Genomic DNA, 274,830 nt, shown 5'->3' with positions numbered 1-274,830 from the left:
TTTCTATTTTTCATGAATATTTTTTTCAAAAGATCACCATTTTTGGCAAATACACCGCCCGATTTTTTCAATAGCTCCCAGGTCATTTGAGCCATCCACTCGAAATCAATGCCGACATGTCTTGTTATACTGGTAGAATGAGACACAGCAGTTTTTTTTGGATTTTAGTGGAATTTCTATTTTTTCATGAATATTTTTTCTCAAAAGATCACCATTTTTGGCGAATACACCGCCCGATTTTTTCAATAGCTCCCAGGTCATTTGAGCCATCCACTCGAAATCAATGCCGACATGTCTTGTTATACTGGTAGAATGAGACACAGCAGTTTTTTATTGGATTTTAGTGGAATTTCTATTTTTCATGAATATTTTTTTCAAAAGATCACCATTTTTGGTGAATTCACCCGCCCCAATTTTTCAATAGCTCCCAGGTCATTTGAGCCATCCACTCGAAATCAATACCGACATGTCTTGTTATACTGGTAGAAGTAGACACAGCAGTTTTTATTGGATTTTAGTGGAATTTCTATTTTTCATGAATATTTTTTTCAAAAGATCACCATTTTTGGCGAATACACCGCCCGATTTTTTCAATAGCTCCCAGGTCATTTGAGCCATCCACTCGAAATCAATGCCGACATGTCTTGTTATACTGGTAGAATGAGACACAGCAGTTTTTTATTGGATTTTAGTGGAATTTCTATTTTTCATGAATATTTGAATGAAAAATCACCATTTTTGGCAAATACACCGCCCAATTTTTTCAAGAGCTCCCAGGTCATTTGAGCCATCCACTCGAAATCAATGTCGACATGTCTTGTTATACTGGTAGAATGAGACACAGCAGTTTTTATTGGATTTTAGTGGAATTTATGTTTTTCATGAATATTTGAATGAAAAATCACCATTTTTGGCGGAATACACCGCCCGATTTTTTCAATAGCTCCCAGGTCATTGAGCCATCCACTCGAAATCAATGCCGACGTGTCTTGTTATACTGGTAGAATGAGACACAGCAGTTTTTATTGGATTTTAGTGGAATTTCTATTTTTCATGAATATTTGAATGAAAAATCACCATTTTGGCGAATACACCGCCCAATTTTTTCAATAGCTCCAGGTCATTTGAGCCATCCACTCGAAATCAATGTCGACATGTCTTGTTATACTGGTAGAATGAGACACAGCAGTTTTTATTGGATTTTAGTGGAATTTATGTTTTTCATGAATATTTGAATGAAAAATCACCATTTTTGGCGAATACACCGCCCGATTTTTTCAATAGCTCCCAGGTCATTTGAGCCATCCACTCGATATCAATGCCGACATGTCTTGTTATACTGGTAGAATGAGACACAGCAGTTTTATTGGATTTTAGTGGAATTTCTATTTTTCATGAATATTTTTTTCAAAAGATCACCATTTTTGGCGAATACACCGCCCGATTTTTTCAATAGCTCCCAGGTCATTTGAGCCATCCACTCGAAATCAATGCCGACATGTCTTGTTATACTGGTAGAATGAGACACAGCAGTTTTTATTGGATTTTAGTGGAATTTCTATTTTTCATGAATATTTGAATGAAAAATCACCATTTTTGGCGAATACACCGCCCGATTTTTTCAATAGCTCCAGGTCATTTGAGACATCCACTCGAAATCAATGCCGACATGTCTTGTTATACTGGTAGAATGAGACACAGCAGTTTTTATGGATTTTAGTGGAATTTCTATTTTTCATGAATATTTGAATGAAAAATCACCATTTTTGGCAGTACACCGCCCGATTTTTTCAATAGCTCCCAGGTCATTTGAGCCATCCACTCGAAATCAATGCCGACATGTCTTGTTATACTGGTAGAATGAGACACAGCAGTTTTTATTGGATTTTAGTGGAATTTCTATTTTTCATGAATATTTTTTTCAAAAGATCACCATTTTTGGCGAATACACCGCCCAATTTTTTCAATAGCTCCCAGGTCATTTGAGCCATCACTCGAAATCAATGCCGACATGTCTTGTTATACTGGTAGAATGAGACACAGCAGTTTTTATTGGATTTTAGTGGAATTTCTATTTTTCATGAATATTTTTTTCAAAAGATCACCATTTTTGGCAAATACACCGCCCGATTTTTTCAATAGCTCCCAGGTCATTTGAGCCATCCACTCGAAATCAATGCCGACATGTCTTGTTATACTGGTAGAATGAGACACAGCAGTTTTTATTGGATTTTAGTGGAATTTCTATTTTTCATGAATATTTTTTTCAAAAGATCACCATTTTTGGCGAATACACCGCCCGATTTTTTCAATAGCTCCCAGGTCATTTGAGCCATCCACTCGAAATCAATGCCGACATGTCTTGTTATACTGGTAGAATGAGACACAGCAGTTTTTATTGGATTTTAGTGGAATTTCTATTTTTCATGAATATTTTTTTTCAAAAGATCACCATTTTTGGTGAATACACCGCCCAATTTTTTCAATAGCTCCCAGGTCATTTGAGCCATCCACTCGAAATATCAATACCGACATGTCTGTTACTGGTAGAAGTAGACACAGCAGTTTATATTGGATTTTTAGTGCGAATTTCTATTTTTCATGAATATTTTTTTCAAAAGATCACCATTTTTGGCGAATACACCGCCCGATTTTTTCAATAGCTCCCAGGTCATTTGAGCCATCCACTCGAAATCAATGCCGACATGTCTTGTTATACTGGTAGAATGAGACACAGCAGTTTTTATTGGATTTTAGTGGAATTTCTATTTTTCATGAATATTTGAATGAAAAATCACCATTTTTGGCGAATACACCGCCCAATTTTTTCAATAGCTCCCAGGTCATTTGAGCCATCCACTCGAAATCAATGTCGACATGTCTTGTTATACTGGTAGAATGAGACACAGCAGTTTTTATTGGATTTTAGTGGAATTTATGTTTTTCATGAATATTTGAATGAAAAATCACCATTTTTGGCGAATACACCGCCCGATTTTTTCAATAGCTCCCAGGTCATTTGAGCCATCCACTCGAAATCAATGCCGACGTGTCTTGTTATACTGGTAGAATGAGACACAGCAGTTTTTATTGGATTTTAGTGGAATTTCTATTTTTCATGAATATTTTTTTCAAAAGATCACCATTTTTGGCGAATACACCGCCCGATTTTTTCAATAGCTCCCAGGTCATTTGAGCCATCCACTCGAAATCAATGCCGACATGTCTTGTTATACTGGTAGAATGAGACACAGCAGTTTTTATTGGATTTTAGTGGAATTTCTATTTTTCATGAATATTTTTTTCAAAAGATCACCATTTTTGGTGAATACACCGCCCAATTTTTTCAATAGCTCCCAGGTCATTTGAGCCATCCACTCGAAATCAATACCGACATGTCTTGTTATACTGGTAGAATGAGACACAGCAGTTTTTATTGGATTTTAGTGGAATTTCTATTTTTCATGAATATTTTTTTCAAAAGATCACCATTTTTGGCGAATACACCGCCCGATTTTTTCAATAGCTCCCAGGTCATTTGAGCCATCCACTCGAAATCAATGCCGACATGTCTTGTTATACTGGTAGAATGAGACACAGCAGTTTTTATTGGATTTTAGTGGAATTTATGTTTTTCATGAATATTTGAATGAAAAATCACCATTTTTGGCGAATACACCGCCCGATTTTTTCAATAGCTCCCAGGTCATTTGAGCCATCCACTCGATATCAATGCCGACATGTCTTGTTATACTGGTAGAATGAGACACAGCAGTTTTTATTGGATTTTAGTGGAATTTCTATTTTTCATGAATATTTTTTTCAAAAGATCACCATTTTTGGCGAATACACCGCCCGATTTTTTCAATAGCTCCCAGGTCATTTGAGCCATCCACTCGAAATCAATGCCGACATGTCTTGTTATACTGGTAGAATGAGACACAGCAGTTTTTATTGGATTTTAGTGGAATTTCTATTTTTCATGAATATTTGAATGAAAAATCACCATTTTTGGCGAATACACCGCCCGATTTTTTCAATAGCTCCCAGGTCATTTGAGACATCCACTCGAAATCAATGCCGACATGTCTTGTTATACTGGTAGAATGAGACACAGCAGTTTTTATTGGATTTTAGTGGAATTTCTATTTTTCATGAATATTTGAATGAAAAATCACCATTTTTGGCAGTACACCGCCCGATTTTTTCAATAGCTCCCAGGTCATTTGAGCCATCCACTCGAAATCAATGCCGACATGTCTTGTTATACTGGTAGAATGAGACACAGCAGTTTTTATTGGATTTTAGTGGAATTTCTATTTTTCATGAATATTTTTTTCAAAAGATCACCATTTTTGGCGAATACACCGCCCAATTTTTTCAATAGCTCCCAGGTCATTTGAGCCATCCACTCGAAATCAATGCCGACATGTCTTGTTATACTGGTAGAATGAGACACAGCAGTTTTTATTGGATTTTAGTGGAATTTCTATTTTTCATGAATATTTTTTTCAAAAGATCACCATTTTTGGCAAATACACCGCCCGATTTTTTCAATAGCTCCCAGGTCATTTGAGCCATCCACTCGAAATCAATGCCGACATGTCTTGTTATACTGGTAGAATGAGACACAGCAGTTTTTTTTTGGATTTTAGTGGAATTTCTATTTTTCATGAATATTTTTTTCAAAAGATCACCATTTTTGGCGAATACACCGCCCGATTTTTTCAATAGCTCCCAGGTCATTTGAGCCATCCACTCGAAATCAATGCCGACATGTCTTGTTATACTGGTAGAATGAGACACAGCAGTTTTTATTGGATTTTAGTGGAATTTCTATTTTTCATGAATATTTTTTTCAAAAGATCACCATTTTTGGCGAATACACCGCCCGATTTTTTCAATAGCTCCCAGGTCATTTGAGCCATCCACTCGAAATCAATGCCGACATGTCTTGTTATACTGGTAGAATGAGACACAGCAGTTTTTATTGGATTTTAGTGGAATTTCTATTTTTCATGAATATTTTTTTCAAAAGATCACCATTTTTGGTGAATACACCGCCCAATTTTTTCAATAGCTCCCAGGTCATTTGAGCCATCCACTCGAAATCAATGCCGACATGTCTTGTTATACTGGTAGAATGAGACACAGCAGTTTTTATTGGATTTTAGTGGAATTTCTATTTTTCATGAATATTTGAATGAAAAATCACCATTTTTGGCGAATACACCGCCCAATTTTTTCAATAGCTCCCAGGTCATTTGAGCCATCCACTCGAAATCAATGTCGACATGTCTTGTTATACTGGTAGAATGAGACACAGCAGTTTTTATTGGATTTTAGTGGAATTTATGTTTTTCATGAATATTTGAATGAAAAATCACCATTTTTGGCGAATACACCGCCCGATTTTTTCAATAGCTCCCAGGTCATTTGAGCCATCCACTCGAAATCAATGCCGACGTGTCTTGTTATACTGGTAGAATGAGACACAGCAGTTTTTATTGGATTTTAGTGGAATTTCTATTTTTCATGAATATTTTTTTCAAAAGATCACCATTTTTGGCGAATACACCGCCCGATTTTTTCAATAGCTCCCAGGTCATTTGAGCCATCCACTCGAAATCAATGCCGACATGTCTTGTTATACTGGTAGAATGAGACACAGCAGTTTTTATTGGATTTTAGTGGAATTTCTATTTTTCATGAATATTTTTTTCAAAAGATCACCATTTTTGGTGAATACACCGCCCAATTTTTTCAATAGCTCCCAGGTCATTTGAGCCATCCACTCGAAATCAATACCGACATGTCTTGTTATACTGGTAGAATGAGACACAGCAGTTTTTATTGGATTTTAGTGGAATTTCTATTTTTCATGAATATTTTTTTCAAAAGATCACCATTTTTGGCGAATACACCGCCCGATTTTTTCAATAGCTCCCAGGTCATTTGAGCCATCCACTCGAAATCAATGCCGACATGTCTTGTTATACTGGTAGAATGAGACACAGCAGTTTTTATTGGATTTTAGTGGAATTTCTATTTTTCATGAATATTTGAATGAAAAATCACCATTTTTGGCGAATACACCGCCCAATTTTTTCAATAGCTCCCAGGTCATTTGAGCCATCCACTCGAAATCAATGCCGACATGTCTTGTTATACTGGTAGAATGAGACACAGCAGTTTTTATTGGATTTTAGTGGAATTTCTATTTTTCATGAATATTTTTTTCAAAAGATCACCATTTTTGGCAAATACACCGCCCGATTTTTTCAATAGCTCCCAGGTCATTTGAGCCATCCACTCGAAATCAATGCCGACATGTCTTGTTATACTGGTAGAATGAGACACAGCAGTTTTTTTTGGATTTTAGTGGAATTTCTATTTTTCATGAATATTTTTTTCAAAAGATCACCATTTTTGGCGAATACACCGCCCGATTTTTTCAATAGCTCCCAGGTCATTTGAGCCATCCACTCGAAATCAATGCCGACATGTCTTGTTATACTGGTAGAATGAGACACAGCAGTTTTTATTGGATTTTAGTGGAATTTCTATTTTTCATGAATATTTTTTTCAAAAGATCACCATTTTTGGTGAATACACCGCCCAATTTTTTCAATAGCTCCCAGGTCATTTGAGCCATCCACTCGAAATCAATACCGACATGTCTTGTTATACTGGTAGAATGAGACACAGCAGTTTTTATTGGATTTTAGTGGAATTTCTATTTTTCATGAATATTTTTTTCAAAAGATCACCATTTTTGGCGAATACACCGCCCGATTTTTTCAATAGCTCCCAGGTCATTTGAGCCATCCACTCGAAATCAATGCCGACATGTCTTGTTATACTGGTAGAATGAGACACAGCAGTTTTTATTGGATTTTAGTGGAATTTATGTTTTTCATGAATATTTGAATGAAAAATCACCATTTTTGGCGAATACACCGCCCGATTTTTTCAATAGCTCCCAGGTCATTTGAGCCATCCACTCGATATCAATGCCGACATGTCTTGTTATACTGGTAGAATGAGACACAGCAGTTTTTATTGGATTTTAGTGGAATTTCTATTTTTCATGAATATTTTTTTCAAAAGATCACCATTTTTGGCGAATACACCGCCCGATTTTTTCAATAGCTCCCAGGTCATTTGAGCCATCCACTCGAAATCAATGCCGACATGTCTTGTTATACTGGTAGAATGAGACACAGCAGTTTTTATTGGATTTTAGTGGAATTTCTATTTTTCATGAATATTTGAATGAAAAATCACCATTTTTGGCGAATACACCGCCCGATTTTTTCAATAGCTCCCAGGTCATTTGAGACATCCACTCGAAATCAATGCCGACATGTCTTGTTATACTGGTAGAATGAGACACAGCAGTTTTTATTGGATTTTAGTGGAATTTCTATTTTTCATGAATATTTGAATGAAAAATCACCATTTTTGGCAGTACACCGCCCGATTTTTTCAATAGCTCCCAGGTCATTTGAGCCATCCACTCGAAATCAATGCCGACATGTCTTGTTATACTGGTAGAATGAGACACAGCAGTTTTTTTTGGATTTTAGTGGAATTTCTATTTTTCATGAATATTTTTTTCAAAAGATCACCATTTTTGGCGAATACACCGCCCGATTTTTTCAATAGCTCCCAGGTCATTTGAGCCATCCACTCGAAATCAATGCCGACATGTCTTGTTATACTGGTAGAATGAGACACAGCAGTTTTTATTGGATTTTAGTGGAATTTCTATTTTTCATGAATATTTTTTTCAAAAGATCACCATTTTTGGTGAATACACCGCCCAATTTTTTCAATAGCTCCCAGGTCATTTGAGCCATCCACTCGAAATCAATACCGACATGTCTTGTTATACTGGTAGAATGAGACACAGCAGTTTTTATTGGATTTTAGTGGAATTTCTATTTTTCATGAATATTTTTTTCAAAAGATCACCATTTTTGGCGAATACACCGCCCGATTTTTTCAATAGCTCCCAGGTCATTTGAGCCATCCACTCGAAATCAATGCCGACATGTCTTGTTATACTGGTAGAATGAGACACAGCAGTTTTTATTGGATTTTAGTGGAATTTATGTTTTTCATGAATATTTGAATGAAAAATCACCATTTTTGGCGAATACACCGCCCGATTTTTTCAATAGCTCCCAGGTCATTTGAGCCATCCACTCGATATCAATGCCGACATGTCTTGTTATACTGGTAGAATGAGACACAGCAGTTTTTATTGGATTTTAGTGGAATTTCTATTTTTCATGAATATTTTTTTCAAAAGATCACCATTTTTGGCGAATACACCGCCCGATTTTTTCAATAGCTCCCAGGTCATTTGAGCCATCCACTCGAAATCAATGCCGACATGTCTTGTTATACTGGTAGAATGAGACACAGCAGTTTTTATTGGATTTTAGTGGAATTTCTATTTTTCATGAATATTTGAATGAAAAATCACCATTTTTGGCGAATACACCGCCCGATTTTTTCAATAGCTCCCAGGTCATTTGAGACATCCACTCGAAATCAATGCCGACATGTCTTGTTATACTGGTAGAATGAGACACAGCAGTTTTTATTGGATTTTAGTGGAATTTCTATTTTTCATGAATATTTGAATGAAAAATCACCATTTTTGGCAGTACACCGCCCGATTTTTTCAATAGCTCCCAGGTCATTTGAGCCATCCACTCGAAATCAATGCCGACATGTCTTGTTATACTGGTAGAATGAGACACAGCAGTTTTTATTGGATTTTAGTGGAATTTCTATTTTTCATGAATATTTTTTTCAAAAGATCACCATTTTTGGCGAATACACCGCCCGATTTTTTCAATAGCTCCCAGGTCATTTGAGCCATCCACTCGAAATCAATGCCGACATGTCTTGTTATACTGGTAGAATGAGACACAGCAGTTTTTATTGGATTTTAGTGGAATTTCTATTTTTCATGAATATTTGAATGAAAAATCACCATTTTTGGCGAATACACCGCCCGATTTTTTCAATAGCTCCCAGGTCATTTGAGACATCCACTCGAAATCAATGCCGACATGTCTTGTTATACTGGTAGAATGAGACACAGCAGTTTTTATTGGATTTTAGTGGAATTTCTATTTTTCATGAATATTTGAATGAAAAATCACCATTTTTGGCAGTACACCGCCCGATTTTTTCAATAGCTCCCAGGTCATTTGAGCCATCCACTCGAAATCAATGCCGACATGTCTTGTTATACTGGTAGAATGAGACACAGCAGTTTTTATTGGATTTTAGTGGAATTTCTATTTTTCATGAATATTTTTTTCAAAAGATCACCATTTTTGGCGAATACACCGCCCAATTTTTTCAATAGCTCCCAGGTCATTTGAGCCATCCACTCGAAATCAATGCCGACATGTCTTGTTATACTGGTAGAATGAGACACAGCAGTTTTTATTGGATTTTAGTGGAATTTCTATTTTTCATGAATATTTTTTTCAAAAGATCACCATTTTTGGCGAATACACCGCCCGATTTTTTCAATAGCTCCCAGGTCATTTGAGCCATCCACTCGAAATCAATGCCGACATGTCTTGTTATACTGGTAGAATGAGACACAGCAGTTTTTATTGGATTTTAGTGGAATTTCTATTTTTCATGAATATTTTTTTCAAAAGATCACCATTTTTGGTGAATACACCGCCCAATTTTTTCAATAGCTCCCAGGTCATTTGAGCCATCCACTCGAAATCAATACCGACATGTCTTGTTATACTGGTAGAATGAGACACAGCAGTTTTTATTGGATTTTAGTGGAATTTCTATTTTTCATGAATATTTTTTTCAAAAGATCACCATTTTTGGCGAATACACCGCCCGATTTTTTCAATAGCTCCCAGGTCATTTGAGCCATCCACTCGAAATCAATGCCGACATGTCTTGTTATACTGGTAGAATGAGACACAGCAGTTTTTATTGGATTTTAGTGGAATTTATGTTTTTCATGAATATTTGAATGAAAAATCACCATTTTTGGCGAATACACCGCCCGATTTTTTCAATAGCTCCCAGGTCATTTGAGACATCCACTCGAAATCAATGCCGACATGTCTTGTTATACTGGTAGAATGAGACACAGCAGTTTTTATTGGATTTTAGTGGAATTTCTATTTTTCATGAATATTTGAATGAAAAATCACCATTTTTGGCAGTACACCGCCCGATTTTTTCAATAGCTCCCAGGTCATTTGAGCCATCCACTCGAAATCAATGCCGACATGTCTTGTTATACTGGTAGAATGAGACACAGCAGTTTTTATTGGATTTTAGTGGAATTTCTATTTTTCATGAATATTTTTTTCAAAAGATCACCATTTTTGGCGAATACACCGCCCAATTTTTTCAATAGCTCCCAGGTCATTTGAGCCATCCACTCGAAATCAATGCCGACATGTCTTGTTATACTGGTAGAATGAGACACAGCAGTTTTTATTGGATTTTAGTGGAATTTCTATTTTTCATGAATATTTTTTTCAAAAGATCACCATTTTTGGCAAATACACCGCCCGATTTTTTCAATAGCTCCCAGGTCATTTGAGCCATCCACTCGAAATCAATGCCGACATGTCTTGTTATACTGGTAGAATGAGACACAGCAGTTTTTTTTGGATTTTAGTGGAATTTCTATTTTTCATGAATATTTTTTTCAAAAGATCACCATTTTTGGCGAATACACCGCCCAATTTTTTCAATAGCTCCCAGGTCATTTGAGCCATCCACTCGAAATCAATGCCGACATGTCTTGTTATACTGGTAGAATGAGACACAGCAGTTTTTATTGGATTTTAGTGGAATTTCTATTTTTCATGAATATTTTTTTCAAAAGATCACCATTTTTGGCGAATACACCGCCCGATTTTTTCAATAGCTCCCAGGTCATTTGAGCCATCCACTCGAAATCAATGCCGACATGTCTTGTTATACTGGTAGAATGAGACACAGCAGTTTTTATTGGATTTTAGTGGAATTTCTATTTTTCATGAATATTTTTTTCAAAAGATCACCATTTTTGGTGAATACACCGCCCAATTTTTTCAATAGCTCCCAGGTCATTTGAGCCATCCACTCGAAATCAATACCGACATGTCTTGTTATACTGGTAGAAGTAGACACAGCAGTTTTTATTGGATTTTAGTGGAATTTCTATTTTTCATGAATATTTTTTTCAAAAGATCACCATTTTTGGCGAATACACCGCCCGATTTTTTCAATAGCTCCCAGGTCATTTGAGCCATCCACTCGAAATCAATGCCGACATGTCTTGTTATACTGGTAGAATGAGACACAGCAGTTTTTATTGGATTTTAGTGGAATTTCTATTTTTCATGAATATTTGAATGAAAAATCACCATTTTTGGCGAATACACCGCCCAATTTTTTCAATAGCTCCCAGGTCATTTGAGCCATCCACTCGAAATCAATGTCGACATGTCTTGTTATACTGGTAGAATGAGACACAGCAGTTTTTATTGGATTTTAGTGGAATTTATGTTTTTCATGAATATTTGAATGAAAAATCACCATTTTTGGCGAATACACCGCCCGATTTTTTCAATAGCTCCCAGGTCATTTGAGCCATCCACTCGAAATCAATGCCGACGTGTCTTGTTATACTGGTAGAATGAGACACAGCAGTTTTTATTGGATTTTAGTGGAATTTCTATTTTTCATGAATATTTTTTTCAAAAGATCACCATTTTTGGCGAATACACCGCCCGATTTTTTCAATAGCTCCCAGGTCATTTGAGCCATCCACTCGAAATCAATGCCGACATGTCTTGTTATACTGGTAGAATGAGACACAGCAGTTTTTATTGGATTTTAGTGGAATTTCTATTTTTCATGAATATTTTTTTCAAAAGATCACCATTTTTGGTGAATACACCGCCCAATTTTTTCAATAGCTCCCAGGTCATTTGAGCCATCCACTCGAAATCAATACCGACATGTCTTGTTATACTGGTAGAATGAGACACAGCAGTTTTTATTGGATTTTAGTGGAATTTCTATTTTTCATGAATATTTTTTTCAAAAGATCACCATTTTTGGCGAATACACCGCCCGATTTTTTCAATAGCTCCCAGGTCATTTGAGCCATCCACTCGAAATCAATGCCGACATGTCTTGTTATACTGGTAGAATGAGACACAGCAGTTTTTATTGGATTTTAGTGGAATTTATGTTTTTCATGAATATTTGAATGAAAAATCACCATTTTTGGCGAATACACCGCCCGATTTTTTCAATAGCTCCCAGGTCATTTGAGCCATCCACTCGATATCAATGCCGACATGTCTTGTTATACTGGTAGAATGAGACACAGCAGTTTTTATTGGATTTTAGTGGAATTTCTATTTTTCATGAATATTTTTTTCAAAAGATCACCATTTTTGGCGAATACACCGCCCGATTTTTTCAATAGCTCCCAGGTCATTTGAGCCATCCACTCGAAATCAATGCCGACATGTCTTGTTATACTGGTAGAATGAGACACAGCAGTTTTTATTGGATTTTAGTGGAATTTCTATTTTTCATGAATATTTGAATGAAAAATCACCATTTTTGGCGAATACACCGCCCGATTTTTTCAATAGCTCCCAGGTCATTTGAGACATCCACTCGAAATCAATGCCGACATGTCTTGTTATACTGGTAGAATGAGACACAGCAGTTTTTATTGGATTTTAGTGGAATTTCTATTTTTCATGAATATTTGAATGAAAAATCACCATTTTTGGCGAATACACCGCCCGATTTTTTCAATAGCTCCCAGGTCATTTGAGCCATCCACTCGAAATCAATGCCGACGTGTCTTGTTATACTGGTAGAATGAGACACAGCAGTTTTTATTGGATTTTAGTGGAATTTCTATTTTTCATGAATATTTTATTCAAAAGATCACCATTTTTGGCGAATACACCGCCCGATTTTTTCAATAGCTCCCAGGTCATTTGAGCCATCCACTCGAAATCAATGCCGACATGTCTTGTTATACTGGTAGAATGAGACACAGCAGTTTTTATTGGATTTTAGTGGAATTTCTATTTTTCATGAATATTTTTTTCAAAAGATCACCATTTTTGGCGAATACACCGCCCGATTTTTTCAATAGCTCCCAGGTCATTTGAGCCATCCACTCGAAATCAATGCCGACATGTCTTGTTATACTGGTAGAATGAGACACAGCAGTTTTTATTGGATTTTAGTGGAATTTCTATTTTTCATGAATATTTTTTTCAAAAGATCACCATTTTTGGTGAATACACCGCCCAATTTTTTCAATAGCTCCCAGGTCATTTGAGCCATCCACTCGAAATCAATACCGACATGTCTTGTTATACTGGTAGAAGTAGACACAGCAGTTTTTATTGGATTTTAGTGGAATTTCTATTTTTCATGAATATTTTTTTCAAAAGATCACCATTTTTGGCGAATACACCGCCCGATTTTTTCAATAGCTCCCAGGTCATTTGAGCCATCCACTCGAAATCAATGCCGACATGTCTTGTTATACTGGTAGAATGAGACACAGCAGTTTTTATTGGATTTTAGTGGAATTTCTATTTTTCATGAATATTTGAATGAAAAATCACCATTTTTGGCGAATACACCGCCCAATTTTTTCAATAGCTCCCAGGTCATTTGAGCCATCCACTCGAAATCAATGTCGACATGTCTTGTTATACTGGTAGAATGAGACACAGCAGTTTTTATTGGATTTTAGTGGAATTTATGTTTTTCATGAATATTTGAATGAAAAATCACCATTTTTGGCGAATACACCGCCCGATTTTTTCAATAGCTCCCAGGTCATTTGAGCCATCCACTCGAAATCAATGCCGACGTGTCTTGTTATACTGGTAGAATGAGACACAGCAGTTTTTATTGGATTTTAGTGGAATTTCTATTTTTCATGAATATTTTTTTCAAAAGATCACCATTTTTGGCGAATACACCGCCCGATTTTTTCAATAGCTCCCAGGTCATTTGAGCCATCCACTCGAAATCAATGCCGACATGTCTTGTTATACTGGTAGAATGAGACACAGCAGTTTTTATTGGATTTTAGTGGAATTTCTATTTTTCATGAATATTTTTTTCAAAAGATCACCATTTTTGGTGAATACACCGCCCAATTTTTTCAATAGCTCCCAGGTCATTTGAGCCATCCACTCGAAATCAATACCGACATGTCTTGTTATACTGGTAGAATGAGACACAGCAGTTTTTATTGGATTTTAGTGGAATTTCTATTTTTCATGAATATTTTTTTCAAAAGATCACCATGTTTGGCGAATACACTGCCCGATTTTTTCAATAGCTCCCAGGTCATTTGAGCCATCCACTCGAAATCAATGCCGACATGTCTTGTTATACTGGTAGAATGAGACACAGCAGTTTTTATTGGATTTTAGTGGAATTTCTATTTTTCATGAATATTTGAATGAAAGATCACCATTTTTGGCGAATACACCGCCCGATTTTTTCAATAGCTCCCAGGTCATTTGAGCCATCCACTCGAAATCAATGCCGACATGTCTTGTTATACTGGTAGAATGAGACACAGCAGTTTTTATTGGATTTTAGTGGAATTTCTATTTTTCATGAATATTTGAATGAAAAATCACCATTGTTGGCGAATACACCGCCCGATTTTTTCAATAGCTCCCAGGTCATTTGAGCCATCCACTCGAAATCAATGCCGACATGTCTTGTTATACTGGTAGAATGAGACACAGCAGTTTTTATTGGATTTTAGTGGAATTTCTATTTTTCATGAATATTTGAATGAAAAATCACCATTTTTGGCGAATACACCGCTCGATTTTTTCAATAGCTCCCAGGTCATTTGAGCCATCCACTCGAAATCAATGCCGACATGTCTTGTTATACTGGTAGAATGAAACACAGCAGTTTTTATTGGATTTTAGTGGAATTTCTATTTTTCATGAATATTTGAATGAAAAATCACCATTTTTGGCGAATACACCGCCCGATTTTTTCAATAGCTCCCAGGTCATTTGAGCCATCCACTCGAAATCAATGCCGACATGTCTTGTTATACTGGTAGAATGAGACACAGCAGTTCTTATTGGATTTTAGTGGATTTTCTATTTTTCATGAATATTTTTTTCAAAGAATCACCAATTTTGGCGAATACATTACCCCATTTTTTCAATAGCTCCCAGGTCATTAGAGCCATCGACTTGAAATCAATGGCCAAATGTCTTGTTGTACTGGTAGAATGAGACACAGCAGTTTTTATTGGATTTTAGTAGGATTTCTTTTATTCATGAATAGTTTTTCCAAAAAATTACCATTTTTGGCGAATACACTGCCCGATCTTTTCAATAACTCACAGGTCGTTTGACCGAATGACCTGAAATCAATGCCACATGTCATCCTCAATTGGTTAAATGAGACACACATGTCTTTATTGGATTTAAGTGGAATTTTTATTTTTCATGAATATTTTAAAGAAAATCACCATTTATCATGAAAAAATCTGCCTTTTTTTTCAAGAGCTTTCAGGTTATTTGACCTATTGAGTCAAAATCAATGCTAAAATGTCTTCTGATACTGGTTCAATGAAACACACCTGTTTTTATTTTGATTTTGCTGGAATTTCTATTTTTCATGAATATTTTAAAGCCTGCCTCTAACCAAACCCTAATCCTAGATCCAAAAAGATGTGCTTCTAAACACTTTCTGGAGGAACAATTGAACAATTTTGCCCCTGACAAAGGGCCGGACTGGCAGACATTTTTTTGGCCAGGAGTCAGTCATGTAACCAGGCCACCCTGGCCTTGCCCACACACGCACGTTCACACCTACATGCATGGGCACGCATACACACACACACGCATGGGCACGCATACACACACACACACACGGGCACGCATACACACACACACACACACACACACTTCCAAATAGAAGTCCACATATGGGACCTATTGTACAATCTAAGGTTGGAATATACAGTAACTTTTATGTTTGGGCTGGTAAATACAGTAACACAACAATCCTCAGCAAAATCCACTAACACACTTAATAGAAGAGAATAAAGGTTTTACATAATAAGTAGTGCCAAGGTGACAGCTATACATAAAAAGTCATGTCATGTAGAATATCAACTGCCTCATTGGCACATATTTTTATGTGTAGCCTACAATATAACCTAATAAACAAAGACAACTAAGTCCAAATCAAACGATTAATCAGCTATGAGTTTTATTATTATTATTTATGTCAAATGGCAGTGCCTGGTGGCAGAGGAGGATTAAGGTAGTCATGGGCCCCTAGGCTATTTTTTATGTGGGCCCCCCCTTATGCATCATGCACTCCCAGAAAAAATGTAATTTTGCACCATGTGTAACAGTGCAGGAGAATATTTGGCAAACATGATCCACATACACTCCAGTTAGCACACAGGTAGGTCAAATCGAATCGATGAGCTTGATTGGATGAGGTGACCCGTGTCTGCCCAATCAGTGCTGTTTTGTTTGTTTATTACCCCATGGACCAATAGAGGTCAATGAATTTTTCCATTACTGTACAAGTACCATAATTATACAAGTGTATTTAAATTTCTAAAAAATAATCTGACCAATTCAAGGACCCCTCCACAGGGGTGGAGCAGCAATTTTAAATGTGGGGGGGGGATTCTGGGGTAGCACATGAGCACCGCAACCACCTTTGGCCCCTGTTTCAGTCTCCAAAACTAATGCGATGCATTTCTAGATTTTCTTCACTAGGATATGCCAATAATATTGCATTCAAAATGTACATTATAGCACAACGCTCTTTAACCTAAGATATTATATATTCACAAGCAATTACATACCATGGTATTAAGAAATTAATGTATATGTCTTATTAAAGTACAAGTGTGAGTGAGTGAAATTGGCAAGAACACTGTGTTCCTCCCTCTTCTCTTGTGTTATCTCCCTCTCCTTCTCTCATGTTCTCCCCTTCTCCTTCTTTTGTGTTCTCCCTCTCTTCTCCTGTGTTCTCCCCCTCTTGTCTTCTCTCCAACTTCTCTCCTGTTCTCTCCCTCATCTTCTCCATGCTCTCCTTTGTCCTGACTCCTGAACTTCCCTTCCTCAGAAACATCCTACATAAAGAACTCAGTGTTAATATTTGTGAACATGTAAACTTAGAACAAACAGCCTTGATTTTGATTAGGAAACATTCAATTCTTTTGTTGTTCTTTTATCTGCTTTTTATTAATTATTTTACATATATTTTGTTGTTCTAATCTGTTTTAACTAATCTTTCATCCTAGCCTTTATTGTACTCTATATTATTTTATTCCTCTTATTATTTAAGATTTTAATAGTTTTATTGCATTTCATTGTCTTCATTTCTATTCTTTTCTAGTTTCTGAGAGCAGTAACAGGGATGAGTTGATGTAGGAGATTTTCTTTGTTGAAAAGAAGGTTTTAAGCTCCAACAAATAGCTTTAAGTTACGTAAATGGACACCTACATGGCATCAATGTAAGAATATGAATGTACTACCATAAAATTGAACTAGTGCATTTATGGATTGAAAGCTAGCTTTCTGTTTCCCTCCTGTCACATAACTCCAATTAAATGACAACTTGACTTGAAAAAGAAGTCAATCTTCTGCTGCCTCTTCCTGTTTGGCATTCCTAACAAAAAGAATAATGATAATGTTGAATAATATCAAAATCAGTGGATGTCTCTAGAAAACTATCTGTCAGTTACCATTAACTTTACCTGGCTTGCATTAACTTTGTTTGCCACCTGGCTTGCTTAATATTAGCGGACATGCCACAAAGCAAGACACAGTTTAGTTATTTACAGACAAAATTCTACATTATTAACTAGTTAAATAACCGTTTCACACCTCTGCTCTGTTCGCTGTCTGCGGCAGCGAGTGACGGCAGCTCCGTGTTAGCATGTACGTGTTTACTTTCCCGGGGGCGGGACTAGTGTGTTTGGTCAAATGGCTGTGATTGGCTTGATGGCTGTCAATCAATCTAACTTGGCCAATGGGTTTTCATGTATGGGGGACTGAGGTGCGCTCCATTTTAGTACACTGGTACACCGCGAGGGCGGGCAAACGGTTTAATACCTTAGGAGAAAGTCGGGGGGATGAAATCACCTTGTTTTAAAAGTCCCCCACGGCTGTGACGCCACGGCCCCTCCACCCGTGGGGCCCCTAGGCTGCAGCCTAGGGAAGCCTATGCATTAATCCGCGTCTGCCTGGTGGTGTTCATATGTCTGCAACTTGTTGCATGTTGTTGCTCTACTGTAGAAATGATTCTGTACCTTCTGCCAACTGCTCTGCACTGGCTTCTCCTGAAGCACCAGCAGGACTGATGTCATCACCATCACCACCTTTGAATAGCAAATATATGCTTACAGTACATAATAATGGAATGATTATATCCCATTTGTTGCACAAATATCCCATTTGTTGCACAAATAAATAATTTCAAAAGCTGTAAATAAAAAAAAAAAAAGTGGCTTGTAAATCAGTGATTTTAAAATCCCAATCCTTATTTTAATTTCAAGGCCAGGGCCTACATATTTACACTGTGTAAAAGTGTACAGCCTCAAGGACCCTTGGGGGTCCCTGGACCTCATACTGACAAGAACCTGTGTTTTTTTCAGATAACTTACTTGCAGACACATTTTTTTTTTTTAATGGCACCATGGCTGGGGGGGGGGGGCATTTTAGGCATTTGGCCGCGTCATCCTCCAGCGCCTCTCTTTTTTTCTCTCTCTCCCTCTCGGAAGTCAGATAGCCGCGACGCCGGCTGACCGGCAGCCTGTTAAAAAAAAAAAAAAAAAAAGAAAGAAAGAGAGACGCAGGCCAGCAGGCCAATCATAGGCCGGCGCTTCGGGAATACTCCCGGTTCTCCCTATGGCCAGTCCGGGCCTGCCCTGACACTAAGTTAAATTTCACTTCTGAGCCATTCCATTCACTTTGCAAGCCTGCATTTCAAAAAAACCACAAAAACTAAATTGTCTAACACATGCTGCAAACATTCACACATTGCGTTTACTTGCTTACTAATTACAGTGTTGACAAAGTGTTACTCCTAAAGTCAAGGAGCACATGATTACAGTAAAGTTAGGTAATGATACATTACTGTTGTCCTCGTCTCTTAAGACCTTTATAAAAATGAAACATTAGGTCGTAGGTGTAAATCTAACCTTCAGCAACCAAACAGGATTCATTGTCACTGCCAGCTTAACTACTGACCTTGCAGACAGAATGTGCTGCCTCCATGAAGCACTGAACCACCAGCTGCTTATTTTTACCTGGCAGCCATGTGCTTCACCAGGAGGAAGTACGTGTCCAAGGTTCACACCACCCGAGTTTAATTCTTCACTGTGTGCATCATCGGCTTCCCATCAGTGAATAGAATTATGCTCACTGGAGCTCATAACCAAATCGGAGGTACTGCTGCTGGGAATCTGTGGAAACGGACAGGAACATTAGCCCTGCTTCATCTATGCATTACAGCAGTGCTGCCCCCAGAAATTTCTCACAAAGGTGGCCTCACGTGACCACTGAAAATCCTCAGGTGGTAGAGAGGGAATCGCATACTGATATACTTTGGTTTCTTACTCTATGGTTAATGTTACTATAACACCTTTTTTAACATATAACCCGCTGATCCTGGGTTCAGTATCTGAAGTATCAATATCTGGGCTTCTTCATAACATGTTACACCCAAGATCTTCTAGTTCAGTTTGGTTGGATTCTCTCGGTTTTCAGGTTGGCTAAATTCTCTAGGTTTGGTAAAGAGATTGGTAGTAGCAGACTCTACATTTGAGCAATAAGACCTCCAGCACCCCAAAACACACATACACATCAACTGTCTTAGGAAAATAGATAAACACTCAACAAAAATATAAACGCTTTCATTTTTGCTCCCATTGTGTCAAGTTAAAGGTCCTATTTGTAAGAAAAGATGATTTTTGAGTTTCATTCCCAACTCGTCAAATACTGATACTTACACAATCGTCCTGACCTTCCATCCCAAAGCATCTGTCTGTTTATGTGTTTTCTAGGTTTTGTGGTTTATATTGCCCCTTTTTTTCCAGTGTTCTGTTTCCCTGCCTGTTTTTCTTCACCAGCCTGATTTTCCCTCCGCACCTGCCTTGTATCTGTTTGATCAGCCCAGCTCTGTTACCTGAGTTCTTCCCCTTCTGCCTTCCCTCCACACCTGCACTACATCTCCCTTATCAGCCCTTCCCTCCTTCCAGTGTTTTTCCAGCCTATCAGCTCCTTCCCTGTGCCCAGTGTTTTTCCGTTCATTTCCCTCATCTGTGTTTCTACACCTCACTCCACCTGCACCTCATCACCTTGTTTAGTTTAGTTTGTATTGAAGCCTGTGTTGTTCCCTCACTCTTTGTTGGTCTGTTCAGTTTCTGTTTTCCTGCTGTTCTGTTTCCCTGATGTTTCTCCATGTTTGCCTGTTCCTGGTATTGCTGTGATCATATTAAACCCCCATCCATTGCATTTCTTGCATGCAGTCTCATGCATTTGGGTCCACCTTCCCTGCCTCGCCACGACAGTGTCAGTATAATGAGCTGGGAATGAGACTCAAATCAACTTGTCTTACAAATTGGACCTTTAAAGTAAAAGGTGTAAGACAATTTTATTCATACAAAAGAATTGTTTCTCCCAGATTTTGAGCACGATTTGTTCAAATCTGTGTTAGTGAGCTTTTCCCTTTATCAAGATCATCATCCACCTGACAGGTGTGGCATATAAGATGCTGATTAACAACATGATGGTGCACAGGTGTGCTTTGGACTGGTCACAACAAAAGACACTTATTATAATATCATCAGTATTATCACAATGTATTCTTCTCTGGAGTGAAAAGTGTGGGGGAAAGTGGCCACAGCCCCTTGTTAACATACTCTTCAACAAATTACACCCCAAGCAGACCCATTGGAAAGTCGAGTCACATCTCTCGAGTGCAGAATCTCAAACGTACGCCTCCGAGGGCCTCAGGTGACCTGTCCCTCATTTGCATGACGGTATTCAGGATAATGAATTTCATTCTCGCCGTGTCACAATTGGCTGAGCTCAGTGCAGGTCCCCCCTGGCATTGCCTTACCTCTCCTCACACTCTCCCCACAGACAAACTGTCTAATCCGAACTCAACCTCCTCCCTCCAGTCCTCGTGCTTTGTGAGAAATGCTGCAGACGGGACTGCTTTTTCTTTCCCTCTACTGTATCTCTCTATCAGTCCTTCTCACATGCACATGAATACACAACTCTTTTTCTTTTTTCTGTCATTCTCAGTAAGACACCTAAGAGTCCTTTGTTTGGTTCCCCAGGCTCTGACACTGGCAGCCGTTATGAGTCAGAGGAGAAGCACTTTAGAGCCTCATCCAAAGGTTGACTGAGTTAACTATAAAACTCTCTCTCCCTCTCTCCCTCCATCTGTCTTTTCTACCCTTGTCACTCCTAAAACTCTTCTTTGCCTCTTTTATTGTTGTTCTCTCACATCACCATCAGGCAACCATCACACACGCACACACACACACACACACGCTGTGATGAAACTCATGAATCGGATCAAAAACAGCCACAACTGTAGCACAGAGGTGAGTGTTTACTCTAAGACAATGACAACAAGCACTACAGTAATTAATCTACAGAGCACATGCCAAATGCTAATTAATACGACCCTAACATCCACAGTGATAATAAGATAATCTTTATTTACTGTGAATATAAACTAGCAGGCTGAGACCTGTCAAATACACTCCCTCCATTCTATATGTAAGGGATAATGGCCTTCGAGGTGTCATTATCTGGACTTAATGGACTGAACGTCTGAGGGTTTTGGCCTCCACGTTTTCCATTTTTCCGGATAATGGACGGCTCGAAGGGCATTATCCTGCTTATACCACGGTCATTTACTGAAGGAAAAAACATTAAGACCATTAATTCATGTTTTAATGAGTTTTGCGATCTAAATCTTTTTTTCCACAAGCCATAACTTAATTTCCTTAGCAACAGCTGAGCGTTTGACTGATAGCCTGAACAATAATTACAAACCCAGCAGGTTCTTATGCACTGGAAATGTTGTTCAACACTCCAGTAAATAGGACCGACTTTAGATACGACTTAGCAATGGGAGATCAACTAGTCCGCCCAGCTCAAAGAACCCTACCCTTAGCCAGTAAGCTAATGTCAAGTCAATAACACTGCATTGGGTCGAAAAAAACAATAAATCTTATCTGACGTGCTCAGTGTCTGCTGTGTGTAAATAGGCAACTGTTTGCCAACACAATAACAACTTTAAAAGGATAAATGAGTAAATGTGGGTTTACACTTCGCCCAGGGGCCAAAACATCAATAAATAATGTGGCAGCACAACTCCTTAAGATACTAGCTCTCTGTTGTGTGGAGGTCTGTATATGACGTTCAATGATGTAATTACAGAATGTGACAGATTTGTTATATCAAGTGGAAGTGGTGATGGTGAGCACTATAGTAGCTACAGTAAGGTCTAGTGATGTGCAGGTCAGGGTTTTTTAATACCTGCACCCACCCTACTCGTTATGACAGCCAATCCACACCCGACCCACAAAAATATGTGCCAATCTTTTCAATACCAATAAGAATAATAGAGAGTAAACAATTCTGATATCAACAAATCAGTCCATTTACACACAGTTTTCCCAATGATCCTTGAACTATGGTTATCAAACACTATTAAAAACAATAATATAAGCCAATTTCAACCACTCGAACCAGCACACAAACTTTATGCATTATGTTTGTCAAGTTGTCATAACTGAGGACTGAGGACCATGGTGCTCTCCAAGGTGCTGCTACTGCTGCAAGAAAGAACTCTGAACACAGTTAAATTAAACAAGCAAAGACACAGAGAGGACTAAAGTTTAAGTAGATTGTATTTTATTGTATTATTATTATTATCATTAGTAGTAGTAGTAGTAGTAGTGTTACACAACAAATCAAGAAACCAGACCTGATTGGCCTTCTGCTCCTTGACAATGGTTAACGGTGAACCTAAGGCTAACACAATGATCCACAAGTTCATCATAAGCTTATCAGGGAACAAGATTTCTTTACGCTATACATATCCAAACAACATGGTGACCATGGTATGATATTTGGTTCCACAGTTACAAAGTATATGCAATACAGTAGAAAATACAGACTGAATGAATGAAGTTCAACAGTTGACCTACAGTTCACCTTCACAAGTCCTGTACAGGGTGCTCTCTTTCTCTCTTTTTCCTCTTTCACACCCACTCGCTAATGGCACGATCTCGGCTGAATAAACAGATCAATTGTTCAAGAGCATCAAAACAAGAAAACATTCACGGCAAATTTACAACTTAAGAAGTGACAACATGGAAACACAGTGTGGCCTCGTCGATTTTTTGTGGTGGTACATTCCAAGGAGTCCACTGAAAATGTCATGGTTTTTTTTAACCTAAAACACTTTAGTAATAATGTTTGTTATCACACTAAGATATTTAGCCTGCTGGCCAAGAGTTTAGCATGCTCAGAAATGTTAACAAGGAAATTATCATTGTGGGAACAAATATTAGCTTGTTTGACCAAATGTAGACATGCCGTGATGATGAAACCACTTAAGTTGTTTTGAACAATGTGACTGTGTAAAAGTCAAATGATTGAACATTTTCAGCTCCGCTACCTAGCTATCATCAGCAGCTATGAATCATTTTGCTTCCCTTTTTTGTAACCTTGGAACTACTTGATTGTGCTTCTCACAGTACCACACACACACATACACAAAAGACAAACTAGAAATGGCATCATGCTTGTACATGTGTTGGTAAGCTTCTGTATCTGATTGCTGTGCACCTGCACACTCACAGGTGTGATTACCCTGACAACCAGCAAATGTTAGCTATCATCTCCTGTCAACCTGACTGTAATGGAAAAATGGAGAAGTGTGAGCCGTGAGCAACCCCATTCCAGCTCCTTCAGTAACCTGTGAGAAACCGAAGCTCACTGATTTGCAGTGTCTCTGCTCAGCATGCTGCTGTGCCAATCTCAGTTCCACCATACATCAGCCAAACTATACCCCACAATGGTACTGTTTCCATTACTGCAAAGCCACAGTTATCATCACTGTTAACTGGAAACAACTGAACCCAGAAAAGTATTTTGGGGCATTTTTTTCCTTTATTGGACACAGAGAGGACATGTTAACTATGAAGGTGCTCCATAAAAGTCACACTTTCACAGCCATATGCACTAAAACATCAGAGTCAATGAGAGACTGTACACCATGACATCACCAGATACAGGAAACCACCTCACTGCACTGGTGGAGAACCATTGAAGAATGTGTTTTCACTATCGTTTTGACATGCTATCATTCACACCTCTCACCTGCTATAAAACTCAGATGCTGTTTAGACCTGGTATTAACATCTGTCCGGAGTGACCCGATCACAAGTGGACAGCACGAAGTACAGGACTCAACGGCCCAAAGACGCATTGAGGACGCATTTGAGATCTGATCACTCTGAGCACATTTTGAAGGACCCTCTAATGTCTTCTGTGAAACGATAGAGAAGAAGCTACAACAACAGGTAATTTGGATTACGTGCTGTCTGATTAACATTCGGTTCACTGTGAATAACGTGTTCACAGTAGATGTTTGTGAACACACTTTCTTTTTTAACTTACCATTGAACTAGTAACTGTGATATCCCTGGACTCCCTTAACAAATTTGTCAATTTTGAGAGTTGCTGAGTGAGAGGAAACTTAAACGTCTACAGAAAATTCTAAATCATTCATGCCTTTTTGTAAATTTGGCATTAAAAAAAGTAAATCAAGATGTTTCCATCGCTGCACCAGCCTGTCTGCTTCTGTGTCTGAAGTGTGACTGTTTCAACTAATTTCACTATTGACACTAAATCTATGAAAGCAGACATTTTATTTACAGTCAACATGTCAAATTTGATAGTAAATACAGTAAACAGTAACCAATATAGTCTTCTCCTTTGTTGTCAATGGAGACAATTGTGCACTTTTGTGAGTTAGTGAGACACTTTATGAACTTTGTTAAACGTCTCCGACAAATTCTAAACCATTTGGGCCTTCTTGTTATTTCGGCAAAATGTACATGTCCATTTGTATATAGAGCAGGGAAGTGACATCCGATCACAGGGATGCCTGTTAATGCCAGGTGTGAGCTGATGACTAAGAGCTGTCCACTTGTTATCAATCACTCAGGACAGAGGTTAACACCAGGTCTGTTTTCCCTCTCAAATATCACAACAAACCGCACCCCCTGCCACTCCACCACCCTGCCCACCAATTCCCCACCTGTACTCAGGATATGTGAAGAGGATGTGTGTCAGCTCGTACAGAGAAGGAAGATGAAGAAAGCACCGGGCCCAGATGAAGTGTTACCCTCCTTTCTGAAAGTCTATGCTGACCTGTTGGCCCCCATCCTCATCCAGATCTTCAACAGGTCATTGAGCTGTGTGTAGACCCCTCCTGCTTCAACCGCTCAACAATCATAACCATCCCCAAGAAAACCTCTCATCAAAGGATGACTACAGACCCGTCGCCCTGACATTTGTGGTCATTAAATCCTTCAAGAGACATTTGTTGACCCACTTGAAGGACATCACAGCCCCCCTGCAGGTCAGTGGATAACAAAGTCAATGTTGGGCTGACCACATCCAGCTACACCTCCACTCTCCAGGGACATACACTCCTGATGTTTGCAGACAACACAACAGTCATCTGCCTCATCTGGGGCTGGTGCAATCTTAACAACCTGGAGCTGAACAAACAACAATCTCGAAACGGTGAAAATGAGTCACACACACACACTGCCCCCCATCACCATAATCAGCAGCCCTGTGTCAACTGTGGATGCCTTCAGGTTTTTGGGATCCATCTCTGGGAGTTCAACATAGACAGAATCATCAAAAAGGTCCAGCAGAAGATTTACTTCCTCTGCAAACTCAGGAAGTGCAATCACCCAGTCTGTTCTCTGTTCATCCATCACTGTCTGGTTTGGATCAGCCACCAAACAGGACAGAAATGGATTAAAACAGACAGTCAGGACTGCAGAGAATATCACTGGTGCCAACCTGCCCTCCAGTCAGGATTTATACACGTCCAGAGTCAGGAAACATGCAGGAAACATCACTGCAGACCCATCACACCCTGGACATAACCTTTTCTTCTTCACAGCCTAGACACAACCTTTTCTTCCTCTGCTAAACAATTGTAGTAGATGGGGATTTGTTTTAAAAAGTAAAAAAAAAATGTCTCCATCTAGCTCGTCCCACCTAATCCAAGTTTCTGAAAGCCCTGAGATCCCAAACTGAGAGAATTTTAATTGAAAAGCTGTTATTTACACTGTTTTTAAGCTGAAATCTTCAGTCTAGCCACAAAGCTGAAAGCGTTAGCGCATCACCCAGTCTGAAGTGGGTGCACTAGCTCAAACACGTGTGCCTTTTTGCCATGCTTTTTTGATGGCTATACTCTGGTAAAAAAGGGCTCATCACACACCCGGAGTTCACGGAGGGAATCAACAGAGGTGTTAAGGTCAGAGCTGTAGTCTCTCTGGGTCATGTCGTGATAGTCCGTGGGAAGTCACCGATGCGTGACTTCCCACAAAGAAGAACACGCTTCCCTTTGTTCCTGCATCAAAGCCTCCTGGAAAAGAACACACACAAAACATTTTTTTTCATATATATATATCGCTGCTACTGAAAGAAGCTAAAATGGTTCAATAATAGATCAGAGACAGAGTTGAAACCCGACAGAGGCACTTGTTGCTGCAACTTCGGCAGAGCTCTTTGTTTTGTGGGTGACGCAAGCTTCTGATAAAATGTAAACTCTAGGATGTGCAGAGATCACAAGCCCTCGTCTCGCAGCACATGGACTGTACACAGGGTCGAGCTTGTGCACCCACTTCAGACAAGGTGTGCGCTAACACTTTTAGCAGAGCATCTAAAGTGAGGATTTCAGCTTAAAAAAGGGTGTAAGTAGCATCTAATCAAATCAGTTGAAGACAGTGGGGCTTCTGGATTATACCAGACAAGCTGTATTGAGCCATTTTATGTTTTGTTTTTGTTTTTTTTTTGCGTTTTGAAAAAAGTCCTCATCTACTTCAGTTGTTCAGGAGAATGCTGCAACTCTGTTTTAGGGTGAAGCTGCAGAAATGTTTTGTGGACTACAAGGAGAGGAGATGATGACTGAATTTCCATTTTTGGAAGTGTTGAAGAGTGTTCATTTAAATTTACATTACATTAAAGGTGGGGTGAGTTATTCTGTAAAAAAACAGGTAGATGTTTATTTCCTGTTTTATTTTGAAGTTTCTCCTCATGCGTCAGGTTTTGCTTTTCACTTTCCCGCCTTTTTCCCTGTTCACCTGTGTTTCATTTGTGAATTAGTCCTGTCTATTTCAGCCTGTGTTTCTCTGTCAGTTCATCTGTTGTTGTCATGCATTTTCTGTGTTCCTGTTCTGTATACCTACGTCAGTCCTGTGCTCCTCATGTTCCCAGTGCTGCTTTGGTTTGTACCCTTTTTAGTTTTTGTAATTTTTGGACTTCTTAATTCTTGAATTTGCCTGCTTCATCTGTTTTTGTTTCCTTTTGTACTGTACTTTTGCTCGTTTACCTGCTTACCTCCTCATGTCTTGTGTTGAGTCCCTTTTTAACACTTAGCGACTGTTGCTCTCCATTAGCGAAGTGGAGAGACGCACTGACATGAGGCACTCTTTGAAAAATGCTCAGCATTCACTTAAACTTAAAAATCCTTTCATAGTTTTTGTGCTCTGGAGATTTCCTGCTGTCTGTCTATTGCTCCAGAAATTAAGTTTCTCTGACTGATCAGGGGAACTTTTATATAACAGGAACTTGTTTGAAGAGATTGGAGGCAATCAACCTTCTTTGCTACCTATTGGCTATTCCAACCAAGCATTACATTCACACACAGAGAAAGAAAATGTGCAATTACTTTCGCATCATCTCACCAGAGAGGAAAATTGATGCTGCCAAAGTGTAAAAGGAAAATCCAGTCCCCTGTTGGAAACCCACAGTGAGAGGAGATGTCGCAACGATGAGACAGACAATCAATCAAAGAATGGAAAAATGAAAGGAAGAAGAGGAAGAGGGCATATCTGATTTAGCAAATGACACTTGATTTGAAAGGAAAAGGAAGGAGAGGCTAAATGAATTTGAGAGTTCCAGCAGGATGGAGTGATGTAACAAGGTTCTGATAGCATGGGAAATATGTAATCAGAAGCATTGCTCTTGGATTTATTTATTTTTTTTGCTTCTGTTTCATTTGGTCAGTGCTTTTGTCTGCATTTTGAAATTTGACATGGTGGGTGATCAGAATCAACAGTGTGCCACAAAAGAGCATCACTAAATGAAAAATCCCACTAAATATGGAGAGCGGCTACCGACTGTTTCCTAAATGTGTAATAGGTCTACTTATTTTCCTCCTGACAGTTTAGACTCTTGTTAGGGATATTAGGGGTAGATTCATGAATTAAAGTGCGTGTATGCATATATACAGAAATATGCGGGTCAGATTTGTAAAACTGTGCGTGCTCCTGATTCTATCACAAATCTCAATCATTGTGGAAATGGGTGCACGTGCACGAGCTTCACTGCCACTCACACAATTATCCATAGTGGATGTAGAAACACCCTTCAGATCAGTTAGCATAATACTTCACCACTCATTAGACCTGTCAATGAGAAGAATGGAAAAGAAGAAGAGTACAACTGGGTGTTCCTTAGCACAGCTGTCATTACATGTGACTGCTATGTGGCTATTTATAGCACCTGTACCTGTAATTTATCATCATGGTAATGGGTTTCTCTACAGAGCTCATACTGAACAGACTTTACAAAGAGCTCCACACATACAGTTCAGGATCAAATGAAAAGATCATCAGCATGAAAGTAATGACTCTAATGTCAATAAAAAGAATGATAAAATGCAGCACTAATAAAGAATTTAAGGGAAATGTATATGGTTAATGCACTTCTCAGGATCATTTTACCCAACACTGCAACACAATCAGTGAAATCTGCATCGGCCTAAACAATATTTTATTTTAGCTAACCTCTCCTCCGTTTTGCAGTTAGCAATCCCCTTCTTCTTCTCTCTTCTCTAGAAGACAGAACCACCTCTTTATGAAGTTATCTGTTGTGATGAGATAACAGGGGCAGGGATACCAGAACATTTACTACACGGGCCGGGGGGGGAGACATGGGTTACTGACCAAACACTATATAACAGTGATTACTGTTGGAATATAGAGCTATTTAACACTTATCTTAATACAAATATATCACTTATTGCAGCTTTAAGTTTTACCTCTTATATTTCATGTCCACCTCATGGCCATCTACTGCAGGTAATGCACTGACTAGGGATAAGTACCTCACACAACCCCAATTCAAAAGACCCAAACTATCACTTTAACTATAAATTCTTGTGAATATAATATTAATGGCGTTTCTGCGAGTGTTTCTGTTTCTTGCCCTCCTGAAATTACCGTTACAGTTTTATTATTCTATTACTTTGTGCCATTCTTCAATTTGTCCAAGCCTGTAACCTCAACTTTTAAATCCTACATTTTCATTTGAAAACTTGCAGAAAAATGTGATTTTAATAAAACACCTGCTTATGCTGTATTAGCTTCTATATTGCCCAGAATTCAGCATGACCTAGCAGAGGTTCCCAAGCTACATAGTGTATTTCATATCAGTGCAGAGTCAGAGGGAGAGGGATAGAGAGTGTGTGTCATTGTCTGATAGGAAACATATTGACCGTCCGATTCTGGCACTTCAGGTCCTGAAATTTATCAGATCAGACACACACACACACACACACACACGCATCCACACACACACACACACACACACACACACACACGCACACGCACATGCACACGCACACGCACACGCACACACACACACACACACACACACACACACACACACACACACAATAAAACTTGAAGGTCACTGATTTTATCAGCTCAGTTCTTCAAATGAGTGTTTTGTAACCCATGGCTGTGCCAACTCTAAGTGTGTGTGCGTCTGTGCGAGTGTCTGTGTGTGATTAAGTGGGTGAAACTGAGGGTTGCACTCGTGCACATGGGATCATGAGCTGCTGGTTCTGTAATTATAAGACTTCTAATTAATTATGAGGAGAGAGAGGAAGACAAAGTTTGACTTTTTTCCACACATGCATATTTGCACAGAGACACAAACACACACACAACAACAGGATATTGAGATTGTGTATGACCTGTGCTGAGTGCCAGCCTCCCCGCATGTCTAAACAAGACAGGCAGGTATAGAGTTCAGATGGATGAATGCTTCACTGTATGGTTTAATCTTTGGCCTCATAGACTTTTCATGACTACAACATAACTGCATGTTTTGTTTTTCTTAAGACGTCTGATTATAGTATTTTTTAATGAAGTTTAATTAATTACTAATTGTTGGTGGAACGCTCTTGACAACATGCTGTGACTTCTGTCTATAAACAAAAGAAAGCTTTATTCAAAACATCATACAATTTTAAATTGGGGGCATGTGTGTAATTATGAAAAACAAATCACTGCTATTTTTGTTGTTGCAATTTTCACTTGTTTCCACAGTTTTATTTAAAAAGATGCCAAAAAAATTGTAACATAGAAAAAGCTGCCTGGAAATCAAACATTTCAGGCCACAAGCTATCCCAAGAAAAGCCTGGGAATTCTCAAAGGAATGGCTTGTGTGCTGGGATGGATCATGTGTCCTATAGCATGCATAGAAAACAAAGCAGTCACCCTGGTGAACTGTAGATATAGGTAAAGGAGACATTTAACAAGCAGTTAAAGCAACATTATTGTAGTTATTGGCATTTTGTGTGATTTGGTGGCCCCCACAGTTTCTGAGGGCAACACCACTGTCGTAAATACAAATCCCAGGTCTGTAACAGTTCGTCAGACATAATGTAGGTGCTAAATACAATTAAAACTCATTACATAATAGAAATGTGATGTGTTGAAAACTTGTATCTTGAAGTAAACATGTATGTAACACTGTGATCCTACCCTCTCACTGAAGTTACATAGTGCAGAAACAAGTGATGGGGAGGCAGAGTGGCTGAGACAGAGACACCATTCACCCTATTACAAGACACTGTACCATCAACATGCTGTTATTGTTAGGTAAAAAAGAAAAGTAAAAGTTACATAATGCTGCTTTAACCTATTTCAAACTTCTTGCGGTACGTGTTACTAAAAAAAGTAATCACATTACTGTAACGCTTTACTTACTAACACTGTGGGAATCCATATTGCTTGTCAGTTCTTTGCACATCACACCGTACTGATCTTTTAAAGGGTGAATTAAATTCCCAAACACTTTGTATCTGTCAAAGGTTTCATCAGGGAACAAGAGTTCCTGATTGTTTGTGTTAAACTGCTGTTGAAAAAATGTTATTTCAAAACCCTCCGTCCCAGTCTTTCAAATCTGTGCAGAATATTACTGAGGATTAGTCTGAATGTCTTTGTAGTGAAACAAAAACTAACTCTCATTAGGCTCACATCTAAAATCATCCGCTTAAATGAACCTTAATGGGATAACTTAACAAAGAGGAAATTTGAATAAGAAGGCAAATAACATCCTGCATCAATGTTGGTTTCCTTTCTAGATTTTACACGGAGGGCTAGCTGTGAAGGGAAATTGCCTTACTCCTAAATCAAACTTTCAGCTTGCTTTGCCACTTAAATATCAATTGGCAATGTTCTTTACAACTCTGGGTCCATTATCCTGTGGATAACTGAAAATCCAAACGTAGAGCATGCTACTCCATGTGGATATATATCCAGCGAATTTGATAAAAGGCATCCTGGGAAACAAGCCATGTCGAAGGAAAGTGGTTTCACCAAAAAGTTTGTTTCATCACAAATGACTCAGTGACTGAACAAACAAACAGACACATTCACCAGCTTTGTGAGGTGTCCATTTTGGCTCCTTCTGTCCTCCTCTGATGGGTGACACATTTGAATTCTCCCCGACTGTCAGCACTTGCATCAACACTGTGTCAGCATTGTGTCCTTTCCACTGTGATCTATGAAAGAACAGCCAGTGGATTTAAATAAGTCTGCAGGGGACAAACAAGGCAAAGGGACAGCTCAGCCAGACTCACACACATTGACTACTTGTCATACACATGCTGACAACAACTGCTACAAGTGTACAGTATGTTCCCTGTGTCCTGCACAAACACTGCAAATGCTGTGAAAGCAGGCATGTCTGATGTCTAGCACCCCCTCAAGACTCGGCTTACTTGATTTTGTCTTTGATAAGACTGGGCAAAAACAATTTGTGCTTTAATCTCATACAGTGTTATTTATTTGTTTTGTTTTCACAATCCAGATCAGGAATAAATTGTGAGAGCAAATGGTCATACACATATGTACAGCAGCTCCACCGTGTCACTGTCACATTGGGCCTCACCTACCAATGAAACATGCAACGTATGGTTCCACTTTTAAAACAAAGGCACCAAATCCTCTTGATTAGGTTTAGGGAGAGACCATGGTTTCGCTTAAAATAACTATGCCCTTAAAATAGCCACTATTCACTGAAAGAAGTCACATGGAATGAACTAATCTTTTTCGTTAACTTAATGTAAATATACAAGTTTTATTTATTTCAAGTAAAAAAGTAAATTACACTTAAAATTCCTTATATTTTTAAGACTTCTTCAAAAGTTTTGGAATTGAAAGGATCAATATAGTGGACAGATTTCAATCAACTCATTAAAAGAAGTTTCTAAAGACACGTGATTAGCATGATAGCATACTTCCCAGAATGCACTGTTTGACAGTCAAAACTCTCCTGAGACCCTACTTTTTAATAGCTTGAAAAAAAACATATATGATGGAAACCTGCAGTTTGTCTTTGATACATTTTAAAGGTAAGTCATGGTTGTTTACTTTTACCATAATGAAAACATTGCTAACCATTAAGTGGTGGAAAGAGTAATGAAATATTACTCAAAGTAGAAGGTATTCTTCTCAAATGCTACTCAGAGTATTATTTACTATTTCTAATCAGTTACATCCACCCCTGTATTCTTGTGTGGTAAACTTTGCATAGACAGCATTAAGCCTTGGAGTGGAAAATGAATGAAATGTGTATCCCTAAACAAAAACAAATGATGATAGAGATTTGTTTGAAGACTGTGTATGGTTGTGTATAGCTGTAGGAAAATGTTGTGTGGTTTAACAGTATTTGTCTTTGAAAGATAAAAAGACAGGTGGCGGACCACTTCACGCAGACGATGGAAGAGGTGAAGGATATCTCACAAAAGAGAGACGAGCACATCGAAGGGCTCCTTGAGACGCAGTGAATTGAAGCCTGGGATTCTTTCAGACTAGTCCAACTGCTGGAGGTGCAGATAGCTCAATGTGAGAGAGAGACCGATGCATTCAACCAGATGTTCAGGGCAAAAGCAGTAAGTGGACAGACACGGGGAGACCAGGCCCCCTGTGTGTGTGTGTGTATGTGTGTATGTGTGTGTGTGTGTGTGTGTGTGTGTGTGTGTGTGTGTGTGTGTGTGTGTGTGTGTATAGTTTAAACTTTTCATTTTTGGAACCATGTACATGTCCCCTCTCCCGCCCTCATCCTCCCTCAGCAGGGATCTAACCATGGAGCCAGGCCACGATAGACCCCCCTCCTCCCCGATGCCATCTCCCCTCTTTCTACTCAGGGCCATTACAGAAGTCATGCCCAGTCGAGTCACAAAACCCTGCGGGGCTAAACGTAAGGAAACTACTGTCGAGGTGCAGATACATGGGGAACTGTTTAACAACTCACCCAAAACAACGGCAATTGCCATACATACAATATACAACTGGTGAGGCTACTATGATGACCAAAAAAGCACAACCTGAAGCCTCCACTACACATTTTAAAGAGGGACTGAGGGCGGGCGGGGTGCTGCCTGCTTCAGCACCTCCTGGGGAGCGGAATCCCTCATGCCACCTGCTCTTGATGTCCATTGTTGCTGGGTCCCAATTCACTGTAATTTTTGAATTACATTTTGGCTCATGTATTGTCAACTAACTAACTAGTTTAGCTGCAATTTGGGATTTCAGCTACCAAATGGCAGACACTGCTATGTTAAGCTAATGGTTTAAATAGCAAGCGTTCATAGAGTTAAGCTAACCTCCACTTTGCCTCTGTGTGTGTGTTTAACTTGTATTGGCCTGTAACTGTTTTGTGTTCTTGTGTGCATGGGTGTTGTATCTCAGAAAATGATGTGGACAGAGAAACAGTGAATTGTGGATTCACTGAAGGCACAGTTGGAAACATGTTTGATGATGGATGTTTCCTTCAAAAAGAAAAGTAAAGCTGTTTGTGTGCCAATACAGTGATGCATCACATCAGAGCCAGTACAGCCGAGCTCCAGCCCTTCACTGATCCAAGACAAGTGCATCACTATTAAACTTTTCATAGGCAGCTGTGGTTAATGTGCTTAAAAACATAAGAATGAATCAGTGTTAATGTTTTTAAGATAGTGATTGTCTGCTCATTAGCACAATGTTTGTTTTTATTTGAAAACAGTATGTGGTGAGACATTGTGAAATGATAGTGAAAAGGCTGCATTACAGTACATTTGTTAATTTTATCAACTTATATTGTAATTGAGTGAAATGGATTTTTTATTGCACTTAAATGAATATTTTTATTCAAAGCAACTAAGGGGTTAGTGTTAGTGTACCCAAACTTTTAGCAGGTTTATTTCTGCCACTATCTGAAGATTATGTATCTTTGTCATTTGGCCAATGGATTTGTGTTGGGGAGGAATCAACACCTGTTGAGGCCAATGTGCTACAAAGTGAGAATTGGAAGACACAGCCAGACATCTCCACTGTCAAAGCTGCAGGGCAAGAATGTTCTCTTAGAGACAGTGTGAGAGTCAGAGTGCCTGTGAAGGATGTACTCTGGAGTAAGCATGGTGAAAACACCTGAATGTTAAAGGAGCACATTATCAGTCGATGTAATAATTTCAGGTACTGTGAAATTGAAATCTAATTCAATTTAAATTGAACTAAGTTATTTCTCATGTCAGATCTTCTCCTGTAGCATCCTTTGTATGCCATTGTACCCTCCTGCTAAAAATCCCAATTAAAAAAAATGTGGTTTTAAAAGGAATTTGATTTATCAGTTAATACAAGAACATGAAATGCATCCTGTCAGGCCGGACAACGGAAAACCCCAACTCTTGGAGCTTTGTCTCATCAAGAATGATTTCATGTTCAACAATCAGTGGTTCCTACAGGTGGAGGGGACCGCCATGGGCCACCGCTAACCTCCTCCTACTCAAATCTATACGTGAGTGGGTGGGAGCGGGAGGCGCCATCCAGATGTCCCCTCAAGCCGTTGTTTTATCTGAGATTTCTTGACAATATTATAGGCGCATGGCCACATGGTGAGGAGTCATTTGAGACATTCGTCAACATACTCAACAACCATCCCCCGTCCATTAAAGTAAAATGCACCATCAACCCACAGCAGGTTAACTTTCTGGAAACCACAATAACACTCACAGCTATCAAGGACACAAAAAAATTACATTTAAAGTTTATTTCAAACCAACTTACACACATGCTCATGAAGTCTCAGATACTACGCTTTCACAGAATCTGCACGTTAGAGGAAGACTAACAACAGGCTATAAGATCTTCAATAGCCTCAGGGAAAGGAATTACTCCAAGAGATTCCCCAGGATGACATAGGCGAGCACTCACTCATCCTCCGACCCTATCCAGGGCTCTGAGCCCCCACAGCTGGCTCACCAGTGGGCGAATGTAGCCCTGGCCAACCTGACCTACCATCTGTCTGTGTGCAACCAGCTTTGATGAAGAATGTAAGTATGAGAGACATATTGGTTAAGGTGGCCGTGTCTACGGGAACGACAATTCCCGCTGAACACCGTGGGAGACTCAAGGTCAAAAAGTTTTTCACTAACCCACACAGTTTCTGCAGAGCGCCGATCAGAGAATCCTTTATGTTACAAACATCTTATATTGTTTATGCTATTAGTTGTGATCTGTGCCATTTGTTGTACGTGGGAGAGACTGGTAAACCTGTACTGACCAGGCTCAAACAACATCTGGGCCTGATCAGTAGGGGTGAGCCCCAAAATAGCCCTATATATATATATATATATATATATATATATATATATATATATATATATATATATATATATATATATATATATATATATCCATATTACAGGAGAGTAAACGATCCCATCCCATGCTGAAAACCAGGGCAATAAGTGGACCAGAAGAGATTGATGAAATGTCAAACGACTACAGCCTTCAACCTCTCAAATTTAAAATCAAAGTTACAGACCATCCATATTCCTCACTATGAGCAAATCCTGTGAAATTGCACTGAAGTATTGGTGAGATGACAAATTTCCCCGGGAGGGTTTCCCTGAGTGTAAGAAAATAAGCCATTTCCATTCATATCATATCGAAATTAATGTCAGCTGCAGCCTAGCACTGGTCATGTTGCTGAATGTGTCAATAATCTGACATTTTATTGACAGTAGCAACAAGATTTAATATAAAAAAAATCACCTGAGCTGCCTATGGTGCCAGAATACTCAACATGACATATTCAGCATAAGCAGTCATGCTAATGAGGTCATAAGTGAGTCTCATTAATGACCTCATTAGCAAATATTTCTGTCAGCATACTTGTTTGCATACAGTTTTACACATTGTCGATAACAGTTAATATGTAACCTGCATGTTAAAGAACAGAATGAGCTCATTAAAATGCAAATCTATGTAAGCATATTGCATTCACTTGAGAACAAAAAAATATGTAAATAAATATACGAGATGATTATCATAGATAACTATTCGAGGACAAATAATTGTTACTGTTTTTCTGATTTAACAAGATAATTATCTTAGAAATTCAGAGAAAATCTTGGAACTATTCATGGATTCAAAGCTCACTCGTAGTTCCTCATCCTGCCTACCTTTTCCCTGTGTTGGTGTCCGCTTTTGGGTCAGACTTACCAACCAACTCCTAATTGTAACATTTCGGACATTCCCATAGCCTAAGGCGAAGTGAAGTGAAGTACAACCAGGGAATGTGGTATATATAGCTGCTAGCTTAACAATAGTCTAAGAGACTGATACAAATCAGAACTTTTAACCCTGTTACTTGATGATGATGATGATTGATAGCAAATTAGGGCTGTGGTTAAGTACCAATCCAAAGTACTTTGGACCGAAACCCATGCCTGCATGACTACCGACACTCAACCCAACTCTTCCATCATGATATTGAACAGAGTAAACACACCCATTCGACCCCTCGAATTCTATATTTAATTCAGGCATCAGCATAGTAGTATGGCCGCTCTCTACACGTCTCTTTTTGTGACGGGGAGCATCGAGAGCTGTAGCACGCGGTCTGGCACAGACTTACCTACAACATTGCAGGACTGGTCGAGATCCATACATTCACTATTATATACCAGTAATATACAACTATGGCTGCATGGTATTGAGTTGTTCCAAGGTCCTGCCATCATCAGTGTGCTTGTTGTGCTATGACTGTAAAGAGGCCTACTAGCAAACAGCATGTGATCTCTTACTCATTGTTATAGTAAGTCATATAATGGAGTATACTCTTTTATTCCGTTTTCAATTTGTTGTTCTTAACTTAGAATGAAAACTTTTATTCTACTACTTGTTTTCTTGTGTTTTTAGATGTTCAAAATAAAAATCTATATAAATTATATAGAGCCAATGCTATGAAAATAGCCTATTATGATAATAAGTTAAAAAGTATCAGGGCAGTAGTTTTCATCTGTCTCTGTGCGCCTGTGTCTCTGTAAACAACACCCACGTCACTGCTTTACCAGGGTACGACCCCCCCACTTGTACTGCTGACACTTCAGTTGCCAAACTGCTCAAGGAAGGATGACACCAAACTCATTGTAGAGGTCGAAAAACATCCAGAGCCCTATGACCCACAGAATAGAAACTACAAGACATCAGGAGAAAAGGGGCGTGGGAGGAAGTGGCTACAGATGGCAAGTTTGTATATATTTGCATGACATGCTGCCTTTCTTCTCATATAAGTAAAACAGTTAACATTGGAGCCAAAAGATAAGCCGACCTGTTTTTCTGTCTTCATTTATAGGTCTATAAATTAAGGCTATACATAGCTGTTTTAGTGGTAACTATGAAAAATATACAAAGTGTAATTATCATCTTGACGCTGTGTTTCAATCAAATCAATAGCACTCGTGAGCACTACACCATTTGGTCCTGCCAGGACACTTGGCCCTCAGGGGAGGTGAAAAACACACTGAGATTCTCCCACACAGCCTACGCATCTCTGCTGCCCCTGTTTACCAACTGGTGGTAAAGCGAGCACCCTTTCCTCTGCCTTGTCCAGCCACCACTGGTTTTGTGATTGGGATACCAGGTAGCTGTGGAGGATGCTACAGCCCTCTGTTATTGTTATACATGTATTTCTTTTTCCTCACAGCTGATGAAAGTGAAAAGAGATGGAAGGTGCGCAGAGATGGCACTGTCAGGGACAGTCTGCTCCCTCATGTCCAACCTAGAAGGTCTGTATGTTTTTTTTCTTTATTTATAGAGTAGACATACTGACGTGGGTCCGATCCCCTCGACGCTCAATGATGACGTCATCTGCGCAGGTGACTCTAATCCCTCTTCTACTGTTCCGGATTCCCCTGGCATCTCCCATCTGTCTCTGTCCTCTAAATTGTCGGTCTATGACAATGGCTGCAAGAATCAACCTCCTGAAATCCTCATAATTGGTGATTCTATCATCAGAAATGTGCATCTCCCAGGCTCCATCACTTACTGTCTCTCCGGTGGGATTACTACTGACTTCATAGAACTGATACCTGTCCTCATTGATCTCCATCCGTCTGTTCACACTGTTCTGTTGCACACCGGCACAAATGACGTCATGTCCAGACGCTCCTGCAAACTTTACCATGATCTTGAGTCACTGATTCACACTGTTGAAAGCCTCGGGAAAAGGTGTGTTCTCTCTGGCCCTATTCCCACCCTGCTCAAAAGCTCAGAGCGTTTTAGTCGACTTTTCAGTCTGCACACGTGGATGCAGAACTTCACCACTGCAACAGGCCTGGGTTTTATCAACAATTTTGACTATTTTTGGACTGAACGTGATCTCTTCAAATTGGATGGTTTACACTTGAACAGGAAAGGGTCTGAAAGATTAACAAGCAATTTTATTAACTTCATTGCTTTTAGCCTGAAATGATGCTTTTCCCAGCAAGACCCTGCCCTGCACACGTTGTCTTCCTGTCACAGCACTGTCTCTGATAGTGCGGGTCCTGCTGTCATCTTTAGTGTCTGCACTGTCTCTGCTTCTGGCCCCCTTACTCCACCTAGTTCTTTTGCAGCAGCAAAACCTGTAGCAGATGCTAATACCTCTTTTCCAATGTCAAATCCAACTCCTATCTGCTCTCATATCCCTATTAGAGTTACTGACAGGTGTTGCATCCTGTCAAAACGCTCTCACTGTCCTCATGGCAACAACCCTGATCCCAGTAGAGTTAATCGTTCCAACACTCGTGGGAGGGTCACATCTAACCTGATTAATATAAAAACAGTTCCTGTCCCTCCAGCTCTTCCCCCTGTCGACCTCAGTTGTGCTTTACTCAACATTAGGTCACTCTCCAGCAAGACATTTTATATTAATGATTTTATTACTCACTATGGTTTGCATTTATTTTTCCTCACTGAGTGTTGGCTTTCCTCCACTGCCAGTGCTGTTCTTATTGAGGCGTCTCCCCCTGACTATAGCTTCTTATTCTCCGCTAGGAAAGACAAAACGGGTGGGGGACTTGCGGTTATCTTCTCTAATCAATTTCCCTGTACAGTATGTTCACTCGGTGATTTTACATCTTTTGAGTACCTGGCCATGCTTATTGGAAACCGCCAACATATCCTGGCATTACTCATTTATAGACCACCCAGGTTTAATCCCATTTTTTTAACAGAGTTCTCTGAATTTTTATCTACCGCTCTGATTAAATATGACAAAATAGTTCTGCTCGGTGACCTGAATTTTCACATTAATGATGTTTTGGATCCCAAAGCAACGGAATTTCTGGATCTTCTTTCGAGTCTCAACTTCATCCAACATGTCACTGGCCCCACTCATAATCTCGGTAATACTTTGGATCTAGTCTGTACAAAGGATATTACCGCTGGCCCCCCTTCTATTTTTCAGGTCCCGGTCTCGGATCACTCTTGTGTCTTTTTTAACCTTCTCACGCATACACAGACTATTCGCTCTGAATCTAACCCTCATTCTTTTCGTTTCATTAACAACCATATTAAGTCCCTTCTAGCTGATCATTTGCCCGATAAACTGGAGTCACTTTCCAACACGTCCATGTCTGTCAACAACCTTACAGATGGCCTAAACAGTGCACTGTCAGAAACGCTTGAGTCCTTTGCTCCTCTCAGAACTAGTAGAGGCACTCGAACTAAATCTGCACCTTGGTTCTCCGACCTCACTCGCTCTTTAAAACGGGCTTGTCGTAAACTTGAAGACAGATGGCGCACCTGTAAATCAGAGTCCTCCCGCCTCGCCTGGACTCTTAGCTTTAAACATTATAAACATGCACTTTCTGCTGCCAGATCTTCTTATTTCTCCAATTTGATCGAAACCAATAAGAACAATCATCGGGTCCTGTTTAATACTGTGGCCAGGCTTACACACTCTTCACCTGAGCTCTCCTTTCACAGCTAATGATTTTCTAGTTTTTTTCACTGACAAAATCTCCCAATTAAGGAACAATATCATTAGCCAGCAGCTCTCTAGCACCGTGTCCAGCCAGTGCTCTGTGTCCTGGTCCACGAGCTCACTCTCTCAGTTCAAACCCATTTCTGCTGAGGCCTTGGCCTCAATGGTTGCCGCCTCAAAGCCAACAACGTGTTCACTAGATCCCATCCCTTCTGACCTCCTTAAGGAACTCCTTCCTATTCTGAATGCCCCTATACGTGCCATCTTGAACACTTCCCTCTCTGAGGGGTGTGTCCCCTTAACCTATAAATCTGCTATCATTAAACCACTCCTCAAGAAACCCAATAGCGATCCACTGGTTCTTGCCAATTATCGACCTGTCTCCACTCTCCCTTTCTTATCTAAAATACTTGAGAGAATTGTTGCTGATCAACTGACTGTCCACCTTTCTACCAATAATCTCTTTGACAATTTTCAGTCTGGTTTCCGCTCCTGCCACTCTACTGAGACTGCCCTAACTAGAGTAGTCAATGACCTACTTGTCACTGCTGACTCTGGATCAGCCTCCGTACTTTTAATTCTTGACTTAAGTTCGGCCTTCGATACCGTAGATCATTGTGTGCTTCTACACCGACTGGAGCATTTCGTTGGTATTCACGGGCTGGCGCTCTCATGGTTCCAGTCCTACTTATCTAGTAGAACCCAATGTGTTAGTTTCAATAACTCTTTGTCAGAATGTTCTACAGTTACCGCTGGTGTGCCCCAGGGGTCTGTCCTGGGGCCTCTGCTGTTTTGCATTTACATGCTCCCTCTGGGTAGGATAATTGCCGAATATGGTATACAGTTCCATTTCTATGCTGATGACACACAGCTATACATCCCACTACAGCCTAATGATCCCTCTCAAATACAAAATCTGGAAACATGTGTAAGCCGAATCAAGATCTGGATGAGTCAAAACTTTCTCATGCTTAATACTGCTAAGACTGATTTGCTGGTGATTAAGCCTAATAACTACAAGTACTTCTCTGACAGTCTTTGTCTTAATATTGATGGTTGTTCAATCTCTGAAAGCACGCACATTAGAAACCTAGGTGTTATTTTTGATCCAACCCTGACTTTCCAGACTCACATCAAGGAAATCACCAGGACGGCTTTCTTTCACCTGCGCAACATTGCCAAAATCCGCCCTGCTCTGTCCCGGCGTAGCGCCGAGGTGGTTCTCCATGCCCTTGTGTCTTCCCGTTTAGATTACTGTAATGTCCTTTTTTCTGGCCTCCCCATCTGTACTACCAGGAGCCTTCAGCTTGTGCAAAATTCAGCCGCCAGACTTTTAACAAAAACAAGTAGGTTCTGTCACATAACTCCTGTCCTGGCATCACTACATTGGCTGCCCATTCAGGCTAGAGCCGATTTTAAAGTTCTTCTTTTAACTTATAAGGCTTTAAATGGACTTGCACCATCTTATTTAACTGAACTACTTTCTCCCTACATTCCGCCACGTCCTCTTCGTTCTCTTAGTTCAAATCTCCTTGTCATCCCACCAATCAATAAAAAGTCAGCTGGTGGCAGGGCCTTCGCCTACCGTGCTCCTTTTCTATGGAATGGCCTCCCACTAGGTATCAAAGAAGCTACATCCACTGCAATTTTTAAGTCCCGTCTTAAAACACACCTTTTTACTCAATATTTTGGTTTAAACTAATTTTTAACTGTTTTATCATTTTCCTTTGGTGTTTTAATATTGTTTTATTGTCTGTTATTATTGTACTTGATTTTATTGTAAAGTGTATTGAGACCATGTACCATGGTGATTTTGCACTCTAAACAATAAATTGATTGATTGATTGATTGAATAAACATAGTTCTTCAGACTGAATCAAATCTTAACTCAGAATGTGTCTTCTATCTCTGGATATATGTTGTGGTCAATGGTTAATATGCTGACATCCAGCTGGAGCCTCCTCAGGCGGACGTCGATGTTCAACTCCACTACCTCCTCTTCCCTCCTACCGTCACCTTGTCTCAGACAACACAAAGTCCCTCCACCCCCCACCAGACAGGATGAGCCTCTACAATAACACCCACCCCACACCCCCAATATCGCAGTCAAAGGGTCAAGCACAGAGACAAATAAGGGAGAGGAGAAGGCCAGCCAGCACTAATACAGAATCATTAGAGCAAAACCTACTTGACATCATAACACAGCCAGCACACATTCCTTCACCACATGTACCAACAACTGATGAGGAAATGTACTATTCTACATTACGTTTGGTGCCCAGGATAAATAGGCTGTCCTGTGCTGCACAAGCCCAGGTTCATATTTTGCAATATCCTTCCAGGCTAGAACAACAGGGGCAACAGACTTTGCCATTCCCACCAGCTGGACCACAGCAGCCCTACAATACACCCCCAGCCCTTCAGCAATATCCCTCCCTGCCAGTCTACCAGCAAGGCCATAGCTCACACTATCCAGGCCCCACAAAGACCAAAACCACCGCAAGGAACCAACAGATAATTTCTGGAAGAACTGCAGGACTCCTCCATTCAGATGTATCACAATGTTGAGTAGAAAAGAATCTGCAGTCTCAGTGATCAAACTCCTCTTCATCTCATCTTTAAAATAACATTGTGTTGTGAATAGTTTTTTAAGTTTAGACATTATTTATAGACTATATTTGTATTTGTGTTTAAGAGAGAGACAACAGATTGTTTGTCTCAGAAAATGTGTCTATTGTCTGAACAGCCCATTTTTATACAGTTGTTTTGGTGCCCATGCAAATTAAGGATCATGTAAATGAATGTAAATTAGATTTTTGTGAGCCCACCCCTCGAAACCTGTTGAACAGGATCCTGAAAATGCCTTTACAATGAGCAAGACGAAGTAAAGAGGGATTGCGCTGTTATTTATTGAACGTATTTATATTGATTTTCATGCTGGATCATGCTTCAAAACAAAATACAAATGACATTTTTAATGACATGAAGTGGAATATTATATTATTATGGTGACTTTCAAGGCAAAGGTCGCGTAGAAAGATAGGGCCGACAGGAGCAGACTGACAGAAGCAGGCTGCAGCAGCGACGCAGCTGAAACGCAGCATGTATGAACAGAAAGAATTGCGTGACACGCAGCAGCTCAGCAACGCAGCCGCCACAGGAGCATCCTGTGCGTCCAGTCTGTGAGGATTCATTTGACGGCACTTGATCAACCTCCAACAGGTATATGGTAGCTAGCCTCTTTCCTACTGATGGTGTTCTGGCCACACCACCTCAAATCCCAGTGGAACATCAAAAAAGCCATAAATCTTTTACACCCTGTCTGTGTGCCCGTCATCATCAGGCTGTGTGTACTACATCTGCTCAACAGTATGCTCAATGACTCCTTGAGTACAACATGCAGTATATAGTGATCTATGTATTGTAGTGTGTATTCAATGTACCATGTTGACCATGGGACAAGAGTGTTATGGCTGAACTTAGTAAAGGAGTACAGTAACCCCAGTGAAATATAAACAGCCCCACTGGAGACTATTAGAACGAGATAAAATGGCCTTCGCTGCTGATTCAGCAGGCAGGGTAAGAGCCATTTATTCTGTCATTGTAAGCATCCCTTGTCACTGAAGTCACTAAGAACCATAAAAAACAGCTCAAAATGAAATCTTCAAGAACCTAATGCTGCCTGGCAAGACTGCACCCTTTATTTCCTGAGGCAGATCGACCCCATTTAAGGACATTGCCGCTTTCCCCCCCATTTTTCCAAAAGGACATCACTCTTTAGTTCTAATAGCTGCGGGGCGATGCCTGGTAAATACATATGAGCCGACGAGTTTCAGAAATGATGACAATATGTCGGAAGAATTATCCCGCAGAACAAAACGCCATAAACCAGCGTGAAGGATTTCCAGCCGCTGCTGCATCCAACCTCTGGCATTGAGCGGAATGTTTATTCTTTGTATGTCACATTTTACGACAATCTATTCATCCTCAGAGACTATTTATGTGACAGTTCTTATTTTGGTGTGATGCTTCGACACACACACAAACACACAACCCTCTTGTTTTTCCTTGCACATTCGCAATCGTTATGTTAATTAGTGTTGTCCTTGACTTGTGCAAGGATTTATAGTCAAGGCATGATCCTGGCATGGAGTTGTTGAGCAGAGAGCGAGAAAGATGAGAAGAGGCAGCACTCCATCTGAATCCATCCACATCTGGAGCACTTCCAGGTGCTGTATGTCAGAAATATATTTCAGTTTTAAATGTAAAAGAACATGCAGTCACACTTACACTGGGGCAGGTGGGGTGCTCAAGAATAAATGAAAAAAAATAACTGTACCCTGAGTTGAAGTTTCTTTATGTTTTAGCTGAAGCACTGCACTACACCATGTCTACAGGAATTGCAGGGAAATCAATTTACCTGACCATCAAGGTTTGTTTCCCAGTGCTTATTGTTTTCCATTTATCCTCAGGCTATATTTAAGTCTGGGGTCGATAAAGTGTGCCTGTGTATTGATGTAGGTGTAGAGTGAATATGTTGTGCCTTACACATTCCTTACAACAACTCCATGGTAAAGAGGTTGCATGTGTAAGGCCAGAAAATATCTCTGTGCCCTCCCACAAAATGTGAGTGCCTCAAACAGGCATCTCAAGATGATGCACCTCGTGAAGAACAATACAGAAAGAGCAATACTGCTCAAGTTGGCGGCATAATTATTGGTCCTCCCCAGGCTCCTGTGAGCCTAGATCCTCCTTAATGTCCTGAATAGCCAAACAATCCCACGCTGAATCGCACCACTCTACATCCTCACCTGAAGTCTTGCTATCCCCAATTGCTGAACTGGATGTTGAGTAAGATCTTCCCACGTGGTCCACGCAATTCCCTGAGTAAGCCACCTCAACTCCAACGGTCCTTCTGGTAGAATTCAGGGGAGGTGCAAACACTGTTTGCTCGGCCTTACACAGATGTTCTCCGATGTCAGATTCAGCTCCTTTGCTGCTTCAGATTCTTTGATCCTCTGGCGTGTGATGTGCTTGCACTTCAGTTCTCTCCGGAACAGGTGTGGCAGTGAAACTCTGGAGTGTATGTAAGTCTACAACTTTTTCCCCGTAGTGGTGCAAATGTTGGCAGGTCCTCAGAACTGCTAGAAATGCTTCCTCCTCCTCCTTCAATTAACTGGTATCCTAGTAACCTGGCTGCCCTTCAGCACACTGCAGTAAATGTTGACCTTCTCTCAATCACTGCACCCTGCATTTGACAAACCACCAGATGATTCCACTCCAGAGGTGGTTGTTCAAGGACAAACCAAGACTGTTTTGGTGAGTTTTATTTTGTGCATGTCGAGTTTGAATGAAGTGTGTTTAATCTGTCTTAGTTCAGTAAAAGAGAGGAACTTGAATTCAGACGGTGTTTTGTTGTATTTTTTCACTTGGTTATGAAAATAGAAAATATGATAGAATAATATAACACAGAGCTACCCAGTTCTCTACCAGATCCTTCTCTGAAGCCACCATCAGGGAGGCCGGCCCTCCCAAAGGAAGCGTGGCCTCTGTTGCCCAGAGCCCCTACAGACGTCCTGCCAGTCCAGAACAACAAAAGTAATACAAGGAAAGTACCAATATTTCACTCCTTGCAAGAATCGCTGTAATTCATGACTGACTACATGGAGAACTCCAAAGACCAACTACAATTAATGGCATTTAAGTTTCATCCACAACCTGTTCTGTCATGTCATAAATCCTCCCAGCATGTGTGAGATACATTTGATCAAACAACAACACAGCAGTCCGTTGTTGAGTGGAGCTCGTATCATAGAAACGGTTTTATGTTGCAACAGTAACCACATGCTTCGCTTCTCACCTCAAGAACCAAACTTTCACTTATACAAACAATTTGTTTGGCATGACCTGTTCTGCATGTTACATGAGTGATGTAATATGTGTCCTTCACTGACAGGTCTGAAATTTGTCTCATTTAACGGGGAAAGAGGAAGATACAAGGGCGCTTAACAAGCACAAGTGTGAACACTTTTACGGGAAAGAGGCAAATAGCCAAGAGGGCCTGAGGGTGAGTCCACTGTTATACAGTTGTCTACTCAAAGCTATTTAGCTCACCAGCCCGAGCACCTGCACTGTGTGATGCAATGTGCCGCTATCACTAAGTATCCACTTAGTATAGTGTCTGCTGTTATTATGTATGTCCGTTCACGAAGTGAACACAGTTAGGCCTGAGGCCACTGCGTTTTGAACTTCACTGAAATAATGACGGATACCCCACATCACATTACTAAAAGGCTATTGAACATAAAGATCACGTGTCTGGGATCATACCAGGGATGCAATGAGTGGTCATGTTTTGTGCTCCACTGTGAAGTCATAAAGTTGATGGGGATGGATCTGCTCACAGCTGAAGTGGCCTCCAGTGATAGTGGGTCATCATCCCCTGGAGCTGCAGCCGCCTCTTGTGGTCAGGCACGTGAGGATGAAGAGGACTCGAGGACGACCACACAGCTGGATGATGAGCCCTTCACCTCTGCTTGTCTCCCACCCGAAAAAAATGGCAAGCCTCCAGGGGGCTCTGATAGGCCTCCTGATGGAGGAGGTGGGAAAGGAGGACACGCACCTTGAGACAGGAACAAAGAGCATTTTTAGCATTTATTTGAGCAGTTGGCCAAGAAACAACGAGTTGAACCTTTGTTAATTAGTTATTTATGAAATAAATGAAGTTGTGGAAAATATTCTTTATTTGTTTTTTGTTGAAATTCTGTGTCTAAAATTTTTTGGTCAAGGTGTGTGTGTAATGTGACCTGATTGGTAGGGTCTACCAAACGATTTAAGATGGTCTCCCCAATTGTCTTGTGAGACAACCTGATGAAGGTCTGTGTATTAAAACCTTGATATTAAAATTCATTGCAAGTGAGGTGATCAGTGTGCAGGAGTTTTTTTTCCTAATTTTGTCAGCCCATGGTCTTCTCTTACGCACCTGTCAATCCACAGGTGTACAAAAGCTTTACTTTGTCAAAAATTGTAGAAATCATCAGCAGTTGTTTTTATTTCAGCAGGTCCAGTCAACATCTTTACAGTACCTTGATATTCAAGCAATTCTGTGTCACCATATTCTCCAAATGCCCACTTTATTGGTAAAAGTTTTAACTCTGCCAATGCCTATGGTGGCTCGTATAAAGGCTCATTTAACAAAACTAACTGTGCAGATGATGAAAGGGGGAGTCGAGCGATGAAGGCAGAGGGGAGTTGGGAGTGAGGGTGGACTGAGCAAGGCTGAGCAGAGAGGAATAGTTAGGGGTGAGTGGGGGGAAGTTGCAGGCAAACAGTGATACAGGACACAGGGAAAACAGGATAAGAGCGAGGCGAAAACACAAGCGGTAACTTGATGCTGACGCTACAAACTGGCAATGAGCGAGAGAAGGACCGGAGTTCATATACTGCAGCGCTGATGAGTGGACTGATTACAGGTGTGTGGGGGAAACACTTGTAACACAAGGGGAGGGGACATATAAGAAACACAAGGAAAAAAACTAGTGACACAGCCATGACAGCAGGTGACAGTGATTGATATGATTTGGGCTGCAGTGATATCAAACACATCAATTACTTTAGAGGGTAAAAAGAACATGCTTAGTGCTCTTTTAGCAGGAGACAGCGAGTCCAGAGAAGACAGAAGTGCATAAGCAAGAATATTGTTCCATATAGTTTGCAGGTGGTAACCCAAGTTTTACTTGGATGTTTATCTATCTGCTTAAGGGTCAGCTGCCACAGAGATAATAGATCTGAACTGTCTCTCTGAAATGGCCACTTCAGTCACAATGATCAGCTTAATGGACTGAGACCAGCCAGAAAACAGGCCACAGTTAAAATCTTCTGCCCAGGAGTCAACAATAAAGGTTTAACCTCACTCCACACACTAGCTCATGCAGTAAGTCTCTACCACCATAGATCCAAGAAATAAGAGATCATTTAACCAACCAACAATTTCATGTGCTCTCACTATCGGTTTAACGTCAAAACAAAAATCTTGTAAAACTGTCAGGTTGTTTACAATCTGTCTGATCATCTGACTTGGATCTTTCTTAGCAGATAGTCTGGTAAATGCAGTGTTATCATAACTGACAGAACTGATGGCCAGAGCACTGAAATAAAAACTAGAGTTGTAATAATTTGGAGTATTCCTTTAAATCATTCTTGCCCAGATGATAAAAACAACACTAAGGCCCTGTCCACATGTAAACAGATATTTCCTAAATCAAAGCTTTTTCTGCTGTATATGTTTTGGCCTTTCATACACACGTAAACTGCATTTTAGGTCACTGAGAACAAGCTTTTGGAAAAATCCTTCCAAGCTGAAGATATTCAGCATCACTGGCAAATGTGAACTTGGAGTATGTGTTATCATATGAGTATTTGAGTTTACGGTGATGGAATTAAAATACAAAAATGTCAAATGCTGACTGTGAATGTCTGTACAACATTTCATGGCAATCCATTCTTGAGACTGAGTTAAAATATTTAAGTCTGGACAAAAATGGTGAATTGGCCATCGCCTTGATAGCCCCACCATCCATTGAGCCACGTGCTAACATGTTGAAATTTGTGTCTAATACAAGCGAGGCTTTGTACTGTCTGTAAGCGTGTATTGTAAAGTATACTATTAAGCCTCTCATGATGAAGCCTCGTGAAAGTGGGAGATCTCTGTGAACATGCTGGAAAACAATGTAGCTGGCAAAGCTGCAAAACAGCAAAGGCTTTGATTGCTGACTATCTGTTCAGGATTTTAATAGAAGAGAGAATGGAAGCTCATACAATCTGTGCTCAAATCCTGTGGCACTTGCAGTTTATGGAGAAAAAAGCCATGGGATGCCTTTTCATGAATTGACTGAAGCTGTCAGAGCTGATAATTTTCTCCCGTGGATTTTGAATTTGGCAGGAGCTCGTATTGGAGGCCACATTTCAATTAATACACGGGAGTGTATTCACACAGTCACTCACACACAGTGAACAGGATCCCCTCTGCTTCAGACGCTCCAGCAGGACAGATGTTGTAATTGCTGCATTGTGACAGGAACCCACTGGGACAGAAGTGAGAACTGTAAGAGGTGTCACTATCTAGAATTCAAGTGAAAAAGTGTAGTGTCAGAAAGTTTCTCTACTTTTTATTACTCATGTCATTTATTTCAACTTCAGCTGCCGAACCACACAGGATGTCAGGAGTTTTGAGAGTGAGACTGCTTTTTGACAGATGGGTGAAAAGGGTTGAGCTGCCTTCTGCAGTGAGAAACATCTCCAAAATGAAGGCACTTCTACCCTTCTGCTGATCTGGGGAAGGTCATCTGGATTTTGATCTCCTCGCTGCTTTCTATTCCTGCCGCAGCCGAAAGTGCTTCGAACGCCTCCAGCGTTTTCTAAATTCAGCATCTAAAGTGGGATTGTAAGTGATGCTAAAAAGCAGAGAACACATCATCTCGTGTTAGCGTCTCTACCCTGGTGACCTGCTAGCTGTAGAATTCCGTTTAAAATTGTATTGATCATTTTCAAAGCTTTGCTATTTTAGGCTCCAGTGACACCTGATAGCCTACTGCTGAAGGTCCTCATGTTCTGCCTTTTACAATCTACACTCTTGTCTGTTGAGGAAATTGGTGCTTTTTTCCTCATAACCATACTATTTACCATGTTTTCCCTTGTTAATTATGACAAGTTCAATTGTTTGAGGCTCTCCAGGGCAAGTAGGGTGCACTTCATCCCACTCTATGTGCATTGTGCATGTTTCCTGTTCCACAGAGCAGAGTCCATTAGGTCAGGTCCGGGATGGAAGAAATACCAGATACCTACACATGTGAGTTACTTGTGGTTATTTCTAAAGTAGTATGTTGCCTCACCTCTAACAGAGACTTGATAGAGACACACAATTGAATAATTACACCCAATAATAATCAATCAGATATGGAACAATAGCTGAATAATCATGCACAGAAGAACTCACAAATCTGAAACATTGTTCAAAATGATTGTACTGTTAATGAATGACATGAATGTAATGAGATATTACCCGTACACCTGCACCTTTGTCAATGCTGTGTATAAGATTATCTTTCAGATCCACTCCCCCTCAAATTATGGTACCACTGGTGATACGCAAGCCTCCTATAGTGGTGCATGGAGGAATCCCAGATATACTCAATTTAAAAACACATACATGCAAGCAAACGAAAATATTAAAACTGATGTGATTTAAAATACATTTTTGCCTTTCCTGTAATATTTTTGTTTCTGCCTGCTCACATTCATGCATGCTGCGCACTTACTTACAAGCCAATCTCCAACCGTGATGGCAAAATAGTGAGTGGGGGTAGAATAAAAAGGTTTGAAAATGATAGAAACGTGGCTCCAAATGGGAACTATCGAGCAGGAGGAGAATATTTTGAGCAGGCCTGTTGAAACTGAAGTGGACGATAGTGAACCGAGCGCCGAAGCATTCATGGCTCCTGTGCAAAACAGTAAGGGGATGAGAGTCAACGTCAGTCATAATGGTGATACTTGGAGAGCCTATTATTTTCTGAGGTGGTACACAGAATAAAAAGTTTGAGAAACACTGTTCGAGATTTATTTATATGAAATTACAGTATATCCAGCCAAAAGATGTTGAAATGACAACATGATAACAAATGTTCCTGTTTCTGTCAGAGAAGACAAGGGTGTCCCAAAGCCTGCTGGTGTACTTCCCCCTCATTAAGAGACACTCCACAGCCCCAAGAGCAAATCCACACAGACTCTGTTGTGGAGTGAGGGTGTAGGGACTGAGTGAAATTGGGCATTAGTCTTGTTTAAATGAGGGGAACATCTGACTATATTACACTTTTAATTAGATTTAAAGATATTTAGAGGTCATATACTGCAAATGTTCTAATGTTGATATGTGTTGATAATCACATAATTAATTTGTGTCGACAAGTGTCGTATGGAAAGTTTGACGACTCAGAGCTGGTGTGGCCGTGGGGCTGGTGAGCAAGCTCTAACTCATATGGTCCCCCCTCGACACTCTGGTGGTTTTTACAGTCATCATTATCAGAGTTCAGTTAACACTGACAGTTGTGCTGTCAGTTTTCACATTGCCTCATTAATGGACTGACAAAATGTCACTGAGCTGAGCTCAGACTGGAAGCATCACCGAGCTTAATATAACGCCGAATATTGGAGCTGAAATGCAAAATAACACGTGATAATTCTGTCACTTGCTATTTTCGTTCAAAGTGACAAGGCAGCATGCTCGGCTCATGGATTCTATCAGATTATCTAGAGCGCTATCGTGCTATCTTCAACAGCAGTCATTCCATCAATCATCCTAAAAGTCACACAGCACTGCAGTCGTAGCTCAGCATCTTTCAGGTATTCATCCAGTAGTATCTAATTTGCTGAATGTGTACAGTCTGATTTTTATTTTCGAACATAGAACCAAACAAGCAATGTCAAAATACTGAAAACGCACTCACAGATGATTTATGGTTAATATGACAAAGAGAACTGCCAATCCAGCACCCACAAAGCAACATAAGTCATGTTTCTGCTCCTCACAATAACTTACCTCCTATTGATTCGCCTGTTATGTGTCTTGGACCAACAACTCCCGAGAGAAACACTCAGATCTTTTCGACTTGATGGATTTTCTTTGCCATTTCGTGCTTGGTATGTAGAGAGTACAGTTAACATGTATGAACCTGAATGCAGCGGGTTAGGGTTAGCAGACAGTTTTGTAGTATATGCGGGTCAAGGACTGATCCATACGAACACGAGAACCAAAAGCTGTAACACTGAAAAGCGAAAAAGAGCTGCAAAGTTGGTTGTTGATTCTCGGTGGAATTCATAGTACATCCAACACTTTCACAGCACCATGTTGTTTAATGTGGCAGTCTCCATTTTTTCCCAGGAGATTTTGTGCCCGGTGGCAGATGAAACTGCAAAGTGAAAGTGAGGTTTATAGGGAACCAATCTAAACGCAGATGGTGCCATTATTCTGTAGCCATTACATTGTGCAATCAACATTTACTTCATAATCATGCGTTAAGGCAAAAAAGTTGTCCAGTGCCAGTTTAGCTGTCCCCATAAAAATCCCCTTTATGTGCTACTAAATGGTTTCGCCAATTTTTTTTCTTTCTCCACAAAGTGCTACATTCTGGTGCAGCAAAGAAGTCACAAGCAGACAGTCAGCATGGATGTGGCTGCACAAAGCCCAAGTACCATGTTACCTGAGACCAAGGCCCATGTCTCATCACATCCACACATCCTGTCTCATGTTATGGTCGACTGTTGCAATCAGAAGATGGTCTAACCTGAAACAAAACAAAATCTTTCTTTAACCACTGACAGTAATTAACACCAGGCTGAACAGCAATGTTTCACTGCCCTGTTTGGTTCAACATTTCAGGCTCATTTCACCCCTGACCAGGTGTGTTAGGGTGTGCTCAGAGGTGACCCTTGTTGTACCTGTCACCACATCCAACAGTAATGTCCCGGTGACCTGGACTAAACCAGTGCATCGCTGCAGCACGATATCAAGTGGAAAAGTTCTATTTAAGCTTTTCCATTCCCCATTTTGAGTAACACATTTTTTTGTTTCCCTTTTCTTTTTTTCATTGCCATTTTCGATTTCATCTTCACAATTTATGTATTACCAATTTCAGTTTGAGCATTTGAATTCAAAGCAACATTTTACTTCAGCACGAAACATCCAAGTCTCTTTGAAGCAACCTTTAAAATAACAGCTTCAAAATCATTTTGATGGCACAGTGTCTTATAATAGGATGAATTGGTGTCTCTAGCCCCATTCACACTGCCCTATGAGTGCGGGGATCATGCGCCAGTTCTCCGCATCCTCCTCTGTGTGAAAGTTTCAGCTGTTATTTAAAATAATGCAACTTCAAATTCATATGTTTTCATGCAATGAATATTTGTAATTCTACAAAAAAAAATACTGTGAAAAAACAAATATTATATACTGGGTAAAGCTATAATTTTACAGTATTCATTGTGAATTGTTTGTAGCATTTTACTCTGGCAATCAGGAATATGAATGCAACAACTGATCCTAAAGAATCAAGCCTGAAATTAAGTTTTGCCTTTAAGAAAATGGTGTATATTCAGTTAACAGATCTAAACTCTATGCCACTCTAAATCCGTCAGTCCACTTTGCTCCAGTGTCCGCTAAAGGTTTCATCACAAAAGATTGCTGCCATTTACCTCAGTTCTGTCTGATATCAGCATTGACTTAGCTGCAGCTGACGACACAACCACCACCAGAAGTTCCATCAAAACCAAAGAGACACAGCTGCAGAAGCAAATAGAAGTAATGATCAGGTGTAGACCCTGAAGTTGCCAAATTATTTTTCAATTTGGTTGAAAGTTCTATTTAAGCTTTTCTATCCCCCATTTTCAGTGACACATTTTTATGTTTCCCTTTTCTTATTTTCATTGCCATTTTCGATTTCATCTTCACAATTAATGCTTTCAGTTTGAGCATTTGAATTCAAAGCAACATTTTGCGTCAGCACAAAACATCCAAGTCTCCTTGAAGCAACATTTTTACTTTTAAAATAACAGCTTCAAAATCATTCTGATGGCGCAGTATCTTGTAATAGAATGAATGGTGTCTCTGTCACAGCCACGCCGCCTCCCAGCCACTTGTTTCTGCACTATGTAACTTCAGTGAGAGGGTAGGCTATCTGCGTTACATAAATGTTTACTTCAAGATACAAGTTTTCAAGTCATAACATTGTAATAGGGTCATTCCATACCAACTCATCCATATCCAGAACTTTTCCTTGTTACTGTCATGGATTTTCATGTGGAAACTTCTATTTGTTTGGCCTTGTGAGCTAAATTTCAGCATTTTTGTGAATGTGTTCTCTAAGCTTCAGCAATAATAGCATATTTTTTTGTATTATTTTCAAAACCTTGAAGTTAACATAGTAAAAGTATCGACCAATGACATCAAACCACTGAATGTGATATTACCGCCAGTGAAAAGTATTGTAGCGTTTGCGGCCCAACAATGCGGGCTAGCTAGCAGAATGTAGAGGACACTGTGACTGAAGTTTTAACCGGAGGACCGGGTTTTATTCCCCTTTTGCACAGGCTAACGACGGGGTTGGAGGAGTGCCCAAAACAACAAAAGCTGATAGCCCAAAAAACTGGCTAGCTATCTAACTATGGAGTGTAGCAGCTTCTCTTCGCAGGCTTTCCCCCTGAACTGCCTGCCTTTTTCCTCCACTTTTCACCTTCCTCTCTCACCCCTCCCAAATCCCAAATTGGTCTATCAATCTGAACTAGGGGCAACTCCTTCCCCCCATGAACTCCCCCTCATTCCATCCCATTACTCCTGCAGGGTCGCTACAGTATGAAAAATGAGCTAATTTCATAAACTTATAAACGATGAAGGAGGAATATAATATCTATGATTTTTTTCATATATATATGCAATAAATATTAACACATACAAAAGTTTCAAGGAAATTTAAATAATCAGTGGGAAAATCTACAGTCAAAATAACCCAAAAGTGTGTTTATAATTATGATTATTATGACTAAAAGTATTTTATAGAGGACGCTCTGTGCGAATTCCTGAACAACTGAATGCAACCATATTTACTTAAACAATCATCGGGCTGATGGTAACATTTAATCATTAACCCATGTTTGAATAGTAAACTCTGTAACACACTTTGGATGAAAAAAGAGAGATGAACAAATGTTTGGTAATCTGCATTTCTCCGCCTGTATGTATGTGATACACTCTTTCGAAAGATTACTCGTGTTTCCGCTCTTGTGAAATACTTGTTGCTTTCATGAGGAGCATTGTCCGCATCCACTCTAGTGAACTTCAACCACACTGTTGAGCCCATCATCACCAGAGCAGTGTCTCTGTGCCTGTCTGTGTGCAGGCTGAGAGAGCTGGCCCGCACCGCACACAGGTGACTTAATTTCAAGAAAATCCGACAGCAACACCCAATAAAAACATTGAATAGATTTTTCTAAATCTGAGTGGGAGCAGGCGTGATTCAGTGTTATTATTGGTCCATTCAAATTCAAAAGCCGTAACTCAGAGAACATCAGTCTGATTCGCTTTAAAGTCTCATTGGATGTATTTTGATCCTGAATTGAAAGTGACATTTTCTGCATTGAAGTACATTCTGAGGATGTTGCAATCTCTGCAGAGTACTTTCTGTCTCTCTCTGCACTGACTTCGATTTATCAGGCCATCTCCACCAGCACACCCTCCCCACGTTTCCAACATTTGCTGTGAAGTTTCCAGTGGGCACACACTTGAGCAGGGCTGGGATTTAAACCTGGAGGATGTGATAAAAATATGATAATAGAACAGACATGATTTTCCTTCCACTAAGTTTTCTCTCCGGACTTATCGGCAGTGGGAGGCTTAAGAAAGGCTTTGGGTACACACATCCGTACAGCAGTGGAGAGATTAACAGAGATCGTCCACCGACAGAGAGGATTACCTGGTATAGGGCAACAGGGTGCGAGATAGCATCTTGAACACGGCCAGAAAAGCTGAATTTTATAATGAGCTTTTGAATTCTTTGAATCTGCCTTATTATACAAACACACAAGTGCACTATCATACCAACTTTTTGCAGTATAATACAGGCTTTCAGGCAATTGTGTGAAGAGCTAAATATAAGAATCAGAAAACCTAATTTGTTATCTTGAAAATGGAGTTCTGCTGTATTTCTTGTGTTTATGACTCCACATTTAAAATGTACTGAGTTTCATCTGCACATCTACACATCATTATTGGTAAGAAACCTTTTCTTCCACATTTCAATGGAATTTAAAGAAGGAACACATTATAAAATATTGGTTGGACAAGATGAAAGAAGAAATTCTGAACCTCTTTGACTGCAGTTTTAAATATGAAAATGCTGTCAGGGCAGACAGGGTCTTCATGAAGAGCTCTTTGAGTCTCCAGCTATGCTTCTTAAGCGTCTTACAGCCCCGAAGGACAAATGGTAAATGGACCTGCATTCATACAGCGCTTTTCTAGTCTACCCACTACTCAAAGCGCTTTACAACACTTGTCACATTCACACATTCATACACATTTTGGCAGAGACTGCCCTGCAAGGTTCTGAGCTGCTCATCAGGAGCGATACAGTGCTTTCAACCCACACCGATGTAGTGGGGGTTGAGTAACCTGCCCAAGGACACTTCAACATGCAGCCGGGTGATCCATGGATCAAACCACCTAACTTCTGATCAGCATTTGACTGTTTACCTGACCTCACCATGTCTAACAAGATGTCACAGGGGTTGTCCTGAGCGTGCATCTCATCTCATCTCATCTGTAACATCTAGCCTAGACCAGTACCATGTTTTTGTGCTAACAAAACATCTAAATCTAGCCTCTCACATGTAGCTTATCAATGTGCATGCAAAGGTTAAAATTGTGCACTTTTGGTAGTGATCTCTTGCTTCAAACTAAAAGCGTTTGATCGCATGACAGCTCATTCAACTTGACAGAGCTAGCTGTCTTTGAAAATTGCAGCACAGTGAAGTGAGTCAAACAGTCTAAAGTAATATTTTCTGTTTAGGAAAGAAAGTGTGTGAAGACATTTCCTTTCTTGACATTTTGTGAGACACACAGGGAGGCGGGTAACTGAACAAAAAGCATGCTGATGTCTAAAGTGCAATAAATCCAAAATATAAAGCCCAAGCATAAAAAAACTGTCTCAAAAGGCAACACAATACAAGAAGCAGGCAGGGTCAACATCAGAGAACTAAAGAAGTACAGAAAGTACCCAAACTAAATACAGTACAAACCTTGGAACATGAAGGACACAGGAGACATGAACGAGAACAAGATGCATGACAAAACAGACAAACTGACAAAGGGTTAAAGAGAAACGCAGGCTGAAATAGACAGAACTATTTAACAAATGAAACAAGGAGAAAAAGAGGGGAAAAAGACAAAGGGAGGAAATGAAAGGCTAAAAGTGACACGAGTGAATGCAATACAAAGTGGTATTATGACACATGATGGGCCAGGGCTCACTGGTTAGCTTGCTAACTTCATTAGATATCTCTATAACACAATACATAGACATATTTCACGTATGTCACACTCTGTTGATAATGTTTTCTGTTTTTTTAGTTTTTGTGAATGTTTTAAAGTAAAGCCTTATCTGACATATTGCCCCTTTAAAAACAATTATGGTGTCAGGGGCTCAGTGCCAAAGCCATGCACCCGTGGGATTCTGGGACCTCTCTCTGTCTACCATGCTGCCTTCTATTCTCCTGCTTCATATTAAATTTGACAACCCAATTTACCTGAAAAGAGCCAATTCATTAGAGGAACAAGGCTCCTCTAGACTGCAAGTATAATTACAGCTTCTAAAACTATAGCAGGGCAAGGCAATTTCCTCACTGTCAACTTGAAGCTGAAGCTGAGAACAATGCAAGAACAGGAAACAGAACCTTTCAACTTGGGACGAGTACAGCTAATGAAGCAGCATGTTACATGACAACAACAGCGAGGTTACATTGTCATTACTGAGGAGTTCATAGTGAGGAACTGATGATGCGTCTATAGCACAGGGGAAAACACTCATTTTCAGGACACTTTTATTAAGTTGTCATGGTAATAGTAGAAAGAAAAGTACCAAGAAACTAAACATCCTAATTTTTACCTGAATAAATTCATTAAACACTGGCTTTGTACAGTCGCAAGAAGTTATTCCCCCATCTTGTTTCCAGTCAACTTTCAGAAAACGCACTTATTTCCAGAGTTGTAGATGTAATAAATCTGAAATCATAGACATAGTTATAGAAATACATGTTTTGCTAAATGCTAGACCAGGATACACTCTCATGTCTGCGTATATGTAAGTACAGTGCTCATCAGGAGCTTAAAGTTTAGCTTAGCATGAAGACTAAAAGAAGGAGGGGAAAAGCTAGCTCGACACTGTCCACAGATCAGTAAAATGTCTGTTTGCATGTATAAAGCTCAGTTGTTAGCTGGTTAGTTCAGCGAGCTGTGCAGCTACCTGACTGCCCGGACTGCACCAGGGCAGTGCTGGTTTCGCCAGCACAGAAACTGATGACTGCTGGGAGGAGGAGGTTATAAGGCCCGGCAGGGGAGGCTGGGGCCAGGCAAGTGTGCAACAGAATCGGGCTCAGCAGCCTCTACTGACATCATGACAGGGGTGAAGAGACTGAGGAGGATGGAGAAAGCTGAGAAAATAGAGTGACTGAGAAAAAGGCTGGACAGTATATCTCTGATTTCAGTCTTTAGTGAGAGTTTTGCACCAGCTTGGAGTTCTTGCTGTGTGACTAGTAATTAATATTAGCCTGCTTGCTATGTCTTGTGTTGAACTTGCTTGGTGTTTGGCTGTTAATATAGTTTTGAACTCACTAGTTTGTAATCTTAAGTAATGTAATCATAACAAATGCACATGTGCAGCTTACCATATTTAAGACAGTGGTGTATACAGTGAGTTGCACTTCAGAGTAGATTTGTAGTTAAACAAAGCCAGGTGCTAATCCAGGCTCCACAATATATTCTTATTTGATACACACGTCCCATGTTAGCAGATGTTATAATAACACTGCCCCAAAAGACATCAGAATCTGATTGCATCTCAGAGAAGAGCCCTGATTTCCCCAAATAAGACGGTTTGTTTGTAGAAAGTCGGCTGAGTGCAGTGTGATCGTACCTAGAAATCCAATGACACCTGCAAGAGGTTTGCAGATTGAATCTATTGCATGATGAAAACGTGCTCGCATTTATAAAAGTGAGATATCCCAAAATATATTACGAGCACTGACAGAAAGTGAATACATAATGTGCAGCACTGAAAGCAATATTCCTATCAAAATATTTATTTCTTTCTCTAATTGTTTCCCTGAGGTGCTTTCTCGCTGATCCTTTTGAAAGTTATAATAACACAATCCAGCATCTAGAAATACCTGATCTCTCTCCATTTCAAGCCTGATGTGTAAAACGCTTCATAACTGGGTCACACAGAAAAGAAGCAGTCACTGTTCCCCTCGTTTGCCCTCTATCAGTACTGAAGGATCTCCGAACAATTCAATCCTGTATGTGCCGGTCGCGGCCCCTCCAATGATTAGCCACATCCATTTATACAGACATTTTCCCTTTCCTGAGCTAAATCTTAAGAGCACAATTACATTCAGGCAACTAATATAACCTCCTTTCTACTTAATTACTTTGTGTAAATTCAACCTGGCAGGTCATTACAGGCACCGGTAACCATGGTAACAATGATGTCAAAGGCAAAATATTTTCCCAGACCTGAGTTTGAAACTGTTTCTGTTTTTAGCTCGACTGTGGTGGCTGCAGATGAGCCTTTATAAAGTGCACCAGATCGCCATACAGTGCTTGACATTTAATTTGGACGATGGGAAGTTTGATGGCAAAGTTTTCCACCAAATTGTGTGTGAGTGTGTAAACAAATCCTCACATCTCCCCATCAATGCCACTTGCAAGGTGCATCTGTTCAGCTTTTGGAATTTTGTGAGCGTGGCAATAAAAAGCTTTACATATTCATGATCTTCAAGACTTAGGATAGTAGATTTCACTTGTGTGTGTGTTTGTATGAGAATCTTATGGAATTAAATATTCAGCGAGATGAACTGTTTAGTCAGCTGGAAAGTCAAATCTTCCAGGCAGATTTGAACCTTATAATTCAATCTGAGGATTTGTTAAACTTTTAGAAGTCTGTATCAGCTCGGAAATAAATGAAGAGTTCATTCAAGAGTTTCTTTTGCATAACTGGACTGAAACTCATTGGAGCAAAAACTCATCTTTTCTGTTAGAGAGCCCTGCACCGAGTCACTGCCTTTCCTCTGTCTGATCACGATGCACAGCTTGAATCTGCTTCATGTGTGAAGTAGGCTTTCTTAGCAAAGTACTGGACTTATAAAAACCCTTTTATAATAATTAGACATAACGATGGTGGCGGGGGGCATGGGCCAAAAAGAGCTGAGCGTTTTATACAGTGGCATTAATGTTTTATTCACAAAGGTAAAGCAAAGTAATTTCTCCCAACTGGCCCGGGGCAGCCTGCACAAGAGATTCTGGACTGGATTTATCAAACATTTTCTTTTGAACACTTCCAGTTATCATCCTGAACTTTCTCATCCCAGACTTTAGAGAAGGACCTCAGAAGGCTCCCACACACACTCACAAGACTGCAGGGAAAGACTGTGACGTTACAGTTCATAATACTCTCAGCTACAAAGTCCTAACTGACAGTGTTTTTGACTAAAGGTTTTCTCCATTACCAGGGCTGCTGCTCTATCATTAACTTAGGTGGGGTTTAAAGGTGCATTATGTAGTGTTGGGGGATCTTCATTGACTGATTTTTTGTGCCTAAAAAAACTAAAACTAAATAAACAAACTCTCTTCGTTCTCATGACGGCACATCTTAAAAGTGATGATATGGATCGATGTTTTCACTTTGCATTAATCAAATCGGATGCTGATCATTGAATCGATAAATCAGTCCGGATCAATGAATCGTTACACCCCTAAGTGTCCTCATGAATGCCCGGGGCAGTGGTCTTTATGTGCCTGCCGTGTATGACTTTTACAGCTCCAGACCAGGATGAGGAGTGAACAGGTACTGTGAAAAGGCAATCAAAGATTGAGTCATGACTGCAGAGACTGTGGGCTGTGACAGAATGATTGTTGTTGCAAAGTTACTTTTTATCAAAAAGCTTAGAAAATCTTGTCTGCAAAAACAGCACCTGTGTCACCTGTTTGTGACTAACAAGGTCACTGATGCTTGAAAGATGTTTTTTGTGTTCAGTGAATGTCTGCTACATCAGATGTTTTCATATATCTTTTTTTTTCCTTGACATGTAAAAGAATGTGAAGAAAACTGTACTAAAAAAAAATAACAAGACAAAAACAGGAGGGATGTTTTTACCAATGATCTTTTGCTTCTAACGACCTGAAGGCCTTAAGGGGCTGAAATGAGAGAAAGCCTGGAACAGAGAATCTAAATGTTACTGGAATCTTTTACAACGAGCGCGCTATTTCGGTAAATAGCAGCACATTCGGGCTAAAGTAGACTAAATGCTCATTAATGTTAGATAGTCTGATTGCAAGTGTGTTTGGCTCTATTCACACAGAACGAGACCGTCAGCAGATGCTTCTGCACTCTGTGTCGTGCATTCAGAGGTGAAAAGCTCGAGAGAGTTTTCAAGAGATTGGAAAGTAAAAGCGAGGCTGAAGGAGAGGAAGGCTGAATAATAAATAAATAAACAGATGGGAAGGAGTTGTTTCATGGTGAGATTTCACTTGAGCATAAAATAAGGGTGTTGCTGTCTGTGCAGGAGAAACTGAGGAGCTGAAAAAGAAAGTGAGCAGAGGGATGAGTGGGAGTAAAAAATAAATAAATAAAGAAGACAAAAAATCTTATTGAAATGTTTTTCTGTGACTCCAGGATTTCACGTTCCGGTATATTTTTGCCTCACCTTTTTTACCATCTTTCTTAGATGTCAGTGTTGGAGGCAAAGATGTAAATCGCTCAATTTCTGTGTGGAGTTGTGCCTGACTCCTGTTCTTCATCTCCTCAGTCTGGCCTGCCCTGAGTGCTCGCCACACTCCGTTTCATTTCACTTGGTTTTAGCGCCGTGTGCTCCCCTCTGTGTGAGTCAGGCTTCTGCGCCGCTCAGCCTCAAAATCCCTTAAACCTCACTCGGAGGTCGAAATTTATTACAGAGGCACATGTTTTAGATTAAAATAGAGGAATCACCACTTCAGCCGAGAAAGAGTGCCGCTGCTGAGCCGTGACGTCCCAGTCAAGTGTGACTATCACCGGGTGGCAGGGATCTTCGGATTTAGGTCTTCCAGTCTGACCCACAGTCATCTGAATACACATGAGGACAATCGCTGTGTTCGCTGCTGAGAAAGCAACACACTCGCCGCGTTTAAATAAAGTTCATCAGAGTTAATTCAACACTTTAGTTTTGACCTTTTTGCCCCAGAGCATTATCAGCTCTGATTCAGCAAACAGCTCTCTAATCAAGTGCTGACAGTTCCAAATAATTACCACTGAAAACTGAACACTAATTAACACAGAGAGAAATAGCCTCATATTAGTCTGTGTTTGTTTGCCTTGAGGAAAAATGCACAACAGCAATCTACAAATAGTTCATCATCTATTTGAACATCACAGAGGTCAAAAGCCTCTTGAATAATCTACCAAGTGACAAACATATTAGATATGGCTGTGAGGTCGGTGTGCGGCAAAGAGAAGTGATGTTGATTTCATGAAGGAGTGAAGCAAGAGATCAGGCTGTTACAGGGTGCTGATTCCGGACGGGACCGGTTTCTAAAAGATAGACTTAGTCAGACTCACAGATGTCATCCCCATCCCACCCAACCACCCACATGTAAATACAGAAATAAATTGTCAGCACAGTGGAGAATGTGGAAATCAGCAGCTGAGTGAAGTAGTAGGGGAAAAAAATGCAATTGCAGAAATACTACTACTACTGTGCAACTGCTATCAAGCTGCGGTGTGGATAAGTTATAATGTTGGTTTTAGTCATCTTACAGGAGAGATTACTGTCTGTGCTCCGTGGTTTGAGGTGCACATAGCTCAGAGGGAAAAATGTGATACCTCAGTGCACCAGTGAGTGTGTAGCATCAGCTGAACTAGAAACCGTCTCTGGATGGGATCACACGAGCCGCGACGCCCGTCAACAGGTTGATGTTTCAATGATGTTGCTATGGCAACAGCGGCCAGTAGCTCCTCCGAATGATGCTACATTCTTGTTTTTTTAAGTCATTTTCGGCTGTATGGTAGAAACACACACTTGGCAAAGTATTACAAATCACCTCTGTGGTAACTTCTTCTTTGCTTTTTATTTTTTGTTTTTTCTTTCTTGCTTGCTTTATTATTATTATTTTACATTTTTTGGAATATTTTATTTTGCTTTCCCAAAACCAAACATGAGTACAGACATAATATAACCAGCAAATGACAGTAAAAAATCATCAAGACAACAAACAAAATTAAAAATTACATCGATAAGTCACTATCACAATCACTATCACAATGACAAGTAAATACACATAACAAGACAAAACCTCGGGCCAACATCTCATCTTCCCATCCTCAATACAGGAAGACTAAACAGGGCTACAATCAAGCTGGTGTAAGGGGAGGTTTCCCATGTAATCTGAAAAGGGTTGCCATATCTTGTCAAATGTTTTACTCTTATTCATAAACCAACAGGTTCTTTTCTCTGGGGGTACATGTATGAGCTATTCATTTCAGAAACACACACTCCAATGAGGTACTCAAAACTGTTTCTGTGGTAGTTCCCGCTACAAAAGATGTCTCCAGGACCACACACACACACATACACAAGGTGAAAACATACCTAGCAAAGGCTGCAGGTCATGGCAGGTCATGGCAGGTAATAAAATCAGTCTTTATTAATGTAGTTTTATGGATATATTTCTCTTTGATTGTTTTCAAACTTCCAAATGTGTTTGTGGCAGACGCATGCATGCATCAGTGCTGAGTAGTTAGTGTTACAGAGAGACTAAGTACATTTTCAGGTTTTTAAAAACACATTTAATTTGCTCCAGTGAGTTTGTTCCGAGCCTTTTTCCCACCACTGCATCCGGCTGCTTTTTGATGCTTAACTCTCAAGGTACTGGTCCCCTGGAAGGAATAAATCAAGTTGACAGTAAAAATTATGAAACCAGCTCCATTTTCTTTTTGTGTGTGAAAAACTCTGTTAAATATATCACCACGGGGCATTTTCCAGACAAAATGAAGTTTCTTGTGGAGTAACTGGAGTTGTGAGGGCCTACGGGACTGTACCTGTAACTAAGATATACACATAAATAACTTCTATAGTCTCTCTGTATTGATTGTGCCCTTTCCCCCAAATTATATCTTAATGGAAGCGTCTTGGTCAAATCCCCAAAGCAGCAATTTTGAACTTACACCATCTTTCATTCTGCTCTGTCTTGGGGACAGAAGGGTAAAGTAAATAAACTGTGAACAGTCTCACCCGGGCACATTTTGATTTCTAGCTTCTAGCCCAGCAACTTTCTCTCCATCCAGTAGCTCATAATGTTATAAATCTTTCCCTTCGTCCATTGGCATGTCCATGAAGGTGTCGGTGTGTTTTTGTTCTTCGTTTACCTCGAAGAAATCACTCATTTGTGCAGTGACCTTGCAAATGACAGTGCACTGTCATTCAGGTGGTTCAGCATTAAAACCACGTGGCAGGATTTGATTCACATTCTGCTGTGAGTCGCTAAAGTCAACGCTCGGGACTGACACTGCTTCAGCTCTGCATTTCAATCAATCATGTGAAGCTGCCTGCTTTTTCTCTAGTTTGGTTTCCTTGGTTGTTTGTCCTATTGTTTGACAAAAACAATCTCAAGTCAATCCTAGATTTCTCTGGAGCTTTGGAGAAATGTTTGATTGAGAGTTTTGAGATGAATTTTGAATGTCTGATCTGTTGCAGGCTCATTAGCACTTATGATTGCATCCAAACTACGCTTCCATGCCTCAAAAGAAAAGCATGAAAGCAGTTTTTGTTTTTTTTTTATCTTGGGGATGTTTGACAAAAACAATCCCGCCACAGGCTGCACTCAGGAGCTGTATCGTACGTGTGGTGCTTTACAGAACAGCCCTGTCTCTATCAAATCCCATTAAAGGAGCATGATGTAGTTTTGGAGAAGAACACATTGGGAGTGAGATGGTTCATCCATACCCTGCCAGCAGCAACAGCCTCTCATGAGCCAGAGGCAACTTCCCCCTCCATGTTGGAGGATTGAATACAGCAGATGATGTCTCTACTAGCATCAGGCCTGACAGCTCACTCCTGTGAGTCCACTGAGGGACCTTTACCGTGCTAAACACAGGTGCTGAACATTACTTGCATTTTTCTGTGTTCATGCTCTCCTCTTAAAACGTTTTGTCATCTTGAGCCAGAGCAGCTTCTTCTTCTGTTTTAGTGTTAATGTATCAGTTTATTTCCTGCTGTGCTTCAGTGCCAGAGGCTCTGTTGTCTTTCAGCCAAAGATATACTTTCTCCTGCATCTCTCCATCCGGTCCAGCATATTCTGTTTGTGTGTGTGTGTGACTTCTCAGGGTTCTGCTGTCAAAACATCTAATGTGACATGATCATACAACTTTGACAAATTTGACAAACAACTCTCTGCTTTCCTCTCACTTCCGCCGGCCTTGGCAGCTCGTTGACAGCACTTACCTTTCTCGAGTCGATTCTTAGCCACCGTGCTGTCAGCGGGTGTCAGATTCGGGGCACGTCGTGCTGACACAACGTGCCCTCCTCAGCCTTCAGCTCAACGTTCTCTCCCTGCATGTGCTCAGGATGTGTTTCTCATCATCACCGTTTGACTGCTTCAATGTTGCAGCATCGTCTGGAATCAACACGTCACCTGCAATTACATACAAGTGTGTCATGTGAGCCCTCCGGCGCTTCTGTCAACTCCCTTTGATGAATCTCAGGTGCAAAGCTGATTCCCAGAGGGCACCGTAAAGCACAATAATCTGCCAGGCAGTGTGGTGACGGTGATTAGATCTTGATTTCTCTGCTAATTTAACATGCCAAAAACAATATTTAACATCACAGAGTGTGAGCACTTGGCTTTTGACAGATCAGAGAGGATGTCACCAGTAGTGGAGGGGAAGGTGGGAGGCTTCAGACACATATCCACATATCAAATACCTGGGATATAGTTTGTTCTCTGTGTAGAAAGTCAGTCCAGAGAGTTGAAGATCTCTATAGAGCCCCAGATGTCTCAAAAGATTTATGTATTTTTATCTTGTGCAAAGTTTTACATACATTTTTCAAGACTTTAGCGCCACTGTAGATATTTAATCTGAATTCTGCCCAGTTTTCTTTTCCTTTGGTCATAACCCTGTCTGTGACTCTTTAGTTTCCTATTTTAATCAGCGTTATGGCCACATTTGCTTTCCTGCCAGGTTTTGCAGCTTTGGTCCACCACTAATTTCGCGCATGTACAGTTCCTGTTCCTCAGGGTTTCTGAGGCCTGGTCCTCATGCACTCAGGTACTTTTGAAAACAGAGTTTTAAAACAACAACAATCTACAATGAAAAGAGCATTTTAACATCATTTCAGAAATAATCTCCGTCCATAATAACACACCTGAACAAGCAATTAATATGACTGTTCACACACACTGGACATGTGGTGTAAACAGAAAGTAGCTTCAGTACACTCAGTGGTTGATCGCTTTGATGTTTAGTTGTACAGTTTAACATTTACCAGCTCTTTACTTACTTTTACTTTCTATAGTATATGTTGCTGAAAATATAAAAATGATGAGAATATGATGTTTTTGTCTCCGTTTTCCATCATTGTATTAATAAATAAAATACAATAACATCCATTTCATCAGTGTACAAACTCGAATACTCCTCAATATCAGAACGCATACTCCTAGTTCACATTTGCCAGTGATGCTACATACACTAGTTAGGACTAACGTGTAAAATCTCCTACTGTTGTCCAGAAATATACCTTGAAAACAAAGTTGAGTCTGAGTATTTTCGTCTTGGAAGGAGTTTATAAAGGTCAATTTTCAGTGACCTAAAATGCTGTTTACGTGTGTATGAAAGGCCAAAACGTAGAAAAACCTTCATTTTCAGAAATACCTGTGTACATGTGGACGGGACCTTAATTTGACCTCTTTCTTGCAACTGAGTGCACCTTCCCTTTATACCTCAGAAGCACTTTTTGCCTCTGTGCTGTGTCAGGGTTTGGAAGGAGGCGATATTGCAGCAGCTCAACAGTCTATCTGACATTTCGCTGGATATTTGCCAGTGTATCTATGAAAAGCTTTTTTCTTTTCCCTTATTTCTTCCATTTCTTTATGATATTGTGTTCACATCAATCACCACTGACAGGTGAAGTCAATAACATTGATCGTCTTGTTAGGACAATGTTCTGTTGGAAAACCTCGGGTTTCTGAAATTCATGTACGAGCCAGCAATTTAGAAATACTGAGGTCTGAGGTCTGACAGTTGAATGTTTAACAAACTGTCTGTAAATATGATGTATTTTATTATTATGTTTAAATGCTATGCTGCCAGGATCAAATCTGGTTGGCCTGAAAGTAGTAAAATATAAATATACTTCATATAAGTAAAAGTGTTGAAATCAGTTTGAGTCACAATAGAAGTGCCTCTCTCTCTCACACACACACACACACACACACATGCACACATGAATTCCTGCTCCAGCCTGCTAGGAGACTGTTGAGTATGAATTAAACACTCACACACCTCCCCTCTTGGCAAAAATGAAAAAAAAATTAACCAACAGGCTTTAGACATGATTCTTGCATGGTTTAAGGCAAGTCCAGCAGGGGACCCCTTCTCTATCTGATGGTGTTTAATGTTTTTAGGATCAAGGTTATGAGAACAAAAAAAGGAAGAAAAAGCCGTGTAATCAATCTCCTCATTTAACAGTGTTTTATTGGTGTGTACGTAAAGGCTTTTTAATGTAACTAACAAAACAAAACAACCCTTTTCTTCAGGATCACCTGCAGTCTGAGCACACCACCTCCTCTTTTTTGGGGTATCGTTTTCTTATTTGTACTTGGACCATGTACATTAAGACGATATGATGTGGAGCCATTGTGTTTTCCAGCTAATACAGGCAGTTACAGGTCATCTGCAGGCTTATTTTTGCATTGAAATATTCAAGCGAGAAAAATAAATAAATATTTCAGTGTGTTCAAACTCATATAGATCAATGCCACAAGTACCAATGGGGCTTCTGACTGTTTGGAGAAAAATGCAGACTGTAACCTTTCAAAAGAGCCCCAAACCATGCCTGCTACATGGTTCAACAACAGCTTTGAATTGACTTTGGACTAGACTTGGACGGGCGTTTGAGGATAATTTTCCATACATTTCCAGGTTAAATACCACACAAGCTATCGCATTAAAATGTTTTTTAAGTTGTAAAGAGTAAATCAGCGTTAAATTGAACTGTTATTGTAACAGCAATAATATTTTCTTTTCAGAGGGTTATTCAAGTCGAACAGTTCTAATGGGGAGCATTGCCTTTGTGTTGAAAACATCAGCCTTGAATAAAAAACACAATGTCAGTCCAAAATAGACAGTTGACTTAATCACCATTGCCTGTTGCTCAGTAATTGAAGTGTTTTGTGGATTTAAAAGCACATTTTGTTGCCATTCCTCCACATTTACTGTCATGACACAAGGTCGGTGGTAATGGCGGATTTGGTAATGGGAGTATTTTTCTTCTTGCTTTCGTCACTAAGTGATTGTTGATTGGCTGGATGAGACTAGGCTGTCGATACTAGGCCCCGGTTCTACTTCACTGAGTGAGAAAAGGCAGAGAATTAGTGATTCAAAGTAAATTGGTTCATTTGCCACAAAGGGCAATAGGTAAACTTCTTGTCCTGCTCATCAAAGCACCACAACAAAGTCTATATTGACAGTGCAGTATGGGTTTGTGTGTAGGAGTGGAAACGCATACAGAAAACAAATATTAAAGGATATGTTTACAGAAAAAAGAAAAAGAAAGACAGTTATACAATGCCAACATGACCAAGTATACATTGACAGTTTTTGCTTCCTCACGTCCATACTGGTTCTAAAGCAAACGTAAATGTGCAAAACAGTTTTTTTCTCTGTAGATTCCTAAGCAGTAAATAATTATTTGTGCTGCAGCCAGTTGCCCAGACAGTCTGTTCCTACTCAGCTACAGTGGAGATACAGTAATATAAAGGAGTTTTGTAATAAAAAAAAACTGACCTTGGAAGATATTCACTTGATTTGTTGACATTTTTAATATGTTTTGGAATGTATTTTTGTACAGAAGAAGGACTGTGAAATTAATAATTACTGTAGGAACAAGATCTGCAACTGCCAGTATGAACATGAGGAATTATTACAGCAAGCCAAACCTGTTTCAATGTACATTTGGGCGCATTGGTTTTACACAGACAGACAACTTTTCCTTAAAGGGGTACTTTGTAGTTTTGGAAAAGAAATTGAGACTCGACTTGAGAAATTTAATATTTACAATATTAATGAGGTAATAATACAAACTCAGAATAAACAACTGAATAAACAAGCTGTTCTCAGAGGAAAATAAGGTCCCTGTAAGAACACTGTTTGAAGTGTTTTATCAAATTGTGTTGTCCTTTAAGGTCAGTCAAATTTATTTCCCAAAACTACATAATGCACCTTTAAACCTGAACAAGTCTATTCCATAAGAATTGTAGGAGGCATGGTTATCATAGATCTCTAACAATAAACTGAAAACTAAAACTAGGTAACAGTCCTGCTAATGGATGAAGTACTGTGAGCTGGCCGGTGCTTGGTTTGGGCTCTTCGTCCATTCTGAAACAAGAAACAATAAGGCAGCCAGCTGGTTACAAACAATATCCTATTACAGCTAAACAGTCCACTAAACATGTCTCTAAAAACATTTGAAATCATCTCACACCAAAAAAAATTGCGTGTCCCTCACTCCATAAAGTTGGAGGAAAAAACACGTCATCTGAACACTCAGACCAAAATGTCAAACTCTGCATGCTGCTCAAAAATGACTCAAGATTCTGTATCTGCAGCCTATTTCAGATGTTTTCAAAAACATACTGTAATTGAGTGGACTGTTACAATGTAATATGGGAAAGTTTCTTACAAGGCCACCATGTTAAGAGAGATGGACTCACATGCACTAACATGCAAGCACAGCCAGACTGACTACCTAAACATGAACAGAGAGGCTCAGATGACAACAAGCACAGAGGGAGTGTGACATCATTCTCTGCTCAGGAAACCATTACTGCACTATATCATTTTGATAGAGAATCATCATTTGCTGCTTTATTAATGTTAAAAACATTGTATTAAACCTTTAACTTGAAAAAAATTTAAATAAAAGCTAGATTTTTTTTTAATTATTTTTTTTATTGGATCTTAATACCTATTCTGGACTTCTTTAATCTTGTACCTAACAAATACAACATTTATTTTAATAAAAACAAACTAATACTGAAACTAATAGAAACTAAATGAAAACTAAACATTTTTAACCAATAAAACTAAACTGAAATAAGGAAACACACTCAGGAACTAACTGGAACTAAAACTAATTGAAAACAAAAACTAAAAATGAAATAAAAACTAATGAAAAATACAAACTATAATAACTCTGGTTTGACATGGAATCCAGTGCAGCAGTGGTCCTCCATCATGTGGCCCAACCAACAATACACCAGCTGAAATCAAATAGATGAGTAGGGAGCAGGGGATGTGTTAGTGAAATCCACTGGTGCACTTCAGCTGGAGAAGCAAACCTGAGGACTGTTGGCCCTCCTGCAGCCTTCGGCTTAGAGACATGGCTCAACAGTGTTAAGCCTCTGCCTCCTAGTGGCTACTATATGAAACAGCAGGTCAGGCAGTAACAAAGCAATTCAAGACAACAAATAAAGGCAAATTGAGAAATTGTGTTTAAGAACAAATTTGAATTTATTCTATAATCTGCTTTAGGAAAAATAAAGATTATAGCATTTATGTTCTAATCTGACTCACATACAACTTCATAAATCTTGACAGCGTTTAGACTGAGGGACCAAATTATGCAACTGGGATTAAAAATGCTGCACAAGTGAAGACATTAAAAGAAAAGTCAACTTTTAAATTAGAAGCGTGTAGGTAGCTTCACATTAAATGTTCATTAGCACTGAGATGCAAGGATTTCAACCACACACAGGACAGAAATTTAGCTACAGAATTCTAATCATGGAAATCAAATGTAGATACACTGAGAGAGAATGAAAGATAAGTATTTGAAATGGTGTGAAGTCAGCTTTCCAAACAGCTTAATATTTTATTTTCCATACTGCTGGTCAGAGTTCATGTTGTAATCTTAATTTTGTGGGGGTCTCTAAAATAACTAATGTCAGGGGGATATATATATATATATATATATATATATATATATATATATATATATATATAATATATATATGTATACACACACACATATATATATATAATCAAGGCTAAATTTTCATTAACTTTTTGTCTTAAACCGGCAGAAATGGACTCCCATAACATCCTCCTCCTCTGAACTGCACAAGTGTATTGTGGTCAGGTTTGGTTCTTTAGGAAAACATGTTTCTTTCAGTCTATTTGTATCATTAACATAAATAAATTTCAACTCATTAAATTAAAAATGTATTTTTTGCTATTACAATCATGGTTATTGGTAATGAATAACAACCCCCACAGATGCATTATTTCATGGGAGCTCAGGTCCCTTCCTATGGTAGCTCCCACATAACTTGACCCCTGACTGTTGGTATCAGATCAACATAGAGATCAATACTGATCAACTTTAGGCCAGAAAGTAATTTGCATTAAAAGTCAACATATACACTAGTGGAACAACATTAAAACACCAAGCCTTTATGTCCAAACCAACAATAAATTGCAGCCTAATTAACCAGCAGGGAGACGAAACTCAAAATGTCCGACAGCAAATTAAAATAGCTTTAGACACCACAGGGGGGCAAACAAGCATGATTAAGCCACATAAATCAAATAGCTTGACATTTTTTATGGAATCAGCAGTAGACACACATTAAAGCAACAGAGTGACTGCAGTTTTTACACAGCATATATTGTGCGCACACACACAACAAAATGCGAGGCAATGCAGTGGTTGTCGATGTCCTCATCTGGAGGGTTAGGGAACAGACCCTGTTCACGGCAGACATTCTGACTTGTCAGAGCAGGAAAAGCACGGGGGGAATTTATGACATTAATGATGGCGGCCATCATTAATGTCATAAATTCCCCCCGTGCTTTTCCATTTAGGTGAGCTAGCTCCAGGACTCTGGTATTGCGCATGCTTACTCACCGACTTGACATAATGGGACAATCAGTAGTATGGAGCCACTGTTAATATAATTGGTCACACCTGTGTCTTTTCTGCTTTAAGAAGTCTGCTGTGAAAAGAGTCAAGTGTAAGCTATAGGAGCTCTGCTGGGAATTACATGAAGTCACAAACTCTCTGTGCTAATATAAATGATCAGCATCAGTTTGTGCGGTCCAGCCAATGTCTAATCAATCAACTTAAGTCAGAACAACTGTGTGGGTGGAGCATGTGTCGGGGCTCCAGCTTTATTATCACCTTAATGGTATTATAACTGTCAATGTTCTTAACTTCTGGAGTAATAACCTTTTCACTGTGTACTTCAAGAGAGGACTTGGAGTATTTTCAATGTAAATAAGCAGTCTAGGTTGTCATGGTATGATGCTGCACTCCAAATTTTCGTCTTCCTACTAGACACCACTTGAGCTCAGGATCCCTACTTGTAAACTCCGGTCACATCCATCCACCCAGACTTCACAAGGGAGCAGTAGTCTGACGTCACACAACAGTGGCATCACCCAGTGTATTTGTAGACTAGAGGGTTTGTATTAGGCGAGTGAATTAAATGTTTAGATATGTTTCCAGGTATAAAAGTGCAGTAAAATAAAATGTTTAATGGTGTCTGTTATCTCTTGTGTTGTTTTTCCTCTGTTTCAGTTATAATGCACTGAGGCTGCGCTGCTTTGTTTTGTCTGTAATGAGACATCATTTTGTAATGTTCGCCAGGTTTTTTGTTCACTTTTGGTTTCCTCCACCTGGAACGCTTTGAGGTCGCCAAATTTTGAAGTTTCAATTAAAAAATTCCAACCTCCGACGTTGACTGGAACGCAGCACAATGGTGCGTTTGACTGTACTCGGAACCCAATAAAAACGACCTTCTGACGTGGAAAAGTGCAAAAAAACAGCCATCCAAGTCAGAATTCCAAGTTGGACACTCGGGCAAGATCTGCGTTCTGACTAACAGAACAGACAGACTGAATAAAAGAGAGAGGGCAAGACAAGGACTTAAAGACACAAGGGGTGATTAACTGTTGGGATATGGGTGAGCACAGAAAAGGGCAGGAAAACAGACAAAGGGAGGAAATGAAAAGAAAAACATGACACATAAGGACAGATCTTCAAAATAAAACAGGAAATAACGAAACCAAAAAACTAGTCTTTGTGCTTAGCTAGTGTAAATGCTTTTCTCCACTGTACTGAGCTCTGTAACCCTCATATTCAGAAAGAAAGAAATAATCAGATTTTCCAGAAATGCTGAACTTTTCCTTTAGGGCATTTCACTTTCCATCAGCCGGTCAGGTTGATAATAATTTGGTCATGATGGTCCAGTGAACACCCCGATAACTTATCTGCTGAGAACAGAACTTTGTTCTCCTGGTTGTTTCTTCTTCATTACTCTACAACACACACCTCTTTGTGCTGCACTAAATTTAATAAGTCTGAAGTGTCCCTCTCTCAGACAGGTGTCCCATACCATGTTATTTTCCTCTGTGAGTTTTCCTGCCCTCCCCGCCTCTACGAAAGGATGCTTGAAATTAGAAAGTTTGAAAAGCCTTTAATTCTGCAGCCCTCCAGTTCACACACGGCCAACCTGATTACCCATTCAGTGTGAAATGACATTCTGAAAGAGCCTGAGCTCTGACAGGTGGCTCTTTGTCATCATTATTCCAGCGTAACACCCACTCAGTCCTGCTCACTGCGCTACGTTGCTGTCTGCGACAACTCTGAGCATACATAAAGGCACGAGTACTGGAGAACGCGCACACACACACACACAGGATTGTTTAAATCAACAAAGCGAGCGTGAGGATGAGGTACTAATCAGTGGAGCAATTAGCAGGGGAGTCAATAAGTGCTTTTTCAGAAATATGTCAACAAACCTAAACAGAAACCACACAACAGCAGACGATCGCAGACGCAGCACGAGGCACCTGAAAATGAAACGAAATGAGGTATTGACTGGTTGTCACAGAGGCAAACAACATCATTCATCCACAGCAGGATGACACAAAGCACAGAGGAATCAATCAAGAGGAGAAGGAGATGAGAATACAGAAAGGTAGAGCAAAGGCCAAACAATGACTGTTAGGCATCGGTAAACTAAGCCTTTACTAATGGGGAGATAAGGTGAGCAACACAAAGAGCTAAACTACGTTGGCTTAAGGTTGGAATTAGCTTCTTTACACCTTTACTTAGTCTCTGTTGAGGTTTAAATGAACAAATTGATGCATTTTTCAAGCTTTGCTACACCTGTGCGGATCCATTATCTTTATATGGAGGCCTAATTCTGCCAAAAAAAACATTGATTTATCGGTGAACTATCCCTTTACACTTTCATAATTTGTCTTAATAATCCAAATTTTGACTTCCTGTACTGTTGTAGCTCATAATTTAAGCCTGTCTCCCACATAGTGCATACAAATCCAAATAGTATCCAAACCAGTTGGGACACTGTTTAAAACATTGATAACAACAGAATATAGTCATTTTTAAACAAACTGTGTTTAGTCACACAGTGTTCCTGAGCCCATGTAGTAATTTCCTTTATACAGTCACATGTTTCACAAAGTGGTGAACTTCGTCCCATCCTTGCTTGTGAACGACTGAGCCTTTTCCCTTTTCATACACATTATTGATTGATTAGGTGTTTTTTGGAGCATTTCACAACTTTCACAGTCTTGTGTTGCTCCTGTCCCAACTTGTTTGAAATGTCTTGCTGCCATCAAATTCAGATCCAAACAAAACAAAACCAAACATTAGCGGATCGCCCAAGTGCCATCATTCCACACACTATGTGGGCTGGATGAACGTGTCTGGTACAATTTTGCTAATAAGCAAACCAATAAAAGTATTTACAAAAATCAGTGAAGTTGATGAGGTAAATCATTAATCATATGGTCTTTTGTAATGTTCTGAACTAAGTTTATGTCAAAAAGAAATGATCACATTTCATTTTATTCATATTTTACACAAAGTACCAACTTTTTTAGAATCGAGGTTGCACAGCCAATACCAAGTACGTTGCCAGATCACATTATGCTGCCATGCTGCATTTGTTTTCAACATAATGAGGAAAGCAATGTTAAATAATAAGTCTGGGAAGTCGTAAAGTATTCATTGTCACAGTCTGCTCATCTCCTATCTACTGGTATCATCCCACTCACCTGTCTCTGCTCCATTCTGCCAGTCAGCCACACCTCCTCGTCAGGCCAACTCTCCACACCTGTGACAGCCCTGGCTGCATTTAAGCCTGCTCCTGTCTCTGCTTTAGTGCCAGATTGTTCTTGTGTCATGCCTGACTTTCCAGCGTTTTTCCCCGGACTGATCACCTGTTGCCAACCTCGTCTCTGCCCTGGATATTGCCTCAGCCTTCTGTCTTCGACCACGAGTTTCGCCTATCCCCTCCTGGTTACACACCTGCTCGGCTCTGCGGCTACACAGCCCACCACTGGACCTGTCTGCCTGCTAGGTAATCCACCTGTTGCTGGCTTTGCCTTCAGTCAGCGACGCCAGGCTCACTCCTTCTCAGATCTCGCAGATCACTGTGAGCCAAGACTTTTCTCCCCGTCACTGTATAAACTGTTTAAGACTCCAGTGATAAATAAAGGTCATTACCGACTGATATCCCGTCTGCCTGTGCTGCTTTTGGGTCCTCACCACACCCGTGACATTCATAAGATTAGCTAATCTTTTATTAGTAGTACAACGGGAACATTTGCATTGTTACAGCAGCAAAGTGGACTGCAAAAATAGAGAGCATCAATAAAAAAACAGTAAAACATAAATAGAAAATATACTGAATGTATCAGTAAAATGTTCACAATGTATTTAATTGCTCTGATAATGACAACATTCCAACTTAGTCTGTCCTGTTTTTGATTTAGTTTGTAGTACTTTTGTTTTCATCATGCATCATATTTGATTTTTTTTTTTCTCAATTCTTTAATTTCACTCAACACTTTAATAAGAGACAGTGTAAGTGGTGTGAGGAATTGCAATGAGGATGGTCATGTCTATTAAAATACATTTGTTGTTTCTCTATTTGTTAATTCCATATCCAGAGTAGTCTATGCTTTAGGTTTCACCTGCAGCTACGCAGATGATGCTGCGCTTGTAAAATTCAATCTCATTAATCAGGCAGGAAGTCATTCCTACATGCCGCCTCGCACCCTCGGGAGTAAATAAACAGACAAATAAAAAAAGTCAAAACAAGCAAGTGAACACCTTGAGGAGATCTATCATCATTAGGACAGAATTCTAGGTCTTCAGCTCATTGCATGACCAAGGCCGGGGTTCAATCTTTAATGCTCCACTGGCTCGTCTAGTTGTGACTGGTGTACCAAACGCAGGCTGTTAGACCAGTGTGCATGCAAATGTGGTTTTATAACATCTGAAGGCATGGCTGGTAGCTTCTGAAGGTTTGACTTTATTTTCTCCTACAGCACGAGCGGTGCATGCAAACCGGTCACTCTGAAACACTATGTGAAAAGAATTGAAATAATGTTTTCCACATTCAGCAAACGAGGTTGAATCAAAACAACGAGTGAGGTGGACGGTGTGTTGAGGCGATTATTCTCTCTGTTCACTCTTCATTCAAAAATACCAGCAGTGATCATTTTATTCATATACTCTCAACTCTATTTTTTTTCTCCACCATGTTACTTTTTTTTTTCTGTAAAAGGGTAAGGTACCATCAGCTGTGAACCATATACAGTGTTAGTATTCACTTTTTTCTTTACATTACAGTAATTCAGTTCTAGATACACAAATAAAAATCACCAATCAATTTTTGGTTAAGAAGTTTTATTGTCACTCTTGTTTACATTCTAACACTACGTTTCCAATTTGAGTGCACACATTTTGGTTAACATTTAATGGTCTTTAGTGGTTTATCAGAGCAGTTCTGAATTGTTGCGCTCTACTGAGTACCATTGTAGTTATATCTTTATTTCTCTGTGTCTGTACACACTGCTGCTGTGTCGTCTGCCCAGAAGGGGAGCTGGAGTTTAAGGGAACCTTTAATGCTGAAGGAACCAAGGGCAACTCTGAACTACAAAAGACTTAAACAATGGTTTTGGTATGTGTTAGTGATGACAGTAGCATTTTCAGTCTTTACAGTTTCTTTTGTTTACTTGTACCTTGTCATTATTATTGGTTGCTGGGTTTATTTAGGGTCTTTTACATTGTATGGAGTTGTCTATGTGTTTTAAACATGTTGCAATTCTGCTTTTTAAATTGATTGAATGTTGAAGATTAACCAATTGTGTCCCTGCCTTTGCTGCTTGGTCCCTATACATAGCTTACCTGTGGAGGGGAGAGTCAGTGTGCATCTGCTGTGGAAGAAATCAGTCTCTCTTTTTTTCCAGCACAAACAAAATACAGAACACCAGGTGCAATGCTCATGTATAATGTATTCTCAAATCGAATCATGGCTAATAAAAGTTGCACAGGATTAAAAATTTTAACTTTTTCTTTTCATTGTACTTTTATTGACCAAGTTTAGATAATATGCATAAGTAAAGGGGTTCAAATCAGGCAGTCAGGCTGAAAAATGATCTGCTGTAATGCAGCATTTCATCAGGATGATCAATTCCTTACATGTATTCACATTGATCAAATCCTCTCCAGGAGACAGATAAGAACTCTGCTGAGGCAATCACACGTCAAGTGATCACACCTGTGTGAAGCAAAGTGTGTGTCTGTGTCTGTCCTCTTGGCTGCCTCGTTAAATATGGAGGATTGGTAACACCTGAGGCCTCCTGGGATTTGGAAAACAAACTGATTGTTTTCAGTTGGTTGCCTGTTTATTTTTTAAGTTGTAAAACAGCACACCCCGCACGCCTGGCTCTCTTTCTGAATCTTAAATCCGTTTGGCTGGAGCAACAGGTGTGTTGTTAAATTTAAAGAGTATCTCCCTCCAGAGAGACTAGACCTGACAGGAGAGCTCTGCTTGCACAGTTCAGCTCAGCCACAGTAGCTGGATGGTTTGCTGGCACAGACTGTGAGGCAGCTGCAGCAGTCATGGCTGCTGGGTTTCTAATTACAAGGTAACTCATTTCAGTGCTAAACACAATTCTTATAATGACGTTCTTGATGCTTCAAGTCAGTTTTATGTAACTTTTTCATGTTTGTTCTGTCTTGACTGTAATAAATATTTGATATTAAGTGTTGAGTTTTCTATTGTTTTACAGATTGTTTGTGGTTTTCTTGTTGAGTGAGCTGGACTACTCTTCAGCTTTTCCAAGAGGTGAGACTGAAACACACTTTTTTTCAACATGGAGTTGAAGTTTTCTGCTCTCAGCAGCCAATCTTGGTGAAGTGTATGGATTGTCTGCAAAATACTCAAGCAGGTGTCTTGTGTCGAACAGGTTAAATTTCACCACTGAACATCCTATATGCTGTCAAAAACAAGGAAATGCTACTAAAATATTTTTTAAAATATGCTTATAGGTAAGATTTTTTTTAAAAAAATGCATAAATAATGGTCTTGATCCATTATGTAAGGCTTTCAATCCAATTAATTACAATCGCCAGGTTAAAGTCAAGCAGGCAGTTGGTACTCAACTTACCTTTGCTTCTAAACATAACTACAGCCAGTTTAAAATGTCCCTTGGTTACAGACAAAATCAAGAGACTATATCACATTCTTCATCTCCCACTGTTGCTGCATCCCAGTGAACTTCCATTTTCTTTTTTTTATTATTTATCTCAACATTGAAGCTGCTGCCAAGAACAAATGTGATGGATCATGGAGGGGAAGAGCTTGCTGCTGAGTTGGGTATTAGGCTTTGCAGTAGGCAAAAATACGGGACCAGGTCATAGAGGTGCACAAATGTGAGAATAAATGTTGGGAAAAAACCAAAACGGCTATATTCAGATTGCAAATTGATATGACACACAAGGACAAACTTGTTAGAAGAGGTGCACAAACTCAAATCATCACATTTCTCAGTGTTAACAACCTCATAAATAATAGAAAAATTGACCTCCTGTGCTTTGTCAAGAGATAAAGTGAGAGGATTTGCAGATCGTGCTTAAAGCTGTGATATTTACTACTTTCATTACAACTCTTCAGTTGCTCTCAGCTCAGTGAAGTTTTTTGGCACCTTTCAGATTATTTTACAGCCTGCTATTTTTATGTTTTAATTCATGCTCACTGGCCTTGCTTCCAGATGCAGCAATTGTTTTTTTTGTTTTTTTAGCAAAATGGCTCTACAACTTAGAATGCCACCTTCCCAGAGCCAAAATAAAAGTTAAAGTTAGCGGAAGCCTACAAGGAGCAGTCTCCATGCTAACAACTGTGGTGAAATTCACTATAGGTAACATTAGGCTTATTACTTTTTCTTTCTTTTTTTTTTTTTTTACTTTCAGTTAATATTAACATGTTTTACTATCTGTTTTCTCATAGGCAGAAGTTATGTACATCCTGAAGCATGGCAAGGTCTAAGGAGGACACAAGAAGGATATGGCTATGGGAATCGTCGGCCTCTTCAGTACATCCAGGCTCTGAGGCAGACTCACAGTAAGCTACAGCCCAATGTCCGTGATCAGGTTCAGGTCAGATCCTGGCGAAAGCCTCAGGAAAATTCTTTGAATGTCCGTAGCCATGCCCAGATACAAAATCAACCCATCCCTTACCACCAAACCCAGAGCCAGTATGAGCCATGGTCTGCTGTTGCCACCAAGTGGACACATGAAATGTCCCCATCTGAGCATCCACCACAGAGAAACCATCCACTGTCCACACCCAGAGCATTTGAATTCAGCCTGAAAGTTCCTTTTGCTGAAGAGCTGGGCCAAAACAAAGGAACCCCTTGGACAATTAAAGGCTCTGATTTGAACAGTGGTGGGAGTGATGTTGCTGATCAGTATTCTCAACTATACAGGCCAACCGGTGTTCAGATCTACAGTGCTTTTAATAGTCCTCCTGGTCCAGAAAGTTTTTCGGGCAAAGGCTCCACAAATTACCCAACTGCAGATAAAACTGCACATGAAGTTTCCAAGCTGAGGTTTCAGTTGAGTTTATCTGTTCCAATTCCTCCCAATACCCCATCTCCAAAACCCTCCAGCAGCAATGGTGGCCATCTTGCAAATCTACAAAGACCTGGAAGAGTTGGGTTTGATCCAAATAGTTACATGGAGCTAGCAAAACCCCAATCCAGTTCAACCCAGAGTGCATCAGAGAGGATTTTCTTAAATCCTTCGGGTACTGTGCAGCTACAAACACAACACCAGACTCATGAGCCGATTCAAACCGAGTATACTGATAACACAATGATTCGCTTTTCACCTGCACATGCAAGCCAGCATACCACTTCTACAGTACAAATCAGCCAGGGTCAAGACCCCACCAAACAGAGTCTGGTATATCCAGAGCCTCCAGCTCAATGTCTGCCAGCCCCACAGTATCCTCCTCTACAACGTGCTGATGTTTACAGTGGCTACTACAACACCCATACAAGCCCTTTGAGTAATGGCAATAGAAAAGGTCAAAGTGGACAACCAGTTTCACCTGACCCAACAAATGTCCATCTTTCGTTGACTCCGGCCCAGTATGAACAAGTTCCAAGTGGACATTACAGTGCTGGTCAGATCAAGCCCAGTGCCATCAACTATGGTCAACATCAAACCTGGCAGCCAGCTGGTGCTCCCCTTACCTTTGCTTCTGAACAGTCTGATGTCCAGGTAAAACCATCCTTTGGTCAGAATGTAGAAACTTTACCTGATCTGAGTCCAGGACACCCTTCATGTCCCACTGCTGCTCCATCCCAATATGAACGTCCCTCATTCCATCAAGTTGCCACCCCTAATTATTATGGAACAGACAATCCGGTGCAGATGGGGCCAGCAGATTTTACGTTCTCTTCTCCTTATCAATACAGCAGAGACCTGAGTGGACAAGATGCATTGCCTGATCATCAAACTGCTGTTGACCCTTCATCAAATTTGGGTCTCTCAACTGATTATCAAACCCAGATAAGACTCCCCTCACAGTACCCTGGCAGAGGGAAAGTGGATGGAAAACCCCAATATGCAAAACTTTATATTGATGATACAGATGTCACAGATGTACAGCCCAACTATTCTGCAGCTACACCTGCACACTATGGTGATTTCCCTGGTACATATTGAGTAAAACATGGCAGCAACCCCCAAAGCTTTGGTTTCACTGAATCAAGACTTGACTTTACTTGTGAAAGCTACCCAACCAACAAACCTTTGCTTTACAGCCGTGTCCTACACCAAAAACAACTCATAGTATGGAAGGTGAAGGAAATCCAATATGCATCTAATTCTCAAATATAGAACTCCAGTACTGTTCCTGGACAAGTCAACTATGCCACACATGGGAAGCGGTTAGTTGGAGCAACAACAATTGTCAGAACAAAACCTCCCAGTTATGACCAATATCCATTGGCCGGACGAATCTACAGCAGCTTCTGTCTCTGTTTATGGGAAACCGTTGGTCTAACACATAGTGCCATAAGAGTTTGACTGTAATGACTGAGACCACAACTATTCTCATCAAGAATCACAACATGCCTCTTTTGTAAAGTTGGGCTCAAACGGAGCCCTAGCCTACCATCTGTTACTCCCAATCAGTATTGCGAGATTGTCTTTTGAATTGACTTCAACTATCAACTATTGTCCATCTCCACTCCAAAAAGCAGGCTGTGTCTGGCATCAGCATTCCTCCACACCCTGAAACCTCCTTCTTCCTGGCTTTAGCAGGCCTGTCTCAGCAGCCAACATACCTGAGTTTTTTTTCAGGTGTGTCTGTGGAAAGCACCATGGAGGATACCACTGTGGTGTTTGCTCAAGGGAAAGAAACTCCATAGCCCAGGATATGCATTCTAGATGGTGCAAATCACTTTCCTGAGTATCTGCTATGGTATCAGTGGATGCACAGCAACCCTTGATGCCTTCTGTGAAATGCAGACCAGCCATAAGGAAAGGGAGCACATGTGAGTTATACTCATCAGCCTGATTTTAATGTTCTAGTTTAATGTGGAAACATTTAATATATCCACTTCTTTATATCTCTCATGGTGCCTAACTAATTTAAACTTGTTCTTTTTCTTTTTTTAGTCTGGAGTGAAGCAGTGCAAGGAGGGTAATCTCCAGCCCACTTGTTTCCATTAGTGTCCAAGCTCTATCCTGTGCTTAAATTCTCTAAATTGCTGCTCTACTTCTGTCAGGGTGTTTGAAGAAATGGTTCAACATTTTGGGAAATAAATAATACATATTCCCATTTTTGTATGTGATTTTAAAAAAAAAAAATAAAAAAAAAAATCCACATACCAGTTTCTACTGCTCACTGAACACATCTTATTTGTTTCACCTGTCAAAACTCCAAAATGTAAAACAACCCTCTGTGGTTTACAGGGCGTCATGTGGAAGACAAAACAAGCAGTGATTCAGTCTCCTCAGGTTGTCTGGTATTCTCAGTGATGGGAAGGCCCCAGAAAGGCATTGTGTCCAGCCAAGATACAGTCTAGCAGGTAACATAATGTAATAATATAAGGCAGTGGTATTGATATTTTCATGAAACTCTCAGCAAGGAAGTAAAAAATTAAAGTAAGTGAATTCACCAATGTGTTGACCTATTCCTTTTTAAGACTTCATTGTATAGTCTATTATTTATACAGCATAGACCCTTTTTTCTCCATAATATCAGACACCTGTCTCGTGCTAAAATCCTTTCCACATATTAAGATCTTTATCAGCAACTGTGTATAAAAATACATCTATTGGATTTAATTAAATAAACTGTCAAATCTGTCAAAATAATAAATGTAGGATTACAGTGATGCCACACAGTACAGCACAACTTGGCATCCTCTCACAAACAGTGAGGCCGCATGTTCAAAAGAATTGGTGATCAAAGCAGCGCCTGCTGGAGGCGGTCTCATGAGTGAGGTGTGATCACTTCAAAAGGATTCAACATCATGCGGGTCGGATCGCTGCCGTTATTCATTTGTTGAGGTTACCTTCTGCAATGTCACTCCTGTGAACTAACTGTACATAAACTAACCGCAGTCTGGCTATATTTTTGTTTTTTGTTTTTCTTCTTGTGTGATGGGTCTTGACATGAAACATGAAGTCACTCTGGTGCAACATTATGCCACACCTGCGCAGGCTGTTCTCAAATTGGTTTCTGGGCAGATTTCCTTGAAGAACCGCTGATTAGGTTTTTATTAGCACACAGTGTAGTTGGCATTCACTAGTCTCTTTTAAGAGGCTTTACTGTTTCAAGCTCTGAAGCAATGTGTGTGTTCTCTGTCCATGTCTAATTTGTAAATGGAAATGAGAATGAAAAATATTTCTTAACGGAGTGAATGAATGCACCTGGGAGAAATAGGCCTACATCACCTTAAGGAATATAGCCAATTGCACTTTGTTGCTCAGTTTGTACAGTTTTTTTAACTTAGACAGAAGAGAGTTTGTGATTGAAGCCGTCTACAGGAAGGAGGACATCATTTTTTAAAAAGAGATGTCACAGTTTAGTTTTTCCAAGTATCAAAAAAGACTTCCATGCTCTTCTGGGTAAGAGTCACCGGAAGATAACTCAAAGGGGCACTGTGTACGTTCAGAGAAGAAATTTAAACTCAGAATTTTGATATTTACAATAATACAAACTCAGAAATTTATTTTTTCCATAAGAGAATAAACAAGCTGTTCCCAGAGGAAAATAACGTCTCCAGAACACTGTTTGAAGCTAAAAAGATGGCAGGGTCTGCCACATATAAACAAAGTAAAACAGTATGAAACTGTGTTGTCCTTTAAGGTCAGTTTGTTTATTCAGTCATAAAAACGAGAATTTGTTTATTTAGTTTAGGAATGTAAATAATCAGTAAATGAAGATTTTTCTCTCACGATTAAAATGTCTTCCCCAAAACTACATAGTGCAACTTTAAACTCTGTGTTTGAAAGAAATTTAGCTAGGTGTAATACTGAGCTTTCTATGTTTAAATATTTGTGTGAACTATAACTCGCTTCAAACTGATCTTCACTGTCTCTATTATGTCAAGGAAGTAATAATACCATTTTAATAGAACATGAAGATAGAGGCGGCCAGTGAGTATATTTCGTGCTAGCATTTCTTGTTGTATTAGAACATACTGTTTGAATAGCACAGATCTCTCTTTTAGATCGGAAATTCCAAATCCGACCTCTAATGGATCACATCAAAAGGATAAGTTCATCATTTTTCAAGACAGTCATAACACATTGAAACTTTAGTTTTTTTCTTGCTGAAATATTTCCTCCTGTTCATACTGGCCATTAAAAGATTCCTTCCTAATGTACTTTTAATGAAAGAGATGAAGGGATTTCTTCCAAACTGCAAACAGCAGTGGAGGGATGGTCATTAACAAAGGAAAACACTTAATACTTAAATCTGCTATAAACACAATCACATAGGGCAGCATGTGCCTATTTTTGACTTCAACACGACATGTAGAAATGTGTCATATTTGAGCATTTCCTAATCTGCTCAAACCAACCATTTGGTTGAGTACTGTTTGCAGCTTTCCAGTTGCTGAGCTAAGAGTTTCCACATCTCTGCTGGACCCCCAGAGTTCAGACCTGCTGGCCCTGAAAAGATCCCTTAGGAGGCTAAAGGGCTGACCAAAGAGTTTGTTCCCTCATGTGCTTCTACAATGTGAAGCACTCACCAGCCTGGAGCTCAGCTAAGATTGTTCTGAACTACTTGGAGGAGGATAAGAGGAGGGAGAGGGAGCATCAGAGGAGGCTGAGGGCCCTCCAGGAGCCCCTGAGGAAAGGTTCACTGAGATCACTGCTGTCCTTCAGCCCAGACTTGCTCACAGATGAGCCTGTTGGGTTCCTCAAAGAAACAGTTCGCCCAAAAATGAAAATTCAGTCATTATCCACTCACCCCCATGACGGTGGGTGAAGTTTCATAGTCCACAAAACATTTCTGGAGCTTCACAGCAAAATATTGTTGCAGCATTTTCCTAAACAACTGAAGTAGATGGGGAACAACAGGAAAAATAAAAACATAATATGGCTCGAAGGGGTTGTGATAGTTTGTCCTCTAACTCGTCACCCGTCTGTGTACACTATATAAAAAATTTTGTTTGGAATGATATTTACTGTTCCCCTCATGTGTGCTGCTAAATGAACCATACATTACATCCAAAATATCTGTTAATGTGTCCTTTTATGAAGTATACAATGTGTGTGTGTGTTGAGGTCCCCATAAGAAAAAGTGTTTTAAATTAATGCAGGAGTCATTCCAAAGGTGCCTGTGAAGTTTTTAAGTTTGGCCCATAAGTCATGTTTTTCCATCTTGACACACTCACACTGGTTTCTCAGTATCGCCCCCACAAGGTTACCAGTTGCTGTTGCACTCACTTGTCCTCACACACACATCTTCCATATATGGTTAGTACTGCCCCTTCCTGGTCCCCATAAAGAAGGTTATCAATAAGAAGAACATTTTTAGTGTTAAGGTGACAATCTATTAGGTGGTTTTCAGGAAATGTCAATCAAAGAGATAATAACTAATAATTAACTTTATTTATATAGCACCTTTCAAAACACAGTTATAAAGTGCTTTACAAAACCAAATAAAGCACAAAGCAAATAAAGCAAGTGAAGAGCATAAAACAACAAAAACAGAATGCACATAACATAGAAAAACACGCAATAATAAAGCTGATAAAATCACTGCAAGGCAATTTTAAACGCGTGGGGTTTCTGAAGTGATTTAAAAGATGAGTGATTTTGCAGCCCTGATCTCCTCAGGCAGGTCATTTCAAAGTCATGGAGCTCTAACTGCAAAGGCTCCATCACCTTTTTGAATTAATCTAGATCTAAGAACAACAAGAAAAGATGCATCAAGGATCTCTGGGTGCAAAAAGGAACACAGGGCAATACAAGATCCGTTAGCAAGGCCTCTCAGGGCTTTGTTAGTGATCAATAAAATCTTAAAATCAATTCTAAAAGCAATGGGTAACCAGTGTAGGGAAGCCTGGGTTGTTATGATGTGGTCATGTCTGAGTCAAGATTCTGGCAACAGCGTTTTGGATGAACTGGAGGTGGGAGAGGGATTTTTTACTAATGCCAGAGAGAAAGAACAAATCAGGAGGGAGGGTTGAAAAGGAAGGAAAGAGGGGTCAAACAGGTGAGAAATGAAGTAATAGAAAAAGGTAGAGTGAGGATAAGAACGTAGGGGGGGAAGAGGAGCGGGAAAGGATTTTCTTTTTTCATACATGCTAAAAGAGGCTACTGCGATGAAACTGACAGTCATTCAAACTGACACCCACAGCAGCGACTTCATATACCACTGAGAGCATTTCAGAAACGGAGTGTCAGGCCTTCCTGATATTGTTGACTTGCTCAGATTGTGTTCACTTCGTCATTTCTCCTTGATTTTTGTATCTCTACTGTGGTTGAGTAGGCTACGTAGTTAAATATACGCATATATACGCCATACAGTTATGTCTATGATATGTGTGTGTGTGTGTGCGCGTGTGCGTGTGTTTGTGTGTGTGTTAAGCACTGTTTGAAATGGCTGTGTAAACAAAGGTCTCGGACTATTAAGCAGCTTGAAGCAAAGTGTGAGCCATCATTACATTGTTGCTGAACATGTGAGGACACAGCAGTGATCACGCATTTGCATAAAACATAATAGTACACAATAATAATCATAGAAAAAGGCTGTGGGAAGAAAAACTAAAGAATACATGTGAGCAACTGTTGAAGGACGACAACAGAGTTTGTGGCCCGAGTCTGTCAAGTTTCCAAGCTACTTGAAATTCAGTTCTTCAATCTCCAGCTCAAGGACACACACAGCTGCAGAGGTAATCATTAAACACAGTCTGAAAACTGAAGGAGCAGTTCAAAGTAATGAGCCGACACATTTCAGAGGAAACTGACTTTCACTGTAATTGAGGACACTATGGAACTGCTGCCTGTTGATGGCCGAAGTTTGTGAAAATGAAACAACCTATTTAAAGGGGCAGTATTTTACCAGCATATATGACATATTGGTTGGCCAAAACATTTTGACCAATTTTGGACTATCACAGATATGCCTGTATGGACATTTATGTTGCCCAATATGCATTAATATAACCACATTCAAGGAATCAAAATTGTGTGCATATTGGCTGATATATTGATATTGGAATCTATTACTTCCTAATTTTCGTCTCAGTATCAGTCCCAAAAATCGACTATCCATCGGACAAACAAACTGTAATAACGGCAAAGTGATGTCATCCTGTCGACAGATGTTTGTGAACTAGTGACGCAGCCTTCTAGCACCTGTAGCAATTGTAAGACTAAGGGAGGAAGTCGGGTGATGTTATAAAGCAACAAACAGTCAGAGACAAGACTGCCGTCTGTTTTTTCGTTTCCAACCAATAGTCAATGTTGGCTTGTCTAGAACAGGGCTGCCCAAAGTGAGGTCCCTGAGCCAAAGTTGGGCTAATTATGTTTCAGTTTTGGCCCTCCAGGTTTAAATAATGACCATTATTTTTCCCCAATCTTAACCATGTGTTTATTAGTGTAACTATGATGAGGAAGGTCTTTTTACCTTAACATTGCAGTAATTTTTTAATCAATTAAAACCATGATCCTTCCCTAAACCTGACCAAATGGCTTTTAAACCTACACCTGTAGTGTTGTCACACCATTAAACAGACTCATTTTTCAACAGAGATTTGTAATTATTTTAGTCCTGCGGATAGGAGGGTCAGATCAGAGAGTGTTTCTATGTGTTGTTCTGGAGTGCATGTACCATTGTTTTATTTGGAGGACTAATTTGATTTTGAGATTGGTCATCTAACTAGAGTAAAAGCCAGGACCTCTCTGTCTCTGCTGCCACGACCATTTGCTTTGACTAATCTTTTTTTTGATGTAGCTCTTGTAAAAATGTAATACAAAATCACTGGAGTAGACCTCTAAATTATGTGGCTGTTGTGAGCCTGCCTGTATGGTCCACTTCTGACATGATGCAGTATAGCTGATGATAAGTTTAGTGTTGTCTATTGAAAGTAGGGCAGTGTATTAATGTCTCTATGACAAGACAAAAACAAATTCATTTCTTTACATAAAGCACCCAATGACCACTTAAAGTAACTTGACTGTTACAGGGCTCTACGCTGACATTTTTCCCAAGGAGCACATGTGCTCCTAAAGTAAAATATCTGGGAGCACAAAGATATATATGGGAGCACAAAAAATATTTATTTATCGATGCTTAACACTTCACATTTAAATAGGCAGCACAAACAAAATTTTGATTTACAGTGTTTTACAGTGTTTGATTTCATTTTTTTTTTTTTTTCATTTCAGGCAACACAAAACAATTGTGTACCAAACACAAAGGATGTCAGTTGTCCAAGTGCTTTTGTATGTTGGCCGCCTTGGATGTTTAGAAGTCAGCCAGCTTTCCACTGCAGGAGTAGGATCAAACTCCTCAATGGAGGGACCCTCCAGGCTGATCCTTATCAAGTCTTCTGTAGTGGAGACTCCGAGGGAAGTTGAGAGTTTTTTATCCAGGTCTGGGCAGAGAACCCCCTTTCACACTGGGCAGCTGAGATGGGCAGCACCAGCATCATCTGCACCAACTCCAGGATGTTCTATGGAAAAACAACATCTTTCAATTCCATTTAAACTCTCACCACCAATATACTAAAACCAACCAGCGGATACTAAACATAATCACTTGGTGCTAATGGCCTACCTTGTAGTCCAGGGGTTCTTTGTCAACATGGTCTCCCACAGGCCACTGTAGGTCTTATCCTTGAAATTGTGGCTGACCAGGATTTTCAGGCCCTGCCACTCATCTTCGATTGCAGCCATGTTGCATCCCGATCTGTAGGATTTAACAGAGAAAAATAGTTTGTAAGTAACATAACAGTTTCATGGGGCCATGCAGTGTGAAATACATTTTTACCTCTCCAGAGACTCCTTGAAGTGCCTCACCAGTTCTTTCACATCATCGTTACCAAAGGTGAGAAGGCTGGCCTGGTCTTCTGGCCATGTGTCAGCATTTGGCACTCTAAAAGAGTCCAGTGGGGTCTCAGTGCTTTCGTCCACCAGCAAACCACCAAACCTGGCTTTCAGTTCTCCCACTCCAATGTTGATGGCTGCCTCCATGTGCTGCTTCTGCTGGGGATGGGTGAGGTCTGTGAAGCCCTTTAAATTCCCCTTCAGTGTTATTCCCTGTGAAAGAGAGAGAGAGCGAAAGAGCGAGGGAGAGAGAGGGAGAAATGTAATGTCTGGCCATCTGGCCATTATCTACACTGCATTTTCCTCCTTAACATCATTCTGTTGTTCAATAAATACATCAGCAAATTTCATGAAAAAACAGAAATATTTGTTGTTCTTTACATGCTTAGTTTATGTTTTTATTTAGCTTAGATATAATTGGAGATACTGGCATTTGATTTTTTTGGTTTGTTCTTTGCCAGGTGTGTTTTTATTTAACCACAAGATGGCGCCTAAATTAGTAAAGCAAACATAAGTAACAAGACAGGTGACACAGATGATGGCCTGATGACTGAATAATGTCATTCTATAGGATGCCTTGTGATGTATGAAAATGTGCAAAAAGTGGTTTTCAACCCAGACAGTATTCATGTCCAGGGCCCTGATGAAGGCATAAATTGAAACGTTGGCTTTGATTCAGCATTAATTAAGAAGTTATTTAAATCAAACAGTTAAGACTTAGAATCATAAAGGGTTAAGATGCTTCTTCATAAATTAACTTATGAGAAATGTACATAAACAATTGTAACATAAACCAAACAAATCTTAACTCCAAACAAAGTATATACTATAAAGTAATGTTATGTAAACCTTCAAACTCTCATGAACACTAGAGGATTCTAATAATAGTGACAAAGTGCAATAGAGGTAGCTAGTTCTTGCTTTTGCTCATTCTCCTGCTACAAAATGCTTTCACATAGGCCATAAGACCACAAGACAAGGCTTAAAGTCCAATGCAATGCCACCAGACCAAATATAACTTAAGGGTTAAGGGTTAAGGGTTTCTTCATAATTTAACTAAAAATTGTACATAAACAGTTGTAACATAAAGCAAACAAACCTTAACTACAAAAAAATAAGACCACAAGACAAATTCTGTGTTCATCCATCTTACATCAGATGAATTCTCCTGTTTTGGTGATTAGTAGCAAAAAGTTTAATAAACTTGTCCATGTCAAGTGACTTTGCTCTTCTAGCCTCAATGCTGAGGACACCCAGGTTGCTCAGTCTGTCATCTGTCATTGTTGTGCACAAATGGGTCTTGATGAGTTTAAGAGCTGAGAAGCTGTGCTCACATGCTGCACTGCTTACCAGGAGGGCTATGGCTATCTTGCACAGGCGAAAAAGCTCATGAAAAACATCCTTATGAGGCTTGTATTCCTCTCATTATATCACAATTGTCTTTGGAGAAGCGCCTGTCTAACTCTCCAAGTATGGTGTCCACAGTGGGGTAGAAGATTGTCCTCCCAAAGGAATCCTTGTCACCATCGTTACATTTGCGCTGACCCAATGTAGAGGTTATGACAGACCCACTGTTAAAATAATTCTGCGTTAATTTAGAACTGCAGGAAGGAGATCGGAGTCAGTTCAACGTTCAAACAAGGTTTTAATCTTGTACAAGAGGAGCATTCACAGAGCAACACGCAGGTCAGTTACAAAGTGAAGACTCAATCTCTGAGGAGGAAACCTTAGCTATTTATCTATTTCTTTGGGTGTGTTTTCACTCTGACAGCTACTAATTTATGCCCTCCCGCAATTAAAGAAAAAATTTACGGAGAAGGAAGTGTTAACCTTCAGTGATTATTCAATACCTTACATGGGTCATAAAACAACATAAAACAAGTCATAAAACAAGGTCACAGGTAACAGGTCACAGTTCACATTAAACATTTACTTTGAATAGGGCTGTGTAAGACTTCAATTCACATTCATCTACTTGAAGTACAAAATTTTCATCACACCCACCAAGTCTGGAATTAACTTTTTGAGACCTCTTTTTCTCTGCATTTTCAATGGCTACACTGCACTTTGTGGCAGTGTCTACAATACTTTTCCACAGATCCTGAAATGAGTCTATGAGTGCACTTACTAAATCCACTGCCATGGCAAGGTCAAGTGAAGGAGATTGGAGGGTGTCAGACAGCACCTTTGCATCCCCAAGGAGCCTTCGAAAGGTTGCAAGAAGACTGACAAAGCTTAGGTCTAGCTGAGTCAGCAAACCTCGAGCATCTACTGGTCTTTCCCCACTATTTTCTGTAGCAATGTCATGCAGAACACAAAGTACAGCAGGTAATCGGTCCATTAGATTCCTGCAGGCCAAGTATCTACATGCCCATCTCATGTCACTGAGCTTCAGCAACTCCCTCGGCTGACCTTCATACATTTCCTTTTGCACATCCAGCCACTTCTGGTTAACATAGGACCCAGACATATACACATAAAGCTTCTGCAGTAGTGCAAAAAAGCAATCAGCCTCTGGGTCTGCCTTCATGGTATCAATGAGTACCAAGTTCCGGCAATGTGTGTTACAGTGTACATAAACGGCATGTTTTGCGTCAGTCTTTATTCTGGCTGCCACTCCAGAGTGTTTCCCACTCATTACTGATGCTCCGTCATAATCTTGTCCAACAAGATTGGATCTGTACTCAAGTCCATATCTTTCCAAACAGTGGATGATTTTGTCCTTGAGTCCTTCTGCATCTAATCGTGTGGCTTGTTGAAAGTCAAGAAAACTTTCGTGCACTGCCCCATTGTAGTAGTACCTAAGTACCAATGAGAGCTGCTCCTTCTTTTTCAGGTCTTTGGTTTCATCAGCAATCACAGAGAACACTTCACTTTCCTTCACTTCCTGAATTATCTCCTCACGGACCATATTTGCCAAGCATTCTAGGATTTTATTTTGTATTACACTGCTTGTGTACTTGGCATTCTGCTTTCCCTTCATCTTTTTTCTGTACCACTGGGTCATGCTTTGCAATCATTTCCAAAATTTCTAAAAAGTTTCCTCTGTTATCTGCCTCTTCTGTCTCATGGTGACCTCGTTGTGCAATGTTTTGTGTTGCCGTCAAAAGAAGTACTTCAGCCACTGTTTTAATGTATTTTCGATTCTCTTGGACTTTCTTGCTGTATGCTTCATTAAGGGCATCACATATGGAAGAATCTGTTAGTACTGCCTTCTTGTGCTCACCCCATGCAAACATGGCATTGACATGACCCTCTGACTTTTCATGTACTTTAAATCCACCATCTTTGTACATTGCCTTTTTCCAATGAGAGAATCACAGTTGTGATGTGAATACAGATGCTGGGGTGTTTGGCAAAGAGAAGTGTCGACATGCAAAACAGTAGGCAGAGTTTTGGCTTTGGGAGTACTCAAGCCATGGGTGCTGTTTATACCACTCGCTGTTGAAGGACCTCTTCCTGTTGCCTTGCAAGGTTCATGGAAATACCTTAAGATGAGGCTGTGTAAGACCTGCTGCTCTGGACTGTGAAACGTCTGTAAATTATAAATAATCGTGATCAGTCCTTACTTCAGTTTTTATGAAGTTTCATTCAAAATGATTAGTTACAAAGTGAATTTGTGGTCAGTATTACAACTTCCATGTTATTTAAGTGGAAGGAACTCATAATGCCGTGTAAACTGAAAGATAAAATGTCACAACATACCGTGAGGTCCAGGTGGAGCAGCATGTACTTGTGCAACATGATGAGCCTCTCTGTCATCGGTGTCACCATTGTGATGGGAATTTTGTACTTCAAGTAGAGGTATGTGAATTGAAGTCTTACACAGCCCTATTCAAAGTGACTGTTTAACGTGACCTGTAACCTGTGACCTTGTTTTATGACTTGTTTTATGTTGTGTTATGACCATGTAAGGTATTGAGTAATCACTGAAGGTAAACACTCTCTTCTCTGTGAATTATTTCTCTGAGTGCAGGAGGGCATGAATTAGTAGCTGTTAGAGTGAAAACACACCCAAAGAGAGAGAGAGATAAATACCAAGATTTCCTCCTCAGAGATTGAGTCTTCACTTTGTACCTGACCTGCGTGTTGCTCTGTGAATGCTCCTCTTGTACAAGATTAAAACCTTGTTTGAACTCTGAGCTGACTCCGATCTCCTTCCTCCAGTTCTAAATTAACGCAGAATTATTTTAACAACCATCACCTACTGACATGCCCTCTGAATCACTTTGCCCATAGACTGTATGTTGACAGATTAGTGTCACACATTTTCCTTTGTCTTTTCATAATGTTTTGTATTGAGATTTCAAGAATAGATTGTCTATGTTTAAGTGTGGGGTTTGCCTCTCAGGCTCCTCACAGCATACACACAGCCACCTTTTGGACGCACAAGGTGGCTAGATCAACTTGTGACCACAGTGTCTATGCACCATTTTGGTACTGTGATGGTTTTATAACACACATAAGCAGCCGTTTGAAACATTTCCCAAAAAAATATAATCAATTTATGTTAGAGTCTGTAAGATTATGTTATAGGCCACTATAACAGTATCAGTGTGCCAAGTTCTGCCCAAAGGATGCAATATATATATGTATATTATATAATAATAATAATTATTATTATTATTATTATTATTATTATTATTATTATATATGTTTCCCCCTATTGCTTGCCAAAGAGCTTATTAGACAAGGCTTGGACTGATGGACTTGTCTTGTTGATGGGTTGCTCAGCAATCACATATGGATGAAATATTTGGGTGTTCATACTTCTGGTCATAGATTGTATGTTTTTAGGAACTGATAATCTTTAATCTTGTTTTACAAATAAAGATTGTATATCCTCTTCCTTTGTTAAACATTTTTAGGTTTTTTATGAGTCATCTTGAGCTAGGCCTCCTTATGTATGGGCTTTCTTGATAAAAACCTTCTATATTGAGTCAAAAATAAAATGCTTGAATGATGGAAGATAACTGGGGCTATCTTAGATTTTGAGCAGATAAAGAGGAGGACAATTTTCATTAATGTTGGTATTGTCCAGTTGTTGCATCCTTTGGGCAGCACTTGGCACACTGATGCTGTTGTCATTCCTACACATTTAAAGTGGCCTATAACATAATTGTAGTGACAATCTAACCACAAAACTGCCACTTGAGGGAATCTGAAGTCATTTCCAACGCGTTGTGCAAAAGATGAGGTCTGCCATGACGTATGCCTTTTACCGTTTATTTTATACGGAGAAAAAATATTTACAAAAAAACGGCTGCGTTGAATGACTGAACTGAACGTGTAAATATGAAAGAAAACCGAAAAAGACTAACGTTATGATATAACAAAAAACATCTCTGACGAATACACACACAAACGAACGGTTAAAAACTGTGTGGCCTCCGTGATCCTAATTCCCCTCCACCTGTTCACCGGTGACTCCCCTATATAGACTGTTACCACCGTGATTCCCTGTCTATGCCCCCTGGTGCGCAGGTGGACGAGCAACACTGCTATTTACATGACTCACCAAAGTGAGTAACATAACATAAATTGATTATATTTTATTGGAAAATGTTTCAAACGGCTGCTTATGTGTGTTATAAAACCATCACAGTACCAACATGGTGCATAGACACTGCGGTCACAAGTCGATGTGGCCACCTCTGGCTGTGTGTATGTTGTGAGGAGTGAAATAGGCTATACCACCAAATACCTGTGTGGTCTGTGTGGTGTAGCTAATTAATTAGTTACTGCACTGAGTTTTTTTTCCCCTCAATTAGTGTGAGTTCAAGTCCTGTAATTTTTTTTCTTTTTTCGTTTAAAAGGGTTCATAGTTCCTGTGATGCATGTTTACTCAAACAGGAAGCAAAGACGAGTAAGTGTATTTAATAAAGGTTTATTAGAGATAAACATTCACAGGAAGAGCAACCTTTTCCTGTTTACAACGTCTTCCGTGACAACCAGCAGCTTTGATACAGCGACTGAGGGTTAGACACGTTTACTCAAACAGGAGCCCAACCACGGATCAGGTATGTTTCACACAGAGAACACCTGAGCAAAGAGGCCTAGCCTATCTGAGGACAGCTACGTCTTCTCTTCCCGTTTTCAACATCTGCTGTGGCTATGGCAACCACTGACACATTCGGCTCGTGGTCGTCAGTTAACATACCCCCGTGTTAATCCGAAACACCGGCAGTTCACTCTCTTTTATTCCCCTCCGTCCAGATAAAATAGGTTGTGATGGTAATTTGTGGTTGTGACGGTAACTTGTGGTTGTGATGCTGACTTGTGGTTGTGATGGTAATTTGTGGTTGTGATGGTAACTTGTGGTTGTGATGGTAACTTGTGGTTGTGATGGTAATTTGTGGTTGTGATGGTGACTTGTGGTTGTGAGGGTGACTTGTGGTTGTGATGGTAACTTGTGGTTGTGATGGTAACTTGTGACCTTTGCTCGCACACTGTGCGCCCAAATCATTTTCCCGGTTCGCACATTCTTTTAGGGGCAAATGCGAGTGCAATGCTCGCACTGTAGAGCCCTGTGTTATAATGCATTAAAAAATTATCATACCATATTATAACTATATGAGATAATGCCCCATGATCCGTGTGAGAAAAAATATGTGAGTGACCAGCAATTATGAAGTATTATGATATGAAATGTGTTATGATTATTGCTAAAAGTATCATATTAGTAATGAGTGCTTATAACTATGATTTAATGCTGCCATAGGCACATTATAGTGCATTATTAGTATATTTATAATGCATTTTAATAAGTCCTAGACATAGGCGTCACAAAAAATGTGACCATTCCTTTTTTAACTAGATTATTTTCATAATTCTTACATAATGTCTCTGTATTATCTTTTTGATTTTTTTATGTTGTTATTTCATGAAACTCTTTCATTATTGCAGAAATACATTGCTATAGGGAAGCTCTTAGTAATCAATAACAAACTGAAATTTACCAAGTATCATCCAAACTTCTTTCCTTAACAAGCAGACATTGTTGCCCTTGAGTTATCCAAGTCAAGGTTATCTTACAGGTCAGTCTGCTTGTATAATGATGCTGTTTACAACTTGTATTCTAACTAAAAATCCCCTCAGAGGATTCATGATTAAAGCTGTGATCATGTAACCTGAAAGACCTTCCTGCAAGCTGATCTAAACTCAACAGAAATATCCAATTACAAAGACACATGTCTGACATAATATAAAGTGGAGGTCTTGTATGAAACAAATCAATACTTAGGCTACTACAATCCTGTTCCTTCTGCATTGTTTGTGCTTTATGGAAAGGAAAATGTTGCGTCTCTAGAGGGTCATTTTATAAATATTTATTAAGGGAAACAACTCAGCCGAGAAGGATTGTTGGTTGACCCTGTAATGTGAAATTGTCCATGCCATGTTTAATAGTTCTTGTAATGATTCTTGTTTGACTGCTCAATGAACCAGCCTTCTTATGTGGCCTCGGGCTCTTCCTGCTTGGTTAAGGTCAAATATAAAACCAGCCCTCACGTACAGCCTCCGTTATATACCTTAAACTCCTACAGAATGGCTCCATCACCCTGACTCACTGCCTCTCAGCTGTTTCAGAAAAAGATCCTTCATAAAACCTGCTGTTAAAGCTGTCTTTGTGGTTACAATCCACTGACATACGGAAGATTCTGCCGTTCTGAATGGAGTTACCAGTAGCCAGCGATGGTATTCACTTGGCTGCATACAGACCCAGAATTCCTCTGTCAGCAGCCAAAGGGAAGGCAACACCTGGAGGTTATGATGATGTGAGCAGCGTAGCATCCTGTGGATCGGATGCTCGCACTGGCTACGAGACTCTGGATTCTCCGCCACACTATGACTTCTACGCCAACACTGAGGTGTGGGGCCGACGGAGGCGCTTCAGACCATCTCTGTACCAGCTCCACGCAAACCCTGAGGTAGGATAATCTGCTTTTTTATCAGCTAGTATGGTCTTATCTCTCTTAATTGACAAAAGAAATGCAGGTTAATGATTTTTTTTTTCACAACCAAGGTGCATTTTAGCATCCACTGAATGTTTCAAATTGCCTGAAGCAAACCCTGATCCCATGATGCATCGGTTAACTCAGTTTAATAAGTGGGAGTTATTTTCTTGGAACACCATGAAATACTTTACTCTAATATTAACTCAAACTCAACTCTGTATATGTTGAATCTTCATTACTGTCTGCTCTCTACAATGATGATTATATAGTATTAGTCTCTCAGCAGCTCAAGGCAAAATTGAACTCATTGCACAAGGATTTCTTTTTTAACTGGATCACAGAAAAGAAATTCCTTCAGTTTGATACTGAAAAAAGAAATATCATCGGTTCCATTTTGTTTTTCCTTACATTTCCTCCTTGTTAAAAGGGTTGTATAACTGAAATAATTGTTTTAAGGTATAGGGAGTCATATAGACTTGTAGTTCTGGAGACCGGTCTTGGTCTCGAGACCGGTCTCGAGACCACTTTTTTGTTGTCTCGGTCTTGTCTCGGTTTCGCAATGTCTCGGACTGGCCGAGCGGTCTCGAAGGGATTTGTAACCTATAATATCCAGGCAGGCACATTTGTTTTTTTTTTTTTTATATCATTATATGCCCCCTTCAAGTGGTACCAATCACATGCATTTTGAGACACAGACGGCGTTGGCGCTCGTCCTCTCACGCAATAATAATTGTGTGTATCTTTAATATTTAAAATTCACGTTTCATCTACAAATTAAGTACAATTTAAATCAGTAACATATTTCCCATTCATTAGACTTTTTTTGAGGTGCAGGGTGGTGTTGGAGGCTTGTTATTTTGTTAGATGACTTTGGGACTATAGTCATGTCAGTCCTTAACAGCACTCAAGAGTCAATCCTCAAATAGTGTAGAAATAGCGGTCATGCAATTGCTACACATATTTGATTTCAGCCAATTGATGAAAACATTTATAGCTAGTTCACACACAAGACATGCACTGTCTCTGTATTATTGTGCCTGTAGTTGAAATAATACAATCTCACATTTATACTAAGCAGCTGAACCCAGTATGGTGCTTATGTTCTACAACTCATGCAAAATGGCAAAAAAAATAGTTTTTTTTTTTGGTCTCGGTCTCGGTCTTGAGCTGAACTAGTCTTGGTCTTGACTTGGTCTGTCTTGGTCTTGGTCTTGGTAGTGTCTTGGTCTCGGTTTAGGCGGTCTTGACTACAAGTCTAGAGTCATATGCTGCATTGATTATGAGGCCCTTTGAGATCAGTTTGTGATTCATTTGGCTTTTAGCAATGACATTTACTTGGCTTTACTTGACTAGGATGACTTCAGACCTCCCATGTATGAGGAGACAACAGATGGACAGATGGAAGGAGGAGACAGCTCCGCAGAAGACGAGGAAGAGCAGAAGGAGCCGCCACCTGAGCCTACTCGCTTTGGCTGGGTACAAGGAGTGATGGTAGGTAGGGTTAGACCAGCATGTATTTTGGTAGATGTTTGCGATGTGAAACTGCTTTATACCAATCTATTCTATTTAAGTTTAACTCTTAAATCCTGATCCATTTTTTAAGTAGCTTATGTTATGAAAAAACTCTTTATTCTACTTGAAAACATACATATGATCTACATTCGACCTGTTCATTCCAAGTCTTAAAGAAAGAATTTTAAGTTGCTTTCTTCAGCTAATGAATGATGGAAACATGTGAACAGTCCAAAGGTCACACAATTTGCTATATTAACAAGGTAAATATTGTTTGTTTAATCAATACAAAAATATAAAACTTTAAACTTTGAACAAAGTCAGGCTAGCTGTTTCTCTGTTTCCAGCTGTTTTTGTACCAAGCTAAGCTAACCAGCTGCTGGTATAGCTTCATATTAACCTGTCTCTCTCTCTCTCTCTCTCTCTCTCTCTCTCTCTCTCTCTCTCAATTGGTTAAGGTTACGGAAATATTGTGGTTAGGGTTAATAAAACACAAACTTCAACTGGCAGGTCTGACAGGACATTGTCAGTGGCCTCCTGTATGAAAGTCAGATGTCTATCCAGCACCTTGACCTCCATACCCTTACTTTCCACCTCATTACAAAAAAAACATACATCCTGTGTTAACACTGATGTTGGCATCGGGCTTAAATTGTGTGGCATTGTTCAATTCAGCTGGTAACTGTCTTTTCATAGATCCGTTGCATGTTAAATATCTGGGGGGTGATCTTGTACCTGAGGTTGCCTTGGATCACTGCTCAAGCTGGTATAGGTACAGTATGTCCAAGAAAACTTCTATTCCATTCATTCACTTATCAAATGGTTGATCCGTGCTACATATTTTTTATTCTCTCAGATTTTCTAGGGAGTTGTCGATGCAAGCTTTTGTCAGGCTGTTATTCTTTCTCTCTTTCTTCTTGTGCCTTTATGTCAGGTCTGACCTGGGTGATTATCCTGGTATCCGCTTCTATAACAGGGATCACCGGTCTCTCAACCTCAGCCATCGCTACCAACGGAAAGGTCAAAGGAGGTCTGTTGCTCACTGATACATTCAACAACCAACTTATTAAACTTCTATCAAAAAACATACGGACTGTCCCCTGTGATCAGGTGGGACCTACTTCCTGATCAGTCGCAGCCTCGGTCCAGAGCTGGGTGGGTCCATTGGTCTCATCTTTGCTTTTGCCAATGCTGTAGCTGTGGCCATGCACACTGTGGGCTTTGCTGAGACTGTTACAGACCTCATGCATGTAAGTAGGATGCTGTATGTTAATATGTACCATATGTTGAGCAACTTTTACAATGACATCGTACAGAAAACACAGATTTCCATTCTATTTATATAAACCCGACATTCCTCCGAACTTTCTTCCTCAGGAAAATGGAGCTGTCATGGTGGACCGAACCAATGACATCCGCATCATTGGCATCATCACTGTCACATTCCTTCTGGGTATCTCAATGGCTGGTATGGCATGGGAGTCAAAGGTTAGCTCAAACAAACATATGAGATTGCGGTAAAGTGCCATCATGGTTGCAACAAATGGTTGCTATATTAAAACATACATAAAACGATGTATCTGTTGCACTGAATGTTTTACTGCTGCAGAAGTTGCTGATTTAGTTCATTTTGGGAAATACATGTGTTTGCTATTTTGCCTTGAGCTAGACGAGAAGATTGATGGCACTCATAACTTTTGCACCCGGAGCCTTTTTTCTCTGTCTCCGCAAAATTAAAAAGCATTTCTAAAGCTTAAGCACAGGAGGATACATATTGGAAATATTTCTTTACTCGACTAATAACTTCCTAGATTTGTCACTTCTGTATCTCCTGTGAGATTTAACAAGACCCAAGAGCAGTGGCAAAGTGGGAAAGTCATAACCCGCTCACTCCCCCACTCTGCCTCTGATTCTGTACCTGTCATACTATAGAGAGACATAAAACGACACTTTACAATGTTCATATATTTGTTTACACGTGCAAGTTAGCTAGCATGTCTTAGCTAGCACAATAACCCCAAGTTAAATTAGGCTATCGTTGTAGGGAGATACAGTAGCTTGCTCTTGAAGGTAATGTTTATGTGCATCCATATGTTTATCATGTATTTTGCCTTGTTCAGGCCCAGGTTCTGTTCTTCCTGGTCATCATGTTGTCATTTGCCAGCTATTTTGTCGGAACCGTCATACCTGCTTCACCACAAAAACAAGCCAAGGGTTTCTTTAGCTACAAAGGTGACGATTCATCGAAGAAATACCATTTTGATGTGATTTCAATGGCATATAAAAACATTTTGTTGAAAATCAGACTTTACTGAGCTCTCCAGTAAACTATCTCACCCTTAACAGCGGATATTTTTACTACCAATTTTGTTCCCAACTGGCGAGGGAAAGAGGGAAGCTTCTTTGGCATGTTCTCCATCTTCTTCCCCTCTGCTACGGGCATCCTGGCAGGAGCTAACATCTCTGGAGATCTGAAGGTATCATTCTTTCTAAATTCTCCTCAATGAGAAAGCATCTCCATCACCATCTTATTTCTACACCTACATACAGACAAATCTCTCCATTGTTGTATACAGTATATATAAATATAACTCAGTATTACCATTATCATTTCTTTTGTCCTCTCTCCTTCCCAGAATCCAACAGTTGCCATTCCCAGAGGAACACTGATGGCAATATTCTTGACAACCATTTCCTACATCATCATCACTGCTACCATTGGTACTGTCTGTCTTTTCTACCAAACAAATGTACTTAGGCTGCCTTATACCCAAACAGTGCGTTGGTCTTTAAATCACCCTGTTGATGTTATTTGCAATAATGACTATCTCTTTTGCCAATACATAGCTTCTCACTAAAGGCATTTACTGTAATTGTGTGGCACAAAATAATAAATGATTAATTCAGGATTGAATAAGCAAAAGTCATGATCATTTTACTGTAGTATGTGTGCCTGTTGATCCATGGGAAGTAAAAGTACGACAAACCTGGGGTTAAAGGTCTGCAAAGTCCAAAAGGATCTAATGTTCCAAACCAAAGTTGCCATTCTGTTTACAGTCCTCAAGTACAGTGTTTACTCTAATGTAAAGCAGTGACATCAGTTTGCTTCTTGAAGTTAAAACTTTGCACAACGTCAATTTCTGCTATGCTTACAGTGTATAACAAAGCATTAACTTGAAATTACCCTGCAGAGAATTTCTTTCTGTACGAATAAACCAACGGGTTTATGTTTGTAAAGTAACACCAACATCGTTCTGCAGTAATGACATATTTACCCCAATGATTTATAGTTTTACCGTACATTAACCTACAACTCAACCATCCATCCATCCATCCAGTATCTGTAGCCGCTTATCATTTGCAGGGTCATGGGGGTGCTGAAGCCGATCCCAGCTGACAAGTCGCCAGTTCATCATAGGGCTGACATATAGGGACAAACAACCATTCATGCTCACATTCACATCTACGGGCAATTTGGACTGACCGATTGACCTAACTTGCATGTCTTTGGATTGTGGTAGGAAGCGAGAGTACCCGGAGAGAACCCACGCAGACGGGGAGAACGCGCAAATGCCGCACCTGCCTCAACTCAAACAAATTAGCTAAATATGTCTACTCGTTATTGATGATTTTTCATTCATCTGATCAACCCAGATGAGAAGGGAGACTCAGGAGAAGTGATGCGTTGTAGTATTTAATGAGGCTCGGTCAAGGAGAACAGGCTCAACAGTACATGTAGTAACACAGTGTAATACCATGCCAGTTCTGACGGACACTTCAGGACTGCTCCTCTTCCACTATGATCAAGGTACTGTGTAGGGAGGGGAAGAAGAACCCTGGGACACACAGAAGCCTCAGCATAACGTCACCTTCTGGGAGGGAGATGTATATCGACAAATTTACGACTATGAACTTATGAGTCTTAACATATGGACATTCCTTTACCCTCAAAACCAAAATGACCTACCTACTGATTTATCATTCGGCTGATATTATCGGCTGATATTGGCCTATCACAGATATTCGGAGATTTATAATTGTTTAATTCCCATTAAAGTTTGCTGTTTAAGTACACTGATGTCATTTTGGACAATAAAGATTATTGTTAAACGGTAAAATATCCTGTCTGTATTACATAGCTCGGTGCTTTGAGTAGTCTAGAAAAGTGCTCTATAAATGCATGTCCATGTGTTTGTTTCCTCTCAGGATCCTGTGTGGTGCGGGATGCGTCAGGCCTTTTAAACGACACCATGTCAGCGAACTCATTCAGGGAGGATTGCGTTGGTTTAGCTTGTCACTACGGATGGGACTTCAGCGAGTGTATCAGCAACAACACATGCACCTACGGCATCAGTAACTACTATCAGGTCAGCACAAGCTCACTCACGAGACACGGAAATTAGTGAAATGTGTCTTTAGAGAGCTCTTTCTCACTGTGAAGCCTTGACAGACGTTGTTTTCAATAAATGATTCAGTCTCACTCTGTATTAATCAGTCACAGTAACATTAGGTCACCCTGTAAACAGACAGTTTGTTCCCCAGTAATAGATGAGCCTCATAAGTAAAGAGCACATTTGTGTCTGTAGACGATGAGCTTGGTGGCAGCCTTCGGCCCTCTCATCACTGCTGGTATATTTGGAGCAACACTATCCTCGGCTTTGGCCTGCCTGGTGTCTGCTCCCAAAGTCTTCCAGGTACAAACACACATACACACATGCAGTTATGCAATATTTTGTTCAAATGTTATTTCCTTTCACATTTCAGTGCAACTTTTTCTATTTCCCTGTGCCCGTTCAAACAAGCTTTTCATTTTTATTTTCTCTGCTGTGAAAACTAAATGTTTGATTTTTTTCTCTCCTTCCCCTTATTTCCTGTCTAGTGTCTGTGCAAGGACAAACTCTACCCTTTCATCGGCTTCTTTGGCAAAGGTTACGGCAAGAATGATGAACCACTCAGAAGCTACCTCCTGACGTACATCATCGCCGTCTGCTTCATTCTCATTGGTGAGGCTTTGAAAAGAACCTCTGATCGCGTATGAAAATTTCAGCAATCATAGTCTGAATGGAAAGAGGAATGTCACTCCATGAAAATCTTAAGGATTACAGCTTTAAAAACAAATGTGAACCATGGTCGCCGCCCTGTCCTTTCTCTTGACCAGCTGAGTTGAACACCATCGCTCCCATCATCTCCAACTTCTTCCTCTGCTCCTACGCTCTGATCAACTTCAGCTGCTTCCATGCCTCAATCACCAACTCACCAGGTAGAAAACATCACACTTGCTTGAAATATATATGTAACATTTCTGCACGTAAATGTCTCAAAACAACTAGCCCCTTGTTATATATTTAGTTGACTCGTGTACTTACATTATCCCAAATGTTTCCAACAGTGTTCAAACCCAGAGAAATCCACAAGTTTACTCAGGGTCACGATGGGATTTATTTGATTGTGTATTGCCATAACGTCTGCGAGAGAGTCACAGAGAGAGGAAGGCCTGAGTCATGCCAGAAAGATTTTCAATTAGCAACGGTTTATTCCACCCAAACAGCCAGATTACATTACTGTACATTAGCCGTAATGGTAGCACACTGAGGGTGTGTGTGTTTGAATTCATTTTAGCCTCTCACTAAACTCAGCACTCACCAGAGACTCCGGTTCTCTCTTCTTTGTTCCCTCTCCTCTCTGTAATGTTACGTTAATAAAGTAGTGTACATTTCCCCTCCAGCTCCAGTCAGCAGTCAACATTACAGAACATAAACAGCAGACAATGGAGGTCACCTGCGAGGATCTCTGCTGCAGTCAAGTTGATAAACAGGAGTGAGGAAAAATCCACTTTTTAATCCCAAAAGTTAAAAAGTCATCTCTGAGCTCTCCAGATCAGAGTAGAATCCAATGTGACTCCGGGTGTTAATTCCTCCAGAAGCTCTGCCTCTACACCTGGCTCTCTCCTCCAGAGCTGGCCGGCTCTGAGCAGCTGAGCAGCTGAGCAGCGACTCTACCTGGCTCTCTCCACACTCGGCAAATGTCTTTTGTTTATTTTTGACAAAGGATGACCAATTAAAAACAAACATAGCAATGAAACAAATGTAACTGTTATGAGAAAGCAGAATTCCTGGGTTTAGGGAGAGTGTGTGGACATGCATGTATGAACAGTGTACAAATACGTGTGTGTCCAGGGTGGCGTCCATCCTTCAGGTTCTACAGTAAGTGGCTGTCGTTGCTGGGCGCTGTGTGTTGCGTGGTCATCATGTTCCTGCTGACTTGGTGGGCGGCCCTCATTGCCTTCGGTGTTGTCTTCCTCCTTTTGGCATACACACTCTACAGGAAGCCTGGTAAAGTCGCACACATGATGGACAAAGCACAGTACCGTATCTCGAACCAAACAGCTGTCCTCCTCTGCTCCATTTTTAACTTTTAACTCTGTGGTTAGATGTAAACTGGGGCTCCTCGGTGCAGGCGAGCTCCTACAACATTGCTCTGAACCAGTGTGTGGGCCTCAACCATGTGGAGGACCACGTCAAGAACTACAGGTCAGTGAAAGGATGTGATCGCACACCTACAGTTGGTCTTCTGTTCTAAATTTAGAGAAATGTTTGTATTTCTTTTTTTGTATTTGGAAGTGGGGCACAGATTAAAACAAATCTGTCATACTTTAGCTAAAAGTATGACAGATTTATAACTTTATAACTAAACTAAACTAAAAACTTCAGCAAACGTTGTCCAATGTTATCCAAAAACAAACTGGACTAAGCTGCTCAACACCTAATTCTGACTTTGCTTGTGAACCTGTCAGGCCTCAGTGTTTGGTGCTAACAGGTCCTCCCAGCAGTCGTCCAGCTCTGGTGGATCTCGTCAGCTGTTTCACAAAGAGTCACAGTCTCATGATGTGTGCCAATGTGGTCACTGTGAGTGTAACTCAACATTCACAGACACCCAGTGAAGATTACAACGTTTGGTTGATTTTCGATTCAGTCATGTTTGGGGTCTGAAACCATTATCCATTCGACCCTGTCTTTGTCAGGCTGATCCCTCCCCATCAGCAGTGAGAAAAGCGAGCAGCGACAGTCACGTGACCTGGCTGAACCAACGGAAGGTGAAGTCATTCTACAGAGGCGTGGTGGCTACAGAGCTACGGTCAGGAGTTAACGTGCTGCTACAGGTCAGAATTTCTTGTCTTTACCCTCCCGGCTGAACTGGGGCCCGTCTCATGAAGCCAGCCGTCTTGTGGGGGTAAACCCTCAGCCTCAGAGTCAGGTTCACACTGAGTTCAAGTGTCATGGTAATTCAGCTAAACCTAAAAGGTATTGCTCAGGATTATAGATAAAAAGAGAGGAAAGAATCTCTTCCTGACCAATCAGCTGTCATGAAATTTAAGTTGACTTGGTCCCTGTGGTATTATAAGGTTCGTGAGGTTTATAGGGAACCAGTCTATATGCAGATGGCTTCATTGTTCTAGAGCTGTTACACTGCGCAATCAGTATTTACTTCAGAATGATAAATTAAAGCAAAAAAAAGTAGTCTATTGTCAGTTTAAGTTTGCTTACTGTATTATTTTTATCTGTTTGATGGGTGGATGATACCGAAGCTCCGAAGCTTGTTTCACTCCTGAGAACCGAACTCATGATTGGTGACGTCCGGTCCGACGCTTCAAAAGTCATCGTTGCTTCGCAAAGTGCTTCATGCATTAGGACAGTTTGGAAAGTTTTTTTGCACCTTAACTATGTGGTTGGCACATTAGTGGGATAAGAAGAGAACAGAATAGCTGAGAAATGTGGCGATTTACATTAGAAACAGTGATATGAAGTAACAATTTAATAGAAGTACGGTTAATTTAATGAATATCACTCTCACTTTAAGGAATATTGCTCTCCATTCACATTTCAATCCTTTGAAATGTCACATAAAAGTTTTAAAATCATGAGCCCACAGTGGCACTCAGACTAAGCTACAGTAAAAGGTACATTAATGTCAGCAAAAATATTTCCTTTTTGGACAACATATAACAACAATTATATTACAATAGCATTTTGCACAATAAAAATCAACATTTAAGGCAGCACTTCTGAACAAATATAAAGAGGTTTAATAACACAAAGGTGTCTTGGACTTGGATTGCACACGTATGAGACTACAAGAGAGAATAAAACTAAAACAGTGAGGTGTGATGGTGGTGCCTCCGCCCTGGTCTTGGAGAGCTGCTATACATTTTTCAAACCACCAGATGTCACTGTGGTTGAAGCTTCATTTCCCATCACTAGTTTCTATTACTACTTTCTATATTCTAGTTAATAGAATATTAAATGTGCTGCTTTGGTTCTGTTGATATTGTTAACACCAGTGTTTCTGTGGGTATCATCATTTCATCTAATATGAAATATTGAAATACTTCTAAACGCTATAGATACTTATGAAATATGCTCTCTGTCTGATGGCTGCATCAGTGGTTTCTTCCATGTGCATAGTGGTTCATAATGGGATTGGTGAAGAGTTGTGACATCATTTATCCTGGATTGTCAGTTGTATTTGCTTTTAACCCATTTTAAGCAGCTCATACCCATCGAGAACAATGGTCTCTTTTTAAAAAGAGACAGCAGCATCAATAAAGTTACAGATGACTCAAAAACAGAGAACATAGTAGATATACACTAAGATATAGAATTACTTAAAATACCTACTGACATAGACAAGTGCCAACCCATTCATCCACCATTAAAATCAGGCACAGAGACCAAGTCCCTCAGTTTCAAATGTTTTTGAAGGCTATTCAAAGTGAAAGGAGCAAGGCACTTAAAGGACTTATTTCCCAATTTGGTCTGTTCACATGGAACAGACAGTATAACCATATCTTTCCATCTCATGGCTTGGTAAAAGAGAGCCAGAAGAAGTTAACATTGCTTTGTGAAACAAGCCTGACTCCTCTCTTCTTCTTCTTCTCATGTTGTTGTGTGTCCACCAGGGGGCAGGTCTGGGTCGTATCAAGCCAAACACTCTGCTGATGGGTTTCAAGAAAGACTGGCACACTGACACACCTGAGGCTGCACACAGTTACATAGGAATACTACAGTGAGTACAGGGGGAATTCATAAACTTCATCCTGTGTGGGTGTGTACCTCTGAACTACTGTTTCAACATTACAACGTGTGTTTCAGTGATGCCTTTGACCAGCAGTATGGTGTGTGCATGCTGAGGATGAGGGAGCGACTGGATGTCTCTCGTCCATCTCAATCTCACGGTGAGAGCCTTATTTCAAATTAGAGTGGAGTGCGCTGAGAGTAAATTAATGCTGATCTGTCAGTTTGTTTGGAGTTAACGAGGGGCATGCTGGGAGGAGCTGTCCACATCCATCCATCATTTGAGTGAGTGCCTTCAAGAGTATCCATATACATACAGCCATTTCCTCTGTTTTTATTTCAGTTAACCAAGGCTTCGATGAAGGACCCGAGAGTATCAACATCATCTCTGCCCCTCCCTGCATTCAAACAAGCATTACCTGTATGTTTATGCATTATCATATCCTTAGGATTCATTTCTTTTACACATCAAATCAAATCTTGAGCAAAAGTTGGCCTCGAATCCAGAAAAAATAAAGCTGTAAATGGCACTTATGGGTTACTGTTTAACAATTTTGAACTTAAACACCCAGAAATCCTAAAAATTGATGTGATTAAAAAGATTTTTCTGTGTATATAAAATTGTTTGCAGCTACTGTCTCACTTGAAGCGGAGCCTCAGCCAAGCACGGTGTTCCAGAAAAAACAAGGAAAGAAGACCATCGATGTGTACTGGCTGTCTGATGACGGAGGTCTGATCGTCTCTACGTCCATCTACCACTTTTTTTTGCTTACGTCAAGAATATTAGCACATGTTAATGCAGCCGTAATATTAATCCAAAAACATCATCAGCACTGACAGGAAACATTTTATCACATAGTGAGTACTTTTACTTTTGATTCTTAACGTATATTTTGCTGATAATACTTAAATACTTCTACTTAAAGATATAATATGCAACATTAAAAACAAATTAACAAAATGAAGTACAGAATATATTTGACAATATATTGTAAGTGTTGTGTTGCAGGTATCTACTGAAACTGCAGTAAGTAAAGCAGGTGACGAGCGAGCCCTGGCCCACCCTAATTTAGAATACCACTCTGATCTCCCAGTTTGGACCACTAACTGCATGGCTAACTGAGCTGACTAGCTAACGGCAGCTACAGTTAGAAGCAGTTAGCAGTTACTCTGGTGATATGCTGCTGCTGATTCTTGGTTATTGCACCCTATGTGAAAAAACTTGAAAACATTACCTTGTCTGTAAACATTTCTGCTTGAGTCATGTATAGATGTTCATCAGAAATGGTGGTTGCTTAACAATGAAAACAACAACTCCCATGGTCCCACACTACTTATATCTTTTGTTTGTTTTGATTGAGAGACCACTCTCAGCAGAAATGACATGCTGTGCGTTTAGGTAAGGTTTTGAATGCAGTACTTTAACTGGTAGTGGAGTATTTCCACAGTGTGGTATTAGTACTTTTACTAAGGATTTCCTTAGGATCTGTGTGTGTGTGTATGTGTGGTTTGCCAGGTCTGACCCTGCTGCTGCCCTACCTGCTGACTCGGAGGAAGCGCTGGGCCAGGTGTAAGGTCAGAGTGTTTGTGGGAGGACAAACAGACAAGAAGGAAGAGAAGAGAGAGGAGTAAGTTCTTGCATTACTTCCCTGTCATTCAGATTACTGTGGGGTGCTCAGGGCTCTTTCTGATTTCTTCAGCACATTTGCGAAAAATGTGTTGGAGAATTATGGAGCTCCAGCTAGTTATCAAAGACCTTTTTCACAGCAGACATTTTGATCAGCACAGCAGGACATACAGGGAAAACAACAGGTGTAACTAAAAAGATTAATGATGACTCCAGTTCATTTTAACCTGCAATACAGCTCCTACACAAGCAGTAAACACAACAGCGACATGAGTGAAAGTTGATGTTGCTAACATAATAGTATCAATAGCCTGCAGCTTCACATGCTCAGTAAAAATACGTGGTTTATAAGTATGAGATTCTGTGAAACTGTTGCAAACCTTTTTACAACCCTTCTTCCAGGGTGTTGGCACTGCTCAAGAAGTTCCGCCTTGGTTTCCATGATGTTGAAGTTCTTCCTGACATCTACCAGAACCCTCAGCCTGGAAAGTATGTCTGCCAAAGCTTGTTTTTATGAGAATGAACCATGGAGCAAACAACAGTGCAAATCCAAGTGATCAGGGTTGAGGGCTGGGATAACCAACTGGGTTAAACCCCAGAATGCCAGGGACCAGTAGAGCTCCAGGCTTACTATCACAAGGGTCCTGCTTTATTACCCTAACCTTAACACTAACCTCAGCCTGACCCTCACCGAACGCCCCTGACCTGAGTAAATCCTGGATCATGTGTCATAGGTGCCAATCCTGTTTGAAGAAGTTAGGGTGCGATTGCGCGACGGTTTGGGGGCCTTTTTATGAGACCAATCTTGCCTTGGTAGGCAAAAAACGCTTGTAAAGAAGGCTTTATACGGACTGTTTAATGTGGAGCTTTTTTATGGTTTTTGGTTTTCCAATCCTGGATTCATCGATGATCAAGGCTGAATAAGTAGACTCTTAAGGGACAACAAGGGACTCTGACATTAGCTCAGGGATCAAGCTGGCTATACTAGGTGTAACTATAAGGTCAAATCAGATGCAAATGATCCTCATGATTTCAGCTCTGACCTTTTCTTTGTTGGAAAGCTGGCTTTGCAAGTTTTGACCGATCATCTGTGAGGATGTCAGCTTTTTCACATCACACATAGTTGTCTTTGTGACACCAAAACTCACAGAACACCTCTACAGTCCACCTTTCTTTGACTCACGTGGCTGGCTTTGCAAGTCCACCTTAACTATCTGGCTTCTTATGACTTGAGGCACTTGTCATGGTCTAATATGTACTCTAAAAGAAATCGAATGTAAATGAACACACTAAGGACTGAGACCTGTGTGTGTGTGTGTGTGCGTGTGTGTGTGTGTGTGTGTGTGTGTGTGTGTGTGTGTGTGTGTGTGTGTGTGTGCGTGTGTGTGTTTTGAAAGAGAATATCTTGTGACGCCAGATTTACAAAATGAGAGGCTGCCTACACGAGATTTCCTCCTCTCTCTCCTCTGGCTTTAGAAACAAATTAAACGCAAATTCACCTGACTAAAAAAAAGAATCATGAGGGCTCTCTAAGCTGAAGTGTGCCATAATGTCAAAATGTGTGACAGCTTTGCAGCCGCCCACATCCTCCAGCACCATTTATTATCCTATCTACTAGGGTATAAGGCTGTACAAGCATAAAAAGATGGCTTTTTCAGCTTTCATTCCCAAAGTAAGGGTCTGATCATCTTCTTCTGATGCGTGTTCCTAAATTAACGGGGCATATGCAAATAGGAAAGCCCCAGGGCCCGCTTGTAGGTTATACGGGCCCCGCATCTGATTTACACTTTATGCAGAGAGTACTTTGATTTGAGGATAAACAAAAACTTCAGTGTCACCCCTGGATGTCATTGCTATCATTTAAACTGATTTCCCCAAAATCCTGTAAATGTTTTTCTGATGTATTTTACGCCTCCATGCTCTCAATATGTGTTACTAAAGACTTACTAATCATCATTGTAAAAAACAAAATAGGAATGAATTAAATCGTACTTGTTTTACTTCATTATCTACTTTCTGCAATTACCCATGATCCTCTTGTGCTCCAGTGTTGATCAGTTTGAGAAGATGGTGGGTCACTTCAGGCTGGATACAAACCCCAAACAGGACTCTGATTCTGGGCCAACAAGACAGCAGGAGGAGCCGTGGATGATTACTGACCAGGACTTAGAGAGGAACAAGGCCAAGGTCTCTCTCTCTCACACACACACACACACTGAAACACACACACACAACCTGACTCATACACATTTGGATAGAGCACATGTAGAATTTAGGTTGAAGAGGTAATAACCAGTGTTTATTTTGTCTCCCTTGACTGAAATTGCAACCTTTCTCTGTGGGCTTCAGTCTCTCCGTCAGATCCGTCTGAATGAGGTCCTGCAGGATTACTCCAGGGAAGCCGCTCTCATTGTTATGTGAGTACAGTCATTCTTCTCTGTAGGTCGTGCTAGTGCTACTTTATTACAAGGTAGACAATGCAGAGTACAGGGAGTGACTGTGTAATTACATGTCATGCCAGCTGCACCACTCCCCCCACTCACACTTGACTCTGTCCATTTTAAACCTGACTGCTTGAACACACTGAGTACAATCACTTCACCTTCAATTTGTGTGTCTCCTGGCAGCACCATGCCGGTCGGGAGGAGAGGAGCATGTCCCAGCACTCTCTACCTGGCGTGGCTGGACTTCTTGTCACGTGATCTGAGACCTCCAGTCCTGTTGGTCAGAGGAAACCAGGAAAACGTCCTCACCTTCTACTGCCAATAAAATGTCTCCGCACTCACTAGCATCCTGACATTTTCATCTTGATTTACACGTGTCAGTGCCTTGATGACTGTTGATTGATTATATAACCCTGTAATTATGATTCCTGTATCCACCATGTCGTTCTTTAATTCATATTCTAGAGGTACTGCAGAGGTGAATCACTCTCGGGGATATATTTACAATTTAAGCCGTAATTGAATGTAAAGGCAGTTAGTTACCAGAATCATTTCATGTTTGACACAATGTTTTGCTTTTTCTTTACATTTATTACACAAATGTGGGTTAGTGTAGTTCAATATGATTGTTGACTGGTACTTTATAGCTCAGAAATTGCAGAATAAACATGCATAAACATAAACATCTTCCCATTTATGGCTTCGAGCTGCAGTTCACAGCTGACCTAACATGATGTAACTTCAGTGGGTAAAGGGAGTTTTGCTGTCAAACAAATGAGTGCTTTTGTCTGAGAGGGTAAAGAAGAAAAGAGCCCTCACTCTGTCCCTATTTTCAGGAACGGAAAACATCAAAAACTACCAAGTTATCTAAAGGGAATACTAATAGCAATATATTGATGTTTTCTAGTGTGTATTGTTTCCATGGACATTTGCTGTGAAGCACTGTCTTAGAAGTACATTAGATACAAAAACGATGTCCCATGTAACTGCGTGCTGCTTATGTTAGCAAATGTTAGAATAAGTGATTATTTTACCAGCTCTGTTTGATCATTATAATTATTTCATAGAACAACTCAGCCATATAAGATAAGTCTCTCTTACTTATTTTCTTACTGTTTATCATTTGTTTTCGGTAGACAAAGAAATGGCATCAGAGTAAGCGAACTCACTTTTTTCTCCTTGAATAAACGATCTTAGAAAACAGATGCATGACCGCGCATGCGCACGGTGTGACGAATCCCCCAGCCTCCACGTCTGAGCACGAGCGGGCGGTGACCAATCAGGAGCGGCCACAGTGTGTTTGGAAACAACATTCCGTTCCGTTAAAGTCCCGTATGACAGCCAACACTGAGACACTCAGACTCAGCTCAGTCCTAGAAGTTTATCGATAAAGGAGACAGTTATCGTCGCTTTTGCCCTGTTTGTTCATATATTACAGCGCCAGGACTCTTTATTTCAGTGGTAGCGGATTTCCGGCAGGAGAGACTACAACTAGTGAAAGAGACAACATGGAGGTGGGAGATTCTGAACAAAAGATGATTACTCTTATTATAAAAACACCCAACCAGGCTTGTGAGGACCAAACCATCGAAGGCGTCCGTCTGAACTGGACTGTGAAGGACCTAAAAACACATCTGGCGACTGTTTACCCAACCAGACCGGTGAGCTTTCACGAGGTGGATAAGTTAGCTGGCTACTGTTAGCGGGACAAGTTAGCCCGTGTGAGGGGCAGCGCGAGGCTGTGTCCTGGAATGTGATGACACGAGTCAGAGGCTGCTGCCTGTGAACAGCTGTCAGCCATTTCCTGGTTATTGTCTGGCTCCCAAACAATTACGTTTTTTAATGTTATGATTCCTTTAGCTGATTGTTGCATACCTTGAAAACAGTCAGAAGGATGGTGTGTAATGCCAAATGGGCTGAACTCGTTGAAAAATCCCAGTGAAGTGTCTGTATCACATCTGTCTGTGTGTCCCTGGGATTAAAATAACAGGGTTAACTTTTTAAGATGTTTTGACTTCACACTTTAAATCCTAAACGTTGGGAAACGTGTTGGAAGTGAGCCCTACTATATTCCCTAATCTTCCTTTGGTAAAGCCATGGCAATCCCCTGAGGCTTGTGAAGCAGAATGCAGCTGTTTGATGATTTTTTAAAAAGTTGAATGGCAGAATGAGCTTTACTCAGATACTCAGCCAATTGCCTGAAATATTAAGCATATATGGCTGCCAAGTTTCATCCACCTTGGAAGACTGCAGCCTTGAAGGGCACAGTGTCCATCCAAGCTGCTGCACAGATGAGCCGAGGAGGATCTTTAGTGAGATAGAGGTGATGCTGATGGAAAAGAAACAGGTGAGGCAGCAGACTGTAAGATGTACAAGCTTGGTCCCACAGTGAAGTTAATGATCACAGATCAGGCCAGTCACTTCTTGGGAAAATTAGCCATGTGCTCTGGACAAGGCTGAGTCATCAGGATCTTCACCTGCTTATCTGCAGTGCAGGTTCAAATAGCATACCTGGAGACATACATGTGATTTACAGAACAAAAGAGATTACGACATGTTTACAAGGATAAATATAATACACATTCACTGAAGTCATTATACATTATAGTCTTATACTGTCTTTCTTCATCTGAATTTAATACTTGTTTATAAATAAAAGTTGCTCTTCTTCCACCTCAGTACTTGATTTAAAGCCATGGTTTTGTTTTGTCGTGAATGGCTGAGGGTGATTAAGCGAATGGAAGCCAGCTAAAGCAAAAACGTCAACAACGTGGCAGTTAATAATTAGTGTATCACAATCTGTATTTTTATATCATACATTATATTATGTCTTAAAACTTTTTTACGTTTAGAATAACAGTCTGTATACAAACCCTCCGGAAAAACGTATGCATTTTTGACTTATGCAATATAAATACACTTGACTACATGTTTTTAGATTTTATCCCAGAAAAGTCAGCACAAACATCCCTGGCACTGTGAAAAACGAGCCACTATGAAAAATATATTTTTAGTCACTCATCCCAAAAGTTGTAACTAAACTTGTGTGTTTCCTGTAGGCTGTGACTGACCAGAGACTGATCTACGCTGGTAAACTTCTGCCCGACCATCTGCACATTAAAGATCTCTTCAGACAGGTATGTGAGAGGGTGTTTGTCTGTTAGCAAGTGCACATGGCTGTGCTTACAAACAGTACTTTGGCATTTGGTTAAAATAGATTTCAGTGGAACCTGTCAGTGAAGTTTATCATATACTCTACAAAATAAAATGAGTGAATGTCCCAAGTCGATTATATGCCTTCATGTTGCTGTTTATACTGGCGACACACTGACGAGAGAGGTTGAATCTAACCTGCTTGTCTCTCACCTATCTTTGTCTGTTAATAAATAGGATGTTCATGGCCTGTGAAAGGGTTGTTGTGTTTTTCTAAACCAGTACAGTATAATATTTCATGTGTCAGGTTCATGGTTTTTGTGTTTAAATCCCACAAGAGGCTCAAATTGCTGGAGATGAGATGCAATTAGATGTAAGACAACTCCAGAACTGACATCAGCCTCACCACCTGTTGTGTTTGGTTCTGTTTACAGGGCTGTTTACAGTGTGTAAACCAATCAGCATCTTTAGAAAGTGTATTACTAATTATAATTAAATAGTTTTAAATGTAAAAATGTATCGTAGTTGGGAGAACGAAGGACACATGACCCCTCTCTCCCTCAGCCCCCTGCTTTGTTGTGGAGCTGTGTTCATTGTCATTCAAGCTATTTTTCCTTAGAAACTGAAAGAAATTATATAAATACACCAGTGAGAACAGAAAAAATCAGCATGAAGTCGAAATAACACAACATTTTTACTGGCCCACATCATCACTGTCAGATCTGCAGCTTTGACGAGTTAATGTTTTTGGAAAAGATCAGATCTCTTAGATCGTTCTCAGTGGAACTGCTCCATAAAGTCTTGGTTGTGTTGTTTTTAGCGTTGGTAGAGAGTGTTTCACGCTCATACTAAGAGGTTTTTTTTGTCTTTGCTGTGCTTAGGCTTGAATATATGAGTGTGTTTCACCATGTAGTTTTTCTAATCAGGCTTTTATCTCCATGTTCTCAGACTGACTCCATTCCCACGCTGCACCTCGTGTGTGCTTTCAGGAATCAACCTCAAGGACACCTCGGTGCTCGACCTAAGGTGAGAGATGATGTTTACTTATATTCAGCCTTACTCGCAACCTATGCAGTGTTTTCATAAAGTACTTTTTCAAGTGGGAAATTGTGTTGCACAGTTTTACACAGATGATTTTAAGGTGGTGATGTTGGTCAGATGTTGTGCTTAACGTTAGTTCTCTTTCTGAAGAGGTAGGAGGTCATAGGAAAGGACAAACAAGTCCTTTTTTGCCCTAACACAACTGTTTATGATACAGTCATGCTGCCTGTTTTCCTTCTTATCCAAGTTAATGGTAAAAAAGTGTTTTGATTTGGCTATCATAAAATCATTCAGAATAGCCGTTCTCTTGAACACATTCTGATACTGTTGGTAATAGAGGTGTCACGATTCTCCAAATTAATGATTCAATTTCGACTCGAGCCTTTTTTCCAGCATTGACAGCAGATTTGTAAAGATCAACAGATCATATGTTTTGTGCACTGACAACTGTCGTTTACATTTTCAAATTCTTCTCTAAAAACATAAAGGTATTTTACAAAAACAGCTTGAATTTTCCCAGTGTTTTTTTGCAGTTTAGGGTTAGGTTAGAATTAAGAAAATATTCACCCAAAAAAATAAATAAATGCCACCCATCAGGGATTCAACAATAAACAGCAAAAGATTGAGTTTGTTATAAAGTTTGGTAAACCCTCTTCCCAAACAAATCAATGAAGGATCTTTTTAAAAAAACCAAATAAACTCAACATCTCCCACACTGATTGTGTTACCTCTGGTACCAGTCAGTCGACTGTCTGCGTGCACACAGAATAAGTGCCTGGAAATGCCGCTGCAGGCTATCAGTGAGCTAGCTGTGTCATCTTTGAAGCGTTTTTTTTTTTCTTCTTTTTCTTTTTCTTTTTCTTTTCCAGAAGGCAGGGGTGGATAGAAAAATAATGTGAGAATCACAGATCCTCCCTTTAACTTTGATTATCAAAATTGAAAGCTCATTACGATCAATTTTTGATTTAGAATTGAAATCATGATGCCCTAGTTGATAACCCTCAATTGCCCAAAATCAGACTTAATGTCAAAATCCTATCATCATCCTTTAAAAGTACTTTTTTATTTCTTGATATGTATCCTTAGTACTGCTGGTGAAACGACACCCGAGTGTTCAGTAAACCCTCATCGGTTGTATTTTTAGGCCGGGGCCTTGTAAACAAAACAGCTGGTTTCAGTCGGTTGGTACAGTAGATTTGCATTCTGGGCTTGTTTCACATTTCACATTCAGTCATCTTCTTTTTGCGCAGGTTACATGTGGGCCCTTTAACAATGCCAGGTGTCTGAATTTGGGTTGAAACTCATTTAAATACTTTTTAAAGTAATTCAAAAACTTAAGTAACCTTAAATATGGTTACTAGGTTGACTGCACTCATAGATTAATCCAGATCAAAGTGATGATTGTATTCCTATCCTAAGTGCTTCAGTGATGTTTCAGTCTTATAAATGCAGCTACATGCATCAGCTCAGTGGGGTTTTAGAGGAGCTCCAGCCTCCTGTAACATATCAAGCTCAAAAGCAGCCTGTTTAGTTGAGAGACTGACAGGTGCACTTCTTCATTATCATTGCACCGTGGAGTGGAACTGTTTCACTTCAGTTGTCATCCTTCAGAACTCAGCGACAGTTTCAGATCAAAATTGCAGCTAAAGATAACTGGCTTTGGTTTCACAAAGTGTCCTGCTCTGTTGTGGTTGTACATCCGAGATGATAGAACTTATGTTGTTACGGTGTGTTTGCCGTCGTGTCGAGCTACAGACGTTGCTCAAATTTAAAACAATTCAAACTTATCTTTGCAGACTAAACAGACTGAACAGCCACAACCCAGCAGTTCCTCCTCCACAATGCAGACTCCCAGCAGTTCCTCCTCCACAATGCAGACTCCCAGCACACCAGAGCTGAGGCAGAGGAGGCAGACCTCTCCACCTTCAGCAGCTGCTCCTGCTCACACACCTACCCCAGTGTCCCCATCAGGAACTCCTTCATGGCCAGCTGCTGCAATGTAAGCCATACTGACATGTATCTGCTGAACTGTATTTAGTTTTATTGGCATGACTCATGTATCAAATTTTAGCAGTATGACTGCTAAGTTAGCAGCAGTTACTTTATGTAAATCACCAAGAGTTGAGGCAGAGCAGCTGGAAGAAGTCAAAGGGAAACCAGAAAATATTGCCTGTGTCAAATATGATCCATTTTCAACAAAATCATTGAATACAGTTATGAAGTTGTGTTTTTGTACAGTAACTAGCGAGGCCCAGCTCCCAGAAATGCCTCATTCTTGTCTCAAGTGATAAAAAAGTAAATAATTAAATTCAGTGCCCCATAACACTTTTTTCAAAGCTATTGTGGCTTGTGACATGCCAGCATACGGAAATGGGCGTGGTTTCACCCCAAGTAGGTTAGAAAAAAACCATCCTTGTCATCGTCTTTAAGTGACATTCCATCAGTCTGAAAATGTAAATGGACTTTAGTGTGGTCAACATTTCAAAGGCAAGGGGAGAGAGTCCAGATTGATGCACGCTCAAGGGACTTTCTGTTAATGGAAATAAGTGCATTCATGTATTACTCATGTGTACGTGGTCACATCACCAAGCAATTAGGGGAAGTGAAAGAGGGCATGTCAACAGTTATTGAAACTCTCCTTCGATTTAAACCAAATGAGATGCCTGAACTCACACTTTATTAATATATGTTAAAACAAAAGAGACATCAAGTCCCCTCATTTATAACCAGAGAGGATAAAGTATGAATTAAAAAATAGATATGACATCTTTTCTTATTGTTCCTATGTACACTGTCTCTTTAATTGCTTTCAGTTACAGTGTTGAACAGACATTAACAGTTCGTCATGTTTCCCTGCAGGCCTGGAGCAGCACAGATGACCCAGCCAGCCTTTCCCACCTACTCTCTGTACAGCCCTCAACAGCTACTGTGGCTCCAGCATGTCTATGCCAGACAATATTACATGCAGTAGTGAGTTTTTATTCATACACTTTAAATTAATTCTACTCTTCTGTTGGTGTGAGTTTATCCTTTAGCCTCGCAGTCTCTCACTGCGATCTGACATGGATATGTGTGACTTGGTCCAGCTATTATCTAATACTTTTGATGTTTGTTTCATTTTCCACCAACAGCCATGCAGCGTTGGCAGCAGCAGGCACTGCCCCCTCTGCACCAGCTGCGACCATCGGCCAGTACCCACCTGTTCCTGCACACCAAGTACCTGTCCCAGCCCCCTTGGCCAATCAGAACCCCATCAACAACCTGCCAGCGAATCAGAACCCAGCGCAGGACGGCGCTTTCATCAACCCCGGTGAGGCCAACCAGAACATGCGGATGAACGCGCAGGGCGGGCCTGTTATGGAGGACGAGGATGATGTGGAGCGTGATTGGCTGGACTGGTTGTACTCCTTCGCAAGATTCGGCGTTCTGCTTATGATCGTGTACTTCAACTCCAACCTGAGCCGCTTTCTGCTGGTGATGAGCACCCTCCTCCTCATGTACCTGTAAGTTCAAGCTGTTGCTTTCTACTTTGAACCTTTATAAGTCCAATTACCAAACTTGTCTGGAGAGCTCCACTGCTCTGTTGTGGGTTATTTAGAGCCCTTCTCTGATGTTTGAATTAGCATCCAGAGCCTCTTGATAAAGCAACACTCAACTCAACGACTCAAGGTTGTCAAGGGTCTAATGGGACTCTGGGTTGTTTTAGTTGTCCACCTAAGTGGAATTCATACAACAGTACGCCATAAATGTTGCTACCCATTTCAAAAATTACGGTCCAGTTTGTAGGATTTAGTGTTATCTGACAGGGAAGTTGCAGATTGCAACCAGCTGAACACTCCTCACCTCACCCTTCCCCACTGTGGCTACTGTAGAAACCTGCGGGACTCCATGGAAGAGGGCCTGCTCCCTCTATAGATATGAATGGCTCATTCTGACGTAACAAAAACACAATCCTGAAAAGTTAATATTATATTACATTTCAGCCTGTAAATCCCCCTCAATTCTACCCCCTGGTCCTCAAAGTATTAAATCACTAAAATTAGGAGCATAGTAACATGCCTGGTATTAACTTCCTCTGTCATTTAATGACTCAAGTAGTAGATGGCTGTGTGTAACTAAAGCACAGCCCTCTGGATATGTACTCATGAAACCTGTTTTACCATCGTTCAAAGGACAAAGCAAACTTCTGCAGTGTGCTGATAAAAGCATTCAGCATTTCAGGTGCTAAGCAGGGCTTGTCTTGTCAAATAAGGCGAGAAAGCAGAGAATAAGAGAGAATAAAGAATTACAGTTTTTGTTACAGTTAACTGCTACTTGATGTTTGCTGTTGGGTGCTGGTGCTGACTTTAGACTGAATTTTAACTGAGCTCCTCATGTGTTGCTGGTTTACTATCCTGGTTCCCACATAATAGAGTAACAGTAGAGGTGACTATAACTGAGTATTAGTCAGTTAATTAATTAGTCAATTGACCAATATTATTCAGCAGCAATTTTCACGATTATTGAAAGCAGTTAAGCAGTGTGCCAAGTGTCAAAAGTTTTTTGGTTGCAGGATTTTCAATGTGAGGATTTACTGATTTTCTCTTTGTTGTATTATTGAAAACAAAGTATGTTCGGCTTTTGGACTGTTGTGTTGCTCCAACAAAACAGGATATTGGTATACGTCACCTTGGGCTCTGACAGGAAGTTCTGGCATTTTATAGACACAGTATAGAAACAATTAGTCAATTAATCAAAAAAATTATCAAATTATCAACTTATATATGTTGCCCAATTGTACCAATGAAACCTTGTTTTTTTTTAAGCAGTAATAAAGCAGAAAAAGATGCTTGGAGTAATTTAGAATTATTAAATTCCCTATAAATTTACTGTTTCTGTGCACTTGTGTCACTTAAGACAACAAAGTTCACTGTTAAACTCTAAAATATCTCGGCTCCATTATATATTTTTGTCACAAGTCTTTGATAACCACATTTGATGGATAAAATGTGTGTAATGTGTCCTAGCAGATGTCAAGTTGTATGAAGTAGATGTTTGTGCAATTTGCTTATAGTTGAATAAGTGTAAAGGAGGCTATGAATTAATTATTAGATCAGAGAGCACAGTCCATAATGCTTAGCTTTAATGTAGAGTAATGTGTCATGGTATGTCCTTTTTGCTCCAGCTCATGAAGACTCATATAATTCAGATAACTCATGTTATTTATTTCCTATGTGATCCCATAGTAACTGTAATGTAGTCTGTGTCCTTGATAAGTCAGAACTCAATTTCAGATGGGCTCATGTTCACGGGTCAAAGTTGGCAGCAGCGCACAGAAAGCATGTTCCACATCAACACAGCTGTTATCATCAGTCGAGGTCATGTTGTTCCTTTACTCAACATGTTCTGGTCCCACACCCTGTTGGCTGTTACATAACCCTTGACCTCGCCACACAAATATACAATAAGAGAAAAACTGTTTGTTTGAAGGACACGAGCCACCCCTTTGATAACACATGACACATGTCGATATGTGTTGGAGTAATGATTACTCATCAGCAGTAAACACAGCCGACTTCTGTATCCGTACACCACCCTCACTTTCTCTTTTTAGTTAATCTCTTCACTTATACCTCTTTGATCACTCACTAAGTCAGGAATGTAAAAAGGATAATGGTATCATTTCAACACATGGCAGTTGTTAGCAGCAAAACGGCAACAAGAGGTTAAGTAGTACTGTGTACATATATAGGGGACCTCGAGAAAACAAAGTGTTCCCTTCACAAAAACTGATGTAGATTTAATGCAAACTACAGTTACTTATTCAAACAGCTGAAGGCAATGAACCAGCAAATATACAAAGCGTGCAAGTATATGAAAACATCCATCGTAATAACAAATGTAAGAAATAATTTAGGGCGGCACAATTAATCACAATATTATCAAAATCGCAGTATAACCGAACCCCATATCAAAATCGCAGTATAACCGGACCCCATATCAAAATCGCAGAAGCTGCAATTTTTTTGCTAAATGTAAAATGTGTGACAAACTGCATTATAATACATAGATGTGTAATTGATCGTTCCTTCTAACTGTGAATCATATGGCAATAGTAATATTTGTCAAAATAATTGCAATACGATTTTTTTCACCATATCGTGCAGCTATTAAATGTCAATCTATGAATAATATAAAATTAAACATATTATAAATCCCTAAAAGTGTACAAGTCTTTTAGTACATGTCATTTAAAGTTGCTTTAATCAAGATGTTTATATTAACAATATAAAGTGAAAGGGTTATTCACAGTGTTGTCACCCAACGCTGTGTGCTTTCCCTCAGCTCTATGGAGCAAGATAGCATCTTTTAGCACATTGGTTTGATTTTGCAACTTCCCTGTTTTGGTTCAGTGTTATCGCTTTGATTTGTTTTGTTTCCAAAGAAGGCAGCTGTTTTCAGGGAAATTAAAAAAACATGAATGCAGGTTTAAGTAGATGTGGTATTCAGTACAGACATTGTTGTACAGTAGTGACAGATATGTTTGTCATCCCAGAGACAATTTAACATGTCGGTTTTGACTGATAAATGCCTTGATTTCTGTTTAAATCATGCTGTTTAGCTCATCACGGCATATAATAAAGCTGCAATAACCAACTTCCTATTTGTATTTTCCAAAAAAAATGAAGTTTTGCCTCGTTATTGACATTAAAAATGTAAACAAGTTGACATTATAAATATGTGCCTCAAAGGTAGTTCATGGGCTGTTTGATATACGTTGTTTACTGCAGTTCACGTGGCACTGAGACTTGTTTTTGCATTCATGTGAACATATTTTCTCTCTTGTTTTTCTCCTCCACAGACACACTGCTGGTTGGTTTCCCTTCAGAAGGAGAGTGCAGGTCCAAGCACCCAACCACCAGAACGAGAACAGGAACCCAGACCCTAATCCGGTAAGAAAGGATGTTACCCTCTGATTCACCTTCATGTAACTCCAGTTATATAAAGTGTGTTGGTGTTCATGTCTCAGTGAATGGAGGCCTGTACTCTGTTGACATTTGGGTCTGGTCTATAACCTGCATGTAGGCATGGATGTTTTATTTTAGGTAGCAGGGTATCACTGATCTTGGCTAATCAAGGTGGGCTTAACAAACTACCATACGATGATCTGTGGATTCACCTTGTATCCTTCAGTCAAACCCACCGCCATAAAACTTCTTTACAATATTTTTTTGTCTCTGTTTAGGCTGAGGAGCTTGCTGAGGGACAAAGGGAGGAACCTGCTGCTGCAGCCGATGGATCAGACGGACAAGGACCAATGACAGCAGTGTTGGTACCACCTCACAGAGTGTCAGCCATGTGGACGGCCTGGGTTTTCTTCAAAACTTTCTTTTCCTCCCTCATACCTGAGGTAGCTCAGGGTGTGGCCAACTGACCACCCAGGACAGACACAGACAGCAGACTGTTTTTATTTTTTGAAGGCGTTGCTTGAAGGGAAAGGAAGATGTCTCTCAACCCAAGAATGAATAAAACCGAGGCCATCATTTGGATGCGTATCAACAGAGACTTAAACCTCTCTATTGAAACACCAGCAAAAGGCAGTGCCGGACCCTCGAATTTTAATAAACTGTAATCTGGAAACAAAGGACTATAAACGTCAGACAACATTCTTAACAGTTGCACATTTTCAGTTGGATCCCATCTCTTCATCTTACCAAACATCTACCGTCTACTGACTGCTGTTTTTTACTGCTCCCCAAGGCTCTTTGCTGTATGACAAGGCCTTGCAAGACAAGTACAGCCTTTTCCCTGACACAACAGTAGGTGGCAGCTGAGGGTAAAGAATAAGCCTCTTAGCTGATACTGGTGGACTGTTGTGCCTATATTATTCTTCCTGTGAGGAGTGTACACAGGCTATCGGATCCCTAGGATTCAACGCTAGCTTGTCTGAGGTTTCATAATGAATAATATGATCCGGATCAGTACTCCCACAAATAAAAATCCACGCACAGACAGACCTCAGCACTGTATCTAATGGCTGTAAGAACCTAAATTCAGTTTTTTCCAGGGGCATATTTATTTTGTTCTTGACAAACCCTCGTTGCATGGAGCCTTTGATTACAGCTGTGATAGTAGAACTGATGTTTGTTTCACTGGTTTGACAGACTTTGCTGCCGTCTATGGAAGCATAGGAAAGCCAAAAGGATTAGAGCTCTATTAATAGCATTAAAATATGTAACATTAAAAAATATATGATTTATTTTTACATTTTTAGTATTCTAAAATACTGACAATATTCACAACCACTATATACAAGTGGCTAAAATTAGATTGTCCTTTTTAAAAAAAAAAAAAAAAAAGTAAACGTCAGAAATAATAATTTAGACAACAAAAAACAAGATGAGATTCAATCATCTTTGGCCTTATTTGAGTCCACAGTTACTGTGTTGACTTGGTGAGAACGATTCATGAACAGAAATCATCATTCACAAAACTGAAAATATGACTTCTATGTACCAGTTGTGCTTTTGGTCGATTTTTCTACTATCGAGCGTCAGGTGATGGTGATTGTGACCAGACTTTGGGTGCATTTTCTGTAAAAAAGTTATGTTGCCATAGTAAAAAGTTTTGTAGATATATATACACAAGGCACTTTACAACATGTTATGCAAATGTATTTACATTTAGAGGGTTATGATTTATTTTTCTTCACGTGAAGATTTCCAATATAAATATTTTGCCGAGAGGGCTCAGTTTTCTTTTCTTTTGTTTTTCAGGGTGGGGACTATGTTTAAATTTCAGGTCAAGTAAAACAAAACCCATGAACACAAAACAGGTTAAAGGTCATTTCAGTGCGGTTTCCATTCTGGCAAATATTGCTTTAGAAATAAATTGGAATTGCATGTTTATTTCTCAGCTGGTTTGTAGGCCCTCTGGATAGAGGTGTCTTTGGACCAGGGGACCATCATTATTTATTATGTTGTGTGTCACAGGTCTCAACTTTATTTTATTAACATTCCAAATTATACACCTAATGCGGTACAATGAAGCTCCCCTGCATCATTGCTACTGCATCAGCCATTTTCAAGCAATTATCTCATTGAGACTCTCACTGTCACAGATTTTTGTTGCTTTATTGCTTTTATTAAGTGATTATAAGTGAATGTTTTATTGATCTGTAACAAGTACAAAGTGGGTTTGACTGTCTTCTCTTGACAATGTTGCTGTAAAAGAGAGTAAAAGTCATTTCACTCTTCATGTCACCCAAGCCATTTTGTGTTCTCATCAGCCCCTGGTGTAAAGTTAGTTCTCTGATTCTCTTTGGAGAATGACAGTAATATAGTTATAATGTATAATTGGGAAATTTTAATGTAAAGATTTTCTCTTTGTGTTTGGTTTTCTGTGACAGTTGCTCATTGATGGATGCTGTAGAATGAAGCGAGTGATTAAGGAGACTTGCAAAAATGGATGCAATAAATGTTCTTAACTTTAACTGTCCCTTATTGCATTGATGTGCTCCAGATGTGTTTTGTGAGGACACTGTTTCTCTACTGATCGCTGTACAAACAGTGCAAACAAGGTTTATTGAACCCATGACTCAATGTATAGCTCACTTAAGGTCATGTCACACCACAGGGCACATGTGTATTGTAGCATGAGAAATATTATGACATACACTCTCTAGTTGCACTGGCTCCACTATAAATACAAGCAGCCTCATCACTCTCCCCAACAACTGCATGTCTGTTGGTTTTCCTGTGAGTGGGTGTATTTCAGGTATGCGCCTGTGCATTTGTGTGTTTGGCGGGGGAGTTTGAGGTTAGCTGAGGTTTGCTCAGCTATCTTTGTTAGGACATCGCATTGATTTCCTTTACTGTAACCAGGATTAGTGTATTCTACACTCTCAAAGTTGTTAGTTTATTATTTTCCCCACAATGATCTGGTGACCCCTGGAAATTATCTCACGACCCCCTTGGACTCCCAAACCCCCAGCTTAAGAAGCAAAGATTTAGATCAGTTGCTCCCTTTGCTGTTATCTCTAGTCTGTCCCTGTGTCCTAAACTGTACCTCCCCTTTCTCCTCAAACCAAACTCATTCAGCTAGGAGGTTCAGAGGAGAACAATCCGGCTCATTAGATTCCAAAGGAATCACCACCAGGGAATGAATAGTTCATCTTACCATCAGCCTCTGTATCTAGTTTCCCTGTGAGCCAGCACTTGTTGAAAGAGTCTCTGCAGAGGGAGAGTACAATCAGTTTAGACGTGTGGAGTTGAAGGAGTGAACAGATTTGGATTCATGGGCATTTCCTTCAGGCTAAATAACTAACCATACTGTTATCGTTTGCTTCATTGTGGGGTAAGTATACTGATTTTAACTGCCCTCCAGCAACTGTGGTGCTAAAAATCTACTAATGGACATGTAACGTTTCTGCATGCAGCATCTGTTCAGAGCTTTTTTATTTCATGCAGTCCAGGTGTTGAAGAGTCCTTTGTTTTAACATTAAATGTCTTTACTCGGCATTTGGTCTAGTTTACTTTAGAGTTTGCGTATCTGGTGTTTTGTCGCACATCATAGAAAAGGCTGTACTTTGACCAGTTCACCTTGGGACCTTGTGTAAAGACAAATCTGTGTCAGTGTTTGTCCTTCCATCAAGTGTGAATCACAGAGGTTGCCTGTCTCTGATTGGATGAAGGACTGAGTTTCCCTTGATAGTTGCAGTGCACTGAGTCCTTCCTGGCAGTGGAAATAACTTGGGTAGTAGTAGTAATATTTAATCTGTATTCTCTCAGCAAGATCCAAGGAATGTTCAAAAAGGCTACCTGAAGTTATCATCGCCTTGTTTGTGTCAGAGCAGAGCAGCTACAGCCCATGGGAATTTGAGTTTGAAAGGGACCAAAGAGAAGAATTTTAAAGGCTTTGGAGCTGAAGGGAGATCGGATAAGATCCTGCTCAGGAGAACCCAGGAGTCAACTGATTAAACTTGTGTAACAGCACTCCACCAGACGGAAACATACACTTATGAACACAGTGAACTGCAAACAGTCCACAGGTTTAAAAACCTCAACTGACTCTCAGAAGGGTGAAATATCCATGCGCACAATGCTTCGAGAGGTGTTCCCAACGCTGCTGCTCCTGCTGCTGCTCCTATCTGTGTTCGGGGCGTCCCAAGCCTGCCTGCCGGACCCAGCTTCAGCCTACAGATTCACCGGAGCTGTATGTCGACTCACCTACCCTGCAGCTGCTGTGTGTGAGTGGGACCTTGACCATGTTTTGATACTTAATCAATTTAACCATTCATCCTTTTGTTTCAAAAAATGACCAAAATTCCTGTGAAATAGGAGGTCATGATTGATTTTGTGCTCGGGGGAACTTTGGTGCAAATGATTCTCAAAATCAGAACTGCAATTCCCACAATCCCTGATGCTTATCTCCTTCCTGTGTCAATACTTTTTTGTTTTGATTATTTTCTTGAAGAGCTAAAATGTGATGGAAAGAATTTTAGCCAGAATCAAAGAAAATAAAATACAGCATAGAGACTAACAGTCTGTCAAGGATGGTTTCATTTATTTGCAGCATAATGATTGACCTATTTTACTTTGGACTTCTTATTTGTATATGAAAGTGCCAATGAACACCCAGTCACTAAGGTGCTTGTGTTTCCCCACCTGACTGCCGTGTACTTGTATTTAAAGGGTAACCCAATTTTACACATTAGAGTGTGTATACAGGTCTTGGGGAGTACAACTGCACACAGCCTTCAGTGGCTCCAGAGGAAGCTGCATGTAATCTGATACATTTCCTCCAGTGATGTCACTCAGTTTGCATTGTGGGAAATGTAGATGCCAGGTTTTGAAAAGCAGTCCACTGGTAAAACATTGCACTCCTATAACTCTGTGGGACTCATTATCAAACTCAATTAGCAGAACCACAGATTTCACCTTTTTTATTCCACACATTGTCCTTCTTTTAACGTGGATGCTTACATTACCCACAATGCAACTAAGTGACATCACTGGAGGCAATGTATCAGATTACATGCAGCTTCCTCCGGAGCCACTAAAGTTTTATACTCCACATATGTAGAAGTATTCCTCAAGACCTGTAAACTCACTTCAAGGTGTAAAATTGGCAGAGTTATCCTTTAAGTGTCTTTGCCCATATGTCTGTGTTTGTGTGCTGCTGGCAGTGAATGAGAAAACCACTAAAGTGATTGAAGCGGCGTTCCAGCATGCCAGATACCCAAGTATGAAAGGAGAGAAATCCCTGCTCTTTATAGGCAGAGTCATATATGGCCTGGACAAGTAAGAAGACACACACACAGATGACACACACACACACACAGATGATACACACATGCACAGATGGACATGCAAAATGTGATAAAATCATGAAACGCTTCTCCATTAACCAGTTTGGAGGTCCACAACCTGTCGATTGGTCGCAGTGAATTTGAACTGCATCCAGGCGAAGGCATCGGCATGGAAATAACCAATGTGTCCGCAGTCTTCAGAGGAACCATCCAGTACGGATATGGCAGCTGGCTGTGAGTGTGTGTGTGTAACCGGCAACATCCCATCAGTCACTTGTTCTCTCAAAACAAGCCCAGTGATGGGCGATAGAAAAACACATGAGCCAATTAAAAAAAGCAAACCGCACACATCCGTGTCTATTACACCTGAAAACAGAAGGAAAACCATTAGTATGATGAAACATGTATCCCGTTATGGTTGTCTGAGAAAACAAAAACAACATCCATAATTAAGACAATACCTACATAGTCCAATTAGCCCATGTAAGGCCTGATCACATCATAGATTTCATTGGTGATGTATGGACTACTCACAGGTGTGCTTGGTGATCTACTTCAGCTAGTGGGCGAACAGTACCGCTCCAACCACACGAGACATGCTAGCATGAGTCAATCACAGTAGCTTTATGTCAGCTGGGAGCCAATCCCAGATAAGTTGTCAGTTCATCACAGGGCTGATATACAGGGACAACCATTCACGCTCACATACACACTTATGGACAATTTAGAGTAACCGAGTACCCTAACTCTTGCATGTCTTTGGATTTGTTTTTCATTCAGAAAATTATTAAAGTGTTTTTTCAAGTTATTCAGGTGATGTCAAAAGTGCTAGGAGCTCATTGCTGTCATGTTCAGACATTGCATTACCCAGTTTACATGTCAGTCAAACAGTGAGAGCAGCACAGTCAGTGGATTTCCTGTTTATTAAGAATGAAATGGCTTCCCTTGCTCCAAGGTGATTTCCCAGGAGCTTATAGTAAATTGATTTATGTCTGTCTTTCTCTTTTTCATCTAGTGTCAACGTTAAGCATTCAATTGACTTTGAAATTGAGTCTCAGATTGATCTTGGAATCAACCCCAAACTTTGTAAGTACCTTGTTTACAAAGCCAAATTGTGAAAGGGACCAAAATGTTCTCACAACTTCAACGATGTTTTTCAGAAAATGGAGTTTGATCCAATGGGAACATGCATGTCATCTGTTCAAATACATTTAAAAGCAACTTACGTATCCTAATCTTAACTATATTGTTATTTGACATGGTTCCATTCATTCGTGTTTCCTCTGTTGGCTCACTGAGTGACCTCACAGGTCACAGCTGTAATTTTAAAGGTCAGTGTGTCCACGATGTTTCCATTTATGTTGTTGAAGCCAAAAAGCCTCCTCACATTCCTTTTTAGATTAGTTGTTTGTCATGATTATTCAAGTGCGTTCGGTGTAGTGGAAACTTCTTGTAGTTTAAATTCAAGGACTGAACAGTGAGTCCTGATAATCTTTGATCTTACCTTGTATGTCCTCTCATATGTTCTCTGTTATCTCCGTCTGTCTCTTTTGTCAGACTGTGGAGAAGGGAAGGTAGCAGCAGACACATCAGACTGTTATCTGAATTTTCACAAGCTCCGCCTTCATCTGCAGGGCGATAAAGAGTAAGTGACAGAAATAAACCCTGATGGATCGTCAGCAGCAGAACAGATGAATCATCTGTCTGACCTTGCCAATGTGTGTTTGCTGTTGTTTGTCAGACCAAACTGGCTGAAAAGGCTCTTCACCGACTTCATCACCTTCACTGTCAAAATGGCCATAAAGGGACAGGTGAGGGCGAGGGAAACAGAACTCAACCTGAAGCGCGTCACTTTGTAGGCCGATAGTGAGAGTAAATGTTTGATTGAATAATAACAAACTGATGTTTAGTGTGTTCATGTCTTCTCGTTATCTCCTCAAATGCAGATTTGTAAGGAGATCAACAAGTTGGCAAATATACTGGCTGACTTTATACAAGAAACAGCAGGTGTGTGCATATGTGTGTGTGTGTGTGTGTGTGTGTGTGTGTGTGTGTGTGTGTGTGTGTGTGTGTGTGTGTGTGTGTGTGTGTGTGTGTGTGTGTCATTGTGGGGACATACACCTGTTTACACAGTCACATTGCGGGGACCGTTTTTCCTTATGTGGACAAAACGCAAGTGTTTTATCTGGGATGTCTCTGAACATTTGTGTGTGTGTGTGTGTGTGTGTGTGTGTGTGTGTGTGTGTGTGTGTGTGTGTGTGTGTGTGTGTGTGTGTGTGTGCGCGCGTGCAAATGTGTGTCCACAGAGCATTTCCTCACTGATGGAGACATCAGTGTAAATATTGGTATAACTGGTCCTCCTGTCATCACTGCTAACTACATAGAATCATACCACAAGGTAAATAATGCCTGTAAATACAATCACAACTGTACTTTAAGACTGTCAAAAGACTATCGGTGTTTAAACAGAGGAATTGTCAACATTGTCAAACACTGATGATACACATAATTTATGGGAGGTGGGCTTGTAATACATAATTTCCAATGAGACTGCAGATTTTGTTCAGACACTTGCCAACCCAAATCATTTTTTTACAGTCTCTTGTATCACACTTGGATGGCAGCTCTGGTTGCTTTAGGTGTAAGAGCTTGTTTGTCCCTCCTTTTGATCCCTTGACTTTTATAAATCTACCAGGGGCTGACCAACTACAACAACACTTCTGCTGTCATCAATGATTCTGTTTTTCACCCCAGTCAGCTGACTGAAAACAGAATGCTCTACTTCTGGTTGTCAGGTCAGTATTAGCATTGCATTTTCTCTTGAAATGTGGTAGTTCATGTACTTTAAAGGAAGTATCCTTTGTGGTGTGTGAATGTGACATGTCAAAATATTCTTGTTTGTTTTAGGACTTAAGTTCTAGGTGTCAAGTTAAAAAAATTATACATGTGGGTCATTACATTTCTCTCAGCAAGAATCAACTGCATTAAAATAATCTCTAGCAATTTAGATTTTGATGTAATATATGTGTAGTTCAGTCCGTCATTAATGCCCAGTACCAACGTTTTGTGCCAGTCCGGAGAGAAGTGTGTCTTTTAGCCTTATGTTGCCTAACCGTAAACATAGTTTACCACTATAACGATCTTTACTTGATGTGATACATAGCGCAGTCTACATGTGCTTGCAAATATTTAGAAAGAAAAAGTTTGAAAACTGAACACAATTCTGGACGGTCTTATAATGATGTTATTTTGTAGCGATAGGCTTGGATTTTTTTTTCGTATAAAGTTTACACAGCAAATTTTAGATTGGCATCTCCTATGAATTTATAATATTTGCAGTATTGCATGTGGTAAAACTATGTAGAAACTAGATTTTTCAACAAAAATATATCTATATATACAAATTACAGAGACATCTGAACTCATTTTTGCGTAGAAGTTTTCCTGTTTCAGGGTTTGTCAGTGAATTGTATTATGGCTGGTAAAGCATTTAAAAAAATAATCTATCCTCTTTTTAAAACATAACCTTCCTGAATCATAAAGTATTGATTCATTAAAGGACCAAAATGTAAGATATGGCCAGAATTTAAGTTTAAAACATTCAGAAAATTAGCTCTTTCCATTTCTTATCTTATAACTAACTTCACAGATCTCCAGTACTGTAGCCAAAGAGCAGCAGCCCATTAGCAGCAGGGTAGTTCAGTGTCTATTTGTCACTTTAAATCTTGTGTGGTAGAGCTATGACTTGTGTTTCACCCCAGACCAGGTATTGAACCCCTTGCTTACTGCTGCTTACAAAGATGGTCGTTTCCAACTCAACATCTCTGGAGCAGAGCTCACTGTAAGTACATGACCTTTAAAAATGGCGGGTAAATCATCCAGGCAGGGTGCATTAAAGTCACACATGGATGTGGTATCTTGTTGATAAAACTGTGCTTGATGATACGTTACTGCTAAGAGATTATCGGTGCCTCATTGATTGGTTCTGAATATTGAAAAAATACTGCAAAAAATAAAATCTGCTCAGATGCACAGATGTTTGTTACTGCTCATATTATATTATGAATGTGATTTCAGGAACTTTTCAAGACAAATCTCTCCAGTGCCATGCCTGAATGTATTAGAAAGGTAACATGGACAACATCCTCATCACTGCACCCTCTCAAATACAAACAGTACACATACACCTTTGTCAGGTGAGACATATCATTATGTGTTTGTGTGTATGTGTTCAGTGTCTCCTGGAATCAGCTTCTCCAGAGCTAAGAGTGTGGAGTTCATCTGTTCCCTACCTAAACATCTCCACCTTGGGTATGACCGTCTTGGTAAAGGCTTCTGGGCAGCTCCACTGTGGGAGTCAAAGCGCACCAACAATCTTCTTTGAAACGGTACATTCCCCATTCATTTCAGGACATTTTCAGCCATTTAGTAGAGAGTTAAGGAAAACAGAAAGGTCTAATGGGTTGAGCGTTGACCTGATTTGATGCACCCTACGCTACCAATCACACTGTTCTTTCACACCACTGTCTCGCTTCTCTATTGTGCTGAACAGTGATTCCCTACGAGGAGTATTTGTACCCTAAGAGCCTCAAACATTTGAAAAAATAGAAACTATGATTTGATTTAAAAGATATCCATATATTTGTCTTTCATTCAAACAACAAATTGTAAATTCACTGTCACAGAAGCCAATAAGACGGTACTTATGATGAGCTTGCTGTACAGGACATACCCCACACTAACCTGAGTCCTGTGTAAGACCCGAACGTCTCTTGTTGTGAAAGAGAGTGCATGTAAAGTAGTAACAGATATCCAGCAGAATCAACTACAATACCACATTTATCCAAACCAAACTTAACATCGACAATTCAACAGTATTACATTTGGAACATGAGGGTTGGTGTTGATGAAAGGTTTGTTTGATCTCATTGTAAAGGGGAAGAGGGACATCCCGTCCATTAGGATTTTAAATGCGCCTCCCTCTGTGAACGATTCTTGCTTCTTTCCCAATTGCATCGCACAGTGAAATCTTTACTTCTCAGTGATTGTTATGCTTTCGAAATCCTTGAACTGACCATGGTATTCAACAATGATGGAAACTGCTTATTCCAGCATCTAACACTGTTCAAGATGAGGCCTTTATCAATATTTAATTAGGCCTTATTTCTGTTGTTCTTTTCTACAAGAAGAATAAAGTGGACAAGCTGACCTACATACTTAATATTTCATTAATATGTCTGATGCACATGAGTGTGTGCTGTGTTTCAAAGCATTTAATACTGTCAAATAGGGACATCTGCTGGGCAAGCCTCGGTATTGTATTTGAATGGAGCGATGAAACTTAAGACCACAACTTTTCGTGTAACTAAATGAGGCCTTTGTTTTGTAGTGGTACTATAAAGGCCATGTGAGTGTGTTTGAGTGATGTTTTTGTCTTTGTTTCTTATATCTAGGATGTGGACTTGGTCGTCGCAGCTTCCTACGCTGACAAGAAACTCCTCCTGCAGGGTAGCCCATCAAAGTAAGACCTTTCTTCTTCATCTGTACAAGACTTACTGACCTTTTTTAAAAAAAATGTAAACACACTCCATGTGGAGTTGTGTTGATACGCGATGTGTATCATTATATTTAAAGTAAATTTGAAATTAAATTCAGTATACATACCTGAAAGGGACAAGTTTATATTTCTTGGTTTCATGGCAGCAGACCCTGTAGATGAAGAGCAATAAAGGTGTCAGTATCCTTAAAGCAGGAGAGGGACAAAATGCAATAACTGGTCAAACAGGGCTTACCAGGCATATTTCCCTCAGAGGCATTTGTGCTCCTGCACTTGGTTGTACAAGTGATAAGTGGCAGGAAGTAAGTCAGTGAAAACTCTGAAGAGACGCATCAAGCACCTCCCAATTTTTGGGAGGATGCAGTACTGCATGCAGTACTTGGCATTTCAAGACGGAGGAGTTTGAAGGGTTTTTTTCTTTTGGTTTATTTGTTTGTCACTTAATTGAATACAAAAGTTAAAACAAGCTGATCACAGTGGCTTGTGATCAGTTCATGACTGAATGTGTAGTTTGGTATATCTACAGTATCAATTTTAGTCAATGTCCTGTGCCTGCTGTGTGATTCTGATCCTCCTTCCTCTCCAGGGTTTCTGTAATCCAACCTGAGATGCTCTTACAAAATCAGCCGGTAAGCATAAAAAGTTCCAGCCGCATTAGAACTACAGAACAGAACTGAAACTTTATCCTGAAACAATTCTTTGCATTACCCTGAGAAGTATTTATTATATGGCCCCACCAGGGACAACATCAGGAAGACTTCCTGCCAGAATCCTTCAAAATAAAAGTGCTCCTCCCAAAAACTGCACAAATTGACCGTATTTTTTGAGAAGCTGTATGTTTGTTATATGTTCCCTCTGTGATTAAAGAGATTTTTCAAGGACACAGAACTTTTGTTCTCCTCCCATTTAAATACATTTTTCCAATGTCGCTTATTAAAATGCTGATGTTTCAATGTTTAGACTTCACCTCTCCCTCTGTTTCCAGTTGTTGAATGAGACACAGTTGGAGTTCCTAAGAGAAGCTGTGGAGAAGATAGGCATTCCTAAAGTCCTGTCTGGTAAGAGACTGAGAAATGGTCATGGATAATAAAGTGAAACCTGGTTTAAACCTCAACCAGATGACAGCCCCAGTGTTACCTATTCTAACATAGATTTACTGTCAATTTGACTTTGAGCTCTCCTCTTGTCAGTAAATGGCTCCAGATCAGAGCAGAATCCGATGTGACTTTCAGTGTTTACTCCTCCAGAAGGTCTCGCTCTGCACCCGACTCTCTCCTCCTGCTCTGAGCAGCTGATCAGCAGCAAAATGTAGCTTCAGAAATAACAATGAGACTTGTTATGGCCTCATGTTGCATTAATACCAGTTGTGTGTGGGATGTAAAGCCAAAGGAGGGTGATTTTTTTCTCTGGAATACTTCTGTGGTGTGTGTTCCAGTTCTTGAAGTTGAGCTGACCGGGTTATTGGACAAGCAGGGAGTGAACTTCTTCGACATCGTTAACCCAGAGGTGCTTCCTCGAGATGTGAGTGCTCTCTGTTACTGTTTTTCACTCTGTCACATGCCATTCTTTGTATTTCTGAGTCAAATTGCCTCTCTCCTTTACCTCTTTATGCTGCAGGGCTTTGTGGTGATTTCGATGGATTTTGGTTTCCCTCATCACCTCCTGGTTGAGTTCCTCAAGAAGACACTACAGTAACTGGGCAAACCTAAAGTACTCCGGGCCACATTTGGTTTTAGGGACCTAGGTGAAAGTGTTGCTTGCATAGAAAATGTACGCTTTGCGGTGATTAGCAACATGTATAAGCGGTACAAAACATGCCCCTGTGGTAGCACATTTTGATTTTGACCATTTGGATGTATGTTAACCAATGTTGTTTTTAGATAATACATCTTGTTCAGCTCTTTTTGTAAAATGTTGATAACAAAGGTGTGGACAATAGGGGTGGGTGGTTCAGTTTCATTAAAATAATTCATTTAGATAATAACTTCCAGTGGGCTCAATATATTATTTGGATGTCTGAATATACTATGCTTTATTTATTCAGTTTGACTAAAACATTTATTTTAGACCCCTGACACTGAATAAAAAACATACCTGGATATTCCCTGCCTCTCTGAAAACACTCTGCCACAGAGTTCACTGACAGAGTGTTTTCAGAGAGGCAGGGAATATCCAGGTATGTTTTTTATTCAGTGTCAGGGGTCTGAGTGAGGCATTTCCCTTCTCCTCCTCCCTCCTTCTCTGCTGCAGCTCCGTGATCTCGTGTTTTTTTTATGTGTTTGAATACATTTGTGCTGCTGTCAGAGTTTTCTACACACATCACAGTCTGCAACGTTTTCATTTACAGCTGGGAAGTTGCTCCGAACGATGCTCCTCTTGCGTTCAGCCAACGTTTTTAGACAGCTCTACTTGTTGACCTAGAAAAACTGAAACTGAGAGACTTGCATCAGTGATGTTAGTTTCACTTTAAATTGCAGGCAAGCAAAAGGCAGACATACAGTCAAGGCACAAACTTACTATTTAAACTGATCATCCAACATACAGTCACCAAATATCAACCCAGTCGAACACCAAGAGGAGTTGCTAGACAACACTCTCCACCATCATCAAAACATCCATCCTCCAGGACAGTTTCTGAGACTTGGAGAAGTAATGCCAAGGCACATTAAAGGTGCACTATGTAGTTTTGGGAAGAAATTTTAACCCGAAGAGAAAGATCTTCATTGACAGATTTTTTATGCCTAAACAAACTAAACAAACAAACTCTCTTTGTTCTCATGACTGAATAAACAAACTGACCTTAAAGGACAACTCAATTTCATACTGTCTTACTTTGTTTATATGTGGCGGACCCTGCCACCTTTCTAGTCTCAAACAGTGTTCTGGGACCTTATTTTCCTCTGAGAACAGCTTGTTTATTCAGCTCAAAAATAAAAATCCTAATATTACCTCATTAATATTGTAAAAGTTACAATTCTGAGTTCGAATTTCTTCTCCAAAACTACATAGTGCCCCTTTAAAGCTGTTCTGGTGGCACGTGGTTGCTCGACAGCACACAAAGACACGTTTCCTTTCATTTTTGACCCGTCTGTGAACTGGAACAAATCATTTCCATGCACTTCTTCAACAGTCATCACTACTGATTCTGGTAAAAAGATGTCTTTGACATGAAAAACACATGTGCATGCAGGACACACCTTTTAATGTCAAGTGTAGTCCACGAGTCTCTTATCTCTTCAGTCTGGATACCAGACACGTGAGTGAGGTGACCTTCACACATGACCTGTGTTCAGTGGCATTACTTAACTGTCGCAGAACACAGGTCACACGTGAAGGGCACCCCACAATGACGGAGAAAAGACAATTCAAAGGTGTGTTGCTGTTGAATGTGTGTGAATGTGCTTGTTCCACTTTTTCTCTTCACACAGTTCTCTTTACCGACATGCAGCTGAGCATAACAACTGATCTGACATCAACAACTGAACTAACTAAAACACTTCGTACACATCTCTCGTTCAGCCTTTGTACCAGAACACTGACAATGCATGATAACATCACCTGTATCGGCTGATAAAGACTTTAACATGACATATTGGTGTCAGCTAGAAAAAAACAAAGCAGATACTGTACAACAGGCCAACAACATGGCTCAGTAGCAAAATAACCTTATACATAAATGTCTTACATGTGAAAATGAGCAATTAGTGTTCCATCTGATGTATTATTGGTCAAAACTAACCACATACTTACAATCACCTTACTTACCCTATAACTAAATAATAATAATAATAATAATAACTTTTATTATATATGTAATGAAATGAAATAAAATACAGATAGAGTGAAGATGACATTAAAACAATGTCATGCTAACAGAAACAAAGAGAAAAATATAAAAAATAAATATACATAAAAAAAAATAATATAAACATTAAAAAAATGTTCCTGAATGAGCTAAGTTCCTCAGACAAGCTGTTCCAGAGTCCGGGGGGCACAGAGAGCCGAAGTCACGCCCCTTGCGTTGGACCCCACGGGACCTTATTTCTGATAACAGTTTAGAAAGTCACAGTTTGTCGTAAATTAAGTAAAATATGATCTAGCTTTGTGTTAAAGCGCTCAGTGAACTACATCGTCTCACTCAACACGTCACCAGCACCAACATGGCCGCTGCCTCGGCACAGACAAGGTACTAAAAAAAGATGAAAATCTCATTAAAACTGGTCATATTGACAACTGCAGTTATGTGAAAGGGTAGTTTGTCAGTTTGTGTGCTGCTAATATACAGGAGCAGCTCTACAATGTTTAAGTTACGGGTTTTGGTGACCGTTCAATGAGACAACGTCACTAACGTGACTTCTGGCTGTGTAATCTTCATAATCACGTATTTTCAGTCTTCTCTTTTATTAGTTTTATGACAAACTGCGACTTTCTCCAGATGAAAATGTATCTTTTAAATTGATAAAACATCATATGTGTGATTCAAGTCACAATTCAAACTGAATCAAAAAATGATTTTCCCTCTCTATTCTGCACTAACTGGATGTTTTTTGATGAGCTTTGGCTGAGACCAGAGTAAAGGATGTTGCAGTAATCTAAGCGAGAAGGGTCAAGGACAAATCTATTAAGATTTTGACTAGATAAGAAGGATCTTATTTTACTTGAGCATCAAAGAATCAAATAAAACGCAGATGTTTTTAGCAACTGGCCTCATATTTGCAGTGAACCAAGAATATCTTGTATGTGGGATCTGGAACTGAGCGTGCCAAAGTCTCTGATTTATCTGTGTTTAGCCTACGAAGCTATGAGGAGCTGCAATGTAACAACTCTTTCAGTCTGTTAAATAAATAGAGCAGACACACAGGCCATAATACATTATATAATGCAGTGACAAAGTAGCACGTCATGATATGATAACAGTCCAGGACAAGGGATAACATCTTAGTGTATTCATTCATTGACAGATGAAGGGTATATACAGAAATTCTTAAGTTGAATTTAATACCTTTTAATACCTTTTTTAATACCTTCACAATATTTTTTAATACCAACACGACTTCAAGCTGCAACTGTAGTGGCAACCTTTCGAACTTCAGTGTTGGGGGTAACTAATTATAAAGTAACGGATTACTGTCATTTGGTTACTTAACTTTCTGAGTGAATAAGTGTATACTTTGTTACTTTTTTGCCTCAATAAAAACACTGACCTATACACAATTATTTGTTATTTAATCCTAACCCAAGACAAAAAATTATTTCACTGTTATGTGTAGGAAGAGCGCACACCACTTCTCCAGCGCTACACTTTCTTTTAAAATCATTCTATCTCAATGAAGACTAAATGACAAATGAAAATCCGAAAAGGTTTAAAAAGTTTAAAAACAGAAATGTTTAATTAAAGGACTTCTGTAAAAAGTAAAGTGACGAGTATATAAAATAACAATTCCTTTCCAAAAGGAGTAAGGTAGCAGTAAGGAGAGAGAGAGAGAGAGAGAGAGAGAGAGTGTTTGCTGTGGTAGGCCTACCGCTGTGGCTTGCGGGAGAGCGGTGGAGGTTTTGGGGATGTATATATATATATATATATATATATATATATATATATATATATATATATATATATATATGTATATATATATATATATAAACATATATATATATACACACATAAATTTCACTGCACTTTACTGCTTTTTGCACTCTGGTTAGACTGAATTGCATTGCAATGACGATAAAGTTGAATGAATCTCATCGTATTTTCATTATTAGTCTATATTAGTCTTATGTATAGCACACACCAAGCATCTGTTTTTTATTAAACTGTAACATCCAGTGGTCACATATACTTCTCTTCTCTCTTCAGATGCACTTTTAAAATATTTCACCACCACCCCCAGTGAGCATCAGGTGCTCCTGTCCTCTACCTCAGCACACCAGAGTGACACAGCATCAGGACTAAAGGCTGCACCAATAGACCCTGCTGACTGGCCATCTCTTCCAACTGACAAAGTAAGAAAGGAGTTAGTTCACAGAGGACCATTTCAAATAAAAAACAGTTACACATATCCCAAAAACAAAGTTGGGAGAAAGTGTCCACATGACTGTTTTTACCAGAGTCAGTGGGGAAAAAATCAAAAGAAGCTGGCTGATGTACTCAAAAAAGAATGATAGCTTACACTGCTTCTGCTGAAAAAGGTTTCCTCCCAAAGAATACAGACTGTTTTTATTTTGTATGTAAATAGAATATTCTTTAATATGTTTGTGCAATACCTTATTTATATTGTATTTTTAATTTATCACTTGTTTCTTTTTTCAGTTTTTATTTGGTGTGATATTTTTGACTTAAAAGAAATAAAATCGAATAGAATACATACATGTAGTTTCTGTGTGAGTGTATGAAAATTAATTATAAAATTGACTGCGATGCAAGGGGGCGCCAGTCAAAATCTTGCCGAGGGAACCAAATTGGTCAGGGCCGGTGTAGTGCCGAGAAGGGACTGCTTGCCGAAAAACGACTGCCCCCGACGGGAACGCGCATCAGTTCAGAGGAAGTGGGCGTAGGTCTACTACGGGTCAGCTGGCAGACGCAGCACCGAGAGAAATGTTTTTTTTACTGTGCAGTCCTGTAGCCCAAGTGAAGAGGCTACGGAAAAAGAACGGCGCAGATAAAAAAAGTAACCTGATGTTTCCATAATGTAGGCTAGTTGTCAACAGTTGATGAGGGTAGATGCTTTACCTTGCCACTTTTATTGTTGTTGTTGTTGTTATCGTTGCAATGTGATTTTACACCGCTTTGATCTATAAATAAAGTCATAATTCAATATCCCTGTTTCAGTGATTTTATAACGAGGATTAGGAAATCAATGCAGAAAAGAATGCAGGAGTGTTTCCACGTCACATTAGATAGCAATCATATAACACATACTGAGAAATTAGTAAGTGCTATCAGAGGCGGGTAATAACGATTTACATTTACTTCATTACATTTACTTAAGTAACTTTTTGGATAACTTGTACTTTTAAGAGCATAATTATGAATACAATAATGCAGTATATATAGAACTGTAGGCTAACTGTAACGGATTGCCTTTACATTCTGCATAACATTCTCTGTGTTTGCCAGGTGCATGTACAGTGAATTTGGTCAATATCACTCCTTGCAATCCAGAGTTATAGGGTGCAGTCACTTTTCGGCAGGCGCTGCCAAAAAGTGACTGCACCCTATAACTCTGGATTGGGAGGGGTTACATTCTCTGTCTTTTCAGCATTAATAGTAGAGGAAACCAGGTACATGTACAGTGAATTTGGTCAATATCACTCCTTGCAATAAGGACTTACAGGGTGCAGTCACTTTTCGGCAGGCCCTGCCGAAAAGTGACTGCACCCTATAACTCTGGATTGGGAGGGGTTACATTCTCTGTCTTTTCAGCATTAATAGTAGAGGAAACCAGGTGCATGTACAGTGAATTTGGTCAATATCACTCCTTGCAATAAGGACTTACAGGGTGCAGTCACTTTTCAGCAGGGCCTGCCGAAAAGTGACTGCACCCTGTAACTCTGGATTGGGAAGGGTTACATTCTCTGTCTTTTCAGCATTAATAGTAGAGGAAACCAGGTGCATGTACAGTGAATTTGGTCAATATCACTCCTTGCAATCCACAGTTATAGGGTGCAGTCACTTTTCGGCAGGCGCTGCCAAAAAGTGACTGCACCCTATAACTCTGGATTGGGAGGGGTTACATTCTCTGTCTTTTCAGCATTAATAGTAGAGGAAACCAGGTACATGTACAGTGAATTTGGTCAATATCACTCCTTGCAATAAGGACTTACAGGGTGCAGTCACTTTTCGGCAGGCCCTGCCGAAAAGTGACTGCACCCTATAACTCTGGATTGGGAGGGGTTACATTCTCTGTCTTTTCAGCATTAATAGTAGAGGAAACCAGGTGCATGTACAGTGAATTTGGTCAATATCACTCCTTGCAATAAGGACTTACAGGGTGCAGTCACTTTTCGGCAGGGCCTGCCGAAAAGTGACTGCACCCTGTAACTCTGGATTGGGAGGGGTTACATTCTCTGTCTTTTCAGCATTAATAGTAGAGGAAACCAGGTGCATGTACAGTGAATTTGGTCAATATCACTCCTTGCAATCCAGAGTTACAGGGTGCAGTCACTTTTCGGCAGGGCCTGTACCATCTCTGCAAACAACAAGTGACAAAACGTCTCCCCCTATGTACAAAATGGACAGCCCTCCTTTTTTACATTTCACATGATCCTTCATGAGAGGTGACCTGTTTTTTTTTTTTTTTAACCCTGTAAGACCCAGATATAGAAAAAAATGAGCAAACATTTTTTTGACCTGATATTGTTTTAGGAGGCCTCTGATGTAGAAATTAAAGAGTATTCAATTTTTTTTTACATTTTTGTAAGTTTTTAGGGAAATGTTGCAAATTTGCAACGCTGGGAATAGTTGGGAGCAGAATTTCTGTGTTTGTACTCACTTTGTCTGAACAGATATACAGAACATTTAAGTAGCCATGGTCTGAGTTTCCAGAGTTTGTTCTTCTTTTCCATCTCTGACACAGTCAAGTTGTTTGTAAAGTGTAATGATGTCAACAGAGATTGGAATCTGTTGCGGGACATCACATCAGAAACAGGGGTGTACCGTGTGTCTGTCTCCCAATACATACGGACTCCAGCCATTTGCACTAGGCCCATCTTCAGGTACATGCCAAGCATCTTCTCAATTTCCTTATTATTGGTGTTAACAGATGTTCCATTTTTTTGCAAGCTGTACTCATTTGTGTTTCTTGTCAGAGCCTCAATCATGTCTTCTGTCACAAACTTTTGGAATAGACAGGGTGGTAGACCATGTGTCGAGGGTAGAGATCTAAGTATTTCCATTAGTATGTCCATAAGTATTATCATTTCAATACAAATGCTAATCAAAATTCCACTACATTCAAACAATACTGTCTGGCTGTCCTATTATGCTCTCTACTTATCATACTAAAAGGAACACATGCATCCCCCCAGAGCACTTACAGGTTCACATTCAAGACCATTTACACCTGTCCCTGAACAATGCAACAGGCATCCCCCCAACAAATCCAGAACATTCAGAACCTGTTTTTCTATCTCCTAATGCTACAAACTGCTACTTTGGCAACACTGAGAAAAATAGCTCAGGATCATTTAGAAGTTAAAAAACAAACAAGAAACTACGAAGATACAGGGAGTTTTAAATACTGCTATAGATGATGGAGTTTCAAATACCCCATACAATTTATTCATGTGTTTAATTATGGTCTAAGCTAAACTAAGTAAAAAATTAACAGAAAAACACATTTAGAGCTTAGTTACAATGAATCATCTAACACTTTAAATTTCTACTACATTTTTTTTCAATTTGTGACCATGTGAGAAGTGCAGTGTCCTTATGTAATGTGTAAGGAGCACAGGCTATTTTGACTACCACTCTGATCCAACGTTGTAGAATTGCAACATAGACATAAGAAGCTCTAAATCAAATTTGATGAATGTTTTCCAAAATAACCAAATATGTACATGTTCTAGACATTGTAATAAACACAAAAAAAAATATTTAAGGAATTTTAATTACTTTAATCCTAACAAATCCAGTTGTGCAAAATAAGGAAATGAGCTCAGTGGGAAGTTTGCAGGTAGAGTGAGTTCATGGTCAGATGACCGAACCTATAAACACTTATTCTATCCAATAGCATTGTGAGGACAAACAATAGGACCCATTAACTATGTAAATGTGGTCTTGAGAAAAAAAACATTTGCAGGCATTTTTTTAGAATTGTTAAAAGTGATGTGGTAAATTTGCAACAGTGGGTCTTACAGGGCTAATGTTACTTCAAGAGAGAAATTACGTCAAAAAACTGACTGACAGCTTTATTCTTCAAACAACTTTGTAGTGTTTCTTATGTCATCGTCCTTGACACAACTGTCAAAGGGCTGGTACAGTTTGACAATGTAAACAGCAAAAGAATAATCTGGTCCTCATCAGTACATACAGATCACAAAAAAGACAATATCAATGATGTAACAAAGAGTGCCTTAAGGAATGTCATTGTCAGATTTTATATCAGTGATGTAACAGATTTTGACCCCTGGCAAAGGTTGCTACTTAAAATAAAAAAGTCTTGCGTGATTTCTAATAAATTAAAGACATTTATTAACGCTTCTTTTTCATAGGCGCTCCACCCTACAATGATCTTCTTTGCTAGTCTCTGTCTCTCTGGAAGAGATCAATTATAGTGTTGATAAATGGTGTGACCTCAAGACCGAAAGTTAAAAACCTTGGAAATGTTCAGAATTAGAAACTGTTCTGGAGCTTTTGATCACATTATACAGTCTTTCTAAACATCCAAAGAGACCCAACAGTCATGGACTCGTAGATGAATGATGATGTAGCCATGCTACACAACAGCCCTGCAGTAAATACTGCTAGTTTCTAACACTGCCTTGTTTGTGTGTGTTGCCTCAATTCTGTGGTATGTTTTGAGGCTGCTCTTCATGAAGACGTTTTTGGAACTTGTGAAGACTTAGAAAGTTTCTGTAGCTTTTTTTTATAATAATATAATAACTTTTATATATAGAGCACCTTTAAACAGAGTTTACAAAGTGCTTTGACAGACAGAGCAAAAGCAGGACACTCAGGAAGATAATTTAACAAGAGAAATGTCAAGCCAAACTGGGAGACCTTAAAACAAGAAGGCAAAAAAAGAAAACACAAATCAGAATCAGAGTCAGAGTCAGAATTCCTTTATTAGTCCTGCAAATGGAAAAATTTGTGCGTCACAGCAGCCAAAGGACAGTTCAATATAACAATAAACAATAATAATAGTAAAAAATAAACAATATAATAAAAAGGTAAGAAATAGAAATAGAATCGTATATACATAATGCGTACAAATATAAACAGTGTAATCATAAACAGTGTGGGCAGTGTATTGTTATTATAAATAATAAATATGAGTTTGAAACAATACATACACATATTTATGCATACATACACCGATCAGCCACAGCATCAAACATCTGGACAGACAAAGCGACACCGTCACCTTCATTGACAGAGTCAATAAAGAAAAGATAAAAACTCATATCGCCACTTCCACTGCAGCATAACTGGAGATGTGCTGTATAGATACCTGTCTGACCTCTGTCTTGTGTGTGTGCCTGCATGCTGTGCTGAGTGACTAACATAGGAGGAAGTGAAACATTAAAGGAATGTCTGCTTATGGACTCGAAGAGATAAATGCAGCACAGACAGGCCTCTGCACCAGATGCCTCCAGTTCATTAGGCAACATGCCGTGGAGCAGTAGCATTTTCGTTTATGGGTACCTCCCCAGTACAGAGTATGTTACACAGAATGCGAGCCGTCAGATCGTACTTGTCATGTTGCTTTTATGTTACCATCTGTGGTTTCAGATTGACTTTGCATGTCCGTGCGCCGCAGGCAGGAACGTCCTTCACTGCTACTGTTACATGGTGTTGCCATCTCTCATCATAGTCAGCATTATAATGTGGAACGACCAGCGGATTGGTCGGATCTTCAGATACTTCTGCTACCACTCATCAGCTAAAAAGAAAACGTGCAGCTGCCACAGGAAATTCGGTTGCGAGTTCATCATATACTTTCTTCAGGCTGCAGCGTCTGGATTTCTTTGGTGTGGGTCAGTGCTCGTAGATGGAGACTGGTTTGTGTGCTGTGGAAACTCTGAAGAGTTCATTACTTTATCCTGTATGGGGGAGAGTGAGATTGGTCCGGCTGAGAAGGCGAGAAAAATTCACCTGAAAAACCAGTCGATGGTGAGTAAAGCCCGTCCTGCCACACAACATCTGTTCTAGAGGACAAAGTCAACAATAAACTAAACAGTACGTAATGAGAAGTGCTTTTGAAAGTAACTGATATTTTTGTCAGGTTATAGGGTTAACCTGCATCCTGCTGACCATTGCCTGCTCCTTCATTTTCGCCCTGCCATGGAACAGGTGGTGCACAAGGAGGAATCACTTCAGGGTGGTGTTTGAAGAGACTATACTGGAGCAGACAGAAATTATTTTGTTGGATGAGATGAAGAAAGCTGCTGCAGACGCTGTCACACAGTCGCTGGCAAATCTGTCCACCACTAAAGACACGGACTATGAAAAAACTGAGAACAAGAACAATATGCTTTTAAATATGAATGTAAACTGGGACCAAATAGCTTGTCTTACTGATGCTCTTATTGAAAGTATTCCAAACAATTTAACTGAAAATACTGTATGAATATATGTGATAGCACTTCACGATACAGGTCCGCAAATTTCATGGTTAATAGTTAAAGGTGCACTACACAGTTTTAACCAGATGAGAAATTAAAGCATTGACTGATTCTTTTTATGCCTAAACAAACTCAATAAACAAACTCTCTTTGTTTTCATGACTGAATAAACTGAATAAACAAACTGACCTTAAAGGACAACACAGTTTCAGACTGTTTTGCTTTGTACTTTTTATGTGGCGGACCCTGCCACCTTTCTAGCTCCAAACAGTGTTCTGGGACTTTATTCTCCTCTGAGAACAGCTTGTTTATTCAGGTATGGGAAACATAAATATTTCTGAGTTTGTATTATTAGCTTAAACTAAATTTGAATTTCTTACTTATTCTTATTTCTTACTTCTTACTACGGAGTGCCCCTTTAAATTTGTTACCTGCTACTTTTCTACTTGACACGAAATTTGCTGACCTGTGAAGTGTAGTGTTACCGAATATTTCTATTATTAACAATGCTGAACACTCAATGGAAGAAGAAAACACATATTAATGTGCCACACATACATGAATGTATGTTTAGGAGACATGTACTGGTACTGGCTATTTTTGTATGATCATAAAACCTATGTTTACTGTTGCTTTTTGAACGAAAATATTTCAATATTTCATATTATTGCCTCTTATTCACAAATATAATCTACCTTTAATTATGGGTTGTCTATGTTGTTGTTTTGGTGGTGTTCGAGTTGCACTGTGCTTTATCATTTGTTGTCATAAATCATTATTGTTTTTGAAAACTGAGTCATTAATGTACCACTGTACTTTTCTGTTTTCATGTAATACATTTACATGTTGCTATGTTAAACTGATGTTAAATGAAAAGCAGTCTTTTGCATTCTTACCAGGAGTTAGAAAAGAAGATCCAACCCTACTGCTGTCGGCCACTTAGCTCAGGTTAGCATAAAGAACAACTAGCTTGGCTCTGTTTAAAGGTAAAAAAAGTACACTAACCAGCACCTCTAAGGTCAATATGTTAGAAGTGTTAGAAAACCAATGTACCTTTCTGAAAACAATATGTTGAAACTTTACATGTCTTTATTTTAGAACTTTATGCTTCTTTAGGATTAACTTCTAATTTATGTTGTGACAACACGCTGCTCACGGTCTGGTTAGGTTTAGGCACAAAAAACACTTAAAAATACCTGGTTTTGTTGTCATAATCACAGCTGAAGACGTTCCAACTTTTTGTCAATAATATAATATGGAAATTGTCCCAAGGTCTCCTTAAAAATATCCAGTGGTGTCATGCTTACAAATGCTGAAACGCCATTGTCAAAAATATCCAGTTATGGGTGCCCCGATTGCCCACTTGGTAGAGTGGGGGGCACATGTACGGAGGCTGAGTCCTCAGCCTGTCTTCGATTCCAGCCCGTTGCTGCATGTCTTCCCCCACTCTCTCAGGTTACCTGTCAATCTCTAATCTTTCCTATCAAATAAAGGCTAAAAGCAAAAAACTAAATTAAATGAAAATCTTAAAAATATCTCTAACTGCTGTCACTGGCTTGGCAGTCTTCTCACTTGCAACTGCACCATAGTCTCCTCCACCTGCTGATATGAAAGTCAGGTCACGTGTATGTATGTATGTATGTATGTATGTATGTATGTATGTATGTACGTATGTATGTATGTATGTGATATGGGTATTGATATTGGTGTGACTAAGCATACTCCATACAGCTACATCTGTAGTGTGCTGCACCTTTGTGCATTGATGGTTATTTGGTTTAAGGATCAGTGGTACAATGTGTTCTATGACTCTCGAGGAGATGTCTAAAAAGTGAGCAACGATGTCTTCATGTTTTTTTCTGCTTTGGCTTCAAACTATTAATATTTAACTGTAATTACAAGAAAGAGTCATATGAAAGACATTTTTGAGTTGCACTCCTGGAATGATAGGATCCAATGTTTAAATATCTCCACTAGTAATGTTCATTTTATTTTTTTAATCTGCCAATCGCCTGTCCACACATTTTTTGAAATGACATTAGTGGACTGATGGAGTACTTCTTTAATAAAGTATTTTCTACGGGATACAGAAAGTCTGTATGTCTGGTAAGTTTCGACCTGCCCCAATTTTGTTGAAAGACCTTTATTCTCACTCCTACATAATGCCTTGAATCTTCACCATATAAGAGAACCTAACTGTTCACACATGTATTTCTGGAAGTTTGATGATAATTTGATCGTGACAAAGAGAAAAATTGAGCAAGCAAAAGTACTTCAAGTCTCATCCTGGCTTCACATGATCACTATCACATTTTTCAGTGGAAACAAGCTGTGAAGAAGAGATAAGAGCATTCCAGTGCTTACATGCGCTTTGCCTGGTGCTCTGGCCTCACCATCAAGAGGCTACTAGGCTTAAAATTCTTCTTCTATATTATATTAACCACAATGTGGACGATGAAGCCACATGCTCATCGAGACATGCCCCCACCCTGAGTCTCAACCTCTGGGTTCCTAGATGCTCCAGCCACACCACGACTCTGTTGGACCCCTGCTCATCCCCCTGCAACCAACCCCCTTTTTCATCCCTCTCCTTGACACCAACCATCCACTGAATACGACCCCCATCCTATCTCAAATGTTCTATCAGTTCAAATATAATACAAAGTATTAAAAAGTACAAAGTATTCACATCAAAACATAAACGGCAGGTGGGGGATGAGGACTTGCATATGCTAAACCATAGCAGTGACCTGCATTAGTAGGTCTCACTTTGAGGTTTGTTCCACACTGTGCAAAGTTCCATTAATAATAATTTTCTTCATTATATTTATACTATGCTCATTAGAGCAGTCAAAAGCTCACATGGAGTACAGTGCCGTTTAGTAGTTTAGTAGCAGTGCTATAAGGTAGCAAGAAAAAAAGCTACCTTATTTAGACAGACAGACATGTGAAAGCAGAGTAAGGTGACCTTCATGCATTATCTATTTTCTGTGACGGGTGACTGACTGCAGACCAGATTATCATCACCATCTTGGTGACGCTGTTTACATTCCCCCAGGTGCAAAATTGAAAACAGCTTTGTCTATTTCCTGTATGTGTGTATATGTGTTTATGTTTATATGTCGATAGCCTAAATAACTGTATGTGTTCTATGTTTGTGTAGTAGCATGAAGAAGTGACAAGCTTCCATTCAGTATGCAGCCCTGTTTTGTGTAATGACAAACAAATGACCTACAAGTTATAGCAGTTATAACTAACACTGCAAAGGTCATAACATTGATCCACAATAACACAGATGAATATGCATTCCCCTTAAAATTAGTTCACTGGTGTAATTAATTTTTAAAATGTCACTCTAAGAATATATTCATATACTGAAACCCTAGATAAAGTAAATGTAGTTGCTTATACTGATATTAGTGCCAAATTACTTCTGATTTGTAGGTAAAACATTATTTATTCTCAATTAAAGTGGCCATGATTTCTTTTGAAGTTATGTATCACAGTGAAATGTTTAAATATAGACAACATCTAAGTTAATTATCAACTTCAGAAAGAAACAAAGAAAGTCTTTTTACAAACTCTCAATAGGTGAAAGAATGGGTACAGGCAGCTCGACTGCAGTCTATGGAAGCCCCCTCTTTGATAGGTAGACATCGCTCAAAGAAGTCCTCTCTTGGCAATTGGTTAAAAAAAATATTAAACATATTTGTAGTAATATCAAAGAGTATTTATCAAAGGTGTAGATATACAGGTGTATCGTGTAAATTAAAACAAACTAGAGCACAAATTACAAAAATAACATTTAGTTACCAGTTTATGAGTTAAAACTGTCTCAAATAATGGCAATTCAATCAAGCCTGCTTTCGAGAAGGTTAGAAATAAACTTAATTGTTGTTTCAACTTTACGACGGATGATGTATATTGAGTCCATATTGATGAAATACAGCTCATATCAACAAAACTCTGAATATGCAGAAATGTTCCCTATTCTCCGGAGAATCTCGTAGATATCCATTTGTGGATTTCTGGATTCTGGCCCTTTTCTTGCTACATTAATTATCTTATATTGCTATGTGGTACAATGTATTGCATGTATTCTCAGTGAATGGTTTGAGTTTTTTATTCTTTGGTCAAGGTGTTGTGAGCAGTCAGGTAACATCTCTGTAGTAATAAAGGTAGAAAACGCTTGTTGTCCAGAAGTAAGCTGAGGGGTGTAAGACAAGAGATCTCATCCACTTTGCTATTAGTCTTTTGTCTAATATCTAACACCATCCTTCTCCTAAACTGTCATAGCAGGAGGTATCGATCCTGTGTGCTTAACTTTGTCAGTCCAACTTGTCATTACAGATTTGGTTGTGTGCATGTGTGTGACAGATCTAACCTTTAATAATGAGCATGTCCTCCAGCTCTGCCCTTTCAGCTGAGAAGCTGGTGATGCCGGCACTGTGCCGTGTGTCTAACAGCACACAGTTGTTTTGACAAATTAACTCCTGGTGGAAAGACGACACTTGAACATGCTGGTTAAAAGAAGGACCACAAGGCACACAAGTAAAGTAAATGATGTCTCTTCCTCACACCAGTGGAGCAGAAGAAAACTGTACATGGTTGCCCCCGTGTGGAAATGAGTGTGCAGTGACAGGCCTGGGCATGTTTTCTCTGTAGGGTTTATTTGCTTGATTAAAATATATTTTTAAACACATTTGTGAAAAATAATTATTTAAATGATAAATACACACAGGGAAATTGTGGCTTGTATTTTTGGCATTAACATCAGAGTTCAGGTATTGGATAAATAACTTAACTGAAGCATCCTAAAAAAATGTAGTCCAAGTGGTTGTCAACACACATTTATCTCTGCATCTAGTTTTTGTTCTTTTAATGTGTGTCGGCACAACCTAATGCATGTGTGCACACATTTCTCTCTAAGATGAGCTGGGGCGGTATCCCTTCAGGTAATAGACCCAAGAACAAGGTTTGCAGTGGCCCTCGGAGCGCTGGCTGGAGATGGTCATCTGGCCAAACCACGGCCCTGGAGAGTCTCCTGGAGGGCTCTCAAAGGATATGAGGATGTATTGGGTGTTTTTGGAGGGGATGGTGTCCACTCCTTTGACAGTAAAATATGGTTTGTCCACCTAGGAGCAGGGTAAATAAGGCTAAGGTTAAATCAATAACAGATAAAAACAATTTAAAAAAAGATAAATTAATAAAGTGAGCAAATAAAATAACGCTGGAGGGTTAAAGAGTCTAAACATTCTTCATACAGCTTCATACTGGTTGGCAGGCTGGTTATACTGTGTAAATGTTTGAAACAAAGATGATTTCCTTAGCTTTCAAGGAATGTATCGGCTTGTTTGGAATTTTAAGCACTTTCATTCTCTGTCACTAACATTCCTCCTAACTTTCACTCTTCAAACTGCTCATTTCACAGGCTCTCGAATCATTGGTTCTTTACCTGAAAAGAGAAAGCAGTGGTCTGCAGGAATACATTCTTGAAGGGGATAGTGATGTTGCGACCGGCCCTGATGCTAAACGGGCCCTGGGCTTTAGGAGGGAGGCAGATCCCATGTAAGGGAAAGATGTATTCGCCTCCGATGCCTGAAGACAGGTTGAGCTGGCCTCTCACTTCCCCCAGCTGATGAGGTTCAAAGCAAACCTCCACGCTGGCCTCTGACCCTGCCTGGAAAGCCGGAGAAGCAAAGACGCTCTTGTCCACAGTGAAGTCCAGGCAATCAGTCTGCAGGAGAGAGATAACAAGCAGGGAATCACATGGCAGCAGATAAATCTCTGTGATTGTCTAGGTAGTTTTGTTGTTTGGAACATGAATTGCTCTGTATGAAGGGAAACACTTTTTCTCCAATTTGATCATGATCATGTTAAATAAAGCAAATGTCAGCAAGTAAGCCCCCACAATCACCCCTCAAATCACTTGTCAAGTCTATTTACACCTGGTCAACCCATCGTGCTCTGTTTTTCTCAGATTTCTAGACCCGCCCTCCCTTCCCCACCTCTGCTCATCCCCACACACATCCCTTCATCCTCTCTTCCCTCCTCCCCTCATCCCAAAATGCAACCTTCTAGTATCCCTAGTAAGTAACCTAGTAACCTTCCCTGCATGCCAAACATCCATATCTTTCAAACTCGTCACCTCCAGTTTGTAATACAGGCTTTCTGTTATAACTCTTGTCTCTAAGATAACCCTGACCAGGGTTATTTTGTCAGACTTGACAAAGCTCCCCAAGAACAACACACTTCATACAGCTGTTTTTACAGGCTGGTGAGTAAACTGATATGTACGATTGGTGAAGTGCCTCTTTAAAAATGTCTCTTTCATATTATACGATGCCGAGTGGTTAGTAACAAAAACATAGTGTGCATTTTAAATTTTAATGTCTAATATTTTCTTACCTTGCATGAGTAGTCGGTTTTGAAGCGGGAGTAGTTTATGAACTTAACAAGGAGGGAGTGGCTGCTGCCCAGAGAAGTGTTGAAGTGGACGGTTTTCTCTGGTGGCGGGGGCAGAGCTGTGAGAAGCAGATCGTAGTGGAAGTAGCCCAGATCATTACTACAAAGTGTCAGCCGGGCTGTCGACTCGCCTGCACGCATGGGCTGGTACTCAAAACTCAAAGAACCCTGAAGAGAGGACACATAGAGTATGAATTCAAGTTTGTTTGTGGGAACACATTAATTAGCGAATAGAAGATAGTATTCAGTATCCACCTTGGACTGTCCTGGCACAGTGTGCTGTGTCGGGACACTGATGTCAGGGCATTTACACTCAGTGGTCAGGCAGGTAGCTGTGGTCAGGGGGTTCTCCACCTGTACAGTGGCCGAGGCCATCCGACGAACAGCTGTCACCAGCTTTATGCTGGACAGGACTTCTGGAGATGTCACCTCGAAGGTAACGAGGTAGTACAGGTATTCACCGGACACCACATTACGAAACGTCACCTGAGGAGGAGAGTTCAAGGGTGATGTGAAGACAAAGCTCAGAAAATATATTCAGATATTCTCACAGAAATGTGTGTGTGGTCAAACCTTGGCATTGTACTGCCCCTCTCTGTATGTAAAGAAAGACATCTTGTAGTCTCTCTTGGCCAAAGCAGGGACTTCAATATATTCTAGACCCTTTAAGGACACTGTAGCATCTGGCTTGTCAGGTTTCAGGATCTCGATCATCACACGGAACCTGAGCACACAGATATACTCATGACTTGACTGTACAGCTGTCCTGTTAGGGTTTGTGTATTTCTCCCCTTTACACCAGCCAGTTCAGGTGATCTTTTTAAAGCAAAATTACGTAGAGATTGGCATTTTGTGTGATTTGGCGCCCCCACCAAGTTGAGTGTGACTCCACTGTCGTAAATACAAATGCCAGGTTTGTAACAATTTGTCAGACATAATGTAATGTAATCTCTGTAACTACAAACAAAACTCATTACGTCATAACAATGTGATGTGTTGAAAACTTTTATCTTGAAGTTAACATGCATGTTACGCTGTGATCGTACCCGCTCACTGAAGTTACATAGTGCAGAAACAAGAGGTAGGGGGGCGGACTGGCTGAGACAGACACACCATTCGCCCTATTACAAGACACTGAACCATCAAAATGATTTTGAAGCTAAAAACAAATATAATTTTCAGGAGCTCTCGGTGTATATATGAAGTGCTGCAAAATGCTGTGCGGCACATGTCAAATTTCACTTTACTTGGCTGCACTCACAGGGTAAACACAGGCCTTTAATGCATCCAAAGATACACAAACAATAGCAGGTACCGTCTGTTCACTGTATTCTCACCACAATACAAAAAACGTGATTTAATAACAACATGCAGGATTCCTACATCTTTTCCATAGTCAAATTCAAGCACTTTTGAATAATTTTCAAGTGGCATTCTATGCTTTCTTGCACCTTGCAGCTGTGGTAAATTACATACTTATACACAGTACATGAATACACTAAAAGTGATTATTCCATATTATCACATTAAATCAGATTGTGCTATTAAAAAAAAGCAAAATTATGTTCTGGGAAAAAGTTTCATGTTTAAAAACACTTTTCCATTCTTGAAAACACCACACTAAACTTTAAGCTCTTTCAAGGATTTCCAGCACCCGTAGTCTCCAATAATGATAAAACTAAAGAGAATTATTGCCTGAGTCTCCAGCTCCTCCTGTTTTATGGAGCTTGATATTAAATTTCAGTTCACTGTGTAGCTCTCCAGCTTTCAACTGTGCAGTTGTCGTTCACTCTCACTGCTTTCATGGCATCATTTTGGGCTGTTCCAGCAGGTGTTTTCACCAAAAAGCTCTAAAAACCCACAGTACTCTACCTGCCCAGCACCAAACTAGCTGGTGAACGTAGTGGAGAATTTGGAAGGTAAAGAGCCAAATATTTATAAGACCAAAACCGAGCTGAAAGGAGTGTGAATATTGGACTTTGGCTAGAAAAACAACTCTTAATACTGGATGTGTAAGAAAGTGTTTGCTAGCCAGTTCATCATAACCTAAACCATGATGATATGTGAACTTGTATCCAATCAGTAACTGTAGGTTTAAAGAGTATGTATATCATATCATATTTAGGTGTCATATATGGTTTAATACAGTAATGACTGTAAAATGTGTGTGTGTGTGTTTTACCGCTGTTGCTTGGAGAGCCAGTTGTGCACAGGCAGCAGCTGTGTGTGGTGAGTCTTAGCAGGCAGTTCATGCACAATGGTGTCCTCTGCTTTGGGAGGCTCAGCAGTTCCCTGCAGGGAGTACAGCATGCCTGTCCCATCAGGGAAGGAGAAAAAGACTGAACCCTGAGGAAATAAGAAGGAGAGATATTGTCTGAGATTAACTCAATGTCACACTTCATAGCTTAGCAATTACTAACTGGGTTTCCATCCAAATGTATCGAATTTAAGAGCAAATTTTGTGAAAATGCGCAAAAAGCAAATGCGAATTTATGCCTGTTTCCATTCGTTATTGTTTTGCGATTATTGGGAGAGGAGGAGTGCGCCGTGAGATTACATCATAAGAGAGCGTGAATTTATCCATGACAACAGTTGACACTCAGCTGACACTCAACATCATGGACAATTTACTGGTGAACCTGTCGGCTCTTGGGAGAACATTAGCTACAATTTTGTCAGCGCTCACAGCCTACAAAACCCTCCTGAAGAGGAGAAGGAAAAGAAGATTTTTTATGTTTTTAATGCCCGAGTTTGCTGGAGGGAGACTGCGTCGTTCTCCATTTAATTGGGAACGTCACCGGGTGAAGGACTTTTGGGACGTTGTACCACGACGTCACATCTGGGTTAGTCATGATTTATTCGCAAAACCTGTTTCCATAACAAAAAGTCGCATTTTCCTTTTATCGATGTGCTGACAAATCCACCCCCTCCAAGCGTAAAAACTTTTTTGCGAATTTACTGCCTTTTTTTGAATTTCTGGCATTTCCATCCAAGTATTTATTCGCAATTTTTGAAAATGCGAATAAGAAAAGGTGGATGGAAACGCAACTACTGATTGTGTTGAAATGTTAGGGCTCCTTTACCAGGTGTTTCTTTCCATCAGCAGTCATGGTCAGTGGTCGGTAGGTGATCTCATATGTCTTGTTCCGGAGTGGTTCAAGGATCACAGAGGGTGCGGCGCTCCACTGCTCGCCCTCTATGACAGGTCTGATGCTGCAATGCTGGTTTGTGGGGTTGAGCACAGGCAGGGTCTGGGTGTGAGAGCCACGTACTGGGCAAACAAAATTCACCACCTGGAGACAAGAGGTCAGATCGAGGTAAGACTGATGCAATAGGTAGTTCTTATGCGCAACTAATGCATGTCACTTGAAGTACAAGCAAGAAAAACTGCAGTAATGATTGCCTTCACCGTCTTCTAAATACAGTAGAATATGACACCCTTTTTTCAGACATTAGTGGCTATTCAGCTAATGACTAAAACGTTTTCCAAATTTTCACTGATCTTTAAATCTGTGAACACTGTCTGTTCCAAAATGGAACTGGATCAATGTCTCAAATTATCTAATGCTGGTCTTTAACCATCCCTACAAGGAGAATTTACACTGCTGACAAGGCAGCTTTTAGCCTCTCTGTGTACTCCAGAAGCATCAAAATCAATATCCAAAAGACTAATTTTCAATTTTTTTATAAACCTTTCCACTAACATTACTCTGTAATATTTGGCACATAAATCCAGTCAATCAAATCAAATTAAATTGAAGTTTGTAGTTTAGGGTTGGATAAAGTGGAACACTCCTGGTGCTAGTTGAGTTTATTCTAGGGAAATATGTTGAGATGGGAACATAAACTCATCTTTTTTTGAAGAATATGCTCCGTCAATGCCCTGTCACCCTGTCATACACTGTTACTGTTATTGCTAAAGCACATATCATAGATATCGCTTAAAGCTGGAGTTTGTAGAATATGTGAAAAACGCATGAGACTGGAATGGAAACAACTGCGCTCCCCCCTCCCCTCCATGTTTGACTCCGTAGCTCCACACTTTCACTGTCCACTCTCGCGGACGCGTGCGACTGTAGCGCTTGGCATATTCACGTCGGAACTTTTCTGTCATACACTTGCCATGGCCGAATTACAGGTAAGAAAGTACTTTATTTTCTCTCGTGAACAAATTGACCGTATGAACAAACAAACATTACTTTTGCATTGTTTAGAAGAGCGATAGAGACCGACAACAATTATTTCTTGCTAACGTCTCAGCATGACATAGCCTTCATGTCTGGCACTAATAACGCTATGATATTTGTCATACTGACGTGATACGTATACAGCATAATCTAATGACAACAGCAACACATATATCACGGGGAAGAGGTGTGAATGCTAAGAATAATAAAACAACGTATAACGCTAAAGTAAACAATTACCCCCACATGCACAGACTATCGGAGACAGCCACTTTATTCAGACACTTCTTTCTTTTCACCGCAACCTGAAAATAAATAATAACTGTCACATCCATATTTACATGGCACACGTCCTCTGTATGTCGTGTATATAAAACGCTACTGGCGGATTAAGCAATTTGGGGGCCCAAGGCGAACTTAGCTAGGGGGCCCTCCACATCCATCCTTTAACACAAAAAAAGTAGGAAGGGCCACCCCAAAGACACCTGTCAGTACTTGCTCTAAATAAAGAGTGAATGGAACGCGAGAATTAAGTTTCAGATATAACACCAGTGTATGTCAAAATGCCAAATATTTATTTTTTCTAAAAATCTCACCAGACAAGCCTGTGTGTGCGTGTCTGGTGAGAGAGAGAGAGAGATCAAAATCAATCTATCAAAATTAAAAATACTCCTGGGAGAGGGAGATAGGGCATATCTTGCTGCCCAATATGTGTCAACATGCCACAACCTAAGGGACAGTGAATGACCGACACGCACACACACGCAGGCACACGCAAACACACACACACACACACACACACACACACAGTATATACTGTATATATAATTTATATAAATCAATCTTGGTGTTGTGTTGGTGTTGTTATTTGTTATGTTATGTCCGAATGTTTGGACAGATGCTTTGGCAACATTGTTGTTAAACTTTCATGCCAATAAAGCCCCTTTGAATTGAATTGAATTGAATTGAATTGAATTGAGAGAGACAGAGACAGAGCTTAGTTGGATTAGTAGAGAGTGAGTGTATGGGAGTGAGGTTGTAATAATGAGATGGTAATTATTAACGGACATTGTGTAAAGCAACTCATGCTAGAGAGCTGGAGAGGGAGTAGGTCAACATCACTTTCGTGGTCAGAAGAAGGGGGGCTATTTGGCCTACTCACCACCACATCTTCATCTTCATCAGTCATTGGTAGCTCCTCCACCAACTCTGCACTATCGGACTCGGGAACAGCTGATTCAGGCTCCTCAACAACGCAACGACGTGTTCCTCGACATTAACATTATTATTTGTGTCAACCGGTGGTGGCACAGTAAAAAAACTTGGCGTTTTCCTTTTTAGTTTCTTCTCGCGTTTTCCTCTTATTAGACCCGCTTGGATAATTACGCTTCATTTTACCAGAACTCCGACCGCACGCCTCTTTCGTAAACAAATCGCAGTACTTCACTTCCTGGCTGCGGTCTTTCATCTTTTCGCGGTCATGATGACTCATGGAATAGTCCATTGTAGTACGAAAGGGGAAGGGGGGCAGATAATACGATTTGGGCATTCTGATGTTTTTTTGTTGTTTTTTCTTTATTTTCTGTTTAGAAGTACACAATTATAATTTACAAAGACAATGGTGGGGGGCTGCTGGCCGGAGGCCCCGGGCCCCTACTGGTTGGGGAGGGGGCAGCTGGTTGGGGGCCCCTGCAGGTTGGGGGGCCCAAGGCGATTGCCTACCTTTGCCTAATGATAAGACCGGCTGTACCTGACAATACATTTGACGTTGACTTTGCCTCTGACTTGCTTGTAGCTGTCGTGAGCCTTTGGCTACGGTTAGCATAAAGCTAATCAACTCACAACATTACTTGTCAATTATGACCACAAACCGCCTGCTTTATTAGATTCACGGCCATTTCAACTACACAGCCAATTACTACCACACATTTAGATTATCAGATACGTAAAACTTACACTGGAGGCTCACCTGTCCAGGAGAAGAACAGCAAGCTCAGAATCCAACTTCAGCCCGATGCTATCGCTAAGCTCTCTCCACCTCGGATATGCTTGTCCAATGTTTACACGCGATTTATTCCGTCTATTGTCACTCTCTCTCTTAGACTCTCGTTTCTCTACATCGGTCTTCCTTTTTTTGGCTTGCATAGCCGTGTACGCTTTTGTTGGTAATGCCGGTGTTGTGCCAGAAAACGACTGCTTGCCAAAAAACGACTGACGACTAACTAACTAACGACTAACCCTAACCCCACGGGCGTTTCCGTTGGGGAGTCGTTTTTTGGCAAGCAGTCTTTTCTGGCAAGACACCGAGATAGCGGCTTTTCCTGCCGGGACGTCTGCCGTTGCATCTTCACCACCAATGGAAGGTGAATGCGCATCGACTTTGGTCGAGCAACCAATAGGAACGCCCAAAACAGCTTGCTCTGTAAAATGAACTGTGATTGGCTGAACACTGCCGTCACGGCACTGATTTTTTAAAGCCTGAATACAGAGCCAAGAGGAGACACAGAAGTCCAGTGTTCTGTCATAACACTATGAATTACAATATGCTGAAAGGTTATTATTGATTTTTGACCAAATGACACCAGAAATAACTTATACACTCCAGCTTTAATATACATGAACATTTCTTCACTTTATATAGTAATGATAATAAAAATCTAATTGTGGGGACAGTAAAAACAGTAAGTGTGATGCATCACTTCCCCTCCTGTGTATTAAAATTAAGTACACTAACCAAAACAAGCAAAGTTTTGAGTGCAAACTGTAGCTTTTCTTTCCTTCGCAACTCAACATTGTATGTAAAAGTACATCAGTCAAACCTCTTTGCTAGTGGAGGCCACGATGCAGGATCCTGTCACGGTGAGGGTAATAGGTGAGGTGGAGCCCTTCACACAGCAAGACAGGTTCTCATATCTTGTGTCATTACTCAGTTCCACGGGGACAAAAGTCACTTCGAAGGGAACCTCCTTGCCTGGACAGATATATCCTTTAGCTGGCACGATTGACAACTCTGCAGGAAAACGCTCTGTTTTCCACTGAAACCTGGTTACAAAACAGACAGATAAATACAAAACAAGTGCAACAAAACATTTATGATCTCAGAGCGATGGAGTTAAAGAGAAGTCAGAGTCGGTCTAGTCAATCTGTTTTATTACACAACTATAGACAAAACCTAGCTTTATTACTAAGTGTTTGCATTTTCTGTGCGCCTGAATGTACATGAATCTGTATGTTTCTGTGTTTCTGCTGCAACATGTCTGTGTGATTTTTTTAAATCTCTGATAGTTGTTGAAACTGACCTGGCACCAATGTCTCCAGTGTTCATCATGACAATCCTCTTTCTGGCCTGGCAGCGCTGGACAACAGCTCCAAATGCTAAGCAGTCCTGGTCCAGCTGGACCTCCACACCCTGGCAGTTAACATCAGAACTAGTAGTTAACACGACTTCATCCAACATACACTACAGAGTTAATAGAACAAACTTTAAAAATGTCAAAGTTGTTATATAGATTTATATTCGTTTCATTCATCTCAATGTGAGCACTTGTTTTTTTATTGATAAAATAGTTCAGAGAACTTACTTAAGAACTTGAGAAAGAAATTAGTGCTTGGAAAAAAAAAAAGATTTCAAGCAAAGGCATCATTTGCATCAGAAATTACTTAACAGTGTACCTGGCAGCATCCTTGGATGGTCACCAGGGGGTGTAACAGGCCTGCAAACTCCGCCTGCAGCTCAGCACTGAAGGGAGCTATGTGCTGACGAGGCAAAAACTGGATCTCGACCGTACATGACCCACCATTGGCTTTCAGGCTCAGCTCACCTGCTGGAGTGAAGGACAGATCCTGGAGATGGAGGAGGAAGAGGAAGAGATGTAGATGACTGTATCTGTGTGTGTGTGTGTGTGTGTGTGTGTGTGTGTGTGTGTGTTTGTGTGTGTGTGTGTTTCCTACCCTTGGGTCCAGCACTGTGTTTGTGTTGAGCAGCAGAGTAAAGGAAACGTCTAAAGTACTGCGGTTAACAAGAACCACTTGTTTCTTCACCTTCTGACCCAACATCAGCGATCCCAGTTTAACTTTCCTCTGCCTGGGATCCTCCACCTCCAGCTAAGACAGAATGACACAGGATAATTGATATTCCTGTGCTCACCAGGATACAAGTGACATCATTTTTATTAACAACTACATTTAAAAAGTCGAGGACCGAACTACGTGCTTCTTTACATGATCGGGTGCTGATTAGCGGAGTATCCAGCAGGGTCACATCCCCCCAGCTACACCCAGGAGAGAAGCATGGCTGTACACGGGGTATCTTCAGTTTTTTTACAGGATAATTACATTAAATACATTAGTGTATGATACAGTTAATTGGATGCTGTGGTACTGTTCATCACTCAGATCTCAAGAGAGTTAAATTCACCAGCACACAAACATTACACAGCCTCATAGCCTTCAGGCACTCTTCCTTCTCACCTTCATCTCGATGCCTTGTCCCAGTATGTCCACCTGTTTCGTGACACAGCTGTTTAAGATGAAGGTGAGTTTTTCATGGTAGCGGCATGTCTCACGAGGGTAGAAGTTCACTGGTACCTCCATCACAGCACCAGGAGACAAAATAGTTTGTTGGAAGCCAACCTCTAGGTAAGAGCTGTTCTCGAACTGGGACTGGACACTGAGGAGGGGGAAGTAGAGCACAGACGGCTTTCAAATCAAAAACTCACATTCTGGATAGAACAAAACATTTCTTTATGCTGTCAACTCCTCCTGACACATGGAGAACAACAGACACACACAAGTACCTGATGTCCCTTTCGCCTTTGTTGCTGATTACTAGAGTCTTGGAGGCTGGTACCATGCCAGGGCAGTACAGAAAGCACTTGCCGAAGTTGTGCTTGGTGAAGGAGAATTGAAGGGTGGGTGCTACAGCCCTGCCTTTGATGGCAAAGGAAAATGTTGTCCCGTGTTTTACCTGACAGGAGGAAACACTGGTGTAAGTTGAATCACAGGTATAACGCAGGATCTATTTGACGTTAAAGGGTTATCTCCATCAAATTAAACAATTTTGTGCTGTGACATGAAAACACCAATGAAGAATTATATCACCTAAATGCTCAGTTGTTTCTCTTTTATATCATTTATTTTTTTACCTCTGCCAGGGAAGTTATGTTTTTCACGTGTCCATTTGTTGGTTGGTTGGTTGGTTTGTCAACAGCATTACAACAACAACAACTGAACAGATTTCCATGAAACTGGGATGGAGGATGGGTCGCAGCCCAGAATAGACCTTGTTCATTTTTGTACAGATTTGGATAAAGAGACGCATCGAGGAATCTTTTCTCAGATAATACTGCATAGGTCTTGATGAAAAAACTTGTCATGTTTAGGTGGCTGGTGTCTGAGTGAGTGCGATTTGATGCACATTCAGATAAAAATCTGGATGTAGACAATTTCCTACTTTCTGACGTATCATTGATGTTTCTCTGAAAGTTATAGCTACATGCGACAAAATTAAACGGTGTGTGACCTTGAATAAAATTACAAATCTTTCAGTGTTTGAACATTGTAGTAAACATTTGGGATAATGTAAGTATTCAACTATAAAAATGTGCTACAAAGATCTAGCCATTTTTAATGTGTGGATGTTATATAATATATCTTTGAGGGAAAGTCTTATTTTCTTGTCAGTGCAGGATGAGATCAAACTAGTCTGCTGATTTTTAAAAAAAAACAAAAAACACTTAAAACACGAGCAGAGCAGATCAGCATCTCACCTTGATGCTCAGTTTGACGTCCTGAAGGTTACAAACGCTCCGGGGACAAAATAAGAGTGACGCCTGCAGCTGCTTCCCAGCTTCAAGAGCAGCATTGTGTGGCTTTGCTTCCAAGAATTGCAGCACCTCTCTGGGTCCTGATAGGTCAAAGTTCACTTCCAGACTGAATCTTGCCAGATTGGACACCAGGAAATTAAAGGCGGATTGCTCTAAAATCTCCACCTACGGAAGGTGTATATACAAACGAGTACAGGAGGGTGGCTGCCGTGTTCAAACTTCACATTTAAAGGCATGTAATCATTAGTATTTGTGTCTGTGATGCGAAGGTGTGCTGACCTTTCCAAAGTCTAGAGTGTCTTGGTGGTTGGGGTTGATCTCTCTGAGGCTTCCGCCTGGCTCCTCAACTTGAACAGAAGTGCTCATGATAAAACAATCGGCCTTCACTGTGAGTGCAATTGGCTCTGACTTCCTCTTCACCCTCAACACCAATTTGAAGCTCACACAGCCATCACGGCAAGGTGTGAAGGACACTGACAATGGCAACCTGCACCAAACAGTTCACAGTTGACAAATACAATGCTCTCTATGACTTTTTCCAGTATGCTATGATAGAGCTATAATAAAGTTAGTTAGCAGTGAAGCAAGAAACAACTGCCTAACAAAGCTGTATTATTTGTCTGTTCAATGACCTCGTGCCAGATGCATAACACATCACACACAAGTCAGTGACATTGTTTTCTAAATAATGGATTTGTTATAGTGTCATTAACCTGTCTTTGGGTGCCACTGTTCCACTCATGGGCTGCAAAATTAGGCTGGACTGCTGGTCATCACAGAGAAGAGATGACTGCATGACAGAGAAGTTGAAGGGCTCCGGCTCTCCATTCACCACATTCACTGTCTGTTCCACTTTGCGACCTGTACCGGTGAACACACACACACAAATTTATATTAAGGCAGGCAACAGCACTACCTATCCTTAAAACTTAACCTCAACCAATGTAGCTACACAGCTGCCCTTAACATAGATTGAACTCTAACCTTAACCACAAAACCTTGTGCCTTGAAAAATTCAAAAATGCCTTAAAAGACAGAGATTAAAGGGGAATTTCAGTATTTTTAAACTTGGGCCCTCTATCTACATGTTTTGTTTACAAAAGTTTTGGAATAGATCCAGTAGATTGCCTCAGCTGGCAGCTGCAACACAGCTGCAATGGCTGCAACATGATCCTTTGGGGTAAGTGTGACTATGAAAGTTACATCCACTGAAAATGCTTCTTTTTGCCACTGACAGGCTGAGGTTGTTATTGTAAGTGTCTGACAACATTGTCATTGTTTGACTTGGAGGAACTGCCAGCAAGCATTTATTTTCAAAGTTTAGATGAGGCAACAACTGAAATAACTCCTCGTGAGATTTCAGAGCCAGACTTCTTGAACGAGACAAAATGGATCTTATTATTTAACAAAAAGGTCTATCTCTGTAGGATTCATTTTTCAAATGTTGTCAGACACTGTCAGCCTGTCAGTGGCAAGAAGAGCACTTTCAGTAGATGTAACTTTGGTAGTCGCACTTGCCCCAAAGGATTATGTTGAAGCCATTACAGCCATGTCACGGCTGCCAGCTAAGACGATCTACTGGACCAATTCCAAAACTTTTGGCAAGTATGAATCATTTACACACCAAAACATATACATTAGATATAGGGCATGGAATCCCATGTTCCCCTTTAAGGAACACTTATACAAAAAAGCAGTGTCAATGGTTTGTACCCCTCTGATATGCAGCTTACTATAGCATTTCAATGAAGCAGAGGTCGGTAATTAGAAGGTTTTATTAAGAATTTTAAATTGAGTACAGATGTAGTTTTTCCCATTATTACAGTAAGTGAAGGCTAACAGAGTAAAAGCAGCTTGTATTAACAGCTTGTTAATACTCATGTGTCAAAAATTGTTCATATAAGTGAATGTGTTCCCTATGAGACTGGAGATTTAAACAATAGTTCACCCACCCATGATTAACAGTTACCTCAACGGTTGGAATCTGTTATGGTCACATAGACTTTGAATATGAAATTGGAAAACTTAGTTTCAACTCCCATGGTACTTGTTCCATTTAATTGGAGTGGATAATATAATTTATCTGTGCTACTAATCTGATACATTTATTAGACTTCACTTCAGCACCACACACTGTTAAAATTGGCCAGAGGCACAGAACAAGCCTGGCACAGTAACTTTGCTCTGCATGCTTCTCTTCACATGGGAGGAGTATTAGATGTTGCAAGAACTAATGTGCTGGGATTTCCAGGAGTGTTGTGTTTACTTTTCTATCTACACTAGATTTATAATGTAAAGTTTTTGATGGAAACTATAAAAGGGGAAACTTCAGCTTCATCAGGGGAACAAATATTGTTGTTGGAGGATTATACAGGCAGCAAGGGATCGGGTCATTAATCAGATATCATATTCAGATTGTTAATATCTTTAATTGTAAACCATGACCGCTTTCTTTTTTTAACCCTTGCCAAGTGGTTTTAGTTAAGTGCGTGCAGAGACTTTTAAATGGCCTTAACATACTGTATCTACAAATGTATATCCTCTATCACACAAAGTATATATATGTGCATGCACTATCATCACACTGCAGGAGAAAAAGATAAAAATATGTAAAAGAAGTATTGCTTTGTGTTAAATATGTGGTGCGACTTGAAAGAGATGTGCGATCTGTGTCACTGTACATACACATGCGCGAGCGTGTGGGTCGATGTGCGTTTCATACCAACAAGCAGTTCTCCAAAGTCAAGGTAAGGTCTGTCGAGATAGACAAGTGGTTCTCGAGTGGTGCCCACACACAGGAAGGGAAAAGACAGTGACAGAGTCTCAATCACAAAGCTCCAGAATGACTCCACAGCATCCATCTGCTCAGCTACATATTCAAAACACACCTGCACACACACAGACGAACCACAGGATTACAAATGGCAAACAATTTTCATGAAAAAGAGAGGAAATTAAGAAATGTCTAAAAGAAAAAAAAGGGGGGAAGAGTGAGGGAGAAAATATAAGGAAGAGTGGAGGGGAACAGATTAGATCAGATGGGTTCAGCTTCAATTTGATTAGATTCTGATAACACAAATCAAAATGGTATGAGATTAAATGGAAGGGATAAGATTAGATTTGTTGTGATAAAGTGGGACATGGGGAGATGGGGAAAGTGAAAAAGAAATGAAATGGACACCAAAAATGCAAAATGAGAAAAGAGATTGACTGATGTGCAATAAAAAGAAGAAGGATAGGACTAGCTATAACACTCTGGAAGACAAATGTAATAAGAGACCACCACCAAATATAGACATTTTACTGTGTGTGTTTCCATTCTTACTTCCACCTTCTTCCCGGGCAGGATGGTATCACAAGGGGTGAGGCAGCAGAATGGGCTGCCACCTGTGTCTTCACACCTCCACTTGAATGAATAGGCTTTACTGGTTGGGTTCAGCACACTAAAACGTCTATGGGGTAAACCAAGAGCACAAAAGCATATTCAAAGGTTAAGAGCATGCACTGATAAAGACAAAAAGCTCTGATCTCTCTCTCTCGCTTACTGTTACCTTGTTGATGGCACAGATAAGCCAACAGCACCGAACTCTATGACTCTGGTGTTAGCGTCCAGAGGGCCCCTGAATTCAGAGTTGCAGCGGATCCCATTGATGTAGTCTGAGTCCTCCAGGTCAAAGTGGCAGTGGGGCAACAGGCTGCGGCCACACACCAAGACACAAGGAGCCGCATTCCCATCCTGCAAGTTGGGAATACTGAAAAAAGTATACACACAGGCGGTAAAAATAAGAACGTGTGCCATTATTCGTGTGAAGAGATCCATTCACTTCCTTACAGTCCTTTGAAATCTTTAATTTAGCTGAGGTTAAGGAGATCTGTCATAGAATACTCACTTTTTCACTGTTATATAACTTGGCTTGTCTTTGTTCTTCAAAATGTCAATTTTATTGTACCTGCAGAACAGCCTGCCCTGAAACTGGCCAACCTCCAAGGGTGAAAACCGAATACTGAAATTCTGCATTGCACCAGGCTCTATGGACCCGTTGTTGGGCTCAACGCTGAAGGGCAGACGCTCAGGATTTCCCATCAGAACAGACATAACGCTGGCCAGGGCGCTGGCAGGACGGGCTTCAGGTAACATTCCTGCTGACCTGCTGCCTGGTCGAGAGGTAGGGGTCTCATCTGTTATAGACAACATGTGTTCACATGTACACATAGTTTAAAAAGGCACTTTAATGTAAATAGGCAAATCAAATTCAAACTCAATACATAAAGGCACAGCAAGAACTGTTAATACTAATATTCAAAGTCAAATGCTGAAAAGTTGACCTCATTATATACAGTAATATTACAGTCATAATATACATACAGTATATATGTGTAACTATATGTACCTCCTTGGCCGTGGCTGACAGTGCTGTTGCTTTGATCCATGTGGACTTGCAGGGAGAATTCTAGTTTGACATTGCCTTGATTTACTATCTGCATTCTGCACACAGACACACACACAGAAAAACACACAATAAACATTAAACCTAATTTCAATGCTGTTACCGCTTTACTGAACATTGTGACCACTGTGATAGAGCGTCACAGATATTTGTGATTGGATCCTGTGGAGGTCCAGGTTGAGCCCATAGCCCCATTTTTATTATCAGTATTTTTATCACAAAGTATCACTGGCTGAATGTATAGTTAATTCTGGTTTAATGTACAGCATACACTGGATATACACACTTACTCATTGACCCTGGATTGGTAAAGCATGGTGTCTTTGAAGTGGATGGTATCAGTGTTGCAACTGAACTTTACATAGTCACAAACTGCTCTGATACGCAGTTCCAACTCCCACTGGGAGCCCTCGACCACAGAGCAGCAGGGCTCAGGATCTGTCTTTATCACCTGCATGCAAAGATATACATGTTTGCTCAACTTTAATTTTCATCTGGCAACTCCCTTTTCATCATTTCTTTCACATCACAGTTAACATTATTATTATTATTGTTATAACATGTGTACCTTATTCTTCACATGCTGCTGTGGTGAATCCTCCTTGGGAGAACTCAGCCACTGCACCGTCCTCTGTCGGTCGTCCCAGTCAGCCACCTGCTCTAGTGGCTGCTGGAATTCCACCTGACAAACCTTGCATCTCATTGGCTGGCTGGTCAGAGTCACTGGCTGATTGGAACAAAAGGTGACAGTCACTTCCTTAGAGCAACCAGCATGAAGGTGCCCCACCTGTAAGAAAAAGTAGATTCGAAATCAACCATAAATTCACGCAAAAAAACACAAGGAGAGACAAAACAACTACCAAGTGCCACAAAATGACAACAAAGAGACACAAACAACCATAAAGAGACACAAAACTACCCCAAAGACAACTATAATCAATGCGGCTGAGTCTTCTTGCATTTGTCTCATTTAGTCCAGGTATGTTGCTTCTGTGTGTGAGGGGTAGAGCCCTTTTACATTTTTATTTATGTTTTTTAAGTTTTTAAGGTACAGTATACATAATGTAAGTAATAATAAATAAGTTTGTTTGGCATTCATCTATCACACTTAATAAATTAAGTAGTAATATATATTATATCATTTTTGGCAGTAATAATCATTTTAGTTCTATTCTATCTACACTATTTATTAAGTGTGATACTTAATAAATAATGTAACTAAAATGATTATTACTGCCAAAAACCAGGGATTTCAGTTTGAGCATTAAGACATTTTAATTCATTTTAAGAATGTACATCCTGTTTTTGACTCTGTGCCAGACTCTGGACCTTTCATTAAAATGTTTCTAAACCTGCCCCTGTTCTGCGGCCACACCTGCATTCATCCCTTCAGTGCTTTACCTGTGGTGAAAAGCAGACATGGGGTCCAGCTGGAGGCCACTCAAACCTCACCACCTGGCTGCTACTGTGGTTGGTCATGGTGAAACTTTCTCGATAGGGAAAATCTACATGACAGTCCCCAAAATTCAGCACCTCGTAATTACCTGTGTGAGAGAAAGAGGCCTTGTAGAAAAACCTGGGATAAGAAACAAGCTACCATGTACAATGAATCATGACACTTATCTGCCTTTTTCTGTGCACAATCAGGGAGTGACTGCTACTCTGGCTAATTCATATGCCGAATTTACACTTCTTACTCTCAATTCCTACCTCATTTCTTCTCTTACCTCCCTCATCATCTTCCTGTTCTATTTCCTGCGATGATCTGCTGATGTTGTCAAGAGAGACGATTTCCTGGTAAGCTTCTCCAGTCACTTGTATTATGGTATTACTGTATTGGTTGTCCTCCACCTGCAGTGACATCTGGGCCTTGACACTGAGGGGCTCGTCAGAGGAGAAGCTGACCTCAAACTCCACCTGCTCGTTAACATTCAGCCTCAGCGTGGCTCTGTGCACCAACTGATTCTCTGTGGAAAAACCAACAAGAAATATGGAACAGCTATTGTTGAGCTCAAAGAATTATTGACTTGTAGTCAAAACCTATTTAATGAAATCAGAAACACGTTTCAGTTCTGGTCAAAGTTGCATGATTAATTCTGTTAGTGGATGTTTGGTACAGCTTTCTGCAGTTCTGGCAGCAATCTCCGGCCAACTTTATGGCTTAAGGCTGGCTGAAATTGTCTCAACGAACCCAAATCTTTGACTCAGCTGCATTGTGGGTAATGTGGGCACCAGGTTTTAACAAGGAAGAAGAATTTGTGAAATACAGAAGATGATATCTCTGCTATCTCTGGCTTTTTAAACTAGGTGGAGTACTCTTTAAAACCAATCCAGGAATAGTCTGCCACAGTGTACTGGGTGAAGACAAAACTTCAGTACACGTAAGAATAGTTCAAATATACAGTAAATACTGGAAATTCCACTAAATTGTTCCAATGACAGCTGACATCAGTCTGTTAAAGTCTGAGTTCAGTTCTTAGAAGTTAATGTGGACAGTGGGACTGGGCCAGAGTCTACAAGTTGAAGGGCGATTGAATATGGAGTGATGAAATTTTACAATACTGAGCAGCAGCTGTAATAATAGCAGTACTGCTTGGGATCTGAACAGTAAATTCCATTGCCCAAATTGCTAACTACTAATTATGTAAGTTACTGGTTAAGGCTGTACCTGGATCAGTGGTGCCCTCAAGCTGTGTAGAGTGGATGGAGCTGCAAGTGTTGCCAGGAGCAGCTTTGAGGATGAATACTCCATGTTTATCCAGCATGTCAATCTGGACCTACACAACACAGAGAGTCACAAAAGCCCATTAATGACAGAATCCCCCCATATCCACGTGCACCTTATACACTCTATTATGGTCATGTAATTGAAGTGATTAACATGTAATGTTGCTAAAAGAAGCTTGTTAAAACACCAAAATCAATAATAAAATAAAGGGCATAAAGAAAAATGTCTCCTCTCACCTGAGCTGAAACATTTCCATCATTTAGCAGCACCAGGGGTAGGGTACGTCTGCGCCCTACCAATACCCGTCTCAACTGCAGCATCGGGCTTCCTTTGCTGTTCCTCAGAGCTGGGCGCACCAGACACACACTGGGTAGATTGCCCTCCCCCGTTAGGTCAAACTCCAGCACCTTGTTCTTAAATGTGGGTGTCATTCTGGAGCTGATAGGGATAGGGTAGGTGGATAGTGGTCAGCAAGGTAAATTCTCTTATGATCCTCACATAAGTGAAATGGATAAATGGACAAACAAGCAGGTACAGTATGTAGTATAACGAGTCATGCACTCATATACCTGCTGCCTCCCTCCATTGTGATTGTGGCCTCAAACACAGCAGTGTAGAGCTGCATTGTCTGGGGTGTGAAGGTGACCACAGCAAATGAGTGTGACTGGCTGGGAATGCTCAGTGTTGAAGCAGACAATTTAAAAACCTCCACATTACGGGGCGCCTGTAAGGAAATATGGGACATTTTTGACCTGCAAACTACCTTCTACCACAATCAGTGACAGCCCTGTACACATGTATCTATGTATCTACCCACATTGTCTACATGTCTTACCTTAGCTCCGACATGTTTGATGACCAGGCTGAGCACACAGGGCACCTTGCTGTTGTTGGTGAGTTTGAAGCGAGCCTGAGCAGTTCTCCCAACCAGGACTTTGTTGAAAACAAACTTGTTCTCTTCTTGGACGTAAATGCCTTCAGCATTGCAAAACTGCTCAGAGGAGAGTTGACTGCTATTGTAGCACAGATGGTGTTCCTCAAAGATGGAAGCCATGTCTAACACGATGCCTGGAAAACCACAATAAAAGAGAAGAACCAGTTACAGTATTAGTCAAAGGAGAAGCAAAAGAAAGATCCCTCTAAAAGAAAATGGAATCCTTTAATCGAAAGACTTCCTGTGCAAGGCATCACTCTGCCCACCACTATGAAAACTAGTTAATAATACATATTCAGAGAGCATTTTTACCTCACTAAAAATAATTTGTTTATTTATTTAGTTTTACTAGGAACATCAAACAAACCTTATGGCAGGCCAGCTTTGGCCCGTTGACCCCACTTTTGGCAGCCCTGACCTTGATAATATGGGTTTGAACACATATTCTTATATGGCACTGAAATAGAGACAGCAGTAAGCACTGTTTTCTGAATGGCAATAGGTTGTGCCCATCTTAGTGATCTCAGGGTAATCCACGCATATGACATGTATGGACAATGTATGTAACTGTGCCACAACTTTGGTCTGGTTTATTAATCGGGCAAGACAGAGTAAGATTATCCAGCTCTCACCTGGCTTGCAGACTTCAGCAAGCAGTCTGTATGGAATACCGTCAGGCTGGTCTGAGGGGTCACGGTCACTGATGTCAATGAGCAGCCCCTGGTTCCAGTTGCCCAGCTGTTCAGCTGCACAGTTCACTGTCACCACCTGCTGTGACCCTGGCTGTAGGCTCCCTGTGCAGGGAGACACTGAGAACACTCCCATGGTGAGGCAATTCTGGAGAAAACATGGGAGTATTAGAGAGGTGACAGATGACAGTACTGGGGAAACTAGTAACAAATGGAGCCAAATAAAACTTGATTCAGCTGAATTATGGATGTCATGTTTCTTTTCATGTTCTTTCTTTAGGTTTTGTTGTACAAATGAAAATTGAGTTCCTGCAAACAAAAGACATGCGACTACAGACCAAGATAGGCTTCCTTATATTTTGCAATTCTTACAAATTCTTGTAGTTCTTGAGTATCACCATGAAATTCCTTTTTATTTCCTGTCTTATACTACTTACACCACAGCAGACACTTTGACTTCTCATGTCAGGGAATTCACATCATTGTTTTGCAATTAATCATAGTAAAATTATATTAGTTTGACTAATTTCAAAATGCATGTGTATGCTAGATGCGACTAGAGGAACATAACGATTTCATGTCATTTGGGTCAACCAACCCTTTAAGCTGCCTCTTAATCATTGGCAAAATATCTCTTGCTGTGCTATGCATGTATTGTATTAACCACAATGAGCTAACAAGCATGTTTTGCTTTTTCACTTCTCCTGTGAGAGGTGGTTAGCAGTTTCTCCTCATCTCTTAGAAAGACAAGGATGGAGCAAACAACCCAAATGAAACAAAAACTGCACAAATCATAAGGCATTGTCATTGCTGTGATCTCCACGAGCAGTCTCTCACCTGAAGAATTTTCATGTCTTTCTTAAAGGACTCAGGTCTCATTTTGCTACTGGCACAAGGAGGCCTCCCTGAAGGGCTCTCTGCTGACATCCTTTTACCGGGACCCCTAAGAGCACACAGTGACACAAACAAACAATTTGTATTCAAACATCTCCAAGAAAACTGACATAGACTGTCAGACTGTTAAAAGTATCAGGTAGACAATAAATTGTGCTGTCTGGCATTCAGGAGTCCTGAATGATCAGATAAATATTGGGATACATAATATTAAATATTGGGATACATCTTTTCAGGCCACATATTGTTACATTTCAGTAACAAAATGTTTAAATCAACTTGACATATAATTGCTACATGCAAAACCTAATACATTTCTAAGACTTAATTGTAATTTATGCAAATTGTCATTTGACAAATAAAAATACTGTATGTAATGAGCAATTTAAAAGAGGATCAGATGTTTTCTTATGTTTAAAATGAAATCAAAGCTAGTGACAGCCCACACAAGTCACATTCGTTTTTACTACCCCTTTCTTTTCATTAAGGTACTATAAGTTACTTGTCCCTCTTGCAGCTCTATTCTTGCTCAGATCTAAATTAGAATTACATATACTTAAGTGACATAAATTGGCAGTTTTAGTCTATATTGTTTTTGTTTTTAATTTGTTTCACTTTCATATCACGTGTCTTCATCACAAGCAGCAAATTACCTCCAGTAATGGGTATAATAATTTGCAGAGATTCGCAAAACAACGACGCTTCGTGAATGAAACTTCTTTTCTAAGGTATAGCTGTGCTGTGCTGCTACTTCTTTTACTTTTAAATCTGGTTTGTCAGTTTTAAAACACATTTCTACAAATAATAACTGTTCTATTCCAACTTACTTGTAATGGAAAATGTGAGCCTTTGTGTCTATGTGTCCAAGTTTGTGTGTGTGTTCTGTTTTCTCACCCTGGTCTCCCTGGTGGAGCAGGCTCCATGATCATGCGGCAGATGCTGAAACAGGTCTCAAAGACTCCACTGTTCTCAATAGTGAAGCTCTGGGTTTTCTTGCAGCCCAAAATCAGTGGACCAAAGTTGATGTCACATGCAGGTGTGATCTTGTATCTAAAGAAGATCCACACAGCAAGTCACAATTTATGATTCTCAGAACTACCTCCTATCAACAAAATAATGAAGCTTGCAGGTTGTGGTGGGTTTGGTAAGTGTCACATTTCTAATAACATTTGCAACACAATCTAAATCTATATATTATATAACAGAGGCAGTATAAATCAAGCCTTAACCTGGAGAAGACAGACTTGACTGAAACGTTGATGGGTAAGCTGGTTATGATTTCTTCTCCATGTCCAGTGTGGGGTTCAATGACCTGTAGAAGAGATAACCCAAATCTTAACTTGAGTGCATTCTGCAGCATTCAGTAAATCATCAGCTTTGATTCAGTTTTTTTCTTTTTAAATAAATGTACAAATTTGAACTCCATTCGAGTGACTCGCAAAAGCAAGTTGTACTTCCATGACTCAGCTTCAGCCTTGTATTTTATATGGGCAAACAAATTGAACCAGATAAAAGCCTTGAAAGTTCAATGAAATGTTTTGGGAGCATCTTGTTTCCACTTTTAACATTAATGCAATGTTTTGTGGTTGTTTTTTGCTTTGTTTTCTGAATTTTAAAAGCATAGAAAATGTTGTGTTTTTTTTGTACTTTCTTGTTTACAGTTGACATTCAGACAGCAAAAAATGGGAGAGAGAGGGGTGCAACAAAGCACCACAGCTTGAGTCAACCCAGGGATGTGATTGTATGGGATGCATCTTAGACTACTCGGACACCATGAAAGATCATGTTTGTATAATTCTGTTAAACTAGGATATTGAGTTGGGCTGTAACACTGTGATACTTTGGAAGTGCAAACTAAAACTGCTTTCCTTTAACCAGAGAAAGGCACTGCTGAGGGCATACCTCATCATGAAGTAAAAGTAAAATCAATCATCATGGTTTAGTACTAAAACTCTGAATACAAAGGAAGAAAATCCTTTCCCATTTCACTATGACTTCAATATATAGATGAACCTCCAGCTCTGTGATCATTAATACCAGTATAAGGCTCAAACCTGGCATGATAGAATCGGTTTCTCTCTGATTAAGACTTCCATATTGGGCCTGCAGAGGATCTGCACTACTGTGGGCTTCTCATGGGGAAATAGACTACCACTCTTGGGGGACACCTTGAAAATGGAGTCGAAGTTTGGCTGGGTTGGCTCAGTCTCCTGAAATGTAAACCTTGTGGAGAGAAAAGAATGCAAATTAACAATTCTACTAGTTCCATGGTGAGATCGAGTTTACTCACATCAATGTGGATCTCAGACTGATACTTTCTAATACTATAGTACAGTGTTAAAGTGGCTCTGTGGAACTTGTGTGTTGTGCTGGTAGCTGGTCGTTTATGTTGGCCAACTCTTGCTCTTTGTTATTGGAGCGGAAGGAGGCACTGAAATGAGGCTCTCGAGAACATTCATAAAGTCAAAATCTTTAGAGTCCTTCACAAAGAAATCCACAGGAGTAACGTTAAAAAACAAATCGACCACAGGCTTGTATAAGCAATCGAGAGAGACAGAGAAGGTCTCATTTTTGACATACAATCCACTGTATCCGATGTAACAATCCGCTCACATATGGACAATAAAATAATATTAATTTACATAAATTGTGACAAATTATTACATAGAGCCCCTTTAAATAAAAAAAATAGCAGTTCATACTCACCTGTACGCTATTTCATATTTTTCTTTGTTTTTCATCCTGAGAGACAGTTTTGTCTCTTCAAAGACTTTGATGGTTCCAAAGTCCAGACAGCCATCTGCCACAGAAACCAGAGTATATTGTCTTTAATTATTATGACATCAGAGCTGCAGTTTAAATTTATCATTATCACCTCACAACAAAAAGGTCAGGGTCAACAAGAAGAAGGGTTAAATCTAAATCAGAATTGCGTGCACCTTGATAGAATTAGAGAAGAAAATATTTGAAAGCTCAACCAGTTTGTACCTGGTATGATGTCCAGAGCTATATCATATGCTTCAGCAGTGAGATGAATGTTTTCCGTGTGTATGATGCCTAGAATCTTCTCCACATCAGAAACCTAAAACAAAACACACAACACATGCTGCACTTCCTGTAAATGCAAACAGATATGTGAGATACCCAGTTTGACACAAATCACCTTACAGACACCTTCCATCTGACTATTCCACATTTTAATCCTCCAAGACTTTCAAAGGTACTTTTGACTGCTTGCCTACATCAACACTGAAACAGCACTTTCATATTGAGCTTACATATACTTCATATTGTACTTCATACTCATTTAAGCATGTGTACTTCTAGAGTTTTATTCTACCTCCAGACGTAAGATCTTCTTAATGTGGAGTGGCCTCCTGGCCCTGAAGTGCACAACCAGGGCTAAAGAGGACTTAGGTGAGATGATGCCATGATCCTGTGGCACAGTGAACCCATCACCCAACTCGTCTACACCCTGCAGTCTCCAGGACGCTGGCAAAGCTGTCTCATTATGCAGCATGACACTGCGGCTGTCCTGCCTAGAGAGAGAGATGGTAGAAAGGTAGGTTGAGCAGAGAAAAGGACAGAGGGAGAGGGAACAATTGCTGTTATCGCTGTGATACGTTGTATATTTTGACTTTATCATGCTGCCTCTTTCTTTGGTGCGGGCTCAATGTGCTTGGTGAAAATCACTTTCTTAGCTACTGTGGAAAAATAATTTGTGATATCTGATTTGGAATTCTATATTTTGATACCTGTGCAGCAAAATCCTGTCGAATTGCAGATGCTTGCTGTCCAGCTTCAGCTCTGGTCGAACACCCCAACAGGAGAGGTCGATGATGACATGCTCTGGATTGTCCTTGATACTGCAAACAACACTCTCCCTAATTTGTCCATGTTTTGTTGGGTAAGCCCACACAGTCAACTCCTGGCAGGACAGAAGAATATTTACATGTACCAATGCTGTCACAGTAATCTGTGTTACTTCAACAGATGTTTTTATTAAAAGTGATCTGACTGAGAGGTAACAGCAGAAGAAACAGACAGTGCTATGGTACCTGTTTCTGGCCAGGTTTGAGAGTCATGGCGGGGGGGTCCAGCAAATATGTGATGGCCTGGGTATCCTGCTGGAACTGGAACTGGACCTCAGCCTCCAGGCCTGAATTGTTAAGAATCACCAGTCTCTCTGTGTTTTCCGGGTATCTGTTTTCCTTGTATCTACATAACAGAGACACATGTGAATCTCTAAATCAGGGGTCTGAAACTGCCGGCCTCTGGGACATGCAAAGTGTTCAGTAAGCACCTGTGTCATTCATCAAAAATGTATCTACAAAGCAAAATAGCAGTCATGTTCAGTATTTGTTGAGTCAGTGGAAGTATTGAACAGAGAGGTAATAACTCAACTCAACTCCTTTTCCTCATTAACGTTATCAGGTTCTCTGTTATGACTGAGTTTAAATCCGACATACTGCAAAAAAGGCACTTTTGCTTTTCACTTTAACAAAAAATCCTCTGTCATCATCCTGTGAGTCAGCTCTCCTAACTCTCTCGATGCTTAATGTTCAATGTGACTCCTGTTGTGCTGCGGCTCTGCTGCTGGCCCCACTGCTGCACGGAGTAGATGCCTCCAGCAGGTTGTAATGGTAGCATCTGTCAAGGAGGGGGCAGTGGGCAAGTAATGCAGTCAGTGTCCGACCACCGTGTAACACTGACTACTGCCCCATGCAAAGTTATTTATTCAGAAAAAAGATTTGCACTCACTAATGTGCATACAAATGTTTACGTCTGTTTGCGGTTTGTCCTGCAATTGGGTCCAAACCCGACGCGTTACAGAATGTTTGCATTTTTGTATTAATATGTTACTAATAGAAATAAAAAACTAAATTATCAGAAATATTGCACTTTCTTGTACTTAAACGATGAAGTAGCCCTCGTACGAGATGATAACACCAGCAGTGGCCCCAAGCTCATTTGAGTTTGAGACCTCTGCTCTAAACACAAAGCCTGATACAAACACACTAAGCCATTCACTGACATCACTCTGCCTCTCACCTGTCTCGGGTCTTGCCACAGAGTAACGGTCCAAACTCGAAGTATCCAGGTTTGATCACGTAAGTCTTCCGGATTCCTTCTTTTATTTGTGACACCTTCTCACTGAGGGCAAAAAGTGTCCTGGGGAGACCACATATGATAGCTTAAGTCCAACTGTTCATGTTTGTAGGTTAGATAGGAACGAGATTTTAGCAATAAAAGCTAATATGGGTTATTTATGTAGTGTGTAGTGTTGCAGGCTGCTGTCTGGCTTAGTGTGACTATCTTCTCTGCCTATGATAGAATGCTGACATTACTGCTTTATGAAAGGTTTGATTGGCATGCGGAAACATCTAACAGTATTCTGAAATTACACCCTATTGGTTCTTGAATTTCTCAAAGGAAACACATGTGATTTACAGAGCAGATATGTACTGTATAAAGTAGCAGACAAAGAATGCAATTTTATTTCAGTCAGACTTTAAACTTTTCAAAATCTTAATTTTTAAAAGTTTTTAAAAATAAAGCAACTTCATTAAAGTTGTATTCAGCATCAAGTAACACCTCCTTTTCCTCTCTTTAACATTTGTGTTACTGCATTACATCATTAACCAAAGCTAACTGACCTGTAGTCTTTGGAGATGGAGGGGTAGGAACAAATTCCTCTGCAGAGGAGCTGGTTCTGTCTTTGGGACCCCAGCAACTCAAAATTGAAGGTCTGCTCAAATGTCCCTGGGGTGTCCGAGTAGAACCATATCCTCAGAACCACCTCACCATTGGCTGGTACAACCCAGCGAAATGTTGTCAAGCTGCGCACAAATACATGCACAAACCCACACGCACAGTTAAATGACAACAACCAAGCAAAATCATATTATGTTCTTGTCGTGTGTGTCTGCGTGGGGTTTCCCTTACCTCTGGCTGCGCATCAGCTCTAAGGCTTTTTGGTGTAGGTCTTCTGGTGTTGGTTCGATTTCAGGCATGGAGGAGACATGTACCAGTGTTCGTTTCTTGCTCCTCTGACTCTCTCTGCCCTTTTTATCCTGGTCCTTTATTACTGCGCTCTCCTTACGGCTGCCTTTTGCACGACTTTTGGAAGGTGTTGCTGCTACCTCTTCCTTTAGTGTGATCAAACATAGACAAATGCCATTTTGATTTTAAAATCTTTAAATCTAATTTCAATTTGTACTTTTGATTTATTAATTGTTTTAAACTGGTATCATAAACCTGTGTGACCATGATAAAGATGATTGGTAGCTTGTATTTCATGACAGGACTCTTGGCAGTTTATTTAAATTTAGACCACATTTCCTGTAAATCCTGCAGCTGGGTGCAGGGTGATGATCTTCCACACTGCTAATTATGTGTGTGTTTATTCATTCCCTTTGCTTTACCTTTAAAACTGATGCTTGTACGTCTTCCTCTGCATCTTTCTTCTCCTCAAGCTGTTCGTCTAGACTTGAGGGAACCAGGAAGGTGAAACAGTCAACGCTAAGTTTACTTTGCAGCCTGTTTGTGGGGAAAGGAACCATGGAGAAGGTGGTAGGAGGAGGGATGGGTGGGCCACTGGGTCCCAACCCCAAATCATCCAACACCTAATGAGACCAGATATGAACTGATGAAAAAAGTGTTTGGCTACATTTTGGGGCACATTCAGTTATTTTCACTAACTACAAAAACAGAAAAAATCAGGCAAGCCATACTTCTTCCAGTGGTGGCAGAGTGTTGGCTTTCAGCAGCTCTGTGACACTTGGATAGTCTTTCCCTGTCAATTTCAACACAAGGTGAGGGACGATGTCCTGTGGAGACACTTTATCTCCTGACTCCGTCTGACTGGGCATTGGAGACATGGCCTTGTTATTGGCTTTCTTGCTCCTCTTGCCAACAGGGGTCTGCGTACAAAAGATGAAGATAGTGATACTAACTACTAGTAATAATAATCATTGTCATTTCTAAAAATGTATAAGGGACTAACAGTTAATACAGAATTTCTCTTCTGAAAGAATGTATTATTATTGTAAGCGACCATTTTGTTGGGCTTGGAAGAAAGGTTAAAATGTAAGGGGCAGTTTATAACAGAATAAAGAAGAATAGCAAAACTTTTCCAATTTTCCAAGCAGTGTAAACTTAAATACAGAAAAAATACAATTGGCAAACAGTCAGCGAACTCACCTCTGTGGCATCCTGTGACATTGGTTGGGTTTCTTCACTGGGGAACGGGACCAGCAACAAACCCTGGGCTCGGTCCCAGTGCCGCAGGATGTGCTCCACCTGCTCCTGCCTCTGCTCATATGCACTGAACTGCAACTGCAGCTCATCCACACTGGACTCGATGAACTGCAACTGCGGCTCATCCGCACTGGACTTGATGGACTGCATCTTCGGCTCATCAACACTGGACTTGTTGGACTGCGACTGCGGCTCATCCACACTGGACTTGATGGACTGCAACTGCGGCTCATCCACAGTGGACTTGATGGACTGCGACTGCGGCTCATCCACAGTGGACTTGATGGACTGCAACTGCGGCTCATCCACACTGGACTTGATGGACTGCAATTGTGGCTCATCCACACTGGACTGGATTAGGGAGAAAAGGTGTAAAGTAGTAGTAGCAAGACAATGACAAATATACCACAAGCATTTACATTTGACATATTTGTTGACATTTATTGTGGGAAAAGGCTCATTGTCTGTGTGGTGGTCGTTCCACAGATTACATGATTTGATACAGATTTACTGAATATTACAAAAACAATTGAAACTCTTGAGTTGTGACAGGAAGGCATCCTTCAAACATTCAATGCATCTGTTGACTAGAGAAGAAATGAAACAACTGTGTTTCCTGACCACCAATTACACACTGAGAGTGTGTACTTATTACTGCTCATGGAAGCTTGAATGTTATTTTGGTTAATACACAATTTTGTTTATAGAGGAGTGTTGGAATGGGATACATATACAGACCTGATTTCTCTCTAGCAAGTTCTTCTTCCTTGATACTTCTTTGGTATCCTTTTTTCCACCTGTCTTGCTCTTCTTCTTCAGCTCTTCTTCTCTCAACCTCTCCATCTCTTGCTCGTGCATCTTTTCTTCCTGCTCTTTCTTTCTTCTCTCCAGCTCCCTTACACACAAAACATGAACAACTAGAGGGTTCAATGAGGATCTCATCCATAAATGCAGATTTACAATCCCATCTGGCATGTATTCTATCATATCTTTATCTATATTTTCCTATATCACTTGTTCCTCCTTAACAACTGTGCTGCTTCTTTACTTTCATTTGATCATCTCTATATTTCGTTGCTCAACCACTTTGGTCCTTCTGCATCAGGGTTGCATTCATAATCAGAACATTTCAAAAGGTATCCAATCCTATCAACTAAAGGTACAAAAAAGCACAGAAGAATCATATAGCCTTAAATTGAATGAATTTGATGACAAAATTAATCAAATTAAGCTATAACTAAACAGACTAAAGGAAACTAAAACAGATCATCATTTCTGCCCAGCAACTTCTAGATTTACGCACTTGTTAGGAAAAGTTTAAAAGTCTACCATTACCTACTGTAAAACTTTCTCTTGTCTAATATTTATGTGAGTTTCACATTCCCATGACTCATATCAGTCACTGAAACACATTTAACTTCATTTCCTATTCCCTCTATATGTCTGTCCAGGTATACCACTGTTCTGGTGTCACCATTGGCAGCTGTACTACCAATATTTACCTCCGCCAAGGAGGTCATGTTTTCAACCATGTCCATTTTTTTGTTGGTTGGTTGATTCGTTGGTTTGTAAGCAGGATTACACAAAAACTACTGAATGGATTTCCACAAAATGTGGATGGAGTATGGGTCTCGTCCCAGAACAGAGATTTTTGTTCATTTCTCTTGGAATAATGCATGGATATTAATGAAAAAAATCATACAAAGTACAAAAGGGGACTGTTGGGCCTTGGCAGAGGGATGCGCTCTAATGATTGCCATTCTACTTTCTGACTTTTCTTCCTTATGACACAGCTGAACTTGTCTTTGTGTCTGCCGAGTTGTGACAGCAGGACTGAAAGCTCCTTGGTGTGAAAAGTTTTATTTTTAGTCTTCGGTAACATTTTTGTGACTTGACCAACAACAGAGGGGCATTTGATTATGGGGATAATGATGAATCCTCAGGAACATGCATGCCCTCAAGCACAACAGACATTCATAAGGTTGAAATTAGCAATTTGTCCAATTAAGAGAGATTGATGAAACCGACATGGGACAGCCGTACAGGCAAACCTCACAGGAAAACTAATAGGATAAAAAAAAAAAAAAATAGGATTAAAACACCGCCCATCCGCCCATCCTCCAGTCAATACCTGAGTTTCTTCTGTTTTAGTTTCTCTCTGTATTGCTGGACAATATGCTCTTTCTCCTCCTCTGGCAGGGCATCATACTCCTCCTCATCCAGCTCCTGCAGCCACTGCTCCTCCCTGTCATCTTTTTCTTTCTGCAGAGCCACTGAGATACACACAAAGACAGGTCCTTACCAAATAGAAATAATAATACAATAACTTCAATGAGGTCTGTCCTCTGTTATGTTGTGAGTGATCTGGTGCATTCTTTACCCTCAGTTTCTCTTTGCGTTCTCTCCCGTGCCTTCAGGGCAGCGTAGGAGTCAGATAAATTGACAACATAGATGCGTTTGCGGTTATTAAGCGCCTTGAGAACAACTTGCAGTGTTGTTGCCGCTGACTGAGTGTACACAGTCTCCAGGCCACTGATCACTATGCCACGGAGACAATCGCTTTGCTGTTATCACGACGGCAGCACCAACACCGATGACAATGACAAGACAAAGACAGCAAACATGAAAAGACACAAGTGAAACTTAGAAACTCAGCCTCTATTAAGGGTTAGACATAATACATTTGGGATATCTTTAGCACAAAGAGTTGGTCTTTTAATGTCTGCATGTTGCATTTTGCTTCAAGGAGGTCTTGTCTAAACTATTTGTAAGGTCCTGACATAGTGCCCTAGCAGTTATTCAGATCCATTATCCATTTTTTAATGTGTCACACAATAAACTACTACAATATGTAGCATATACACTGTTGACACGATGTCTTATTTCTAAAGGGAAAAACAGTGATTACATTACCTGAAATCTTTCGGCCAGGATATCAACAAGTAGCTGTTCAGGCAAAAGATTGCTGAGTGTGGTCACATCTCCTCCCTAAAGCAAAACCACAACATAGGAATAGTTTTATCATATTTAATTATTACACTGTACTCACAATGGAGTATAATCCTTGTACACCCAAAAAGCTGACCTAAAAGAGAGATTTTGCCAAAGATACCCTCATTTTACAGAAGCCTATGTAGTGTTCTTGGTGAAATGGAAGTTCACCAGCACTGTTTTGAACTGTTAGATTTCAGTGAATAATTTCTGGTGAGAAACAGGTTGTCTTCATTTATATATCACTCTATTTTTTGAAGAGGAGTGTGTTATTACCGCACAGAGGCATAAAAAAAGAGTATACAAGAATGTTTGAATTCCCAAACATGGATTACAAGAGATAAACAGCCCAATGTCACACTTAAAAACACCAGAGGATTTGAGAAAATGTACCAGGCAAAGGGTAAGATGTGTGTTTTCATTCTCCTGAGGAACCTTGGAGTCATTTCCACTGCAGCTGTCATTGCTGGCCTTTGCAAGAACCTCCGCATTATGTGAAGCTGGAGCTGACTTTTGAGCTGAATCTGAGGCTTCAAGATCTGCTGCAGGTACTGGTGCCTTGGTTTCTTCAATGGCCTGAGCTGGAGGCAGATGGATGTATTTATTTTCACCTTCATTTACAAATTCAAACTGAACACTTTGCTCTTCTGCACCAGTGTCTTGTTTAAATACTGAGGATTAAAAATGCCCAATTACAAGCACAAGGCTGTTTTAAACAATAACAGTCTTCTACTGTTGACAAGTGAGTCGTGCCTGTGAAAAGGTTGGTGATTAAATGCTTTGTTAACTGGCACATTGTAGGTAGGTTAAAAGCACTAGTCTGTGCATCAAAAGCCACTTCTTTAACTTGCAGGCTACTGGAACTCTCCAAACAGATACACAAATACAGAAACTCTGGTGAGTACCTAGACAGAACTGCAGTGCATGCACAGTATCTTATGCTTACCAGTGTTTTCAGCCTTGTTCTTAGCATACTGAGCAGCAGTGCAGTCATAAAGCTGTCTTGCAGTCAGGCCAACAGGTGAAGTGCCATTTATCAGCACATCTGTAACCACAGCATCAACACTCAGGCACGCCCCTCCGTAGTGACGCGCTAGGCCAGCTGCTGTAATGCTCTTATCTGGAAAAAGTGGAGGCACAGGACACACACATATTCTTCAATCCCAGCAAACTGAGTATGATCGTGTTTTCTAAAACCCTTGGTCTTCATATTTGATTGAAATATCAAGACTCTGCAAAAGAGGTGATGTTATTTTACTTGATCAACTGAACAGAATCTAATTTTTTTAAATGCTTCACCTGTCAGTGGGGCTCCATATACAACAATAGCAATGCCTCTGCGGTTGCGTGCAGCCAGACCCTCAGGTGACAGGTCAACACACATGTGACGGGCAAGCGCTCTGGAGACGGGAGTCATCTCTAGCTGCCCCAGTCTCCCACTGCTTCCCTCTTTGGTAATTTCTGTAACGACTGAATGTGCGAAAGACAAGCTTTAGAGAGAAATGAGATGCAATGACGCTGAAGTTGTGCCTATGTCTGTGGAAATTACAGTGATATAAGACTTGTAAGCATGTTAATTTCTGCTTTTGAAATGGTTATACTCACGTATTTCAGCTGGTTTCACACTTAGAGTGTTTATTTCTTCCTCTTTACTCTCTGGTAGGTCAGCATCGTTTTGTCTTGACATCTTTTCTTCCTCATGTGTGGCACCCGTCCCACCTTCTTTTTCATCCAAACCTACCTTCAGATCTGCTGCACACAGGTAGATTAGATTAAATTGAAACACGTATACACCAATACGGTGGTTAGACACCTGAAGGTATATGATTTCAGTGTTTGTAGATGAACACGGGTGTTCCTGAAACTACCATTATCTTTCAGGTGGGAGCAGAACTCCTTGTAGTAGTCGAGCAGTTCTTTGGGAAGACCTTCTCCAGGGGCCCTGGGAGGCAGCAGTAGTTTCTTGTTTTCATCATAGTCCTGCATCAGACGCAGGATCTACATGGGATGAAGTAGCGTGAAAAGATGGGGAACAGACAGAAAACAATTGAATGTTGATAATTAGGTGAGGGGCCTGGTAAGGAGATAAGAAAAGAGTGGAGCTTGGTTAGGAAATGGTGTTACATTCTGAGGGCAACTCATTTTTTGTCTGCCTCTAAGTGGGAAAGATTGAAAGGGAAAGATTAGGTAAAAGAGTGTTCTGTTAAAAAAGCTAAAACTAAACTTTAATACAGTATATTTTCCAGTTAGAGGTAATAATTAATACAAAACTGGGCATGATCCCTTGTGACTGATGGCTTTGCTCCCCCCTGGTAGATGAATGGTTCATAACTTCTGGCTCAAGAAAGGTGGTTGCTGTTAGTTTTACATTAGACTGTAGCCAAGGAACTTAAAAACAGAAGGAAGGGTCATTATGTTACCGAATCTTGCTTTGGTGCCAGCGTGGTGACACCTGTATTAAAGTCGAAGGAAGATGCATGGAGAAACACACGAAAACACATCGTATGACTTCTAATGAAGAAATCTCTTCAGAAAATGAAAGTACACTTTTTAGAGAGTAGATTAACCACTGTTTTTTTTTTTTTTATCAACACACTGTTACTCCCTCGATTTTGTTTGGGAAAGGCTCCTGTTCACAGAGTAATTGCAGTCTCATCAACGATATTTGGTCAGACCAACCATGTTTGATCACAATATTATTAGTTCTGTCAATCATTTGGGGAAAAAATCAGTGATTTCAGGTTCCTTGGCTGTAGTAAAAGTAGACAATGCCCTTATAGAGACTGAATGGTACTCTATATTCAGAGTATCATTATCTAACAAACTGGCACCCTCTCATTCCAACGTCCTCTCTATTTCTTATCCCTTTGCAATCATTCAGTGTTTTATCAATGGGACCAGAGAGGTCATCACATAACCCTGGCAAATGAATAGTACAACACTCATCAGGGACATTGTTTCTGAAACATGAGAAAAAGAGACCTACCTTTTCTTCCTCGAGATACTGTGTGTCCATCTCCAGGCAATAGAACTCAATGGGGAAAGAGCAGGGGTTTCTGACGGTGACCTCAGCTTCAGTCTCTGTGCTGTCAGGCATGCAAGGCCCCAGCTCCAGCACAGGTGGGCTGAACTCCAGTTGTGGCTCTTCACCCTGTCCCTGGGCTGTAAGGAACACCTGCTGAGTGCTCTCAGCCACACGGACCGCAAGCTGCCTGCTGTAAGCATGCTGCAAAGACATATACAGTAGTGTTTACCCAGTTCATACAGGCAGTACATTTATTGCCATGTTGCTCTGCTATGCATTGTGCCAAACTCTAAAATCCACTCAGGTTCTTACCCCTCCAGCAGGGCTGAACTTTATCTGGACATGAACTCGTTCACCAGGGGACAGCATACCGGAGCTGGGAGTCATCTCAAACACCACTGGAGGTGGTCGCAGCTCCTGCAAGATCTTTTTACGCTGGTGGAGAGGCAGGAACTTATCTACCTGAGTAAAAGCAAGACCAAAGGCAAGAATGACCCAACTGCAGTTATATTCTAAACAATGGGTGATCCTAAAGCTAACAATGACAGATGCTATGTAGAAGTAGCTTTGTTACATGGATATCAAATTACAAAATGAATTGGAAAAGTTCATTGAAATTTCCACAAAACTGTTTTACCTTTTTGAAAGGCTTCACCACCTCAGCGATGCTCCAGCAGCAGGGCACAGACTCGTGATTAATCAGCTGTATTGTCTTCATCTGGTGGGGAAGGTTATATAACACAAGATTTAGAAGGTTTTCTGTGCAGTCTATTGCCTGTTTGGCTGAAAAAGACAGATTGATAGATGTTCAGTTAATCCATGGACTTCATGTTGCTTCAGCATAAAATCACCAAGCACAGTTTTCAGCTAATGATCTGATCTCTTTAAAGATAGGCAGCATCAACCTAGTTCAAGTACTTCAAGTATATCAAAAAAAAATCAGTCTGAGCAATGATGAACTCAACTTGATCTGACCACAAGATGGCACCACAGTGGGGCAACAAACTGGTCTCTCATTAATACAGTCATTATTGTTCCTAACACACACTCAGCAGTGTTAAGCTGTTTACAGAATCTGTACATTCGCCTTCTTTCATATTCTCCTACTTTTACATAAAATCACCAGTAAAAGTACATTTTCAGGAAACAACAAGAAACCTTTATGGGCTGCACAACAGCACCTTGTCATTCCATGTTATCAAGTTGTATTACCTGACACATGCCACACTGCACATTGTCAAATAGCAGTGTGTCAGTGGAAACAGTGACAGCCGGCACAGTTAGCACAGCACACATCCGCACCTGGACCGTTGGACCATGTGTGACCTGTAAAACCAAACAAAATCCTCTCCTGATTAAGGTCACAATGCTACTAATCAACAAGGCCGACAAGGCCTAAAAAAAAAATGCACACAGAAATAATGACAATATTTGTGCACATGTATATACTTGTGCATGTCCATGTGTATTACCTGTATTGGCATGATAACACTTGTGTCTCCCATCTTCAGGTTGGCTCCTTGGGGTTCTAAGTTGACTGTAAATGTCTGTGTCTCACCACACGGCAGGTTTTTCACTCTTTCAAATTCTGTACTGAAACCTTTGAAGAAGCAACACACTCAAAATCAGTTTTATGGGTTAGGGTTAAGCAAAGTGGAGAACATTAAGGAGAAATAGAAAATAAAAGCCTGGTGAACACACAAGGGTTTATATCAGAGAAAGGGTAGAATACAGGACTAAAGAACACATTAATGATGCAGCATTCCCTTTGAGAACATTTCATTTTAGGCATTATCCTCTTCCTCTGCTCTCCTACCACTTGAGGATAAGAGGCTTATGTTAGCATACCCATGCACTCAATATAGGTTTAATCAGAAGAATTATAAATGTGTAAATGTGTCTCTCCAACTAAAAAAAAAGTTCTACATTTTGGGCTGTACACTCATCTGCGTTATGCGTTAATAATGAAACATAGAAGGAAAGATCACTTCCACTGTCAAATCTGTCCATTAAATATAAAACTATTTAGGAGACGGTTAGTTGATCTTAGCATTATCACTGAACACAGGAAGAAAGAGCTAGCCTTGCTCTGTCCACAGAGAAAAATATACCTACAAGCACATATAAAGCTTACACATCAACACATTGTTTGTCTTGTTTGTTTAATCAGCAAAACAGAAGTGTAAACAAGTTGTTGTTTTAAGGCAGATAATATGCTGGTTGGGCAATAGATCAAATGTATTTTCCCACTAGCCAAAATATTATTCTCTGAAGTCTTAAAAAATGTCATTGTATCGTAATTTTCTACTTCCCAGTCAGTATGCACATGATTGCACGACTGAAAATGATTGTTTCTGTGTTATATGTATATCTGTATCTGTATATCTGTGTTGTATGTGTGATTTTGTTGCATAATTGTGGTAGAGTAATGCCAAGATATCACATCTTGGCATTACATTACAGAGATTGCAAAAAAAAAAATGTAAATGCCACAGAACCTTAAGTATTGCGTTACCTGTTCCAACAAGAGGTTTGAGATTGGCATGGAAGGACACAGCCACTGACCCAGTATTGGTGACATTTACAGTGTGACTGAGGACTTGGCCTGGAATGACATAACCAAAGTCCAAAACATACTCTGGGAGCAGCAGCCTGGCGAAGTGGAAAAAGGTAGGAGTGAAGACATGTATTAGACAATACAGCCATGTCACACATTCAATTTGTCAACCGAAGCAGGGCTTGGTAATGCTTCAGTTTTATGATTAAATGAGATTCAATAGAATTGTTTTTGAGTTGGCATGATCATAATGTGTTATCAGTTCATGAGAATATACAACTGAAAGTTCTATTACCAAGAAAATCATCATGTAAAAAGGACCAAATTCCTTATTAAAGTCCTGGCTTTAAATGTGTGAGGCGTTTTATTTTTTTATTTGAATGGAACACATTTCTATGTCTTGAAAGTCATCCTGATTATTTTATATCTCATATTGTGCAGTATACATCTGTGAAAGTTAAACAAGGGATCACAACATGGCTCGAATGAAAACAGAAAATGCGCACCGTGACATCTGTCAATTTCCACAAGAACCACAGAACAAAAACATACCCAGTCAAAGATTATTCATAAAGCCAAACAGTTTGAATCGCACAACACAGTTCTCACTTCCGTCCAGTGAGTTGACCATCTGTTCAGCCAAACTGTGAATGTGTGTGTGTGTGTGTGTGTGTGTGTGTGTGTGTGTGTGTGTGTGTGTGTGTGGCTGAACATACTTGCTAAGTTTGTGCCACTTTCTGGAGGACCCTTGTGAGTCGCTGCGCTCCAGCAGGCTGCCGGTCACAGCGAGAGCATTCTCTTTGACCAACATTCTCTCGATCTCCATGTGAAGCAGCTCTTCATACTGGACGCAGCAGGCAAAAGGGAGAAATTGAATGGGGAGGGGCACACAGAAGGAGGGGTACATAAACACTCAAAAGTTACTGAGAAAGTATTGAAGAGTTACATAAGCAACAAACAGCACAGTCTGAATCATAAGAATAATAACAGTAATACTCATCTTCTCTTGTATTATATGCTGTTTTGTATGCTGTCATATGTATAGACTCTTTTTTTGAACTGTTGTTGTATCTAGGTGAACCATAATTTCAGATGTCTAAAATTATCATTCTGACTGCTCATGTTGTAATTATGAATTGAATGTCTAAATATAATAATGGATAATTAAGCAAAGCCTTTTTATTAATGAGTTAAAGTTCATCCTCTTCTCTTACTTCCACACAATAACAACAGAAAGTCACTGATGTCAGGGTTTGTTGTTTTTTCATTTTCTTTTTGTGGTATGATGTTGCCAGTTTGTTAGGTTTTACAGAGGTGTTGCAGATTATCTATGGAAACAGTCTTTATCATTATCATTACAGTATTAGCTTTTTTCATTTAAGTGGTTCAGGGAAAATGTTAAGGAGGTTGCAGGACAAACATACAAAACCATGAGTAATTGCTGATGGGATAAGCAGAAAATAGCATTTTCCATTGTAATTCAATGGTTCTTGTCTTCTCCCTGGAAAATCAATACAGAGATAAGAAACAGGGGAAGCCCTGCAGAATAGGCTGGTTACTATTTTAACCGCACAGATGTTGCGGAACTGCTTTGCCAGTGTGGAAAGAAATCACATGTGGAATATGTACTGTACACTGTATACTGTACAATTACCACAATGGCATGCAAAATGTCTTAACACATCTAAAAAAAAAAAACAACAATCTAATGGTATGTTAAATTTGCTCCCTTCTAGTCAAACATCTCAGGACACACTTATAGTATGGGATATCACGCCCCTGGGTGGACGGCCTGTGGACTGCTAGCCAGCTACGGCTAGTTAGCTCTGTTTCTTTAGTAGGCTATAGCCAACGCAAAGTTAGCTTGATAGCCCCTGCTGGTGGTTGCCTCGCTTGGTGAGTGTTGCTACCCACTTAGCCACAATTTTCGTTTAGTTTTGTCCACAAGCGTTGTATCCTGGAATGAGCATCAAGCCTAAACATGCAAGGAAGAAGTCTTTTGTCCGCTCTGTCCTCAGGAGCACAGCTTATATGAGTCACCTTTGTGAAGAAAGCCCTGGGAATGATTACCGTGGTATGACCTCCTCACTGTTGTATGTTGAGGGGTTGACTGAGTTTGAGCCAGAGCCCTCCCAGAGTGTTAGCCAGCTGCAGCTTGCGGTGGCCGCTCACCATGATGATGTTGATGTGCTGGACATCAGATTGGACATTATTTTAATGGAGGATGAAAAGAAAAAGATGAAACATCCTTCTCCTCACTGTACCGCAGGTTTCCTTCCTCCTGATCCAAAGGTCAAAAACTGCCTGCCCATGTTCCTGGACATTGAGTTAAAGGAAGTTTCACCCAAAAAATTTAAATTCAGTCATTATCTACTCAAACTCATGTCAATGGAAAGTTGGATGAAGTTTCGTAGTCCACATCTCTGGAGCAAAACAGTGTTGCAGCTCAGAACAAAAAGATGATGCAGACGATTTTACGTATAGGCATCATGACATCTATGATCACTGTAGTGCTGCCACTACAGCGTTTCAATTCTGGATTCAGGTTCACTCAAGCTGTGAGAGGAGGCTGACACTGATCACTTCTTGCATGTTGGCTCTCCTCTTTTCAGCTCAAAAGCATTTTTGTCCAGATCTGACAGGGCACCATGTTCTGATGAGGACAAACAAGCAGGAAACCCATTCACTTCCCCTCTTTAAACTGGTGGGCGACCTTCATGCTTTATCTGCGCATCCCTCTTGTGCCCAATTCACTTTGGATGACTCCTAGGTTACAAGGTCCAGAATGCCTCGTATTTGCAGAAGATTATCCCTGCAGCCTACACCTCTATGGCTTTTGAGCTCAAGCACTTTTGTAAAGTTGCTTTTGCATCCAAAGATCAGTGTGTGCCCTGTGTCCTGTGTGAAGCACCCTCAAAGACTGCACTCAGAATGTGCCTTTATGTGACCGTGTCAAATGAAAGGGAACAAAACTTTTGTTCCCTGAAGGAGGGGAATGCTAGGTGGCCCCACTGCACAGCAAGGTGCGATGAAGAGCAACTATTGAACTGAGGAATGACCATGGTGATGGATGTGCAAGTGGAGCCTCACAAGTCACCACAGATCATTTGTCTTAAAGGACACAGGGGTGTCTTCAGTCAGGTCACCCAGGGGCATTATATCCCAATCTGTATGTGATGTGCCTCGTTCTCTCCTTCCTGATCTTTAAAACAACATTTTGGAAGATACAAGATTTTCATCACATAACATCAATGTTTTTTAATTTTAGTCACTGACAGTGAGTGTGTAGTCGGCCTCTGTTGTTGCTCCTCCATCAGTGGTAATTCCGTTCATAAACTCCTCTCTGACTCTATCTGCCTCCACAGCTGCTCTGGCCTGCAGCATCACATCACTGTAGCGCTCCTCAGCTGGAAGGGAATCACAGCATCACATGAGTGCAGAAATAAAGAGTTGTGCTTTCAATATTTGTTAACATGGAGATGTGATCATTAGGGAGGCCTGTCCATCAACCATACGTTATGAGCTTAGTGTCTAATACAAAAGGTATTAGAAAGTAAAAACAGCAAAACATGGATGAAGTTCGAGGGGAACAGCTATGTTTTGTAACTGACTTTCTTCTCTGACAATTTTCTGATGAGGATCAACAAACACTTACATTAAATTGTAAGCTCTTTCCGTTGACAGGTGTGGACTAAGTTTTACTAAGTTTGAATTGTCCATTCCAATGCACAGAGAACAGTTCCTTCTGATGACACTATAATAGAATGAATGTACAATATAGCTGTTCATCTGTTGCAGATGATTGTGGCTAAAGGAATAAGCATTTTAATAAATAAATAACTGTTAAGTAAGGATATGATCTAGTCTTTGTGTATCAGTGCATGTCTATGCTTACACAGGTTTCGTGGCAAGTTCAGGCTGATCCTTGGGAACACTCCCTTTCCTCTCAGAGTGATGTCCTGTGGTGACTGGTGAGCCACCTGCAGCTGAAGCCGCTTCTCAAACACCCCAGGGACACCCGGGAGGTAGAGCACATGGAAACATTGCTCTGCACCAGCATTGATGTAACCCTGACACACACACACACACACACACACACACACATACACACAAGTAAAAACAACTCTTTTACATAATAAATGACCCTCCCACATCTGAAACAGTCCTAAGATGAACTCTCACCATGGGGGGGATGACAACAGGCTGTCCCAGTCTGACCTCCTGTCCATTCGTATTTTGCTCAGAGTCATTTTGCTGCAGCTCGGCCTCTTCCAGGGCCTTCCTTTGTCTGACTGCCTCCTCATCTGATTCATCCTCTCTTTGAGGGTCAGTGATACTATATTCGAAGCCCACTTTGCCAGTATTCCTAAGGGTCAACTCAGCTTCAGCTTCATGATCAAACAGCTGAAAGAAAAAGAGATTGTAAGGAGAGCAAAATGCTGCTTCTAAGAACTATCAGTTTGTTAATTTCCTTTAAGGAAATGTGAATTAGCTTTATTGCAAACAGAATGTTTTGGTCAAACTACTCCTCCTTGTGTCCCCTGATGGTGTGGGTGTCTTGCAAAGGCTATACAATAAATCATCAGTTTTCTAGAAAAGCATGCAAGGTGTTTTTTGCTGCTTGTGGTTTATGGTAATAAGATAGAAGTAGAGGAAGAAAGTTTATTCAAAAATGTTGCTCAAAATCTGAAACTGTTCAAAGTCGGTCACTTAAAAGGGGGTCGTTTCAGGACTTATATAACTAATAATAACTAATATGGATAAATCTAATCTTTGATGTATGAAAACAACACAGAGAGTTGAAAGAGAGAGAGAGAGACAGCAAGAGAAAGAATAGTGCTGAACAGACAGGAAGGTCAGAGAGATGTTCTGCTGAATCGCTCATTTCAACTAAATCAAAAATCAATATGTCCTTGTTTTGAATATCAATGATAACCGGTCTGGATGGCTTGCATACTTAAAAGGGGAGTGGAAGTGCAAAAGACCAAAGTATGAAAAACTATGCAGGGACATTCAAAGATAAAGTGATTCCTGATGTCTTTATATTATGTGTATTCTAACGACTCACAAGCACCTATATCACAGCATGTCCCTCAGCGTCAAGATTCAGTGTTGATAAAAAATAAATGGAATGTGAAGATACAGTATACATGTCGATTAACAGACAAAACACCAAAGCAAATAACCGCGAAACAGACAAAATACAACAAACACACCATCATCCACAATCACAATTCTGTTAACACAAACTGTCACACTCCCCCAGGCCTGTCTGTGTCATTTTCAAACGGAAGGGATTCATCATTTCCCCAAGGTTTGAGAAAATCTAATAAGTTTAGTCTCAGATATCATGTGTCACACATAGATGAGCAAACAAAAGAAAAAGGAAGAACAAGAACACAAAAGGCAGGATAAGATAACAAGGAGGCATATTAACATAAACTATGGAGAGTTGCTTAAAACATATCAAAGGAGAGTTTTGGCTTTATGTGAGCAACAGCGACCAGTGATAAAACCTGCCTCCTGTGCCACTAACAGCATCTCCAGTCCCTCCAGGCCCCTAACCCTAGGCTTAACGATCTGCACATATGAAGCTGAAACATCACTATTCGATTGGAAGAGCCTGGTGGGATAAAGAAGTGAGATGCTTAGCTCTCTGTATACGTACCTGCAGGCCAAAGTCAATATGGGCAGAGTCTAGGCTGTAGCTGATCACAGATGACTCTCCTCTGAGTTTGATTTCGTATGTTGGGCCCTCCTCTACACGGCACTGTGCCGTTACTTCTCTGCTGACATTTTCATGGCAGGAGAAAAAGATTGTGACCAGTTGCTCTTCTCCAGGTGGTAGATGACCATAGTTAGGCAAGATATCAAACACCTACAGACACAAAAAAAACAGTAGAACTTACAAGATGAATTCTGAATTCTTCCAATGTGCTGCTGAGATACTCCAGTGAAAGGAATAGTTTAACATTTTGGGACATGCACTCGTTCACACTTCCACGTCTTTATGCTAAGTTAAACTAACAATCAATCCGGCTTCATATTTAATGTACAGATACGATTTTTCATCTCATCTAACCTTTTGGCAAGAGAGTAAATATACGTATTTCCCAAAAATGTCATATAAATACTAAATGCCTTGTAATGTTTTTCTGAATTGTTTGCCGGACAATAATGTTGATATATTTTTTGCAATGTATAAAGTAGAAGCAAATATGAAGAGATTGGTCTAATACATGACAATGACAATGATTAAAGGGGAACTATCATGAAGAATCCTCTGTGTTGTAAAATATTCTCAGTATTCTATTACATCAGTGCATGAAAAAGTAGAAAGACATTCTGCATGCTGACACAGAGGGGGCTCTCCTCACTGAGGTTTACAATGCAAAACTTTGTGTACGTGCATGGGTGTGGCATGTGCATCTACCTCCACAGTAAGAGCAATGCAGCATAGAGACAGGGAATGAGCCCTGACACACTGGAAATCTAAGGGAAACCTTGATTTGTTTACATGTGAACATTTGCCTACCTGTGCAATGCTCTGTGTGCTGCTCTGTCCATCTGCAGGAGAGGCTGCTGTAGAGGAACTCCACCCTTCTTCAGTCTCATTTTCAGGATTGCTCTGCTCCAGCATCTCTGTCTCCCTATAAGGGCAAAAGGATAAAAACAAAACGAGCCTAAAGTTAAATATTTATTTCCCACACATTAAAAGTAAAACTGCACAAATAGAAACAATAAATAAGCATGCATTCAATGAAACACATTCATTCCAGCTTCCTGGAAATAGACAACCAAAAGCCTCAAGATATCCATGAGGTGTGAGTAACACATGAAAATGAAAATATCTCAGCATGTTGTACATTTAATGTATCATTAACGCATACTGTTATACCCAGGTGGAGAAGAAAATCTTTAGCAACCACATCCCAAAGAACTCTGACACTCATTTTCTCTCTCTGTTCTACTCTCTCCTTCCCTGTGGGATCAGACTCGGTGCATCCATCAAGTTAATTAAACAGAGTGTTCTATAATTAAGAGGAATTTTAATAGGCAAGCAGCAGGAAACAGGTCAGGATAGATTGCAGTGAAGTGCTGAATAAACATGGAAGAGAATGAAAGAGATTTAGTGAGTGAAGCCATCTCAAAGCTGGGCCGGACAAGTTCTATATTAAATCACCAAACACTGGCTATGTTATTGCCTGGGCATGTGTTGGTGTGTGTGTGGATGTGTACGTCTCTGTGTGCATAAATGTAAGGCAGCATTCAGGTCTGCACGCACATTTGTCAGAGTTCCAAAGAATGCTTCAGTATTGGTGTGTCAGCTTGTAATTAGTGGATGGCAGTGATGCTACCAGCAGGAGGCACTGTTGTTGTATGGTCAGTCTGTGATGGCTGCTGTTTAAAGGGACAAGTTGGCCTGACATCTCGCCTTGGGAAGATCACAAATTAGTATGTCCGGCAATGTAAGATGTAAGGGCGAACGGATACTGCAGGTCAATGTCCTCAAAAGCAGGCTGCGTTTTTGGTTGATGAGAGTATGTAAGAGCCCATAAGAACCATCCCCACCCCCTGTGGAAAAACAGAGCGTTTTAAAATGTGGGTCCTCTAAGAAAGAGTTTAGACCCACTGGTGCGGACGGAGGAACAGATGGTGAGACAGCACATGATGACACTGCAAGAGCTCAGCTCAAAACAGAAATAGCATACTCTGACATTCTCACATCTGTCTCTCTCTGGTCCATCTATTCTTTCTTTCATGCACACTGTAGGTGCGACTGTGTTTAACTGGAATCCTATGTTCAGTCGCACTGAAATCTACACATCAAAAACTACTGCACCACAAACGTCTCACTTCCAGCAGACCGTTTGAAGAAAAAAAAAGTGACGGGGATCAAGAATGAGTGAGTTTGAGTCTGAAAAATTACATTGCTACAGACAAACAACAGCCTAAAATATTAAGCTTGCTTCAATTATTTTTACGATAATTTTAATAACTAGAATCATTCACAAAGATAGCCAGTTTCATTTCTCTCTTTTGCAAAGAGTGTGTCATTTTATTATTATGATAATGAGAAAGGGGGTGCCTCAATTACTCCCAGTGATACGGGAGTAAAATTTACTGCTAGTTTACACACTAAACCTATTATACACGAAGATGTATTGTTACAATCAGCTAACATTCTTAAATTTACAACATCAAAATGCTATTTACACATTCTGAAATGAAAATATTTTAAAATATAACACTGATGAGGACCCTTCCGTTGCATCATGGGTATTCTTTACTTTTGTAGCAGTAAAAAGGAAATTGTTATGGTAGTAGGGCTGCACTTTCTATACTGTAAGCTTGTTAATGCAAGACCTTTACCTAAAATGGAGCATTTTGCATTGATGTAATACTGTAATACTAAAAAATACATTTTCTATGTTCCAATCCTGTGTCCTCGTCTTAATTGTCCATTTATATCTGTCAATATGCTTATCTTGCGTCCAAATATATTTTTTTAATATTTGTTTTTTATCAAAATCCCTCTCTTCCAATCGAATTGGGGTTTGACTTGACTTTTACACTTGATCGTTGGCTAGTGTGCTACCTTGGCCAGAACAATATCATAGTAGTAGTATTAGTAGTATCTTGACATCTTGAGCTTCAGGTGCTGGTACAGAGCCAGTGCCTACTCTGGAACCAGTTCTTTGTGTTTCAGCTCCGACCAGGAAAACTGTTCCAGAGTAGCACCAACACTTTGCTGGTCTAGAACAAAGAACCACATGTATCAGGGGCTGGGGGCAGGATTATTGTGACCAAAGACCAACTAAAACGGCTTATGACCGCCATTTTTAAAAACCAGAGCTAGTGTAGCGTGTTTCAACTTATCCACTCAACAAAAGATTATATCTATTTTCTCTACTTGAAGCAACAGTGGTCCGAGGACCAGTAATGTTTGGATGCCAATGCAGGCATGCAAAGTCAGGTGCAAAACTTATAAAGAGTCAATGTCACCATATTTGTTTCAAGTTTCATAGTTGTTACTAACAATGCTGGAAAACTGGAGATATATACAGCGACCGAATGATGTGACTGTACGGTGGCTCTCATGCCAGTGGAAAAGCAAACTGGTTGTTAAAGGGTTCATAGGTTGAACTAACTCCGAACCAGCAGTAGCACCAGCCCAGATGCAGCACTTTGTTTGCTTTGTTCAAAAAGGGGTAATAGTAGCACCACTGATCACTGTGGCAGTCAGGTTGATACACAGGAGTGAAGCTAAACCCACTTTTTAAGTTAAACTGTTATCTAAAAGCTCTCTTCCCAGTGGTAAACGGTTCTGCATCAGAACAGATTCAAAAGTGACAGTCATGAGATACTTAAATTGTCATTCGGTCACCGCTAATTGATCAGAATTATAGTCAACAATGTTTCCATTCTTGTACCTAGATACTGTCAAACAAAATGTCATTTTTCTCTGGCATAACCTCAGCTCAAGCTCAACATCCTTTAAGAACGAGTTATTAGTTGTGAATGATCACTAGGTCATTAAGTTGTCCATCATGCTGCTTACAAGTAACTACATTGCAGTCAAAAACGGTAGAATAAGCTTGAGCTTTACAGTTGACTTCTTGCTGATATAGAGGCCTCAAAATGAAGAAGTTACAGTATTTAAATGTATCTTACTGCCTCAATCTATCAGTGGTAAGTTGGATAGAAAATAGTTAGCTCTATTGAAATTCCCCTCTCCAAGGGCTGCAGTGTAATTACTGATAGGGATGTAATTAGCTGAACATGGCAAGATAGTGCAGGTTTTGTGAGGGAGAAAGGGATACTTTAGAGAGTGTGTGCGCACAGAGTGAGGTCTCCATTTAATTAGCAGGACGGCCTATGAGACAGATTGTTAAGAGAGGTCACAATGTAAGACAGAAAGGGTGAAGAAAGAGAAGGTTGATAAGGATTTGGTAGAGCAGAAGCACAGGCAGGTGAGGCAGGGGAGAAGGAAGGAAGAAAAAAAAGATAAATAGGCAATGTAAAACCCAAAGATGAGAACAAGAAGGTGAGCAAAAAGGAGGAATACCAATATATGGAAGAGGGGGAAGGGAGAGAGACAGTAGAGGGTGATAAATCTTGCAGAGCGATAGCAGTTAGTTGGTTCATGGCCATGGACGGGCAGACTGGTATGGTATTCAGAGTACATTTCAAGGGAGGGGAGCCAGAGCACAATGTAACATTAAGCACACAATCAGTAGATTTGTCTTCCCCAGAGAATTTATAATGGATTTGGCTTTCAATTCTGGGGATTAAATGTATAGCTACTGTACTAACTCACCCCAATGGACAGTTTAATATATGGCTGAGGTCCACTCTGCTCTTGTCCCTGAATCTTGTCTATTCAGGATGCTACAGTTTGAAGTTTTATTTATTTATTTATTTATTTTGTTCTTTAACAAAAAAATAGCTGTAACACAGGAGTCAATGAGCAGGTCTTACAGAGCACAGGTGCTTTAGCTTCTTTTAGTCCTACTACTCAATGGAAGTAACAATAAAAAGGTTGCATGTTCCATACACATAAGTTTATGAAAATAAAGTCTCATCACTAAAAGGGAAAGCTATCGCTGGGTATCATGCTATGAAATATCATCAACTTACAGGTCATATTGATAACATTTTTATGAAGACAAATGTATACATCTTCAGAGCTTGAAGAAAAGGCCTTAAAAACATTATTATGATTGTGAAAAAAAAAATCTAAGTGTTTATCTGGCCCAAAATGAATGATTTGTTTATATTTGTATAAGAACTGTTTGGTTCCAGCATCAAGGTTTGTGAGCTAATAGTATAATGGTGGGTATCACGTGGTATCTGTGCTTTGTCAGCATCAACAGTCTTGGTAGTTGCCAGTTTGAGGGGGAGTCTACAGTGTGTGCCCAGCATACTGTACTGCCCTAACATTAGCTAGTTTTAGCAACATTAAAGTTAGCTAGCATTATCAATGTTAACGTTTGCGTTAGTAACGTTAGCTAGTACTAGTACAAACTGGGAACCACTTGAGGTGGCAGATGATTCCAACAACAGCGGTGTTTTGACGTGAATGCAATGGAAGCTTGGAGATAGAATGGCACAGTTAGTGGCTGAATGTTATCAATAACACCTTTAATTTTTGATCAAATACATTTTTCACTGTCTTTGTTATAACTTGCCTTGGTTGTTTCTAACCTTAGAATTACCATATCTACAGTTTAGATAGCTAAAATTGTTCTCTATGTAGCATACATGATCTCCTCTTAAAATGTATCTAATGATGCTGATGGAAAAGCATCACCTTCACTTCCTGAGAATTCCTTGCTACATTCTGACATTCTGGTATCTTTTAAGGTGAAACTGCAGTGCAAGGGGTCACCTAAGCTCCACTATGTACTGTATATACTGTACACCTACGGGGGAAGATTTGCATTGCCCCTCCCCTATACTAATACTGTGTGCAATTATACAATATGCCACTGCGCACCACTTACTATCCTTTACAGTGTGTTAGGTGTGGGGTGTGCTGTAAACACAAGTATAAATGTCGTTGACGGTGTGTGGACATTTGTTTACCTTATGGTTCTCTGTTTGTGGTCATCCAGGAAAACCCAGCAGTAGGACACAGGCAGCGGGGAGCAGTTGGTGATGCAGATCTGTCTACGTGTTTCTGTGTAGTTGAGCACACAGCCAAAATCCACTGTGGTGGAGGAGAAGTGCAGGTTGGGGTAGTGGACCTCAGCATGCAGCTTCACTTGCTCTTGCTGTGGGTGTCCCCAGTAGTGCACTTCAAGGAACTGGGGGGAAAAAATCCAAATGTTTTTGTCAAAAAAAGCCGATATTACAGGATAACATTCCAGCAGGTGTAAGCACATAAACAGAGATTGTTTTCGCTTCAGTGGTTCCCAATCTTTTTTGACTTTCAATGAAGAAAGGCTACTCATGGCCACTAATCACAGGAGTGGACTTAGTGAGGAGAGATGTTCCCTTCTCTGATTTAATTTGAAGGATTCTTAAAAAATAATAATAATCTTGTCAACCCAATATGGGTCCTACATCCTAGGTTGGGACCCACTTCCACACCAGACCCCAGATGAAAAAGCAAAACATTATGTGAGAAATTTCACAAAGAAAATACATTACTGTTACCTCATCCATGACTCGTGACACCTTCCCCTGACAGTAATCTGGATTAAAGCAGACCCACAACTCAGCCTGCATCCCATCACCTAAAACCATGGACTGGAAAAAGACATACAGCAGTGAAAATATATAACATAAAGGCATAGAAGGAATCACACTGACTGTGCAATATTTGGGATGACAGACATGGTAGGAAAACAAGTCAACAGAATATAAGAGTAGTTCTTCAACTGTTTTCAGTTTTTGAGAATCTGGTTGATGAAAAATGAAAAAATCATTACTTCATGTTTTTATCTGACATCTCCCAAACCATAAGTTCACAACCCTTTTAAAAACCTTCCCACAGTTTAATAAAACGTTTATCCTGCCATTGGACCCAGGCTTATCAAAATACCCAGCTACTCTTTGGCTTCACTCACAGACCTGCCAGGGGCTTGAAATTGAAAACCTTTTTCATGTGGATTCCAATCCCATATTTTAATCAGCTGTCAGAATGGAAGTTAGAGCGATGATAAAATAAAAACATGCGTATTATGGGAAAATATTAACTGCACTTCTATTACAGTGAAAAGGGTGTTTATAAGAAGTAATGGTACTGAGCCATGGTCGCTGAAATGTTAAGTTAAAAAACAAGCAAATGTGTTTCATTTGGAACGTGTCCACGCACATCTACAGTAGACAAGACGGACAGCGATCAGTCATCAGCATTTATATCATATATTTATATCTGTTCACACTTAAAATGATGAAATCCATTTTCTTTTATCACTCAATTCACTTGTTAGCATTTATCACACTGCACCCATCACAGGGCTAAAATAAATCCTACATTGCAGTGAAAGTCACTCATACCCCTTTTCAACCAAGGTGGTTCAGGTGCTGGTTCGTATCCAGCGCCTACTCTGGAACACTTTGCTGTCCTACAACAAAGAACTACTTATGTTAGGGGCTGGGGGCGGGGTTATTGTGACCAAGGATCAACTAAATTATGCCATTTTTAACAAGCAGAGCTAGTGTAGGCTGTTCTGACTTATCCATAGGAAAATTAACAAAAGATTTTCACTATTTTCATTTTTTAAAGCAACGGTGGTCTGAGGACCAGTCATGTTTGGATGCCAATGTAGGCATGCAAAGCCAGGAGCAACGCTTATAAAGAGTCAATGTAGTCCGCCATATTTGTTCCTAGAATGCTGGGAAACTGGAGACCTATACAGTGACCAAATAATGTAAGAGTGGCTCTCATGCCCATGGAAAAGTGAACCGGTTCTAAAAAAAAGTTTGCATGCAGAAGCAACTTTTTTACCAGCACCAGCACTAGCACCAGTCCAGAACCAGCACTTGGTTCACTTATCGATGCAAAAGAAGTTACAACTTTGCAATAAACAACATTGATGGTAAAATGTGAATCAAGAGTTAAATATATTATATATTATATATATTAAATTGTAGGATGTTCTCCTTGTGTTTGCATAAAATATTTCCACCAATGCCTTTGAGCAAGGCGCTGGCCCCAACCTCTAACAGCAAGGAAATTTGAATCAGGTAGAAAATGGACTGAGAGACAGAGAAGAGAGGCTAATTTTTAAAAGGAAATGGCAAAGTTAAAAGTTAAAGTTAAGTCATACTCTCACTTTCCAAATAGCATCATTTAATGCGTGAACACAATCTTTTTAGCATTATTCAAAAAAGAAGGATAGTACCTGAGAACATTTACTCAAGCAATTAGTTACGATTTTAAAAAAATTGTTACTTTAATTTTAACTTTATACGTGTGTTTATCTATGTTTCAGAGGAAAATATACCTTTTACTCCCCAACTTTTATGTTACAGCTGTAGTTCCTAGTTTCTTAAGATTGGACGAGCTACAACAGGCATCAATAATTGAACACTTTAGCAGCTCTCTTTGTCTGTTTTGAGGGTAAAGTCACAATCTGTGATCCAGATATTACACATATTGAAACACTTTAATTTTAGGTTAAGTTAAGTGTTAGTTCATGGTGGTGTTACCTTTGTGGTAGCTGAGCTTTGGGCTCCTGGGGTCTCACACAAAGAGAACGGCTCTACAAGAGAGAGCTCCAAGGACAGAGATAGAGATGACACATTCGTCAAGATCAGCTTCTCATACGAGGGCATTAGACTCTCTCCTGGGACCTGTAAGACATCAACACAATGAATTCAACAATATAAAGACATGTTTCAGGAACATGAATCTTAAATGAATGGCTTCTTTTTCTACATGCTAATATCTGAGGAAATTAAAGAGCATTTGGTCAACTTTACAGAGTTCCTAAATTCCATAAAGGAATCCATTAAAGGGGTCATGTATAAGATATGCTGCAAGGTCGCTCCAAGCAAATAGAGGGCAGCATATCATCAGAGTAACCACCAACTGCTGCTCACTTTACTCTTTCCTGTAGCTATCTTTGGCTGTAGCTGCTGGTCACCAATAGCTAGTCAGCTCAATTAGCCATGCAGCTAGTGGCCCTAATAACTGATTGGAGTCTGCCTGGACTGTGACCTCAGATCACTTTGGGAGTGCTGGTGTTGACACCACAGGCAACAGGGCTCAGCTCAACTGAGTTCAGCAGCTGCCCAGTAACAACCTCAGAGACTGAAGAAAGCCAATTTGAAGACAAGGAATACAGCACACAGGTGATTTACAGCTGCTCTGACAAGGACTCTGACTCCGGGGATGAATAAGACAGCGGGGTGGGGGGGATAGATCATCACCAGAGCTGGAATATTTTCACATCTAACTCAGTGGGCTAAGAATTTATTTCCACCAAACCAAAAGTGATTGGAAGAGTGGAGGCAATAAAGCTTGTCTTAGTTTGGTAAAAAAAAAAAAAAGAAAAAAGAAAAACTTGAATTCAGATGTACGGTTGTATTTTTTGTTTAAAATGGGTCTACAGATATTTCCTTTTTTGGAATTATGTGGGTTAATTATGTTTATTTAGTCGACTAAGCTAAGAAAGCTTGTGTAAAGTAAGAAAAACTCCTCGCTCTTACACCACCAGACTATCGCCGCTTGCAGTACAAAGCTGTATTACAAGACAGGACGGGCTGGGGCTAGCTGGTTGGCGTGCTAACTTCAGTAGAGATCTCACCGACAACTCTTCAACACAGTACATAGACGTCGTTTACAGAACGTCAAAATTGTCTTTTCTTCACATTCTGTTAAGACTGATTATCTTAGTTCATATTTTGAATGTTTTAAACTAAAATTCTTGCCATATTATGTATATTTAAACTTTAAATCACTTATATTCCTGTCTCGTCATCCGCAACTATATAGTTTTAAATAGAAATACCCTGAAGAGAGTACCGCTCATGATATTTTGTCTAACCTTCTTTATGAAGAAGTTCAGCTGCTTGGGGGAAATGTTGAGCATAGTAGCCATAAAGCGACAGGTAACATCTACAGACATAATCTGCTCAAGACTGCTCTGGTCCCCCACAATGGCACGGCATATCAGACGCTCCTGTACAACCTGGGAAGACAAGAACATTTGAAGTGTACATGTACTACCGCATGCTCATAAAAATTCAGAGCTTTATTCTGTTCACTTTTGGGTCTCGAGCAAACTGTCTCACCCTGGGGGAGTCTGAAGATCCCGTCAGCACCATGTCAACAGAGCAGCCTGGGAAAAGCTCAACACGAGGAGGGCTGGCGCTGAACAAAGATCCACGTCCTGGAATGTCCTTCTTCCTGGGAGTGGAGATAGGGGGCAGGACGGTTCGGCCAGAAAAGTTTACTGCCTTGCGAGTTTTTGTGGAGGGCAGGGAGTCATCAGTCAGCCAGTACAACCGTTGTCTTCGCTGGCCATGGTTGGTGAGCTTGAAGTGGTACTGGTATGACTCATGGCTTATATCAAGACAGGGAGGGTGTGAGGCATACTGTTAATACTACATTTTCATTTCTACATAACTGTATCATTATTATTATGTCCAAATCTCATTTATAAGTGTGATCTCTTACCTGAAACATGTGCCTAGGTCAAGGCTAGGACCCAACGGCTTGTCACTGACAATTGTAGTTCCAGTGCCTGTGGCAGACAGAGCAACAGTGTGTGTTTGGCTGTGCTGGATGGACACTTTCAGCTTGTCCTCAAAGTGAAGTGTGTCCTTCAGGTGCGCCACTACCCTGAGCTCCAGCTTGCTCTCTGGTGGCACTTCCCCTTCACTGGGCTCAAGACGCCAACAGGACTTTCTACGGCTCTGAGGAAACAGAAACACATTCAGAGTTCCTTTACAGTCTGAAACTTATGAGCTGAAGTGTTTTCTACGACAGGATGCATGCCTTTACATCTGCAGAGTGGCATAATAACAGTTACAGCAGCTAGTTACATGGCTGAAACATGATGCATGAAAGTAGGTCCCTTGTGGGAGCACTTTGCTCTCCTGAGCTGCACACACCATTGAGGCTTATGCTATGGATGGACCTGGAGAAACATGGACATGTATATCATATAGCTGCATAATCACATCAACGTTTTGGTGCAACATGAGATCCTAGAATTATAAGCTGGCCTGTAGCTCACTGCTATGATTCCGATAATGGGTAGAGTATCATATGGATACCTGTGTGTTAAAATGTGCTTTGAAATACACGAAAGTCTTAAAAGTGTACATTACACCTCCTTGATGTGAGCATAAAAAAGCACTGCTGCAAGACAAACTCAATATTCATTCTATTTCCCTGCTCTGCTCGATTTATTTGAATAAGGTCCAATGTAATGAGAAAACAGATGTAAATCTAATGTTCATCTCCAGTCCCTCAGCAAAGCCTTTTACTGTGCTCACTGTACTGTGTATATATATCTGACCAAGCAGTGGTCAGGATCACAATCAATGTCCTATACAGCATCTCTGTTGACGAATGGCTGGAACATAAACTTTTAATTGGGATTTTGAGAATGAGCTTCTTACAGATGCATTAAAGCTTGGGCGCTTTCGGTGCCCATAGGACAACACAGTAGATTGTTGATCATTGAAGAAGATTGTCTTTGCTCAAATACTACAACTGACATTTGTGTTGCCTCATTGACAGAGACTAAACTAAAATAATATTGGCCGAATCAAATATAAATATTTTGTTTGATCTTCAAAGCCACTTCCAGGAACAGAAGCATTTGAGGAAAAATGCCTCACACAGCAGGCAACACTTGACCAGCGAGTGACTTTAGGAGTCATAGATCACTTTCTCATCGTCTGTATGATCGGGGGGAGGAAGCCATTTAAAGCGAACTTGGTGTGGGTCGATACAAGGGTGATCAGGGTAAAGGGGTGGGTGGAGTCAGAAGAGGAGAAAGAGCAAGGGGTTGAGTCCCCAGAGAGAGGAGCAAGACGACTGGAATCTCAATAATCACATCAAACCTGCTGCATCCCACATCTTGATTAGCATTGATTGCTCTGAATGCAGCACAAGTCAGATGAGCTTAAAGTCAAAATCTGTCCTTTATGCTATAAAGCTATCAACAGTACATCAGCCTGCGTAAATCCTGCGTTGGTGCTGAAGTGTCCGCGGCAAGATTATTGTCCGGTCAAACATTATACAGCTCGACAAAATCAATACAAAGTTAAGAGAATCTTATGTGGCTCATGATTTTCTAACTAATCCCTTTTTAACAGAAAGCGCAATTTGTATTTTTGTCCACAACATGTATATCTGTGCTATTAAACTGTTTGTATTTCTAGATCTGTATCTTTGTTCATATTCTGACCACGGAAAAAATAGACTACAGAAAAATCAGTTAGCTAAAGGGTCCGTGACATCTTTGCTACTGTGCAAAGTCATTTATAAAAGTCTAGGTTGGATTAATGATGGACTCGTGGTTTATTTCTCACTTTGATGACAAGTGTCTACACCTTCCACAATATCCTCGCAATCTTCAGTCATCAGGTCTATTTGTGTGGCTCTCTGCAAGCCTATTGAGCGAGATGTAATGAAATTCTAGGAGAATCTGCATCGATTGATGCTTGAGAGTGTAGGGAAACTCCTTCCCTCAACTCTGCCTCAGAGGAGAGGACAGGGTCACACAACTGCGGTTACAGAAGGGTTTCCTGTGTGTGCGTTTGAATTTGTGTGCATGCATGGTTGTGTTTATGCCAGCTGAGGAGTACAGAGGCATAGTTCCAGTGGCAAGTCTGTGCCCAGTGGATATCAGGCAACACTGATAAGGTGAGGCACAGCAAGAGAAGGTTTCATTTACACTGAGTAAGCATGATAAAATATGGAATGGAACAATCTTAATCTCAATCTTGAGAGCCTTAATGACACACCAGAAACAACAAGGCGGTCCAAGGTGAGCATCACTGAATGAGCACTCACTGATGTCAGTTGACAAAACGTTACCATCTGACTGGTTCACAAAGGGAGCACACTCTGAGGAAAAATCCCTTATTCTCCTGGGGTAGACCTCAAACTGACCTGGCAACTAATTACTTCAAGATCAAACAAAGCATTGAACCTATTAACTCATTAGTTACATATCAAATTAGACTGAAGAGTAATTGTTCAGAGGAGCATGGGAAGAGAGACAGAAGGTTTGCACAAGAAATCTAGTCACTGAATGGGTCAATGTCTGGACAGCTGTATATCACATCCATTAAACCCAGTACTATAACTATTTGATTACTGTATCCTCATAGACCTTAACATCCTACCACTAGATCTCAGCACAGGTAAAGTTATCTTGGTCATCTCGATTTAAGTGTTTTATGTGTTCATGTATTTCTAGTATGTGCATGCCTGGTTGCTGTGTGTCTGTACCATGTCAGCAGTAAAATGGGCCGGAATAGGTGACTGGTTTGACAGGTGCAGGGTTTTAGTGCAGTCTGTCAGAACCGGGATTCTGCCAAAGTCCAGCTGCGGGCTCTCGATGTGGACAACTGGTCCCTGCCCAATACATGATAAGACCACCTCCTTGAACAAAACAGAACAGGGGCAGATTAGAAAACACACACTGACTAAGTAAGAGAAAAACACTATGTTATACTTGTACTCAAGACAAACACATCTAACAATCACACCCACGTGCACACAGTATTATGCAACAGCACAGATATTCACACAGAAACACACACACACAGACTGACCAAGGGTGGCTGGTGGCTGCCAAACACAGCAATGCGTAGAGTGTGATGCAGCCTTCCAACAGCCTTAGCCCACAGAAACAAGGGAACCTCCTCGGAACTGTGAGGAAAAATCACCCCTCTGGGTGTGGAACTGCCACAATGTAATATCGGACTTTCCTCATAGTCCTGAAAAAAGTGACACAGATGGAAATTAGTTTTTTAATGCAGGCATATAGACCCAGAAACTATTGTGAATATAGATTCACAACTTTTCTCGGAATGAATATATTTTGACTTCCCAGTGACTTCAATATTTGGCATTTGTACCAGTTCTTTGCAGTATTGTGCAGCTGTTAAGACAGGACCTGATTATGCAGGCATATAGACCCAGAAACTATTGTGAATATAGATTCACAACTTTTCTCGGAATGAATATATTTTGACTTCCCAGTGACTTCAATATTTGGCATTTGTACCAGTTCTTTGCAGTATTGTGCAGCTGTTAAGACAGGACCTGATTATTTTGAGTCTTAATATGTATACATTAATTCTGCATTTCACATTGATTCCCCCTGTTCGTATTAGCCATTGAAATATCCCTTCCTAATGAGTTTTCAATGATGAGGGTCATCAAAAAATTCACAGTCCTCATTTCATGCAAGCTCAGCAAGAGCTAAGAATACGGCTTCAGCAAATCGACTTTGAGTCAAATCAAGTCCATATCATCGAAGGTTGCTGTGTCTTTAGTAGAATAAACAATTGTTACCTTTGAACACAGCCAGGTAAGCCATTTCCCCATTATAGTCATTATACGAAACTAAGCTAAGCTTTTTTTGCTAAAATGCTGGGCTACTCCTTTAAGGTGTTATTGTTTAAGACATGTAGCTTACCTCTACCTCTTTAGAAGGTAATTTTTCAAGGTACAAGGTAATGTATTCGTCATTATACGTTTTTACAGTTATTCTATGTTTTACTACTTGTACATTTTATATCTATTTGTACTTACTCTCATTTTCTATTGTCTTCTGTATTTATATTTATTCAATCGCTCTATAGTGTGCTATTTCTTCTCCAAGGAGCAACTGTAAAGTGCCAGTTTCCCCTTGGGACTCAATAAAGTATTTCTGATTCTGATTCTGAGTCTCTAGCACATAAATTTTCCTGTATCGAGCTGGAAATGGGCCATTGTCTTGAATATGCATACAATGGCCTTGACAGGTTCTGAGCTTGTTTATCTCGCTGTTCTACAAGATCCCTGCCACATGCAGTATACACACAAAAATAAATCATTTACTGCAGGGATCTAATTAACCTGGCCAAGCACGCCGTAGCAAGCAGGCACATCGCTGGCATTGATCAGCCGCAGTTGCTGTTCATAGGGGTGATCAAGGAAACACCTTTGAAAGTCCAACACTGGAGTCTCCACCACAATATCAGGAACAACACACCTATTAACAAAGAGAAACAGAGGGAGAGAAGATCTGAGGCTCTTAATGAATCACAACAGTAATTGCTTTGCATCATGCCAAACCTGCAGTCTGTTAATTAGAACTGATTCATAAATTTCCAAAGACGGTGATTGCTGGGAGGAAGTCAGATATCGTTGCCCCATTCTGAGTGATGGTGCAGGTGACATTCAAATGTATTATAATGCAAATGAGGTTCTGAATATTTAATGCATACGCCATTGATTTGTCGACACCTGTTTGGAAGTTCAGTGGAGCACATTCTCAAAGACAGCCAGAAGCAAAGTAGATGTTACTGCCAGAATAAAAAAAAGGCTGATAGGAGCAAGATGAATCTCTGCCGTTTTATGACATCTTATGACTCAGTTCTAACACAACTGTGTCACAAAAAGAACAAGAGATGATATTCCGTCTTACGAGGACAGAGGGAAGGTAATTCATTTTTATTCATTCCTTTAGTTTTCATAGAGTATCTTCTCAAAATGGAAAAGATCAAACAAAGTTATTATGACACAAGAGAAACTAGAATTACCGCCTTGTGGTTGTACGCCTCTGTGCACCAGTCAATTTGCAGTTTACATCCATGTCTGTCCTGACTCATATAATATAGCCTATGAAGTGAAGACTCCAAAGGCATTTAAAAAAACAGAAAAAGTGTAATCAACGGTATCACTATTGAATAATTTCCAGTGAGATCCATGCTGGCTTCACTTTTATAAGGGAGAACAGAGGACTGATGGAGAGTTTTGTCATATGGTGCAATGACACACATGTGACACTCAATATCAGCAAAACGTTTTGTCTCAAATTTGAAGGAATTCCCTCCAGGCATTCCTGAGATATTGCATTTACAAGGATGGGATGGATGTGAGGTCACAACAGGAAACATAAGTACTCCAGCCGCGGCCCAGAAGCATAACAAAATACAGGACATCTCACCCGATAATCTATTTATAGACTTTATGGGCAAAGACAAACTTAACTAGAAGAATTATGCTTAAACTTGCAACAAAACAACGCCACAAAAATAACTTCGCCAGAACGTAGAATGTGTTTGCATGTTACAGAGTGTGTTTATGTTCACATCTGTAAATGTGTCTGACCTGGCGTTGATCGGCACACTCATTATCTCCTCCCCGACACCCTCAACATCCACCACCAGCTCCAGTCGGTATGTCTTGACTGTGTTGGCACACAGCGTCACCTGCACATACGTATAATACACACACATAGACCATTCAAAAGTTTGGAATGACCTGAATCTTGAATCAGTACAGTCACAGGGTTGAGAGGACCACTCTGTATTTTTTAATGGTCTTTCATCCTTTTAGGTTGAAGAAAGTCCTCTTTACAACTAGATGTTATTTTGTATGAAGGGTTGGCAAAAGATAGTGGCCCAAAGGCTCCCAGTTCGGTTCCCAGGTCGGGTCCCTGGCCAAAAGGCACAACAATCTGACAAAATGAGAGCTGGCAACCAGAGGGTGGTTATAGATCCTGCCATGATGCCCTTAGGCCTTTCCAGTTTATGGGTGTGTGTTTGGGTATGGGGTGTTTGGATGGGTTAAATAAAGATGATTAATTTCAACATGGGCTTTAATAAGGTAGTATTTTATTCTAATTAATAGAACAATTTCAAGCAGGGAAATGGTTGGTGGTGAAGCGGCCTTTCTAAGTTTGCTGATACCTTATGATTTGAGTCAACGGAGGGCAGATTTATCATCGGAGCTTAGTTCTCAAACAAAATTAAAACCTTCTCAAGGGAGACTTCTCACATTAGCCAATTTTTTACAAAAATAGAAGGTAGTCTTATTCAAACTCAGACTCAAAAGTGGCAAAGAAAACAACTTTGAAAGCAAATTGACTTACCCTAAAATACAATTTTTTAAAAATACCTTCAACCCCATTTGGCATTTCTTTTCATTGGATGAGCTCTGTTCTCAAATAAAATTAAAACCTAATGAAACAAGACTTTGCCAATATTTACAATACTAGACGGTTGTCTTTGGGTAAACTTTCGAGAAAAGTCCTCATAAATATATCTTATAAAAGGTTTGGTATCTGTTGGTGTGTGAAACAATTGTAATCACTGATTGGTGGGGAACTGCTCAAAGTGGCATCCCCTCCCTCTGACATTACTGTTTTTCAACATGATCTTTTTGTGTGTGCAATCAAAGCCATCCCCTTCGGCATGCTCTGACAGACACTATACAAACTGCTGCAGAGTGTGTGTGTTTGTGCCTGATCACGACAAGAAGAGGGGACAGACTGTAGGCTGCCCATCCATTTATGAGTTAGAAATGGTAGTGGTATACTGTGCTACTTTTCCATTGGCTGAACACTTTTTTCTTAACTTTTGACTGGGTGGGCAAGACGCACATTACTAAAGCTACTGCTGGCCTGGGTGGCATTAAAGTTTTCATCTAACATGCAGCATTTTCTAAACAGTTTCTTTAATGTTCTCTTCATTCCTGATGAAATCACCTATGCCGGGCAATGAGCTGCCTAGCCCACTCTTCCTGGAGAGTAAAGGTTACACCTTTAATCTAATGGCTAAATAATAGATTTTTCAAATAAATGGTATTATGGCCTGCTAAATGTTTCGCTCCAGAAAATGTGTGATAACTTATTTGGGGGGATGTAATGCTGATTGGCTTTTGTAGCTTTATATAACACACTGCCTAGTAGAGCTTTGATATACAGTACATCTGAACAATGACTTGTATTGCACTGCTAGGTTTAAGCAAACTTCATTTATATGGGTTTTCCGCAATTTGTCAATTTACTGTACCTTAATGGTGGCATCTGACAGGGAAGGCACAGTGCCTGCAGCAGGGCTCATGGTGAACTCCACAGGCCGTGCACGAAGGTCTCTAGCAGCACTAACTTGCCAACTGTTCCTGGACATGTCGGACAACTGTTTGTCCCAAGTCACACTGGGAGACCCCAAGCCGTCACCCAGGACACGCAGGGCAAAGGTCATGGGCACGAAGGAGGTGTTAGCGATGGAACAAGTCGCTGTTCTTGGGAAACCTGCAAAGAGAGTTAGAGACAGAAAAAAAGAGGGCCAAGATGAGAAGAAGAGAAAAAGTTAGGATGACAAATATGTAACTAATGAGAACATAAAGAGGAGCTGGAGCAGAAGAAAATTGTTTTATGAAAATTGTGATTCTCTCGAGTATAAAATATTTTATGTAGTAACTTAAAAATACACAAGACCAGATTAAATAACTTAGTTAATTAGTAACTTACCAAAGCCTACATCTCCAAAATTGATCTCTGAAACATTCAAGTGCAATGTGGGACCAATGACACAACCCCTGAAAATGAAGACAAAGACATGAGCCAATAACAGGAAGTTAAAAGATTTTTTAAAAGTACTGTGAGAGAAGTGGAAAGTGATATTTTGATTAGGATTACTGCCACCAGAAGCTGAATTTTTCAAGTTACTACACTTGCTAACTTCACCTGAAAGTCAAGGTAAGTGGTTCAGGCTGTCCTGTGACAGACAGCAGCAAGTCCTCAGAGAAAGTTCCCAATATGCGACTGTGGAAGGTGACTTCCACAATCTGGCAGGCCCCAGAGGGAACAACACCTTCCTCAGGACTTGGAGAGAAACAGCGGCCGAAAGTGGTGTCGGGACATGACAGCTTGAACGGGGCATCAATCAGTCCTCTGTTGGACAGCTGCACCTGGACACAAAGAAGGATCCACTGATTCAATACTCAAACCAGGTTTTTCTTGTACAAGCCCAACCACCAATCATCAAGAAATATGCATGTGCTGCACTTATGTTTTGTGATATTTTTCACTTGGATTCAGCTTAATTGAATTAAGTGATACTTATATAAATGTATACATGTATATATTATTGTTATGCTCAAATATTTGCAAAACTGTATAATACATACTTCAGTTTTGTAGAAATTGTATTAAATATGGTAATTCTTGCTGTTACACATCTTGGTTGACTGGGTGGGGTATAAAATATGGATATGTTCAACAAAGGACAGAATAACACGAACACCTTACAATATAAACCCAAAGAACAAAGAATCATACTAGAAATCTATGGTGGCTCTGAATTGTAAGTTCACAAAAGGCATATTTATTGCAGTGAGCTTAGAGCTATTGCACTGCAATATACTTTATAGGCATTCAACCACTGTATAGTCAACATGGCTTGTTTTTCTCTGTGTTTTATCATTTCTATAATTAGACGCTTTTCAGCTTTCTTTTAAGCCTAAACTAGATGAAAAGACTTCCCGTAAAAGGTAGGGAGAGTATGCCACACACCAGCTGTTTCCTACATTCTCATCCACATTTTTCTAAATAAACTGTACACATCAAGCCCACCACATCACTAGCATCTCCCAACTGATAATTTCCTCAAGGGGCTGTCCACTTTGACCAACTTTCTTACCTCATAATAGTCTTTGTCACCAACGAATACATTTTTCATGTTCATCAGGTTATAGTTGAGCTGAAGTTTAGGTCCCATGCCTTCACCCTTTATTGTGAGAGGTAACCGAGATTCACAGCCTGAGCGCAGACACAGGGAAAGAATCTTAAAAAGTTAGACAGAAAAAACCAAAATAAAATTCGTACTGTAGGGTCAGGGAAAATTTAAGGAAGACGTTAGAAGATGTAACATTAGAACTGTATAGAAAGTGACCATTTAGTGTTTAAAGGGAAAACTTGTCTCAAGCGGAACTGAACATATCTAAAATGGTGTGTTTAAAGTGCTAAATCAAGGTCAAAAGTTAGACCAGATACAAAATGTCTAAATACTTGTTTAACATTTGAATTGCTGCAACCTTTTTTCTACTTCTCTCTATGTGAACTTATCAAAGGGCACAAGTGGTCTATCCTTCACTTTTGCTTAGTAAGCTTCTGAGGTGTTTTGCAAAGTGAGGGATCACGGGACAGTCATCTCCAGCCTGACCTGACCGTGGCTGGTCAGGTTGTCACCTGCCTCAGAAAACATGGAAATTAATGTAAATCTGGCCTCCGGCTCAGAAGAGGCATACAATGGCCACTTGCAAATTTACCAACAACCTTTAACTACCACTGGGATGTAATGAATATATTGGGGCCTCATGACAGCATTGTAAAAGTAGCATTAAATCATACAGTGGTTAAAGCATTTCAGAAGATTTAGGGGTTCTTCAGTTGGTGGTGCTTCAACAAAGTTTGATTGTGGATATTGTGCACTGAAGGAGAAGGGGAACATAAAAGAGACGTAGTTGAGAGGAGTTGTCCTCTGACAATAAACAAACAGACACGTTTTTCTCACCAGACTTGTCCGTCTAACCTCTGTCTGCACCAACCCACTGAGGAGAGGAGATTCTTTTATGAGAAAGACAAAGCTATTGATTTACAGCAGGAGTGGAGTGTCTGCTTGAAGTTGTTAAAACAATCAATTCCAAAGTGTTGAAGAACAAACAAAAGAAAAGAGTTATCCTCTGGTTATCTGAGGGTTTTAGTTTAAAAGAAAATATGTATATATATATATATATATATATATATATATATATATATATATATATATATATATATATATATATATATATATATATTTCTATTTCTAGCATAGCCAACTTTTTGGGAATCAGAGTTGTATTTGAAACGAAAATGAGTGTTGTATTTTCTAGTTAGGCACTGACCTGTGACATCACAATATATGGTTTGTTGGTATAGCTTGGCCTCCTCAGGCTTGAAAACAATGGTGAAATGTACTGTGAGGTTTGGCCATATTTCACCCTCCTGAGACAAGGACAACAAATAGTTATTTTAAAACAGACAAGCACAAACACTGTTAATGCATGTTTTCTCACACAGAAAAAATACATCAGTTTAAGGACCATTAAGAATATGTTCATGTACAACAATGGACATACATTGCATTAATTTCATTTTAGAAAACAATGTGGAAGTTGATTGGTTCTTATATACATCTCAACTCTACACATACCCTGACACCTACCAATACCTGTGTGTGACTGTGTGTGTTTTTGTGTTTGTGAGTTTATGGGTGGGTGGACATAGGTATGTGTGTTAAATGCTCTCTCAAAGTTTGTGTTCTGACTGGACTAAAGACTGATTGCTCTGTCTCGCCCGTACTTTCTCTCTCCCCTCCTCTCCTCTGGCCAGGGAACCTGGCTGAGTTGAGCGGAGGAGACACTGGCAGAAAAAATGGAAGGCGGTGTCAGAACAGGTCAGGCTACCTGAAGGTCCCTGGGCAAAAAGGGCCCACGCAGCGGGCCTCCTGTCAATGAGAAGTCAGGCTGGATTTCCATGATATCCACATAGCTGAATCTAAACTCTTTGTGACGAATCTAATCACAGAGATCTAATTAATTTGGGGGGTAATCCATACAGAGACACTCATTTCTGTCCTTATAGCAACAAGGCCTTCAACCTAAGAACCCTGTTCAAAACATTCCAAATGCTCAAGTGCCTTCAGATAAGCTACTGAATGCCTGCCAGCGCAAATAAGTCTGCATATAGGAATGTTTTCTCTCTTGGCATTGACAAAAGTATAAAATGATTCAGATCAATCATGTGGAGATATTATGTCTGCAGCACAGTCTTAACAAGGAGAGAAACTAGTCCGAAAATCCATGGGTAGGGTGTGGACCAGCAATTAGATGGTCGAAAGATATTGGGCAAGAGGGAGAGGATACAATGCAGAAACACAGAAACCCACCGCTGGTTCCACAGTAATGCAGCTGTTTGAGAGGGTTAGTTGGTGGTCCTGCACAGCATAGCTTCTGCGTTCCTGCAGGGCTTTGGAAAGCTGCGGGAGGCGATGGATTGCTGTTGGGTCGGACTCACACTGAAAAAGCAACCGTTCCTTCTCCTCCTCTTTCTGCTGGAGTACTGTGCTCTCCCTAGAGAAAGGGAGGTGGGGAGGCAGTCAAAGAGAAAAAGGAGTTTGAGACAAAAGAAGCAGAGAGAAGAACAAAGAGTTGCAGACGAAGAGAAAATGATGGACACCTGAGCTATTTCTGGCAACACATGATGTGGTAAAGAAAAAAAAACACGGCAGGTAATTTTACTTGCTACATGTGTACACAACAAGAGGAAGAGGGGGAGCTTATACAGCCCACACTTCTAAAAAAATCTCATCAAAACCACATTCCTGTATTGTCTGTGTTAAATTATTTGTGTGCATACATACCTCAATAAGCTCAGTGCCTCCTCCTGCAGGCTACGCCACGTCGTCCAACAGTACTGAAGAGGGATATCACTGGTGTTGGTGAGGGATACTGTGTGTACGGTGGCCAGGGAAATATAAGTATTCTTCAAAAGGACAGAGGCTTGCTTAAGATGGACGTTCACTTCAACACAAGCCCCAAACAAGTTGATGTACACATCTTCACCTGGGCAGAAGACACACAAAGTAGTCTAATAAGCCTCCTTCCATTTTTCAATTTCCTTCCTTAATTTTCTTTTGATATTAAAGAAGCTTTGGGGTGTTTCCGCCGGTTTGGGATCTTTGTAGACTAACTAAAAATGCATGTTGTGCTTGCTTGTTTCACACAGATACTGTACTCTCCTAACAGTAGAAATAAAAGAAATATAAATAATATTTGTCTTTCAGTCTATAATGGGTTGGCTCAAGGGCTTACCAGTTGACTCTTTGTCCTCAACAGCTGCTTTTGGATGTATGACAGTGGTATCTCATTCTGTCATGCTAAAGGAAGTGGTGTGCATTTTGAAGGCGATGCGCAGTTACTCACGTGTTGTCCACAGGGGGTATATAAATCATAAGCCACCAGCACCAGGCCCATTCAGTATTACACAATATTATTTGGTGTACGCAGAAAACTGCTAAGCTATTGTTTATACAATGGAAAATACCATCAATCGTCAGGGAGGAACTGTCTGCGTCCACTCCTTTCTAACAGTTCTCCTAAAACTGGCTCCTGAAGCATGATGCTTTTCCAACTGAGAAAGGCTGGGATATGGTCGCGCAGAACTATAGCTTTAAATGTTTTGGTTAAATCTGACTGTTACAGACAAGGATCAAGTGTAACAACTCGATCTTCCACATTTCATTTTGGAAAGTTGAGTTATGAGTTATGAGGAGTTTGTTTAAACAATCATGTAACTAAACAGATTAAAATACTATTGCTGAGTTGTTGCTTCATTGCAAGCATTTTATTGTAGTTATGACTATCTGAATACAATTTAAGTGAGTTCAATTATTTATTTAATTCAAACTGTTCAAGGAAAGTAAGTTACAGCTAACCAACCAAACAATGGAAACAAGGCTTGCTATTCTTCTTTCTTGCAACTTCACTGTTATGGTATGATGATTGGATGATATAATGCTGTTGCTGGTATTTTGGTCCAGGTCTAGGGTTTCCATTTGAGAGAGCGAATGATAAACATTTCATAATTTATCTTGATCATTTGCTGATTGTAGTTCAATGCGTAGAAAGAAAAGGCTTAAGAAAAAGAAAGAGAGGGAGAGTAAGGGTGATATTAGTATTGGCATATACTGTATGCTCCCCTCTAAGCAAAAAGAATTTGCAGTACAGAAGAGTTTGTCTGGTAAAAAAGTGCCCTGACCACATTATTTATAACAGTGATGTAGTGATGCGAGGTTGGAAAGCACATAGGTGAAAAAGCAATGCATAATCCAGATAGAAAAGGTCTATTTTTTCCATTCTAACTCAGCAATCTATTACTGTATATCTACCTCCATATCTATAGTTTAATTGTTCTCCTATAAAATCAGTGGAAATCTGGAAATCTGTTTTCATGCATCCTCGTATTTCCCTTTGTGGCAGGGATGAGTGCCCCATTTTTTGTGTTCGGCCCCTGCCCCCCAAAATGTCTGTGCACATCCCTGAGCAGTAGTGTAAAGGTCTCAGTCTCAGTCATTTTCAACTACTTAATTAACAAGTAAGATGACTTGGAGCTGGTTTGCAATTAAAACATTTCCTTAGATTTATTTGCATGGGGTAGAGTCACACTAGTGTACCGTACACAGAGTACTCAAAGGGGAGCTGCTCCACACAACAATATTCTACCCGATGAGCAGCCACTGCTCCTCCTCTGGGAGTTTCAGGCCTAATGTGGGCAGTGGATAGAGGAGAAACTCACAGTGGAGCCAAGGACACACTGCAAAATCTAGCTTTGAAAGACTGGATCTGGATTAAAAGGAGCCTCGCAGAGAGATTAAAATGGCGCTCAAGATATGCTGGAAGCTGGCATCCATGAAAACTTACTTTATCATGCTGCCAAAGGCTTTCTGAGCTCGGGTAATGTGGAATACATCATGCTGCAATAAATATGGAAGGTTTAAATTATAATGAAATTGACTTCTCTGGAATAAAGTTTCAAAACCACAAACCACAAGAGACCCTAGAGAAAAGTCCCTAATGGTTAATAGGACATCTATTCAGTCTCTATGGTAGTAACAAGGGCCCATCATCACAGTATGCACACATCCAACAGTGAGAAAAAAGAGCAACAATAACCTGCAGCAAAAATAAGATGCAAAACAAGGTTTTGTATAAAGCCACCAAGAACAAGGGCTTATGTAAATTTAGTGAGTGTTTGTTTACATTCAAATCAGAGGAACTGCAGCCTTAGCCAGTAAAAACATATTGCTTATCCTGAGATAATTTATATTTGTATACCTGCAGAGGTCAAACTGTTAAATAAGGACAAATGTGCAGCTCAGAACACACAGATAACTCTGGGCACAACATATGGGGGTATCTGAACTGTTTGGGCTCTAAACTCTACAGGGTTCTTCTCTCCATATGTTTCTGTGGATCATCATTTCTTTGATATAACATTTCTCTAGCTGAATGAACAAACAGATACCTTGGTCAATAAAATTACCCGAAATGAAAACTGATATCAAAGCGACATGGAGGATTTTCTCATTTGCAAGCAAGCAGTGCAACTCAATGAGTCCAATGGGTATTTCATTTTACTGTGATTGTTGTGCCTTTCAAAGTTTGTCTCGAGCCAAAACAATCATGGAGACTTGCCATTATTTTTTGTTTTGCTTATGTCGTTTGTGCACAGAGTGCACAACTGAATGGAGCTAACAGGATCATTTACAAGTTTCAATTGCTCTGCAGGAATGCAGGTTTATTCAGAAAATGATGGGGAAAATTGATGGTTGCTCTGTAGGATGGTGAGTGAATTCCTGCTCATGGCCTAGGATTCGAAACTTGACTCTGGTTTGACAGTGCAAAAATCTGGGGGTCTGAAAGGGCTGGCACACTTCCATGACTGTAAGTCCGGCAATGTTTAAAAAAAACAAGGACACAGTGTCATTCACGCAACGCACCAAAAACAAGACATAGCACATTTTATCAAGGCAAATCCCCTTGAGCTGCAGTATATGTATTTGTTTCATTCAACCTTTACTCCATGAGAACAGTCGAGGGATCTTTTTTCTCAGGCCAATGACAAGGTACAAGCAATTCAATGAAGACACCACACTTCATAAGAACCACACCATCAAAGAAAAGCCAATAGAAAGAGAATCAGGCAAACAAGCGACTGTTCCAAGAAATAGTGAAGTGAAACTCAGTGACAAATCAACCAAAGCACATAAGATAAGCCGTCCCATTAGGTTTAAAGTCCTGCTCAGTGCAGACTGCACATGAGAGCTTTTAATCCATCTCTGCCTGGGTTTGAACACGAGTGAGCAGAAGTGATTAATTGGGACCTGAAATACTTCATTGCTGAGAAACATGAAAGCCTCGGTAGTAAAACTCTCCCAGTGTTACTTATTTAGCTTTTATATGCATCAACAACAATATGACCCCAGTTCTGGTTGGAGAAAGAACAAACCTCACTGTGAAGAATGAGGGGTAGTTAAATCCTTAAGATGACCATGTATGCCCTACAGTAAAAACACATATTAGAATTCAAGGAGTGCTGGCTTTGGCTTCCAATGAGCCAATTATCAATGAGCTTTCCATCATGTACCTAGAGGCACCAAGAGGGGATACAAAAAAGCACAGTTCCACAGGAGGGTCCAGTCTTTGCTTTCACTCTGTGAGAAAGGCTACCAAGCTGAGAGATATCATCGGCTGGAGAAGAAGAGAAAAAAGAAAACAAGAGGACTGAAGATGAGTGATAGAAGGAAATGAGGGAGAGAGAAAAGGAGAATTGGGGAATGCAGAGAGAAAAGCAATTATCTCCCAGCATCCGGATGCTATGACAGCAGTTGACAGGCAGGGAGAGCTGCAGCTTATTGCAAAGCTTTCATCATCACTGTCCACCAACCCATCTTCCCCCCACACGCTTTCTCTTCTCATAATTTCTCTATGTGCACAGCGAGAGAACTTCTCAACCCCCTCAGCTACCTTTGATTGCAGCTCTGCAGTGTGTTTGTGGACGTGCATGCTTGTACTTACATTTTGGGCATGTGTGTTTGTTTATGTGCAGCTGCTTGCTGTTCGTGTGTGTGTGTGTGTGTGTGTGTGTGTGTGTGTGTGTGTGTGTGTGTGTGTGTGTGTGTGTGTGTGTGTGTGTGTGTGTGTGTGTGTGTGTGTGTGTGTGTGCTGCTTTTGTAAAAGGCTGCTGTGCTGAGGCCCCCTCGGTGCTATAGCCCTGTCAAAGCAGATGCCTCAACGCTCCCTAAGAGCTGTCCGTCTTTTCATTTAAATCAGCAGCAGTGACAGAGAGAGGAGCATGTGTGTGTGTGTGTGTGTGTGTGTGTGTGTGTGTGATGGAGGGAGGGAGGGTTACTGGAGCAGCACAGAGTCTCTACTTACTTTTAAGACAGAACAAGTATTTTTCTAACACACCATGATGGAAAACAAGCAAGCTGAGCAAACTATTATTTTTCAAAGCTGCGCTGGCTTTTAACTGACAATAAGAAATAGACATGCAGTGTGTACCTGCATTAAGTACTGTGGTGTACATGCAAATCACACACAAATGCACATACAGGCTACATCAGGCAGGTCTCCAATGCCCCCCCCTCAGTAGAGTAAAGCCTTCTGCAGCATGCTGACCTGAAACATACATGAGCGTGAGGGAGACAGGGAAAGGTGCTAAATTAAAAATGATAGTCTCTTGATGGGCTGTAAGTGGTGTTCTGGACCTGGGCTGGCCGCCCCATTATAAAAGCTTAATGCTGCTGAGCGCCGCTACTAGCAGGCCTGCCTGTTTACGTGGCCACACAGCACCTCTGCTCCTTTAAAGCCATACACACACACACACACACACACACACACACACACACACAGCTAAAAAATCATACTTTTACAGTGACCAAAAAAGGAAAAACAAAACACTCATCCACAGACAGATATTTTCTATAGATCCCGAAGATTTTTACTCAAAACAATCATCATTAAAGGGCAATACATAAATATTTTATCAGGTCTTTCCCTGCTCTGGGGAAATGGCATCACAATAAATTAAATGATAAGCTCAAAATGAATTAATATGAATCTGGACAGTTCAGCTCTTATCCTCCATTATCCAATCATAAACAGGCAGTTTTTTTTTTCAAGGTGACTTTGGCGTGGTAGAGTTTCGGGACTCCTTCTGATAACAGAATGACTGTTGTGTCAGCATGCTACTGAATTTTAACACACAGTGCTTCACAGCAGAAATGGGGGTGGGGTAGGGTATCCACCCAGGTGATGTATAGAGGTGATGCATAGCTAACAAGAGTGAACTCAAATCCTTTTTTCTGGTACACAGCTGTTCTAATGTATTTGGTCAACACCATGGGGATTTTCTGCTTAGAAAAACTCTCAGCTGTGTAGCTGAAATTAGCTTTAGAGGAGACTTTGGTGTGACCAGCTTAGGTCAGGAGTAAGGCTGATTGAGGCAGTCAACCCTTATCTTAACCCTTCGCTATTATCAATGTTTAACTGAGAGAACATATGAAATTACACTCTAATTGCTATTTTTCCATCATAACAAACTACAGTGTACCATACAAAATTTGACTGTAACATCTGCTGAATTCATGTGTGGTGGTCAAGATGGGTTGAGCTTCACAAAAAAAAAATGTAAAAATCAACAGACTAAGCCCCAGATAAATCATCTCTTTCAACACACTGATGTTTTCCAGCAACTTCCCCCTCTTACCTCTAATTGATCCCCATGTGTGTCGACAGGAAAAGTCAAAAGCTTCTTCACTTTGCCTTTGATGTAAAGGAGTCTGGCTAATTGTGCGTGCAACCGAGGCTAACCTAAAATAAAATGTGTGACCACTGAGTGTAAAACGGGAGTACAGTTTTAAAAGGACTATCACTCAAAAACCCTGTTAACAAGATTATCACAAATGAGCAGATTCATCACAAAAGCACATATTTAGAAGCATAGAGAGTACAATCAGTCACCATTAAAACAAGCATTTATTAAGCAATAGTTATTACATTAAATAAAATGCTAAAGGAATAAAAAAAAAAAAAACATTGTGAATGATTCACTGCACTGAGCTGAAATGAGTCCCTTCAGTGGAACAAACAAAATAAACTAATATAAACTAATAAACAAGAAGCAGTTTTGTTAAGTTATTCATCCCATTGTAACTTTTACTGCAAAATCATTCTTTTCACAAGAGATACATAAACTAGTATTATACTGACAGTCACAATACTGTATAAGCAGGGCGAGTCACCTATTTTGTGTGCTTCATTATGCAAATAATCAAGCTTTGACTAGTGATTTGCAAAAGGTGGGGCCAATTTTCAAATCCAGCACTATACTGTGCAGAGACAACAAGAGATGCAGTGATAGTGGTGGGTTAGTCTACGCCCATTAAGATGTAATTTGAGAAGAAATCAGAGTCGAGAGGAGAGGAGAGAAGAGAAGAGAAGAGAAGAGAAGAGAAGAGAAGAGAAGAGAAGAGAAGAGGAGAGGAGAGGAGAGGAGAGGAGAGGAGAGGAGAGGAGAGGAGAGGAGAGGAGAGGAGAGGAGAGGAGAGGAGAGGAGAGGAGAGGAGAGGAGAGGAGAGGAGAGGAGAGGAGAGGACTGATAACAGGCCGTCAGAGGAAAGCTGCATTGAGCAGTAAATCCCCACTATGGTCACAGCCCAATTCCCAAAGGATGTTGTAGATTCTCCTATGATTAGAATTACTTAAGTCACCTTTGACTTTATGGCCCCAGGCAGACACACACACACACACACACAAACACAGTACCTCGTTAGTATCTACTCAACCGCTACATCCAAGGTTTAAGGATAATTCTGAATCTAAAACCAGCCATATTCACACAAGCAAATACAGTCCTATACACAACATATTGGGTTTAAATCAAAAGCTAAAAGAAGACAATAGAAGTGAGACTATGCACAGTTAATTGGACCAGCTTGGGAAATCTGTTTGTGTTCAGCTGCTACAAATACGTTTGTGGATGGAAAACACTGATAAGGGCTGCATATGTGAACAATATTTCAAGTACAGAACGAAACAAACTGACTTCTCATCAGATGAAAGTGAATGCCTGTCTACCAGCCATTATCATCAAATTATCAGTGTGTGTGGTGAGTGTTTGTGTGTGTGTGTGTGTGTGTGTGTGTGTGTGTGTGTGCGCGCGCGCGCGCGTGCGTGTGCATGTGTGTGTGTGCATGCTGACGGTGGGCCCTCTTCAGCAGTCCTGTTCTGCTTCAGGGCCACCATTGCTGCAGAAAGGGAATCTCATTATGGTGTTTACCTCAGTGATGATAGTAAACACATTCATCCTTTTAGTTCCACCCCATTTGACACTGCTGATTATACAAACTTATTTCCTGTAGATTTTTGCTGAGAATCTTTGCTCCCATCTGTGTGTGTGCTTGTTTTGTAGCATGTGTGTTTCAGGCAATAAACTGAAACAATGTACACTTCTTTTATAGTTTGAAATCTCACTGCATGAGTGCGTTACCACAAATTTGATGAAGTCAACTTCAATCTATTTGTATCTTTGCCTCTCTTTCTCGGAAGCGTTTACAGTATACTACAAGTTAGTTTTTTGTAATAAGCTGAGATGTAAAAATAACACAGCAGATGAGAAACGCACTGTAACAAGGTCACTCGTTTGATTAAAAAAAAATTCTGAATATGCTGATTAGGACAGCTATGAATATTTCACTACAGCTCTGAGAAACTGAGAAATTACTCTATTGTATGACTGACAGTAGCTTTATCAGAGGCTATGGTCATTATTTCCTTTTAGTTACTAGTTATTTATTATTTGTGTCACTAGCTTTGTTACAGTTTTGCAGTTTTGTTTGTTTTCGGGGGGACTGAACTTGTCTCACCAGTGTGGTAGTGCAGAATCAGGTCCTGGCTGTGCTCTCCTGTGGTCATGGGGTTGAAATCCACAGTCACCTGCATGCTCTCGCCTACATCAAGAGTCCCAGAGGAGGGCGTCACTGAGAAAGGCCTGGAATAAAACAGAAACAGAATTTAACAGGATGGAATAAATAACAAATGTTTAGATGTAGTGTTTTATAACAGCCAAGGCACAATGTTGTTTTAGAAACTGGCAGAAGAATTGTTGATATAAATTAAATCAAGATATTATTGTATGTTAATTCAATGATGGATCTCTCACCAAGTACAGTAATGTAGTTCTTGAAGAGGTTGCTGAGCAAAATGTTTACTGTAAGGTTGCAATTCAGGGTTGGTGCATTAATGTATGAATTCTATGTTTATACACTGACAAATGCAAGTTTATTTATTGGGTATTTCATAACCGTAACAGCAAAATATAATAGGTTTAATCATTGAAACACAGTAGACATAAATGTTGGAGCTTTTAGGGTGTGGCATACATCAGGGCTATCATCTTTATCACAGCTATACAATAATGGCACATTTGCCCCTCATTTGCCCAGCTGAAAGAAAAGTTAAGGATACCTTCATCTCAATTATTCTTCTGTCTGCAAGTTAGGGATTCTCTACACAAAAACACATGTGGCTTCCCTAATATGCCCACAAGAACCCCTCTGGAGGATATCGTGCACCTTAATAAGGCTTCTAAGGGTGTAATTTCAGTTAGATACAGAATCATTAATAACCTCCTGAACCCAACACCTCCTGTGGGAGAAGGACCTGGGGGAAGAATTTGATGAGGAGACATGGAACTCTTTTCTAAGTAGGATACACTCCTCCAGTTTCAGGGAAAGGCACCATCTTATTCAGTTTAAGGTAGTTCACCACATTCATTGGTCCAGGGCTAAACTTGGAAAGATATCCCATAATACTGGCCCCACCTGCCTCCGTTGTAAACTTGAGCCAGCCACATTTTTAATCGGTTCAGGTCATGCCCTTAACTGTCAGATTTATTGGGGTCTATTTTCAAATGTTTTTCAGAGGTTTTTGAATTTGACTTTGAACCTTGCCCCCTTATGACTACCTTTAGGATTCTACCATCGGACTGTCCATTGTCACATCCTCAATCTGATAGCATACATAGCATATGCCACTCTTTTGGCTAAACAGGTAATTTTGCTCAATTGGAAACTTATCTTTCTGCCTTCTTACAATCATTGGGTCAGACCCAATATTTCTCTATAGAGAAACTTGAATTCATCTCCCATGGAAAACCTGGATGTTTTTTATGACCTGGACTCCCTTCTGGGCATATTTTGAGCATGTCACCCCCATGAGTGCTCTTTTTTCTCTTCTCCCCATTCTATACTCTCCTACAGTACTTCTATCACCCCATACCCAATGCCATATACCTCTAGATGTGATGTGAAACGATTTGGTTGTGCATGTACTTGCCTTGCTAATTGTTGTGTGTTCTTATGTTGATTACTGCTTTGTTAAATACCAACAAACAATAAATATAAGTTAAATTTTTTTTATAAATAAACTACAGCAGACTTAAGCCTATCCTGTACTGACTCTCACCTCTGTGTTTGCAGCGTGAAGTTGGCCTTGCTGTTTCCTATGTTGCGGACAAGGTGAGTCTTCTCTGTGAAGGCTTTCACTGGACAGACAGGCAGATGGAACTCATCACGAAAGTCAAGAATAGCACGTGGTCCGATGGCACAGATTGGGACCTCAAACCGCTCTCTCTCTGTCACAAAAACCAGTCTGTGTTGGTAGTCCTAGATGGACATAATGAAAAAAAATGTGTCAAACACTCATGTTCCATATATGTTAATGATGTATTTGTTTAATGTTGCCACGCTTCTGTCCTCAAGGTTAAGCCTGGATGGTGCACATCACTTAGCACAGCAGCCACAACCTGTAATAACAAAACTTAAGAATCCGCAGCCATGCTAGCAGCTCTGTATTTAAGCACAGTGATGCTTTGAGCTGGTTACTAACATTAGCATGCTCACTGCTAACAATGCTAGCATGCTGATGCTTTAGCAGGTATAATGCTTTACCCTTTTTCATCATCTTAGTTTAGCATGTTAGCATACTAACATTTGCTATTTAGCATTAAATGCAACTGTCATTAGTTTTGCAAGTGTTAAGTCATAAATCAAAGTTTTGAAGAAATTAAAATTGCAACCTGATTATGGCATTAGACCAATACTCTAAGGATAGCAGTTATTGCAGTTTATTCTCTGGGAATGATGAATGTCTTGTCAAATCCAATGACAATCAGTCCAATAATAAGAGAATTCCATAAAAACACTTATGTGAACCTCATGGTGTGGAGAGATAGAGGAAACATCAGAGGATCACCGAAATTATTAGTAAGAGATTTCATGGCAATCCATTCAATAGTTTTTTAGATGTTTCTGTGACTGCCATCACAAAAGCAACATTACTCGCAAGATTAAAAACAGCTGAGTGTGGTGACCACTGTAAAACAGCCATAACACACAATGGATTATGTTACCTTTAACTACGGTACACTTCATGTTGACCTTTGCTTCTAAGGTTTCACTTTCACCCAGAGTATCAGTAAAAGAGACAAAGAAAGGATGTACTGATGTAACCTAATGCCTGGCCCTTGACCCTTAACCTTCTGACTCTGATAAACACACAAAATATGAATGCAAAGTAAGTGCATCCATTTTAATGTATAATCTGTTATTGATTCCATACTATCTACTTAATCTATGTATTTTTGCTGTGTTACTGTCTTCAGTACCAGTGCTTACTTACAGTGTTATCTCTCCAATTCTACATTCATACCCATATCCTATCCTCTGATTCCCTACAGGTCTGATTACAGCTTCGTCTAATCTTCAAATCTAAATTCTACATCAGCCTCTTAAGTGCACATTACCTTGATACTTCACTGTGCACCCTGAATCAAGCCTTCTGTTTATGATTTATGATCCTATGGAGCAGTCAGACTACCCTCTGTGTCCAGTACCTTGTTCTCCTGTGGGCTGAAGGAGACAGTAAAAGTAGCTGACATTCCTGGTCCAACTTTGCTACCTGCCTCCTTTGGACCGGCCACTTGGAAATACTCTGAGTTCTGCAGCTCCAACTTTACATGTCTTGAAACCTTGAGAGAAAAAAACACACATACTTAAAAAATAAAATTGCACACCTAACACAGCAACAAACACAGAGTCAGGTATGGACAGAAGTGATAATTTATTCATTACCACTGGATGGTGTCATGTATAATGCGCAGTGATAAATCTCCTCCAGTCTCCCATGACCTTTTCCAATCATTCTGCTCTCCAGTCATTATGTACAAGTTGAACTGTTCCTGTTGTTCCACTTCACAGCTGTTCTTGACTGTAACATTACTTACTCATCACCCATTTACACACCTTGTCATTGTTGAGGAGAAGCAGACGTAACTTGTAGGTCTGTGCAGGAGTGAAGTTCTGGAAGACCAGCTCAGATGGGTACGGCTGAAAAAGCGGCCGATCTGTATCCACCAAGGTCAACTTGCACACACACGCACACACAGACAAACAGTATAAAATAATGCCAATTAAAGTATGTCTTTCCTATATGCATGAATCATTACCACACTGGAATCATACGAAGAAAATAATATTGCATTCCCAGAGGACAGCCTTACACACTCCATTGTACCTACATTACTATATGCATGCATTATTTACAGGTTATTTCAAGTCATCTGCTTATTAATCTTATTGTTTCTTTCACAAAGTATTTCTTAAACTTCTTTAAATTTCTTTACATTTTTGGAAATAGCTCTTTATTTGTTTTCTTACCAAGAATTAGTTGAAAAGGTCAATACTACTCGCTTATCTGTCCATTAAATAAAAAGCTACAGCCAGTAGCTGGTTAGCTTTGATTAGCATAAAGAGCGGAAGACAGGTGGAAACAGCTAGCCTGTCTTTTCTTAGTCTGTTAAAGTAATAATCTGGCACATGAGTCCATCTAAAATGACAGGCTGACATTTTTAAACTTTGTTTTGTTGTACAGATTAAACAAATGAGATGCAATCAGTGAGCTATAGAGGTACTGGTAGTTGTATGTTGTTAACTTCCAACATAGCTAAGCTAGCTGTTTGCCCATTCATATTATGCTAAGCTAACCAGCTACTGGCTTCATGCTGAACAAACAGACACAAGCTTTGTGTCAATCTTCTCATCAAAGCAAGGAAGAGAATAAGCATGTTGAACTTTTCCTTTAACATTTTTTCTATAATATATACGAGGAAATGTGCCCTCTTTAACTTAGTTTGAGCTATTTTAATTGTTCCTTTATCACTGCATCATTACCAGTCACAGAGTGAAGATAATACTGTACTATATGAAATGTACAATTTTGCAGCTTTCAGAATGACCTTAAAAGATCCTGCTGGTCATTGCTCTCACTTATCACCGGCAGTGGAGGTTACTCATATTCACATTTGCATATTTGACAACTCGACAAAAGATGTGAACAGGGTGAGATGCAAAATGGGTCCTCCTAATTATGATGAGAGTGCATTTATTCATCGTATAGGTTCTTCATGAACTCTTGATGACATTTTTACTTCAAGCCCCCTGTTACATTCTGTCTAACTGTACAGAGCATTCAGTCACATTGGGTGCCCTCTGCCCATCAATTAGGCCCTCCATGCTGACTAAGGGGAAGCAGCTTTGGTACAATGTAAATGACCTTAGCAGACAGCACATGCTCTGCATGCAGGGGATTAATGATGAAATAATCTCAAATTTGAATGCGCTGTTGTCTTTATTCTGGTCTCATCCATCCTTCCAATGAGTCTAACACATTCATTTTATTTAGATTTTAGATAGGTATTTGGTAACACTGTCTATAAAGCCCATGTCTATAACGTATTATACCGCATTATGTGTATATACCTGTAGTTATCAGCACTCATGAATAGTCATAATTCTTTATAACAATAATCATAACTCATTATCTGTCCAATGTCTATAATAACAGTAGTATAATTTAGTTACTCTGTTAGAAAAAATACATTTCACAGTGTAATGTGTGCTTTACTTGCACTGACTTAATCTTGTTGTGCACTTTACTTAAGCAACCTATGACCACTTATAGTGACTTATCACCAGCTTGTAAAGTATTACATCAGCCTGTAACACAGGGATTTTATTACTTTGCGTAAAACACACTTTTAGTAACTTATAATCACATTATAATGCATTATAACAGTGATTATAATGTTATAATGTGTTATAAAATGATGAGACTGTATTAAAATTATGACAATTTTAGAGACCATGATCCTTGAAATTGAAAGTATTGATAAAATAAGTCATTACAAAGTAATTTATAATGTGTTATTATTGTGTTAGCATTGTTATAATATGATTATTGTTATAAATCATTCTGAATATATTTGATTGCTTAAAAGTATCAGCACACTATAATGCATTATATGCACTATATGCAAGTATGCTTTAAATACATTATAGACATTGGCGACATAATGAGTTATGATTATTGTTGTACAACAAGATCATTATTATTCATGAGTGCTTATAGCTACGATTATACAGCGCTATTGTGCATTATAATGCATTATGTTCATAATGTGTTAAATTGCATTATAGACACATCTGACTTGGCCAACTGTTAAACTAAGTATGTAAACTGGAACAATAAAAAAGCTTTAAAGGTACAGTACAACCTAGTTATTAGTGCCTACTGTGACCTTTCACTGGCCATCTGCAAGCACTTTTTTCTAGTTGCTCTCTCTGTAGCTGCCGAGGTATCACAACATTGGCTGGTATTTACTTTGTGATTTATTGTCTTGCTCGTGTCAAACAGTTCCAGGATATGGGGCGGGTTCACCTCGTTGGTGTTTGCCAGGCGCTCTTCTGTAGACTGTAACATCTCCTGGGTGTAAACAGATGGAGTCACCTGCAAACACACAGCGTCACGGGCTATTATGTTAACTTCACTGATAGCCTGTTTCCTGTATCTTAATTCAGCAGTGATGAGGCAACACATCAAACAAGTCTGTTACCTCTGATGGAATAGAAAAAAAATAATGAGCTGTAGAACGTCAGCTATGACATTTATACACAGGCGCCCGTGTCAAGAACATTTACATGAGCTGATTTCATGTGCTCAAAGAAAGTTAATACCTTCCCTTCAGTGGGGACTATCTGCAGCATTTGGTGGTTAATATCCTCACACACACTCCTCTGTCACCTCTTTATCAGGGCACCAGAAGCAAAGAAACATCTAACTGCACTTAGTCTATTTCAAGGTTAGGTCAGAGAAGGATTTTAGCTTAAAATCTAAATTAATAATGTAGCAGAGTGGGTTATTGTATATGCAATATTCAATAGCTGCCAGTTATGTGTGTATTCATAATATACTCTATTATTCAGAGACAACAAAGCACCAGTAAACACTTTTCCTTAAAAAGTCGTGACAGTCATATAATAATGTGTTTTTAATAATCGCACTTCACTTTTGTTATCACACAGAAAATGAGCAGAACAAGGCTTGTTTTATGAATAAACATGAGTTATCACCAAACTTGACCAGATAATCAGTTTTATGTGGATCTGTTTTTGATTAAAGTTCAAAGTACTTTATTTTCTTCTCATCTACAAAGAGAACACAGGCCTAAAACTTGCTAAGCTGAGGTCACTGCAACGAAACACTGCAGTCAAATATTGATTTGTGTTCTCTCAAAGAAGCCAAGATAATTATTTGGCAATCTGTCATTTGAAGCAGCTTCTTTCAAAGAATGGGAAGATGTCCAAAACGTGGGTCACAGGAAAATGGCCCCCTGTTAATTCATGGGGAAAATTCTGATATATTTCAGGGTAGATACTTCCAATTCTGTTTGAAGAAACAAGCAGGCATGACATGATATCCTCACCCTCCTTGGCTTCTCCTCCTTCAGAGTAACTTTATAATTCGTTAATGGTGACCTCTTTGTCCTTGTGGAAACCTGAAGGGTTGTCATTTTTGATGTGTTTTGAAGCAAACCTGCAAAAAAAGGGAACATTGAAGAGAGGAGTGTGTCATTAACTGGGCTAATAAACAGAGCTAATTACGTGTCCATTTTACAATATTTAGCTGCGCCGTTACCATATACGTTGGTGATGCTAATGTGAACGCTAAAAGGTGAATAGCTAACGTTTACGTTCTTTACCAGTGTTTATACGAGTTACTGTTAAAATAAATGTTTGCTAAGCTAACTTTAATCTCACTAAAATGCATGTAATTATATTACTTATAATTAGCATTGCTCTCAGACATTATCAGCTCGCTCTTAGTATAAAGTATTTTGCATTGAATCGTCCTGTCGACTCGTTACATTAACGTTAACTTGTTAAAATCTTCTCTACCTGCCTGGAAACTTCTCCGTTACTAAACGTCGGTGTAAACTTAACTGTCAGCTAAACACACCGTCTTGTTGCACTGACACGAAAAAATAACATTATTACCTCTCCGTAGGTGAATAAACGGTGAATGTATTTATGTTAAAGCGCTCTGTAATTCAGTCCCAACGGACGAGTCCATTTCGTTGTGGTATGTTGCCGCGGCAACGCTCTCAGCTACCTCCCAGTAAACTGATTTCTGATTGGCTGAGGGCGTCTACATAAAAAAGGCTGTAAATTGAAAAAACGTTGACTTTTAGGCGTTAAATTAAATGTTGCCTCAATTTGTCATCAAAATGGCTAAAAGATAAAATCTAAATTGTTTTGGACAGACCATGCATTACTTGATTAACTGGCCTGATTCTCATTAGATAACAGACCAACCAGGCTAAAACTAAGATTTAAACACTAGATATATTACTATGATAGTATATAGTAGCCTATACTATATTAGAGTATATTACATTACATTACAAGCTGAGGCTTAGCTGATTTTAACTTCTTTACACAGCGTACTTTTGTGTAGTTTGTCTGCATCATATTTAATGACATGATCAGATTTTTGTATGTCTATCTTAATCTAGAAAATGACCATGGTCAAATAAATGTGGCCAAATAAAAGTACCTATCCACTGTTTAGTGGACTTAAATGAGTGACATCAAATGGAAACGTGCATATTTCTGTGAATACTTTATAGCTGATTTTAACTTGTTAATTTCTGTAAGTATTCTTATACTTCTACAAATGCAATTTGTTTCAGACATTAAATTTGGTCTAAAAAACATTTTTCCTGGCCTGTCTCACAAAAAGTGAGAGTTGATCACTTTGTTGCAGACTTTGAAAAGTCCCACAATGAGAAATGGAAGTAAATAACCTGCTAATCTCTCAAAACAGTTGTTAAACTGCTATGTCCCATCTTGTATTTATAAAATACAAATGTCCTACTCTGACTCCCTCTATACACACGTACATATGCAAAGGCACACACACACACACACACACACACACACACACACATACACAAAACCAACACCAACTGACCCTAGTGTGCGTATGTGCGTATCAAGGGGGTCATTATAAGGACAAGTGGGACTACAGAAGTGATTAGAGAGCCCAGTGAGCATGATGACAGGGCTGGAATTTCTAGTTTAATCTACATCTTTACAAATCCACTTATCTGTCCCTCTTGACACTGTGTTCATGACACACATATTTGGACTTTATTTCCCTGCAAGCAGAGACACTCTGACCCTGATCACCGTGGTTAAATGTTTTTCCTGGAAGCACTGACTTGCGAATGTATGTTTTGCAGTATATGCTCAGTGTCTAAAACATCTACATCAGTTACAACAGCTATAAATATAAGTTATTCTAAAATATTTTGTCTTAAATTCCCCAAACTACAAGAAAAGATATAGAAGACTAGGTGTCCCCCAGCCTTGGATGTACTCATTCACCTCACAAGGACTGGCATTACAGGTCTGGTCATAGGCAATTTCCATGGAGGGTCCATGGCATTGCCCTCAGGCAACACAGTATCTTTTTGGACATCACAAAGCCCCTTAAATCTTTTTTAATAAAAATAAATCAGGAATATCAGTGGACATGTCTGTGGTCAATGAAATAAGGGTCTGAAGAATTGGTTTAGACCTCTTGTCTTTTGTCTAAATCAAGGCTGCATGTGACACAGTGCCACAGAACTTTCTGACATGTTAAAATTTAGATGAATTTATATAAAAATATATGCATGATTATTTAAAGAAAGGTATATGATGGTTTAAAGACTGCTCAGTGCATACTAATGACCATAGAGTCATCTGGATGTTGGTTTATATGTTAAGATGAGAAACTTTATGTGTGTTGTTAGTGGTTTGCTCATTTGATTGAGACCATTTGTGGTTCATGTTGATCAAAATGAAAGTTTTTTTAATGCATAAATAAAATTAGAAAATCTTGTATTTTTTATTCAACCTTATGTACTATATAAAACCTTGGTGTTTCAGTACCATCATACACTGTAAACTAAACTTTTTTTAACGAACTTCGAGCAAATAATATTTTTTTATTTATTTCAAGATGATTTTCTAGAAAGATTTCTAGTTTTTTATTTTCAGACCAACAGAACTTTTAAACAAGAGTTCAAAGACAAGATCCACTCCTGTTAGCCCTGGTTACAGCTGTTATTTACAGCGAGAAAGGTTGACATAGGTTGACTAAGTTAAGTAAACTAGGTATTTTAGATAGAATGAACTGTAGATGAAGTATTTTCAGCTTTTGAGTTCCAGTTGAAAGAAATTGAAAGATTGTGTTGACTCAACTAGAGGATTTGACAGGAACCAAACTGTGATTAAGAAACATAAATTAAAGGATTTAAGTACAACTTAATGCATATCACGTTTATGACTAGTTGAAATGTTTATTTGTTTTTAATCATTACAAAATTACCTCAACTTGTATTCTTAAATGCAGTGAACTTAAATTCTAAGGCAGCCTGGACACTATTTTTATTTTTAAGTTGAAACAAAAAGTTTTTTGTTATGTTTTTTTTTTAACAATGAAAGTAGCCCTGAGGCAACAAATCAAAAAAAGGTTTTGGAGGGTGGAGAGGGACACGTTTTATGATTGATACATTATCAGGGACCGTAAGCTCCCAGAGAATGTGGTGAAATATATTTTTTAGAGAGTTATACAGCTTCAGTTACAGCTATTGGTACTTTTTTGTGCTTTCTCTAACTATCACTTTCATTCGCTCCTCCTCCTAACCTCCTTCCTGGCTTTGAGGTGTTTAAACAATATCAGTGACTACAGTAGCATCAAGTCTTTAGATTTTAATAATATTCATCAAAAAGTTGTGGCTAGACTTATCACTTTCCTCCACTTTCTGTTTCTCTTCCCCTCTGTTGCCCTCTCATTGTTTCTCCCTCCGTTCCCAGCCTTGTCTCTGTCACTGAACGCATCAGTGAGCTGCCCAGCCTGGTAGAAAATTGGATTTAGTCTATTTCAAAGGGACCGGCGGTCAGCGTAAGCCCCGCCCCCTCGCCCTTTACGCCGTGACGTCGGCGGGCAGCATGACCTCCGCTTCTCTGACAGTCGCAGCAGATTCTCCATCAGCCGCTTCACCACCGCCAACTCAAACTCGACAGAAACAGCGTCTTATCAGTAGATTGGTCCCGCTCACCATCAGATATGGAAGCGGCGTCTCCCTCCTCCAGTCAGTGCAGGTAAGACCGATAAGGCTGGATGTTGGTGAACCGGAGATAAATGAGTTGTCAAGGCTACACTGTAGCCTAATCGTATTACAGGATATCAAAGCATAACGAGTGTAAACAGCGAAGTTTTCAAGACGCATCTTGGTTTGGACGGCGTTATTAGAGAGTCGTTCAGAGCAGCCAGTCAACAGTAGCATAAACGCTTTATTCTGAGGATTAGTAGCCTGTTGTGGGGCGCTTCCTCCCAGGATGACACCTCTGACGTAATCGCGTATGTTACAGGTGGTGTATGTGTCATAACTCATTCTGCATTCTCTTCACAGAAACACATTGAATTCCTGTTGCTTTTTTTTTTTTTTTTACTGACAGCCTCGGAGCTTAGCAACGGCTCAGGCCGGTCAGACTCGCTTGCGTTTGACGGACGTGCTGCGTTGTGTCAGCCAAAAACGTGTAGCAGGCAGCCCGAAGGCAGCCCCGCTCCCCACCCCGCTCCCCTCAATACAAAGTTCTGGCAGCACCACGGACAGCTCCGGCTCTCAGTTAAATGTCTTATTTAGGTGTTACGTAACGCACACTGTGTTTTCAAAGGCATGTGTGACTTGCATGATCATTAAACAGTGTTTAAAGAAGGGTTTATCATTCCCTTAATGGACTGAAGAAAGCAGAAATAGTAAGCTTCATCCATATAAAATGAATAAATACATAAATAAAGATGCTTTGTACATTGCAAGTCCACACATGAATAATCAAACGAAAGGGACAAGTACTTAAGTAAGTAAAATATCTGGAAAAAATGCTTTATATGTTCTTAATTTTGGTTATAAGGTATGATAGTAACGAATAATACGTTTTTATAATCACATGACAAAAGTTTCACTCTTCAAATGAAATCAAAAGGTTTTCATTACAGGAACAAAATATTTAAATAACACTTAAAACATATCTCATTTAAATCTCATACATCTCAAGCGTTTTTTATTAATTAATAGCATTACATGGTTTGGTTAAAGTTAGAGTAGATTTTGAATTAAGTAAATTCACATAGTCCACATCGATCGTTAGGTTTACAAGACAGCTTCTGTAATTTGTGGTTAATGTTAGTTGGGGTTGTTTATTAACATTAGGGCCAAATTAAATCATCATATCTTTTGGTGAATATATACTGTTAGTATTTCTTTAAATTGTGGTAGTAAGTGTTGTGGTTGCCTAAAGGTTTGGTCAGTGGGTGCCTAAAAGTAAGAGAAGCAAACTTGTGACCAGAGGGTCTCCAGTTCAAACCCCTGGGATGGCAGGATAATTCTGGGTGTGGAAAGTGAAACATGGACGCTTGCTCCACCCTCATTACTACCACTGAGATGCCCTTGAGCAAGGCCCTTAACCCCAACTACTCAGTGGCCAACAGATCAGAATGTGGTTGTACTCGGCAGCTTCCAGGTGTGAATGTGATCAGTCCCTGAAAAAAGATTTAAAAAAGAAAGAAAGAAAGAAAGAAAGAAAGAAAGAAAAGGAAAATAAATAATATAATCAGTTTCCATAAGATGCTAACACATAATAGAAGCTAAAGCTAACAAGTAAGCATTTGTGAAAACGGTTTAAGCAACAGGTGAGTCATGGAGCAGCTGTCATCAGGAGAGAAATAACAAGATGGTAGGTAGTGGTAATTAAACTGTAGTTAATATTTTTTTTCCCTGTTAACAAACAATGAAATGCTTTACAAACCATTTATTAAGCAGTTGCAAAGGTTTATAAACATCAGTTGCAACTTAACAATAAACAATTGCTGAATGAAATTAAACCTCATTAACTTTAAATTTCCCATTTATTAATTATGGATGTTGGTTGTATTGTAGACTAAATCTTGTAGATTTGAAGCGTCATACATTTGTTCTATAATGAAAGTGAAAGTGAAAGATTATGTTGGAGGTTTGAGTCATTGTCAGGATGTTCACTGTTTGAACACTTACTTCAGTTGTCAGCTGTAAGTTTGGACAGCCTAGTTGGCTCTAGGTGAATTAAGCACTGTGACTCATTTGAACCAAACATTCAGACCAAATATTGAGTTTTCCCTTTTACCATCCTTGTTTTATAGGAGCAATTCACTGATGCTCATATCAAACATTACAGCACATTTCCAGTCACAGAAATGTAATCATGTTTTTTTTATATGGCTTGTTTACACATTACACTTCCTGCTGATGTCTCCATGTTTTAATTTTGTGGGTTTATAAATCACTGATTAAAAACAGCCATTCCTCAGTTATGACCTGATTGCTGTCACTCATTCCCAACAGAATGGCAGAAGTTAGAGCAGTCAGCTGGTTGTCTGCCTGGGTGCGAGTGTGTTTGTGTGTAACGCTGCCATTACCACCTGCAGTATTATGTGAAGGGCACCTTCTGCAACTGACAGGCCTGAAATGAAAGCCATAAAACAATTGTTTCACAGTTGACTGTATTTTACATTAATACATGGAATACTTACTGTGGTCATTCTTCCTCAGATTTTTGACAAAAACAGAAATAAAGCCAAAATTCTGGGTTATTTTTGTTAAGATTTTAATGATTCACCCAGGCACCACTCAGATAGCTGGTTGGAGCATTCTTCACACTTAGTTTACCCCGTCCCAGTTACCGACATATCTACTGTGATGAGAGATTTCCCAGCTCCTTTCTAAGTTTGAATTAAATAAGGAAACAAGGGGGGAAATGTAGGAAGATTGAACACCTAAGGCTAGTCTGATGTAGCTGTCATCTTACATGGCAGCTCTAAAATGGGCTTGAAATTGTCAGGCTCTGTCCTGCTGCAGATTGGCCTGGTAAAGGCTCCAGCCTGAAGTGTCATTGTGTTTTAATAACAAAGCTTGAGGCATTGGAGGAACATTAACAGGGTTATGGCATTACAATCAGATTTATGACCAGAATTACAGACAGTTTCAGACGCTGTCTAATGTAGTACCTCGAGGCATTTCCAATCAAATCAGTGTCACTGAATAGTAATCAGGGAAGTCAAACCCACAGTTGTGTTGCACAATGTATTATTGATTCGTTACTTTGACAAAGTGTTCTTTTCCATGTACTTTTACTCAGGCGTTATCCCCTCCAGATGATACTAAAGCAGGTATTTAACATGGCTGTTACAGGATTTTGAATGCCTTTATCATGACATTGAGCAACAGCTTGGTGTGAGTTTCAGAAAGTTGGTTCTCATTATGACAAGGACATCTGGTAGTTGGATATTCCAGTTAGACTGGTAATGTTTAACCTTATGTAGACTCATGTTTTTATGTACACATATAAGCTGAGCTAAACTGACTTTTCTTTTCGGTAGTGTTTGAGTTATTGCCTAAAGTTATTTAAGTAACCAGTTGAACCAGTTTTACTGCAGAATTGGCATTTATGAAGGTGTCCATTGCTTTCTGATATATTCTTTTTTCAGCAAAACCTTCCATGAGTTTTCTCGATGAAATATCATTTTGTGTGTCTCTCTTTTGCGTACCACTTCCATGTACAGTATATTGCATATTTGTCTCAAAAGGAATGTATGATTTTATATATATAGCAGACACAAGATACAAGCATTACAACAAGAAAAAAATAGCTCAATTAAAACAATTAGCACAATGAAATTAAACAATATTAATGAGGTAATAATACAAAATCAGGCATATTTATTTTCCCAAATAACTGAATAAACAAGCTGTTCTCAGAGGAAAATAAGGTCTCCAGACTACTGTTTGAAGCTAGAAAGGTGGCAGGGTCCGCCAAATATAAACAAAGTATAACAGTATGAAATTGTGTTGTCCTTTAAGGTCAGTTTGTGTATTCAGTGATAAAAAAACAAGGACAGTTTGTTAATTAAGTTTGTAAGACCCTAAAGAGATAGCTGACCTGACCTTCCACAGACCCAGAACAGCGAACGCACACTCCCCTTGTGTTTTCAGTCTTGACTAAGGTACAACTAATAGGCCTTATTTACAGGACCTGAGAGGCCTAGCAGAGGAGTACTGTGTTAGCAGATCACTGATATACTCTGGAGCAACATTATCGGAAGCCTTATAAACGAGGAGGAGTATCTTGAATTGAATGCTGAATTTCATCGGAAGCCAGTAAAGTGATAACAATGGCTGCTGGGTTTTTGGTAGATGATTTTCTATGAGTTACCAGTGAGCCAAGGTGTCGGTGGATGTTGGTGGAGACCTGGTCTGGAGCAAAAAACATAACTTCAGTTTAACTGTGATTTAATTAAATAAAATTCTGAGACATCCAGTTACTAATCTTGGCCAGGCAATTTTACGGGGTGGTTAAATTAGAGACGTCACTGGGCCTAACAGATACGTAGAGGTGTGTATCATCAGGATAGCACTGATAAAACTCACAGCCAAAATGGGAGCATAATGAAAATAATAAGACAGCGCATATGCTGCAGTCATTACGTTCCTGTTTTGCCCACGCAAAAAATATTTAGCACACATATGATGCATGCTGTCTATCTTACTGTTATTGTTAGAAATGACAGTGCTTTATGTTTCATTCACATTAGCTGTGATTTAGTTATTATTCCGCTTGCTCTCCTCTACCAGCGAGGACTATTAATTCTAAATATGAGGCCGAAGTTGATTAGTATTTATGGTGTTTACTCCCCTGTGATAATGATGATGATAGTTGTGGTAATAATTATCATAGAGATATGCAACTGATTCATCACTATCAGAGCTATGGTTCAGTGATATTTGACATTAATCTTTTTTTTCCATTACTTTCAGTTACACTTACGACCAGTATCAGCAGACAGCAGAGTGGCTGCTTGCCCAAACAGAGCAGCGCCCTAAAGTCGCCATCATCTGTGGTTCAGGCCTTGGCAGCCTGGCTGACCTGCTGGAGGACAAGGCTGTGTTCCAGTATGAGGATATTCCACGTTTTCCCATCAGCACTGGTAAGTTCTCTCTGATAAATTGCTTGCGATCCAAAACTAACTGTAAGTGCTTGGAAACTATATAAGCATACTAGCAGCTGCTCATACTTTGTGTGTGCTGTGCAGTGCCAGGCCATGCTGGTAAGCTGGTGTTCGGGAAGCTGCATGGCCGCGAGTGTGTCTGCATGCAGGGGAGATTCCACTTCTACGAGGGTTACAACATACACACGGTAAGCTACAGCATAGGCGTAAGCGTAAGCGTAAAGGATATGTTTTATTAGTAATGCTAGGACAGTGTTATCACTAATAATGTACTAATGTATTAAAAAAACAAGTCTTTTGCCTGTGTGAGGCTATACTTATGCAGCTAGCTGCTAATGTCAGCACGCTTCATCATCTGGAAACTATGAATGTCTGTACATTAGACCATATTCACACAGTGGCCATTTTCCCCTGACGTCCACTGGTTGCATGTATGTTGTGGAATGGCTCCGCTACGGTTTTGCTCATGCTCCGTGTTGCTCCATAGTTTGAGCAGGAGGGATGTCAGACCATATTTCAAGGTAAAACAACAGGTTTGATAACCAATTAACTTCCATAAGACAACAGCAAATGTAAGCATTCAAAGAATGACGATACTGTTATTTTACAATACCATTTGGAAAGGCGTAAACTAATTAAGAAGTATCAACTCACAACTTAGAGACATTTGTGTAAACCTGGAAGTGATACACACAAACCAAACGGTAATGTTAGCTAGGAAGTAGTTGAATGGTAACAGCTAACTCAGCTAACTAGTTATCAAATATGTTGTTTTACCTTGAAATATGGCCGAATGTGCCTCCAAATTTTTCACAAACCATCATCTTTTCAGTTGCTGGTCAATTGAGAGGCTGTAAAATGATAACAATTTGTCAGGTTCCCTATGTTGACATGACTTGTAACCTGTAGCACAGCAGCATTACATTATCCCAGCATTCAAGATTGTCACCCTGAGTGTGATGTTGGAGGAAAATGACCATCATGTGACTAGGTTCTGTGCTAATCCATCTAGAAGATATTGAGATATTGAAGTGAAATGAAAATTTTGATTTGCTGGTTCCACTAAAGTGAAAGCCAAATTTCATGGCAATCCATCCAGTAATTGCTGAGATCATTTCAGTCTGGACCAAAGAGGTGTAAAAAAGACTAACCAGCATTGCCATCTATAAAGCCATGTCGCTGGCATGGGTAAAATTATTGTGTTTCATCTTGATATTACATTGTTTGTCTGTTGTCTTCTTTGCTATTCATTATGCTGGAATTACATTAATATATTCATTCAAGTGAAGTTTGAATGATATCCATGTGAACACTGGATGGTGCAGAGATGCAGACATATTCATTTGTTACTCTAAGTTGCCTTGTGAGCAGATATCTGTCTCAATTTCTATCACAAGCCAAACTCCTTCTGCATTTTGAAACCTTGCTGATGCAAATGATACACTATACAGGATAACTGAACTCAAGCTGGCAGTTTAAACTTTGTCATTGACTTTGAGAAAAACATTCACAGCTTTTGTAGGTTTAGGCGTAATCTTTAACACTTAATTTTCATTCTGGTCACGGAGGGAGGCTCTTTGCAGGACACGGGGCTTTTGTTTTTAAACTTAACTTATTTAAAGTTAAGTGAACTTATTTTTAAGTTCCATTAATAACGTTAGCTGAGTGATTAGATGTAGATACAGTATTATAACATACGGCTTTAACAACTTTAAATTCAACAGCTCAAACTGGACTTTCTTTCATATAGGTTACATACCTTTTCAGAGAAAACTTTATCTCATCAGTACTAAATCGTGTTCCGTAAACTTGGTGGCTTCAGTCTTCTTTTGACCAGAGTATGACAGACCACAGTTCAGTTCCAAACTTTGGCTAAAAATTTACTATGTGTCAATGATCAGCTGCAGAATACTGATGACAGAAAGAAAACCACCCAGTGTGTCATAGTGTCGGTATGGGACCGGCCTTTGGCCTCTTCCTGGTTTTATTTATTTTATTACCAGCTGTGATGTGCCATCTCCACATAAAATGATCCATATAACCCCACTGAATCATAAAATCCACTTTCATACATACAGTAGTTTAGAGCCAGATGCATTATGACCCTCCTGTATCCAGTAAGGCCTGTGGGCAGCAATATACTGTATGAAATGTCTCCAGTTGGATCACCATAAACTGTACTGATCATAAAAAGATTTGACTCCACCCAAGGAAAGTGAGGTAAATTTTTATCCGACCATATATAATAAAAATATTTGTTGTGATGGACTTGGTCCTGTTTGAAAATCCAAAACTAAACAGAAGGTCAGATGAGATGAGAACGTTTTTTATTAACTACACAATAGTGTGGCTCTGGATAGCAAAGCCAGTCTGACGGTCAGCTGGTCAGTTCACAACTAACGTTCAATCAGCCAATACTTTGGTTTATGACAAAATGCCTGCATAACTAATGACAAACCAATCAGCCTCAGCTTCACTGTGTGGTTAGTGCTAATAAACTAACGTTAGCATGCAGACACTCTAAACTAGCTATACATGGCATTTTGTAATCGTAATATACTATGATTTTCTGTTGTGAATCTTTTCTGTACAAAATGACATCTATTTTAATGTCTGTCAGTCCTGGGGAGGGATCCTGCCTATGATGCTCTTTCTGAGGTTTCCTCCATTTTTTTGTTGTTGGTTATGCTGCAGATTGTAAAGCTTATTGACGCCTGTTATGACTTGTGATATGTGGACTATATGTTTTGAAAATTGACTTGAATTGACATCAACTTGTTAGATTTGAACCCCCACCTCCTCACTGCACCACTAGCGTGGCTTCGCACTTGTTTTCTTATTCGTGTTCCATTTTAAGTTCTGTCTGTTCCTGTGAGATATTATCTCTCCCTCCTTCTCAGGTGGGATTATGTCAGGTACTGAGAGCATGGTACCCAAGAACACACTAAGTCTGCATAGGGAGAAAGTTGAGGTTGATACAGTAGATGAGTGGAACACAGGGACCGTGTTTCATGTGAAACCAAGTTATTTTAACCCAAACCATGATTTCTTTCTCTTTATGCCATCCTTCAATATCCCTGGTTGTCTCAGGAAACTTGGATACAAATCTACTGTCTGTACAACCAATCACATATAGAGTTAGCATGCTCTGGCCCTGGGACTCGGCCACAACCATAGCTCCTCAGGTGAAATAAATCATCTTTAACGAAAAGAAAACTAGCTTAACACATGGAAAAATGTATTGCCACCAAAGAGCCTTTTGGCAAATAATTCAATGAAGTCAACTCATCATTAGCAGCTCCCTGCTTCAGTTTCACCACTGACAGTCATACTATTACATACAATTATGCTGTGCTTACATGTCATCCCTAACAAGGCCACGAGTCAACTTATAGTACAGTACACTATTTTATACAAAAAAATTCCTTTCAAACAGGCCAATGTTCCAAAATGAAAGCTCTGACCTTATCAAGAAACCATGGTACTTGAAAACATTTCTGCACTAACTAGCAAAACACTTTCACCGGCAATTCAAGCTGCAGAGCGATGTGACATGGAAAAAAGCAATTTCCAAAATGTGACGGCAGTGAGAAGTAACAACAGTCATTTATGGGCCATCAGCTGCCCTATAAAGGTTAGAACGGAAGCACAACTGCACAGTTCAACAAGGACCGACAGAAATAACAATACTAGAGTCTGTTGACATCAGCGTATGCAGAAGCCGGCCCTTATAGATATATTGTCTTCTCATGTGATGAGTTTTCTCCTCTGTTGTTCCCAGGTGACCCCCCTCTTGTAACTCCCATTTGTAATCTGATGTAAATCAAAGCAATAACAGAACAACAGTATTTTTCTCTGAAGCATAGCATGTTTGTCACTCCAGGTGACATACCCGGTGCGAGTCTTTTTCCTGCTGGGCGTGGAAACTCTGATTGTGACAAACGCAGCGGGAGGACTCAATGACAGCTACGATGTGGGAGACATCATGCTCATTAAGGATCACATCAACATGCCAGGTTTTGCAGGGCAGAACCCGCTGTGTGGGCACAACGATGACAGGTACAGCACAAGCACCAAGGGAGCACGATGAAACTGGTAACATCTGTGTCTGATAGACTTTTCCTATCACCCATTCATTCTTTTTAATGTCTCTCCAGGTTTGGAGTGCGCTTCCCTTGTATGTCGGATGCGTATGATCGTGATTTGAGGGCTCTGGCCAAGCAAACAGCAGTGGAGCAGAGCTGCGACAGCTTCCTGCAGGAAGGAGTTTACTGCATGCTGGCTGGGCCGACATACGAGACCATTGCAGAGTGCAGAGTCCTGCAGACGCTGGGGGCTGACGCTGTGGGTTAGTACAGCTATCTCATGCTCACTTAAAGGGATACTGATGTGCAAAAGACTCTCCACTGTGCATCTGCATCAGGAGATGCTTATCAGGGACGTTTTAGTGAATATGAATACATTATTCAGATGAACGTCAATGCACTTTGATCTATCTATCCCCCTGGAATAGAAACTGCAAGTAGCCGATAGAATGATGCAGATTTGCCAAAATGTAAATAAATGGCTAGCTGTTAGCTGTAGGCTAAAAACACAGAGGTGTAGATAGTTTTAGGTTATGTATTCAGCTGTTTAATAACTCAATAACTTCAACTGATTTTCTGTGCTGTACAGGATAAAGCTTGACTGATGGCGCACAGGTGTCATTTTTAATCTCACGATCTGATATTGAAGGCTGGCAGCTAATGCGACTTGATAGTGAGTGGGAACTAATGAGCTGAAATTAAGGGCCTGACGAGCCAAAAGAGCTTTTCATATTTTGATTTTAATTTCATCTGGAACTCCTCCTGATGCATGCATAACCTTCTTTTGTAAAAAATTTAAATTTGACCGAAAGAGCTTTTATAGCTTGATATTATCTGTTACACCTTCTCAGTTTTGAAACAATTCAGACCAGGTTTTCATCTGGATCTCCTCCTGTTCTTGAATCTGTCCCCCCCAAAGACCAGATTATTTCTGTCCAACTTTGCTGCACATGGACAGTACACATAAAACTCTAAAAAAAAATATGAAATGATGCAGGTGCCAACTGTCAGTCTCAATATTGTATAGCAAAATGATAATCATCTCATGAATTTGAATATTAAAGGGGCTTTCGCACAGATTTTACACATAATGTTCAATTAAAACATTTTCATGAAAGTGGTAACAGCCTTTGAAAGCAGTTGAATAATTTCTTCCTCTGACTCTGGAGGAGCTCTGTCATGTTTGAGACAATAAGTCCTGATGATGTCATTAGGGGTGATTTTGTTTTGGGCTTGAAGACTACAAATTTATAAGAGCAAGCCTGTGTTACAGTCTGAGTTTGGAGGTTTAAAGAAGTAGGAAATTATCAGACGGGTAAGATCCTGCAAAAGTTGCTGTTAAATTGCGATATGGGAATATCTTCACCTCTGCTCCTGCTTCTTTTACTAATGTGTCTCTTACAAGTATCCTGATTTTGTGAAAGCTCAATACTAAATCACAGGATTGCCCCTTTAATGTCTTACAGTATATACAGTATATACACTTGTGATTAAGTTGTGTCAATGCACCTGAAACAGACATTTTCCCCCTACCTAGGTATGAGTACGGTGCCAGAGGTGGTGGTGGCTCGTCACTGTGGCTTGCGCGTCTTGGGTCTGTCCCTCATCACCAACAAGGTTGTGACAGATTATGACAGCAAGGAGAAGGCAAACCACACGGAAGTGCTGGAAACCACCACGCGCCGAACCCAGGACCTCCAGAAGTTCGTCAGCAACCTCATCACCAAGCTCTAGCACCTGCGCCTTCATCTGAAGTCTGCTGACAAAAAATGTATTCATTGGTGACTAATCATAGCTGGAAACAAAAGGTAAAACGTATGTGCAGGTGGTGAGCAGGTCAAGTTGGTGTGGATAGGTTATTGTTATTGGCTCATGTGGTTAACTCAGGGTATGAGTGAGGTGCTTGAGGTAGAGGGCAGAGTAAAGAAAAAAACTATGAGAGACTTGTAATAGCTCAAATTGTTGACAGCATTTGATGAATATATGTGTCTAGTTATTTAGTGCTGTCACCGCAAGACTTACATCAGGAAGTATTAGCCTGGATCCAGTCCTTATCATATATCTAACCATTATATATGTTATATAACCATTAATCTAAAAGTTTTAATTGAAGGCATGGATTGGCTGTATTTGCTTTGATTTTGACAGTTTTTGTTGCAGGGGATTGCCAGACCATTTGAAAAGTAACTTAACATCAGGAAACGCACTGTAGTGTTTAACTGCCCTCTCTGTTTGAAAGTTTCAAGCAGGCATCACTACACACTGTGATTAGAAATAAAGAAATATATAAATGGCTCTGTAAATAAATAAATATGCAATTAAATGCTCCAAAAATGAAATTGAAAATGAATGTAGGCACAAATTAATCGAAATTAATGCATACATATCTATTTATGTCTCATTTTATAAATTAAGTATTATTTTTTCAATTATTTTTGGTGCATTTAATGGTGTATTGATTTATTTATTGTGCCATTTATATATGTATTTATTTCTTAGTTTGGCAGGTTCAAGCTTCCATAATTGGGGTGGTCAGAAGTATACACCTGTAGCCACATCCAGCTGTGATGTCACAGTGTAGTGACCAGTTAAATCATGGAAGGAAAGCAAAAACAAGATTTTTAAGAGGTGTTGTAAGTTGCTTTTTAACAATAAGTGGTGCCGACAAATTATTAGATCTGGAAATTATGTAAAAGTCGATTTCTGTTTTAAAATTACAACTAATGGGTGTCTTATATTTTGTTGTGTTTGATCCAAACACAGAATGTTATGGTGACTAAGACCATGACTTATGATTACAGTATAGCGTTCCCTTATTTAAACAACCATGTTCTCGTATATCCGAGGTAGATCAATAAATGTAATAGGAATACAGCGGTGACTGTAGTACATCCCCTACTGGTGTGTATTTCTATCCTGCATTAGTGATGCAAGGTTGTTTACATTTTCCCTTTGCTACCTGTTAGGGCATTAAAGACACTGGGACCTCTCCGATGGATGAGTCTGTGTATTTGAATGAAAAGAAGACAATTTTATGATCAGTTTATGTTACTGACTACTAATGGACACATGAAACCTTCAGATATATTGATTGTGATATATAGATATATTGTGTCATGGTTAGTAGCATCCTGTTGTTGCTGACGGAGACTCAGCAAAACCTTCTTACCTCATCTTTAGATGATTTTCTATCACTAAAGGTGCACTATGTAGTTTTTGGGAAGACATTTTAATCAGAAGAGAAAAATCTTTATTGGTTAATTTTCATAACTGAATAAACAAAGTGACCTTAAAGGACAACACAGTTTCATGCTGTTTTACTTTGTTTATATTTGTCGATCCCGCCACCTTTCTAGCTTCAAATACTATTTTTGGGACCTTATTTTCAATTTTATCCTGATATTTTATGGAAATAATAAACATTTCTGAGTTTGTTTTAGTACCTTGTCAATAATATAAATATTACCATTCTGGGTTTCTGAATGTCTTTTCCAAAACTACATCGTGCACCTTTAAGATTTAAATCCTGTTTCTGACAATCTGTAAGTTAGAGTGATACCTGCCTTTATTTATATGTACCATGGCTACATCAATACATGTTATATGTTTTATTTGCCTTAACCGAGGGCAATGTACACAACCACCACCTATGAATATATCATGTGCTAGTCTTAGATGTATTTAGAGGACACTGTGCACTTAGGCATTGGCCTTGACATGTCGGTGCAACACTAGAGGGAACAGCTCACTATCTGTCCAGCAGAGAATTAGTAGTTAATCTACCTAATTATAGTTTCTCATCAGAGAGAATAAATAATAATTCTTGTGATTAAACAGGATCAGTTGGACCGTCTGGCACATCATTTTCTTTATTTTGTCATCGCTTGTTATTATAGATGTACAAGAACTATTTATTTTAGCTACAAGTCAAAGTGGTATTGTGTTAAACATCTAATCGGAGTTGATTTTTTATGAAGTAGACAAATAACTTATTTTAACTATTAAATCTATTTTTTGATTAAAAAGTTGTGACAAATGGATGGATGGATCTCCATTGAAAAAGGAAACAGCTTCCAAGAAAATACATTTATATATAGAAAACTAAAGAATCATGATCACAATATAATCTGAAAGAAATATGAAGAGTCAAAGGCTAATCCAGTCAAGCAGTAGTGATGTATGAAGGTTTTTCTGCAGCGGATTGCATTTGGATCAGTTTTGTTTGTACACCAAGAGAGACCACAGCACTGTAATATCAGGGAGGGCTATAATAATGAAAACTGGGCCTGCAGTTTTCAATCTTCCCTGCGCTGGTCTGGAACCTCCTGCCAGGTTCCCTTGACCGTCTCATTCATTAGAGCTGGAAATCCTAGATCAGCAGTCCACCTCTCGGGCCATCAGGCTCCACATCAAGATGCTAATGGAAGTCTTAAAGGGGAATTCCACTCTGGCTGAAGCATCATTGTAAAATGTAAAATCTGTAGCTTCTCCATACACAATAAACGTGTCATTTACATGAAATTAATTAATTTGCACTTAGTAGTTGCACTACCATGCTTGCTATAGTCAAATATGTCTTCTGTTGTCTGGTTTGTCTTCCACATGTTTGTATTTATTAGACTGATTAACAAATATTGTATGCTCACTTCAGTCAAAAGTACTGTATCCAACTCTCAGGTCAGAATCTAACTCACCTAAACAAAACCTACTATGTCTTTACTGACTTAAAGCAGTTTATTTATATGCAAATGTTGCTGCTGTCAAATAAAAACTTGCAGATGACATTTGGATGCTGGTCTTTTCTGTGGATCATGGATCAGTGCATGTTTGTGTGTGTGTGTGTGTGTGTATTTCTATCACAGAGAAATGTTTAAATACTGACATCAAAGTTAAATTATCAGCTTTTGAAATAGACAAAGAAAGTCTTTTTAGCAAACCAACTCTCATCAGGTGAAAGAATAGGTACAGACAGCTCAACTGCAGTATATAGAGGCCCCCTCTTTGTTAGACATCGCCAAAGGCGATCCTTAAGTGAAGTCCCCTCTTGTTAGTTTGCTCAAAACAATTTTGAAAAAACACACACAGTTGCAGTAATATTATGTAAAAAGACCTTAAAAATACATTTTCCATTGTATATTTGTTTTTTCAAAATGACCACAAACAAAGGTCCACACCTGGTTGTGTACAATGATAGACCACTGTCGGCCATGTAGGGGTGTATGTGTGTGTATGTGTGTGTATGTGTGTGCAGAGGAATATGTCTCAGAGTCAATCAATATAGATGTTTTCATGGAGAAATAGAGTTTCAGCGATAATGATGATCAGTGAACAGGGAGATGTCTGTGTAAAGCAGTCAGATAAAGGAGCCCTCCCTAAACACACACACCTCATTAACACATCCACTCTCTCTCACTCTCTACCTTCAGCGTCACTCTCTCAAGCCTTCACTTTAAACACACCTCGAACTGATGAAAACGCTGCGAGATTGAGATGAAGTGGAAATGGCTGTTTCCGTGCCTCGCTCTGCTCTGTTACATAATTCATCTGCATGCAGCGTGTAGAGGGGCAGCCCACTGTGGAGCTGAAATATTAATACAAATGAAGCAGGCAGCCCGACAACACAAACACAACACCTATACTGGGCTGGAACATATTTACACACATTCCCACAGATGCCTTACAACTCAGCTTCACAGCGAAAAGTGAGACGTCTATGAAATGCATGTGGGATGCAAATAGCAGGCTCTCTCTGCTTTGAATACGGGGAAGTGGTGGACAGAAAATGACAGATGATGGGAGTGAGTAAAGAGAATGAGAGAAGAGAATGAAGTGTGTTTAGGTCGACAGTCCCCGCAGGCTGGCGACAGGCATCGTCTGTAATGTAATGTTGATCTATCTATTGTCGCTCTGCCAACTGGGCCCAGAGGCCGCTATTGATTACTATAGGGTAAAAAGAGTAGCTGAGGAAATAGAGCAGGACAGCTCTGCTGAGTTTACACTCTTAAACACTGTCACACACCATCGCACGCTCAGTCCTTTTCTCCGTCACACGTCGACACAAGAGCTGTTCTTATGCACTGTCATGTACCTGAGCTAACACAGTCTATGAGACAGCAGCGCTCCCACTGTTAGTGAATGTGACTTTTACAAGCGTAAGAAGCAGCATTAGTGAGGGGATGTCTCTGCTGACTTTCACACACTGCTCCAAAGGGAATCGGCTGCCAGCAGCGTGTCAGCACTGTACCAGCGTGCAGGGTGGATCTGGAAAATTACTGCTCCACCTCTGAAGAGACGTGACAGGTCAAGTTCAACAATGGATCTATAGGTACTGTGGTGCCAATTTGGTGAATCATCTTAATCCTCTTCGCTCTATCTACCCCAGCTTCAACTGGGGTAACCTTGAATTGTAGCACTGAAAATACTAAATATTAACATGCTGCCTTGACTTCACACAGGCACGTGCACAGACAGAACCCAAAGGGAGCATGAGCACCTGTCCTTCTGCTGGTTTGTATTAGGCTGTATTATTTTTTGATTAATATTCAAATGTCATTAAAGAAGTTTGGGGTGCCAGTTTGGATTTTTGTGGTCTACAGTGAACTTGCCAACGTCAGGTGGAGTGGCTCAGCTGGGTGTGTTTGCTACGCATATCAGTGCAATTTGGTACCGCTCGGGGCCAGGGCCTGTATGCCAATTTATGTTGTTTAAGTTGCATTTTCCAAAGGGAGCGATGTAAAATGATGCACAAATTATCCAGAGTGAATAACCTTCACCCCCTTTCCAAGTGGTATTGTTTTGGCTCCGCTGCTGGAAAGTGAAATAGATTATTTCCGTTTTCCTCAGAGTTGCAATTGATCTATCTAGTCTAGAATTGAGACATGAAAGCAGAGAGAAATGGTGCCAGGCTGCCAGCCTGACTGGATTGGCAGACAGCCTTCATTTTTCCGAGAGATTTTGTGCCCTATGGCAGAGACGTACCAATAAATAAATAATAACACTGAAAGCGAGGTTTATCAGGAAGTCTTAAAGTCAATGGTGTCATTATTCTGTCACCATTATATCGCTGTGTGGCGACACCGGTGTGGTAGTAGAGGTACTGCAACTGTCACCCCTGATTTCCATCGGGCGAGTGTCTATGACATTACGTGTGCAGCACTATTTTGCTCCGTCCTCCATGTGACTGCATATCCCGCAGTAGACCTCCTGAGATTTTGCTTATTTCGTCACATTCTCTGACATGTGTGCTTCTACCATGGATGAGTAGGCTATGTACTTAAATATAAATGTACTTAAATGTTCGATGGAGTGAAGTGAAACATGATCCTGAAATGGTGCAGGGTGTTTTATTCAAAAATAGACTTAGCCATGTATTCTCGACGGAGCAAAGCGGAGAGCCTCTTCTGGGACGCTGCTGAGATGTGCCGTGGTGCAGCTGGTGGAAACATGAGCATTGACTAGAACGGCCCTGATCAGCTCTGGCGACCGTATCATGGCCGTAACGCAGCCATGACAGTCCTGGTGGAATCTAGGGGTCAGTCAAACTCACTTATTATCTGCATGTCTTCTGCAAAAACATCTAACTCAGTGAGCTCTAAAAGGAATCTTTCAACATTTTGGGAAACAAGCTTATTCACTTTCTTTCCATGAGTTAGAATAGAGGATAACACGCTGATGTCTGGAGCCTGGAAACAAATAAATAGGTGTTTGATCTTGGATTACAGAAACAGGATATATTAAGTAGTGAGCTTTAGAGGTGTAGATAAGCATATTTTGAATTTTGGAAAGAGCAAAGTTAGTTCTTTCCTCCTTCTTCCAGTCTTTATGCTAAGCTAGGCTAATTGGCTCCCCACACTCCATTATGAAAACATTTTCATTTTTACAACTTTTATTTATTTACCATCAATATAATTTCTGTTTTTGTGAATAGCATATTGGTAATACAAACTTCATGTCATTAAACAACTCTGTTGTAAAACGATGACAATAAATCCATCTTGATCTTGAAAAGAAGAGCAATGATGTGTAAATATTGTGATGTGTTCTGCTGCCCCCAAGTGGCCAAACAAATAATGCAAGATTGAAGTGCATTTATTTTAATCGAGCTGATTAGAGTGTTGAGTCCTAGGACTCATCCCTTCAACACATCCTCTCATGTCATTTTTGCACTTCTGCTTCCCTCATTTAGACGTTAATGGATTTTTTAAATGGGTTTTTAGATGCCTGAAATAAGGTTTGTATTAATCACAAGCTTAAGAGATTTTCACATTTTGTTCTACAACATAAAGTACCTCAGTAAATAACCCACGTTTGAATTATAAGCATTTATGTGTCTTTAAGAGGGGGTTGCTAACAAGTGGCTAAATGAGACTACAGAGGTTGTCAGGGACGTTAAACGTAATTTCCCCCGAACACTTAGACTTATCTACTCACTAGTCTATCACAGGAGGACTGCTTTTAACTTTACAACTTGTCAGGTAAAGTGTGTGTATAGTGTAGTAAGAAGCTCGGTGTTGGGGTGGGTGAAGGCATGCAACCGTGGTGTTGTTCGTCTAAAATAATTTTTCTGGTATCCCTGCCCACTTTATCCAGTCAGGACAGAGAACTCCACAAAGAGGCAGTCCTGTCTGCTCATGAACGTGCAGAGAGCAGATCCTCCCGTTTACCAGCAATGACCAAGCTACCAATTCCAGCGCTCCCTTCGACAAACACTGGAAGAAAAGAAAGAGGCGGAGAGAGTGGCCTGGGAAAAGAGAAAGGAGTCGTGCAAGTGTGGTGACATTAAGAGGAATCCCCCAGGAGGAGTGCCAGGCTTTGAAGCCACCTTTCATAGTGGCTAAACCGTGTCATTACATTGTCATATGATGCATTGGGGCCCAGAAAAACTTTTTTCACATTTGCTTACATTGTGAAAGAAGCAGCTGCAAAATGAATCATTTCAGTGTCATAATTCTCTAGAGCGCAATCTCTATGGGCCACACAAAACGGAGGATCCATTTCACAGCCAGGAAGTCAAACTATTTTGGCCAAGGACATTAAATCTGGGTACAATTTTGGAGGCGGGGGCTGTTCATTCCTGTGAAAGTGGCATTATGACGCCAAAAAAGCCCAACTTCCCGTGTTAAGCACACAGCTAACATGTATTGAGATAAAATAATTTAATCTTGCGGCTCTTCCAGACATTCACAATTTTATTGGACCGAATGGCTAAACTTATGATACTGAAACAAGTCATTTCGCAGAGGTTGTAACGCTCAAAAAAATGCATCCACCTTTTACTGACGCTTCTTTCACAATGTAAGCTTATGGGAAAAAGTATTTTTGGGCCCCAGTGCATCACGTGGCGATGTGATTATGCGGTTTGGAGAGTACGAAAGTTGGCCTCAAAGCCTGGCGCTCTTCCTGGGGTCATGATTTTGGCTTCCTGCGCCACTGAGCAGCTTGCATAGGAACGAATGGGGCTCCACCTCCAACACTGTCTAGATTTGAATGTAACATCCTTGGTAAAGATTGCTAACTGCAAAATGGACAGGAAGTTACAGAAAATGACAACATCGCTAACAGCAGCTTTCACACAAGTTTATAGGATGTCCTATTCACAGGAGACGTTTTGACGTGTCACAGCAGAGAAGGCACAGGTGCATTGAGTTTAGGTGCTCCAGAGCCAGGCGTGACTTATGTGGATTCTCAGGAGCCATCGTTATCCGTCACACCTGTGTTCTTCCCGCTTTAATTCCAAACTTGTGTGAAATCACCTTCCAGGGCTTGTAACATGTGCCCAGTTCTCTTCACAGGATTGAGTCAAAGCTTGTGAGTCAATTGAAACATATTAATATTTTTCATGTGTGTCTTTTTGCAGATTTCATCCGACAGCAGTAAAGTGCTTCGAGGGATACTTGCCCTCCTGCTCATTACCGTCTTATTACTTCATCCTGAATATTATCACCTCTCCAGTAAATGAGTTGAAGAAATATATATGAGTATACTTTTTTTCATCCTCATTCTCCTAATAGGATCTGTGGCTTTGCCTGCCCCTCTGCACGGTAGACTGGTCATTAATGAAAAAGTTTTTTTCACCCCTTTTTTTTTTTTTCTTCCAGAATTTACATTTATTATGTGGGCTAATCACTGGTGGCTGGAGGCAGTGTGGGAAATGTGATTAGTGTGTGAGTTCTAATTAAGTCTGTGAAGCCTCACACACTGGCAGATAGGCTCGGGGAGCTGCACGCTTAGATACACACACAGATGTGGGAAGGAACACACACAAACACACACGCAGAAGCGTACAGCACACAGAAATACGGGGATTGGCATGTGTGCACGTGTGCTGGAACACACACTCATGCACGCTGCTCTACTGTAAAGCATGATGATGCAACAACGACACAATCTGCTCACTATCTGCATCTCACACACACACACACACACACACACACACACATTGATACGCACACGTCAGTCTATCCACCGCAGTGCCCGAGATGTCCTATCACAAAACTACATCAAGCTTGGAAGAACACACACACACACACACACAGAGAGAGAGAGAGAGAGAGAGAGAGAGAGAGAGAGAGAGAGAGAGAGAGAGAGGGAGACGCTGACTCAGATGGATATAGTCGGTGGCAGTGCGCCCCCAGCGGCGGAGCAGGGGTGTTGCCTCTCCCGCGCCGGGGTTAAAAAGCGGCGGGCGGCGCGCAGGGGCCACAGTGAGGGGTGTGTTTGATCCAAGAGGCACCGAAAAGTTTGGAGCGGATTTTTTCTGACCCGCAGCAGCAGCAGCAGCAGCAGCATCCGGCAAGAGCATCATGGCAAATAAAGCACAGCAGCCTCCTCACCTGCACCTGGCCGAGGTCACCGCGTCCCAGTTCCTCGACATTTGGAAACATTTCGACGCGGACGGTAGGACACTGAAAGTTATTACAAACTTAGGAGAGACGACTGAATGATATATCAGAGGTGGGAGATGCAGTCATGCAGGGGGAAAGGCATGGGAACAGAGTGAAATGCATCATCCTGCAAAATAACAAATAAATTCCCTGCGAAAGTTTGTCTCCTTTAAGGTGTTAAACAATTTTGGAGGTTAAGGAGGAAAAGGTATCAGAAAGAATGACACAAGTTTATATTTCTGTAAACTCAATTTGCTCGATGATATTTTAGGAATATGAGAGGGACTATTTCGTGTCTAATTATCTTCTTTAATATTGTTGGAGAGCTGATGTCGGACCAGATTACAATGCTTAACAAAACCCCACACTGCCTATAAGTTTATATCATTATTATTATTATTATTATTATTATTTCCTTTATCTAAATGCATGTGCAGACTAATTGCAGATATTGAAATTTAAAAATATATTTATTTACCTGAATGGTGTATAAATTGCACATGAATCTGCAGGTTTGGATGGATTCAGCCTTTATTCCTCTGTGTATCAAGTCCTCTCCAGTCAGTGAAGTACACCCTGACCTTTTAATTCCCAATAATGCAGGAATTTGATTTAAAGTGTTGTTTTGCAATCAATATGTCATTTAATGAGGCTTCTCTGCAGGTTACAGTTGCCCGTAATCATTGACAGTTTGGATGTTACCTATAAGTAATTGTCTCTGACTGATGCTCCTTGTATTGATTTCCATTTGCCATTTTAAAAAAATGGCTTATTTAGGCTTCATCAATAACTGCAGTCTGTCAGGTGGTGGAGCTCTTTAAGCAGTGAAGGAAGCCCTGTGTAGGATAACAAATGGATTTATGTGATATTGATGTGATGTGTGTCAACATGAGATTGTCCCATGCACTAATTTATTCAACGACCCTCTTCTACACACACACACACAGAGAGAGAGAGAGAGAGAGAGAGAGTTTCTTCCCTCCTCAATCTTGATCAGTGTCTTCTCTCCTTGCATCAGTCCTGTTCGTCTCTGCACACATTTGTTCAGTTCTCACTCTGCAAATATCACTGTGTGCATGTGTCTGTGCTGCAGTGTGACAATCTCACACGGGACGAGTTCCTTCTCTCTCAAATGAACACATCAGCCATGCTGTCACAGAAGCCTCAAAAGTCAAATAATGGAAATTTTTCAAGCTCTCAGTTCAGCTGAAGGTCTGCAGACTCCTCTGTGGATTAAGGACAGGCTGAGAGCTGATGAAAGTGCTGATGAAACCCTTTTGAAAAGCACTGGACGGACTCAAAAGTCCAGAGCGGTCAGTCTGAAGAGGAGAAAGAGAGTTCAGAGTCAGACCGGGACATAGAAGTGAGTCCTCAGATGGAGATGTCCAAAAATACACCTGCAGATAAGACGAGTGTGTGGCAGCTATTTGTTTTACACACACACTCCCGGGAATTCATCATTAACGCGATTTGTTTTTGACGCCTGCTCACATGCTGAAGAGTATTCAGCGGGGAAATCAAGGTGGAATGAGGAGGAGTTGGGTGGGGTGGGGTGGAGGGGCTCAGCAGCTCAGTTTCTACATATGAGCACACACACAAAGTTGCCACATCTGCTGCTTTTATTACTCTTTTTGGCCCAATTATGGCTATCAGTCCCACCCGCCAGGTCTTAAAGTCCATACTACGGAGGTATTTTACATACTGTGCTTTGCAACGAGCCACTTTGCAAATCAAATCCGGCCAGTGTGCATCAACAGATTTGGCTACAGTGTTTGATTTCTGCTCTCATTACTGGGAGTGTCTTCTGGCTCGGCAGAAAGAAAAAGGAGAGCTAATTTGTTTGCTCAGATTGAGTAAACATCTCTGAGATGCAGATAAAAATACACAGGAGGCAAATGCACCCAGAGATGATGAAACCACATATTCCCCTGTTGGCCCCGGATCAAGTCTCATCTGGATTGCGTCGCTCGCAAGCTCCTCCGCTCTGCGTCCCTCTCATCTTTCTCTGCTGTCTCTGTCAGCCTTTTTTTCTTTTTTTTTCCAATTCAACCACTTCAAAGCTGAAAAAGGAAACAACTGCACTTCCTTTGGCTAATTATAGAGCATTTGCTGTCAATTATTTTTATTAACCTGGATATGTAAATCCAGAATATGAAGCACGCATCCAACTCCTGAATCCACCCAGCTGTAATCTCAACACCAAACATTTGAATAGGCAGGGCTGCACTCTCCTTTGAAAGGCAAATGCACTTTATATAGGCTTTAAATATGCACTCGGGTGGCACGGCTGCCCACTTTGAGAGTTTTCCTCTGTTGGGGTTGAATTTTTGAATCAGGACTAGTAGAGGAATAAAACGACTTTACCCACATCTCCTGGGACTGTTATGACGCAATTTCTGAAGAGTGTGTGTTTGGGACAAAAGTGTGTTTTTTTTTTTACATTTTAGCTCGCTGCTGGTTGGTGCAAGCTTTGAGTGCTTGCATGGAAAGACCAAAGTGTATGGGAGTAGGTTGGGAGGAGTGCTCTCATTATGACATATAAAACTAGCTATTTGACATTTAAACTGAACGATCTTGAGCTGAGTCGAATTCAGCCATAAAATGTAGCCACTGGCAGTGACTTGTTTTTTTTTTTATCTGCACACTTAAAGGGGCACTATGTAGTTTTGGAGAAGAAGCTCAAACTCAGAATTTTAATATTTACAATATTAATGAGGTAATCTTTTCCATATCTGACTAAACAAGCTGTTTAGTTAGGAAGGTCCCAGAATACTGTTTGAAGCTAGAAAGGTGGCAGGGTCCGCCAAATGTAAAAAAAACAAAACAGTATGAAATTGTTTTGTCCTTTATGGTCAGTTTGTTTATTCAGTCATGAAAGGGAAGAGAGTTTGTTTATTTAGTTTGTTTAGGCAGAAAAAAAAAATCAGTTAATGACGATCTTTCTCTTCTTCCCCAAAATGACATGGTGCACCTTTAAAGTGCAAGAGAGGAGAATGTGTTCATTTACACGGTTTAATGCAAGACGGACACTCTGTAATTAGTCTGCAGCACATGTAGCATCTCATAGAAAAGAACACACAGGCTACCTTAAGCATATTGTTGTGGCTTAAAGGCTGCTGGGAGCTGAGAGCACTTATCCTCCATCTGAATAAGCACAGAACAAACAGATGCTCCCTTATGCACAAATATAATGGGGTGGATGGATTTATTGACGCGTTTATTGAATGTATGACAGCGCCCCAGCATAATCTTTTCATAAATCTATTTTTATTGTCATTTTATGCAATTCGCCTTGTAGTTAATCACATCTTACTCCATTTAATTATCAAGCAGATCCATTCCTCACGAGAGCGCTAAATGTCAATAAGACCCACAGGAGGGGAGGCTCGATCGCAGCAAGGCATTCTACTGTCCCACTTATCGAAAAAGGCAGAGCTTGTATTCATGAGTTTTGATAACATCACTCAGGAATGCATGCATGCCCACACACACATACACACTTATGCAAACATTTCCATGGATAGAACAAAGAGGCTAAGATGTTGGCTGGTTTAGAGAGAGGGAGTTAGGTAGAAGATGACAGAGAGCGACGGCAAGTTAGAGAGAGAGGAGAGGAAGTGGATGGCATAATAATCTTTGTTAGAGTTTAATGAGGCAGCTCTGCCTTCCAGGGTTTTATTGAAGCAGCTAGTCACATCGTTTGGAGCCATCTGTCCAGCCATTCAGCGTGCTTGTTGATAGACTATTGGCACAGGTTCACAGACTACCTGGGTGAAGCGAGCATACTCATTTGTCCTCTGAATAGATTGCTGTCAGGGCAGCAGAGCACCAGGAGTAAGTTGAAAATAAGATAACAAGAAACCAACTTTATTATCCCCAAGCTAAATTTGGCATGAAAAGGAAAAATGTGGACATCATCTCAGGATAAGCGCAACTTTTTAAACAGGGACAGTCTGTCAAAAATGATTGATCGCACGCAGCAAAGACAAGGTTAAGACATCTGAAGCCTCAGTTCCTCATGACAGAATATCATCACATACACAAACACACACACAAACACACACACACACACACACACACACACACACACACACACACACACACAATTCAGGTAGAAATTGTCACAGTGCGCTGTTATCCATATTGATTGGTCCCATTTGTCAAACTCCCCTGCTGAAGGAAGTATTGATCCTTGTGGAATAAAAGAAGCTGCCTGTGGATCATCACCTTCAAAATCCTAGAGAAGCAATTTTCCATATATAGCCTCTCCTCGCTTACAACCCTGTGAACACACAGTCTTTGAGGAGTGATCAGTTTGCATCGTGTCAGTCAATAGCCTAATCTATCGAGCCAGAGGGGAAGGAAGAGAGCTACTGGTAAAAGGCTCATGTTTGAATCAATACTCGGGCAAAAAGTGAGCCATGCTGGGATCTGTTTGACACTGTGACCACATCTGCTGATGGGGTTTTTGCATGTCAGCAATACTGAGAGAGGTCCTTTGTGGTATGTTGCGATTACATGCTGTTTTGGTCCGTCTGTCTTCCAGGCAATGGCTACATCGAGGGGAAGGAGCTGGAGAACTTCTTCAGGGAGTTGGAGATGGCCCGGAGAGGAGCAGGAGTGGTGAGTTCAGGGACCAGAGATTAAATACAGATATTCTGATCCCTCAGGTTTCAATGGTGTTAAGTACAATTTTTTTTGTAGGACCCTTCAAACCCCACATTCAGAGAAAAGATGAAGGAGTTCATGCAGAAGTTCGACAAGAACAAAGATGGAAGAATTGAGATGTCAGAGGTAAGGCCTTCAAGGTGCATCTTGTACTATGTTTGGAAATCTGTCATTTTCATTCAAAGAGTAGTTTGACATTTTGGGAAATACGCTAGTTCACTATCCAGTCGAGAGTTAGGTGAGAAGATTGATACCACTCTCTTATATGTAGCCACAGCCGGCCATTAGCTTAGTATAAAGACTGGAAACAGGGGAACAGAAGCTAGCCTCCTACTTTGGCATTTTTGGAATTATGCTTACTCACTTCACTGCAGAGATAAGATAATACGATGAGAAGCTATATTGCTTTTTATAATACCACATTACTATCACTCATATCGGTCTGATGAGGTACCACAGACTACAGACGGCTCAGACCCAAAAAACCCAGTAGATAAGGTTTGAGTTTTCTGCTTTCTGTGGACAGTGAGAAAAAGATAATTCACAGAGCCAAACAGATACAACCGGGAGGCTTCAGATGCCTGGTCAATATTTCCAATCGATGCGTAAATACAGTCTTTATGATAGTCGTAATGGAGTGTAGGTTTAGGATACTGCTCTCCCTCAATTTTACCCTTTTTTGAGTGTGATTTGAAAGAGATGCAAGGAGAGCTTCTGTTATATCAATAATCCACCTCCCGCATGGGAAATCTGCAAATGAGCTTTCCTGTCAATTGTTGAAAGTCAGGTGCAAAGGTTGTCTTTGTCTCAACACCCAAAAACATGATTTTTAAAAATAGTTCTAAGTTAGGCATAGCCCCGCTTCCAAGGTTATGGCTCTCTATTATTTATGTCTCAGTTTCCCATTTGAGGTGTTGCGGACAAAAAGCTCCCCGGTCTCCATCTCTTCTCTGCAAGCGTATTGACCCCACCATTTTGTGTTCTCACCACTCCCATTTCCCATCATTTCTCCCTCTAGCTGGCCCAGATTCTCCCAACTGAAGAGAACTTCTTGCTCTGCTTCAGACAGTTTGTCAGCTCCAGTGCCGAGTTCATGGCGGTAAGTTTCTTATTGTGGTTGTGAATGGGCCGGTATTAATAATTTATAAATGCAAAGCTGCTGTCTCCTATTGATGAATTCTGCCATTTGATCAGTTCCTTACAAAAAATGTTTATACAAAAGCTTCTGTTTACCAAGAAATGCCATGAGGCAGGACATACTTACTTAACCAACCGTACATTATAGAGCAGAGTCAGTCAACCATGGAGGGGAGACAGCCTGCATGTTCTCGTTTCTACCTACCAGCTAATTTCACAGATTAGTTTCCTGTCTATGGTTGAAGGTGGACTCATTAGTGGAATGGAATTAATTGGAGTAGTCTGAGAAGAAAACCACAGGCTCTCTGCCTACAGCGCACATAGTTGACCGATTCTGCTGCTGAGGTTTAGTGGTTGAGCGACCACAGCTGGTCCATCATGAACATCGACTGTAGAATAGACCATATCCACACAGCGGCCATTTTCCTCTGACACTACACCCGAGGTGAGAAGCTCAACTGTCTTACTGCTGTGTTCCAGGTTGCAAATCCTATAGTAGGGACTAAAGTAGGGAATCTGACAATGTTATCATTTCACCTGACTAACATTACCATTACTGTTTGACAGTGTAACACGATATGATAGGAAAGGTGTTCGATAATTCTAAAATATCAGCACACATCTTGGACATATTTATTTAAACCGCGAGGTGAAACATACTGGAGATAATAGAATAGTAACGTTAGCTAGGAAGCAGCAGAATGCTATCGTTAGCTAACAGGTATCAAATGTTGCCTGATTTCCCTCCAGATTTTTACTATCCATCATCTGTTCAGTTGCTTATCAATTGGGAAGTGGTCAAATTGTTAAAATTTGTCAGGATCCCTGTGCTTCTACCACCTTCAACATGAACAACAGCACCATAACATTATCCAAACATTCCAGCTTCCCCCCCTGAGCATAATGTCAGAGGAAAATGGCCACTGTGTGAATATCGTCTATTGGTTACTGTGATCTGTGTTAATGCTGTAAAACACAATGCAAACTATTAGCTTTGGTGTCTTATGCACAGTAACTGGACAATCAAATTACTTAGGCTGCAGTTGGTTCTCCAAAAATATAAAATGTGTTTCTGCTGTTCAATGCAGAGCAGTAAAGTTATGGCATGTTATGGGTAACCGTAGAGGGTTTCTGTAGAGGAGTGTTGGCCTAAAACCCAATTGGTAGAATTGGAAAACTTTTGTCTACACAGTATGATAAACTAGTACTGTAATCTGTAGTAACTTCACAGATATATGTCAGACACTTTACTTATGCTAGTCAACAGCTAGCATACCTCAACCAGATGTCCAAAGTATCTGTAGAAAACAGTTACCCCACTGGAAACCAGCCCAGTGCTATATTTTTTAAGGTGGTCTATATGTATGTATTTTCACATTTCATTATAACAAGTAAGACATTTACGGTTAGCAGTTTATATACGTAAATGTCCAAATATGGTATAAACAAGTTTAGCACTGCTGTGAATTATGAATAACGGATGATTGTAAGGAGCAACAAAAAGCCTTCAGCAGAGCAAGATGTGTGTTGAAAGGTACTAGAAAAAAGGAAACCATTAATTCCACAAAATGCCTTCAGAAGATAAGAAAATGGCAGATTCCGTGTAAGATGTGCTGCGACGAAAGAATGGAGCCAATTAGAAACCAATTACATGTGGGGAAGGGACTGTCCTTGTCTCCTGTGTCATATTGAAAAGAAATAATGAAATGAGAGGAGGAGGATGAGTGAAAGAGAAGGTGTGTAGCGAGAAGGATACAAAGGGCAAACGAGAGAGAGCTGGAACAGAGAGGACGTAAATGAAATGTCGATGGGAAGTTGAGAGCCGGAGTTTGAGAACATAAAGCAAGAGAGGAGGATTAATCAGTCTTTGTTGAAGGGTGCAGGGAGGAGGAAGTGGGTGGAGGGGGTTTTAAAGTGTTAGAATGAGGAAGCAGGACCTTCTATTTTCAGAGTCATATATAATGGATAACACCACTGTAGCTCCTCTCTGCAGAGCCCAGAGGAGGAGCAGAGGGGGAGGAGGAGGAGAGGGGAAGGAGAAAGGGGGAAGGCCATCCATCTTTGATAAGGAGCCTCTTCTTTGGACAGGGACAGCTGCTAGATTAAAACATTCATTAAAATGACTTTCTCCTCCCCCCCATCATTTCTCTCTCTAACTCTCGGTGCCCTCTGCTCTGTGTGCGGGTGAATGGGATCGTATTGAAAACCGCGTGATTACAGCGATGGTCCAGGCTTTTGTGGTCGTCCCCTCTGGAACGATTTCTTCTCTGCAGCAGGGAAAAATCAAACTCTTAGTGCAGTTAAAGAGAAAGCCAGGGTTCGATCAGAGAGAATTAATGCTGGGGGAGAAATGTTAATCACTCCACAGAAGGCTGATGCTTTGTGCATCAGTGCTGAAGAACCGCTGTTAATCCAACATTTCTTTTGTTTTTTTGCTTTCCTTTAGGCATGGAGGCGATATGATACAGATCGCAGTGGCTACATTGAAGCAAATGAATTGAAGGTATGTTGCAAATTATAATGCTCAGTGATAAAGCATATTGCATCTTATTAATGGAAATGGCTTTCATCCATGTTCTAATAGTACATCTACATTTGCATCCCAAAGAGCATAACCTGCAGTGCCTTTTTACAAATGTTATTGTTCATCTGTTTACTTGGTCATACATATTCTTATTGTGTTATGTCTGTTTTTCTTTCTTTTTCCCCCACACACATTCAAATGCATCACTCACACATGTAAAAGAGCACCTACCCCACTAAACTGTAACTATTAGATGGGCTAGTAGCCACTTGAGAAGCTACATAGCTGCTTAAACCATATCCCCTGTCTTTTCCTGTAATCATTTACATTTTATTTGCATATATTAAAAGGCATGTTTTTCAGTTCAACTCATCAATGTTTTTTTCCATACCTTTGATTCATTTTAAGTGTAAAAATAGACTTGAGTGCATTTTTATGTTTTATTGTCTCCTAGATGTAAGCCTGTGGTAACCACACACTTTATTTCAGGCATTTAACTGAAAACCCATTCAAAAAACCCATTGATTTTGAGACGACGGAACCAGAAGTGCTAACTGATCTCATAACTACAGCACTCAATTCCTAGTTGCCTGAGTGTTTGTCGCCACAAAATAGTAGCACATAATTTCCTATAAAGCTACAACTTTTTATTTTATTATATTTTATGTTATATTTTATGTTTTTGTAGGGATTAAACAACTAGGTATGATGTGTTCATGAGGGAGCTTTGAAGGCACAGGTAGGAAGATTTTGGATAGTCAGGCTAGCTCTTCATCCCTGTTTCCAGTATTTATGCTAAGTTAAGTAAATCAATTGCTAGCACTAGCTTCATATCTCATGAGAGTGGTATCGATCTTCTCAGCAGACTCACATCTGTAGAAAATATTTATTTACATATCAGATTTCAAACAAATCAAGTAAAAATAAGAACGTGGTAATCCAAGATGTAGTCTTTGCACCGTTAGGGTCATCAAGAGACATATTAGCTAAAAACTTCTGCAGATAATCAACATTTCAAAATAATCGACACTGAGGGTTTTCAGTGCGATTCGCGATTGTTTCTGATACATGTGAGCATATGGGCGAGTAAAGCCAGGCAGCAGCTTTGACCGAGGAGAGTTAAGTGGCTGCTACACAGGAAATTCCCCAATGACCATGAGTGTGTTTTTTCAGGTGAGGATTCAGATGCAAAAAATCTTTGTAGAATGCACAAATGTTATTCACTTCAACACCTTTTGGAAATGTTGTGTCAAATTATATAAAGGGGAGCACTAATCACATGGGGAGGAAAACAACAACAACAGGGTCAGTGAGCAGGGACATGTACAGATTAGGCTGCTTGGGCTGTTATGGCATCACATTTCTGACCAGGTGCAGACGTGTTACTCTGGTGTGGCTTTTTGAAAACTTTAGAAGACGTGCAGATGAGATCACAGGAAGCAGACATTTGTCTCACCTCATGACTGGGAGCTGACACAGAAAATATCTGAGTATATCAACTCAAGTACTCAGCTTAATACATTTGGGATAATGGTACTGCAGTAGCTTCATTTTAATTTTCATTACTCTTTTACTGCATTCAATGTACTGTACCTGATGGCTGAAGTTACTCTTTACTCCGCGGATGAGTATTTCACATACAAAACAAAATAAATTCATAAGATACTTTTGATCATTCATCATCGTCGTCATTTTTGTCTGTTTCTCCATCCATCTGAAATTATGTTAATCCCTCCTACCCTCTTCTTTTCCTTAATTCATTTATCTTTCCTCTTTTTCCTTCATCAGTTAATGTAAAAACATGGAAACCCCCAAAACTGAAGAGACTAAACTTTGCTCTACACAATTATTTCTTCTACTTTGAATACTTCAAAGTCAGTAGTCCCGCCTTTAATTCCGTGACTTTATGACTTCACACTACATCACCATGTCACACATTTATGCAATTTATGTCTAGTAGCTAGTTTGGCACGTAAGAATTGATTTAGCACAGCTGCTCCCTTGTTGTTAATGGTGCTGGCTCAGGCACGTGTGAGCTGACCAATCAGAGGAGACTGGGTATTTGTGCAGGGTGCCTTAAAGAGACAGGAGCTAAAACACAGCGTTTCACATAGAGGGGGAACACAGAGCTGCAGCACTGGACAGTATGAGAAAACTGATGTGATCACTAAAGCATGTAAACCTACTCTAGCAGTAACCCAAAAATTATTAACCTGAAAATGAGCATAATATGTCTCATTTAACAGTACTTCAGGAGAAGATTGTTGTTTTGCAGTCCATATTTTTGAATATTGAAAGATGAATTTAGAAAAGGTTAAACTGATATCAAATTGTACCAGTTTGTGTGAAGTCTGTAAAATCTGTGACATCAGATGGTTACACTGAAGCTACACATTTTATTCCAAAATATTTATTAAAGATTTTGCATAGCTGTGAGTTTTTGGTGAAATGATGAGATTGTAGACCCGGTATATGCCATACTACTGCCTCTTCTTCTTTTGTTTTTTCTTATTTACGTGTGTGTCTGTCCTCAGGGATTTCTGTCAGACCTGCTGGAGAAGGCTAACAGACACTATGATGACCAGAAGCTCCAGGAGTACACACAGACCATAGTAAGACTCTTAAATACACTCACACACAGACACAGCTAAGAATATATCTTTATTATTTTGTGCTAAACTGTATGCAGAATCACAAGATTTTTTGTGATTTTAATCAAAACACACATATTTCAGTAGTTAGCCGGTAATTTAAAAGTTCAGAAGAGGATCTGCTTCTTGCTGAAAGAGGACACTGCTCACCAAGTTCCTCTATCAGCTCATTAAATACATTCAGTGACAAACTGGAAGTCTATAGTCATAAAAAAAACTATAAATGGCTGAACAAGTATAAAAAGTAAAACTTTGGAAACACCAATAAAATCCTAGAGAAACACTGTGAGTCATATGCATTCTTTATGAAAGGTATATGTCTCGTGTCTGTCTGTCCTGGAGGACCTCAGAGACCTATGTGTTGGTGGCAGCAGCACTGTGCGACTGAGTGGTTGTGACCCATCATATCCTGCAGGTTGAGTGTTTACAGTCCAGATGTGCTATAACATCTGCTACTTCCTGGATGGCCCAGAGCTGACCTGACCTGATTTGCTGGAGTGCATTTTCCTCCACACACTTATAGATACACTTGGTCATTTTTTCTTTCTTTATATCTTTATTACACATTAGAGCCACAGATGGTAAAATCAATAATTGAGGGAATACAGCAAGTTTATTGAGATTTGCAAAATAATCCACATTAAATAAAAACATAGGCAACAATATAATTGAGGTGCTGCTGCTGCTGAGCATTTGTTGCAGTGAATAAAGCAAATACTTACACTATACTAGCAATGCCATTGTTAAGAGTGTATCAAAAAGGGACCTAAATGCAAGACACACAAAAGCAGGACAGTAAAAGAACAAAAAGCGAGCTTTAATCATACACTGATGTCCAAAATCAAAAGTGCAAGCAACAAAAGGAAGGCAAAGAAAAGTCAGAGGAAAAAACTAAATCACAGGTGAGCAGAAAAAAGGGCGGAGAAAACAGACAAAGACAGGAAGCCGAAATTAAAACAAGCCAAACGAGGATATGATCTACAAAAGAAAACAAAAGGGAAATGACCAAACCAAAAATCTAAATCATGACAGCCAGATGTTATTTTCTAGTTAAAATGAAAACCTTCATCAAAGGTAAGACAGGCACTTTTGTGTCAGACATGTAGCCTGTAAAATCCATCCAGAAGAAATGTTTTAAATAAATCTGCAGCTCAGTTTTCTTCTCTTGGTTATTGCGAGCATCATAATAGCATATCATTCAACACAACTGTAAATGCCGGCTCAATTTTGAATAGAGAAATTTTGTCAACAAACTGGCAACATTTTAAATTAATGGTTTCATGCATATATGTTTATTATATATATACATGAATATATTTGCAACAAGGTTGTGTTCAATTATTAGAAAGCCATCTTTAGCTTTTGTTTTGACGGACCATAAATAAAGCACAAGTTGGACGGAAAATAAAAATTCAGTCATTATCTGCTCACCCCCATGCCGATGGAAAGTCAGGTGAAGTTTCGTAGACCACAAAACATTTGTGGAGCTTCACAGCAAAACTGCTCAACAACTGAAGTAGATGGGGACATCCTTTAAAATATATAAACAACAACAAAAAATCCATAAGATGGCTCCATTCAGCTAGTCAGCTGTAATCCAAGTCTCCAGAAGCCCCTAGAGCCCAAACTGATTTGAAAAGACTCATGTCAAGTCAAGTTTGTCAAGCTTGTGCACCCACTGCTGATGGGGTGCGTGCTAACGCTTTTAGCTTCGCAGCTACAGTGAAGATGTTGGCATTAAAATGGGTGGAAATAACATTTTTCTAATTACTTTGGATTTCTCTGGGCTTCTGGGGAATGGGATTACACCAGATAAGCACTTTCTATGTTTTTTCAACTGGAGATAATGACTGAATTTTCAGTTTTGGATGAACTTTAGAAAATCAGATTTTTGGAAGCTTTTGTATTCTATTCTCCACTCTGCCCTAAAAAAGAGAACTTTTTTTAAAAATTCCCTATCCCACTGCATTAGCTGAAATGTCTGAAATAAGTTTTATGGACAGTCTCTTTACTGGTCCTCTGTTAAACATCTCAAACTATGAGGAAAAAAGTTGTAGATTTGTAATAAAGGTAGAAACTTTATGGCCGTGCATTCGATTTCTCAGTCAATGAAATTCATGGGACGCATTTGCTTTCATCTTGACAGCATATATCTATAAAAAACTTTCCTTTCAGCCTCTCTCCTCTGTCCCTTCCTATCTCTGCTCTGCTTCCTCTTTGTAGCTCAGGATGTTTGATCTGAATGGAGATGGGAAGTTGGGCCTGTCGGAGATGGCAAGGTAATGTGCAATTTTACTTGTCTCTGTTCGCTATGTAAATGTTGAAACATACTGCATGCTGGTTTTTATTCACCATCATCAGATTTGAATTATTAAACAACTTTTGTGTCCACTAATAAAGTCTCTCTCTCCCACAGGCTTCTCCCTGTTCAGGAGAATTTCTTACTCAAATTCGAGGTAGGGAACAAACATGGTGCAGAAAGAAATGTGCATGCAAAACAAATGGCCACATTATATACTATGAATGTAACTTAAATAGCCCCTTTATTGTATGATATACTATCTTACTGTGACTCCTGTCACAATTAAAGGAGACCTATTATGTTTTTTTCTTGTTTTCCTTTCCTTCAGTGTGGTATATACAGTGTTATATGGTCTTGTGCATGTAAAACATCATGCAGATTAAAAAGTCTGCACCAACAGAAGCTCCTCTCTCCCACAGAAAACACTGCTCCTGAAATGTCTCAACAATAGCCTCACCTTTTTTTCTGTGACTTTGTGACATCACATTATGCCAACGTGTCACACTTTTGCATAGTTTATGTCTAGCGGCGTAAGAATTGATTTAGCACAGCTGCTCTGTTGTTTAGTGGTGCTGGCTCAGGCATGTGTGAGCTGACCAATCAGAGCAGACTGGGTATTTGGGAGGAGGGGCCTTAAAGGGACAGGAGCTGAAACAGCGTTTCAGAAGGAGGGGGAACACAGTGCTGCAGCGCTGGACAGTATGAGAAAACTGTTGCGATTTTTGAGCACCAAAGCATTGAAAACCTACTCTAGTAGTAACCCAAAATAAAATTATGAACTGAAAAATGGTATGTTTCAATATGTCATAATATGTCCCCACTTTTTACAGGGTGTCAAGTTGACCAGCGAGCAGTTCAATGCCATCTTCACATACTATGACAAGGTAGGAGACAATTTATTGTCAGTGGTATTAAATATAGTTGTCTTTTACTTTCCACATTCTCCAAACACACTGGCCCATCTTCTGAGGTTAGCTTCTCCTTCACTAGCTTTCAGTTTTCTGTGTATTTTTGCCATAGACAGTTTCTTAAAACTGTATCTTAAAACTGTCTACCCTTGAAAAACTGTTGTGCTACTATCGACCACATTGCTGGACAGTAACATTTGAAGACCTCATTGTTTATATTGATTAGAAACAGCTACTAAATTATTTTGTGAGCAACAACTACATCTCCCATGTGTCTAAGCCATGGGGGAACTATTAAAACATCATGGGAGCTGTTGCTGAATGTTAATTAAACATTTGTTGGTTAAAATAATAAGGTATGTTTGAAAATAGGAATTGAATTTAGCTGAGGCTAGTTGAATAGAAGCTAACTTGAAAAGGGGTGGGACACTGAGGGAGGTAGGTTTATTCCTGCAAAATTGGGTACAATGTCTTAAAGTTGATGTGCAGAATTCAAAATATTAAGTTTTAAAGTTTGGAAAAGGCAAAATTTGAACCATAATGTTTTCAAGTTGAGGCATATTCTTGAACCTCAAATAAAATCCACACAATCACTCAAGTAAACCGAACATCCATTTATATTTAAAAATAAAATAACTCTCTCCTCATATTTGTTTGCTGGCATCCAAAATAGCATGAATAAAATAATTATGATGAAAACATACAATCAAAGTTAGAATAAAATTTGAGGTGGCCAAATACTGTACATTCATTACTGTGGGTATAAAGGAAAATGTAAAGTTTATCTTTCACAGTTGCCTTTATGGTAACATTTCAGATTTAAAACATAAGGCTTTGAGAGTCTGGACATTTTTTGGTTTAAGTGCCTTGAAAGTGCTTGAAAGGGGCTTGAATTTTACTTCCAATATTCTGTATGAACCCTGATATGATCCTGTTATGGGATGATTCAGGGAAAGAAAAAACACAGTATATTAACAATGTTAAGTAAGAACACAATGCATTTGCAACAGTGCACACTTTGCAAAAAACAGTCTAGACTCTTGAGTCAAGTCGTCTGCATGACTCAGCGCTGTTTGTTTTGGAGTCTCCCTTTTGTTAAAATCCTGCATATGCAAATTTTGTACCTTGGGCGCTCCCTAACCACCTAGGGAAATGAGTTAAGCTTAGCACACCTGTCCCTCTGTAAACAGCTCAGGGTGGTTGAGCAGTAGTAAGTTAATGGCCACATTTTCCACATTAGCAGTTGATGGGCAAGGAGGGATTAAAGGGAGTGATATGATACAAGATAGACAGGAATAGAACAGATTTACAGGGGAGAGAGCTACTTGTTATCTGGTAATTGCTTCAATATCCCATTATTGTTAGTCAGTCAAATACATCATCTTTAATTGAAGATAAATGATTTTCTACTCTGTAATGTTGTTTTTGTAGCTGTGATTTAGCCACTTAATGACACATTTGCTGTCTTAAACATTAATTGTTTGTTTCACAAGGATTTGAGTATGTTCATAGTAAACCACCATATACTGTATAGCACACTCCAGCATGGATGAGCCTACTACAATTGCTTGATTTTTTAATTAAATAATTCACATTGTATTATTTTCCATTTAAACAAAAGAATTATATTTCTTGCCATTGACTGTCTTGGCCTTAGTCCTTATTTCATCTCTGGACTTAAGGTTGGAGAGCAAGAAGTCAGAACAGAGCAGTTCTTGAGTGCAGTGGGGAGGTTGCGTGCATGTTCATGTCTCGGATTGGACTGAAGGCTAACACTCTCGATCTCACTTGCAGAGAACAGGGTTGAATGTTAAATTATAGATGAGCCACCATTCATGCAGACTCTCTCTGCGAATGGAGCACTACCGTTTCTGTGTGTAATTAGTTTCATCATTTTGTCATGAGCTCAGCCCCTGCAGCTGAAACACAGGCAGCTGCTGTCACTGGTACTGAGAGATCATGGGTAGGGCAAAGTGTGTCTGGTCAGCTGAACATTAACATGGCTCACAGTGCCTCAACCCCAAACTGTGCGAGGCCTTGAAAATGTCTGAAATGTAAGATGGCACGCAACGGAGTCAGACTGACTGATACCTGATGGCGCTCCGTCTTCCCGTAACTCTGCAGAGTCGCGAGTCTTTCATCCTTAAAGTGTAAATAAATAGAACTCACACTTTATTCCCAAGATCTAGGACACTTCAGTCTTTTGCTTTGTAAACATCAAAGAGCATCTCCCAAAGTAAAAAATAAGACTGGCAAGCCAGTTAGCTCTGAAGTCATCTTGAGACTGAGCCTTGATGAACAGAACAGGTTTTGTGCTTCTTGCCAAGGGAACATTTCCAACAATTTGGACTTAGTTTTTGGCTTCCAGCTCTAAACACTACTGTGAGACATAACTCATTAATTAGCAAAGTGGCTCCATGTTGACTTTACAGATAATCCCCTTTACAGAGTTGTGAATGGGAAGTCTTTTAAAATCGTCATTCTTGAATGGCCATTTGGCCGATGTATTCACGACGGCTGCCATAAAATATTGAATGAAGTTGAGCATTGGAGCAGGGCACACAAAGGAAGCTCACGATTTAAATATAGCTGGTGCACACTGTTTAGAAGGGAAATGCAGGCTTTTGGCTGAAAATAACAAAATCAGGTGTAAGGCTGATGTTTCCAGTAAACTTGACTTTCCTTCCAGTCCTTTCCAAATGTGTGGAAATGAAAATAACATTTGTGGTGTGTCTCTGTAAACTTCTTTCAGGATGGGAATGGCTACATCGATGAGCAGGAGTTGGACGCCCTGCTACGAGACCTCTACCAGAAAAACAAGAAGGTGAGATGCTCAAGTCCGACAGGCATTTGTATAGCAGTGCATACCGTAGCCTGGCTTGAGATTACTGGCACCTGAAACCATTTCTCTCTGATAATTTCTGCTGTGTATTCTCTATGTACCTACCTTGCATCAGAACGGAAACAAAATGGAAATATTAAAATCTGTATTGAACACATAACCCTTTAGCACAACATGCTGTCTTTATGTCAGAATTACAATAATAGAAGTGAAAAAACAAGCAAAAAAGGTGCATGTGATAATTAATTTTGACGGCTCTGATTCTTAGTGCCGCTAAAGCCCATATCAAAAGCTTTATTGGTATCATCAAATGATTGAAGCATATTAGCTGCTTAGCATCTCCATGCAGGATGTGTACAGGATATATTGTTACAAACCAGGACTAAACGGGAGACAATGTTAGTGAGGTGAAGGTCCATTTGGGATGACATCACTGAAGTCCTCTGTCTTGGTGTCAGGATTTGAGGCCAGAAAACTAATACAACTTTTCAAATTTCCCCTCCTTGCATTTTTCCTGTGGTATTATTGTTGGCGCTGCTGTCGCAAAGACAGGGTTAGCAACATGGCTCCTGCCAGCAGCCTGGCATCGGTCCAAAGCAAAAAGCAACAGTAAGAATCTCAATTTGACCTAGAAAGCCTGATCTCAGTGCTATGAAAAGGCAGAGTTAAATACCCATTTTTATGAATAAGAAAGCAGTGTTGAACTGCTGTGCAGCCCAGATGCGGATCAAATAGCATAGTACAAGTGAGCCAATCTATATACAGATGGTGTCATTTTTCTACAGCCATTACACTGTGTAATCAGTTTTGATTTCAGAATGATCTAAGCAAAAACGTTGCCCAGTATATCGCAGGTTTAATTGACAAAGAAGTCCAAGACACAACATTGTGACCTAAATTTAGGTGTCATGTTTAGTTTACAGTTAGGTTGACATTGTGAGTAAAGTCACACAATACTACAACAATGTCAAAATACAATACAATTGTTTTAACATTATTCATATAGAAAAACATACAAATGTTAGAACATAACTTTTTATTAACATTGTAATTTTTAAAAATTCTATACTATACTATACTATAAATGGAGGGCTAAATAGCTCAACATGTAATTACAATCACAATGTTTTTGTTATTGTGTTTAACAGTGTTGTTAAACAGGATTGTCTGTTGAACAATGTTGTTTGTTAAACACACAAGGGCATGTTGAAGTCCCTTTTATACGGCTCTCATTTGAAAACAGTATGAGTCAACTTAACTTGACTTTTCATCAGTGTGGTGAATGATCCCCAGGACTTTTAATGTGGATGCTATCTCCACCCCGATGCTACACTATAGCCTAACATCAACCTTCATAACAGAAGGTTTGACAGAAAGAAAAACTGGTGGAACACAATTGGTTGAATTTAGCTTGCTTAGCTTAACTTTTGATCCAATTAAAGGACGTATCCGCTCTACTGACTCAATCATTTCACTTGTTCAGGAGGTGGATGTGAAGAACCTGACGGGCTACAAGCAGAGCATCATGAGCCTCTCTGACGGAGGGAAGCTCTACCGTGGCGAGCTGGAAATCGTCCTCTGCAGGGAGCCAATTGTGTGACTCTTCCTCCTCTCTTGTTGTGTATCTTCATTTTCTCTGCCTGCCCCGCCTTGCTCTCCTGTGACCACACCCACTTTCAGCTGCCTGGCAACATATACCAGGTGCATGTGCCAGTCACCCTCCTCCCCCCTCCAAATTTCAGAATGAATGATAAGTGTACCGTCAGCACACAACAGCTCTTCTTCCCTAAACCCTTATTTTCTGAAATCTGACCTCTCTACCATAACCATGACCTGTCTGAAACCTCTCGCCTTTCACGTTCTAAACTCTCCCCTATGTCCTAAACCTCTCTGACCTCATCCTTGCCCATGCTGTGTCTGACTTGCAACTCCTGGCCAAAAGACCGACCCCCTCATTCCACTGAAATGACCTTTTGACCCGTTGATAACCCCTAACCCTTGACCCTGGCTTTATTGACCCCCCATTCCCTCGCTCTTTCAACTTTGCATTAGATACGATATATAGTCAAAGAAAACTGCAGACAGCTGTATTTGAATTGATCTAATTTATAGTCTGTGATGGAACTGGTATTGATTTTACACCTCTTTTCCACCATTGTCCTGAAGTCCTCTGGTTCCATTGCCATGAAATGATTTTGATTTTCAATGTTTGTTTTTGGCTGATACTGTCAATTGAAAATATAAATAAACTGTCTTAAGATAAACATCCGTTCTGACCTTGTATGAACATGATTTTGTTAAAGGTATAAAATAATACCAGATGAAAAGATCACCTCTTGGACTTGGGCTGGGGTGAAAAAAATAAAAGGGGCACCATTTGTATGCGGTGGGGCGCCAGTGCGCAGAAAGTCATGATTAG

The 274,830-nt window shown here is 40.0% G+C and overlaps 7 protein-coding genes across 10 annotated transcripts; 6 read left to right on the top strand and 1 right to left on the bottom strand.

Annotated features, from left to right (window-relative positions):
• Positions 1-78,684: 78,684 nt before the first annotated feature.
• LOC141000640 (uncharacterized) lies at positions 78,685-83,219 on the top strand. The gene is made up of 4 exons (XM_073471409.1): positions 78,685-78,967; positions 79,112-79,167; positions 80,329-82,885; positions 83,010-83,219. The coding sequence occupies exons 1-3, from the start codon at positions 78,942-78,944 to the stop codon at positions 82,050-82,052; spliced, it is 1,806 nt and encodes a 601-aa protein (XP_073327510.1). The 5' UTR covers positions 78,685-78,941; the 3' UTR covers positions 82,053-82,885; positions 83,010-83,219.
• A 14,357-nt stretch (positions 83,220-97,576) lies between these two features.
• Positions 97,577-112,840, top strand: slc12a3 (solute carrier family 12 member 3). Its single transcript, XM_073471752.1, has 26 exons — positions 97,577-97,834; positions 99,215-99,352; positions 100,070-100,145; positions 100,308-100,403; positions 100,484-100,623; positions 100,751-100,861; positions 101,494-101,605; positions 101,720-101,850; positions 102,010-102,094; positions 103,580-103,740; positions 103,960-104,067; positions 104,253-104,376; positions 104,532-104,633; positions 105,550-105,705; positions 105,804-105,903; positions 106,167-106,278; positions 106,395-106,532; positions 108,330-108,436; positions 108,523-108,605; positions 108,788-108,865; positions 109,076-109,174; positions 109,961-110,072; positions 110,474-110,560; positions 112,120-112,258; positions 112,421-112,488; positions 112,699-112,840. The coding sequence occupies exons 1-26, from the start codon at positions 97,577-97,579 to the stop codon at positions 112,838-112,840; spliced, it is 3,063 nt and encodes a 1,020-aa protein (XP_073327853.1).
• A 986-nt stretch (positions 112,841-113,826) lies between these two features.
• herpud1 (homocysteine-inducible, endoplasmic reticulum stress-inducible, ubiquitin-like domain member 1) lies at positions 113,827-126,181 on the top strand. The gene is made up of 8 exons (XM_073471812.1): positions 113,827-114,176; positions 115,575-115,652; positions 116,617-116,694; positions 118,506-118,708; positions 119,569-119,679; positions 119,841-120,212; positions 123,551-123,641; positions 123,935-126,181. Exons 1-8 carry the CDS (start codon positions 114,024-114,026, stop codon positions 124,121-124,123), a joined length of 1,275 nt encoding a protein of 424 aa, XP_073327913.1. The 5' UTR covers positions 113,827-114,023; the 3' UTR covers positions 124,124-126,181.
• A 601-nt stretch (positions 126,182-126,782) lies between these two features.
• cetp (cholesteryl ester transfer protein, plasma) lies at positions 126,783-136,539 on the top strand. 3 transcript variants are annotated; one of them, XM_073471561.1, is made up of 18 exons: positions 126,783-127,044; positions 127,479-127,936; positions 128,876-128,990; positions 129,101-129,232; positions 130,014-130,084; positions 130,556-130,643; positions 130,740-130,809; positions 130,945-131,005; positions 131,305-131,396; positions 131,694-131,793; positions 132,760-132,839; positions 133,076-133,126; positions 133,234-133,386; positions 134,452-134,519; positions 135,142-135,184; positions 135,541-135,613; positions 135,991-136,076; positions 136,173-136,539. In XM_073471561.1, exons 2-18 carry the CDS (start codon positions 127,708-127,710, stop codon positions 136,248-136,250), a joined length of 1,590 nt encoding a protein of 529 aa, XP_073327662.1. In that variant the 5' UTR covers positions 126,783-127,044; positions 127,479-127,707; the 3' UTR covers positions 136,251-136,539. The 3 variants fall into 3 exon arrangements, with proteins under 3 accessions (XP_073327662.1, XP_073327661.1, XP_073327663.1); XM_073471560.1 differs by lacking the exon at positions 126,783-127,044 and having other exon boundaries at positions 127,416-127,936; XM_073471562.1 differs by lacking the exons at positions 126,783-127,044; positions 135,541-135,613; positions 135,991-136,076; positions 136,173-136,539 and adding an exon at positions 135,296-135,448 and having other exon boundaries at positions 127,618-127,936.
• Positions 136,540-151,489: 14,950 nt separating this feature from the next.
• On the bottom strand, positions 151,490-231,832 carry hydin (HYDIN axonemal central pair apparatus protein). The gene is made up of 89 exons (XM_073472813.1): positions 231,746-231,832; positions 230,644-230,769; positions 228,228-228,347; positions 227,819-227,953; positions 226,390-226,589; positions 224,790-224,914; positions 216,723-216,924; positions 216,249-216,432; positions 215,206-215,305; positions 213,963-214,081; positions 213,008-213,231; positions 212,792-212,859; positions 212,331-212,572; positions 210,646-210,746; positions 209,389-209,524; positions 208,098-208,262; positions 207,772-207,924; positions 204,979-205,217; positions 204,594-204,864; positions 204,347-204,490; positions 203,007-203,150; positions 201,006-201,098; positions 200,433-200,653; positions 195,379-195,493; positions 194,512-194,721; positions 193,026-193,247; positions 192,739-192,913; positions 192,120-192,250; positions 189,560-189,687; positions 188,802-188,938; positions 187,759-187,886; positions 187,499-187,612; positions 186,924-187,004; positions 186,599-186,748; positions 186,248-186,487; positions 185,130-185,259; positions 184,867-185,013; positions 184,561-184,731; positions 184,208-184,381; positions 183,655-183,842; positions 183,179-183,258; positions 182,651-182,829; positions 182,402-182,543; positions 181,009-181,153; positions 180,214-180,621; positions 179,745-179,933; positions 179,436-179,636; positions 178,957-179,159; positions 178,668-178,850; positions 178,063-178,182; positions 177,069-177,228; positions 176,766-176,938; positions 176,351-176,549; positions 175,999-176,092; positions 175,717-175,810; positions 175,065-175,233; positions 174,240-174,322; positions 173,905-174,060; positions 172,954-173,059; positions 172,060-172,264; positions 171,329-171,561; positions 171,063-171,217; positions 170,730-170,925; positions 170,434-170,542; positions 169,493-169,732; positions 169,167-169,309; positions 168,334-168,552; positions 168,056-168,216; positions 167,709-167,803; positions 167,268-167,496; positions 166,869-167,069; positions 166,643-166,769; positions 166,040-166,205; positions 164,031-164,178; positions 163,597-163,804; positions 163,261-163,482; positions 162,289-162,458; positions 161,963-162,161; positions 161,444-161,596; positions 161,165-161,335; positions 160,792-160,901; positions 160,312-160,534; positions 156,389-156,598; positions 155,488-155,651; positions 153,879-154,029; positions 153,561-153,791; positions 153,249-153,473; positions 152,296-152,577; positions 151,490-151,975 (listed from the first exon to the last, which is right to left on the bottom strand). Exons 1-89 carry the CDS (start codon positions 231,830-231,832, stop codon positions 151,766-151,768), a joined length of 14,880 nt encoding a protein of 4,959 aa, XP_073328914.1. The 3' UTR covers positions 151,490-151,765.
• A 3,605-nt stretch (positions 231,833-235,437) lies between these two features.
• pnp6 (purine nucleoside phosphorylase 6) lies at positions 235,438-246,230 on the top strand. The gene is made up of 6 exons (XM_073472812.1): positions 235,438-235,472; positions 240,221-240,390; positions 240,496-240,599; positions 244,295-244,470; positions 244,569-244,759; positions 246,034-246,230. Exons 1-6 carry the CDS (start codon positions 235,438-235,440, stop codon positions 246,228-246,230), a joined length of 873 nt encoding a protein of 290 aa, XP_073328913.1.
• Positions 246,231-255,298: 9,068 nt separating this feature from the next.
• calb2a (calbindin 2a) lies at positions 255,299-274,011 on the top strand. Of its 2 annotated transcripts, none has more exons than XM_073472606.1 (11): positions 255,299-255,392; positions 259,926-260,002; positions 260,084-260,173; positions 261,066-261,146; positions 263,631-263,687; positions 266,243-266,320; positions 268,583-268,638; positions 268,776-268,815; positions 269,492-269,545; positions 272,322-272,393; positions 273,898-274,011. In XM_073472606.1, exons 1-11 carry the CDS (start codon positions 255,299-255,301, stop codon positions 274,009-274,011), a joined length of 813 nt encoding a protein of 270 aa, XP_073328707.1. The 2 variants fall into 2 exon arrangements, with proteins under 2 accessions (XP_073328707.1, XP_073328706.1); XM_073472605.1 differs by having other exon boundaries at positions 273,895-274,011.
• Positions 274,012-274,830: the final 819 nt, after the last annotated feature.

This window comes from Pagrus major, chromosome 8 (assembly GCF_040436345.1).
Source record: "Pagrus major chromosome 8, Pma_NU_1.0".
Lineage (NCBI taxonomy): Eukaryota > Metazoa > Chordata > Actinopteri > Spariformes > Sparidae > Pagrus > Pagrus major.
The sequence above is the reverse complement of the archived record's forward strand: the minus strand, read 5'-3'. Positions and strand labels throughout refer to the sequence as shown.

Bases quoted from the DNA above. Each gene is read 5' to 3' on its own strand.
- LOC141000640 (XM_073471409.1), top strand. From the start codon at position 78,942: ATGGCTGCTGGGTTTCTAATTACAAG. The intron at 78,968-79,111 runs GTAACTCATTTC...ATTGTTTTACAG, and splicing joins GCTGGGTTTCTAATTACAAG to ATTGTTTGTGGTTTTCTTGT. The intron at 79,168-80,328 runs GTGAGACTGAAA...GTTTTCTCATAG, and splicing joins CTCTTCAGCTTTTCCAAGAG to GCAGAAGTTATGTACATCCT.
- slc12a3 (XM_073471752.1), top strand. From the start codon at position 97,577: ATGGAGTTACCAGTAGCCAGCGATGGTATTCACTTGGCTGCATACAGA. The intron at 101,606-101,719 runs GTGACGATTCAT...CACCCTTAACAG, and splicing joins GGGTTTCTTTAGCTACAAAG to CGGATATTTTTACTACCAAT. The intron at 110,561-112,119 runs GTATGTCTGCCA...CTTGTGCTCCAG, and splicing joins CAGAACCCTCAGCCTGGAAA to TGTTGATCAGTTTGAGAAGA.
- herpud1 (XM_073471812.1), top strand. From the start codon at position 114,024: ATGGAGGTGGGAGATTCTGAACAAAAGATGATTACTCTTATTATAAAA. The intron at 114,177-115,574 runs GTGAGCTTTCAC...TGTTTCCTGTAG, and splicing joins CTGTTTACCCAACCAGACCG to GCTGTGACTGACCAGAGACT. The intron at 119,680-119,840 runs GTGAGTTTTTAT...TTCCACCAACAG, and splicing joins AGACAATATTACATGCAGTA to CCATGCAGCGTTGGCAGCAG.
- cetp (XM_073471561.1), top strand. From the start codon at position 127,708: ATGAACACAGTGAACTGCAAACAGTCCACAGGTTTAAAAACCTCAACT. The intron at 133,127-133,233 runs GTAACATGGACA...GTATGTGTTCAG, and splicing joins TGCCTGAATGTATTAGAAAG to TGTCTCCTGGAATCAGCTTC. The intron at 136,077-136,172 runs GTGAGTGCTCTC...TTTATGCTGCAG, and splicing joins CAGAGGTGCTTCCTCGAGAT to GGCTTTGTGGTGATTTCGAT.
- hydin (XM_073472813.1), bottom strand. From the start codon at position 231,832: ATGACAACCCTTCAGGTTTCCACAAGGACAAAGAGGTCACCATTAACG. The intron at 187,613-187,758 runs GTAATACACATG...TTGGTTTTACAG, and splicing joins GTGTTATCATGCCAATACAG to GTCACACATGGTCCAACGGT. The intron at 179,160-179,435 runs GTAAAGCAAAGG...ATCACACTAAAG, and splicing joins TACAAGCATCAGTTTTAAAG to GAAGAGGTAGCAGCAACACC.
- pnp6 (XM_073472812.1), top strand. From the start codon at position 235,438: ATGGAAGCGGCGTCTCCCTCCTCCAGTCAGTGCAG. The intron at 240,391-240,495 runs GTAAGTTCTCTC...TGTGCTGTGCAG, and splicing joins ACGTTTTCCCATCAGCACTG to TGCCAGGCCATGCTGGTAAG. The intron at 244,760-246,033 runs GTTAGTACAGCT...CCCCCTACCTAG, and splicing joins GCTGGGGGCTGACGCTGTGG to GTATGAGTACGGTGCCAGAG.
- calb2a (XM_073472605.1), top strand. From the start codon at position 255,299: ATGGCAAATAAAGCACAGCAGCCTCCTCACCTGCACCTGGCCGAGGTC. The intron at 255,393-259,925 runs GTAGGACACTGA...TCTGTCTTCCAG, and splicing joins GAAACATTTCGACGCGGACG to GCAATGGCTACATCGAGGGG. The intron at 266,321-268,582 runs GTAAGACTCTTA...TCCTCTTTGTAG, and splicing joins AGGAGTACACACAGACCATA to CTCAGGATGTTTGATCTGAA.